The 249,402-nt window shown below is 38.5% G+C and overlaps 10 protein-coding genes and 5 long non-coding RNA genes across 30 annotated transcripts in view; 6 read left to right on the top strand and 9 right to left on the bottom strand.

Annotated features, from left to right (window-relative positions):
- Positions 1 to 6,072: 6,072 nt before the first annotated feature.
- Positions 6,073 to 7,161, bottom strand: LOC136253624 (uncharacterized). Its single transcript, XM_066046290.1, has one exon. It carries the CDS (start codon positions 7,159 to 7,161, stop codon positions 6,073 to 6,075), a length of 1,089 nt encoding a protein of 362 aa, XP_065902362.1.
- A 2,542-nt stretch (positions 7,162 to 9,703) lies between these two features.
- LOC136252828 (uncharacterized) lies at positions 9,704 to 10,398 on the bottom strand. Its single transcript, XR_010699790.1, has 3 exons — positions 10,150 to 10,398; positions 10,007 to 10,085; positions 9,704 to 9,947 (listed from the first exon to the last, which is right to left on the bottom strand). It is a non-coding gene; the product is annotated as an uncharacterized lncRNA (long non-coding RNA).
- A 3,138-nt stretch (positions 10,399 to 13,536) lies between these two features.
- On the bottom strand, positions 13,537 to 18,174 carry LOC136253975 (uncharacterized). The gene is made up of 4 exons (XR_010700226.1): positions 14,113 to 18,174; positions 14,000 to 14,062; positions 13,707 to 13,765; positions 13,537 to 13,651 (listed from the first exon to the last, which is right to left on the bottom strand). It is a non-coding gene; the product is annotated as an uncharacterized lncRNA (long non-coding RNA).
- A 2,692-nt stretch (positions 18,175 to 20,866) lies between these two features.
- LOC136253974 (uncharacterized) lies at positions 20,867 to 23,529 on the top strand. Its single transcript, XR_010700225.1, has 3 exons — positions 20,867 to 21,009; positions 22,717 to 22,788; positions 23,303 to 23,529. It is a non-coding gene; the product is annotated as an uncharacterized lncRNA (long non-coding RNA).
- Positions 23,530 to 24,599: 1,070 nt separating this feature from the next.
- LOC136253959 (52 kDa repressor of the inhibitor of the protein kinase-like) lies at positions 24,600 to 28,111 on the bottom strand. The gene has a single exon (XM_066046614.1). The coding sequence runs from the start codon at positions 27,373 to 27,375 to the stop codon at positions 24,613 to 24,615; it is 2,763 nt and encodes a 920-aa protein (XP_065902686.1). The 5' UTR covers positions 27,376 to 28,111; the 3' UTR covers positions 24,600 to 24,612.
- An 8,472-nt stretch (positions 28,112 to 36,583) lies between these two features.
- LOC136253623 (uncharacterized) lies at positions 36,584 to 159,790 on the bottom strand. The gene is made up of 5 exons (XM_066046289.1): positions 159,709 to 159,790; positions 139,267 to 139,552; positions 104,395 to 104,625; positions 75,207 to 75,533; positions 36,584 to 41,106 (listed from the first exon to the last, which is right to left on the bottom strand). The coding sequence occupies exons 2-5, from the start codon at positions 139,550 to 139,552 to the stop codon at positions 36,584 to 36,586; spliced, it is 5,367 nt and encodes a 1,788-aa protein (XP_065902361.1). The 5' UTR covers positions 159,709 to 159,790.
- LOC136253972 (uncharacterized) lies at positions 92,429 to 94,460 on the top strand. 2 transcript variants are annotated; one of them, XR_010700221.1, is made up of 4 exons: positions 92,429 to 92,863; positions 92,939 to 93,035; positions 93,349 to 93,581; positions 93,994 to 94,453. It is a non-coding gene; the product is annotated as an uncharacterized lncRNA (long non-coding RNA). The 2 variants fall into 2 exon arrangements; XR_010700220.1 differs by having other exon boundaries at positions 92,939 to 93,581; positions 93,994 to 94,460.
- LOC136253969 (uncharacterized) lies at positions 94,483 to 95,011 on the top strand. Of its 2 annotated transcripts, XR_010700218.1 has the most exons (5): positions 94,483 to 94,552; positions 94,608 to 94,671; positions 94,732 to 94,798; positions 94,853 to 94,922; positions 94,976 to 95,011. It is a non-coding gene; the product is annotated as an uncharacterized lncRNA (long non-coding RNA). The 2 variants fall into 2 exon arrangements; XR_010700217.1 differs by lacking the exon at positions 94,483 to 94,552 and having other exon boundaries at positions 94,553 to 94,671.
- LOC136253622 (uncharacterized) lies at positions 143,373 to 145,983 on the top strand. The gene is made up of 3 exons (XM_066046288.1): positions 143,373 to 144,785; positions 145,134 to 145,691; positions 145,750 to 145,983. The coding sequence occupies exons 1-3, from the start codon at positions 143,373 to 143,375 to the stop codon at positions 145,981 to 145,983; spliced, it is 2,205 nt and encodes a 734-aa protein (XP_065902360.1).
- Positions 146,663 to 147,187, top strand: LOC136253621 (uncharacterized). Its single transcript, XM_066046287.1, has one exon. The coding sequence runs from the start codon at positions 146,663 to 146,665 to the stop codon at positions 147,185 to 147,187; it is 525 nt and encodes a 174-aa protein (XP_065902359.1).
- A 9,501-nt stretch (positions 159,791 to 169,291) lies between the features above and the next one.
- Positions 169,292 to 173,780, bottom strand: LOC136254360 (uncharacterized). Its single transcript, XM_066047040.1, has 11 exons — positions 173,413 to 173,780; positions 173,104 to 173,355; positions 172,951 to 173,055; positions 171,901 to 172,904; positions 171,803 to 171,850; positions 171,240 to 171,745; positions 170,991 to 171,194; positions 170,713 to 170,940; positions 170,341 to 170,563; positions 170,252 to 170,293; positions 169,292 to 169,686 (listed from the first exon to the last, which is right to left on the bottom strand). The coding sequence occupies exons 4-11, from the start codon at positions 172,334 to 172,336 to the stop codon at positions 169,658 to 169,660; spliced, it is 1,716 nt and encodes a 571-aa protein (XP_065903112.1). The 5' UTR covers positions 172,337 to 172,904; positions 172,951 to 173,055; positions 173,104 to 173,355; positions 173,413 to 173,780; the 3' UTR covers positions 169,292 to 169,657.
- Positions 173,781 to 179,046: 5,266 nt separating this feature from the next.
- On the bottom strand, positions 179,047 to 179,379 carry LOC136253620 (uncharacterized). Its single transcript, XM_066046286.1, has one exon. It carries the CDS (start codon positions 179,377 to 179,379, stop codon positions 179,047 to 179,049), a length of 333 nt encoding a protein of 110 aa, XP_065902358.1.
- Positions 179,380 to 196,337: 16,958 nt separating this feature from the next.
- Positions 196,338 to 201,010, bottom strand: LOC136253463 (E3 ubiquitin-protein ligase TRIM71-like). Its single transcript, XM_066046145.1, has 2 exons — positions 199,602 to 201,010; positions 196,338 to 197,221 (listed from the first exon to the last, which is right to left on the bottom strand). The coding sequence occupies exons 1-2, from the start codon at positions 200,999 to 201,001 to the stop codon at positions 196,381 to 196,383; spliced, it is 2,241 nt and encodes a 746-aa protein (XP_065902217.1). The 5' UTR covers positions 201,002 to 201,010; the 3' UTR covers positions 196,338 to 196,380.
- Positions 201,011 to 204,160: 3,150 nt separating this feature from the next.
- On the top strand, positions 204,161 to 210,648 carry LOC136253964 (uncharacterized). Of its 14 annotated transcripts, none has more exons than XR_010700200.1 (23): positions 204,161 to 204,533; positions 204,584 to 204,790; positions 204,840 to 204,911; positions 204,961 to 205,032; positions 205,082 to 205,153; positions 205,203 to 205,274; positions 205,329 to 205,400; positions 205,450 to 205,521; positions 205,576 to 205,647; positions 205,696 to 205,758; positions 205,811 to 206,124; positions 206,318 to 206,373; positions 208,482 to 208,602; positions 208,672 to 208,813; positions 208,877 to 208,998; positions 209,073 to 209,144; positions 209,197 to 209,265; positions 209,324 to 209,365; positions 209,421 to 209,486; positions 209,542 to 209,580; positions 209,634 to 209,663; positions 210,455 to 210,481; positions 210,535 to 210,648. XR_010700200.1 is itself a non-coding variant. In XM_066046618.1 (22 exons), the coding sequence occupies exons 2-21, from the start codon at positions 204,769 to 204,771 to the stop codon at positions 209,637 to 209,639; spliced, it is 1,659 nt and encodes a 552-aa protein (XP_065902690.1). In that variant the 5' UTR covers positions 204,165 to 204,533; positions 204,584 to 204,768; the 3' UTR covers positions 209,640 to 209,663; positions 210,535 to 210,648. The 14 variants fall into 14 exon arrangements, 1 of the variants encoding a protein (XP_065902690.1); XR_010700199.1 differs by having other exon boundaries at positions 204,165 to 204,533; positions 208,482 to 208,623; XM_066046618.1 differs by lacking the exon at positions 210,455 to 210,481 and having other exon boundaries at positions 204,165 to 204,533; positions 208,482 to 208,623.
- Positions 210,649 to 246,638: 35,990 nt separating this feature from the next.
- Positions 246,639 to 249,402, bottom strand: part of LOC136253619 (E3 ubiquitin-protein ligase TRIM71-like) — a 4,637-nt gene continuing 1,873 nt past the window's right edge. Inside the window, exon 4 of the mRNA XM_066046285.1 lies at positions 246,639 to 247,479. Within this exon, the coding sequence (XP_065902357.1) occupies positions 246,639 to 247,479 (841 nt within the window). The remainder of the gene's footprint in view (positions 247,480 to 249,402) is intronic.

Genomic DNA, 249,402 nt, shown 5'->3' with positions numbered 1-249,402 from the left:
CGTCATCTGGATCAACAGTGCTGACAGGGTTTCAACCCAGTGCATTTGATATAGTCTAACAATGCAAAAACACCTTTCAAACTTTCCTCATGAGTAATTAAAAAGGGAGGTACTTTTACAGTTTATAGGCTAGTAGCATACAATCATACATATATTATACTCAATCAAAAAAACTGAGGATTATATCTGTGTATTTCATAGATTAATTCTGTTACAAGTGAAATTTATTTTACTTTTTACAGAATAAAGACCTTCAGTGCTGGACACTGTAAAGTACTGATAAGAATAAGAAAAGAACTCCTCTTCATTTTGCAGCATACAATGGTCACCTGCAAATGGTGACCTATTGAATCAAGTCAGATGCAAATGTCAATGCTACCCCTAGGTATACATAAGTGTTCATAATTATATCGTCTATAATAAAACTTATATATTGTCTAGGATAAGTTGACTCCATTCTACTATGCTGCTCAAAATGGCCACATTATAATAGCGAAAAGTTTGATTAAGTCAGGAGCAAATGTCAATGCTGGAAATAAAGTAAATTGCATGTAAAAAACAGCATGCTTTCTCTTGTTTGAATGCATGGATTTAAGCTATAATCATGTTTACTTATAGCTATTGATATAAATGATGGCAATTGAATTGATATATGCTACTGTAGAAGGATGTAACACCCCTACATGTCTCAGTGAAAAATGGACACATTCAAGTAGTAGTAGTTTTGATCAAATCAAGAGTAAATGTCAATGTTGTTGATTGTGTAAGTGCTACACATACTGTATTAGCTATACATCAATCTAGAAACTTCTTTAACAGAATATTATTTGGAACTGAATCTAATGAAAGTTTTGCCAACATACATACAGAGTTTATTGTATTGTATTAATGCTTTACAGTGACCAGCACTGATCTTTTAAAATTTAGAATCAATTCCTTTGTGTAATGTGTATAGATGGGGCTTGATTAGTATCTGAGATAGAATCCTGCAGCAGGATTATTGACTAATTAGTAACTTGTGTTGGCTGTTTACTATGTATGTTGATCAAAGGAAACTTGGCATATCACAAATGAAATAGCATTACTAGTACAAGATGGCTCATACACTGTTAAAAATGAAGTGCTGTGGTAGCACCTCTAGGTGCTATTTTTTGACTGGAGCAGTTAAAATTTAGCACTTTTAGGTGCTACCATAGCATTTTTAGGTGCCATCATAGCACTTCATTTTTAACAGTGTAATGCTGCCACTAAGCTATATAGAGAGTACAGTGTGCACCTTTCTATTATCATATTTCCTTGGAATACAACAACTGAGTTTCTATGTGATTTAGAGTTCCTCTGATGATTTGGCCAAACTTAAATACCTTAATTGTATAGTAATTAGAATAGCTAAGTACATAATAATTATTAATTTTGTTGATGGATGTACAGGCATAAGCCTTTATCCTTAAAATACAAATACAAATACAAAAAATTGGTCCATGGCCTTTGCCTAAATTTTATAGAAGCCTTGTCAGCACATTCTAAGGTTTCAGCTTATACAGCCTTGTATTAAAGTTCTGTATTGCAGGATAAAGCCACTCATTTATATGTTGCTGCTCAAAATGGTGATGCTGAAATAGTAAATAAGCTGATTAGTGGAGGAGCAGATGTTAATACTGCTGATAAAGTATGCATTCATATTCTACTTGTAATCATCCTGCATACATGTATTATTATAGGATGATGTGACTCCTATACATGTTGCAGCATATGTGACTGGATTTTAGTGGAAAAACGATCCAAATCGCACATTAGAAGTTTCGAGATAAACGGTTTTAAAGAATTCAAGCCAGCCTAACTCTCCAAGGATAGCAAGCATGCGTATGAAACTTACACTAAAGATGCATCAATCTGTTACCTTTCAGAGCACTTCCAGTACTTGTAGCTGCTTGTAGAGTTTCCCGCCAAATAAGAGAAAATCTGAGCTGTTGGACGAGTGAAGAAGTATCACGAGTGCTCACAAAGGGGTGGGGGGTGCGGGGTGGGCAAGGGCTAGACCTCAAAATGGTGGCAGACCACGATTGGAGTCCAGAGACGAGATTACAGGGCCATCCTGGCTCCTTAGTGGTTGATATGTAGCAAAATCCACAGAAATACATCTGGCCTACATTATCAGGCTGTCCACCAGTAAACCACTGATTCTTACCAAGCCAGGTCCTTCACAAGGCCTAAAACCGCCATTCGAGCTCTACACACACTCCGGAAAAGACGTCTGTTGAAACCAGCCTCGAGTAGTTTGAGTGGTCAAAACTACTAGTACGATAGTGTAGTTATCCACTGGTGGTGTTAGTTTGATTTTGTCTGATGTGCGGTTTGGATCGGTTTTGTAAAATCTGGTCACATATAAATGGTCATATTAGAGTTATAAAGACCTTCTCTGGAGCAAATATTAATGCTACTACAAAAGTAAGTTTAACAAACTTGTGCACTGGTTGTTGAATAAGCACATAGCTTTGTTTTATGCTATTTTTCATCTGTTATGAACTATTACTACAGGATGAGTGGTCTCCTCTACATATTGCAGCATATATCGGCCATGTTCAACTAGTAGATATGTTAATCTCACTAGACGTAAATGTCAATGCGGTGGAAAAGGTAAAGAATGACAGTAGCATATCCTGTCTAGCTATATTGAAAATGATTTAGCCGGCTAAACATATATAATTCTTGATTTTCTGCAGTAGTATATTATAAAGGTGCAAAATATATTGAGTGGGATTTAAATGCTAATGTCAACCAATTAATTAATTTTTTCAGTTTACAAATTACAGTGGCTAGTGGAAATCATTTTATGTACTATGATATGGTTAAGCCATTTGTTTTAAGGTTATGTTGCAAGCATTAACGTCTTTATATTATTTTGACATGAGGCGGCTATTTGTTTCTACACTTGCCATGTATCTATGGCATATGAGAAGAGTATGCACCATAACTTCACATACTTGATACTAGGCACCGGCCTATTATGCCCAAAATTTTACCTATTATGCTTTTGAGCATTGCTCAAAAATTAAGCCCATTATGCTCAAAATTATGCTTTCAAAATCAAGATTGTTCTCTAGAACTGACTGTTTTATTAGAGTATATCAGCCTTTCCTGACTGCTGTATTAGAGTAAGTGGCTGCTCTATTAGAGTATCTCGATCTTATTTCTGCAAAGCGTGAATGACCAACAAAGAAACAGTTCATAAGTTATATTACGTGTTTTTAAATATGAAATGCACTAATAACGCTATTGGAAGTGAACATTTGCTTTCTTTCGGCGCGCGTAGTCTATTGCGCTTTTAATTAAATTTTCAAACATCGTCCCTATTATGCTGGCATTATGCTTGATGCTTTTGGCGAGGCTTTTGGTCACCTATTATGCTTTAAATTATGCTGGCATAATTGGCTGGTGCCTACTTGATAGAGTAAATTATATATTCTCGGACACCATGTATACTCGGACACTCGTTCTCGTACACTGCTGGACGGAATCCTACGAAAATTGGTGTGGACATACGTTGCATATAGCCTAAATATACCTCCAAGTTTGAGCCAAAACGCTTGTTTGATTGTTGTGTTAGACCACATCAAAGTTGTTTCTCGAAATCATATATTCTCGGACAAAATTCAAGTATTGTCGGACACCGGTCAGTAATCCTACATCAAATATTTTAAAGACTTACCACCAACACCATCTGTTAGGGCTGTTCATTAGCTATCAGCAGAGCCATAGTTTATTTTTTTCTATCTCATTTGCAGGAAGCTGTGATCAGAAATGTGCGAGTGTGTTACCACCTCTATTCTCGGACACGAACTATCAGCTGGTTCTCGTACATGGTTATACCAAATCGTACAAAAATTATTGTGGACATAGTTTACACATAGCCTATCTAAACCTCCAAGTTTGAGCTAAAAGCTTTTATGGTTGGCTAACTAGAGCGGATTAATTTTCCACGAGAAAATTAGTATTCTCATTTTTCTCGTATAATAGCCAATGCTTCTTACACCAAATGATTTATCCACTTCCTACCACCACCATCTGATAGAGCTGTTCATTGGCTATCAGCAGAGCCATAGTTTATTTCTTTCCATCATCGTTATGGATAGTTATGATCAGAAATATGCGAGTATGTAATTACCTCTATTCTCGGACACATTATTTTGTGCTGTCTAATTGAATCTTGACTCCAGCTATTTCTGGTCGTACAAAAAGGTAGTTCACTGGAATTACATGCTATTTAAAGTAGTTCAAGTCAATGAAAAGTAAAAAAATCACCAGAAATAGCTGGAGTCAAGATTCAATCAGACAGCACAGAAACAATGTGTCGGAGAATAGAGGTAATTACATACTCGCATATTTCTGATCATAACTATCCATAACGATGATGGAAAGAAATAAACTATGGCTCTGCTGATAGCCAATGAATAGCTCTATCAGATGGTGGTGGTAGGAAGTGGATAAATTATTTGGTGTAAGAAGTATTGGCTATTATACGAGAAAAATGAGAATACTAATTTTCTCGTGGAAACTTTAATCCGTTCTAGTTAGCCAATCATAAAAGCTTTTAGCTCAAACTTGGAGGTTTAGATAGGGTATGTATAAACTATGTCCACAATAATTTTTGTACGATTTGGTATAACCATGTACGAGAACCAGCTGATAGTTCGTGTCCGAGAATAGAGGTGGTAACACACTCGCACATTTCCGATCACAGCTTCCTGCAAATGAGATAGAAAGAAATAAACTATGGCTCTGCTGATAGCTAATGAACAGCCCTAACAGATGGCGTTGGTGGTAAGTCTTTAAAATATTTGATGTAGGATTACTGACCGGTGTCCGACAATACTTGAATTTTGTCCAAGAATATATGATTTTGAGAAACAACTTTGATGTGGTCTAACACAACAATCAAACAAGCGTTTTGGCTCAAACTTGGAGGTATATTTAGGCTATATGCAACGTATGTCCAGACCAATTTTCGTAGGATTCCGTCCAGCAGTGTACGAGAACGAGTGTCCGAGTATACATGGTGTCCGAGAATAGATAATTTACTCTACTTACGTAAATCTATCTTTTATGCACCTGAACACCTGGATAATTCCAAAGTCAGTTTTTGCAATCTATTTTATAAAGCTAAAGAACCATCTGACTAACTGGCATTCGACATTTCTTCCACCAACTGTTGCAGGATTAGCTAATATATCATGTTGCAGCAGCAAGTTCATGTTTATATTACTATGCTGTTACCATCATACACAGTGGCGATTCTAGACCTGACCTGATTATGATTATTATTATTACTGAGCAGTCAGCCCTGCTGGTGTGCTCAGATTTGCCCAAATACATGCAACACAATTACAATAATGATTGTAGTCCAGTTCTAAAAATGTCAGCATCTGCAACTTCAGGAGTTCCAATCATTAATTGTTCTTGAAAAATAACTATTTTGGTGTGATGTGGTACATACATGTGGTAAGATGTAGTGCAGTGGATGGTACTGTCTCGTGGATCGTGATGTTCGTAGGTAGTATGGAGGAATTTTAAGTGATATCTGTTGGTAAAAACTTTGTGTAAAGTTTGTCGTCGAGATAATTTGCGGCGAGTCTGGAGAGTTGGCCATGAAAGCTGATTTAACATTGAGGACCTACGGGGGAGTAGTCTTACGTAGCCAGACCCTATTTCTCCGCACGGCGCTTATCGATTGGAAATTATAAGCGCCTGCTCCGAAAGGGTCTGGGGACTCTACAATAGAAAAGTTCTGCCAGCAAATCACCTCTGGATGGGTGAGCGTTGATTGGCCCTAGAAGCAGGCGATTATAATTTCCAATCGATAAGCGCCGTGGGAGAAAAATCGGTCTGGCCACGCGGTACTAGAGTCTGAACAGGCTAAAACTTTACCTTTAGCTGAGGATGAAGCCAACTGTGGTCATCCACACCTCTATTGAAAGTGGTCTAGGGTCAATTTTTTTTCCCGGGGTAACCAGCACCCTTTGCCACCACCCCTAGCACTAGGTGTTGAAGTGCTAGACAAAAATTGGACTGAGATTAAAGGGAGCAATTTAAATAATTAGGGGAAGGCACCCGACCCTCTGATAGTACAAGGTCAAGTGCCCTATGACTGATGGGACAACCACTGTGGGAGCGCGCCCCCCTAAGGCACGCAATCGCTGAGCGGAGCAACGAGAAGCTGATGCGACAACGTAGCCAAGACATCGCGCTGCTGTAGGGAACTTCTCTCTTCAGGGACAGTAAGTAGGCTAGACGTTTGTAAAAGATGCTGGTACATCCACTGATTCCACCAAACGTTGAAAAGACTAATGGGGTAAATGAACCCATCTCAACCTCCCTAATCCTCTGCTCATATTTCCTACATTTCTCCTTTTCGAATCTCCGATACAATGAAGCCACTGGTGTAACACGGTATGACGAAGCAGTTGGATTAAACACCTTAACATCAAAGAAAGCCCTTTGGTGGTGACCACCCCAGAACCCAACAGCTGAAACATCCAATCGTGCTCCATCCTCACGATTTGCAGTAGCGTATGTGAGTGTTTCACCAGAGAGAGACTGTAAAGGGGGCTCAACACACACATCAGTACAGACTTCAGACAGGATGGCAGCAGTAAAATCCCTAAGTTCGTTGTGCCGAAGGGTGGGGTAGCCACCTGTAGGGCAGTTCATGGAGTGGTCCACAGAGAATCCTTGACCACAAACACACTGGGTTGGCAATCCAGATTGGAGCCACCCATAGCGTAAGCAGAGAGCATCACGGAAGGCACCCTTATGCAGAGCAAAACCATGCTCCTCTACAGGCAAAGCGGAAAGCCAAGAGGAGGCCCCTTTCTCGCTAGACAGTGCCACAATCCTCTGCAGACCAACTGGTAATGATTGACACAAAGTGGCAGCGACCTCATCATGCGCTCGATGCTTCATTTGCACAAGTTCACACTTAGCCGAGCGCTGGGCCTCCAAGGTGTCAGTGCTAAATGTTAGCTCCTGCTGAACAATCAAAGCAACAAGCGCAGAGGTAATCTTCACAGAGGAATCAAACTCAGCATGAGAATGAGATTTGGGATCACAGATACCAAGACCACCCAGTCTAACAGGTAAGGAAAAAAAGAGCCCTCTCCACATCACTAATAGATCTCCCAGTCAGTGCGGGAAAAAGTTGAAGAGAGATGATGTCTTCCAGTGGTTCGAGAAGTGGGTCTAGGGCCAATCAACGCTCACCCATCCAGAGGTGATTTGCTGGCAGAACTTTTCGGAGTAGGCACTTATAATTTCCAATCGATAAGCGCCGTGCAGAGAAATAGGGTCTGGCTACGCGAGACTACGAGGGGGGTATAGTGGCGAGAAGTAGGAAACAGCATGACTATTGTTGTATGGCTGTAATATAAAGTAGAATTTCAGGGGGGTCTGGGGATGCAACACCCAGAAGCTGCAGGATTTTTGCAATTTGAAGGCTTGAAAATAGCTTAAAATTTATGCTAAAGTCAAGAAAAATGCTAAAAATAACAATGCCAATCTATACTGCAACTTTTCCCCAAGATTTTAAAAAAGTTATTTTTCAGCAGGGGGCAATGGCCCCCCTTAGAATCGCCTATGGTCATACATAGACAGTGGAGACAGGGGGGCCATGGCCCCCCACTTTTATGGGACACTGTTTGCAAGAAAAGATCGAGATATTCTAATAGAACAGTCACAGTATTCAGAGAAGCAGTGTAGCAAGCTACTTAGCTACGTATGTGTAGTTATACATAAGGAGATATAATTGGTGGAGAGCAGCTATTGTCAGCAGGCAGTGACCTTTTTTTTGGTCTTCACCCTATCCGGCATGGGAGTGTGCTGATGTGTCCCGTCCAGCATTTGTGTGTGGTGATGTGTCCTATCCAGCACGTGTGTGTGTGCTGATGTGTCTCATCCTGCGCGTGTGTGTGCTGATGTGTCCTATCCGACATGTGTGTATGCTGATGTGTCCCATCCTGCACGTATGTGCTGATGTGTCCTATCTGGTTGGTATGTGTATGCTGATGTGTCCTATCCATCACGAAAAAAGTTCCCATATTTCCCTCCTCGGTTGGCCCAATTACAACCCAAATTATAATGCTGTATTGTTTGAGTCATGGTGAGGTGGTTGGGTAGATGAGGGCCTCGCATAGTGAGGACATCATCAGGGGCGGATCCAGGAGCTGGCAAGGGGAGGGGCACAAACAGGCTAAATTGTAGGTGGTTGGGGAGAGTAGTTCAGTGCTGCAATTTTGAAGCAGCAAATAATCACTTCTTAGTAGTGTTTCACTGTAGATTTTTGCCATTTTGGCCTTTTCAGATGGTTGTGAAGTCTTTTAAAGGCTCTTAATGTCTAAATAAACAGCAACACGATAATTATTTTTAGAGGCGCTTAGTACTCAAGAAGGTACTGGATGCCAATTTCACAGTTAGTTTGACTTTGGTTCGTTTTGGTTTCAGGTGAATTTGTAATAAATGCTAGTAAAATGTGCATGAGTCAATAAACTGATCTTGGCCTGACAAAGTTTAGTAACTATTTTAATCAGAAGTAGCTATGGTTGTCTCCTCCACAAGGTGAGAGGGAGGGGGGGCATTTGCCCCAAATGCCCCATCCTGGATCCGCCATTGATCATACAGGTATGTATGAAGAAGACCTACATGCACTTAGGCTAAGTGCATGTATGCAACATGTAATATTGGTGTATGTATGCATGCGTATATAAGTTGTGCTGATTGTTAGCATGGTGCAAGTGAATGCACACCACGTTAACTATTAATTAGGGGTGGGCAATATAATAATATCATTGCTATCCTGATAAAAGCATGAGATGATAACTGTATCGAGGCTATTTTTACAGTGTGATATATCGAGTTCATGATTATAATTATCGTAGTATATTGCTTACAAAATGAAATATCATTAACCATCATTGGTGCCATATGGAGGTTTGTTTCTAACTAATGTACAATAGTTGCCTGGGAATTTTTTCAACGTCAGTTTTACAAGTTTCCTGCCAATGTACGATGTCGCAAAAGGTCATGCCCACAGACCCTTGTAACTATGATAAAAGGATCCCTCCCACAAAGTTGATTCATTTCACGTGAGTGATGTAATGGCATCTACACGGGTTTTAGAAGAGGATTTGATTCAAGCCATTTTTGATGGGTTTTCTGAAGATGAAAGTGACAATTACGAAGAAGACAATGAAATCTATGTCTTCTTGGGTGCTCTGACAGTACGGTGAGTGGACCTTATGGTGGCAAACCTTGTTGAGGACGAAGGCAAGGATCAAGAAGAACAGGAGGACCAATTTGATCGTGCTGATCTGATGGCTGGCTCTCTTGGCATAGCTGGAGGTGATCAAGATGAAGTCAGTATCATATTAGTAGCTAGCATGATGGACTCAAGCAATGCTAACCCTGACACTAGTGCTATTGAAAACAATTTATCTGAGGGAGGTTTTGGCAGCATACACAGTAAGAATAAAACCATACATAGCAAAAATACAATAGATACCTTGAATATCTAAACAATTATGTATTACAAATCGGCTACATAGGTACAACACTATCTAATTACAGGTATTAACAAATGACACACATGTAATTTATATTGTACACATTTATTTATTACATTGTTTACAAAACAATAACTATATTTCAGGGTAGTAGTAGTAGTGATGAAAATGGTGACGATGATGCAGGTCAAAGTGTTCCAAAACGGCCAAGGCAAGCTTGAGTAACCAGAGCTCAACACCATATGCCACGGTGTGACTGTACAACAAGGCATACACCTACAGATGATGATGTGGATATCAGTGCTGGACAAGGATGAACAGTTAGAGGACATGGAGATACAGTCGATAATGATGATGAAGAATCAATACCAGCAGTCAGGGGATGTGGAGTAACAGCTACAAGGGGGGAGGGGGGGGGGGGGGTGAAAACAGTGACAATGAACAAGCAGCATTACCTGTATGTGGAAGAGGAAGATCTAGAGGTCGCAGCAGATATAGCGGCATGGCCAGAAGTCGTAGCCGCAGCACTAGAAGCTGTGGTAGAGAGAGGGGCTGTAGTAGAGGACGAGGAACAACAGCAACTCCAAGATCAACTCACCACCCAGGGTCAACAAATCATCTAGAGGCAATGTCTGATAACTGGCACAAAAGGGAGCCTGACTCTTGTACTTACGTATACAATAAGACAGGCTCCACTGTAGCAATTCCAGATGGTACATCTTCACTAGATTTATTTTGTAGGTTTTTCACTGATGAAGTGTGGGACCTACCAGTGACTGAGACTAATAGATATGCTCACGATCATCCATCCACAAAACCCAATCCTAGGGTTTATGATGTTGACATCGATGAGATGAAGGCATTTATTGGAATACTTATCTTGATGGGAATACTTCGACTGCCTCATCTTGAGATGTATTGGAGTACATCAGAATTACACAAATATATTTCCATACCAGGCATATCAAGTATATTGACAAAAACTCGTTTTGAGCAGATCTTCCACTTTCTTCATGTGGCAAACAATGCTGAGCAGGCAACACCTACAACAACACCAGATAAATTATTCAAAATCCGAGCATTAGCAAACCTATTGGTGGCATTCTTTCAGTCTAATTATGTACAAAAACAAACTGTTACAGTAGACGAGGCTATGATCCCTTTCAAGGGACGCTTGTCCTTCAAACAATACATGAAGGACAAGCCGACCAAGTGGGGAATGAAGGTTTTTGCACTAAGTGATGCCAGCAATAGGTATGTTTACAGATTTCAAATACATGTATATGCTGGAAAGAGCATGGATCAGGGTGTTGAAGTGGGGCTGTGCTCTAGGGTAGTGCTGGAACTCATGGAAGGCCTAGAAGACCATGGGTTTGAGCTGTACACAGATAATTACTATACAAGCCCACAGCTGTTTTTGACCCTCTACAAAAAGGGTGTCAACTGCTGTGGAACAGCTAGAACTAACTGAAAAGGCTTCCAAAAGGATTAGTAAAAAAAGAAGAACAGAGGATATTACAACTATAGATCAAACGGACCTCTTCTGGCAGTAGCATGGTTTGATTGGAAGTATGTCTACTTCATAACCACTATGCATCGAGCGGAGACAACTGAACCATATACCATCCGGCAGTGTAATCAGGATGGGTCTTGTTTGGATGTACCATGTCCTCCATTACTCCCTGATTACATGAGGGGGTAATACATGAGGGGGTAGACAGGGGTGATCAGCTGGTGGGCTTCTATAATGTTGGGAGAAGATCCAGAAGATGGTGGAAAAGATGTTTTTCATACCTGCTAGAATGCTCCCTTCTGAATGCCTATGTGCTCCATGGATTGTCATATCCTCATCTCCACCAGGCCAAAGGACGAAAAAAAATTGACTTTTTGCAATTCCAGTTGGAGGTGGCCACTTCACTGATAAATGCTCAAAGCAAAGGGCTTCCAACGAAGACGGTGATTGTTTGACCAGGAAGAATGTGGGACTTGGCCACTGGCTTACAAAAGTGGAAAACAAGCGTGACCATGTTGTATGCATGAAGAAACACACCAGACTAAACTTACCAAGAGCAGAAGTCTGCCACCAGACAAGAAATAAGTGTTCCCATTGTGATGTATACCTGTGTATTGAAAAAGACAGAAACTGTTTTGCTAAGTATACTAAGTTAGAATAGTGGACTGACTAGCTAGCTACATGTAGCCAAATAAGTATATTGTATAATTTGTAATATATATATATATAATATATATAGTAGTTACAGTATTATTATTGTGTAAAACCATCCAATTAATGTATGAAATGAACTATTAATAATATCACAGTGGTAAACAAAGCAGGACAGTATAACACACCTTTCTTTCTGAGAAGATAGTTGGCTAAAACTGGCATGGAACCTGGGTGAAGTTTCCATTGTCTAATGGCAAGAATACGATGTCAGATACAACAAAACTCTTTTGGGTACTCAGTAACGTCTTTCTTACATGAAATCTTCCATGATGGTCTTAGTTTCACACAGATTACCTTCACGGCGTGGAAACTTCATTTTCTCGCACAACGTAATGTGGCTTTATACGCATGCGCATTTGTTTGAACCAGTGATGGGGAAGATGGCTTCTACAATAAAGGACTGTATCTTCCACAGGGTTTAATCACTCCTTCTGACAATGGTACGATGGTGTTCCTTGGTACCTGTGACTTACCTCAGCCAATTGTGAAAGTGTACCTACAATATTTGCGATCACCGCCATACACGTGAATAATTATTTTTGGGAAATCAGCCTGTTGCTTCAACATGGTAAGAGCTATGGGATAACTGACATAAGTACTATTTTATGCAGTTCATGAGCAGTATTTTGATGTATGGTTGCTATGTGTTTGTATTATATCTAATTTTATATAATGTCAAATCCAACATAGTCTCTTTTTTACAGGATCCGACGGTGAATGGGTTAATGCAGCTGTCTTACAAATGAAGCAAATAGCATTTAATATATGGTTATAATCAACACTCATGGTAGTGAGTCGCACGGCCAGGAAACTACAAAGCACATGCCCATATAAAAGCGCGTGGCCACTACTGTGAGTTGTTTACGTGTAGGATTGGTTTCACAATATTAGTCCTGGATTATGCAACATCTCTCAATAGATTTGTATGGCATTACGTGATAAAAAAATCTTTAGGAGTCGTCATCATCATAGTCTTACGACCTTGCTAAAATATGAATAGGCGTATTTACACATATTTCACTTTATTTCTCTACCTTATGTTGCACCTACCATCACGTTATACCTGTCAACATGCCCATGTTTGTGCAGTCCATCTAGCACTGACACTATCTAATTCTGGTTTAATTGCCCATATGCATATTTTCGATCAAACCTCTAATTCCTACAATAACTTTTAAAGACACAATATGAACACAAGCCCCAATGTCCGATAAACAAGTTGTGAAAGCGTGCAGAAGTGTAAGTTCTCTAGGAATGGAATTGTGAGCAGAAATCTTTTATATTCCATTTAGTGCCATGCCCCATGCGAGCATTTTTATTTGCCAGATGTCTTATAAACAAGGTGTGAAGAACAAAGTCACTGGGAAAGGTGTTTTAGGATTATCTTCTATTTAATTGTTAATAGATTAACCACAAAGGTAAGGTAAATACAAAAAACAACAAGCCTATATTATGGTTACCACCTCTATGTAGTGTGCACCATCGAGCTTGTGATGTGAATTTCATTAATCATTATGCACATACGTTGGCACAACAAAATTTTTTGATGGAATGTGGTTTGCCAGTGACTGTGTATGAGCTTCTGCTGTGGCTTTCAAGTTTTGTAACAGATTGCTGGAATGTGGTTCATTGTTTTCCAGTGACTGTATATATGAGTTGGGGTTGTTCCACACAACTTGCACAATTCAAATTTCATTGATAAGATGGCCGCGAAATCCATGAAAATTTCTTGCCTTATGGTAAACATACAACAATGCTATTAAACATGTAACACAACTTTAATCAAGATTAACATCAAGACATTACTAAAAATAGTTTAACACCAATCATGATTTCTTGGATGTCTGCATGACAACATAAGATTAAGTGAGACCTATAAGAATAAGCAGGTACTAGTTTACCTTAAATTAAACACACATGTAACTAACCTGGAGCATCGGTCACAACACCAATGACACTTGCTTGGTTATCTGACAACACAATCAGCCTACAAAAATCAACAAGTGGGCATTAAATACAATATGCCTAAAATCTGAATATTGGAAATGTCTTTATGAGCATGATATTTAAACAATCGGGCATTAAATACAATATGCCTAAAATTTGGATACTGGAAAATATCTTTATAAGCACGACATGTAAATGACAGGGGGGTGCAATCATAACAGTACCCCTCACCCAGAAATAATGACTATATTCCTTAGTACGTACATAGACTGACCTGGAAATTCACTACACCCTTAATGTCACTATAGTCCATCCATGTACAGTTGACAATAGAGAACTATAAAAAGAACACACAAGATAATACAATTCCTCTGTATGTAAACTGACTTGAAATTCATGACTTCCTACCTGGTTCCCAAGTTATGCATGTACCATGATCACATGCATACTGTGACCAGATTACCTGTAAAAACCGACAGGCAGGCATTAAATACAACACACCCAAAATCTATGTCATTTTTTACACAAGTAATGCATCTGAGGATTTAAAAGTTGGCCCAGCTGTGACCTTAGTACACAGTGTCCTGATTAGACATGTTTTACTGTACATAAATTTAGTTATTTATACCAGCATGCAATGTGAATGAGTATTTTTTCTGTACAAGCATCATGTACATTACCTTACTTCTACCACCTACAGTTCCAGAACTTCTAAATTGGCACTAGAGTGACAATACTGAAAGCTGTTTGGTCTATACGAGTACACCCTTGTCAACAATCCATCCATGAGATAATTCCAAGCCAGATAATACTGGTATTTGCTGCTACTCAAGTTGGTACCATGAGAAGTTTTCAGCTTGGTCTCAGTGAATTTACACTAGTCAGTGCAGATGTCTGACAGTCTAAAAACTAATTGCATACACGCGGTTAATCAGTGTGAGGCGAGGTGGCACTTTCCCCAGCCACTTTACATAATAGCCTCATCTTTCTTCACTCCTCATTTCTTACTGAACCTCTACTCCTCTTTTCATTACTGAACCTCCACAACGAGCTGAGTGCATCGACTCTTTAATATCCATTCGACTTCTTCAAGTGGTGTACGTATTTTAGTTTCAAATCAGTTAAAGTACACTTCACCACTCCATTGAAATCTAATTACAATATGACAAATGTTTATCATTCGTATTTTCCTCTCAAGACTTGGACTGCCATCAATAATGATTATAAACTGCGTATCACATGTGTTGACTTGAGGTGTTACAGGGACTTTCCAAGAGATTTCCCCTAAATATGTCACATGATCATTGTCAGTCGGGTGGAACTTTTTTTTAGTTATGGCTCTACAATGTGGTATGCGTAACTTTATGTATTTTAGTGATTAATTATTATTCATACTTCCCTCTCAAGACATGGACTGCCATCAATAATAATATAAATCCTGTATCACGTGTGTTCACTTTTCACCTGAGGTGTTACTGTAAAGGGACTTTCCAGGGGATTTCCCCTAAATAGGTCGCGTGATAATTGTCAGTCAGGTGAAACTTGTTTATTTCCATTAATGCACCATAGAGCTTGTGTTGTGGCTTTCATTAATTAATAAGCACATACCATGGTGCAACAAAGTTTGTAACAGATTGCTGGAATTTGCACGTGGTCCGTGGTTTGCTGGTGACTGTGTATGAGCTTGTGTTGTGGCTTTCAACTTTTGTAACGGATTGCTTGAATGTGGTTTGTGGTTTTCCAGTGACTGTGCATATGAGTTGGGATTGTTCGACACAGCTTGCACAATATTCAAATTTCGTGGATGTCTGAATGATGACACAACATATTAAGTGAGATCTGTAAAACAAGCAGGCACTGAACTTAACCTTAAACACACACAGGAGATTGAAGGCCTTTAAATGGTTGTTAATGAGTTACCGTTAATTATCCAAATCACGGGATCATTCCGTATATTAAAACACGGTAAAAGATTCTGTACACATGCGCGTAACCGCAGGTATGACCAGCTGCACTAGAAAACAATGGCGTGTTCAGCAGAGAACATGCTGGAGTGTTTATGAGTGTTTGCGAGTGTTCTGCTATGCGCAGTAACAAAAGAACGGATTGTATAAAGAAAGATGTGCCATCAAGTTGAGTGAACAGTGTTTTGTTTTCAGCACGTTTTACATGAGCGAAGGACTACTGCATGAAGGAAGAATTTGTTGTAAGTACGCAAGTCATCCATACTAATAGGCATAGTCCTACGATTTACACAACATTAGATGATTTATGCGACTCTAGCAAGTCTACTTTATTACATGGTGAGCATTTATTAGATAGTCGTTCTGTCTGATATGTACAGTGAACTAGTATTAACCAGTATTGTTTCCTTCTAGGTGCATCACAACTGTAAATTATAAGACATGGCTAATCCAAGAAGAAAAAGATGGAATAAGAAAACAGAACCTGAAACTACATAACTGGACCATGATGTACGATGATATTATTTGTTCTATTATTGTTCATGCTTGTATGGTCTTGTACACGAGGTGTGTTTGTAGTGTATGAATGTGTTTCCCAACCAGCAATCAGCCTTGAGCAGTCTTGCTGTTGGATTTGTATTCATGTATCTGTGTTTCCCAACCAGCGATCAGCCTTGGGCGGTCTTGCTGTTGGTTATGTATTCATGTATCTGTGTTTTCCAACCAGCAATCAGCCTTGCTGGGGGGACATGTATGTAATGTTTGTGTTTTATGTAGAAATCCTGTATGTAACAATATTATCATTGATATGATTTTTAGGACAACTGTGCAAAATTATCGGTCAAATTGATGACTTTTGTAGCAGCAAAGTTTTTCCAGATACATTCCACAAGATTTACCTCCAAAACTGATTATCTACCTTTTTGTACCACAAGTGGTTAACAATTTAAATGTATGAAGAATATTGATGAAGTATGTATGGAGAGAGATGGCACGCTACTAGCTATTTTTTGATGTTGCCGTTATGTTGTGACTGAATTTCAAGAATGGCGATCACAAGGTACATAGTATTTTTGTGCAGTTAACTTGCATACACATACTTTATTAATGGACCACATCTGGAGAAAATAATGCAGCTTTGATAGTGAGGTGGTCTCAGTAAAGAGGTCATGAAGTACACCTTACTGACATGGCCACTATAATAATTTTTTTTTGTAGTGCAGTAAATTCTGCTTTGTTTGACATCATTATTTAGCTTGTATAAATTAGATCATCTGTGTGCTTACCTGCAGCTATCAATGTTATTCCCCATCTCCTCCAGTAAAGGATATTTTCAGCATTGTGAAGGGATTTAAATTTATGCCTGAGGATGTGGACATTAACTGAAGCCACAGCATATTGTCAAATTCTTATTTGTATCTCCAAAATGTGAACGTATCTGTTTTGTTATCGACCATAATTCTGTTGTAGAATCACTCCTTCATTGTTTGGAATCGCAGAGGATGGGAGCAGTAAACTACAGGCATAGCAACAGTTGTGAAGAAGCGGAATTGTAAGTGTTGCTTAGTCTCCTATGGCAAGACTGCTACCTCGCCTCCTCTCTTTCTTTGTGGCATCGTTTGTCAGTGAGATAGAGCTTGGTGGAGTATAATGGTGACTTTCAACTAATATCCAGTGACATTGATTCATTGGCTAGCTGTATGTTAGTATGGTGGACATAAACACTACAGCAAAACTTCTAACAGGGCTTATACCATTGCTACATAGCATTTTCCCAGCAAGAACAGCAAGAAACTGTGGTAACTGTTTGCCTACGAATGCCTTTTGTCAACAGTAATTCACCAGACCCTATCTCGCCAACCAATGACATCACAAAGAAGTAAGATGGTGGTAAGGCCACGGATTTCCATTCATAAAAAAGTCCCACTATGGAAATTTAGAAAAACCCATTTCACTGCCAATGGGTTCGCCGATTAATGCACCGTAATTTGTTTAACGGTAGCATTTTACGGGTAATTTTTGTACCATTGCAGGGCTTACATTCTCCTATGACACATGCAACTAACCTGGAACATCAGTCGCAACACCAAAGATGCTTGCTTGGATATCTTCATGGCTTAACTATGAAGTGACATGTGTAATTAATGGGCACTAAACAAAATGTACAACACAATTATTTTTCTTTCCTGCAAGAGCTTTTTAACACCAAGTAAGGGCACTACCAGTTCACCTACAAGAGCATTTCACAAGAGATGTGACATTAACTTGTTTACATCAAGTACAACCAATATGTGGTGTATGTGTGCGAACATGCGTGTATAGTGTTTGCACATTTTGTGTGTGTCTTGTGCTTGTATATGTGACTGAATTTGACAAAGCAAGGCTTCGACGCACAAAGCTTTGTTAGGAGATATGGCGGTTTTAAAGAATCATTGTGTAATAACTTCCCAGTGAATACAGCTGTGCAAACAAAATTTGCACCAATTGTTCATCTGTTCACTAGCTATCACTGAGTGGGTGTATACATTTCTGATACCCAAAATTTGCCCTGTTTTGAGCAGCTTTTTTCGAGCGGGTAATAATATCACAGGTGGTAGTAATAGGGTGGGAGGGTGGGGGTGGATGGTGGTCTTAATATACGGGTATAGAATGAAGTAAGAAGACGATTGGAATCCAGAGGCCAAGTTTGGGCTCTCCACACTGCTTGAAGTATCTTAGTTTACTACAGTGGTATATCCCCAGTATATGGAACAGTTAATTGTTTGTTATTTTAGTAGTTTTTCAGTAAACTCGCATTCACTGATGTTTTACTGAGAGTTTAAAACTTAGTAAAATAATTATGTTCCATATACTTAAGTTTACTGACACTTTACTATCAGTATAACTACAGTAAGGCATCATAACAAATTAGTAAACTAAGAACCTTCAAGCAGTGCCATGGCCCTCCATGGCCCTCAAATTACTCCAAATTGACTGAGAACACTATTGGCGAGCTCTCTGTGAAGTCCCAGCTCACTACACACCATTATCACAAAGCCATGGCCATTTAATGGTGCCAATCTCACACTCGTGGCTTTGACAGGGTCGGAAGAAAGCTGCTACAGAAACCAGACTTGCCAGTGCTGAAGGAAGTACAGTGTGAAATATGATAGTGTATTAGACCAGCAATCCATTTCTGGTAAAATTGTAAGTTTGATTTTGTGTGTGTGGAAGCCTTGTTATATGAAATCCGGTCACATATGATGTAAGTGTGTGTGTGTATGTATGTATGTATATAGTGAAATAGTATGATGTCTGTGATCTCTTTCATAACCCTTAGCAAAGTATCTTGCTCTACGAGTGGCAAACCAAGTTGATAAGTTGCCCTCAGGACACTATGGCCACTATGGCAGTGGCCATAGCAGATTTTATTTATTGATAAGTACAGAATGATTGATATACTTCAATAGAACAGTCAGGCAATAAAATACTCTAATAGAACAGTCATTGAACAATATAGCTGAATATTTACATCTCCATCTGAAAACACTCCCAGATCCCAGCCCAGATGCAATCTCAGAGTTGCTATTTCAAGATGGTGGCATTCCCCAAGATCACTATATGCTTTGCAAATAAGTGCTTTACGCACATCTTTGGTAACCCTGACTATACCCAATACTGGCATGACCAGTAAACTGCAGTAATTTCCACTGGCCCTTGTCCTATTAAAAATTAACTGCTACTATAGGATTATATGTTATATGCTCACCACTTATCAGCAGATTTGCGTTTGGTTGCAACATCTCTACAAGGCAGAATTCATCATACACCCCCATGGCTTGAACATTGAGTCTGTAAATTATATCCCATCCAAAAACAGCTTATAGCTGTAAAAAAGTGCGCGTCCAAGTAAAGCAGAGTTAACTGCGACAAAAAGTAATGATATCATAATGCGGCCATGTGCGAGGTGTGCAAGTTGTAAAATTAATATTAGCTAATCAGATAATACAATGTTATTGTTAAAGTGTTAATGAGAACTATGTGATGCTGCTAGTTTTTAAGTGTGTGAGCATCTTCATAAATGCCACATAAATTTAATTCTCAATAAAGCAATGTGTATAGATTCTCTGATAGTAATAAATAGTTTGAGTTTGGCCACCTTTCCTTTGTTCGTAGCATTGCTGTATACAGGAAAGGCGGCCAAACTCAAACTATTTATTACTATCAGAGAATCTATACACATTGCTTTATTGAGAATTAAATTTATGTGGCATTTATGAAGATGCTCACACACTTAAAAACTAGCAGCATCACATAGTTCTCATTAACACTTTAACAATAACATTGTATTATCTGATTAGCTAATATTAATTTTACAACTTGCACACCTCGCACATGGTCGCATTATGATATCATTACTTTTTGTCGCAGTTAACTCTGCTTTACTTGGACACGCACTTTTTTTACAGCTATAAGCTGTTTTTGGATGAGATTTCAATACTTTTTGTTAGAATAAGTAATGCACTGTTGATAACAGTAGGTGAGTTTCCATGGTTTTGACAGAAACCCCAGATTACAGTGACAGAATATTAAAATATAACTGTAATTTTAGTGGCCAGGGCCGCCCACATTGGGGGTAACTGGGGTATTTTGCCCCCTACCACAGCCCTAAAGGGGCCACTTGAATACCTGTTTAAAGAAAGATCGATATACTCTACTAGAGCAGTCAGGATCTAGACCCTTCCTTGCCCCTGGGCCCCTCTTTAACTCTTTTCCCTGGGCCCTCTAATTTCCCTGGACGGCCCTGTTAGTGGCATGCAACTGCAGTCAACTAACACCCATTTTAACTAGTAAACCCTTAACAACACTTTGCCTTTCATCTTGTACTGCATTGAAACGATCAAGATACTCTATTAGAGCAGTCACAAAACAGCTGTAACACAGCAATCAATATTTAGCATAGTTACAACTTCTGCTTAGCATCGGATTGTATAGTTTAAATTACTAGCTACTTACAGACTTTACAATATAAAAATATGGCACTTGTAGAAATGTGACTGTTCTATTAGAGTATCTCGATCTACTTCAAGCATTGACTAATTCAAGTGAAGAAGCTACGCCCCTGCCAAGAGATCTTGTGAAATGAAATGAGAATAGTAAAGAAAAGGCAAGTATGTACAGAGACAATAAAGGGGCGCGTAATTATGTCCTGTTGTAAATAAACGCCTTTAAAATTTATATTACTACTAAATAAACGCACCAGAATAGGCTTGTGTGGCTGTTGTCTCCAAGGTTGTCTCATTACTTGTCTTTTCGTGTTGAAGGGATTTAGTCGCAATTGGTGAGTTTAACTATACATGTATTTGTGTTGTAAAACTTAATTGTAAAAAGGCGATTAGCACATATCATTATTGGGGGTACAGGTAAGGAGGCAAAGCCTGTAAAAACCTGATCTATACAATCAAACTACTACAAAAATAACTATACAATATCATACTGGTAATCATAATAAAATCTATCTAGGTGTGTCTTAAACAAATTGGTTGAATGAACATTAACTGAGTCATATGGGAGTCCATTCCAATCATTTATAATTCTTACTGAATAAAAGTGACGGCGTGGCAAGCAGGTAGCGTGTGGTTTATAGATCTTTAAATCATGACCTCTTGTTATAGAAGATGATCGAAGGGTAAATAAAGATGAGCTATCCATGTCCAGCATGTTATGAAATAGTCTGTATGTGTAAATTAAGTCCCCTCTACGACGTCGATATCTGAGAGATGGTAAGTTTAGGTGGTTTAATCTGTCAACATATTGTAAATCATGGTAAACATGTATTTGTCGCAGTAGAGTCTCTCACGAAGTCACGATTATTACGAGACATTGGACCAGGGTAAAATTTTTACTGCTATATTTAGAGGTTGTAGCGTTTGTATATCTTAGTATCTTAATAAATAATCCCCCATGATCACTAATTACTAATAGTACAGTGAAATCTGGTCATTATTCAGGCCGTAGGGACAAAATTTTCTAACCTTGCCTTTTAAAGAGGTGGCTGCATTATGCGGCCTTAAAAAAGGTAAGAAGCATGCTGTTCTAACTGGCTATAGAGATGGATTTAGTGTATGACAGCGTATGAGACAGTGAGTGCTGGCAGCAAGTTGGCAGCCAATCTGTTAGAGCACCAAAAGCACTGCTTCAGACATAGGCAGTTGACTGTCAGCCCCAAGTGTAAAAAGTTTCACTATTGGTCCTTATAAGCTCCTGATGAAGAAAGTGATGAAGTCATTATCCATAGGATATATTTTTCAGAGTATCCATTTCAGTTCTACAATATAGTAGCCAAGCATAAGATGAACATAACACAGCATTCCAGTAGTTTAGTGGTGACCACAACACTGCCTGAGTTAAACTGTGGTGAGATTTGAGACTACCAGAAGTCCTGGAATGTCTTCAACACATGAAATACCAAATATCTAATGCCTGGCTTTCATCCACAGTGGACCTGTCTTGGTGGCCACTTGTACAGAAGGGAATCAGCTGCCACACAGTCTTGTGAGCGAAACAGCTAGTTGCCACACCCCTTAATTATCAATTTGTAAAATCTTTAGCAAAATTGTGTGTGCGAGCAAGTGCGATGTGGCAGTGCCGTGTATATGGTTGCTGCCTAGCAGTGACACATCACGAGTATTGAAGTCACAATGCGTTACTGTATCATCCATCTAAATACAACCTGTGAATGTGTCATTTTGTGTAGAGAGCAATCTTCCACAAGAAGTGACCTGCAAGTTTCAGTGTATATTGTTAACCATTAATATTGTGAACTATATGTACAGTGAAACCTCACTTAGTGGCCACCTCTTTAATAAGACCACCTCATTATATTGGCCACCTCTAGTAGGTCCCAAATATAGCTAAGCATTACTTATGACCTCATTAATAAGGCCACCTTGTTATTCAGGCCAAATTTTTTGGTCCCACAGCTGGCCATATTAATGAGGTTTCATTGTACTTATGTGAATTTTTATTTTTCGTAACTTTTCTTCAGGTTTACTGATGGGCACTATGAAGCATTGTTGACTGGTACGTGTATAATGTGGTGACTTGAAATGCTAAAACAGTAAGTAGCATGTCTTGTATGTACATGTAATGTGTTGTAATGTGTCCACACATCCACACATCTTAGAAATAAATATAATTGTATTCTCTATAAATAGTCAGTTCCATTGTGCCACTGGGTCATAAGTTGGTTGAGTATGGATCATCCAGGGCACTTGAGTCACATTTTGTCCTGGCCAAGTGGATCTCATCCACTGACAGAATATACAGGATCAGATCACGTGTATAAATTACGGTGGAACTTGTTTATTGCCACCTTCACTCATTCAGCAGGTAACAGTGTATAAATTCTCAATTGGAATTGGCTTTTCAAGAGTGGTTGTCTTTCTATACTAGTGGCCATTAAGATAGGTTGTACTGATAGAGTGTACATACTAGAGATGCAACAATATCCTCCACTTAGTGTCGTTTGATAGTGATGCAATGGAGACTATGTATTATTGCATTTAAATACTATACTATTATATTGCAACTCTAGCACGTATTTATAACAGGAATGTTTGTTAACTGTTTAGACATACTGGAGCCACACCCACTCATCTGGATTCTACAAATGGAGTCATACCAACTTGTTGTCATCATACTTACTCGTTACTCCCATTGTGTTTGGATGAATATACATGCCGTCATGTGAGACTTGTTACCATGGCGGGCCACTGGAAAACATTTGCATAGCAGTTATATTACAGTCATTATTGTACAATTCTTACATTATTGTTGTGAAAAGTGTTTGGTAGTTATATTACAGTCATTATTGTACAATTCTTACATTATTGTTGTGAAAAGTGTTTGGTATTCATGTGTCTCCTCTGTATGTTGTAATTACATGTGTAATTTTGTGTGGGGGTGCTATAAAATGCAATAATGCATGGTGACAATTGTATTAGACGATTTTGCACACTTCCTTTTAAGCTAGCTACATGTGCTAATTACTCACAGCTTGTGTCAACAACTGGTAACCGCAGTTGTACTCTTGTGTCATTCTTTAAGCCGCGCCCATAGAGGACAAATTATGTGGGGGCGACTAATTTCAAAACGAAGGATGGTATGCAGCACCATAGATTATATCTATGGACTATAATCTATGGCAGCACACTTCTTGGTGGCTATATGTACTGATTAACTACATAGAGCGCCAGTTCATCAATACCCAGTGACCGCAGTTGTGCTCCGCGTCATTCTTTAAATTCCGAGTAAAATTCTTAGAGAGCAAATGACGTGGGGGCGACTAAATTCAAATTTCAAACTAGCCATTCTCGAAAACAAATGTTTCAATCTGAACGAAACTTTCAGAACAGTTTAAAGACACATTGCCCTACATGCCAAGCGAGTATTGCGGAAAACAACAATCTGGGATTTGTATTTGGCCTCTAGGTCGACTGAGGACGACTGAAACTTCGTTTGGTGCTGAAATCACGACTGTAGGGTAATCATGTATGGTGAAATCGATGATGTGAATCTTGAGGTGATTGAGTGAATACTGAAGCGATAACAGGGCGATCAATGTTCGGAATGCACAAAGGAACGCAAGGCATACACCTGCGGTTGCGTCTAACCGCATGCGATAAAAAAAAAAAAAAAAATGAAACTTCCCCTTTGATGTCGGCAACCTCGATCACGAAACAATCGGCATGGATTTGCTTCACTGCTTGTGTGGTAGTTACTAGTGACACGATGAGTTCAACTCCAGAGTTTCAGAGGGATAGCGTAAGTGACGGGTGGATTACACAGGGGCTGATCCAGGGGGGGTGGATGGGGTGGCTAGCCACCCACCCTGGATTAAACTATATATCACGGCATGCAAATTAAGCATTAACAGCTCATACTAATCATATAAAACACTACTTGTACACATTTTTCTGCTATGTTTAGTTGCAAACTCTTTACATATTTGTTCAACATTCAGTTGAAAGCTAAATCCTTGCATTGCTAACACCCCAAGGTTGCCCAGTCTTTCATCCGTCATAGTGGTGCGCAACCACAAATGAATTTGCCTGAGACAAGAAAAGGTCCTTTCTGCTTCAGTGCTTCCAATCGGAAGTATTACCAATATGCACAGGAGTTCTCTTATATTGGGGAAGAATATTGGATCTGCATCTTCACTCAGCAAGTGAGTTATAGACTTCTCCTTTAAAGTGGCATGGAATTTATTGCAGTGAGCTTTCCATCTAGCAAGTTCACTGTCAAGGTCATCTTCTGCTGGTAGCAAATGACTCCATTTAGATTTTAAGATGGTACACAGTTGATGTTCGTCTTTTGTGGTAATTACAGTGGGCACCAATGCACACAGTTCATAATGTGCTCGTGTATCTACAGAAAATCTGGCTTCCAATTCACTTATAATTGAGTCTAACAAAGGAATGGTAATTGTCACTCTCCAGTAATCAGTTGGTGAGCTTACTGTAGGGTTTGGTCTAGTTTGACGGCCTCTTATAACACGGGGCATACTTTCGCTGCTGCTAATATCCCTGCATAGATTTAGAGCTTTATGATAAATTCTATTATGTTCAGCATTTACATTTTCACGAAGTTGCTTGTAATGCTCCTTGACTTCATCAACTTTTTTAAAACCAAAGTATACCTCTTGTAGTCTACCTTGTAAACATTCTGCAATTGGTTTAATCGGCTCCAATAATTCTTTTGATAGCAAAAATGCAACCACGTGCTCAAAGCTAGTAAAAATGTGCTTCAAACCATTAGCAGTGCTACGAGATTCAGAATCCCAGTTCCAAGTATTTCCATCAGGATAAATTTCATTGTCATCATCAGCAGGTGAACAAATATGTTCCCAAGTCTTAATAAGGTAAGGATACAATTCTAAAATTGTGGTGAAAGTATTATGCCGTTCAACCCATCTTGTTTTACACAGCCCATTTATCTTAGATTTCCTGGCAGATGGACACAAGCGCTGAATTATGTGTTCAAGAAACCGTTGTCTCTTTGGAGAGTTGTGGAAGTATAAGAACGCCTGATGACAGTTATCAATCATATTTTTTACAGCTTGAACCTTTGAAGAATGGCATATTACTAGATTCAAACTATGCAGGCAGCAACCTTGAAATTCTGCATCTGGTGCATTATTCTTTATATGTGCTTGTACACCAGAATTTGAAGAGCTCATGGAAGCTGTTGTATCGTATGCCTGCCCTCGGCAATTTTTAACATCAATTTCATGTTTTTGTAAAACTTGCAAGATGCCATCTGCAATGCTTTTCCCAGTTATCCTCTGAAGAAAATGGAAGTCAAGTAACACTTCGTGCTTTATTGGCTTCACACGAAAATTTTCATTATCAATTTCCAAGAACCTTAAGCAAACCGACAAAATCTCCTTACCATGAGATGTAGCTTCATCAGCAATTAATGAAAAATGTGGACACTTCTGTATGCAGGTTCGATAAAATGCACGAATTTGGTCAGCAGCTATTTCCAGTATCTCGTTTTGAACGGTCTTACTGGTATATTTTGCATTCTTTGGACCAAGTATTAAGTGTTCGCTCAGTGCTTTATTGTTCTTTGCCAGCAATCTAAGTATGGCAATGAAATTTCCTTCATTTCTTAATGGCTCCTGTGTAAAGTTCACCTTATCCTGATTGTGACCTTGGAGAGAAATTCGTTGCTTTGCACACAATAATACTGTCTCAGCAATTGTTGGCAATACTTCAGTATTAAATTTAAAATTCTTAGAGCTTTTATCAATTAACTGACTATCGATTCTTGATTCAGGATTAGCCCACCTTCTTGTAAATTCAAAGGCATGATCTACTGCTCTCAAATGATATGCATGTTTGGCATGCCTCTCCATCAACTCCTTGGATTTGTTGTAATTCTTGAAGGGCGTACACACAAATGCACCGAGATGTGTCTTTTCACTGTCAGTTAAAAACAAAATGCAGGGCAAACACCATCCTCCTTGACTATTCTCCAAACCATAACGTAACCATTTGTAATCTTGAAGCCATCGAGATTGAAAAGTTATCTGTTTTCTTTTCCTTCCTCCAGAAACAGTGAAGTAGACTGTGTCAAAATCAGTGCTCCTTAGATTGCTTTGTGATGAAGTAATCAATTCATATTTTTCATGATCTTTTATTATTCTTGATCTACTAATGGCCACTTGCAGAATATCACTAGATTCTGAGTTAGATACAAAGTTCACGTTAGGATAAGATGGCTCACCATTGCTATTAAATTCAACAGGATCACTATCATGGAAAGTTTCTGGTGCAACCTCACGGCAAAGCTCACCAGTTGATTGTTGAAGGCTCACTGTCAAATTATCTGGCCAGTTAGCTGCTTCAATGAAATCCGCATTAACTCTAATACTTTCAGTAGTGGAAGGGGTAGCCTCTGTCTCTTCATTTATGCCCTGAGATTGACATTCATTCCCATCACTGTCATTGTTGATACCACTTTCATTAGTGATTGTGACTGGAGTTTCACTTCCAGACTCAGTCTCATTGTCAATCAAACCTTCTTCCCCAACTTCACTGTCACTGTTACTTCCATCAGTAGTAAGGGTTTCACTTAGAGGATTCTGTCCTTGTTGGGCTATAACTTTTGATCTAAAATAATCTAAAATAGACCTGGACATCTGTACAAACTAGCACATGGCATCTACACTAACAGTGCACTTTATTTGAAGCAAAACCTTCAGGTGGACATTTATTATTATGGTTTTGTTCATTTACAGCTGCAGTTGTTAAATGGACATAATAGCACAGCTGCCAACAAGTTTTTAAACTATATGCTGTAGCTAGCTTTACAGTGTTTCTTCTAAACAGCTAGTACACTGTCTGAAATTCTAGCTAGTAGCTACATACAATTGTTCTTTTCAGTCAAAATCACTTCCAGATTCAATCTAATTCTTTGGTGGATTCAGGGTGGAGGGAAGGGGGCTACGGTAAAACTTTTGTTCTTATACAGTAACTGTTAGCTGCTACTGCTTTTCTTAGCTGCTACTGCTCTAACTACACTACAGTGTACAGATACAATTTATCCTAAAGGGACCCTTTTAGGATATTGTATCTGTACACTATAGTGTAGTTAGGGCAGTAGCAGTAGCAGCCAACAGTTACTGTATAAGAACAAAAGTTTTGAAACTAAGTAAAATTTGATCTAAATAGCATGTTTTGAACACCTAATTTTAAAAATTTTCCTGGGGGGGCATGCCCCCAGACCCCCCTAGACAGCTCGTGCTTCGCACTTCGCTAAGCGTGCTCCGCACGCTGTCTGCAGTCACCTCTCTCACCAGTGTATAGCTACACCCTTACTGCACATGTAAAGCTTGTGAACTAAGCCAGCCACCCCCTTTCATTTATTCCTGGATCAGCCCCTGTTACAGGAAGGCCGAATTTGACAACGTTCGTTCTTGTAAAATCCTCACGTAGTGGTCGCGTCATTTATTGTCTGCGGCGTGCGTTTCTGCTTTACTGGCCGCGCGACTCACTACCGTGAGTCTTGATAACTGACAATAATTAGTGATATCCCCCAAAAACACCTTTGCTGTAAAAAAAAACACATCCAAGAAACTGCAAGTATCTGTAACCCCATGTAAAAACAGATAAGCTGTAGAAAAATACTCCATGAAATTAATTGGTAACTGAAAGAGCTGATATCTAGTGCGTCCAAGAATCAATGTTACTACAACTGACTATGATTACCAAAGAATACCTTGGCTGTAAAACAGGCAAACAAAAGTAACTGGCAATCAAAACAGCTGATGTCTCAAGCAGCCAAGAATAAAAGTTAAGTTGATACAACTAACTACAATTATTAACTTGCAACATTGAATCTTAATCATTCAACTGTGTTCTATACATTCACCTTTGCTACATCCTAAATTAATTCTTTGTAACTCTAATTGGCTGGTAATTTGGCTGCATTTTTCAGTAGTCAGAGTAAAGAAAAAAGGCGGCCAAATTACCAGCCATTTAGAGTTACAAAGAATTAATTTAGGATGTAGCAAAGGTGAATATATAGAACACAGTTGAATGATTAAGATTCAATGTTGCAAGTTAATAATTGTAGTTAGTTGTATTAACTTTTATTCTTGGCTACTTAAGATATCAGCTGTTTTGATTGCCAGTTACTCTTATTTGCCTGTTTTACAGCCAAGGCATTCTTTGGTAATCATAGTCAGTTGTAGTAACATTGATTCTTGGCCGCACTAGATATCAGCTCTTTCAGTTACCAGTTAATTTCATGGAGTGTTTTTCTACAGCTTATCTGTTTTTACATGTGGTTACAGATACTTGTAGTTTTTTGGACATGCCTTTTTTACAGCAAAGGTGTTTTTTTTAGGAGGGGGGGGGGGGGGGGGGGATTTTATAGTTTAATTTAATTAACCACCTCACTGCAAAATTTATAGAGGCCTCCAACCTACTGCTTCTAAATGCTATAACTTATACACCATACCATATAATCCTATAAAACTATATCAATTTGCTTGCTATAGAACAAGGAATTTGATTATTGAGTTGCTGTTTACACAAGAGTAACCACAAAGCCATTATGCACCTATCATTGTATTGCCCCACTACCCCCCCTCGCGCTTAAGTGGGGCTTTACTGGGGGAATTGACACAGAAATGTCGCCCCACTATGGGGCATTTGACAGCAGCTTTTAAAAACCTATTGAAAACTTTTCTCGCTGCTCTTTTAATATCTATGCTACATATTTATAAATGCCAACTCACTGTAGAATACTCGAGGGTACTGTCTTGAGTACTGTAGCACCGAGTGTAGCACAGTCTCTCATTCGAGCAGTCGACCGCATCAGATGCACACTGTCTACGTTCGGATACCATCGTGTAACTATCGTTGTATCTGTTGCCACGTGCTAATATTTCTGACGCGTGCAAATATTTGTTGACACGTGCTAATATGAGTGCTGTGAAAAGGGTTCTTCTTTGTTTTGGTGACACTGACAGAAAGAGAAGCGTTACTATCCCGGCTACTTCGGATAATGACGTGGAGCACCTTCATGCAATTGCTATTGAAGTTTTCGAAGATTTGCTTCCCACTTCACAGGCACAAATCTTTCTCCAGCTGAAAGACAAAGAATGGAAAGGGGAATTCGTAGATATTCACGATAACCAGGTTATTGAGGATCGAAGCATTGTGAAAATGATTGTCACTGAGACAAAAAAAACAGGTTAGCTTTCGTTAAGTATTGCGCATGCGCTAAATGCCATTCATTATAGCCTACAGAAAATGACATTAGTACAGACTCGAGTGTACCAACAGATAGCAGTCAGGAACAGACAGAACAGGTTAATTTTTTATATTTTGCACACTTTTGAAGTCATATATTTTATTTTGTGCTCTGTAGTTAGAAGTGCCTACTGAAAAGGTTGATGACACTGCAAAGAATGCACCTAAGCAGGTAGCTATGTGAGAGTGTAGAAAGTTAAATATCTTACAATGCAAAATGCTTTTAACAGTGTGCTGTTGGTCAAACAACTTTACATCTTACTGAAAAGGGTTTTCAGTTGGTGAAGCCTACCAAGGTAGGTGCAGTTCATTAACACTACATTAAAATTAATAATGTTTTTTTAGGGTGATTCTAAAGTTATACCAGAGAATATGAAACCAATTTTCAGTGAATACATTACTCAACAGTCTAGGATCTATGGAAGCAAGTCATCGCATCGATTAACACGATACCAGCAAAGTGTCAATGAAGCAGCAGCTAAACTGGCATTAGCAGAGCCATCACTAATTTCATCTCGCCAAACACTTCTTGATCATGCTCGTGATTTGGTACGAGAAAGTGGATATGAATTTAAAAAGGGGAAAAGCAGATCAAAGAAGTTGATAGCAAACAGTGAAATCACAAAGCCAAAGCGCCCTAAATCGTCAGAAGCATTGCGCATTAAACGAATAAAAGAGCTAGAAGATGACTTCACCGACTTTAAGGATCGGCTTCAATTCAAGGAAAAGAGACGAGCACAAGCCACCAATTCTAGAAATTTCAAGCTCTGTGATGAGTTGACAGAAGAAATGTCAGATATTAAGCATAAAATGAGATCATGCAAACAAGAAATTGAATGCTGGAAACATAAACAAAGCCAGTCGTTGTGGTACAAGAATTGCAAACAAGATTCATCATCTTCCTCATCCAGTACAATGTTATCTGATAACCAAGCTGAATCGTCTACCTTACCCAAACTATTTAAAAAAGGGGGTGAATTGGCAAAGATAGCTGGTCATGATGAATCTGTGGGCTCTGGCCCAGGAAGTAATTGTGATTTATCCTCTCAGCAGGATTCTGTGCCAGTGGTTGATTTGACATCTTCAAAAGATTTGCCACCAAACTCTCCTGAATCAAGTGGCTCTTTAAGCTCAACAGTAGAAGTCCTGGCTTCTGAAGTTGATTCTGATATCTCCTCTTCTGATCTGGTTTTTCAGTAAGGCCTCCCCAAACTATTATGGGGAGGCCATTAATTTCACTTTATCGTTCACAATGTAATTTATCATTAAGTAGCCCACAATATGTATCTGACAGTGTCCACATTTCAATTGTACAAGACCTTTCCTTGAAAGAATATATCACTGCTCGTTCAGCGTATTGCTTTAGTACCCACTGCTCTCCATGTGTAACCTGTGATAAACTGCTTCAGGTTGCAAACATAGTGTGTGTGGAAGGCTACTGTTTGCTTCCCGAGGCATTCAGCATTGTTTCTCCCATGGTAAAATACCGTGCAGAACAGGCTCGTAGAATGTTGCTGCAGATGCCTCTTGTATCTATTCATATAGGTGACCCATCTTCTGGGAAATCATTCTCTGTGCTGTTGGAAAAGATTCATGGTGCTGATTTTACTAAAATTGGGACAGTTATCAATAGCCTGGCATTATCATTTAAAGAGGCCAATCCTATGGTAATGGAAAAGTCATGTGTGAAGATGTTATTGAATTTGGCACAGTCTGATAGGGAAAGGCAGTGCATTCGCTATGCTGTATTCAAGGCTTCAGGTATTACACCTACCCAAGCTCGCCGTATGTATGGATTTGATTCAATATGCCAGTCTGCTTCAAAAGTTGAGGAAGCTATTCATGATGCTCAAAATATTAGAGAAGCAATCCAAGATATATCGGTCATCCAGGATCAAGCACTTTTAATGCAGTTTGGATTAGTTGGAGAAGAAAGTAGCAGCTCCAGTGAAGATGAATTAGAGTGTGCAAGTTGTGATGAAGATAATATCTATGCAATTGATGATTGCAATGCCAGCCAACCATCTCTTGAAGAAAATTTTGAGTTATCTGAAGATTACTTAAGAGAGATTTTGTACCAAAGTAACTACAACTGGTTTGAAGTGAGCAATATTCTTGAAAATAAGTTTCCAAATAGTGACATATGTAACAAGGTGCTGTGCATGATCCCTAAACTGGAGTTAAAAGAAAGTGAACTTTCACTGATTACACAATCTCGCCAAGCTTTAGCAGCAGCAGACACGGCCAACCATGAATCAGAAAGAATAGCCAATATGATCAATGGTGATGTGGTTACTGATTCTGAATCAGATGACCCTGAGAACTATATTGGAATCAAGGATCCTACTAGCAGCAGTGCTGTTACAATCATTGCAAAGCAAAGAGCTATAAATAAAAGACAAATGAGAAGATTACAGGCTAAACTTATTGCCGAAGAAAACTTTCTGTCAAGAAAAGTTTCAAAGAAAGTAAGCCGAATACTTATGGAGTGCCCTGACATTGGTACAGTTATTGAGAAGTATGTAGAAGACCACAGTGTTGGTGCAGATGCGTGGAGAAGAACGGGAGTCTTGACTTTTGATGGTAATTCCAACCTCCAGCAAAAAGTAACCTTTAAAAGAATCCAAGACCATTTGCAAAATGTGTACCACAGAAAGATCTCATTTGGATCTGTAGTGCAACTTTGTGTGGCTCGTAATAAAAGGCGTAGATCAGCCAAGCGTTACCTGGGAGTAGCTAAAATCACAACCTGACGTGCACGAAAAGGCTTTAATATTAGATACAACCCTGATTCTCACTGGTCTGGTGCATTTTACAAGGGACTTAATGATATTCAATACAATGATGGGAGATATGTCACCATAATTAATCGAGATGATGCTTCAGGGTACCGTTTAGATACTTTGACAACACATAAGCAACATCCTACACCAGTTGTTCAAGGCAAAGATATATTAACAACCCGAACAGACTACGTAAACAAGTATTCTGCCATGCTGCAGACAACATCGTATAATTTTACTGCTACGAAGACAACATCTGAAACATGTGTTGGAATTGTCAAGGCAGTACCACTACACTTGAAAAATCCTTGTCAACATTCTGCTGACCTTAAAATGTTAGAAAGTAAGGAAGAACTGCAACATGTCTTTTTTGCTAAAACTGGTGTTCACAAATTAATAGACTGCATACGAGTTGATGGAGCATCAGATGAGGGTCCATCCCATGAAGAGGTCCAATACTATTGGACAGAGCGACACATTCACAGTAGAAAAGCTGCCACTCTTGTTACAACACGTAGCAGTGGATCTAGTTATCTGAACCGCGTAGAACTCCAAAATGGTTGCTTGGCCTTAGGCCACTCCAATACATATATTCCATCAACACTTGCTGGCTCTTGTTTAGACCCACAAAGTGGGGCAATAAATCAGGATAAATTAAAACAGAATTTAAGTATTGCAATAGATGCATATATCAGCCGAGTCAATGATTCCCCTTGTGGAGACACAACAATCCATCTGTATAGAGGTGCTAAATCAAATAACAGCCAAGACGAGAGAGAGAAACTACTAGTGTTTTTGAAAGGTTCCAAACGAGAAAAAGAAGCTTTAAAGCACAAAAATCTGGCATTATTCAAACAGTTTGAGGCAGTATGGAAAGTCAGAAATAACCACATGGTAACCGGACTCCCTAGTCAATATGTGTTCTTTCTGCTTTGTTGTTATAAGGAAGAATGTACTCATGGGCTCTGCCAAGCTGGTAAGCCAGTTGAACCTGTTACATGGTATCCAGGTGGTCCTTCAGTTCACTACCTTCCTTTTCCAATATTTGATGCAGACCGCCCTTGGGGCAGTTCACAATGCACGTTGTGTAAAGGATTTTGTGCAGGACATTACAAAACGTTAATGGTTGATGTAACATTGCAAGTAGAAAAAAAGAAAATAGTGCAACCACCATCTGTTGTTCTTAAAGGTTTATTTCCAAAAATCTTGTGTCATACCTCATCAGTCAAAGAAGCAACTAAAACAGTGCTTTTACCTGAAGATGATTGTAAACTATGGTTAGATCACTTACAGACAGTAACAGAGAATCTCAAGCGTGGTGCTAAAAAGGCTGCAACAACCCGCTCTGAAAGGAGAAAGAAAGATGGTTATTGTGAGTCAAGTACGAGCGCCACTTCATGTTCACATACTGTAATTGAAGATATTGGACAAGACCCTGAAGTCTCTACCTTCTGTGGAACTTGTGGAGAAGAGTTTGAAGAGTCTAATGACGTAGAAGTATGGATTGGGTGTGATATTTGTGAAGAGTGGTACCATTGTTCATGTGAAGGGCTACGTGCAGCTCCCACCGAAGATTGTTATGTTTGTAACAAATGTCAGCATTAAGTGTAGAATGGTAATTAAATTTTAAACACTAATATTATACATTTTAATTTGACATAAAACTGCTGAATAGCTGCATGGGCATGGAAGAAAGTACACAATAGATTACAACACTAAACATAACTTCTGTACTAAGTCTTATATAAATATAGAGAGAGCTCATGCATAGAACAATATTCTGTGATGCAGAAATTAATCTTGTATCATCATTCAAAATAATTCTGATATCAACCTAGAAGGAAAACAAATGCTGCTAATAATATTATCTTAGCTAAGCATACAAATCAAATTCCCCTGGGGCTTACATGGGGATTTGACAAAAACATTCACATAGAATACATGCACATAAAAACACAAGTTTTGGGCTGAAAGCAATGTCAAATCCCCAGGATGTACCTGGGGCCAACGGTGGGGATTTGACACGATAGGTTTGCCCTACTATGGGGCATTTGACATTCGGCTGTGTCAAATCCCCACTATAGCCCCATATATGCCCGAGGGGGGGGGGGTAGTGGGGCAATACATTGATAGGTGCATTATATAACTTCAAAATGCAAAAATTGGCCTAAGTGAAACCAAATGTGAAATTTCACTACTTTACAGGCTAGGACTGTTTATAATACAATAAACATCGCTAACCTGTTTACAGTTGAAGCGATGATCACCAAGCCTGGTTTTCCAGCATTTGAGCAAGTACACATATGCATACAGACATGAGGTCACTGTTTTGAGGCATTAAAAAAGTAGTAGTGCCTTTATCATTTCAAAGCATTGTCTACAGTGCTTGTTATCAACACTCCGAAAGTACCGTATAGCGGGTTATTTTCGAAACAGAAATTTTCGCACAAGAAGCAAAATCAGAATTTCGAAAGATTTTAATTTCGAAGAGTACATATTTCGAAGTCCGGATGGATTTCAAATAAACGGAAATTCGTGTCACAAATCATGCAGATGTGTGAATGTTTGCCGAAAACTGACTTACTGATGGAATAATCCCCATTTCTGTGCACCGGAAAGAAGACTGAGGGAGTCTCGGGTGGAATGAATTCACTGGCACGATTACGCTCGATCATAGCTAGCTATCCTACTAGAGCAGACGCTTGACGACCCATTCTGGATCACCTGTTTTCTGGTTATTGGTACAGTAATGATACATTTGGCCCATTATCATCAGCAATACTGAGCTAAAACTCGAGGAATACACGAACGAATCGCCGAAAGTTGGACAGTTGCTTTCACTTGTGGGAATTTATTTTCGAAAAGCAATCGGACGTGGGAATTTATTTTCGAAGAGAAGAGCCTCTTCGAAATATCCGAAAAAAAAAAAAAACTTTCGAAAATTACCAGCTATACGGTATGTGATTGCATCATGTAACCACGTGAGAGACCGATTATCCCTGTTCCCGTTCACTTAAAGGCGTGGCCACTACAGGATAACTGCAAGAGCTACTAGAATGCTTGACTGAAGTTACAGAGTGCTTAAAATGCGATGCTATGGGCGTTTATATATCGAAACCACCATATGATGGTTGTGGTGGTAAGAGGGTTAAGGGTTGCTTTTGGGATGGATACAACAATACAAGCCATAGAAAAACTTGTACTTATTAATATTACATGATTTTTCTAATTTGCATGTAATATCATGATAATATTGAACATACATACGTGGTGCACTTTTTTCAATATTGCCCAACCCTACTATTAATCAGCACAACTATCATTTTATTCTTAGTTGAGATTCACCATTCCCATCTTTATATTGCCGTGCTTAACATGAAGATGCAGCTTCCTAGCTAGCACAGTAATAGTTTTAGAGGGTACTGCTTCATGCCCAAAACCTGCCCTTGCTGTTAAGGTTGTGCTATATAAATAACTCACACAGTAACTTTTACTCATATTATTTCACGACTGCCCCATGTATGCATTGGTTTAATTATGATGATTGTAGAAAGCAAAAATACAGCATTTATACATATGTATGAAAAACAGTAAGCATGATATTACAAAAAACAAATTAATACAGGAATTTTCACAAGTAATTTAGAAGGTGGATTACTGTCACCTTCAGGGGAAAAAACCTCTGATTAGGAATATTGCAGAGGAAAAAACCCTAACAAAAACAACATAGACAAAAATAACATATCTAAATACCAAGCTACATGATTATGTGTGTCTAATGCATAAGTGTAAGCAAAATATCATACTAACTCTGTCTCTTCTGTTTGTGTTTCACAGGAGAGGCAGAAAATGGTTGTGAAGATTTTTTTGGAACACAAAATAATGCACGTGGCCCAAAAAAGCTAAATCCAACAGTAAAAGTTACTTCATCATTTTTCTCAAATTTATCACGACAGTTCCTGGGATCAAAGAAAATACGAAGACCTTTCCATGAAATGTGAGGAAATGATTTATAGAAACGAGCTTCTTCTTTGGTTGCATACACAATTGAGCCTGAGAGGGATAGCATGTCTTCAAATTTCTGCTTACCAGAAGTTAATCGTCCAAAACCTTTGCCATCTTTGTGAAGCCATTCCTTAATCCTTGCTCTGGATTTGTCATCATCACTTTGATCTTTAGTTTTCCGACTAAATGTTTCAACTTGAGCAACAGTGCTGTAATCTACAACATCTGTTTCCACTAACAGAAGAAAGTTATATATTAGCAAGTAAAAACTAGCCCATAAATCATTGTGAAACTTTCCTCTACTCAAACTAGTACTCCGTTGCCACAAGACTAATTGTTCTTCGATTAGTTTCATATCTGAGGCCACCTTTGATATATTTCTTATTATTAGCAACCAGTTTTTCATATCCCTGTCATCATAATTCAAACATGTCAAGTTTTCTTCAGTTCTTTGTTTTAGAACATCCCAGTCAGTGTCTGGTTCAGAATTGACAATGCAAAAATTAACATAACTTCGTATAAAGTATGGCCGACGCTTATCCGAACAACCTTCTAAGAAACCTAACAAAGCCTTTTTATATGCAGCTTTAGACTCAATTATACCATACAAACGCTGCTTGTGTTTTTTAATAGAGATTTCGTAAGTATCGGCATTTTTACCACCTTCTCCAATCTTTATAAATTCATCCAATTTTGCAAGCAATTGATGACAAGCACCAATCGTATTAGCAACCTCTAAATCAGGACAACTGTAAATGTGTTCAAAAAAGTTAGTTGTAGGTATTTCTTTTTTCATTTTTTCCAACAACAATAGCCTTACTGTTAATTCACCAAACAGTGGATGATCCACTTTAGGATTGCAACTATGAGAGTTATGATAAGAATTACATGCACACTGATGGAATTGAAAAGCTTTGTTGCCTTGGCTCCTCCAATCCAGTGTAAATGGTTGTGCTACACAGTCTTCAAGTTTATCACGAAAAATGTCTCCTTCAATGTTATACACCATAGCCTTGTCACTTAATTCAACGGAACGTTTTTCTGCTTCCTTCAAAAATTTTAAAGCATCATCATATTCACGACACACTTTTGATAAGTACCTTGCATAATGCCCAAATGAATGGCAGTTGCCTATTCGTGATGCTGCATATTCTAAAATAATTTTAACACAATCTTTCTCTAGTGATGAGATCAAAGAAGAAAATTGTTGTCTTTTGACAGAAGTTTCACCTTGATGGCCATCATCATCATTTGCAGTGTATTCTCTATAATACAAAAGCCTATTAACAGCTTGACTAGCTTCATTCACATGATTTGCCTTAGGCAGAATGTGATTTAAAAAATTGCAGAAAAATTTTGCAATGAAGTCAAGATTGTTTGAATTTTTTGAAAAATAATACTTCATGATTTCTTCAGCAACAAATGGGTGTGTGATTCGAAAACGTCCTTTATCAGTAACTATTAGAAACTGCATGGCATCTTCAGAAATAATGTCTTTTATGTTAAATTCGTAAGGTTTGGGTTTGCTATTTATAGCACAACAAAGGTTTTCAAATGCTTTGACATTAATAGATTCGCATACTTTAAAGGCAAACAGCACAGAAAGATTTGCTAGTATGTGTAAATCATTTAAAGGTATGGACTGTAAGCACGTTACAATGTGCTCATGCATAGATTCCTGGTATTCAGCACCTAAATAGATTAAACCATAAAACTGAAACGTTTTGTACAAATGCGATGAAACCAACTTGCTAATTTCTGCTTTCAAGTATACTCTTTTAAAATTATTTCTGATATAACCACTTACATGACTTAAATAGCATTGTTCCTTTGTCCCACTACTCCACTGTACTTGTAAATCATAATATGAAAGCATTTTATTTTCAACGAATTCTACAGCAAGAATCTTTCCGTTACATTTGAAATCCGTTACATCATCATGTTGTTTTGGAACATCTACCATCATTGACTCCATTCTTTCCAAAATATTTTTACGAGCAGAAAATTCATCTTCATTAAATAACCAAATCAAGAGATCTGTCAACCGTTCAATATCATTTGAATTCAATCCTTGGTTTAGCACTAAACTCTTTCTGGGTCCTTTTTTTGTCAAACAAGGCTTAGATAAATCAGTATTATCCAAACGTTGAACATGCAAAAAAACCATTGGAATCCCATCAGTTTGAACTTGATGTGTGAGCATGGCAACAGTATTAACAAATGGTTCTTCATCAACAAGCATAAGTATTGGCTTGTCAACTTCATCAAAAAGATCTTTTAATGAATTTACTGTGTATTTTATCTTCTTCTCAGAAAATTGGTAATTAGATTTCAAGATAACACAAGGAAAATCCTTCTTTAAGGTCCATAGGACTTGGCGAGCTAATGTTGATGCTCCTGCTCCTGCAGCATGATACAATACAAATCTACTTGGCTCTGTCTTTTTGCTTACATGTTCATCTAACATTTTTCGCAGAATGCTAGTTACTTCATGTTCTTCAGATCTTACAATAGCATGATTTTGGTTTAGTGAAATCCAAGTGACGCTCTGACCCTTATAGAAATTATTTTGCACCTCTTTATATATTTCCTTCCTAATTAAAACCTGATCTTTTTGTTGTCTAGATGATAGCAATTCTATTTTCTTACGGGCTTGATATTCATGCATTTCATGCTCAAACACATGTTCATGAACCAACTCAAAATCATCCTCAACAAATTTAACAGGTAACGAACCATGTCTAGCAGGTACTGTTACTGGAGGCAAGCCATCTTCACCAATAGACAAACAGGAATAAACATATTTGCAAAATTTATCCAATGGAAAGACAAACACATGCAAATGTTCAAACTCTTTTTGCACATAGAAGCTATCAGTTAATATAATAACTTGACCACCATCATCTTGAAGATTAAAACATAAATGATTCAAATTACGCAAGAATATATTATCTTCAGTTTTGCACGCATACTCACCATAACAGAATACAACAGTGATTACTTTCTGCTGCTTTTCAGAAGAGAGTGTAGCTATTTCTTTCATGGTATCATTTAAAGGCTTTCGAACCAATTTACGATAGTTGTCGTGATCACAAGGAGGGCATGCCTGATCTGTCTGGTTATGTTCTTCACCATGAGGAAACAACCATGGTACATGACAAACTTTTTCTTGACCTGCAAATCTCATGTCTTTCATTGTAAATACATCAACAACACGAATACCAGGAAACAACATTGATTCCTTTAATAGGTACTGATTATTTTCTAGCTTACAAAGCGAATCAAAGACACCACCTTTTCTACTGTTGGTATCAAAATCAACAACTGCAATCCAAGGAATAATGCTTAATTTAGCAAGATCTTCACTTGATATGTCAACATTTGCGCTTTTGTTACAGGGTGTGCATATGAGAATATAGCCATATTTATTAAAATTTAAGTAGTCAAGACCCTCTAGAACTGAACCCCACTGTGCCATTAATTCAGCAAGGCAGTTTTTTCGACATGCTTGAATTTCATGGAGGTTTTTTTCACAGCACTCAATGCTTTTTTTGTTCTGATTTTCATGTGTAACCCACTCTAGTACCAATTGTGCAAGGTCCTCAAGTACTTTAAACTGCTGTTTGTATTCTTCAACCATCTTAGAGGCAGGTGGTGCATGTGCATAAAAGTTTCGAGTATTTGCTGCTTCTCCAACCATTTGCTTAAAATTCGAATCTTTTGTGTCTGCTGTTTCTCCAGTAATTAGCTTCAAATTCACTGAAGTGTCAGAAATACGGCACATGTGCTCAGAACCAAACAAACGCTTCCCATCATGTTTGGCAGCTTTTATCAGCTTGAAACAAACATCCAGTTTCCACGATTTCAAGTCCTCTGACAAATCCTTCCACTCCTCTTGTGGATCACCCTTGCGTGGCAACATCTCTCTACTATGCCAAACCCAGTCTTTATTTGGATCTATACAATCTATTTTCTGAAATTTGCAATGCGCTTTAAAAGACTCATCAAGTCGATCTTTTATTTCACTCCTAAGTGGAGAAGATTCTGGCAATTGTTTAATTTGTGAATACATTGTTTGAAATTTACTAAGAACAGTTTTAGTTCCATACAATCTAGACATCACTGATTTGATCATGATGGCAACACTCCGCTGTAGATAATTCTGAGCTGATGTAATCATGTGCATTATAGGATTTTTAATATTAGCAATACTATCGCTATCTTCAACTGAATCATTTTGGTAATCACTAGGTATAGTTTTTAGCATGGCTAGAATTTCACTAGCACTACGATCATATGATTCTACTTCTCTTTTTTGTTCACCTGTGACACAGACGCATATATGTGTATATGAAGATATAAAATAGTGTGTGTGATGCAGTCAAGTACAGTCGATGCGGGTGTGCAACCAGCAAGTGTGTATTTTACAGGAACCAAGGTAACACCATTTTTCATGCATCCGTAGCATGAGAAATTAACCATTTAAGCTGCCCTTGGCATAGGGGACTTTTTAATCCAAATTTGAGTGAGATACACACTTTCAAAATTCGTTTCATGTTTTTCGTATCTTAGAAAATCATAATAATTCACATGTGCTTTAATTGATTTACTCGGCAGTAAATACTGGATGTTAAAGCACTGCCGCATGTACATTATGGAAATAAAAGCACGAGAACATGGCTAATATAGCATGAGGCGAAACCAAGTGCTATGTTAGGCTCAAGACCATGCCTGAGTGCTTTTATTCTCCTATTGTACAAGCATAACGGTGGTTTAAAGTGCTGTCTTGTCATCTTGTTTGGAGCATTCATTTTGTGAACTCGAACTGTGTCAGTTTTCAGCCATCAGACAATCAGTAAGTGTCTATATAGTACAAGTGTGGTAGTAAATAGTATCTTTTTGGCTACTTTTGGCAATTAGAAATGTTACGCACGTGATCTTGTTTTCGAAAATAATGGTTCTTTATTTTCCAATCAATGCGTAACTGTTCTTTATTTTCCAAACCAATTTATAACTGACTTTATTGTGATGCAAATGGAAAATATAGCACGCTTGAATGCATTACAGAAAATAAAGCACTCTTTTTGCTTTGTTCTAACCTATGCAAAGTACTTTAAGAAGAGTTTAGTATAGTATATTCACAGTACAATTTTGTAAAGAAGGGAGTTATACAAAAAATTCAAAAGTGGTATTATGGACCATGCATGTATTTTCCCCTGCATGTGTATGGGATAGCCCCAACACATGTAGGATAACCCCAATACATATGGAATATCTCATACACATATAGGACAGCTCATTTGCATGTGGTGCAATTCACTTGCATTTAACATCAGAGCTGATTAATGCCAGCAGACAGTGTGAAATTAAGCAAACTGAAACAGCGGGTAAGGAGCCAGCATATTTGAAGGCGCTCATTCGAAGGTGATCTGGCCTATGCATATAACAATTATCAGATGATGCGTATGGATAATCGAAGGGACCACAAATTTTATATTCCCTACCTTAATGTGTGGTCATCTTATTGATTGCAATTAATACCTACTGTCCTGTGCATGCCTTGTGTCACTCATATCACGCAGCAGCTGTTGCCGAATAATCTGTTGTTTAAATTTAGGTATAATCGTCTTTAACCATGTACATAGATTAGTATTGTTCGTATATTTCTTGTAATCTAACAGTAGGAGTTGTATAGGCAATCATGCTTTAGTTGGACATGTCATATTGTTGTCATTGTTGTGTCATCTCATTCTGGCTATCGTGCTTTAGCTGGCAATGTCATTGATACTATTAAGTTGTTGTTGTCATTGTTGCTGTGTCGTCTCATTCTGGCGATTGTGCTTTAGCTAGTCTAGTTAGTTATGCTGTTTGTTTGTCATTGTTGTTGTGTTGTCTCATTCTGGTGATTGTGTTGTAGCAGGTCATGTCATTTCAGATGTTGTTATGGTGTCTTTGTCTTACGTCTTTCTCTCCTTGGCACCATAAAGTGTGTAGTGATTTGTAGAGGCTCTAGTGATTTGTAATCTGTAGTTGTTATAGGATTGTGATTGTTGGATTTGGCCACATTAGACTGTCCTGTCTTGAGTCTACTTGTCAGCATAATGTGAGTGCAAAATGTATAATTGTTATATTGTATTCTAATTTATTTGTAATTGTTACAGGAGTGTGATAACTTTTGATTGTTGAAATAGGAGACTTTTCACTGTTGCACATCTTTGGTAGCATGGAGTGATTTTGATTGTTGAAATAGAAGGCTTTTCACTGTCGTACATCTTTGGTCATCTTGACAGCATGGAGTGAGTATGAACTGTATTTTTGCATTCTATTTTAACAGTGATAGTTACAGGGGTGTGGTAACTTTTGATTGTTGAAATAGGAGACTTTTCACTGTTGCACATCCTTGATAGCATGGAGTGATTTTGATTGTTGAAATACGAAAGTTTTCACTGTCACATGTCTTCGGACATGGAAGCATGGAGTGAGTATGAACTGTATTTTTGAATTAAATTAAATTAATTAATTGACCCATTGCCAACTGAATTCCTGGTGACTACTAGCCAAATCGCTGAATTTCATCATATTACCTTTACCATAACAGAACTACTTAGTAACCATACATCTAAATACTCGCTATGGAATAAGGAACTCAATTGTGTTGTTTTTGTTTACATAATACTAACCACAATAAAGTTATTACTCGGCAAAGTCTAAACATTGGTAAAAACCATCCCAAACAAACAATGAAATCCCAACTAACTATCTATAAAGGTGCCTTACACTCCAAAGAACTATTCTATACAGTTTACTTACAGTGCGATCCATTCCACAGCTGGTTTCTTTGTGATTAGTCCCATTTTTGCTGTTGCGCATGTGTATCTGGACTCGTGACCACCATACCATGTCTGGAATAAAACAGCCGACTGTTAACTTTACCTGTGACTGTCTCCATCAATGTATTCGTATAACACTGTCTTTGTTATTAACAATTTGTTTTCAACTCAAAGAATGATTTAATTTGCCTATTATGAAAGGTTACACTTTACGCTATTACATAACAAATGTGCAGTAGTCCAGGAAGGATCCAGTTATCCCAGAAATGAGGCCCCTATGGGCGTGTCCACTTTAGCACCAGTGCATCTCACTATCACACGCACTAAACAGTTTATAGCAAAGCTAGATTTTATTTCCTGCGTGGTTTATAATGCCATACCGTCATATGGCGGTTACCACCATTAATGGGTTAATAGTGATTGATATACAGGAGTGTAATAGCTGTGTTGAAATAAATGACTTTTCACTGTCATACATCTTTGGCTATCTTGGCAGCATGGAGTGTATTTTTATGTTCTATTTTAATAGTGATCGTTACAGGGGTGCAATAGCTATGATTGAAGACTTCAGACTGTCATACATCTTCGGTCTGCTCCACAGCGTGACATGAGTATCCACTATACAGATTTTGTAATTATTTCACTTGTGACTGTTGCAAGGGTATAGCTTTGGAGGCTTCTATAGATTGTGAACTCCATTTTCTGTGAGAGATCTCTTTTGTAGTTCGCCATCACAAATTTTCTTCAGTGTGAATTTTGTAAACAATGCATGTGCACTCGTTGTTGTGTTTCGTGTTAGTTGCAAATATTTTTTATGTATAGTTATTAAATAAGCTGATGTATATGCGTTTATGAAAATGGGAATATGACAGGTGAACCACACAGGCATCCTGCAACAGCGGCATATAGGCGGGTGTTGGAAGTTGATGGAGCGGTGCTAGTATGGTAAGTTTGGCGGGTGTAGATGCAGATAAGATGTCTCACAACATATACCAGATGAGGCCAGTCTCGTATACGTGGCAGATTCTGCAAAGATATCCACTTAATTACTCGCATGGTGCTCATTATGCAGTAGAAAGGGCACCACCCGGTAGTATGATTTTTACAGTGCATGAACAGCAGGAGAGGTTTAAAGCACTCTGGAAATATGAGTAAGGAGCTGAGTGTATGATATATGTCTGTTTTATGAAATTTCAGTCAAGGAGTTGCCTTTGACAGGCTGTTTTGTAGCCTGGTGTATTTGATCATGTGGATCTCCAAATTTTGACAACTTTCTAAACATTTCTGACTTACAATTAATATCAGTGAAGCCAACATATTCTTTATCCACTGTTGACAAAAAGGAAATCTTTATGGGAGCTAACAAAATAGGCACTACAACTTTTCTCCTCTATACTACCTAAATCTATTCTTCTGGAAGTTAAGGATGTGTGGAAAATAGTAGTTACTATTGTAGTTATTGTAGTAGCATACTAGGACATTTGTTAGTTATGTAATATACTGTATGTATCACATGCTTGAAAGGAATGAAGAGAGTAGCGTCATGTTGAGGTATGTTACAAGCTGTTTATGGCAACAATTGGACAGCCTAAAAGTTGCCAAAATTGGCAACTTCAGGCCACCCAAAGTTGCCAATATTGGCAACTTCAGGCCACCCAAAGTTGCCAATATTGGCAACTTCAGGCCACCCAAAATTGCTAATATTGGCAACTTCAGGCCACCCAAAGTTGCCAACTTCGGCAACCCAAAGTTGCCAATATTGGCATCAGGCCGCCCAAAGTTGACTATATTGGCAACTTCAGGCAACCCAAATTGGCAATAAATGTACTTTCTTTTATAAAAGATGATAGAGAATTTGATTGTGGGATTCGGTTATCCACAATTGGTAATTTCGTGTGACAAATTCTTAGAATTGCCAAAAATGGCAATTTTATAAAAGCGTGTGCAGTAGCTGCTGTTTTTGGCAATTATAACAACAGTCTAAAAGTTGCCAACTTTGACACTTACAGTTTACCAGTATTAAGCATGAAAGTGAGCATTACAGTGTTAAAGTTCACAAAGCTGCTAACTTAACTATGCTTACTTTAGAGGAACTGTTATAATGATGCCTGAATGTATTTAAATATGATTACTAGCAATATTATCAGTGGATACCAGGTAGCTAGCTATACATTCACTTTAAAAGTAGCAGTAGGAATATAGCTATGTAGCAAACTTATGATTTGAATGTGAATTTACCAAAATGTGATAAAATGGACAAAGTCATAAGAATATCTTGCTACAAATCATGCTATATAGCTACAAATCAAGGTACTAATTTTATGCATGTCCATGCAGATTGCACTTTCATCGGCATCTTCACTCAGGTTCGAAATGCTGTGATGATTATAAATTTGCAACATTCATGATTTTTGTAGCCTCCATTATATTAATCCAACATAGCTCTATCTTTTGTACATACTTATACATTGTAGTTTATCAACCAAATTTGCTATACAGCAAATGCATCTGCTATTCTGTAATACCAGCTCTCTGCGGAGCATCAGTGTGCTACACCTGTTCAAGTTCTCAATTTTCTTAGTTAAAATTGAGTTGTATTGCCGGAATGCAGAATGGATAGGTACAAGCACAGTTTGTGGATGTTCAAGCTACCAAATTTGGACTATAGTTTTCAGTTTTGGGGCAACTTTTGGCTTGCTTCCAAAAGTAGCCTAAAGTGGAAACCTCAGAAAATTGCTGAAACTGGCAATTAGTAAGCAATACAATAGTTTTGCAACTTTTAAAAGTTGCCAAATGTGGAAACTTTTATTTGCAAGAAATTGCCATAAGTGGTAATTTTAGTATGCACGAACAGTCCAATAGTGGGCATCAAATTTTGCCATTTTTGCAAACTAGATCCCACAATTGATTTATTCATTGGTCTTCATAAAAAAGAGTACATTTATTGCCAGAATTGGTAGTTTTGAGCACCATCTTAAACTGCCAAATTTGGAAACCATCAGCAGTTTCAGGCTTGGCAACTTTTTGATGGTTTCCAAAAGTTGCCAAAGTTAGATAGAAACTTAGTTATCAAAACTTGCCAAAACTGGCAAATTCTTAGCAGTCCTATAGCTTTGCATTACACTGCTTTATAAAGTTGCCAAAAGTGGTAACTTTTGTTTGCAAGAAGTAGTCAAAATTGGCAATTTTTAGGCTGTCCAATAATTTCCAAAATTGGCCTTGTAACATACCTGTCATGTGAGATCATTGTTCAACAGCGTGGTGTGAGCGGGTCTTTCGATTCTTGGGCGGACAAGCAACTGAGCTTTCTTCTATAAGTGGCGCCCAATGGTGGGCTCGACGGCAGACAATTCATCGACCTAAATCTGAATTCCTTGGTGCCAGGTTGACAGGCACCTGCAGAGGTACATTAAATAGAATCACTCGAACAATTGTTCGCCATTGTTTTGCCCTCCTTTGTAGTTGTGTTCGACCCAATGTCGCAGAAGATGGACCTTGAGCAGCTAAGAGCTATCCGAGGAGGCCACCGGGGAATGATCACCAAGATCACAAAAGAATTAGATAGCCTTCTGGCACTACCAGAACCAGGTGAAAGTGTGAGTAGATTAAATGTTATTCAACAACAATTACAATCTAAATTAACTGTATTGCAAACAAGTGATGATGATGTTTTGGCTCTCTGTGACCTCACAGAGATTGAACACGAAATAGAGGAATCTGGCCAAATCAAGGCCTAAGTATTAGAGTACAATCACCGAATTAAACTCTCTTTGAGTTTGACACCTGGTGTAGCTTCTCCAACTTCAACCGCAGGGTCTCTTCCACTTGTTCCTCCTTCGCCTTTAGTTTCCAAGGCTCAACTACCCAAGTTGGAGTTACACAAGTTTAAGGGTAGTATAACTCAATGGCCAACCTTTTGGGATTCCTCTGTGCATGACAATAATGACTTATCACCAGTTGATAAGTTCAATTATCTTCAGTCTCTATTAAAGGGGCCTGCTAGTAAGGTGACACAATGTCTGCCTCTGACAGAAGCCAATTACAACACTGCAGTGGAACTGCTGAAGTCGAGGTTTGGCAATCCCCAAGTTATAATTGCAGCTCACATGGACGAGCTGGTAAATTTACCTGACTGCTCCCACTTCATTGAGATCAATGTATGATAAGATTACTATCCATATTCGAGGATTAAGTACTTTAGGGGTAGACTTAAAGGAGTATGGCCTTCTCCTGATACCTATTCTTATGCCCAAACTACCAGAGGACATGTGCTTACGTTTAGCACGAACACACCCCGGGGAGGTGTGGAAGATGGAAGACATATTGGCAACCATAAGGGCTGAGGTGGAAGCCAGAGAAGTTAGTAGTCTGAGCAAGGGGGAATCCCATTCCCAAATTGGTTAGCCCCGCTGCCACTTCTCTAGTTGCAAATGGGCAGTTGCCAAGGTGTATTTATTGTCAAGGGGAGCACTATTCAGCATTCTGCAGTGCTGTCAAGACAGCAAAGGACCAACAGTCAGCACTAATTCAAGGAGGCAGATGTTTGAGAACACAACATTGACAAGGACTGCGAAGTATGTAAGAAGTGTCACCATTGTCATGGTTGACATCATCAATCTTTATGTGAAAAGGCACAACCTATTGATGAACCACTCCCCAAGGATAATTCAGTGACTGAGATTGTCTCCAACACCTACAATAACTCAAAGGTTGATCAGTTGGTTTTGTTGCAAACTGCACGGGCACTCACCTCCAATGATGGGACTGGAAGAGAAGTGATGGTTCGTGTCCTATTTCACACCGGAAGTCAACGATCATACATCACAGATAGTCTGGCCAACCAACTGAGGCTGAAGTCCCTTGGCAAGGAACGATTACATCTGAATACTTTCAGGGATCACAACTTTAAATGCAAAACTTGTAATGTAGTTGCTGTTCATTTGCATAAACTAAATGGAACAGAAGGGAAAACCATACAAGCTCTGAGCTTTCCAACTATTTGCTCTACACTTCCTAGCTTAGTGAAATTGAATAATTTTCCTAGTCTCTGTGAATTAGAACTTGGCTGATCCCCCTTTCAGTGGTCCAGAGGCTATCAATATCCTGATCGGTTCAGATTGTTATTGGAGTATAGTAGGAGGAGAAGTGATACATATGGATGGTGGGCCCACAGCAGTCTGTAGTAAGTTGGGATGGTTACTGTCTGGGACTGTGTCACCTGACACATCCTCACATCTTGTCTCTTCACATTTGGCCTTGTATCAAGGGGGTACAGTATTCAGTCCCCCAGAACCGGTGGATCACCTTAGGACTGTACTCGAATCCTTCTGGGAAACTGAAACCATAGGCATAAAGAAACCAAGTGATGCTGAATCTATGGATGACTTGTTCCTCCAGGATATCAAGTTTGTTAATAATCAGTATGAAGTGAGTCTTCCTTGGAGCAGAGATTGATGGGAAGTTCCTAATCATTTTAACTTATGCAAAAATAGATGCAAGTATCTGCAGAGGAAACTTAAGTCTCAGCCCACTGTAATGTTGGAATATCACCATATAATCAAGGATCAGCTGAGAGATGGTATAATAGAATAAGTTCCTAAGGAAGGTGAGACTGATAAGCCTGTCGCGTATCTTGAGCTGATTATCTCCGCCAAAGCCCCAAGAAAGATTCTTCACACCCGGTTAATACACTACACGTGCTACAGTTCAATTATTCTTATTAATGCACACAAAGGAGTCACGTGATACAACAAAACATGCACGTAATATTACAAAACCCATTACACTCCCTGTGTTTGAGTGGAGTATACAACAATCAAACAGTAACTGTTCAAAAATGAAAATGTCCTAACATAACCAAAAAATGTCTTGAAGTCTAACCATGTAACAGTTCAGGTAGCAAGTCTCCTTCTTAATTCTCCAGCTACTGCTGCCTCTCTCCTCCACTTGGATACAACTTCTGTAGCCTCACTAACAGACTTCTCTGCAGATGCCTCTACAGGAACAGGCTCATTTCCAGTCTTCTCTGCAGCAGACACTTCTAGTGGATACAAGTGTTTAACACTTCTTCGAAACATCTGTCCTTGCCTTCCAGATTTGACTGCTCTAACAGTTGCAGCACGTACTTATCCATCAGACCCTTTAAGCAATTCTTCCACTAAAGCAAGTCTCCAGAACATTCTCTTAGAGTCATCCTTCATGACTACAACATCACCTACTGAAATGCTCAATCCACTCTTTGACTGTGGACTCGACTTATGCACTTCTCTCAATCCAAGTAAGTACTCTTTACGCCACTGAGTAGTGAATTGCTGTAGGAGATGTTTATGGGTTCTAGCTCTTTTGGTTAAAGCTTCATTTGTGCTGACAACTTCAAAGTGGGAAGAGTTTGGATTGCTGGTTATTCTCCTTCCGTATATCAGATGAGAAGGTGACAACATGTACCCAATGCCTCCAGTGTCGTCTTCAACATAAGTTAATGGTCGGGAGTTAAGGATTCCTTCTATTTCAATAAGCAAAGTATTGATTTGGTCAAAGTTTAAGATAGTTCGACCCAGTGACTTTTTGAGGCATCATTTAACACTTTTAATTAGTCTTTCATAGAATCCGCCCCACCACAGGGCTCTTTCCACAATAAATTTCTAGGAGATACGATTTTTTTTCAAAAACCCTTGAACTTCAGAGGAACGTATGATTTTAGTTACTTGTTTACTAGAGGACTTAAAAGTCTTGGCATTATCTGAAATAATAGTGGCAGGAAGTCCTCTGCGACTAGCAAATCGACGTAGGGCTAGTATAAAAGTGCCCACTCCAATGTCTCTGGTCAACTCCAAATGCACAGCACGGGTTGCAGTGCAGGTAAATAAACAGACATACACCTTTTCTTGCCTTTCTTCAGCTTGTTCATTAGCCACCTTGATGTGGAAAGGGCCAGCATAGTCCACACCAACATGTGAAAAAGGTGGATCCTCAGATACTCTTTCAGCTGGTAGATCCGGAGGGGGAACAGAACCATAGGAATGACCTTCCAGTCTTCTACAAATCACACATGATCTAATCACCTTACGAGTGACCTGTCGACCTTTCAAAATCCAAAATCTCTCCCTCGTGAAGGTTAGAGTTTGATTCACTCCACTATGTTTCACTGACTCATGAGCCTTCTGTACAAGTAATGTGACAAAGTAGTGGTTTGACGGTAGAAGAGCTGGCTGTTTGCCAGACAAAGTTACTTGAGAACGATTGATCCTACCACGACATCTGAGAACTTGTGCTTCATCAAAGAACAAACCAAATTGGTCAACGAGAGGAGGACGTGAGCCACTTGGGGAGAGCACATATTGGCATTCTCAGTCAAATGAGGAGAGCTGAATAGAACGAATCCAGAGTGTCTCAGCTTCAGCCATCTCATTGGCAGTTAAGTTGGTCCCCCAATTGGCATCTCCCCTCAATCGTTTAACGAATTTAAGTACGTAGGCTGTCACCCTCAACAATCTGTCAAATTTACTACAGAGGGTACAATCAATTACATTATTCAAACAAGGTATAGGCTGCTGCTTAGACTGGCCTTGACTCATCAATACCTGAGTCAATGTTACAGGGTTCTTCAATTCAATTTCAGCTCCCTTGACACAGACATCCTTAGGATCAGTGATATTAACCACTGGATTAGCAATAAATGAGGGTCCATTCCACCACAACGTACTCTTCAACAACTCATCTGCAGACAAACCACGGGAGGGAAGGTCTGCTGAATTTTGTATTCCTGGACAATGGTTCCAATTACTCGGGTTTGTCAACATCCGGATTTCTTCTACCCTATGTTGCACGCATGCTTCCATCCCTTTCTATTACAAATCCAATGTAAAACAGTTGTCGAATCGGTCCAGAGATAAATATCACTCAAAACTGGTAATGATAGGGTCACAGAATGTACTAGTCTTGCTAATATCAAAGTTCCAAAAGTTCCAGCCGTGGAATCGTTTGCTTCTTTGTAGGGGATACTCGAGTTTTTGAGCAAAGCAATCTGACTTCAGTGTGATCATCTTGGTAAGTGGAGCTAATATATAGAACTGCTGCGTATGCACATTCTGATGCATCACTGAACCCATGAAGACAAACAAAGACAGGTTATGATTGGATGAGGATGCAACATCTTGGCACTCTCAGTTCAGCGATACTATTCAGATCATTCATTACAGTGTCCCACTTCTCTTTCAATACATCAGGGCAAGGCTCATCCCAATTCACTCGACTAGTGCAGAGGTCTTGAAACATCACCTTCAAGGTAACTACAAAAGGACTTAATAGTCTCAAGGGATCAAACAGACTTGCAGTTAACTTAAGGACAGACCTCTTGGTCTTAGGAAGCTTATTGACATGATTTAATACTTCACTGAAATCGAATGCAAACTCATCTCGCAGGTGGTACCAATTGATGCCTAACAGCTTACACATGCCATCAACCTCAGGCAATTCAGGATACTTCTTCAATTTGTCTTCATTGTCCGAGAGAGAATGCAGAGAAAGGCAAGGCTCAGATTGCTGGATCAGCTTCAAGAGTTCAACTGAATTCGAATTCCATTTTCTAAGATTGAACCCTCCCCGTTGCATAATGTGTTTGGACAACTTATATAACTCAAAGGCTTCTGAAACATTAGCACTCCCAGACACCAGGTCGTCAATGTAAAGAGAATGATCAATACGGTCAACTATCTGAGGATATTCAGAGTGGTACTTCTGTATGTGTTGCTCAATAACAGCCCCTAAAACAGCAGGGGATGGGTGCAAGCCTAACACCAGCCTCGTGAACCTGTATGAAACTACCTCACTATCTAACTTAAAGGGTTCCTTCAGCCAAAGGAATCGAAGCATGTCTCGATCTTCTTCCCTCACACCAACCATCAGAAAAGCCTTTTCTATATCTGCAACAAGGGCAATCTGATGGAATCAGAATCTAATCATCATATCAAACAACTTTGGAATAAGATTTGGCCCAACTTGTAAGCAATCATCGATCAAAATACTATCATGAGAAGAGACTGAGCCATCTTAAACAATTCTCACCTTTGTGGTACTTCTATTCTGTTTCACCACAGGATGGTGTGGCAGGTAGTGAATGCAGGACTCTCGAGGTACAGAACTATCATCAGCAACTACAGGTTCAATGATACCAAGACTTAACTGCTCCTTTATTGAAGACTGATACTCAGTCAGTATGTCTGGTTCCTTAATCAATCTCCTCTGCAAACTCTTCAACCGATTGAAGCATAAATCGTAATGATCTGGCACTTCACACTTATCCTTTAACCAAGGCAGGCCTACTTCATACCGTCCCTGGGTAAACTTCACACTGGTAAGAAAGAGCTGCTCGCTTAATTCATTATCACCAGGTTCTTCATTGATCCCAATAGATTCAACCTCCCAAAATGATCTTAGAACACTCGTGAGGCCATCTCCATTACAGTCAGGTAGATCAGGTGTGCTGAGTAGCTTACAAAGCGACAGCTGTGTCATCAAGGGGTTGGACTGACTTGACATGGCCAACGGTTCAGATAGCAACCATCCCAGCTTGCTCCAAACAACTGTAGGACCCCCCTCTGTACGAATTACTTCCTCCCCCACAATACTCCAATAATAGTCTGATCCTATAAGCAAGTCAATTCCTTGAGGCTCCTTGGAGGGTGGGTCTGCTAAATCAAGTTCGAGCAAACTTGGATATTGTTCCAAATTCACTAAGCTTGGTAAGGAAGAACAGATGGTCGGGAATCGCAAGGCATGCAGTTGCAAGCTATCACCACCATTAAACTTCTGTAAATGAATCGTAACCAGGTCACAATTCTTTCCCTTGAATCCTGGTTCTCAAAATGTGTTCAACTGTAGTCTTTCCTTTCTAAGTGGTTTTAAATTCAGGCGTTTCACAAGTGATTCAGTAACATAAGACCTTTGACTGCCAGTATCAAAAAGAATCCTTATATTAACAGACCTAGCATTAGCACCATCAGAGGCTAGAGCATGTGCAGTTAGCAGCAAAACTAAGTTATTTCCCTTTGTTGAAATGCTCGACATGTTTGAAGTTTAAGAACCAGTCTCCACAGTCTCGGAAGGTGGGGTTACTTACTCTACCAGGGACGTGTCCTTATCACAAATGGGCTGGTGGTGTTTCTTGTGACAATGTCTGCACTTCTTGGCAGATTCACATTGCTTAGCTCGATGCTGAGGCTTTAGACAATTAAAACATCTCCCCGCTTGAAGCAAATATGCATGCCTGTCCTTCACATCCTTAACAGTAATGCAATCAGAAGGATAGTGGTCCCCAGTACAGTAAATACACTTACGTGTTAGGCCCCCAGCATAAAGAGAACTAGCAGTAGAAATCGGAGGTGGAGGCCTTGGAGTGGAATTGGTCTTGATTGACATTCCCTTCATCAAATTGCTAGCTTCTCTGGCCTCAACTTCAGTTTTAATCATTGCCAACAGATCCTGTATTTTCACACTTCTCCTGGATGTGCTCGGGCCATTCTCAATCTAACTTCATTAGGAAGTTTGGATAAAATCAAGGGAATAAGAAGGGTACCATAATGATCCAAGTTAACACCCAGGGACTCTAGTCCTCTCGAATGAACAGTTATCTTGTCGTAAACACTTCTCAGAGAAGAAGGTCTATCCAAAGTACAATCTGAGAGTTTCATCAACTCATCCATATGGGCTGAGATTATTGTCTGCTTATTATCGAATCTCTCCTGCAAAAGTGCCACCGCTGCATCATAATTATTTTCGGTTAGAGTCAGACCTTGTACCACCTTGCTAGCAGTACCTTCTAAAAGGGAGCATAGGTAATTGAACTTGTCCACTTTAGAAATATCCGGTTTGTCATGGACTGCCGATTTAAAGGAATCCCAGAAGCTTGTCCAACCTATGACATTCCCTCTGAACTTCTGCAGCTCTAACTTAGGTAAACGAGTTCTAGCAGTAGGGATCACAGCAGGCGTCACAATCGCTGGCAGTGAAACTGCAGCTGTTGCAGTGGCCGTTTCTGATGAAGGCTTAATGAAGACCTCGATTCGTTTTCTGTAATCAAGAATTCTAGCAGTAATAATTTCAGATTCGTCTATTTCTCCCTCTATATCGTCAACTGCGCACAGCGCCAGAATATCGTTATCGATTTTTTGCAATACAGTCAATTTACTTTGCAAATGTTCATAAACAACATTCAAATGGCCGACCTTTTCTCCTGTAGCTGGGCTGCTTGTCAGTGCTTCGTCCAGCTCACGTGTCAGCTTAGTAATCACTCCCCGGTGACCGGCTCTCACGGCTTTCAGTCTTTCAAGGTCCATCACCCACAACGATTCAATAATCCGGCTAAAACAAGTAGAACAAGTGAGAAACAAAATCACACAAGCCACGAAGTATACCTCTACGGGTGCCTTAAACCCGGCACCAAGGAATTTGCAGCTAGGGATCTTCGGTAGAGGTTGAGCCCCATGTTGGGCACCACTTGTCGCGTATCTTGAGCTGATTATCTCTGCCAAAGCCCCAAGAAAGATTCTTCACACCCGGTTAATACACTACACGTGTTACAGTTCAATTATTCTTATTAACGCACACAAAGGAGTCACATGATATAACAAAACATGCACGTAATATTACAAAACCCATTACAAAGCCAACAATTGGGCGTGTTCACTACATGCCAAATCGCCCTGTGATAAGGCAAGATAAGAATACGACAAAGATACACATCGTGTATGATGCCTCAACCACGTCTAACGATAGTGTGTTATTGCTCAATGACTGCCTACAGGTTGGGCCTAATTTAATCTCAAAGTTTTTCAACATTCTCATCCGATTTCCATGTTACCCTATTGCCATGCTTGGTGATATTGAGAAGGTGTTTCTTATGATAAGCATCAAGGACATTGATCGAGACATGTTTCGCTTCCTTTGGCTCAAGGAACCCTTCAATGAAAGGAGTGATATTATTCAATTACATTTTACATGCTTAGTGTTTGGGTTTAAGCCATGCCGGCTATACTGGGTGCTGTCCTGGCTAATCATATACAGAAGTTTCAAGCCATGTATCCAAGGACAATGGATACGATGGAACAATCCCTCTATGTTGATGGTTTGGTTGTTGGGGGATCTTATGTTGTTGAGGTGTTTGAAATGTATTGAAATACCAAGGCCATCATGGGAAGAGGAGGATTCAACTTGAGGAAGTGGAATTGAAATTCCCAAAGTGTCTTAAAGTTAATACAGGAGGCAGAATCCTGTACATTTGATATCCTTGATAGCTCCTTTGGCTCAGGGGATGCTTCTCAGACTTTTGTAAATAGCCATACTAAAAGTGAGAGTTCTTTAAAACTGCTAGGGGTTGATCGGGACGTCAAGGTGTGCTAACCTTCAATTTCATTGAGCTATTAGAATCCATGCATATGCTGCCACATACTAAGAGGTCCTTGCTGAAATTCACTGCCAGTTTGTTTGACTCTTTGGGGTTTTTAAGTCCTTTTGTCATCACTCTACAGATGCTGTTTCAAAAACTGTGCACTGATAAAGTAAAATGGGATGAACCCTTGCCAACTGAATTTCAGCCAAAGTAGGATTCTACCTTGCATGACCTCACATTGCTCTCTAGCATAAGAATTCCATGGTGTCTAACACGTATGTTGCCAAAGAGTATATACCTGCACGGGTTTTGTGAAGCATCAGAACACGCTTATGCCGCTGTTTTGTATCTCAGTTCCACTTACGAGAATGGAGTTATTGATGTCAAACTGATTTACGCCAAGACTAGAGTGTCTCCAACCAAACCTCAGACTATACCTCGCTTGGAGCTATTAGAGGCTGTGATATTGGCAAGGCTTGTCCACACCATAGTACCACTATTGCCACCACTGTCAGGTACAACTCTTTGGACTGATTCCATGACTGTGCTACATTGGGTACGAAATCATATGAACATGAACAATATGTCCAACACCGTGTTAGTGAGATAAGGAAATTGACTGATCCAAATAACTGGAATCATTGCCCCAGGAAACAAACTCCGGCTAATCTTCTGTCCAGAGGTTTGTCTGCCACTGAACTGTTAGGTAGTACCTTGTGGTGGAATGGGCCTCCATTCATAGCACATATTCAGATCTAACTACCTGGCTTTACCGATGACATCTCGGCAGAAGCCCAGACTGAGCTGGCAAAGACCCCTACCAATTTTACACAAGTTCTAATCAATCAGGAGGTTGCTGAACACTATGGAGTACACCAGTTAATCGATTGTACTAAGTATGGCTGCCTGGGAAGGCTGTTATGTGTAACTGCATATGTACTCCATTTTGCCCATGCATTAAGAAAGAGTGGTACAAATGACAGGGACCATTTCTTGAGAGGAGAGGAAGTTGCTAGTGCAGAAACATTGTGGATAAAATAAATCCAAGAAGTGGCATTTCACTGTGAACTTCAGTACCTGAAGAAACCTGCAGGTGCTCAGCCATCACTGGTTAGTCAATTCAACTTATTTCTTGACACCCAGGGACTCCTTGGGTGTGTTGGGCAACTCAATCTATCAAAGCTTTCCTTGTCTGGCAAGCAGCATATCCTTTTACCAGCAACCCACCATTTTGTCACATTGCTAATACTGCAGGCCCATGATGACTGTAAGCACAGTGGGGTGAATGATACATTGATTTATCTCCAAGAGTGGTTTTGGATTTTAAGGGGATGTCAAGCTACAAGGAAGATTGTTTGAGCCTGTGTAATCTGTAGGAAAATTGAAGGACTGCCCTACCGATGTGCACCTCCACCAGACCTACTACCCTTGGAGTGAGTATCAGAAGACCCACCATTCTCCCACACTGGCGTGGACTTTGCCGGACCACTTTACATTGTACATTGCTCACAAGGAATGGAGAAAGTCTATATAATTTATGTTTGTTAACTTGTGCCTCCACGAGGGCTGTACATTCCAGGGATCTAGGTATCGAGACCTTTCTCCTATCCCTGCGTAGGTTTGCCAGCAGACGAGGATTACCGGCGACAATCATTTCCGACAATGCTAAAACCTTCAAGGCCTCATCTAAGGAAGTGTCAAAAATCATTCGATCAGATGAAGTTCAGAGGTACTTTACTAGAAACCGAATCAAATGGAAGTTTATTGCTGAGAAGGTCCCTTGGTTGGAGTTTTTTTGGAAACATTTAGTTTAAAATGTCAAGAGATGTCTCAGAAAGACCTTGGGCTGGACCACTCTTACCTTTGATCAGCTTGCCACTTTAGTGACTGAGATAGAATGTGTAATCAAAATAAGACCACTAACCCATGTACATGATGATTTAGATGGAGTCAGTTACACCCTCTCATCCGATTACATGTGTTCTTTCTCACTTGTGATTTCTTTCCTTTGTGCAAAACTCTGTTTGCTTTTTGGCAGTCAATCTAGATCTTGTATCACTGATTGCTGATGCTTCACTGCTTTACTCTGACAGGTGGCTGTTACTGCTTGCTTCAAGGTGAGCTCTGGGTCAAGCTAAAGCTTCATGGATATTACATGTCACACAAACCAACTACTAAACAGTGTCAAATCAATTCCTCTTGGTGTGATCCATAAGAACAGCATTCAGTAAGGGTGTGTAAGGCTTTCATGAATTGATTAACTGACTTGCCATCTTGTTGGCAGGTGTTGAAGTTGGCATGCCCAAATATAGTCTTTGTAAAGTGTTCGTCAAACTTTTGTCTTCATTGGTCTGCATTTCTCTTTTGTTGTTGTCACTAAGGTCCATCAAACTCAAGCAGTATGTCATTTGCAGCATCCCCTCATTGAATAGATGTGAGTGTTAACAACTTGTTTTGCCTTATCATTTTGAGTGTAGTCCTGAAGCTTGATAGAAGCATTCACAAACTTGTGGATCCACTGTGGCTATAGCTGTTTGGGGTGGTTAATATCTAGTGCGACAATCTGAAAGGATGCCTTATTGTGTTTGGCAGTGTTCAATCTTTCTGTGGTTCACAAAGGTGAAATTATCATTTAATTTTTTTAGTTTCTTACAGAAATCCTACTTGTATCATTAGAATCATAACACACCCTGTAGAGAATTTAGATTGTACAAGTCACCTGTAGAGAGTTCAGCTACAAACAAGTCACCTGTTGTAATGTTGATTGCTGCTGCTTGGCCGTGGAAGCCCTAAACTTCATAGACCTGTTAAAAGCGTTACGCATGCCCTTCAGCTGCAATACAATGCAGCGATCAGGATGTACCTTTTAACAGGTCTAGGAAGTTTAGGGCTTTGTCAATCAGCAGCAATGAACATTCACCCTGACTGCAGTGGAACGTTACACAGAATTCTTAATGTATCGACACGAGCATGCAGATCGCTTTGATTATGGGTATGCAATTAAATACAGGAAGCCCAAATATGAGCTGAACAGCTCATAATTCTAATTTAACTGTAGGCTAAAAGGTTTAATTGAGAGGATGTTGCCACATGTGCACTGTGTGGTTCCTTGTGCATGGTAAGTCACAGTACTTCTACAGTGAAGGTGTAGTGTCAGTTTCAGTCAACCATCTAGTGTAGAGATGATGGCCTATGTCTCTCTGTCTTGCTGGCAGTGGAGCTTGCTTGGTTTCAGGGGCAAAGAAATTCATGTGTTTGCTGTTTTACTGTATCAGTACTTTGGGCACACATAACCTCCCATGGGTTACCTAGCTGTCTGGTATTATTAAAGGGGGAGCTACATAAATGTGGTCTGACCTTGTCCACATTCCCATTTCACATTCCTGCTAATCCTGGTTCTGCGGTATAAATAAAGGTGCTATAGTAGACAGCTGCAGTTTCTGAGTTTTTCAGTGTCCAGTGCTAACTTGTAGCAGCTTGCTGATTTTCCCCAACACTCTCCTCCCTATAACATCCTTTGCCTTTCTCAGGATGGTTAGTTGGCCCCCCTTTCCATTAACTGGCCTACTCAGCCAGTTGATGTGACATTGGGTTGGTGCTGTGCTTTTTATTTACATACGTAGATATATATTTTTGGTTTGGCACGAATATCCCCGGAATGCAGGCAGACATCAATCTGCTTGCATTTGTGAGTAGGTCCTAACCACCACTGCTGCAGGTACTACGAAGCCAGCTCCCGTGATTAATCTGATCACGTGATTCAAAATGGTTTACTCTGGCTGCTGTGGGTTGTTTGTTCTATCACAGCACCCCAACAACCCATTACTCCGTTCCTCTTATATTGTATACTGATGCTTACAATTGTAATTATATAGACAACAAAACAGTTTTAATAGACACAAAGCTACATAGTAAAGTATTTTTCTTGCTCCTGTGGTAAATATTAAAAACACATAAAAAATAGACACAAATCTGAACTATGGCCAGCTTTGGGGTATGCAATTACTAAAAAAGTAATATATCTATATCCAAACAGCCAAGCTTTGAAAATGGTGAGGCATCAAAAACCAAGATGAATAAGATGTGAAATCCAAGAAGGTAGGCAAAAAATGGTTGTAGTGGTAGAATCAAATGGCAAAGAGTTTAGACCATTCAGCTATGTAGCTTACAGGGTGAATTGTTTGTAATTCGTGTACCTGAATAAGCTACTAGGTGACTTGTCACATAGCTGAGCAGCCTACTGGGTGACTGGTAATGTAGTTCTGAACTTTCCTTGTGACTTGTTTGTATCTGAACTTTCTAAAGGGTGTCTTGTATTGTGACTGAAATATCTACAGGTTGACATGTAGCCCAGCTGAATTCTCTACAGGGTGACTTGTTACTGATAGGCACCTGTACAGATAGTTCAGTTAAAACTTAAGTAGGCATCAACCTTTTTATGCTTTGTTATGCTATGCTGCAGTGATCTGCATAATTATGCTCAACATTTATGTCAAATTTCCTTATACTTCCTAACTAGATAATAGTCACTTTCAACTTGCTTTCTCCATGTGAAGCAAAGCTATTGCTTCACAGGAACAGGTCTACATAAATGTTGCTTTAATGTCAACTAGCTAATAACTATTCTATTAGAGTTCCCTTTTCTTATATAAACAGCATTAATTTATGGCCACTTGTCAGCACTTACAGTGTAGCACAATTCTACCTATGTTACCATTTTGCTTGATGCTATCAGGCACCTGTTATGCCCAGCATAATACTAATAACAAGTCATCCAATACAGAGTTCAGCTACAAAACAAGTCACCCTGTAGAGAGTTAAACTACATTACAAGTCATCTATTAGAGAGTTCAGCTATGTAACTTTTAGAGAGTTCAGCTATGATACAAATCTCCCCAGTGAGACTTCACCTACAAACAATTCACTCTGTTGAGAGTACAGCTAAGTTACAAGTCATCCTGTAGAATGCTCAGCTTTGTAACAAGTCACCCCATAGAGAGTTTAGCTACAAACGAGTCACACTATAAAGAATTGTTTACATTATTAGTATACCTAGTTTAGCTACATTACAAGTAGCCCCAGCTATGAAACAAATCAGCCTTTTAGAACTTTTGTACCTGTCAAAAACTTGGCTGTAACATTATTATAGTAGACCTGTAGTACTAGCTATTCAATTATCGTAATTAGTCTGGTTGTATTATAGTTATTCATTATCTAGCCCCGGGACACCCTAGTTACGCGAGACTAAAGAAACAAGACTACCAAAGTGTTTTAACCAACACAAACTAACCTCCAGCGATTAGTAGCAACTTCCAATCATGCTGTTTATTAAGCAGGCGTAGTAACTGTGACCACTTGTCTTCCAATTGAAATAGTCGCTGTTGCCCACTTTCAAACACAAATGAACAATAGTTTGCTTGTCTAGTGGGTGTCACATGCTAACTGTTTTGATTGACGTTAAATAGAATCATCGTATGTTTCTATCACCTCCCCGCCCATTCTACAATTATCTCTTCCTACAACATGGATTCTATTCCCAGTGAGTGCGAAGCCTTAGGCCTTGTAGTTTTCTCAAACATTATTTATTATTTATTTATTACTTATTATTAATGATGCAATTTTAACTGCATTTCATATTATCTGTAGTACTTGGTTGTATAATGTAACTAGAATGTTTTGTACTATAACAGCAGGTAGCAATGTTAATGTGTGTGTGTGATAAGTTGTTTGCTACTATATTATCACTATGTATGACTGTTCATCAGTCCTTTACATTGGTGACAGGAGCGGGATCTGATTGTATGCGAATTACTACACCATGCCAAGATCAAAGAAAACAGCATGCACCACCAACCGTAGTACCAGAGAGGCATCATCAGGGAGATTCGGAGAATGTTGGTAGATGATCAGAAGTGAAGGGATAAGGAGTTTGTGGAAGAGAGGCATAGACATGAGGAGGAAATGGTGGCCGAACAGGAAAGACATGAACGGGAGGTCAAAGCAAGGATAGCAGAGATGAGGAAACAGATGGCAACACTCTTGCAACTGTTGGGGGCAAAGAGTTCCCTAAGTTTGTTGCAAGAAAAGGTAGTAGTAGTAAGTGGTAAACTAAAAGTAGCTAAGCTAATGAATCAGAATGACATCTAGGCATACCTAGTGATGTTCAAAAGGTTGATGGAAGCTTTGGAAGTCCCAAAGGCCCACTGGGTGTACAAATTAACTACTTAATTGTCAGGCCAGGCTCAACAGGTATACGCTGCAAAGCCTATGAAGTAACCGGTGAGGATGATGAGGTGAAGCAGCTATTTTACATCGATACAATATCATTGAGGAGATGTATCGGCAGGGGTTGAGGGGTATGAGCAAGAAAGAAGGAGACATATCGCGAGTTGGCTATGTGATTGTTTGATCTGGCCAAGAAGTGTACTGGGAAGTGTAGCTAAGTGGTGGAGTTCCATGAGTTAGTAGTAACTGAACAACTACTTAATACTCATTGCTGTGGGGAGACTGGACACATGCAGTGAAATTGTCCTAAAGCAGATCAGCAAGCCAGTGTGGATGTGAGCCGAACTGCAAGAAGTGAGGTGATATAAATGTGGAGTAAATGGGCACATTGCAATGAATTGCCCAGCTCAGTATGCAGGGTTGGATATGTTTGGTGAAACTAGAGATGGATGGTGTAACATATGAGCTCTTTCCCCCACCCTACCATATTTGGAACTGATGTACCTGAATTTTCCTGGTTGCCTGATAGGTGTACAGATGATTGTGGAAAGCAAGGTTTGTTGGTCACTCCTAGACCTCCAGACAAAGATGTACAGGAAAACGCAAAGCCAAATGGTTTAATGATGAGGCAGGAAGATATACCACAGCTTCCACCCCAGAAAGCAGAAGCAAAAGGAGACTTTGCTAGACAGCTGCTTTTTGCAGAAATGGGGCTCAACTTTACACCAGAGCAGCTAAGACAATACCAGCAAAAAGGAAGCTAATGAATAAGAATAGTGGTAAATTTTTGAGAGGGATGGGTTGCTTTACTGCTGTTGGTCGTGTCAAAAGAAAAAGGTAGGGGTTGTCCATGTTGAACAGTTGTTTTGCCAGAACAATGTCGTCCTGCTGTCCTAAAGGCAGTTAATTGTATACCTTTGGCAAGAAATTTGAACAAGAAACAAATGCAGCATACTATTCTCTACTGGCCAACCATATGTAAAGATGTGACTGAATATTGTAGTCGCTAAGGGGTATGTAAGAAGGATATCAACCATAAGGAACTAACGTGGAACGTATACATGCAGCCTTAATGATTCATGGAATGGAGATGTCCTATCCAGGATGGACTGGCGTTACAATGATGTAACAGATGACATTTGTTATAGAAGAGGAAGGGAGAAATACCAAAGACTTGATTGTATCATTATTAGTCTGGTTGTACAATAGTTATTCATTATCAAGACACACGGTAGTGTGTCGTGCGGCCCAAGAAGCCGGCGCGCCACACCGTGAGTATATTTACAGGAAGAAAGTAAACGCGATTTTCATACCTTTGTAGCTCCGTGATTCCTTATCCGATTGAAACTACAATTGCTACAGAAGTGCCGGCTAGGTAGAGGAGTCCACATTCCAAATTTGAAGAAAATCGCTCAAGCCATTTCCGAGATACGAGCGGCCAAAGTTAGGGGTTTTTTTCTTCGTTTTTTTCTTCTTCTACTTCTTTTCGCACACTTTGCAAAATCCGCCATAAAACACGAATGCGTGCTCCAATCGGGCTGAAATTTGGCACACTTAAAGGGCTCATTAAGGCGAAGCTCAGTACCAAGTTTGGTACGAATCCGATGAACAGTCACGGAGTTATGACCGATTATTTGCGTAAAATGAGGTCGAAGGTCTGTCACGCCCACAGGGTAAACCGCTTGAAGGAATGAGCTGAAAATTGCTATGTAGATGGAGTAACTATCGTAGGAGTGCCTTTTTGTGGTTTGAAAGGAATCCAGGTAAAGGCCATCGAGATATGACACAAAACCCAACCTATGTCACAATTACGCGATCGATTTTTATGAATAAAAAACTATTAGTTTTCACGCCTACCAGGCAAACCGCTTAGAGCAGTGAGCTGAAAATCGGTGTGTAGCTGGAATAATTATCATAAAAAGTCCTTGCAGTAGTACAGAAGAATCGGATTACAAACCACTGAGTTATGATTCCAAAGCCAACTACGTGTAGCATATGCGAGATCGAGATACTCTAATAGAACAGTCACCCTAATAAAGCATTCAGCTACGTTTATAACTTACTCCATTATAGAATTATCTAATCCAAAACAGCCAAGCTGTAAAAAAAGGGTGCGGCCCTCAAAAAGGCTATGGTGAAAAAAGATGTGAAATCCAAGGTGGCGGCCAAGAAATGGCTGTGATGGTAGGTTAATGGTAAAAATTTAATAACGACAATTCAGGTGAATTTTTGTGCCGCTTGGTCTTGGCAAAAAATTCACCTAAATTGCCGTTATTAAATTTTTTACCATTAACCTACCATCACAGCCATTTCTTGGCCGCCACCTTGGATTTCACATCTTTTTTCACCATAGCCTTTTTGAGGGCCGCACCCTTTTTTTACAGCTTGGCTGTTTTGGATTAGGTTTCACTTCTTTTTGTATTTGTATACCCCAAAGCCGGCGATAGGCCAGCTTTGGGACTTTTTTAACCTGTCTTTTTTTCTTTACTACAGGAAGAAGAAAAGATGAAGCAGATGTACTTTAAATATTTATCAGTAAATGTACAAATTATATATATAATACATATGTGAGTGGTTCAAGTAAAATCAAAGAATTATTGCTGTATTTTAAAAACTTATTTTTTTAAAATACAATTATATAATTTAGTCCGTGAGGAATGTCGTATCAACATAATAACTAATTTTGATAAATCTTGTGCATGGTGAAGTCATAATGATGATGTCATATTGATGACATCATAATGCTAAATTTTAATCTGCATTTTTTTCAGATTTGTTCAAAAGAAATAAAATTTGGATTTTACTTGAACCTCTCACATATATTTATTACAGAACTCTTCATGGTGGTTTCTTTGTAACTGAACACTCTACAAAGTGACTCCTTCTTGCTGCTCTCTCTACAGGGTGAATTGTTTGTAGCTGAACAATCTACAAGGTAACTTCTTCTAGCTGATCTCTCTACAGGGTGATTTGTTTGTAGCTGAATTCTGTGCAGGTGATTTGTTTGCAGCTGAGCTCTTTACAGAATGGTTTCTTTGTAGCTGAACTCTCTACAAGGTAACTTCTTCTAACTGATCTTTCAACAGGGCAATTTGTTTGTGGCTGAATTTTCTACATGGTAATTTCTTTGCAGCTGAACTCTCTACATGGTGGTTTCTTTGTAACTGAACTCTCTACTAGGTAATTTCTTCTAGCTGATCTCTCTACAGGGAGATTTGTTTGTAGCTGAACTCTCTACAGGTGATTTGTTTGTAGCTGAACTCTCTACATGATGGTTTCTTTGTAGCTGAACTCTCCACAAGGTAACTTCTTCTAGCTGATCTTTCTACAGGATGATTTGTTTGTAGCTGAACTCTCTACAAGGAAACTTCTTCTAGCTGATCTCTCTACAGGGAGATTTGTTTGTAGCTGAACTCTCTACAGGTGATTTGTTTGCAGCTTAACTCTCTACATGATGGTTCTTTGTAGCTGAACTCTCTACAAGGTGACTTCTTCTAGCTGACCTTTCTATAGGGAGATTTGGTTGTAGCTGCAATCTCTACAGGTGATTTGTTTGCAGCTGAACTCTCTACATGTTGGTTTCTTTGTAGCTGAACTCTCTACAAGATAACTGATGTCTCTACAAGGTCACTAGTTTGTAGCTGAACTCTCTACATGGTGGTTACTTTGTAACTGAACTCTCTACAAGGTGACTTCTTCTAGCTGATCTTTCTATCTAGAAGGTGATTTGTTTGTAGCTGAACTCTCTACAGGTGATTTGTTTGCAGCTGAACTCTCTACATGATGGTTTCTTTTGTAGCTGAACTCTCTACAAGGTAACTTCTTCTAGCTGATCTCTCTACAGGGAGATTTGTTTGTAGCTGACCTCTCTACAGGGTGATTTTTTTTTGTAGCTGAACTTTCTACATACAAAGTGACTTGTTCTAGCTGGTCTCTCTAAAGGATGACTTGTTTCTAGCTGATCTCTCTGCAGGGTGACTTGTTTCTAGCTGAACTCTACTGGGTGATCTGTTCATAGCTGAACTCTCTACAGGATGATTTGTTTACAGCTGAACTATCTACATGGTGGTTTCTTTGCAGCTGAATTCTCTACAAGGTGACTTCTTCTAGCTGAACTCTCTACAGGGCGATCTTCTCGTAGCTGAACTCTCTGCAGGGTGATTCGTTTGCAGCTGAACTTTTTACATGATGGTTTGTTCATAACTGAACACTCTACAAGGTAACCTCTTCTAGCTTATCTCTTTACAGGATAACTTGTTTGTAGCTGAACTCTCTACAGGGTGATTTGTTTGTAGCTGAACTCTCTACAAGGTAGCTTCGTCTAGCTGATCTCTCTACAGGATGACTTGTTTCTAGCTGAACTCTCTACAGGGTGATCCTTTCCTAGCTGAACTCACTACAGGGTGATTTATTTGCAGCTGAACTCTCCACATGATGGTTTGTTTGTAGCTGAACTCTCTACAAGGTAACTTCTTCTAGTTGATTTCTCTACAGGGTGACTTGTTTCTAGCTGATCTCTCTACAGGGTGATTTGTTTGTAGCTGAACTCTGTACAGTATGATTTGTTTGCAGCTGAACTTTCTACATGGTTGTTTCTTTGTAGCTAAACTCTCTACAAAGTAACTTCTTCTAGTTGATCTCCCTACAGGATGACTTGTTTCTAGCTGAACTCTCGACAGGATGATTTGTTTATAGCTAAATTCTCTACATGGTAGTTTCTTTGTAGCTAAACTCTTTACAAGGTGACCTCTTCTAGCTGATCTCTCTACAGGGTGATTTGTTTGTAGCTGAACTATCTGCAGGGTGATTTGAACTCTCTACAAGGTGATGTTTTCTAGTTGATTTCTCTACTCAGTCAGGATGACTTGTTTCTAGCTGAACTCTCTACAGTGTGATCTGTTAAGTTTCTACCTGATCTCTCTATAGAGTTATATCTTGTTTGTATAGCTGAACTCTTTTACATGGTGGTTTTTTGATTGGTTGCTGAACTCTCTCTCCATGGTGACTTGTTTGTACTACAGAGTGACTTGTTTGTAGCTGAACTCTCTACAGAGTGACTTACTTGTAGCTGAACATTGCATAAAGTAACTTGTTTGTAGCTGATCTAGATGAACTCTCTACTAGGTAGCTTTTTTGTAGCTGAACCCTTTACGCAGTGACTTGTTTGTAGCTCAATTCTCTAGAGTGACTTGTTGTAGCTGAACTCTCTACAAGGTGACTTGTTTATAGTTGAATTCTCTTCAGTGTGACTTATAATGTTCTGAATCTCTACAGCAACATATTTGTAGCTGAACTCTCTACAGGATGACTTGCTTGTAGCTGAATTGTCTATAAGATTAACTGTTTGTAGCTGAACTCCCTACAGAATAACTTGCAATGCCATATAATTCTACAATGGAGTAAGTTATAAACGTAGCTGAATGCTTTATTAGGGTGACTGTTCTATTAGAGTATCTCGATCTCGCATATGCTACACGTAGTTGGCTTTGGAATCATAACTCAGTGGTTTGTAATCCGATTCTTCTGTACTACTGCAAGGACTTTCTATGATAATTATTCCAGCTACACACCGATTTTCAGCTCACTGTTCTAAGCGGTTTGCCTGGTAGGCGTGAAAACTAATAGTTTTTGTATTCATAAAAGTCGATCGCGTAATTGTGACATAGGTTGGGTTTTGTGTCATATCTCGATGGCCTTTAACTGGATTCCTTTCAAACCACAACAAGGCACTCCTACGATAGTTACTCCATCTACATATCAATTTTCAGCTCATTCCTTCAAGCGGTTTATCCTGTGGGCGTGACAGACCTCCGACCTCATTTTACGCAAATAATCGGTCATAACTCCGTGAATGTTCATCGGATTCGTACCAAACTTGGTACTGAGATTCGCCTTAATGAGCCCTTTAAGTGTGCCAAATTTCAGCCCGATCCAAGGACGCATTCGTGTTTTATTGCGGATTTTGCAAAGTGTGCGAAAAGAAGAAGTAGAAGAAGAAAAAAACGAAGAAAAAACCCCCAAACTTTGGCCGCTCGTATCTCGGAAATGGCCAGAGCGATTTTCTTCAGATTTGGTATGTGGACTCCCCTACCTAGCCGGCACTTCTGTAGCAACTTTGGTTTCAATAGGATAAGGAATCACGGAGCTACAAAGGTGTGAAAATCGCGTTTACTTTCTTCCTGTAAATATACTCACGGTGTGGCGCGCCGGCTTCTTGGGCCGCACGACACACTGCCGTGTGTCTTGATATGACATTGTAAGTTATTCTGTAGGGAGTTCAGCTACAAACAGTTAATCTTATAAACAATTCAGTTACAAGCAAGTCACCCTGTAGAGAGTTCAGCTACAAATATGTTGCTGTATAGATTCAGAACATTATAAGTCAGACTGAAGAGAATTCAACTATAAATAAGTCACCTTGTAGAGAGTTCAGCTACAACAAGTCACTCTGTAGAGAACTCAGCTACAAACAAATCACCCTGTAGAGAGATCAGCTAGAAGAAGTCACCTTGTAAAGAGTTCAGTTACAAAGAAACCACCATGTAGAGAATTCAGCTATGAACAGATCATCCTGTAGTCAGCTAGAAGAAGTCACCTTGTAAAGAGTTCAGCTACAAAGAAACCACCATGTAGAGAATTCAGCTATGAACAGATCATCCTGTAGAGAGTTCAGCTAGAAACAAGTCATCCTGTAGAGAGATCAACTAGAAGAAGTTACCTTGTAGAGAGTTCAGCTACAAAGAAACCATCATGTAGAGAGTTCAGCTGCAAACAAATCAAACTGTACAGAGTTCAGCTACAAACAAATCACCCTGTAGAGAGATCAGCTAGAAACAAATCACCCTGTAGAGAAATTAACTAGAAGAAGTTACCTTGTAGAGAGTTCAGCTACAAACAAACCATCATGTAGAGAGTTCAGCTGCAAACAAATCACCCTGTAGTGAGTTCAGCTACGAAAGGATCACCCTGTAGAGAGTTCAGCTATAGAAACAAGTCACCCTGTATAGAGAGATCAGCTAGAAGAAGCTATACCTTGTAGAGAGTTCAACTACAAAGAAACCACCATGTAGAGAGTTCAGCTGCAAACAAATCGAATCGTAGAGAGTTTAGCTACAAACAAATCACCCTGTAGAGAGTTCAGCTATAAACAAATTATCCTGTAGAGAGATCAGCTAGAAGAAGTTGCCTTGTAGAGTGTTCAGCTACAAACAAACCATCATGTAGAAAGTTCAGCTGCAAACGAATCACCCTGCAGAGAGTTCAGCTACGAAAAGATCGCCCTACAGAGAGTGCAGCTAGAAGAAGTCACCTTGTAGAGAATTCAGCTGCAAAGAAACCACCATGTAGATAGTTCAGCTGTAAACAAATCATCCTGTAGAGAGTTCAGCTATGAACAGATCACCCGGTAGAGTTCAGCTAGAAACAAGTCACCCTGCAGAGAGATCAGCTAGAAAGAAGTTATGCTGTAGAGAGACTAGCTAGAACAAGTCACTTTGTATGTAGAAAGTTCAGCTACAAAAAATCACCCTGTAGAGAGGTCAGCTAGAAAAAGTCACCTTGTAGAGAGTTCAGCTACAAAGAAACTACCATGTAGAGAGTTCAGCTGCAAACAAATTACTTGTAGAGAGTTCGGCCAGAAACAAGTCACCCTGTAGAGATCAGATAGAAACAAATCACCTTGTAGAGAGATTAGCTACAAAGAAACCATCCTGTAGAGAGTTCAATTACAAACATATAACCCTATGGAGAGTTCAGCTAGAAACAATTCACCCTGTAGAGAGATCAGTTAGAAGAAGTTACCTTGTAGAGAGTTCAGCTACAAAGAAACCATCAGGTAGAGAGTTCAGTTGCAAACAAATCACCCTGTAGAAAGTTCAGCTATGAACAGATCACCCTGTATAGAGGTCAGCTAGAAGGATCACCTTGTAGAGAGTTCAGCTGCAAACAAATCACCCTGCAGATAGTTTGGCTACAAACAACTCACCCTGTAGAGAGATCAGCTACAAACAGATCACCCTGTAGAAAGTTCAGCTACAAACAATTCACTCAGTAGAGAGATTAGCTAGAAGAAGTCACCTTGTAGGGAGATCAGCTACAACAAGTCACTCTGTAGAGAATTCAGCTACAAACAAATCACCCTGTAGAGAGATCAGCTAGACGAAGTCACCTTGTAAAGAGTTCAGCTACAAAGAAACCACCATGTAGAGAATTCAGCTATGAACAGATCATCCTGTAGAGAGTTCAGCTAGAAACAAGTCACCTTGTAGAGAGATCAGCTAGAAGAAGTCACCTTGTAAAGAGTTCAGCTACAAAGAAACCACCATGTAGAGAATTCAGCTATGAACAGATCATCCTGTAGAGAGTTCAGCTAGAAACAAGTCACCTTGTAGAGAGATCAGCTAGAAGAAGTCACCTTGTAAAGAGTTCAGCTACAAAGAAACCACCATGTAGAGAATTCAGCTATGAATAGATCATCCTGTAGAGAGTTCAGCTAGAAACAAGTCATCCTGTAGAGAGATCAGCTACAAACAGATCACCCTGTAGAAAGTTCAGCTACAAACAATTCAGCTGAAGAGAGCTTGTTTCTAGCTGATCAATTCAGCTGAAGAGAGCTTGTTTCTAGCTTCAGCTTGTTTCTAGCTGATCTCTCACCCTGTAGAGAGATTAGCTAGAAGAAGTCACTTTGTAGAGAGATCAGCTACAAAGAAACCATCCTGTAGAGAGTTCAGCTGAAAACAAATTGCCCTATAGAGAGTTCAGCTAGAAGAAGTTACCTTGTAGAGAATTCAGCTACAAAGAAACTATCATGTAGAGAGTTCAGCTGTAAAAAAATCACCCAGTAGAAAGTTCAGCTACAAACAATTACCCTGCAGAGAGATCAGCTAGAAACAAGTCATCCTGTAGAGAGACCAGCTAGAAGAAGTCCCTTTGTATGTAGAGAGTTCAGCTACTAAAAACCACCCTGCAAATAGTTCAGCTACAAACAAGTCACCCTGTAGAGAGATCAGTTAGAAGAAGTTACCTTGTAGAGAGTTTAGCTACGAAGAAACCATCATGTAGAGAGTTTAGCTGCAAACAATTCACCCTGTAGAGAGTTCAGCTATGAACAGACCACCCTGTAGAGAGATCAGGTAGAAGAAGTCACCCTGTAGAGATATCAGCTAAATACAAGTTACTCTATAGGGATCAGCTACAAACAAATCACCCTATAGAAATATGTGTTGGAAACAAATCATCATGTAGTGAGTTCAGCTGGAAACGAGTCACTCTGAAAAGAGTTCAGCTACAAACAATGAGGGTTTCAGCTACAGTTCAGTTATGTATAAGAAGTCACTTTATTACCTACAGTATATGATTATCATTCATTGTTAAATATACAACTATTTTTAATCAGACAAAAAACTGTACACAATATTTCTTCCTTTGTTCCACAATCCCTGCAGAAAAGAAAAAAAAATTGAAAGTAAGCACCAAAGCCAGTTAATGGCTGGCTTTGTGACTTGCAATACAAAAAGAAGTGATATCTAAACCAAAACAGCCATACTGTAAAAAACGAGTGCGGCCCCCAAAAAGGCCAGGATGAAAAAAAGATGTGAAATCCAAGGTGGCAGCCAAGAAATGGCTGTGATGGTAGATTAATGGCAAAAATTTTAATTACGACAATTCAGGTGAATTTGATGCCGAATCCTAGTGGAGGAGGCAATGCAAATTCAAATGAATTGTTGTAATTAAAATTTTTGCCATTAATCTACCATCACAGCCATTTCTTGGCCGCCACCTTGGATTTCACATCTTTTTTCATCCTGGCCTTTTTGGGGGCCGCACTCTTTTTTACAGCTTGGCTGTTTTGGTTTAGATTGTAATTAGTCAGAATCTTCTAGAACATATGTGACCGGATCTACGAAAACAGGACATAATCGCATATTTTTTGAATTCTTTTCTATTAAATATTTATAATCTACTTAGCTAAGTGTACCCACTGGCAAAGTTTCAGCTTCATATCCCAATAACTTTTGGAGTTACAGCCCTACAAAGTAGCAACAACAGAAAAATCATTATATACAGCAAGTATAGGGAAAATAAATTGCAGGCGCTTACAAAAACGGTTGTAAATTACCAATGGATTGAGGTACAGAGCTAAACATTTCACCATCGTATTCGCCATGTACAGGGGAATCAATTACTGGGTAAGTTTTACCTTTACTCACCTTTCTTCACTGCATACAAAGGCAAAATTCGTGAAGAAAATCGATTGCGTACAATCGCTCCAACATGATGTAAACAAACACTCATAACGTACGTATCCTTGGGTCTACTGCAATGAAACAAAGAGTTTCTAACTCCTCTTGAGCAGGCGAATAAGATGATGTCCAGGGTTTTATTGTTAGTCCCTTCCTTCACTAAGAAAGAGGGGTTAAAAAAATTTACGGAATTTTTTCAGTAATACGCAAGTATTTCACCCAATGTATTCAATGCTTTATACTGTAAGTTTTGGCTTGTGCGATTATGTCCCTTTTTCACAGATCCGGTCACATATAGTACTATAAAAGCAACTATATCATCATAGACTGTTTGTCGGTTCTTTACAGCACCAGGATGAAAAAGGGAGCAACCCCTCAAAAAAGCCAGGGTAAAAAAAAGTGAAATCAAAGGTGGCAGTGAAGAAATGGCTGCAATGGTACTAATGTCACTTGTTGATCATTACAAACAATTGGCATTGGCATCATTGCACAGATCACTTTAAATGATTAGGATTGGCATTATTCCAGGCTGCCTCTTTCGACGTCACAACTTTTTACTCTGGTTTTTTGAGGGTCTGCACCCTCTGCATCTACATAGCACATGTGCGGTGAATGGCTGAAGAAATATATTTTTTCATAGAATTCAAAAAATGGCATAGGCTATTTATGGCACATCCGCAACATAGTCGTGGACAAGCAACCTTAAAACCTCTGTATACAAGTACACAGAAAAATTTGGAATTTTCAACTAGAGTAGGGACCATACATAGCACATCAATAAAAAAGTACTGAAACAATCTGGAGTAGTGTACGATATTAAATCACAGTAAAACAATAAGAAGTGTTATATCCCTACTGTACATGTGCATTTCCATTATGGTATCTTGAGCACAGTGGGGATATAACACTTCTTAAACCCCAGTGCGTGGGAGTATCAAAGCGCCGCGCTGGGTTATAACTACCATACAGCTAGACAGAGCGGCGCTGCTACTGTACGATATATCAGTTATCACCCAGTGATAACTAACTGATCACCCTGTTGCGGAGCCACTCAGTCTCTTTCGTGACATCATAATAACCGCGAATGGTATTGTTTACCAATGGAACAAAGAGCCAAATAAGGAAATATTGATACAAAACACACCAATACAGCACTTAAAACTACCTAAATCTTACAAGAAAACTGTTAATCCTTTACACAATAACACTACAAGTTACCAATACCGTGATAGTTTAACAAATGTCAAGAATAGTCCGTGACGATTTTCGCTCCAGCAATCACTCCCAACGGCCACTATGGAAACAATAAGTTATAGTTATATCCCAGTACGAGGGTGATATCATTGTTATTACACGAGTCTGAGGCGGAGCCGAGGACGAGTGTAATAACAATGATATCATCCGAGTATACGGGATATAACTGTTTTATATCCCAGTGCGCGGGAGTGCGCAGAAGTTTACGGATAGTAAATTAAGTTCCGGTTTGCATTCCTGTCACTGTGCTCAAGATTTCGTCCGAATTGTGTGGAGATTCTACTTCGTAGCTACAAGAGAGACCTTACATATTGCCTACAAACTGTAGCGAAGGGCGGTGTTATGAAGCAGCAGTTCCAGGTACGATTCGCCTTCGTCAGAAATTGGTATGGTGGTGTCGTGTGGTGTGCAAGAGAAAAATAAAGACCAACAAGTGGCTACCATAGTCCAAGATAGAACGATGAAGCTAGAGGAAGTTAGTTCTTTAATATCGTGCACTACTCCAGCTTGTTTCAGTACTCCTTATTGATGTGCTATAGTCCCTACTCTAGTTGAAAATTCCAAACTTTTCTGTGTACTTGTTTGTTAACCTTTTTTGTAAATAATCATTATGACTGGTGAACCCACGTATACCGCATGGTGCGCACCCCAATTATCGTCTGAAAAGTGAAGTATCCATTACGCTTCGTTATCAGCTATGTTCAACCTATTACGCAGCATTTCGAATCAAGAACTGTTTAAAAAGCACCTCTGCAATCCACGCATACCAAAAGAAATGGTGCCACGTGCCCCAGTTATCGTCTGAAAAGTGGAGTATCCATTACGTTTCGTTGTCGGTTATGCTCAACCCATTACACAGCAGTACGAATCAAGAACTATTTGAAAAGCACCTCTGCTATCAAAATAGCCACTATGACAAATACGGATGATTTCTGTTACCAAGTCTGTTATGAAGGGAAGCCATCATGTGCTATCGCCAAATCGACACTTTTTGCTCTCAGCAAAGATGAATGGGACACAAAGGAGGGCACTGGTAAGTCCATGAAGAATGCATTGTACGTACTGTGGTATGCCAAAAGGCATCTGTCGGGCCAAAGTGACGTCGAACAGTGAAAAAGTCAAGCACGTAGCCTTAGCCGTTATCGAGTTACACTTGTCCGAAGGCATCAGGCAGTCAGTCAATCACTAGAAAATTCTGTTAAATAAATATTTTTTTAAATTCTGTAGCAACTTGTTGAAAACATTTCGGGTTGATCTGAAAGCTTGTTTGGACTTATTTTTACCTAACCAATACTGCCTCATTGTTGTCAGGGGAAATTGAGGCTGTTTTTTGGGTGACATTATTTTGTGGGCCATGCCTACTCCTTTGTGGTCCCTACTATACAGTACTATCGCACTGCATGATACTGCTGTACAAGTAAATTATATTTGCTCAACTACTAATGTCATCAAATCAGAACACATAACAATCAACCTGCAACTACATACCCATTTCCATGTGTTTAGATATAGCCCTTAATTTTATCTCAGGATTTGAATCATCCAAATACAAGTAGTCATATCCAGTGTCTGCATTGAAGTCATACCATTCAGTTCCACACTGACATTGTATTGTGTGAGTGTGAGCACCTCCATAGTTAGACATTCTGTCTTGAAATGTAGATACAACTGTGCTATAAAATTCATCAAAGCTATAAGATGGGATTCTTTTAGGTAACTTATTTCCACTGCATTCAAAATGGGCTAGAATATTATGTTGTTCTTTAGATGCTTGATTTTCTTGTGCAAATGGTCTTGTTACATTTGCTTGTTCCCCTAAAAACATAGTCCATATGTATATATGTGACCCAATTTTGGAAAATCAGTCTTAATGTCACATTTGACAACTCAAATATTTATGACCAAAATTAAGTATTCCAAACAATGAATCAGGTTACAATTGATAGTCAGTACCTTGAATTACTACAAATTCTGAGAAATAATCTAACAGGTGTCAAACTGTCTTAACGGTATCACAGTGAATCATAAAATTCTAAATGTTTCACATGTGACATTAAAACAGATTTCCCAAAATTGGGTCACAGCATGTGATGCACATTATATACAAGTACAAATAAATTAGGAATATTAGGGATCAAAAAAAAGTAATAAAACAAGAGAATAGTTGCTGAATGGATTGTTGTACATGTCCATGATGTATTTTTGATTTTGTTTTTGGATGGAAACAACCAAAACTGGGCCGTTTCTTATTGCCAAAATGCTTTTACCTAATTCGAAGCCAACCAAGATTCTTAGGTCTTCTGGTGTGTGCTAATAGAATCTGTCCTTATTAAAATCAGCATAGGCCAGGAAGCTTAATCTATGCTTAAGACGTTGTTGAAAAGTGGTTTTTGCGCTACGCGATTAGTGATCAAAACGTTCTAATACAGCAGTCATATAAATACTCTAATAATGCAGTTAGGTGCATCTGGCTGATAACAATAAATCTTCAGGCACTCATACATTGTATAGTAATGTAAACTCTAGTTCAGTCTGTCTATCATATCAAGTTAGGGGAGTAAGTCTGTACCTCGGTCTATACTGATAATATGCACTGATTTCGATCATTTTCATGTGTGCATGTACTGAAACATTGTATAATTTTTTTCACAGGTCTACAAATTTTGAGGATAATCTATCAGGACAAGAAGTGCTACAATCTACTCTACAATTCCCACTACCGTGTCTTATGGGAAACCATACTATTATAATTTTTATTAGGGCTGAAACAATTGTGATTTTTTAGTATTCGAGTACTCTCTAGAGTTAACGATCGAGTACTCATGAATACTAGCTGTTTGTAGTCATACCCATTTGACATGTTTTGTACCAACCTTAAACAGTTTACAGCTTTTCAAGTAACAACAATGATACACACACTATATTAAAGTACTGATATCAGTGTCCCTGACCAAAAAATATGCTAATCAAAACTCTATAGCCTTCATTGTGTCACTCCCTGATGACAAATACATCATGTGAGCTGGGTCACGTGATCTTAACAAGTACTCGAGTACCGATTTTACTATCCGAGTATCAAATCCTTAACGAGTACTCTCCGAGTACTAGTATTTGTTTCAGCCCTAATTTTTATATCATGCTTTGTGTTTGTGTTGATTTATGTGTACATAATTATTATTATATAATGCAGGGAAAGAGTGTTCTCCTAACATATTTAGTGTAAAAATGGGAGGTCTATACAGATTGGTGTCGTTCATGGTCAGGGTCTAGGGTGAGACTATGCTGTCAGTAATAACTGCACCCTCATGTCAGATGTCTCTTCTATCACTTAATTAATGGTGGCCCAGGTCACAGACTGAAAGCTGCATATGAGCTGTTCACATTTCATTGGTTTGATTTGAATTTTTCAATTGTCGTAAGTGCTTTAAAGAAAGTTTGTGACTTCACTATGCTTCACGCTAAGTGAGAGTGATTAGTGTGTTAACTGTTATCTGAACTAGCTGAAGGATATCTTTGCTATCTTTACACTGTAATATTTCTTGATGTAGTGCTGGATACAAGACCAAATTAGTCAGGCGTTATGAAGTGTGTGTTTATACCTGAGCTAAACAAGCTACTGGGACATTGACATCTTACTGTAAATTGTTTCTCAACACAAGTAGAAACATGATACTGAAGACACGGTGATGTAGTACTACACCCTATTGACCTTCGTGAGTTAAACAGTTACCTATTACACAAAATAATAGCACAGTGTGATTAAGCAGGTTTGTTATATCGTTTCGTTTGATATTGTAAGTGACTCCTGTCATGCTGTCATCTGCTTAAGTAATAATACTGTAAGACAAAAAGATATATGCCTCAAACAGCAAAAACATTTAAGAGGCTTCAAGGCAAGCTTATAGTAAGAACCCTGAAAAGTTTAAACAAGCCTCGAAACAAGCATATGCAAATAACCCTGAAAAGTTTAAACAAGCCTCGAAACAAGAATATGTAAATAGCATTAAAAAACCTCGAACAGGTGTATACCAACAACCCTGAAAAGCTTTAAGACAAGAACATGACAGGCAACCTGAAAAGTTCAAAGCAGTCTTTACATGAGCTTATGACAACCCCAAAAAGTTCAAAGAGGCTTTTAAACAGGCTTATGCTAACAATGCTGAAAAGGTTAAAGAGGCCTCAAAGCAAGCTTATTTCAACAATCCTGAAAAGTTTAAAGAGGTTTCAAAGCTGGCTTATGTTAATAATCCTGAGAAGTTTAAAGAGACTTTGAAGCTGGCTTATGCTAAGAATACTAACAGACTCAAGAAGTCTTTTAAACAAATTTATGGCTTAAAAGCAGTGCAAGGCAAGAAGAGATTGGTACATATTAAAAGTGCCAACACAACAAGTTAAATTTTTAGATGACATTGTGTCAAAAATGATGGTTGACCCTGAAGTAAAACCTTGTTTGACAATGAGTCTGAACAGGTCTTTTCCATTATTATTATGTGCAAAGGTTAAGTAGGAAGCTGAATCCAAGACAGCCTGTCTTTTTGCCACTAAAAAGCTATTGGATGACACATTGTCTCTAAGAGAGTTGAGTTTTTTAAAACAAGTGTGAAATATTAAGGGTAAGTAGAATTCTAGGAAAACGGGAACGGAACAGAAACGACCATCAGAAAATGCCTGATGAAGGTTATCATGTCAATATACAGGTTAGATTTTACAGCATGATGCTTCTTTGTAACATTGTTGGACCCTTTCGCACTGTTCCGCTATAGCAATCGAAATTCTCTAATAGAGCAGTCACCGTGCATTAAAATACTCTACTAGAACAGTCAAGAATGTTTTGTAAACTATGCGGACCTTTAAACCTCTGAATGATGGAGCAACTATGGCTGGCAAAGATTAGGTATGTAGACTAGCTAAGTCATCAACACTGACTGTTAGTTCCTTTAAAACTATAAACGTTTTAAAAGATTCAACACTGAAACATGCTTGAAGAAGTTTGTGAAGTATTCTAATTATATAGACTGAAGACAGTGTCTATATAGGCTATGCATTTACATGCAGCTTCCCGATAAGAGTTATGTATGATAAGGTATGCTGTTAGCTTGCTTGTCAGCTCCAAGACATGCATGGCTGGTCTCATATGGCACACACTAGCTATATCATCAATACTATTTAAAAAACTGAAATGACTATACTCCTTGAAACCATACAAAAGATTCAACAATTAAGAATGAAGAGATTTACAAAGTATTCTAATTAATTGACAGTGTTGACATAAAGATGTGAAAAGGTGTATGGCTGCAACCATTTAAGATAAAAGTTAGGTATGTGGTAGATACAGTATGTGTCAGGCTGAGGTGACTCCAATGAAGAGGCTGAGGGTTGCCAGTTGTAGTACATTGATTCACAAGCTTTCAATACTAAAAGGTCCCTGGTGAGATACATGGTTTGCAAAACATTCTGTGACTGCTCTATTAGAGTATTTTAATGGACGGTGACTGCTCTATTAGAGAGTTTCGGTCGTTTTAGCGGAACAGTACGGAGGGTCCAACAATGTTACAAAGAAGCATCATGCTGTTAAATCTAACCCGTATATTGACATGATAACCTTCATCAGGCATTTTCTGTTGGTCGTTTCCGTTCCCGCTTTCCGTTTCCCTTGAATTCTACTTACCCAAATATTAATGCCCTTGATATTAATACTAAGTGGTCGGACAATGGACAATTTCTGGACAAATTGGCCAATGTCTGACCATAATTGTATTTGGCAGGACATAATGTCCTATCAAAGGAACCCTAAAAGCCCAGGTTGTGCATATTTGGTTTACTGTTTACTTTACTACTAATAGCTGTCTCTTGGTTGCTAGGAGATTAAACATTCAAGCCACCCAAGAGACTGACCACTACTGTCCAATGCCAACCCCTCTGCTGTATAGAAACATCACAAAATCACTTGTATTATATAGTATCTCAGACATAAAAGAATGTCTATCCTCAGCACAACAAAGGGAATGCCTACAGCCAGAGTGCCTTACATCAGAGAATGCTTACTACAGGCAGTGTTATAGGTCACTTGTGTCCTTACAAAGTATACATTTGTCCGGACAAGTTTGGATTTGTCAGGACATTTGTCTTGGCGCTTAAGAATTCTTATCGGGAGCACTGCTGAGGATGACTTTGGTGAATGCTTACATATGAAAAACAGAGAGCCATTTTATTATGAAACCATATACAAACGACCTTGATTCGAATGTCGCATAATTATTATGAAACCACATTCAAATGTCTCATAATAATCTTCTCTCTAGATATGTGGTAAAGAGAAAGACAAAGTTAAAATTAATACCTAAATCTGGCCACAGGCTGGCTTAAGGTTTGACATTACAAAAAGAAGTGATATCTAATCAAAAACAGCCAAGCTGTAAAAAGGGTGCAGCCTCCAAAAAAGCCAGGATGAAAAAAGAAGTGAAATCAAATGTGGCGGTCAAGAAATGGCTGAGATGGTAGATTAATGGCAAAAATTTTAATAACGACAATTCAGGTGAATTTGGTGCTGAATCCTAGTGAAACTTGGAGGAGGCAACACAAATTCACCTGAATTGTCATTATTAAAAATTTTGCCATTAACCTACCATCACAGCCATTTCTTGGCCACCACTTTTGATTTCGCATCTTTTTTTCATCCTGGCTTTTTGGAGGCTGCGCCCTTTTTTACAGCTTGGCTGTTTTTGATTAGATCAAGACACACGGTAGTGTGTCGTGCGGCCCAAGAATCCGGCGCGCAATCCCGTGAGTATATTGACAGGAAGAAAGAAAACGCAATTTTCGCACCTCCATAGCTCTGTGCCGCCTTGATGAAACAACACGAATTTTGGTGTGGACACTCCCTCCACCTTCAGCACTCCACATTCCAAATTTGAGCGAAATCGCTTCAAGCGTTCCCGAGATATTCGACTTCAAAAATTGGCTTAGTTTCTTCGTTTTTTTTCTTCTTATTTTTCTTCCTCTTTTCGCACACTTACAAAAACTGCTATAAAACGCGAACGCCTTATCCGATCGCCTTGAACTTTGGCACACAGAAGGGGGGTATAAAGGCGCATCTCTGTACCAACTTTGGCTGGAATACGATAAACAGGCAAAGAGTTATTAGCGATTATTCACGAAAAATAACACAAATATGTTATTACGCCTACAGGGTAAACCGCGTATGGGAAGAAGCTGAAAATCGGTGGGTGAATAGGTTAACTATTGAACCTCAAACCTTTTGTAGTTTGAAAGAAATCGAGCTAAAAACCAGGAAGATACAACGAAAAAACCAACAGTGTGTAACAATTACGCAATCGAGATTAGCTAATAAAAAACGACTGCTTGCCACGCCTACCAGGTAAACCGCTTAGGGCAATGCTTTGAAAATCGCTGTACAGATGGAGTTATCATCTTAGAAAGGCTCTTCAATGGTGTAGAAGAATCAGACTTAAAGCCACGGAGTTATAACACGAAATCCAACTTGGTGAAGAAAGTGCGAGATCGAGATACTCTAATAGAGCAGTCATCCTAATAGAGCAGTCATCCTAATAGAGCAGTCACCCGGAACAGAAATCAAGAGATCAGTTAGAAATAAGTAACCTGTATAGAGATCAGCTACAAACAAATCACCCTGTAGAGAGTTCAGCTACAAACAATTCACCCTGTTCAGACATCAGTTAGAAGAAGTTTTCTTGTAGAGAGTTTAGTTACAAACAAATCACCCTGTTGAAAGATCAGCTAGAAGATGTCACCTTGTAGATAGTTCAGTTACAAAGAAACCACCATGTAGAGAATTCAGCTACAAACTAGTGACCCTGTAGATACATCAGCTAGAAGAAGTTATCTTGTAGAGAGTTCAGCTACAAAGAAACCATTCTGTAAAGAGCTCAGCTGCAAACAAGTCACCTATACAGAATTCAGGTACAAACAAATCACCCTGTAGAGAGATCAGCTAGAAGAAGTTACCTTGTAGATAGTTCAGCTACAAACAAATCACCCTGTAGAGAGATCAGTTAGAAGAAGTTACCTTGTAGATCGTTCAGCTACAAACAATTCACCCAGTAAAGAGATCAGCTAGAAGAAGTTACCTTCTAGAGAGTTCAGCTACAAAGAAACCATCATGTAGAGAGTTCAGCCGCAAACAAATCACGTGTAGAGAGTTCAGCTACAAACAAATCTCCCTGTAGAGAGATCAGCTAGAAGAAGTTTCCTTGTAGAGAGTTCTGCTACAAACAAATCACGCTGTAGAAAGATCAGCTAGAAGAAATCACCTTGTAGAGAGTTCAGCTTCAAAGAAACAATCATGTGAGAGTTCAGCTACAAACAAATTGTCCTGTAAAGAGATCAGCTAGAAGAAGTTACCTTGTAGAGAGTTCAGCTACAAAGAAACCATCATGTAGAGAGTTCTGCTACAAACAAATCACGCTGTAGAAAGATCAGCTAGAAGAAATTACCTTGTAGAGAGTTCAGCTATATGAAGTTACCTTGTAGATCGTTAAGCTACAAACAAATCTCCCTGTAGAGAGATCAGCTAGAAGAAATTACCTTGTAGAGAGTTCAGCTACAAAGAAACCACCATGTAGAGAGTTCAGCTGCAAAGAAATCACCCTGTAGAAAATTCTGCCAGAAACAAATTGCCCTGTAGAAAGATCAGTTAGAAGAAGTTACCTTTTAGAGAGTTCAGCTACAAAGAAACCATTCTGTAAAGAGCTCAGCTGCAAACAAATCACCTGTACAGAATTCAGCTACAAACACATCACCCTGTAGAGAGATCAGCTAGAAGAAGTTACCTTGTAGATCGTTCAGCTAGAAACAATTCACCCTGTAGAGAGAGCAATTAGAAGAAGTCACCTTGTAGAGTGTTCAGTTACAAAGAAACCACCATGGAGATTTCTGTAATCAATATATGTGACTGGATTTGCGAAAAGGGGTCTTCCACACACATCCAATTCCTTAAACGTTGGAGACCATAACTCAGTGTTCAAGTAACATATTAACCTGGAATTTTCACCATATATTCAGCTATAGTGGTGCTCACCACCGTCCAAATTTCAAGGCAATAGCTCTTTCCAATCTGAAGTTATCAATTGTCATAGTTGGCAAATTGGATGTGTGTGGAAGACCCCTTTTCGCAAATCTGGTCACATATGTATTATATATCAAGACACACGGTAGTGTGTCGTGCGGCCCAAGAAGCCGGCGCGCAACCCCGTGAGTATATTGACAGGAAGAAAGAAAACGCAATTTTCGCACCTCCATAGCTCTGTGCTGCCTTAATGAAACAAGACGATTTTTGCTGTGGACACTCTCTCCACCTTCAGCACTCCACATTCCAAATTTGAGCGAAATCGCTTCAAGCGTTCCCGAGATATGCGACTTCAAAAATTGGCTTAGTTTCTTCGTTTTTTTTTCTTCTTATTTTTCTTCCTCTTTTCGCACACTTACAAAAACTGCTATAAAACGCGAACGCCTTATCCGATCGCCTTGAAATTTGGCACACAGAAGGGGGGTATAAAGGCGCATCTCTGTACCAACTTTGGCTGGAATACGATAAACAGGCAAAGAGTTATGAGCGATTAATCACGAAAAATAACACCAATATGTTGTCACGCCTACAGGGTAAACCGCGTATGGGAAGAAGCTGAAAATCGGTGGGTGAATAGGTTAACTATTGAACCTCAAACCTTTTGTAGTTTGAAAGAAATCGAGCTAAAAACCAGGAAGATACAACGAAAAAACCAACAGTGTATAACAATTACGCAATCGAGATTAGCTAATAAAAAACGACTGCTTGCCACGCTTACCAGACAAACCGCTTGGGGTAATGCTTTGAAAATCGCTGTACAGATGGAGTTATCATCTTAGAAAGGTTCTTCAATGGTGTAGAAGAATCAGACTTAAAGCCACGGAGTTATAACACGAAATCCAACTTGGTGTAGCAAGTGCGAGATCGAGATACTCTAATAGAGCAGTCATCCTAATAGAGCAGTCATCCTAATAGAGCAGTAACCCGAAGAGAATTCAAGAGATCAGTTAGAAACAAGTAACCTGTATAGAGATCAGCTACAAACAAGTCACCCTGTAGAGAGATCAGCGACAAACAATTCACCCTGTAGAGAGATCAGCTAGAAGAAATCACCTTGTAGGGAATTCATGCAACTATAGAAAGAGATAATTCAGCTAGAAGAAATCACCTTGTAGAGTTCAGCTACAAAGAAACCACAATGTAGAGAGTTCAGCTACAAACAAATCGCCCTGTAGAGAGATTAGCTAGAAGAAGTTACCTTGTAGAGAGTTCAGCTACAAAAGAAACCATCATGTAGAGAGTTCAGCTGCAAACAAATCACCTGTAGAGAGTTCAGCTACAAACAAATCTCCCTGTAGAAAGATCAGCTAGGAGAAGTTTCCTTGTAGAGAGTTCAGTTACAAAGAAACCACCATGTAGAGAATTCATTTACAAACTAGTGACCCTGTAGAGACATCAGCTAGAAGAAGTTACCTTGTAAAGAGTTCAGCTACAAAGAAACCATTCTGTGAAGAGCTCAGCTGCAAACAAATCACCTGTACAGAATTCAGCTACAAACAAATCACCCTGTAGAGAGATCAGCTAGAAGAAGTTACCTCGTAGAGAGTTCAGTTACAAAGAAACTACCATGTAGAGAATTCATTTACAAACTAGTGACCCTGTAGAGACATAAGTTACTTTGTAAAGAGTTCAGCTACATAGAAACCATTCTGTGAAAAGCTCAGCTGCAAACAAATCACCTGTACAGAATTCAGCTACAAACAAATCACGCTGTAGAGAGATCAGCTAGAAGAAGTTACCTCGTAAAGAGTTCAGTTACAAAGAAACCACCATGTAGAGAATTCATTTACAAACTAGTGACCCTGTAGAGACATCAGCTAGAAGAAGTTACCTTGTAAAGAGTTCAGCTACATAGAAACCATTCTGTAAAGAGCTCAGCTGCAAACAAATCACCTGTACAGAATTCAGCTACAAACAAATCACCCTGTAGAGAAATCAGCTAGAAGAAGTTACCTTGTTGATAGTTCAGCTACAAACAAATCACCCTGTAGAGAGATCAGCTAGAAGAAGTTACCTTGTAGAGAGTTCAGCTACAAAGAAACCATCATGTGGAGAGTTCAGCTGCAAACAAATCACCTGTAGAGAGTTCAGCTACAAACCAATCTCCCTGTAGAGAGATCAGCTAGAAGAAGTTACCTAGTAGAGAGTTCAGTTACAAAGAAACTACCATGTAGAAAGTTCAGCTACAAACTAGTGACCTTGTGGAGACATCAGCTAGAAGAAACTACCTTGTATAGAGTTCAGCTACAAAGAAACCATTCTGTAAAGAGCTCAGCTGCAAACAAATCACCTGTACAGAATTCAGCTACAAACAAATCACCCTGTAGAAAGATCAGCTAGAAGAAGTCACCTTGTAGAGAGTTCAGCTACAAAGAAACCACCATGTAGGGAGTTCAGCTAGAAGAAGTTACCTTGTAGAGAGTTCAGCTACAAAGAAACCATCATGAAGAGAGTTCAGCTGCAAACAAATCACCTGTACAGAATTCAGCTACAAACAAATCACCCTGTAGAAAGATCCGCTAGAAGAAGTCACCTTGTAGAGAGTTCAGCTACAAAGAAACCACCATGTAGGGAGTTCAGCTAGAAGAAGTTACCTTGTAGAGAGTTCAGCTACAAAGTAACCATCATGAAGAGAATTCAGCTGCAAACAAATCTCCCTGTAGAGAGTTTAGTTAGAAGAAGTTACCTTGTAGAGAGTTCAGCTACAATGAAACCATTCTGTAAAGAGCTCAGCTGCAAACAAATCACCTGTACATAATTCAGCTACAAACAAATCACCCTGTAGAGAGATCAGCTAGAAGAAATTACCTTGTAGAGAGTTCAGCTACAAATTTAAAGAAACCATCATGTAGAGAGTTCAGCTGCAAACAAATCACCTGTAGAGAGTTCAGCTACAAAGAAACTACCATGTAGGGAGTTCAGCTAGAAGAAGTTACCTTGTAGAGAGTTCAGCTACAAAGAAACCACCATATAGAGAGTTCAGATGCAAACAAATCACCCTGTAGAAAAATCAGCTACAAACAAATCACCCTGTAGAAAGATCAGCTAGAAGAAGTCACCTTGTAGAGAGTTCAGCTACAAAGAAACCACCATGTAGGGAGTTCAGCTAGAAGAAGTTACCTTGTAGAGAGTTCAGCTACAAAGAAACCATCATGAAGAGAGTTCAGCTGCAAACAAATCTCCCTTTAGAGAGTTTAGTTAGAAGAAGTTACCTTGTAGAGAGTTCAGCTACAATGAAACCATTCTGTAAAGAGCTCAGCTGCAAACAAATCACCTGTACATAATTAAGCTACAAACAAATCACCCTGTAGAGAGATCAGCTAGAAGAAATTACCTTGTAGAGAGTTCAGCTACAAATTTAAAGAAACCATCATGTAGAGAGTTCAGCTGCAAACAAATCACCTGTAGAAAATTCTGCCACAAACAAATTGCCCTGTAGAAAGATCAGTTAGAAGAAGTTATCTTGTAAAGAGTTCAGCTACAAAGAAACCACCATGTAGAGAGTTCAGCTAGAAGAAATTACCTTGTAGAGAGTTCAGCTACAAAGAAACCATCAACTAGATAGTTCAGCTGCAAACAAATCACCTGTAGAGAGTTCAGCTACAAACAAATCTCCCTGTAGAGAGATCAGTTAGAAGAAGTTACCTTGTAGAGAGTTCAGCTACAAAGAAACCATTCTGTAAAGAGCTCAGCAGCAAAAAAATCACCTGTACAGAACCCAGCTACAAATAAATCACCCTGTAGAGAGAACAGCTAGAAGAAGTTACCTTGTTGATAGTTCAGCTACAAACAAATCACCCTGTAGAGAGATCAGCTAGAAGAAGTTGCCTTGAAGAGTGTTCAGTTACACAGAAACCACCATGGACAGTTCTGTAATAAATATATGTATTATATATATAATTTGTACATTTACTGATTAAATCAGAAATATTTAAGGTACATCTGCTTCATCTTTTCTTCTTCCTGTGGTAAAGAAAAAAAGACAGGTTAAAAAAGTCCCAAAGCAGGCCATAGGCCGGCTTTGGGGTATACAAATCCAAAAAGAAGTGAAATCTAATCCAAAACAACCAAGCTGTAAAAAAAGTGTGCGGCCCTCAAAAAGGCTATGGTGAAAAAAGATGTGAAATCCAAGGTGGCGGCCAAGAAATGGCTGTGATGGTAGGTTAATGGTAAAAATTTTAATAACGACAATTCAGGTGAATTTTGTGCCAATTGACCAAGCGGCATCAAAATTCACCTGAATTGTTGTTATTAAAATTTTTACCATTAACCTACCATCACAGCCATTTCTTGGCCGCCACCTTGGATTTCACATCTTTTTTCACCATAGCCTTTTTGAGGGCCGCACACTTTTTTTACAGCTTGGCTGTTTTGGATTAGATTAAACTTACCCTTTCAAAACGCTCCCAGATATGATCTCAAACGTTGTAATTTTTTAAAAAGTTCCTGGGGGGCATGCCCTCAGACCCCCTTAGAATGAGCATACTTTGCATGCTGAAGTACATTTTGAATGTGACTGGACGACCACAATTAATGACAGGTTATTGGTGATTTTGTCCAGACATTTTGACAGTGAAATATTTTGACACTATTTCGACCACTGTACTTTGATGTGTGGTCGGGGCGGATTTAGGGGGAGGGGGGCTAAGGAGGCTGTAGCCCCCCTTTCCTTTCTAAGTTAGTACTTGGTCAACAAAACCCTTACTCTTCTATGTGTATCAAAAGCAGATTTATTTCAGGAACTATGCATCACTATCAACACATATAATGTCTATGTGACTATACCTATTGTCCACCTCTGCTCCAGGAGAGTCTAGCTTCCTTTTCCTCAAGAGTTCTTCAAGTAAAGGTTTCGATTGTGGGTTGCATATTTAATTACAAAAGTTTTAATTGTGGGTTTTGTTTATTCAGACAATTAGCAGTGTTTTACACTAAGGCTATAAGAGGTGATATGTGTAGTTTTTGTATTTTAAAATGAATGATTATGTGATTCAAAGTATTAGTCGGTTTAATTGGTTAGAGTTATCAGCTTCAGTATAATATGTGACCCGGTCTGCGAAAAGGGCTCTTATAGCCTTTCCAATTGCATATATATGGTAACCCATAACTTGACTGGTGAATATAGTACAAGCCTACAATTTGGTCACTCAACAACCCTAACCTGGCAGTAGCTGTGGGTGTAATTACATGGTGATAGCTTTAGTAGATTAGGAGTTATGATTAGCCAAACATGGATAATTGGAAAGGCTATAAGAGCCCTTTTCGCAGACCGGGTCACATATGTAGTTACCAACTCAGCCATTTAGCAAACTGTAGTCTTGGCAGCTATAGCACTTTTGTCTATGAATGTAAAATCTGTATTAGTTACCTTCTGAAATGACCCCATGCTGTCAAGGCCAGCTCCGAAGGGGGGGCCAGGTAGGCCATGCCCCCCCAACTTTTTCATAACCATAACTGATAAAGAATTAATAAATTATAATTACTAAGTGAAATATTAATTCCAAAGTGAAATAATATCAATTCCAAAGTGAAATAATAAGATTCTTAGTGATGGAGAGTGCTAGTATATATGCAAGTTTCACCCACCAAGAAATTTTGTGTTTCCTGAGAATTATTGGGCGAAGAAGCCGTTATTGCCAGAGAAGTTGGTTTGATAAGTTTGAATTTCTCCACTACAACGTGGAAAAGGATGCCCTCTTTTGTCACATCTGTATCCAGGCTGTAAAACAGAAAAAGATATTCAAAGCGAAACGAGCAAATACTTCTTTCGTAAGTTGTTATAGTAGTATTTATTGATAGTTACCTAAGTTAATCCTGAACCTTGCCTGGTTTTGGCAGTCCGTGCTGGATTAGTGGGGCCAATCCCTTAGCTGACCAGCGATAAAGCCATGTAATTATAAGTGGAGTCTTTGTTACTGAATGTTGTATATATTATGAAACTGTTAGTAATAGGGTTCTATAATTATTTATTTATTTAATAAGATAACAAAGGACTTCACCAATTGGAAAGATGGTGCTGCAAAGATTTTGCAGCATGAACAATCTGAGTATCATCGAGAGGCACATGATGAGCTATACATCTTACCTTGGCAGGTCCAGAACTGCTTGATTCTTCCCATGCAAGTGAAAAAGCAGAAAATAGAAAGATATTTTTAACCATTTTGAGAGCTATCACTTTCCTTGCCAGACAAGGGCTGCCTTTGAGAGGAGATGGGGATGAACAGGATTCAAACTTTAACCAGGTTCTCCTTCTTGAATCTAAAGAAAATGCCAGCCTTTGTAATTGGCTGTGTAGACAATGATACAAGTATACATCAAAAGATATTCAAAATGATATATTAAAGTTGATGGCTGCTGAGGTATTAGATAATATTTCAACTAATATACAACATGCCAATTTCTTTACTGTGATGGCTGATGAGTCAACTGATGCTAGCTATAAGGAACAAGTTGTAGTGGTGATTCGCTGGGTAGATAAAAATTTAGATGTATATGAAGATTTTACAGATTTGCATGTTGACAATACTGATGCAGAAACCATCACAGAAAAGATCACTAAATCACTGCATGACCTACACTTAAATGTACACCAGCTGAGAGGTCAGTGCTACGACGGGGCTAGTGTCATGTCTGGTTTGAGAAGTGGCGTAGACACACGAATTCAACAATTGGAATCAAGGGCCATCTACACTCATTGTTATGGCCATTCATTAAATCTAGCAGCTGGTGATACAATCAAGAAAAGTACAGTTATGAAAAAGGCTTTGGATATTACTTTAGAAATGTCTAAATTGATTAAATTTATTTCACCAAAAAGAGATTCTTTGTTCCAAAACTTGAAGGAAGAGTTACAGCCTGAGTGCCCATGAATGAGAGCTCTTTGTCCCACTAGATGGACAGTTCATGCTGAGTCTCTTAAAAGTGTGCTTGATAGTTACTCTGTCTTACAAGAACAGTGAGAAGAGTCAGAGAAATTGACCAAAGATTCAGAAACTACAGCTAGAATTATTGGTGTAGCCTCCCAAATGGTTACGTTTGACTTTTATTTGGTGTTTACATTGGTGAAATAATTTTAAGACATTCAGACAATCTGAGCAGAGCCTTGCAGAAAAAAGAAATCTCTGCAGGTGAAGGTCAACATTTGCTTCTCTTGTTAAAGCTACTCTACAAACTATTCATTCTGATAGCTCTTTTAGCTTATTTTGGCAAGTGATAATAGTTAAGGCACAGAAACTCATCAGCAAGCCAACACTGCCAAGAAAGTGGAAGGCACCTAAGAGATTTGAAGTTGGGACAGGAGAAACTGAGTTTCATGCTAGTGTTGAAGATCATTACAGCGCTATTTATTATGAAACTTTAGAATTTATTATTCAATGCATAGGTGATCGATTTGACCAAGTTGAATATAGGATGTATATAAAGCTGGAAACACTGTTGCGTAAACAAGTAGAGCACAAAAGTGAATTAGATTATGTGAAGGAGCTTTATGGTGATGATATTAACTATTATAGTGATCTGGAAGTCCAGTTCCAAACAATTGCACCTGTAGTAAAGGGTAAGGTGTCTCTCAGAGAGATTCAATATCTTGCAAGTTTGTCTTAGCCAGCAAGGTCAGAAATTGTGCTTCTGGTTGAATTAATTCTTGTTATGCCAGCTAGTAATGCCACTAGTGAAAGGAGCTTCAGTGCACTGAGAAGAATAAAGTCCTATTTGCGGACGACTATGATGCTTGCAAGAGAAACTAAATAATCTTATGATCCTTCATGTACACAGACAGTTTGGAACAAATAGACTTGAATGTGATAGGTGAAAAGTATATAGCTGGCAATGAAACTAGATTGAAGGTTTTTGGTCATTTTTTGTAGTGGAATATCATCAGTTCATGTTAAAATTATCATTTCATTTTTACTATTTAACACTTATAAACCTTCACTTTGTATTCATTACAATTATTCATTTGTAATGAGATCCTTTATTATAGCTAGGGTCATCATAGTATAAATATAGCTATGTTCAGATGAATGAATTGTTCTCCTTTCTAAACATCCTTCAAAAATGCAATATATGTAGCTTTAAAGTGACTTCTCAGGTGTTAAATTTATTTTACTAATCAAGAGAATCAACATATAGCTATATTTCCTTGCCTATGTTATATCAATTGTTTTAGTATAAGTAGGGGCTAAAATGCCTCTAGATGATATCTCCTAGGTGATAATTTTCAAAAATTTCCTGGTGCGGCATGCCCCCAGACTCCCCTAGCTGGAGCATGCTTTACATGCTACATCAGTGTGCTCCACATACTATCTACCCACCATGGATGACCCACCCAACCCAATTTTTCCAGAGCCGGCCCTGGCTGTGGGTTATGGTGCTGGTATTTGTAGCTAGCTAGCTATAGATCAAGATCAGTCTTCATAACCCAACAGGTCTAGAAATAAGTTGACTACATGTATCACAACAGCAAATTCAGAAACCCCATAATGCAAATATAGTTACATGGATTTCCAGTGGACTAGCTAATAGCTACAAGTGCCCTTCACTGCATTCTGCTTTTCAGTACACTTTATTGGTTTTAAGGCTAACAAAGTGTCACTAGGCTAAGGAGCATGCATACTAATAATTGTGACGTTCAACACCACTACTACTTAGCTATACATGCTTTTGCCTCTGTTTAGTTATACATGTTTCTTCCACACATTATCCCACAAAGGCCTCCCTATTGTCTGGCTTTGTTTGATCATGGGAGCATTTAGAAAAGCATCCTTCATGTAGACTGCAAAATCATCACAGTCAAACTTATCACTTTGTAGTCATAGTCACCCAATGTTGATGAATCCCAGATCACCTTTAGAAGATTATAGTCTAGTGTTCCATAAAGAGAGTCTGCCTTGAATCTGTTGATGTTGAGGCTGGGGTAAGCATTTTCCACAATTCTTCCAACTTCTGATGTGTGAAATAACCTACTCCTTCCAGTGGGATCCAACAACATTATTTTTATCAGTAAGATAGACAGTTGAGGCTGTTGAAGAGGAGCTGATGCATTATGGTATATAGCTAGCTATATCTAAATGCTTGGTAACTACTTAATGATAAGATTATCACGCATGCATGATAGCTACTCAATGCATATTGTAATTAGAGTGTACCAATTCCCTCTTTTTAGGGAAAACCGATATCCGATATATTTTTACCCTGTTTTACCGATAGTTAACCGATATCCGATTGTAGGTCCCTATAATTATACTTGTGCACACTTCATTAAAAGTAGAACTAGTAAAGCCAATTCTGTGAAATTGTACACTTATCTCAATCAAAGTTGCTAGTCAGACAAGTGGGCTAGGGCCTGAACCATCACTGTTTATCTTTGTGGTTACCACAAAACATAAACAAATTACCCAAGTACATACCAGAACCTTTGACACCAGCCCTCCAGTGCTGCTGAAGCTGAATAGACTAATAATCTGCTGGCCACAGCCCATTACAACTGATTTCCGATTATGGTAAAAACAGCTAATTATTGCCCTCTACTGATTACCGATCCCATTATCGGTACAACTCTAATTGTAATCAGTCTTGATTTAATGGAAAAGTAAATTCTCACAGGAGATTGAAGGCCTTTAAATGGTTGTTAACGAGTTACCGTTAATTATCCAAATCACGGGACAATTCCGTATATTAAAACACGGCTACCCCGGTTCACAATATACGGTAAATGATTTTGTACACGTGTGCGTAACCACAGGTATGACCAGCTGCACTAGAAAAAAATGGCATGCTGAACAGAGCATGTGCTGGAGCGTTTACGAGTGTTTATGAGTGTTCTGCTACGCGCAGTAACAAAAGAACAGATCGTATAAAGAAAGATGTGCCATCAAATCGACTGAACAGTGTTTTGTTTTCAGCAAGTTTTACATGAGGCGAAGGACTACTGCACGAAGGAAGAATTGGTTGTAAGTACGCAAGTCATCCAGGCCTAGTCCTACGATTTACACAGAACTAGATGATTTACACGACTCTGGGAAGTCTACTTTATTACATGGTGAGCATTTATTAGATAGTCGTTCTGTCTGATATGTACAGTGAACTAGTATTAACCAGAATTGTTTCCTTCTAGGTGCATCACAACTGTAAATTATAAGACATGGCTAATCCAAGAAGAAAGAGATGGAATAAGAAAATGAAGAGCCCGAAACTGCATAATGGACTATGATGTATGATGATATTATTGTTCATGCTTGTATGGTCTTGTACACAAGGGGTGTTTGTAGTGTATGAATGTGTTTCCCAACCAGCGATCAGCCTTGAGCGGTCTAGCTGTTGGTTATGTATTCATGTATCTGTGTTTCCAACCAGCGATCAGCCTTGAGCGGTCTTGCTGTTGGACTTGTATTCATGTATCTGTGTTTCCCAACCAGCGATCAGTCTTGAGCGGTCTTGCTGGGGGGACATGTATGTAATGTCTGTGTTTTATATAGAAATCCTGTATGTAGTATGTAACAATATTATCATTGATGTGATTTTTAGGACAACTGTGCAAAATTCTATCAGTAAAATTGATGACCTATGTAGCAGCAAAGATACGTTCCACAAGATTTACCTCCGAAACTGATTATCTACCTTTTTGTACCGCAAGTGGTTAACAATTTAAATAGATGAAGAATATTGATGAAGTACATATGGAGACAGATGGCACACTACTAGCTATTTTTTATGTTGCCGTTATGTTGTAGCTGAATTTCAAGAAAGATGATCACAAGGTGCATAGTATTTTTGTGCAGTTAACTTGCATACACAAACTTTATTAATGGAACCACCTCTGGAGAAAAATAATGCAGCTTTGATAGTGAGGTGGTCTCAGTAAAGAGGTCATGAAGTACACCTTACTGACATGGCCACTATAATAATAATTTTTTTGTAGTGCAGTAAATTCTGCTTTGTTTGACATCATTATTAGCTTGTATAAATTAGACCATTTGTGTGCTTACCTGTAGCTATCAATGTTATTCCCCATCTCCCCCAGTAAAGGACATTTTCAGCATTATGAAGGGATTTAAATTTATTCCTGAGGGTACGGACATTAACTGAAGCCACGGCATATTGTCAAATCCCTATTTGTATCTCCAAAATGTGAACGTATCTGTTTTGTTATCAACCGTAATTCTGTTGTAGAATCACTTCTTCATTGTTTGGAATCACAGAAGATGGGAGCAGTAAACTACAGGCATAGCAACAGTTGTGAAAAAGTGGATTGTAAGTGTTGCTTAGTCTCGTGTGGCTAGACTGCCTTCCACCTCCTCTCTTTCTTTGTGGCATTGTTTGTCAGTGAGATAGAGCCTGGTGAAGTGTAGTGGTGACTTTCAACCAATATCCAGTGAAATTGATTCATTGGCTAGCTGTATGTTAGTATGATGGACAAAAAACGCTACAGCAAAACTTGTAACAGAGCTGATACCATTGCTACATAGCATTTTCCCAGCAAGAACAGCAAGAAACTGTGTTAACTGTTTGCCTACGAATGCATTTTGTCAACGGTAATTCACCAGACCCTATCTCGCCAGCCAATGACATCACAAAGAAGTAAGATAGTGGTCTGGCCATGCGAGAATAAGTGCTGTCATGCTTATCTAACTGTATGTTATAGACTATAAGTTTGTTCAGTGTTTGGACTAACTGAGGGTGGGGCAGTGAAATAATACCAGAATAGAAATGGATGTGAACAAGTGGAATTGTAAGTGTTCTCATGCTATGTAACTGTTTTGTAATCGACCATAATTCTGTTGTAGAATATTTGGAGGAACTGAGAACAGAGCAGCGAAAGAGTGAAAACTATGATTACAGTTGTGAAATGTACGCAAGTGGTGGCATGATTATGTAACTGTGTTGTTATCGACCATGATTCTGTTGTAGAATTAGTCTGTCATTGTTTAAGTACAAGAGCAGTGAAATATTGAAGCTACAGGCAGAATAGTGAAATGTAAGTATACGGGTGTGTTCATCTTAACTGTTTTAATCTGCCGTAAATGTGTAGTCCCTTTTTGTTTGAAATAACTGAACAGTGGAATAACAAAACTGCCAGTAGAATGGATTCTGTTGGAAATGTAAGTATTGGTGTGCTTATCTAACTATTTTATAATCTGTCGTAATTCTGTAGTGCCTTTTTTGTGTGAAATAACTGATGAATGGAGCACAGACAGAATAGTGAACAAGTGGAAATGTAAGTGTAAGCGTGCATTCTTATCTTAACTGTTTTAATTGCCGTATTTCTTTAGTCCATTTTTGTTTGAAATAACTGAGCAGTGGAATAACAAAACTTCCAGTAGAATAGATTCTGTTGTGAACAAGTGGAAATGTAAGTATTGGTGTGCTTATCTAACTGTTTTAATCTGCCGTAATTCTGTAGTCCCTTGAAATAACTGACAGATGATGCAGTAACTACAGGCAGAATAGTGAACAAGTGGAAATGTAAGCATTTGGTATGCTTATCTTAACTGCTTTGTAATCGACTAAAATTCTGTAGTCACTTTTGTTTGAAAACAATGAGGCTGGACAGGAGCAGTGAAATGATGACGGAGTAAAAAGCAGTTGGATAGTTTTTTTGAGAAGTAAGCTGTGGTGTTTTTGAAACTGTTTTGTCATCTGTCATAATACCATTGCAGTGTTGATCCCTTTGACATCCTTGTTGAGTCACTGTGATGGTGGTGGTGGTAAAGAAACTGTAAAACAATTGATTTTATTAATAAATTTATGCACGTGATCATATGAATATTTAATGATGCGCATTTATTCGAAACAATCTTTTAACGCAATGGGAGGCTTGAAAGACGTATTGGGAACATTATACAAGGTTTGTAGAGGGAAAGGGGGTTATTAGTTACTAGATTGCCTGGTATATAACAAGGGACGATAAGTCTGAATGCGGGTAAGGTTACGGATTTCCGTTTGCAAAAAAAGTCTCACTATGGAAATTTTGAAAAACCCGTTTCACTGCCAATGAGTTCGGCGATTAATGCACCGTAATTTGTTTAACGGTATCATTTTACGGGTGATTTTTGTACCGTTTCAGGGCCTACATTCTGCTGTGAAATGTGTTTTGATAAACTGAAATTCCATTATTTTCCACTGAAAAACTGCTAAAAGCACACTCAGATTCACCTTTAGAGGGCCCAATTTTCAAAAATTTTCTGGGGGGCTGCCCCCAGAACCCCCTAGGGTGGCATGCTAGTGTGCTTCGCACACTAATGTAGTCATTCCATATAGCTAATTTGACCATGGATGCCACATGAATCTTAACACTAGGGCCTTGTGAGAAGGCTTGGTATCTTCTGATGTCTGGTTAGTTACCTATATGTCCCTGTCCAGCTTAGTCTCCCCCCCTTTCAAAAAATCCCAGATCCACCCCTGATGGTGGTGGTGGTGGTTGTGGCAGTGGCGGTGTGTGTTTATAAGGGATGGGGAGTTATCTTATGCAATTTACACTCTGGCATTTCTTATTCACTCTATCCATCCACCATACATACAACTATTGGCATAGGCATGGAGAGTATTCTCATCCACTCTACATACATATACAACTATTGAGGGATGGAGAGTACTCTCATTCACTCTATCCATCCACTACAAGTACAACTATTAAGGTATTCTTGTTTACTTTATCCATCCATTATACGTATAAATATTGACATATACACAGGATGGAGAGTATTTTTAGTCCCACCACACACCCATGTAATTGCACACACTTGCATTCTTTTTCTCACTCTATCCATCCTTTATTAAATACTAGCATTGGTACATTATAATAACAATCAAGTATTAAACATCAGTGCCATTCATGCCCTGCAACATGCATGGTGATATCATTGTTAATACCACCATCTTGCAAAGTACCGAAATGATGGGAAGCATACAAGTACTCCTGAACCTGCAGAATTGCAGTAGTTTAGCTAAAATTACTGTAGTAATGTGTATAACACACATGAACAATGTGGATGGTTCTAGTAGTACCTGCCCTATTATGCAGGCTATGCATGTAGCATCATTTGACAATATATTGACCACAAAAGACACTAATTTATTGGTACCTTCCCTACAATGCAGAAGTTGCCATTTGCATGTTATATGTTGGGAACATAGCTAATGTAATGGAAACAATGCATTAAAATTCATTGTTACATGTATAAGCCAAGCTGTAAAAAAAGAGCGTGGTCCCCAAAAAGGCCAGGGTGAAAAAAGATGTGAAATCAAAGGTGGTGGCCAAGAAATGGCTGTGATGGTAGGTTAGTGGCAAAAATTTTAATAACGACAATTCAGGTGAATTTGTTTGCCTCCTACAAGGTTCACTAGGATTCGGCACTAAATTCACCTGAATTGTCATTATTAAAACTATTATTAACCTACCATCATAGCCATTTCTTGGCTGCCACCTTTGATTTCACATCTTTTTTTCACCCTGGCCTTTTTGGGGGCCACACTCTTTTTCTACAGCTTGGTGTTTTGGTTTAGATATCACTTCTTTTTATTTTGCAAGCCACAAAGCCAGCCATAAACTGGCTTTGTTACTTCCTTTTAACTTTTTTTTTCACTGCAGAAATTGTGGAACAAAAAAGCAATTGTGTGTATACTTTTTTGTCTGATTAAATATTTGTATATTTAACACTGAAAGATTATCACATAGGTAATAAGTTATAGTTATATCCCATTATGAGGGTGATATCATTGTTATTACACAAGTCTGAGGTGGAGCCGAGGACGAGTGTAATAACAATGATATCATCCAAGTATACGGGATATACTATTTTATATCCCAGTGCGTGGGAGTGCATGGAAGTTTACAGATAGTAAATTAAGTTCCAGTTTGAGGTCCTGTCACTGTACTCAAGATTTTGTCCAAATTGTGTGGAGATTCAACTTTGTAGCTACAACAGAGACCCTGCATACTGCCTATAAACTGTAGCGAAGGGCGATGTTACAAAGCAGCAGTTCCAGGTATGATTCTCCTTTGTCAGAATTTGTGTCGCATGGTGTGCAAGAGAAAAATGACCAACAAGTGGCTACCATAGTCTGAGATAGAACGATGAAGCTAGAGGTTATCGAAAGTTAATTCTTCACCATAGTGACCGTTGGGACTGATTGCTGGAGCGAAAATTGGCACAGACTGTTCTTGATATTTGTTACACTATTGTATTGGTAACATATAGTGTTACTGTGTAAAGGATTAACTGTTTTTTTTGTAAGATTTAGCAGTTTTAAGTGTTGTACTGGTGTGTTTTGTATCAATATTTCCTTATTTGGCTCATTGTTCCATTGGTAAACAATACCATTTGCAGATATTATGATCTCACAAACGAGACTGAGTGGCTCCACAACAGGGTGATAAGTTAGTTATCACTGGGTGATAACTAATATGTTGTACAGTAGCAGCGTTGCTCTGTCTAGCTGTATGGTAGTTATAACCCAGTGCGGTGCTTTGACACTCCCACGCACTGGGATTTAAGGTGACTTCTTACATAACTGAACTGTAGCTGAAGTTCTCATCTCATTGTTTGTAGTTGAACTTCTTTCAGGGTGACTTTTTTCTAACTGAACCCTCTACGTGGTGATTTGTTTCCAGCACATATTTCTACAGGGTGATTTGTTTGTAGCTGATCTCTCTATAGGGTAACTTGTTTCTAGCTGTTATCTCTACAAGGTGACTTGCTTCCAGCTGATCTTTCTACAGGGTGATTTGTTTGTAGTTGATCTCTCTCTACAGGGTGACTTGTTTGTAGATGAACTCTCTACTGGGTGACTTGTTCCTAACCGATCTCTCTACAAGGTGACTTGTTTCTAGCTGAACTCTCTACCGGGTGACTTGTTCCTAACCGATCTCTCTACATGGTGATTTGTTTCCAGCACATATTTCTACTGGGCGATTTGTTTGTAGCTGATCTCTATATGGGTTACTTGTCTCTTTTCAGAGGGTGACTGCCTCTATTATAGGGCTACCAATGTAAAAAATCAACATCTTCAAAATAATTTGATAACTGCTGTAACATGTTGGACCAACTGTCACATGAATACAGCTGCAGTGGCAGTAAATTCTATCACCTTCTTGGGATGGAAATCGATCGAAATATGTGAAAATCACGAGATTACAAGCTGTAACTCCTGGAAATGATGATCTTTTATTACAATACTGCACTTCAACCTTCCTCTGTGAGCAAACCTTCCTCTGTGAGCAAACCTTCCTCTGTGAGCAAACCTTCCTCTGTGAGCAAACCTTCCTCTGTAAGCAAACCTTACCAAAAAGTATTGGCGGTTTGATTGGTGAGATTATTTTACTGTTCATGGATAATCTATAGGTGTTTCATGGCACTGTTCTCTGGTAGTGCTACACGCTGAGACTTCATTCTATCTGATCTCTCTACAGGGTGACTTGTTTCTGATTAATCTTTCAACAGAGTGATTTGGGGTGATATTTTTCTAGCTGTTCTCTCTACAGGGTGACTTGTTTATAACTAATCCTTCTATAGGGTGATTTGTTTCAAGCTGATACTTCTACAGGGTGATTGAAATGTAGCTACTCTTGCTACAGGGTGACTTGTTTCTAGCTGATCTTTATAAAGGTGATTTTTTCTAGCTGATTTCTCTACAGGGTGACTTCTTACTGGCTGAACTCTCTACTGGGTGACTTGTTTCTACCAGATCTCTCTACAGGGTGATTTGTTTCAAGCTGATCTCTCTACAGGGTGATTTGAAATGTAGCTTATCTCTTTACAAAGCTATACTTGTTTCTAGCTGTTCTCTCTACAGGATGACTTCAAATGCATGTAGTTGAACCCTTTGCAGGATAACTTGCTTCTAGCTGATTTCTCTACTAAAAGGATTTGTTTGCAGCTGAACTCTCTACAGGGTTGCTTATTTCTAGTTGAATCACTCTACTAAATGTAGCTAAATTCTCTCTTAGGTGGTTTGTTTTTAGCTGATCTCTATACGGGTGACTTGTTCCCAGCTGAACTGTCTACAGGGTAACTTATTTCTAGCTGATCTCTCTACAGAATGATTTGTTTCTAGCTGATTTCTACAGGTTGAATTGTTTCTAGCTAATTTCTCTATAGGGTGACTTGTTTCTACCAGATCTCTCTACATGGTGATTTGTGTTGGGCTGATCTCCTTACAGGGTGATATATTTCTAGCTGAACTCTGTACAGGGTGACTGGTTTCTGGCTGATCTCTCTACAGGATGATTTGAAATGTAGCTTGTCCCTTTACAAGGTTACTTGATCTCTCTACAGGGTGACTTCAAGTGGATTTGAACTCTTTGCAGGATAACTTGCTTCTAGCTGATCTTTCTACTGAAAGAGTTTGTGTGGAGCTGAACTCTCCACAGGGTTGCTTATTCCTAGCTGAAACACTATGAAATGTAGCTGAATCCTGTATGGGTGACTTGTTTCTAGCTGATCTCTCTATGGGTGGCTTGTTTTCAGCTGAACTCTTTACAGGGTGACTTGTTTCTAGCTGATCTCTCTACAGGGTGATATGTTTCTAGCTGGTCTCTACAGTGTGAATTGTTTCTAACTGATCTCTACTGAGCTCTTTATGGGGTGACTTGAAACATAGCTGAACTCTCTACAGAGTGATTTGTTTGCTGCTGAACTGTCTTCAGGGTGACTTGTTGTAGTTGAACTCTCCATAGGTTGACTTGTTTGTAACTGAACTGTCTACAGAGCTATTTGTTTTTGATACTAGTTGAAAGGTGACTTGATTATAGTTGAACTCCCTATGTTGTTAGCTGAACTCTCTACATTGTGACTTGATTGTAGCTGAACGTTCTAATAGAGATAGAGAGACTTTTACATAGCTGAATGTTCTATTAGGGTGACTGCACTATTAGAGTATCTCAATCGCGCACTTGTTACACCTAGTTCACTTTCATAGTGTAGCTCAGTGGATTTTAATCTGATTCCTTGTAAACCACTGAAAGATCACTCTAAAATGATTTATCTACCCCTTTACCTGATTTCTGCTGATTCCATTAACTAATTTTCCTGGTAGGTGTGGTAAGTATTACTTTTTTAATTAACAAAACTTCATTATGCGCATTTTACATATGGTTGGCATTTTTGTCATAACTCCATGACTATTAGTGCGATTTCTTTCAAACCACAAAAGGTTTGCACTACTATGGTTACTCCATGTAAAGACTGATTTTCAAGATATTCCTTCAAACGGTTTACCCTGTGGCCGTGACAAAAATTGCTATCAAATATTTCGAAAATTGCACATAACTTCCTTGGTCTTTATCCAAAGTGTACAGCATTTGGACTGTAAACATGCTAAAGTACGTTCTTACAGCCCTACAAATTTGAAGACAATTGACCAAAGCATGTGCAAGTTATAGCAATTGTTCTAAGTGGTGCGAAAAGAAGATGAAGAAAAATATGAAGAAACTGAGATGAACTTTGAAGGCACATATCTCAGTGATGGCCTGGTGGATTCAGCTCAACTTGGAAATGGGAAGTGCCCCCACCCCGAGGGAGTTTCCACAGCAAAAATGGTTAGTTTCTGTCCAGCTATTATTAAGCTACGAATACATGAAAACAGCGTTTTCTTGGTTCCTGTAAAATAAACACTTGTCTGTCGCGCACCCGCACTGGCTGTACTTGGCTGCACAACACACTATCATGTGTCTTGATCTGTGAATCACTTACAAACATTCTACCATAATATAGATGTATGATTAATTTTATTTTATTATTGACAGGAAACAATAATCAGTTTGTGTTACTGTGACAATTTGTATCTTACATGTAATATCACAATAAGATGTTACAATTATTGAATGTATTATTACACTGATCATTACAGTCAGTGATATGGTCATAAACAGTCATAGCTATAGCTAATTCAATGATTTCAAGCTCACAAACAACTCCCATCTTAGTCAAGGTTTTCTATAGCGATTGTGTAGGCAATATCCATTATTCTTTTAATCTTCAACCTGGCAGCCACACTAAAGTTGGTTTGAGCCATTACCCTTGCAATTGGTGCAAATTCCATCAAGCTACTGGCTGCCTCCTTGGCCTCCAATGCTATTGCTCATTTGTTCATATCAGTTGCTACGTGATCCTTGAAGGTTAAAGTGCGAATATTGGTCATACCTTCAATAAAGACCAGTGTTGCATCGAGCAGAGCTTATCGTTAAACTTACAGCAAAATTTCATATTTTAGTATGGTCACGACTCATGTGCTCCCGATTACCAGATGCTGTTTCAAGCCACAACCATCGTATCGTCTGAAGACTTTTATCATTTCAGACACCAACTTCTCCACCGTTTTCTTCACTACTACTTGCTTCTTAGTGCTTCTGCAACCATTGCTAGTAGTATCTTCACTAGCTTTCTTTTGTGTGGACAATTTGTCCAGACTTATTCAGACATTCCTTGTATTGTCCGGATAATGTCTGGTTTTCGAATGTTATTTTGAGCACTGTCAAAGCACACAAGGTAAATAGAAGTGGTAAAACAAACACTTTCCGTCTAATGTGTGGATGCTTATACATGTACGCACAGCAGGCCTTAAATTAATGTGCGGTCACGGACAAAATCTGCACAAATAACACAATGTCTGTACATAATTAGTTTTGGGCGGACACACATCTCCTTGCAAAACCAACAGTGATACCATAAAAGCTGATGTGTACATGTTTGTTTGTAGTGCTAACAATAACTGTCACTTGGTTGCTAGGAGATACTACATTTTCCCAACCCAAAGATTTACCAATGCCACCTCCCCTTTGTGTACTGCTATCGCCAACAACTGTAGTGACCACAGCCTGGTGATATGTTGCAGCTATGTGGTTGTATTTAATCTTAAAACTTTCAATGGAAACTCCCTATTCCAATTCCAGCAGTGAATATAAAATGCTCCTCTAGCTCATGTCTGTACAGTTTGACTCTATGTCTGTACATTTGTGAATATGTAAGGACATTTGTCCTCGGCACCTTAAAAATTAAATTAAGGCCTGGAACAGACATACACAACGTACATGCATACGTACATGCACACATCCACAACACACGGGCCCATGCTGCCAACCTCCCTGTGGTGGGCCTGGTAACACACATCACTTTTTGGTGATGTGGCTAATGGCAGCACACCCATGAGATGGAAAGTCAGAGATTCAAACTTGGTGGCCTTGCAACACTAATCGGTCAACTCTCCGAGTAAATTACAATGGAATCTATCAAAGATGGATATCACTGGAGTTATTCTTTTTCCTTTGTAAAGTAACGGGTGTACAAGCTACAAATACTGTTGATTTGGGACCTAGATAAACATCACATACAATAATGTTATGATCTTAAAATCAGCTAAAAGACCTGCTAGTTTTTACAAATGAGGTGATTATTTATCACCATATGTGACAAATTTATCAAATATTCTGTGCTCTTCTCAAACTCAAAGAGCTACTGGCTGATTTTAAAACAGCGCACAGGGACAACTGACTTACACTGTACCAAATTTTGTTTGCTTACAATCAGCCAAACACTTGCTATGGATGATTTTGTAGAGCTAGTCTCACTGAAACTGCATAATTATTTTGCAGAAATACACCTTGATTTGAAATATCCTTAACTTGTCAATGCAAAGTACCATGACTCTCAAAATGAAGTGGACAATGGATGCAAGTTTAGCGTGGTTGTGTTTAAAATTCAAAATCAACTTCATAAGTGCTGTTTCAGGTGTAATAAACAAGTGTCTGGAGTTAGGAGCATGCACGAAATTTACACATAGTTGAATTTGGAGCATAGCTCCTTGACAGATGGAGGCATTTTGATGAAACATACAGGACTGATGCACAGGCTTTATCACCATATTTTAAGGTTTTACTTGCATAGTTGAGATAGAGTACCAAATACAAAAACTGTCTGGAGTTAGGTACATTTACCTCATTCCATTCTACTGCCACAATGCAAGTATGGATAGCTAAACTTAACCACTACAGTGTTACACTCACCTATCATAAAGTATTTATATACAAGAAGGATAAGAGCATAGCTGGTGAATTTATGATAAAATTCTGGTACGATCACAAAATCAGATGCCTATTCACTTTTACCATTGTATTAATCTTATGAAGAAATTTTGCCTTGCCATACCAACTTAGGGTGGACCTGTTTTGAAATTGCATGGACAAAATAAATGCTATTTTCATAATGTATTCAGAAAGTAGACTGGCTATGCTCTCACTACTCTAGTATGTTAGTGCCTGATAGCAGACAATTATCAACACCGACGTATATAGCTTGACTTTTAGTCATTCTACAATAGCAGGACAATGAAACATGAAATTTTCCCAGCATCTTGCTGTACAAATGCCACACATTCCAGTTGAATGCCGCAACTGTTATGTCACATGCGACCGATCTATAGGCACATCTGTGTTTGCACTAGTGCATCTTGCTATGAAATGCACAAAACAGTTTGTAGCAAAATTATAATGGAATGTCATCATACGGTGGCTATGGACGTTAATAAGTCAACATTGTACAATATAATTATTCACTTTCACTGTTCTAAATATATTACCTGTACAAATTGTAACACGGATTCCTTCAACAAAAAAATCACTACTTTGTGTAAGAACAGCCTTTAACTTTCTTCCCTTTAAAAACTTCTTGTAGTCTGCTTCAGAATGAGTTTTCATGAACTCATTGGCAAGACTGCTTACTGTAACAGCATCACTGCTAGATTCAGTACAACTCTTGTATGCATCCTTGAGATGGGCTAAAAATTTTCTACTGGTTTCATTATCACCACCTAAAATATTAAAGTACACATCAATCAATGATTACACATATATACCTACATATAACCAATACCAATACATGCAAACACAACTTATATCTAACATGTTGTGTAGAATTTTAACAAGTGTGGTACATCAAGACTTCAATTATTCCACATTACCCTAATTCTGGAAGTGACTATATGTGACCAGCTGAGCAAAAACCGGCCGTTTTTACACATTCCTTGAATTCTATTTTATTACATCTCTGTAATCTGTAGTTACAAAAGAGAAGACAGCCAAAGTTTCAGTCTTTTATGATGAATGATCTAGGAGTTATAGTGCTTGACAGTTGGAACAGTGATAAACTCGATTTGTACAGCAACAATACGGGAATAAATTAAATACGCTTAGATAATCGATCATAACTCACGATTAAAACAAACTACGAAGATGGGACTTGGCTCAATCTGTGCACCATGAACTGGCAAATCAATCAAAGTATAGTGCTTTCCCTGCACTCCTCTGTGTTGACCAAGAAGAGGGCCATTTCAACTAAGAAATGGTGACGGTGAGCGTTGTTTTTACTGCATCGTAAATAAACACCCATAACTCACATATCCTTTGCTGTGCAGACACATAACTATGATTTGCTTACTCTCCATAAACAGGTGAATCCAGTGGTATATAGGTTTTATTAATTTGAGTTAAATTTCAGTGCGTACAATGCAATTAAAGCATGCATAAATTTTTCATGTAGCATGCGTATTTTTACCCAGTGTATTTAATACAGTTTTATGATACAGTTTAATGATATATTAAACAAAGTTAATGGAGGGAGCCCCAGCATGCCATAATTGGATGGAATAATATGGCACTGGAGGATATGATGTCAATAACGGAAGTAACTCATATGACTAGTACTATAAATACTACACTTGAAGAGGTGTACTCTGCATAGCTTCATGTAGCTGCAACCAGAGTGAAATTTGCTGAAAGTTTGTCTAAGTAATAGTTCTGTGTATCAGTAGCAATGGCTGAGCACGACAACCCACCACCGGAAGGGAACCAGGATCCCCCCGCATTCTCCTCGGAGGAACAGGAGTGGATTGAGCAGCTGGTGGCAAACCAGATTGCGGCGACAAGCTCAGTAGGCCCTTCTATTCCTACAGCTTCCACCAACGCACCTATTCTTATGACGACTGGGACTTCTACGACGTCAGCAGCAACAACTGGTAAGGTGCTATCTAACTACGTATCTAGTAAAAAAGTTTAGTCATAGTTATATAGCTTGTTCGTATTTTGTCATAGTTGCTATACCACTCCTATTGTACATGTATATGTAAGTATCTAGATTACACATATTTAACTTTGTGCTGCACGGGCCCCCGGCCTTGCATGCTAGGGCAGCCTGCTTAAGCTTAGCTAAGTATTGTGCCTCGACAGCTAGTAACCATGGAGTGGTGGCAAAAGCCAGCCGCCTTTTTTATTCTTGGTCCTACATTCCAGTATATTTTGTACTTGGCTCACTTTCTCGATCTAGTGTGCTAGAGAAGAGATGGCTTAGAAAGCACAGCGCACTGGCTCCCAGACCCAAAAGATCGCAGAAGGCGTGTAGGCATATGTTCTTAGCAGTCAATTCTTCCCCATTTGGTGCTCAGTGCCTTTCAAATACCTCGCAGAGAGTGCCTGCAGTACCTGCCACGTCAGCAGGACCCATCCCTGTGTCAGTATAGTTGTTGTATGTCATACTGGACACCACCCTGTAGTTGCTGTTTTTTGGCATTCCAGGGATTCCACCCCACCCTGTAGCTGTTTTTCATACCATTCCCCCACCCCTTGTAGTTTTTGTTTGGTCATACTGGCATTCCACTTTGTAGTTCTTTGTTGTACCATGTTCCTGCTCCCTGTAGCTGCTGTTGGCAATGTCTTTTTCAGAAACCTAGTGCTTAGTTCTGCGCCCATGCTATGCTGGTACCATGCTCCATGTACCAATTTTTCCTTCATACCTGACTGATAGGGATGCTGCTCCTAACTCTACATGGCTGCCGTTTAACATGGAGTTTAGTAGATGTTGTGGGTGCTACAGTCTGCTGCATCTCTATCCTAGACTGGGTCAGGTGCTGCCTCACATACCACTCACAACACTGTGTCTATCTATTTCCCCCTCTAGCTTACCACAGAGTGTTACCAAGGAAGACCCACTCAATCGCAGCAGTCCCCCTGCAGTGTTACCACCATTGCCTCCACAATGGCTCTCATGTTGCTATAGTAGTGTAAGCCAGTTGCCTTGTTATTGCTGCACAGGATAATGCTATGGTACAGCTGTAGCAAGCGTGCTCTGTCTCCTAATTCAAGTGAGTTTTGTTACTGCTGCTACTGTTACTCCTGTCTGAACAGGCACTGCCATATTGCTATGGTTAGTGGGTTGTTGTTGCCGCTGCTACTCCAATACAGTTTGTTGCTGCTGCTATTGCCATTCCTTTCATGGACAGGCTCTTCCATATTGCTATGGTAGTTGCCATTGCTACTCCAATACAGTTTGTTGCTGCTGCTACTGCCATTCCTTTCATGGACAGGCTCTTCCATATTGCTATGGTAGTTGCCGCTGCTACTCCAATACGGTTTGTTGCTGCTGCTGCTACTGCCACTCCTTTTCACAGAAAGGCACTACCATATTGTGATGGTTAGTGGGTGGTTGTTGCTGCTGCTACTCCAATACAATTTGTTGCTGCTGCTACTGCCATTCCTTTCATGGACAGGCTTCCATATTGCTATGGTAGTGGGTTGTGGTTGCTGCCACTACTCCAATACAGTGTGTTGCTGCTGCTACAGCCACTCCTTTCACAGACAGGCACTGCCATATTGCTATGGTTAGTGGGTTATTATTGCCTGCTGCTGCTATTGCCACCCCTTCATGGAGAGGTACTGCTGTATCACTATGACAGCGGGTTGTTGTTGCCGCTGCTACTCCAAGTGAGTTCATTGCTGCTGGTGCTACCACAGCCATATTGGCAGATTGTTGTTGCTGGTGCTACTCCATTGCTGGTGCTACCCCTCCTCCCCTCCAAGACCAACACTGCCATATTGCTATGTCAGCGGGTTGTTTGTTACCAGTGCTACTCCAGTGTATTTGCTGCTACCACCCCCCCCTGAAGGATGGCACTAAAATATTGCTATAGCAGTGGGTGTTGCTACCCCAAGTGTTGTGTTTGGCTGGCATTCCCTTTGGTAGTGAGCACACTGTGCCAGTACCTCTAAAAAATAATAATTAATTAGTTATTTTTAAAAGAAAAACCTGTAATGTTCCCAATATGACTACCATTGGGCTAGCCCAACTATTACTCTAGTACTGGATTGGTGGCTCTTCAACAGTAGGTTGGTCGTTAAGTCAGTGCTTCTGGGTAGATAGTGCTGCATAGCTATTCCCTTAACATGCCTGCACTTGTACCCGTATTAGGCGATGTTGGGTGCCGAATCAACAGAACCATGTGTTTTACTGCAGTCATGTCAGTGTCACTGGTGTTAGGCCCATGTAACTTCACTATTATATTGCAAGCCTGCCCTAAAAATAAATAAATTTAAAAAATAATAATAAAGTCTTTGCCCCTGTTACACACTCCCAAAAGGGGTTGTTGTGTTATAAAAGGAACTAATTCTATCTAATACTAACCAATATATGGCCTTAACACATACTGTTAACCAGTGTTATTAAGAGAACTTAATTATCCCCACTTAAGTAGCATGTATTGTCCACAGGTATACCATCAACAGGAGTGCTAGCCACATTCCAACTTTTTCAACAGCCAGTTCAAACTCTGGATTACCAGTCCTACCAGTGCTCCCACCTCTTCAAGTCACTCAACCCCTGCTCCCCCAGGAACTGTCTTCCCTGCCAATCACAGCCCTTCCGGCTAAACTGGTTAAGAAAATCCTGGACTTCGAGTTTATTGAACTCGCAGACCTGGCCCCAACTAATCTGAGGATGGGGAGTCCAGCTGTTGTCACCAGAGACCACATCAACGAAAAGGACCAATCAGAGATATAATGATGTGGTTGTACTGCTACGCGTCCCTGGTGGCAATCCTTGGAACAAAGTACCCCCACAAGATAGGGATATTCACGGCCTACCAGAAGACAACTGTACAGGCCCACAGAAGGCACGTGGGTGACAGCTGGATCATCTATGATGTCTGCTGTTGGCGCCAAGCTGCCATTACTAAATCTGTCGACTGGGGACAAGTTGAATTCAACTTGTACAATGAAACATTCATAGGAAGAGCCAAGGCCTCAACACGATGCAGTCAGTGTATGCTGGAGCATGCCTCATCAGAGCCTTGCCCCTTCGCTGAGCACAAATCTGCTAGCAGTATCATCCCAGCTAAGGTAGGCGATAATCGCAGGATCCCCATCTATGAATTATACAATCACATGTCCAGGGATAAGTGCTACTTTGTCCCATGCAAGTTCACCCACAAGTGTGCTGTATGTTGGGGTGCACATCTCCATTCAAGGTGTCCAAGAGACTCTCACCAGGACAAACGCCCTAAACTGTACTCCAGACGGTGAACCAAAGGACGCAAGAACAAAGTGTTATTTTGACTCACTATACGATTTTTTAGAATGTTGTATGATTTTAAATAGGTTTTAGTATGGTTTTTGTATGTCCGCCTATCAACATGATCACCCACCCCTTTCAGGGGTGCAGCCTTAAACCACTTTAATTTGTGCTACCATGTATGCTTGAATTTATTATTATAATTATGATGTATGAACATGTAGGACATGTTATATAATTACCTAGATGAGTTTTTTGCATGTACTAATTCACCCTACAGGTAGGTATTGATGGCTCCTATCAGTACATCCAAGATTTGATGAGGCTGGATGCCTAAAAAAGGCCAAGGGAAACAGACAGCCACCTAACATTGATCCAATCTCCTCTCAACATGGCAGTCTAAGCTAGTGCACCACCCAGACAAGAATTTTGTGAGATATATTCTAAAGGGTATTGAACATGGCTTTGGCATCGGAGTAAATTCCCTTGCTTCTTTTGAGGGTGCAAAGAATAACATGGCATCAGCAAGAAAGCACCCCACAGTTATTGATACTTATCTGCAGGAGGAAACAAAAAATGGCAACATCCTTGGCTCATTCACCCAGTCAAATGCTCCAATTGTACACATAAATAGAATAGGATTGACACCAAAAAAACATCAGCTAGGTAAATGGAGGGTCATAACAGACCTCTCCTTCCCTAAAAATGAGAGTGCTGATGATGTAATTAGTACCAGCCTCTGCTCTCTCTCTTATATTACACTAGACAAGGTAGCCAGAGATGCCATTGCTCTTGGCCCGGGAACCCTACTTGCCAAGATCGACATAAAAGCTGCTTATCACCTAGTTCCCATCTGGCCAGCAGACCACCAATATCTTGGCGTAAAGTGGAGAGACCACATATATGTAGACGCCAAACTACCTTTTGGGCTACGATCAGCTTCCAAGATCTTTAATGCACTAGCCAATGTTCTAGAGTGGTGTGTAGCTAAGGAGGGGGTAGACCATATCTACCACTACCTGGATGACTTCATCGTGGTAGGTCCCCCAGACAGCGAGGTTTGCTCATGCTACCTGGGGACTTTAAAAAAGGTATGCAGTGAACTTGGTGTCCCACTAGCTCCAGAAAACGGGATGGCCCAACCCCAGTAATAGTGTTTCTGGGAATTGTCATTGACACTATAAAGATATGAGGCTCCCTGAGGATAAGCTACAACGGTTGCTTGCCACCCTGCAGGAATGGGAGGACAAGACAGATTGCTTTCGTAAAGATATGGAATCTCTTGTTGGAGTGCTCGAGCATGCTTGTAAAGTCATACGCCCAGGTCACTCCTTCCTACATCATGCGATAGCTCTGCTCAATAGACCAAAGAACCCTAATCACCACCTAAGGCTTAACAAGAACTTCCGGTCAGACACAATGTGGTGGAAAACATTTGCTCGCAGATGGAATGGCTCAGCTCTTGTTATTCACCTGGGTTCAAAGAGGCTGGAGATGACTTCTGATGCCTCAGGGTCATGGGGATGTGGGGCTTGGCACTATGATCAATGGTTCCAGCTGCAGTGGAAGCAGGATAGTTATGTCATAAAAATTGCTGTGAAGGAACTGATCCCCATCCTGATTGGCACAGTTATCTGGGGAAAGCAATGGAAAGGGGCAAGAATTACTGCTCACTGCGACAATGCAGCTGTTGTAGCCATTCTAAACAGTAGGTACACAGTGGATGATCACATGATGTAGATGCTCTGCTGTTTGTTCTTTGTAGAAGCTCACTTTCAATTTCAACTGCATGCAGTACACATTCCAGGTAAACATAATAGCCTGGCAGATCATTTGTCCCATAATCGTTTGCATGCATTCTTATCAGAAATGCAATCAGCTGCCCCTCATCCATCACATGTTCCTCTTTCTTTGCTACAGTGGCTGCTTCACATGGACCCCAACTGTACATCTCCCACCTGGATGCAGCAGTTCAATACTTTTGTTCAAAGGGACTAGCAGATTCCACTCAAAAAACCTACTAGTCTACCATGAAGAAATTTAACATTTTTTGTACTACATATGGAATTCTTACCCCCTTCCCTGTATCAGAAGCAATTTTATGTTATTTTGTGGTTTACCTTCTGTCAGAATCTCTTACCACAAACAGTCAAAACATATTTAACAGGTATCAGGCATATTCAAATCACCCTAGGTCTTCCTGAGCCTAGAGCTTTCTCATCACTGTCCCATCTGCGTCTGGTACAAACATGCGTTCAGCGAACATTCTCCCATCGTGCCCTAGTTTCCAAGAAGATCAGACTTCCAATTACTCCAAGCATCTTACGCAAGATACAGAGTCATTGGTCCTCACACTTATCCACAAACCTAGACACCAGAATGCTGTGGGCAGCAGTAACTATGTGTTTCTTTGGTTTCTTCCATTCTGGAGAAATCACTATACCATCCTCTGCTGCATATGATTCCACTACTCACCTGAGTTGGGGTGATGTAACAATTGATAATAGTCTGTCCCCAAAGCTGTTGCAGGTGATACTGAAGAGGTCAAAGACAGATCAAACTGGTAAAGGTGCTAAAGTGTTTATAGGAAGAACTGATGGATTGCTGTGCCCAGTAACTGCCATCCTTTCATACATGGCAACCCGAGGATCAGATCCAGGACCCTTCTTTCAAGTATACATCAGGCCAAAGGCTAACTAAAACTAAATTCACACAGGAAATCTGGCAAGTTCTCCAAGCATGCGGACTAACTCACATGGATTTTGCCGGGCACAGCTTCAGGATCGGTGCCGCAACTACTGCAGCTAGGTGTGGTATAGAAGACTCTCTCACCCACAAACTTGGGTGCTGGAACAGTGACGCTTTCCTTCAGTACATCCAGATGTCACAAGAAGAATTGGCTCAGTTCTCCAGGATTTTAGCAAACTCCTAATGTTAGCACACTATTGCTTCAACATATATATAATATTATGCATAGGCGGATCTAGGAGACACTGTCAGGGGGGGCCAAGGGGGAGCAAGAAGTTTTAGTGCACAACAGTGTTTATTCCACTAAGAGGATAAGAATGGAATTCTAGTACACAAGTTATATTCATTTGCATAACTTTATTCAGCATATAGCTGGATGAATGATGGACATACAGTTTTAGACTGTAGTTGGAGAAAATTAGACCTCCTAGGATTGAATTTGAGAGAATTTTTGATAACACTTAGCTAACAAAGTGTATGCTTTGTAATGCATAAAAAGATTGGTTAGTCTATCTGAGATAAACCTGTTTGATGGTAAAGTGTATACTAAATCAAAATAAGGAGTAGCTAGTTTTGTTATGATTTGTAAAATTATAAATCGATGAATTAGAGTTGTGACTGTTCTATTAGAGTAGTGACTGCTCTATTAGAGTATCTCAATCTCGGAACAAAATTCAGAATTTATTGCCCTACTTTCTTTACAATGTACAGGTGTACAGTTTAGCTATACTGTACATTTAAACTGTTGTCTTCTATTTGCCCATTGGTTTTCTATACTTCTGAATACAGTGTAAATGCATGATTCTAGTTTCTGGTATCAATATAGTATTATAGGTCCAAGGGGGGCCAGGGGGGCACAGCACCCCTTAGCCCCCCTCATATCTGCCTATGATATTATGTACCAAGGCTACTGCATGTTAAGTTCTCCTTTGGGAACCTTTGTTGTTTATACTAACTGAGTTGTATTATTGAGGGAAGAAGTAAAATAATATGTATTAGTTGTTTGGGGGAGGAACCAGTTCCTTTGGGTGGTTAGAGTCCAGGGGCTCTAAATTATCCCCAGGCAACATATCCTATGAAAATTAAGATCCCAGCTAGTTGATCATGTGATGGAGGATCCCTGCAGATACTTTCTTAGGCTTGTTATTGAATATTAAACAGCTGAGTCGGGGGCTTACCTCCACAATATTATAGACTGTTCACTGTTGTACCCAGGGCCGCCCAGAGAAATTAAGGGGCCCTGGGCAAAGAGTTAAAGTGGGGCCCTTGACCCAAGTTGTAAGGTGAAGACCAAAAAAAAAAAAAAAAAGGTCACAACCTGCTGGCAATGACAATAACTACCCATCACCAACCATATCTCCTTATCTATAAGCTTGCTACGCTGCTCCTCTGAAGAATACTGTGACTGCTCTATTAGAGTATTTAGATCTGACTGCTCTATTAGAGTATATCGATCTTTTAAACAGGTATTCAGGGGGCCCTTCATGGGGCCTCCTGGGGCCCCTTTCAGGCTGGGGCCCGGGGCAAAATGCCCCAGTTGCCCCCCCCCCCGTGGGCGGCCCTGGTTGTACCTATTAATAACCGACATTAAACAAAATATAATTTTGCAAAAACAGCCGGTTTTCACTTGGTGGGTCACATATATGAATCTGCTTTATTCAGCTAATTAGATTTTATTTTACCATATTGATAAGTTTAGTTATAGTAATTCGATTTTTTCTTTTCTAATTATGTTGCTATGCACTGCTAAGACAGCGCAACTGCTTTAAACTACAGATTACACACAAAAGTCTCCCCTCTGGTTTGCCTATCAGATATATAGTCTTACATAATTTCTCTATGGGATATGTAGCTTTTAGTGTACAAAGTTAGCTCTAATGGGTGTGGAAAGACAAACATACATACATGTATACAAACACACTTAGGCGCACACCCAGGCTGGCTGTGGATGCATGCCTGGTTTACATTGGTTTGGTACTAACCGTGTGTCTGTGTGTCTGTGTAGCAAGTGAGCAAATAGGCTTTGAGCTGCAGAAAATAAACCTTCTCTCAATGAATAAAGGCTGTTTACATATTGTATTATAGCCCAACTTTCTGTTTTCATGGTGTTTAGCGTGTGGTTGGTAATGAAATCAGTTGAACAGTCCACTTGGAGCTAGCCTACATGCTGTAACAGGCATATAACAACTGAAAAAACAATGTAATAGGCCTGGTGAACTGCGTATCTGCTAGAATTAAATCCCCTTTGTACACAAACAAAAATTAAGAGCAGCCACAAGGCTTTGTGTAGAGAAAATGAAAACATGATAGTCAAACAGCTAAGAAGATACTTCTGTGCATAATTTAGTAGTTTGCTCGAGTTATGTTTCCATAATGATGCATAGCAACATAATTGATGAATTACAAAATAATTGCCAAATTACAAAATATGTTTAATTTTACTGTACAGCATGTATTATTACAGAGAAAGGTGAGAAACAAAGCTATAGCATGCTGTGTAATTAGTTTAATTTGAGCCTGAGTGACCCCCACACTGGCAGTATATAATGGACCATGGTATGACCATCACGTTCCCAAACATTTACATAATGAACATGGAAAGTCCCACACTGTTAGTAGTTGATTGACTGTCGTACGAGCGTCACATTCCCAAACGTTTACATAACAAACACAGAAAGTCCCACACTGTTAGTAGTAATTGTATATTGTACCATTAAATTATAAAATAAGACTGAACTCAAATAATATAACATGTAATTAAACACGCTAATGGAAACATGGTGATAGGATATGTTTGAAGCAGAAAAGTAACAAAGAACACATTGTTTAACATTCTACACCTTTTCAGATAACTAGTAATCAATTGTTTTGTAGCATGAGTGGACAGCTTTGCAGTGCATTACCAGAGAATGTATTAGTGGTAGTTAATTCTTGCATAGGACCCGGATCAGTAACCAGATCACAATACAATGGTACTGCTTTTATGTCGTTCTCACTCATGCTGTTTTCTAAATTCAAGGGTAGACTCAATTGATTGGTGAGTAAAGCTGTATTTAGCATTATGCCAAATCATGAGCAAGTCTGATAGAATGGTCTGTAAAGCTAGTTGTTTTATGTCTATATTGTTTCTAGCCCATGTATACCTGCTTATTTTTACCTGCAGTCTCATTTGACTAGTAGAGCTCATTGTAATGGCAGCCTCAATAGTAACAGAACAGACTTCCCTACTGCATCACCGATCAATTGATAACCAGTTATCAATTATATTATACTCACTACACACTGTACAAGTATAAAGGAAAAAGTAGGAATTTTAAGTTCAATTAGGGATCATAGAAAACAAGCTGATCGCTGTGCTACTTCTTTAAACCAGTAAATACTATCCCTTGAATTTATTAACTTAACCCTTAAACCCGCAGCTGTTTTATAAAACGCAAACACTGAAAAGCATAATCCAGTAAACTGGACCGCATGTATCTCTTGTAAAACTAAAGTCCATAACTAAGGCTCAAACGATTAGCCGAATATTCGGATTAATATTCGTTTGCTCTGTAGCCGATTAATAAAATTAACAAATGATTATTTGCACGTGATCATTTATATGATGACACGTGATTAGTTGTCAGTAATTAACAAAGCGGAAGGTGATGCTAATGAACGTAACAAAAGGAAAGGACTATGGTGATAAAGTGAAGAGTAGTAATAGCCACTAATTGTGACTGGGCCTGCAAAAATAGGGCATGTGGGCACGTGATTTTTGCCTACTTTTTAAACCTTGCCTCACCCATAACTTTTTATAGCATCATGCTATAGCAATGCAATTTTCCACTCTTAGTCAGCATTTAAGTGGCTTTATGATACAAGTTGCAGAATGCAAATATTCTGTTGCAGTACGGAGATATGAGCAGTAGTGTGATGATGTGTAGTTTGTGCCCACATGCCCTGCTTTCGCAGGCCCGGTCACAATTGGTGAAGATGTGCTAATTCCACAGTGAATCGCCATAAGCGCAAGACTTTGTACGGATTTGTGGCTTACTCCAGGTACTACTACTTTGTTACAATCACTTTCTATCACAGTATCACTTTGTTACAATCACTTTCTATCACAGTATCGCTGTGATAATCCTTTCAGAAAGGGAATTATGGCATCTCTTTCTTAGTCGTACAAAACCACAAAGTTTTTTGTGGTTATTTGTAGGCTTCTTGGTAGTGACCACCTTAATTACTGAATTGCAATGAAACCTTACACAGATTATTTGACTAATTTCATTAGAGCCAAGCGAATATTCGAATACAGTAAACCAGTATTCGTTTGAGCCTTATCCATAACACAGAAACTGTTAAAGCTATCTAAAAACAATAAATACCATCTTACTCACCATTACATTTTGGTTTACATGGTCCATACTTCATTGCGTTCATCCAATCCAGAGCTTCTCACTTCAGTTTGAAAGAATAAAACAACAATCTCTCTGTCTTCCTTCTTCACATAACAATGTACAAATTGCCATAACTCGGCTGTACTTCATCGTATCAACTTGTTCTTGGTATCACGTTGCTCCTCATATGATGGCGATTCAGTTGATATACAGATATCATGTGATTAAGTCATTGTCGGACGAGCACAATGACGATGCGAAGACGAAACAACACAAAATGATTCAGCACGTAGTAGTGGGTGAGTTCCTTGTTTTATGTTGAAAGTTTATACACACTTAGATAGCTTACTCTTTGCCAATTTATAAAATCTGTTTTTCTAAGCGATTGGATGAATGCTTCATGAGATATGCCTATTTGTAACCGCCTATGTAAATTAGCAAAAGTATTGTGCGTTTTCAACTAGTTTTTTAATTATTATTTTTATCAAATCCAGTTTTTTGGATTATGCAGGTTTAAGGGTTAACACACAACACGCTATTTATTTAATTCTTGATTTGTTTTGAAATGATACATACAGTACACTAAAATTTAACGTATTTTGTAATTCATCAATTACATTATCATGCATTTGTAAGGAAGCGCATCTCAAGCAAACCACTTTAAACCATAAATTACACAAAGAAGTATCTTCTTAACTGTTTTATAGTTGTTTATCATGCTTTCATACACAAATTTTCTTCTCTCTACACAAAGCGTCATGGCTACTCTTAATTTTCCTTCATTTACAAATGGGACATGCCCTCTTCCAACTCCACAAGATACGCCATTCCTGGTAGCCTACAAGTTCTGTTACGTTGTTTTTTTAAGTTGTTACATGCATGTTACAGCACGTAAGCTATCCCCACTACACTATTTTGTCTTACTGGCCACACACCCTTGCAATAAATATGACAAAAACAGAAAGTTAAGCTTTAACACAATATATAAACAGCTTTTATTCATTGAAATCTGTGACTGGATTTGACAAAACCAGGCTTCCACACACATCCAATTCTTCGACTTTAACCACTTGTGACTTGCTCAGTCAGCATGCTACTGACCTAAAATTTTCCTACATTTCTCTCATTGCATTGTGCACTAACCAGTCAAAATTTGAAAGTGATAGCTTATTCCAACATTGCGATATGGTTCTTTGAAGTCACAAATCTGGATGTGTGTGGAAGCCTGGTTTTGTCAAAACCAGGCTGGCTGTGGGCATGCATCTGTGAAGGCTGACAGTGGGTGTGTGCCTGGTGTAAAAAGTAGGGAAATAAGGGAGGTCGCCTACTCCTGCAGATATACTAGTGGACATTTAATTCCTACTTTACTCTAAAATTAGGGATTAAATGTCCATAGGTATATCTGCAGGTGTAGGCACTTTTTCTGTGATCACTAATTGAACTTAAAATTCCTAATTCTTCCTTATACTTGTTTATTTACTTTAATGTAACATTATTATGATTGGTGAACCTGTGCATGCCACGTCAAAAGAAAGGATGGCATTGCAGTTAATGCTTTTGTCTGAATGTGCGTCCCAGCTATAAATTACTGACTCGAAAGTGAAGTGGCCACTATGCTTCACTTTCAGGTATGTTCAGCACTGTATAACAATACAGTGCTACAAACAAAGAACAGTAGGAGAAGTGTCTCTGCAATCAAATCAATCACCGCAAAATAACAGACGATTTGCACACCCCAACTGTCAATTACTGACTAGGTAATGAAGTGGCCATCAGGGATTTTTCCCTTTCTTTATCCCATTTTCTGTTTCACCTTAATGTTAACTACTATAGGTTAAGTAATGTTTAATTAAGTCTCTAGTTCCTGTTTGGTAGGTTAGGGTAATCCAAAGGCTGCAGCACATGTTGCTGTCAGACCTTCAGTGCTGGCCACAAAAAAGCCGTAATAATAAATAGCTATTTAAAAATTTCAAAAGGAAGTAGGGGTTGATATAATATACATGCTACAAAAGTAAGGAAACTAGCTCAAAAAGGTTACAGCTGAAATGAGAAATGATCCAGCAGTAAAAAGTAAGGAAACAAGATTAGACAACTACTTGCTAAAATGAGCCACACCTTAATCCCTACTTTTGGCTAGCATTTTGAAATGAGACAATCAAATTAGCCAAAAGTAGGGATTAAAGTGTGTCTCATTTTAGCAAGTAGTCGTCTAATCTTGTTTCCTTACTTTTTACTGCTGGATCATTTCTCATTTCAGCTGTAACATTTTTGAGCTAGTTTCCTTACTTTTTGTAGCACGTACATTATATCAACCCCTACTTCCTTTCGGATATTTTAATTTTATAAATAGCTAGTTTGTTTACATTTTTGTCTAGCTAGCTAACTACATTATACTCTTTTTGTTTTCCACATAGTATAAATACCACTTGAAGCAACTATCTTTTACCTTCGTACACAATAAGCACCTCTCAACATAATTATCGCTTTGTCATTTAAAGCTATTACAGTAACTGTTAAAGATTTCAGCTGCATTTCTAATGGCCTAAATGTGACCTAATTTTAGAAAACTGTCGATATACGCACATTTATCAAAATTCGTTTTATTGGTTCTTTGTTGCCTACAGGGACAGAGGAATGGATTGGCTAAGTTTCAGCTTCATAAGATAAACAGTGTGGGAAATACAGCAGTAGACACCCAGACAAGCGAAAAAATTAATATGTACAGAAGACATCGAGAAAATAATCTGCAGGCACTTACATAAACCGTCATAACTTACTGATACAACAGCATACAGAGTTGAATCATTGCTCATTGTATTTACCATGCATTTGTGAATCCACCAAGGTATAGTTTTTGCCAAAAGTATTCTTTTGTGATTTGGAAGGAAGGAAAATTCATTGAAGAAAAATAGTTGTAAATTCTTTTGTCACCATAATGTAAACAAACATCTGTAACTCAGAAACCCACCTGTGTGTGAAGATGAAACAAGGATTTTCGAACTCCCTATAAATAGGGAAACACAATGATGCCCAGGATTTATCCACTGGAGTGTCAATTCACCGACCAGCAAGGCGATAAAAACTTGCATAATTTTTTCTGAGGCTTGCATTTTTTACCTATTGTTTTTGAATGTGTTTTATTACAAAAGTACTACAGTGTGTAGATTGACGGTTTTCTAAAATTAGGTCACAAATGTTGATGATTTTATATACAGTAAAACACTGCTGGAGAGTCCACCATTATAAGAGTGGAACCCTCGCTTTTAGAAGTCTGGATCCTGAGGTGGATCTGCTCCTCAAAGACATTATTAGCTAGCTACCTCACAAAAAAAGCTAAACTAGTAATTAAAACTATATAAAACAACTACCCAGTGTTAATAAATGCTAGAGACAACTCCTTGGGTACTACACCTGTTCACCCTCATCTTACGCACATGTATTCACACTTCATTAAAATCTCGTGTTTGGGTTGTGGGCGCACTGCAACTATTAATTATCCTTTGAGAAGAACAAAGAAGCGAATGAATGATGAAAGCAAACAGCATGGTGCAGTGGACAGAACATAATCAGAACAACAGATTTGTGAATCCGCCATCATTACCTTGGCTGTCTAAAATTTCTAGAGCCGTACACCTAGCATTACCGGGTCTTACAGCAGGCAGGCAGGCAGGCAGGCAGGCAGGCAGGCAGGCAGGCAGGCAGGCAGGCAGGCAGGCAGGCAGGCAGGCAGGCAGGCAGGCAGGCAGGCAGGCAGGCAGGCAGGCAGGCAGGCAGGCAGGCAGGCAGGCAGGCAGGCAGGCAGGCAGGCAGGCAGGCAGGCAGGCAGGCAGGCAGGCAGGCAGGCAGGCAGGCAGGCAGGCAGGCAGGCAGGCAGGCAGGCAGGCAGGCAGGCAGGCAAGCAGGCAGGCAGGCAGACAGACAGACAGACAAATATAGGTGAATCTCAAAATTTTTAAAACTCACTATACATCAATCATTCAATTTTTTGCTTCATTTATCCAAGGTACAGCATCATTAGTACAGTACTATGCATTCCAGGTGGCTTTTTCAGGTAAAACTTATTGCAAAGCTGTTTTTAAGGTATGAAAATCCATGAAACCATATGATTTTTTACCAACCCCTACTATACAGTAGTATTGTACTGTATGATAAACTGTATTTTATGCATGCCTCTTAAACAAACTTCAATAGTGCAAGGATTGTAGCAGTAAAAACTATACAACAACCATTCTACTCAACTGGTCCCATCCTTTATCAGCCATAAACTTCATGTTGTACCTCTTTGTTGTTATTATTCGTATAACAATAAACAAAACACCAGCTGTAAGTTAAATTTTCTTAAAGCCATTGTGTTCATCATAAGCTGGTGATTCAGCTGATATAGGTATCACATGACCAGGGGGGCTAGGGGGCTGAAGCCCCCCCTTGGTCTGCTGAGGGGTGCTTAGCCCCCCCTCAGAATGATATCATGCCGAAATCATCCTTCTTGGAGTGGGGATAAAAACTGCGATAAAGATCAAGATACATACTCTAATAGAGCAGTCACCCTAATAAAGTATTCACAGTATTAGAGCAGTGTGTAGCAAGCTATGTAAGGTTTTTATGTAGTTTATCAGCTATAAATGCATAGCTGGTGAGGTGGGAAGCTATTCTCAGCTGGCTGTGACCTTTTTTTTTGGTCTCACCTTACCAAACCAGAGACAATGTAGATCATTTTCATAAGTCTGGGTCAGACCAGCCCCCCCTCATATCAACTACTTCCTCCACCCCTGCACACAATTCATTAAAATGACCAACCAGAAGAGTAACAGTTCACTATCAGCATAAAGTAAACAAAGTGATTCAACACTCTTTAGTAGGTAGGTTTGATGCTGTATGTTAAAAGATTTATAGTATATTAAAAATTATAAATTTAAAAATGAAGTAGGGATCCAAGTAGTAAAAAGTAGTGAAACAAGAGGTGAATGATAGTAGCTATTACAGCATAGCTCGGTAGAAAATCCCTACTTTGGCATGGTATAGCAATTATTTTGTGTCCAATTGCAAAGTAGGGATTTCCCACCAAGCTATGCTGTAATAGCTACTATCGTTCACCTCTTGTTTCACTACTTTTTACCGCTTGGATCCCTACTTCATTTTAAAAATTTTAACATACTAGTTTGTTTAATTTTTGTTAAAGCATATATAAACATGTGACTGTTCTATTAGGGTGACTGCTGTATTAGAGTATCTCGAGTCAGTCTGCAAAGTTGTGCGCTTGCCCAAACGGGACATGGTCATTGTGATTTCGATCAATTATTAGTCAGCCTTCCAACTTAGAAAGTGTGTAGTCACTGACTAGCTATGAGTGATATCCGCAATTACATTTCTTGACATAGCATGCATTATCTGTGATGCCACAAAACAAAATGGCTGCTGTTGTGTGGGGACTTTGTACATGGAGGTATTGGGCAAGATGGTGTTTCCCTATGATAGCATTTATAAATTCAAATAAGGGCGAAGGTGAGGCTTATAGTATATAAGGCAATACAAATAAGCCTATTTGTGTGCAAAATTAAAATTTTCGGTCTGTTTTCCTTGTTGGAACCCATTTTTCGCTGTCACAGTGCGTGTACTACTTCTTACCTTTATTATCTCATGGTTCCATGTGTAAAAATCTACAGACAATATCCATTTCGAATACTGTGTGCCAAAGTCTCTAAAGCTCCCACGCTAACACAGCCATTTTGTCAATTATGACATCAAATTTTGTAATCGCAACATCAAAGAATGTCATTGCGGATATCACTCACTACGTCACCTAGCGTAAAAAGGGTGTGTCATCATGGTTTCAATCAATAGATTGACAATGCGTAGAATAAAGAATGGGTGTGATTATTATTATTTGATCTTGTGACCTATCATGAAGATACAGGTAGCTATCTAGTAACAGTACCTCCATACAGTGGCATAGTCTAAGTGCCTTAAATAATTTTGTGGCGTCTATTACGCTGCTTAAAGAAAGTGTTGATATGGAAAATTAATGCCTCGATATGGTTTCGTTGTATGAAGAAGAAGACAAGCAGCCTGATTGAAGATGAAAGAAGAGACAAGGCGCAGAGGACCTACACTCGTTGGAACCCCAAAAGACACATCCCACTGGTGAGTTTGCTATTGTGACGTAAAATGGTGGCTCTGCGCTGCTTTGTTTGGTCTGTAGCCTTGCGACTGTGGTCAGTGAGTGAGGCAGTGAGTCTAAAATTTGAGTTTTGGTGATTTTTTAAAATTTTATATCCGGCCACCTGTAATTGTTTGGTTGCATTTGATGGTGTTTTATGTATTATATGGACTAGTTCTATCTGTAAAGGTGATTTTGGTTGCATAAAATGTCTCTAGGGTGATTTTTACAGGCGGAATTTTGAGCGGCATGCAAAAGTTTCACTGCAATCCCTACTTAAAAGGTACTACCGTACCGTTTGATACATGTTCAGGATAACAGTTAAAATGGCTGAACACTTCAAGGTATATGCACTTCATGGTATATGAAACCAGACATATAAAGTTGCAAAAGATTTGTATGTTTTTAATTTGTTTTATTTCAAATTCAGTTTTATGGATTATGCAGGTTAAAGAGTTAAAAATCCTGACTACACCACTAGTTATGGTGGTTGCTTAGCATGAAACTTGGAAAAAAGTTTGTGTGTGTATGACAAAGATTAGGTTTCAATAGGTAAACAACTAAGATTTGACTTTTGGTGACCTTTACAGGCAATTAAATGTTCAAAAACTGTTAACTTGTCTAATCCACCAACTTGATGTCAAATTTATTGCCCTATTAGCATCAGATTATAAATATTTCACTGTAGTTGTTCAACATCAGCAACTCACCTGAATGTCTACAATCTTTATGCATTGATCTCTTTTTCAATGCCATTTTAAAGTAAGTGCATGTTTACAGGTATTGTATTATAATCTCATGATGTATGGGAGTGTCATAATGGGTGATAAGTACTGATAACTAAGTTATAATCCAGTGCATATAGAAGGAAAAGACAGCTAACTAGGTAAGATACATTGCTCGTATATACCCATAGCTAGCTACAGGTCATGGTGCAGGTTTAAAATCAAATCATTTGCCCAAAAGTAGTGTGGTTTGTATTTGTTGCACAATTTTAAATAATTGTCTGGAATGTAGAATCTACATCAAAACAGCCAAGCTGTAAAAGAAGGGTGTGGCCCCTCAAAGCCATGGTGAAAAAGATGTGAAATCCAAGGTGGCGGCCAAGAAATGGCTGTAGTGGTACCTTAATGACAAAAAATTTAATTACGACAATTCGGGTGAATTTCACTAGGATTCAGCACCGAATTGGCATATTAAAACTTTTGCCACACAGCTTTTTACCTACCACCACAGCCATTTCTTAGCCGCCACCTTTGATTTCACATATTTTTCTACTGTGGTTTTTTTTAGGCTGCACCATTATACAGCTTGGCTGTTATGATATAGATATCACTAACTGTATATTCCAAAGTCGGCCTATGGCTAGGCTTAAGTCTATTATGCTCCAAAATCTTCCTATTATTCTTTCTGGCACTTCTTTTTTTATTCACCTATTATTCTCAAATTATTCCCAAATATGTGTGCCAAATTAGTATTTTTGTTAGGGTTTTAAACAAGTGACTGCTCTATTAGAATTATGGACTTGAAGTTGACTGCTCTATTAGAGTAAGTGACTGCTCTATTAGAGTATCTCGGTTGTTTTCACCGTTTTTATGCTTGCACTGTTTTGGTAGTAAATCTAAAAGATTTTCACAACAAAAACTTATAATTTTGTACCAATTATTCTTAGAATTCATCCGATTATTCTGGAATATTCCCCAATGCTTTTCAGTACCTATTATTCCCGAAATTATGCCGGCATAATAGACGCATGCCTACCTATGGCCAGCTTTAGGGCTTCTTTTTACCTGTCATGTTTTTCTTTACTGCAGAAAGGAGGAAGATATCTAGACAAGATTTTTATTTGTGGATAATATTTACTATTTTTTTACTTAAAATTGTACAAATTTACTGTTACTACTGCATACAGCTATCACATGAACTCTCCTCTACTGGGTGACTTGTTTGTAACTGAACTCTCCAGGGTGAATTGTTTGTAGCTGAACTCACTACAATCATGAGTTCTAATGTAGCTGAACTCTCTAAAGTGGACTAGGTTATAGCTGAACTCTCTACAGGGTGACTTGTTTGTAGCTGAGCCTTTTCCACAGGATGACTTGTTTGTAGCTGAACTCTATATATGGTCATAGCTGCAGTATGACATGCTATTTACTGAAGGATGACTGTACTATTAGAGTATCTAGATGTAGCATTTGTTGGCTTTTGCAGTATAACTTAGTGCTCTATGTGAATTCTTCCAAGCTACCGAAAGGTTATTCTAAGATGATAAACCCAGCTATAGAGCAATTTTCAGCTCATTCCCGCAAGTGGTTCTCCTAGTAGACATGGCAACTTAATTTTTTTTTTAAGTTTATTGCATGATTGTTATGCCCTGTTTGTTTTTGTGTTGTATTTCATGGTCTTAATTATGACTTTCAAACCACCAAAAGGTATACTCCTACAATGGTTACTCTAACTACAAACCAATTTTCAACTGATTTCTCAAAGTGGTTTATCATGTAGATGTGTAAGAAGTTTGATCTTATTTTGTGTAAACAATTGGCCATAACTTTTGTGAATGATTGGATTTTCACCAAAATTGGTACTGAGATGTTACTTTAGAAATGGAAAATTCACTTGCCATTTTATTGAATAAATAGGCTGTTTGTATCATGCAATGCACAAAAACACCATTTTAATAATTAAATTATGTTGTTATACCAAGATACTAAGCCACAAAGTGTAGTTATGTCACATTGTGATGTAAGACAAAGAATCGGAAGTATGTACTGTTATTACAACTTTACAATGGGACAGGTAGATAAACAGTGAAAGTGTAATCCAATACCAACCTCTCCTTTTCAACTTTGTAGTGTTTGAACATTCTGCTGGAAAACAACAGCAGAGTAGGCTTGCACCAATTATGCTGGTATAATTTCGTGCATAATAGGCTGGCAAAAGCACGCCAGCATAATAGGACGATTTTCAGTATTTTAAATTAAAACGTGCAATGCGCACACCAAAAATACTGCATAACAAAAACACACTGCACATTATTACTGCATTTCATATCAAAAACCTTGCAGTGCTATTAGTTTTACTATTTCTTGACTGATTATTCACACTTTATGGTAACAAGTACACAAAAAAAATTGGAATTTTCAACTAGAGTAGGGACCATAGCACATCGATAAAATGTACTGAAACAAGTTGGAGTAGTCCATGATATTAAATCACAGTAAAACAATAAGAAGGGTTATATCACTACTGTGCATTTCCTTGAGCACAGTAGGGATATAACACTTCTTATTGTTTCACTGTGATTTAATATCATGGACTACTCCAACCTGTTTCAGTACTTTTTATTGATGTGCTATGGTCCCTATTCTAGTTGAAAATTCTAAATTTTTTCGTGTACTTGTTTGTTAACTTTTTTTTGGAAATAATTTTATTATGACCAGTGAACCCACACGTACCATATCTGAAATGACACCTCACGCCCCAATTATCGTGTGAAAAGTGAAGTATCCATTACGCTTTGTTGTCAGCAATGTTCAACCTGTTACACAGCATTTCAAATCAAGAACTTTCCCGGAAGAACCTCTACAATCTACACATACCAAAAGAAATGATGCCGCATCCCAATTTTATTAATTATTGTCTGAAAAGTGAAGTAACCATTACGCTTCGCTGTCAGCTATGTTCAACCCGTTACACAGCAATACGAATCAAGAACTGTTTGAAAGTACCCCTGCAATCAAAATAGCCACGATGAAAAATACGGACGATTTCCATTTCGAAGGGAAGCCATCACGTGCTCGCACCAAATCGACACCTTTCCCTGTCAGCAAAGATGAATGGGACACAAAGGAGGACACTGGTAAGTCCATGAAGAATGCATTGTATGTACTGCAGTATGCCAAAAGGCACCTGTTGGGCCGAAGAAACATCGAACAGTGAAAAAATCAAGCCCGTAGCCTTAGCCATTGTCGAGTTACGCTTGTCTGAAGGCAACAGTCAGTCAGTCAGTTACTTACTTACTTATTTACTCAGTCAGTCAGTAGAAAATTCCATTGAATAAAAAAAATTTAAAAATTCCGTAACAACTTGTTGAAAGCATTTCGGGTCGATCTGAAAGCTTGTTTGGGCTCAGTCTTACCTCACCAATACTGCCTCATTGTCGTAAGTGAAAATTGAGGTTGGTTTTTGGGTGATATTATTTCATGGGCCACACCTACTCCTTTGTGGTCCCTACTATACAGCTACTATCGTACTGTATGATAAGGTCGAGATACTCTAATAGAGCAGTCACTTACTCTAATACAGCAGTCAGGAAATACAGATATACTCTAATAAAACAGTCAGCTCTCAAGCATAATCTTGAGTTTGAGGCATAATTTTGAGCATAATAGACTGGATTTTTGAACACTGCTCAAAATACAAAACCTAATTGGCTCAAGCCTATAGCAGAGTTGTTCTGTGGTTGCCTGTAGCTCAGCCCGAGGCTTAGTCTGTAATGTGCTTTGCAATATCAAAGCTCATGTTCCACTGATATAAGATTAGTTCGGTTTGTTTACAAGCTGGGTTGGTAGTACTATGAAACAAACATTGGTATGTATTCCTGAGTTGCTTCTCTGTCTGGTAGGGATAGCATCTAGTGCATATCTCATCAGTGACACCTTCGCAATTGTTTTTTTTTCTCAGTTTCTCTACCTCCATCTGCTGTATTGGACCCTTAAACATATTCAAAACATCCAAGAAATAAATGCTCCAACCACTATACTGTTGATTTACAGTCCCTTAACAGGCATTTTCAAGCATTCTTCATGAGGTTTTTCACTACAAGACCAGCATAAATTCATTAATTATCTCCCGTAGACTTGTAACTGGCTGCATTTTTAATGAAAATTTTTTTAAATGACATGTAATCAATCAAATTGTTAATTTGTAGCTTTAGAAGGCAAGTGAGACAACTGTTTCTACGAATAAACACTTTCAAAAGGATCTTCTGGAGGAGTTTGTGATCAAACAAAAAGATCAAAACTACCTACTTTCTTCCAACCATTTATTAGATGGCCATTGATATTCATACAGTCACATAGGTATACCCCCGAATAGTTATGAAATCACCCTGTGCTATTTGTATGGTGGTGCATATGAATAGCAAAAAAGGTATTTGTACGATGGTATGTACAAATAGCATAATCACATTGACTACATATGCAACTTCTTCTAGCTGATCTCTCTACAGGGTGATTTGTTTGTAGTTGATCTCTGTATGGGTTACTTGTTTCTAGCTGATCTCTTGAATTCTCTTCAGGTGACTGCTCTATTAGAGTATCTCAATCTCGCATTTGCTACACCAAGTTGGATTTCATGTTATAACTCCGTGGCTTTAAGTCTGATTCTTCTACACCATTGAAGAGCCTTTCTAAGATGATTACTCATCTGTACAGCGATTTTCAAAGCATTACTCCAATTGGCTTATCTGGTAGGTGTGGCAAGTAGTCATTTTTATTAGCTAATCTTGATTACATAATTGTTACACACGCTTGGTTTTTTCATTGTATCTTTGTGGTTTTTAGCTCCATTTCTTTCAAACCACAAAAGGTTTGAAGTTCAATAGTTAACCTATTCACCCACCAATTTTCAGCTTCTTCCCATAAGCAGTTTACCCTGTAGATGTGACAACATATTGGTGTTATTTTTCATGAATAATTGCTGATAACTCTTTGCCTGTTTATCATATTCCAGCCAAACTTGGTACAAAGATGCACCTTTATACCCCCCTTCTGTGCGCCAAATTTCAAGGCAATTGGATATGGAGTTTGCGTTTTATGGCAGGTTTTGTAAGGTTACGAAAAGATGGAAAAAAAGAAGAAAAAAAAAAAAAAGGAAAAACGAAGAAACTAAGCCAATTTTTGAAGTCGCATATCTCGGGAACGGTTGAAACGATTTCATGCATATTTGGTATGTGGAGTACTGAAGTTGGCGGGCGTGTCCACAGCAAAAAGATTCTTGTTTTGATAAGGCAGCACAAAGCTATGGAAGTGCAAAAATCGCATTTTCTTTCTTCCTGTCAATATACTCATGGGTGTTGCATGCCGGCTTCTTGGGCCACACGACACACTACCGTGTGTCTTGATATAGTTGGTGGAGGACTGCCATTGTCAGCAGGCTGTAACCTTTTTATGCTCCAAACCAAAGTGTCTAGATACGCCACTGTTGACATAGCTCAGCTGATTACACTAAAGCTTATTACAAACTGACAAGATGGTTTAAAGACATTTGAATGCAATGTAATATTGATATGAGCTTACTATGACTTCTGAAGAAATAGTTGTTTCGAACCCCATTTTACTCAGCACTGGAGCTTCCATGCATGTACAGTACTGCATGCTCACTTGTACTATGTATGCACTGTGTTGGTAAGAGCATGATAAATTTTTTATAATTATAATAACAATAATAAAATTTTGCAGGATTTTTATAGACTTAATGGATTACTCTCAATGAGTGCTGTAACTGTTGCTCTTACAACATGAATATCAACAACAGACCCTTTTGCTCAAAAAGCTTTCAGCAACTTTATCAATTTTGCATCAATTTCCAATAGAATCGGTGGAAATTCTTGAGGTTGGTATGGAATTTTACAAACTGCTTGAGAGTTTGGTTTTTTTCAATTATGACTCTAAGTGATTCTTTGTAGTGTACTTTCAGTCAAGGTTGGGTACTTTGCTAAAAATTGCTTTCGGGCGCATTCATTCCCATTCTCCCAAGCATACTTTCCTATCTTGGCATGATCTTCGTCTGAGTATTATACCCCTCGTGTGCATCTGTTTCTTATTCTGGGTACTCAATATCTCACTTATGCTGTTTATAACAGCTTCATACTCGACTTCGCCAACTCCTAAACTCCTGGCCATTTCTAAAGAAGGCATACTCAGTCATAGGCCTCTGTTGAGAACTAGAACTCTCATCAGTCCTAATCCAAAATGGTAAAGAGCTATTTAATATGGAAGGTGAACTTGCACCTGGATTTAAAAACCTGCAATACTGGTTATGGTAACAGCACCTGAATTTGACTATAAGATGGTTTTGAAGGCTCACTGTTAATATTAGACAATTGGCTTAGTATGTTCGCGTTGAGCTTAATCCTGGGTTGTTAATTAAGAAGCCATATAAGATAAAAGGCTTTAAACATGAGGTTCATGACACATTTATTCGTAAGTTCAGGTTACAGACACGCACTTAATTGTTGAAAATATGGCGTCCAGTGCAGTGTAAGCAAATGCAGAGCGAAACCCTCTTGGAAAGAGGTCAAACAGCTAAATGAAGTATCTACTTATGAAACTATGGGAATACTTTAAGCAAGAAGTGAAGAAGTGTAAATTTTCCGTCAACATCAAGGAGAGAATCTCGAAGGCCACCAGTAATCCTTCTTTGCTGGGTTATGGCATACATTACGCCACGCAGGGATTTCAAAGACATCCATTGTAAGAGTTAGAATGGAGTACCGCAAGAAAAGCGGTTTGTCTACGCCAAGAAAAATGTACAAAAAGCACTTTGCACAAGCCCACTCGATTGTAATTGTTAGGTACTAATGTTCATGAGTCCGCATTGATGCAGACAGTTTCACTTAAGAATGATGGCATTTTCTCTAGGGATAGAACATAGCTTTAAAGAGTGTTGAGTAATATGGGATTTAAGTACAAGATGATTAATGACAAGGTTAGCATTGCAACAGTTTGTACTTTAATGTCACTACACATATACACAGGGTATACTATGAGCAGCCCTGCATAGTCCATCAGCATCGTAAATATTAAAGATGAACGAGCTACAGAACTGAAGGAAGACCAGTTGTGCACTTGGATGAGACTTGGGCAATGAAGAACTTCTAGAGCGATTCCTCATCCAAATCAGCGATGATAGTGAAGGTGGCGATGGTGGTATTTCCACTAGCAGCAACAGGTCCAAGTCTTCTTCTGGACTTACTTCATCTGATGTAAGATTGTTTGATATTTGCAGCATTGGTGTTACAACTTGATGTTGTTCCCCAGGAGTCATCGGGTAGCTGAGATTAAACTCTGTGAAGTAGATGAAAATAAAGATGAAGTGTGTGCACTTTAATAAAAAAATATTATTGCTTTATTATGCTAGCAGAAGTTGAACATACCATCCTTGAATATTTGATCAGTGCAGGAGTGTTTGGAAGTCACTACAGGTACTATCAGCCCAAATCCATACACACAGTATTATTTCAGTTCTTGAAACTTTTAGAGTTTTGTGGAATGTGACTTCAAAACAACATGCTCATGTGTGGAAAAGTGATGAGAAATGGATTAAAATGACAAATTTACTAAATGGGAATAGAAGATGATGGGCAGCTGTGTGGTAAATGTGAAGTAAAATACAGTTGTTTGGCTCACTTGCAGGTATACCAATGTTGCGTAACAGATTTTGAGCTCGTTTTGAGGCTGGAGAAATTTCTTCCCTGAACATAAGTAGGCCACTTATCTTCTAAATACAATGCAACAGTGGCTCCAGCTCTTCTACTCATGCAACTCTGTTTTACATATACAAAAACTGTTTTATTTTTCTTTCAAAAGTGTATTACAGCCTCTTACATAACGGATGGTTAAATCATGCATGTTGAGGGCGGGAGTGTGACATCTGGCTTTGCCACAAACATGTGTCAACATGAAAATCAAAGGACCGCGCTTTAGAGGTTTCCCCATTGAAAATGTATGGCGAAACTTTACAGTGTCATAACTGGAGTGTCTTACATTCGAATGAAGCGCTTTTAATATATTTTTAGCAGATTGAGAAGTGCTATGTATTGAGCAATACAGGAGACCCATGTGATGTAGCAATCGTAAGTTATTAATCATTTTTGAGGGTTCAGTTCAACGTGAATGTACTATAGGGCAAGCACTTCATAAATACAAGGTCCCAAGTTTGAATCCAGGTAGAGGATATTTTCTTTTTCTTTTTTCTTTTTGCTCTGGCAACCTTTTTAGTGCAATTGTTTTTCTGTTACAAGAAACATTTCATGTACTTTTTTCTGAACCTTATTGGTACAACATTCTTTTCTGAATGTGTGCCATGTTATTTTAACTCTCACACTGCAAATATGAAGTGTGCTTTGCACAGAAAAACAGTGCCATGGGACACACACCAACAGCTCATCCATAAACATTGTCACTTCTCAGAAAGATCTAGGTATTTACATCAGTAGTGACCTTTCATGGACTCACCATCACAATACTATAGTCGCTAAGGCCTACAAGATGTTAGGACTCCTGAGGCGCACATTTGGTGCCTTTCACTCCATTACAACTAAGAAACAACTATATTTGACGCTTGTTTGCTCTCAGTTAACCTACTGTTCACAACTCTGGAGACCACAGTTAACTAAAGATATTACTTCCTTTGAAAGGGTTCAAAGACGCGCTACAAAGTTTATTCTAAATGATTACGATTCTGATTATAAGTCTCGTTTAATTACCTTAAATGTACTTCCATTGATGATGAGATATGAACTAGCTGATTTTTTTTTTTTATTAAAAGTCTCAAGAATCCTACTGCAAATTTCAACATTACTGACTTTGTGATTTTCTCCTGCAGTTCAACCAGATCTTCTACCCACAATAAATTACAACATGTTAGACAATTTAACAACCGTGACAGACATTTTTATTTTTGTAGACTACCTCGTTTGTGGAATTCTCTTCCCCCGTTAAACATTGAATCTTCAGTTGCTTCTCTCAAACGTCAACTAAAATCAATATTTTATAATCACTTCTAAGAAAATTTTGATTCTTCTAACCCTTGTACATATCATTACTCATGTCCTTGCTGTAAATGTATGCATACACCGCACACACCCCTATATAATTAATTGTAATTACACCTACTTTTAGTTTTAAACTTTTTAGGCTACTAGCTATGCTAGTAGACCTTCAGTGTATTCCTAACTAATTTCCGTCTTTGTAATCATATCCCTATTTGTATCGTACACTGTAAAGCATTATAATAATAAATAATAATAATAACTTTGGAGTCACAGGGCATACTGAACAAAGCACACTTCATTTTTAGAGTGCAGCATACAGTCTCATTTGTATTTGCAGCTACATGTATAGCTAATTACAATTATCCTTATATCTATACAAAAGCATAGTAAGTTGATGTCAAAGTGTTTACATTGTGTATGGAGTACACTTTCTTTCAATATTGAATGAGTATCCTTACCACTGTTAGTAACTGAAGTAGTGTAATTATAGGGGAATGAAATCCTGCACATATAGTATAATTAACTGATTGGTACACAATGTAGTACTGCTGGAGTGTAGGTTTATTTATTTATTTTATTAAGGCTTTACAGCTAGTGCTGTGTGACATATCAAAAAAATATCGATATCGCGATACTTTTTAGATATCGATATCGTATCGAATATAGATTATGTCATTGCTTTTTCGATATTATCGAACTAATGATGATTCGATGATTATCGTATCAAAGTTAAATATCTAAAGAATTATCGAAATTTTGATAATTGAATCGAAATACCAATAATCATATCGAAATACTGATAATCGTACAATTCACGTCTGTAACATCTGTGTTACCTTGCTATATAACAAGAATAGCGACTATAGACCTTGATGTTACGATGCGGCTACTAACCGGGGGCATGAGCCGCAGCTTATAATTAGTATAATACAGTATTCTAATAGATTCAGCTAGGTGAAAATGGCGTCATTTACGGAATCTGAACTTTTGGAAGTTGAGGAATCACAAGATGAAGCAAGTGGTAGAACTAGTAGGTCTGGTACAGGAAACAGAAAGAAAATAAGCAAGGTGTGGATGTATTTTAAGGAGCTTAAAAACTCAGATGGCAGCATTTGCGGAGATTGAGTGGAGTGCACAGAATGTGGCAAAACTATTAAGACGAAAACTAGTAATACCACGAATTTAATGAGCCATTTAAGTATCAAGCACCCAAGGAAGCATGCTGATGTTAAGCAGAAAGCAGAAGAGGAAAAGAAACATAATGCTAAGAGACCTCGCAAACGCGATGATTCACAGCAGGCTACCTTGACGATGATAGCTAAGAAGAAAGCAAAGCTGGAAACAAGTAGCAGTAGGCACAAGAAAATCACTAAAAAGATAGCTGGAGTATTGATCCATGATTTTCAGCCTTTCTCTTTTGTCGAAGATAAAGGGTTTAAAGAACTAATGAAAGAGTTGGAACCTCGCTATGAAATCCCACATTGAACTACATTCTCTAGATCAGTTATACCGAGGATATACCAGGAAGTGAAGGAACAAGTCATGTCTAAAGTAGAAGATTTACAGCAGATGAAGACCAAGGTGGCACTAACAACAGATATGTGGACATCGGAAGCGGATGAAGCTTACCTTGGGGTAAGCTGTCATTATTTAACGCAAGATTTTGAGCTGGTGTCTGTGTGTCTTGCTGTTGAACATTTTTCTGGACGACACACAGGTGTGGATATAGCTTCGGGTATAAGGCATATACTCAGCAATTATGCAATTGATCAGTCGACTGTGTCTGCAGTTATAGCTGATAATGCTGCAAACATGGATTTAGCTCTATGGTTAGGAGAATGGAGAAGCAGGCACTGTTTTGGTCATACCCTTCAGCTAGCTATATCTGATGGCTTGAAGATGTCTCCAGCTGTGCTGGACATGATAAAGTCTGCCAAAGCCATTGTAGCATTTTTCCACCGTTCCATTAAAGCAACCGAAAAGCTGAATGAATTGCAAGCTCAGTTGAAGCTACCTGCTCAGAAGATTATCACAGATTTCCCAACACGTTGGAATAGTACGTATTATATCCTCCAAAGGCTGTTGGAGCAAAAGGCTACTATGACTGTGAAGTGCAGCTCAACTGGAGGTCCGCAAGCAAGCTTATCGGTTTCAGAATGGTCCATGCTGGAGGAACTCGTGCAAATACTAAAGCCTCTGGAGGAAGCTACCAAAGAGCTTAGTGTGGAACAAACCGTGTCCTCCAGCAAAGTAATCCCTTTGTTAAATGCCATTTTGCATGAATTGCAAAAACATGTTGTGGATGATGACGAAACACAAGTCCCAGAGAGCCAGGACAGCAGTGCTTCTATGTCAGAAGACTGCCAGCAAGTGATTTCGGGGTTGATTAACTCAATAGAAACAAGATGGATTAATTATGAAAATGATGAGATTTATTCTGTTAGCACACTGATGGATCCACGATTTAAGGAGGTATCCTTTAGTGCATCAGCACTAGACAGAGTCAAGAAGCTGTTACTTACCTTGATGAGGAGAGTGATCATGAATGCAGATGAAGCTCATAGCAGTGCAGCATGTGTGATAAGTGATGATGAAGATGCTCGAACTGAAAAGAAAAGTCTCTGGAATAGTTTCGAGGAAGAGCTAAAAAGAAAAGGGCTAGCCATCAGTCAGCAACTCTGATCAACAAAGATGAACACGAATTAGCCTTGTACTTGATCGAGTGCTCCTTACATTGACAGGAAGGCCAACCCTTTGAATTGGTGGAAATTAAACAAAGGTCAATTCCCTATTCTTTCACAGCTAGCAAGGGACTATTTGGCCATTCCTGCTATGTCCACTCCTTCTGAACATCTATTTTCTTCTGCTGGATATATCAGCAATCAAAGAAGATCTTGCCTAAGTGGAGAACATGTCCATCTATTGGTATTTTTAAACAAAAACATGTGACTGGCTAACTAAACAGTAAACACTTACAGAAAATTATCTAATTATACATGAATTTTATAATTTTTATTCTTTTTAATTGTAATGTTGCTGAAAACTTGTTTTGTGCAATTTATTCAATAATATTATCGATTATCGTATCGATATCGAGTAAAAGTAGAAATATCGTATCGATATCGTATTGAAATGAAAATTCTGATATCGCACAGCACAAGTGCTGAAGGTCTGTAGGTCCTATAGCCTGTTTAAAGTTGTTACAGTGTACTTGGGTAACATACAGTTGGATCTGTTTGCATAGGTTATCAAGACACACAATAGTGTGTCATGCAGCCCAAGAAGCCGGTGCACCATATCGTGGGTATATTGACAGGAAGAAAGATCTAACCAAAACCATGATAGCATCACAGACATGTTAACCAGTCTTGAATGGCCTACACTTCAAAACAGAAGAACAATTGCTAGACTCACCTTCCTATTCAAGATTGTCAGGAACTTACTAGCAATACCTGATCATTGCTTACCGTCACCAACTCCAGTGTCCTACACCCGTGCTCAACATCCTCTCAAGCTAACTCAATTGCAAACAAGAGTTGATGTGTACAAATACTCCTTCCTCCCACGAACAATTATTCAATGGAACTCCCTTCAAATTCCTAACATTGACACAATAGATCTTGAAACATTTAAGAATACTGTAAGTAATATAATATGTGATTGTAATGCTCATTAGCGTGTTGCCCCTAGTGGGCTTTGCTAATTAACAATAATAATAATAATAAAAGAAAACTTCATTTTCACACTTTTGTATCTCGGTGATCCCTTATCCGATTGGAACCAAATTTGCTACAGAGTTGTCCGCCAACCAGGGGAGTCTACATACCAAATATGAAGGAAATCGCTCCAGCCAATTCCTAGATACAAGCTGCCAAAGTTTCGATTTTTTTCTTCGTTTTTTCTTCTTCGTGTTTTCGCACACTTGCAAAAATTGCTATACAATGCGAACTCGTGCTCCGATCGCCTTGACATTTGGCACACGGAAAGGGAGTCCAAAGGCGAATCCTAGCATCAAATGTGGTGCAAATCCGATGAATGGTTCGGGAGTTATGACCGATTATTCAAGTAAAACAAGATCGATTTGTTGTCACGCCTACAGGGTAAACCACTTCATGGAATGAGTTAAAATTGCTATGTAGATGGAGTAACCATCGTAGGAGTGTCTTTTGTTCGTTTGAAAGGAATCGAGATAAAGACCATGGAGATATGATACAAAACCCAACCTGTGTCACAATTTAAGCAATCGATTTTTATAAATTAAACAGTATTAGTTTTTACGCCTACTAGGCAAACCGCTTAGAGCAATGAGCTGAAAATTTTAATTGGTGTATAGCTGGAATAATCTTCATAGAAAGTCCTTGCAGTAGTACAGAAGAATCAGATTACAAACTACGAAGTTATGATTCGAAAGCCAACTCCATTTAGCAAATGAGAGATCAAGATTCAAGTTTATGGCATAGACTTGTTGAACTAAGTTATTAATTAAGGTTGTTTTGTAGTTAAGGTAGCTAGTTTTGTAGTTAAAGTACTTAGTTTGGTAGTTAAGCTAGTTAGAATTTTGTATAGCATATTTGTAATACTGTTTTGGGTGTGTGTTTATAATAATCATCGTACACGTGTGCAGATACTCTAATAGAACATTCACCCTAATAAAGCATTCGGCTAATTTATTTACTCCATTATAGAATTCTATTACATTACAAGTTATTCTGTAGGGAGTTCAGCTGCAAACAATTAATCTTATAGACAGTTCAGCAACAAGCAAGTCACCCTATAGAGAGTTCAGCTACAAATATATTGCTGTAGTGATTCAGACATTACAAGTCACACTGAAGAGAGTTCAGCTATAAACAAATCATGCACCCTGTAGAGAGTTCAGTTACAAACAATTCACTCTTCAGAAATTCTGCTACAAACAAGTCTTCATGCAGAGAGTTTAACAACCATGTAAAGACTTCAGCTTTACTAACAAGTTACCCTGTAGAGAGATCAGCTAGAAATAAGAGAGAGCTCAGCTAGAAAATGTCACCTTGTAGAGAGTTCAGCCACAAACAAATCACACTGTAGAGAGATCAGATAGAAGAAGTCACCTTGTAGAGGGTTAAGCTGTGAAGTGATCACCCTAGAGAGAGTTCAGCTAGAAAAAAACTACCCTGTAGAGAGTTCAGCTACAAAGAAACCATCCTGTAGAGAGATCGGCTAGAAACAAGTCACCCGTAGCAACGTCAGCTACAAAGAAGCCATCCTGTAGAGAGTTCAGCTACAAACAAATCACCCTGCAGAGAGTTCGACTACAACAAATCACCCTGTAGAGTATTCAGCTACAAACAAATGACCTTGTAAAGTATACAATTAGACACAAGTCACCCAGTAGAGAGATCAGCTACAAGAAGTTACGTTGTAGAGAGATCAGCTACAAGAAATCACCTTGCAGAGAGTTCAGCTACAAAGAAGCCATCCAGTAGAGAGTTCAGCTACAAACAAATCACCCTTTAGAGAGTTCAGCTACAACCACATCACTCTGCATAGAGTTTAGCTACAAAGAAACCATAATGTAGAGAGTTCAGCTGCAAACAAATCATCCTGTAGAGAATTCAGCTACAAACAATTTGCCCTGTAGAGAGATCAGTTAGAAGACGTCACCTTGTAGAGATCAGCTACAAAGAAACCATCCTGTATAGAGTTCAGCTACAAACAAGTTACCCTATAGCGAGATCAGTTAGAAAGAAATCATCTTGTAGAGAGTTCAGCTACAAACAAATCACCCCGTAGAGAGTTCAGCTATGAAAAGATCACTGTGTAGATAGTTCAGCTATAAGAAGTCACCTTGCAGAGAGTTCAGCTACAAAGAAACGACAATGTAGAGAGTTCAGCTGCAAACAAATCACCCTGTAGAGAATTCAGCTACAAATAAATCGCCCTGTAGAAAGATCAGCTAGAAGCAGTTACCTTGTAGAGAGTTCAGCTACAAAGAAACCATCATGTAGAGAGTTCAGCTTCAAACAAGTCACCCTGTAGAAAGATCAGCTAGAAGAAGTTACCTTGTAGAGAATTCAGCTACAAAGAAACCATCAAGTTGAAAGTTCAGCTACAAACAAGTCACCCTGTAGAGAGATCAGCTACAAACAAGTCACCCTGTAGAGATATCATATTGATACATGTTACCTTATAGGAATCAGCTACAAACAAATCAACCTGTAGAGATATATGTTGGAAACAAAATCATCTTTCATTGTTAAATATACAAATATTTTTAAACAGACAAAAAACTGTACACAACATTTCTTCCTTTGTTCCAATATTCCTGCAGAAAAGAAAAAACAAGTTAGAAGGAAGCACCAAAGCCAGTTAATAGCTGGCTTTGTGGCTTGCAATACAAAAAGAAGTGATATCTAAACCAAAACAGCCAAGCTGTAAAAAAAAGAGTGCGGCCCCCAAAAAGGCCAGGATGAAAAAAAATGTGAAATCCAAGGTGGTGGCCAAGAAATAGCTGTGATGGTAGGTTAATGGCAAAAATTTTAATTACGACAGTTCAGGTGAACTTAGTGCTGAATCCTAGTGGAGGAGGCAACGCAAATTCACCTGAATTGTTGTAATTAAACTTTTTGCTATTAACCTACCATCACAGCCATTTCTTGGCCGCCACCTTGGATTATATAATTTCTTTCAGTATTGTACCAAGGCTTATATCCTAATTGAAGTAGTGTAACTGTGGGACAATGAAGTTCTGCACATACAGGGCAGGATCAATCAACTGTTGTAGTGCTGCAGAAGTGTAGGTGTGTTTACTGTGAATTACACCAGGATGTGCTTGCATTAGATATCATAATTATTATGCTGCATGTGTCCAAATAGCCTGCACAGCAAACATTGCTTCAAATTTGATCCCATTTAGTTCTTTAATCTACTGAGCAGTAAATTACATGTATAACTATACTGAAATATAGTGTAATCAGGGCAATAAAGTCCTGCACGTAGGGCAGGTACAAGTGCTAGTGTGTATATACATTATAGGTATACAGCAAAACAAAATACATATGTTACATGTACCTTGTGTCTTGTATAATATTAGTAGCAAATCTTTGTGATCATTCACTTGCTTACTGGACTGTTCTAAAGCAGATTTAAACAACTCGTCACCATTAGAATGAGATTTAACTTTGCGAAGTATCATTTTCACTGCTGCTTTTTTTTCTCCTTTGTTCAAATTGCCTATGTCTTCAGGTGAAAGTACAGCTGCATTCTTCAAAAGTGGAATGATTGCTTCAACATTAAGCTTTGTTAAAATTTCTTGAAATTTTTCATCAAAGTGGCGATAGTTATTAGAAACAGCCATCTGTACAAAAATTGTATACATATTAAGTAATGTAATCAAAACACACAGTAGTGTGTCGTGCTCCTTACATTGATACTCTCTATTAGAACAGTCACTTTTCTATTGTAATAGAGCATTCACTGATTAAAATGTTCCAAGATTATTGATTGTAAGAAATGTTATTAAGGGTGCTAGTAGGTTTGTAGCCAACACATGTTCATACTGTGTTTTCTCGAGTGATTGTGTTTGCTAGTAAGTTATATTTGTAATTGTACGCCTGTTTTATGTGGGGATGATATTCCAGTTGGATTTATCGGTCATTACAAGATGCTGACTGTGCATGAGGGTGAGGAGTTGCCTATCGAAGAGCAGACTTGGCGACTCCACATGTAACAGAAAGTATCCCAGTGTGTAAAGAAAAGGAATTTCTTATGCTCAGAACATCAATTATCAATTATAACTTGTTATTTTGATAAGTTGGCATTTGTGGTTTATTGCAATTTGTTGTCTGGTCAACGTGCACAAATTCTACATTGCATTGTAAAAGGTGATATTCTATAATACACAATAGTCGAAACTTTTTGTGGACCATCAATGATAAATTTACAAACGTTTAGTGCATGAAATTATAATTGTTGCAATCAGCATGAAGTTACAAGGCCCAGAAGTTGAAGTTTTCTCACGAGTGCTCGCTGTTTGTTTCATAACCCAAGAAAGAAGAAGCGCAAAGACAAATCCATGCACCAAGTTTTCACAAGTTTGTTGAAGAACCTTCACAGTGAAGTTGGTGCCTGTGCAAGCAGCCAATATCTTGGAATAAGAAAAGTGTATGGGTTAACTTTAAGGGACTATAGAGTGTAAACAAAACAAGGTACATTCTTATACCTTCAAGTCTGTATAGTAGAAAGTTAGTTCAATCTTCAAAGCAGTAGTTTAGATTCCTGTAGCTTCCTTTTGCCTGTATCAAAGGTGAAAAGAATAGCATTTGTGTGGCTTCAAAAGGCACTAGCATGCTTAACTTAGGAACATACTGCAAGCATAATGGAAACATGAAAGGCATCAAGTGAAAATTTTGGGAAATTCCTGAAGAGCATTTTGGGCAAAATTTCTACTAGTGAAACAAGATGTATGAATGATGGTATTACCTCATAGCTTTGTGGGTAAACCCCTACATTGGCATGTTATCACAATTTGCTAAAGTTATACAATGGATCCTCACTTATCCGAACCTTAGTTTTCCAAACATCTCAATTATCCAAACACTAAGACTGACTGCTCAATTATAGAGTATAGAGTAAATGACTGTTCTATTAGAGTAATTGAAAAGAGATCTGTATATAAATCAATGGGCTTCATTTATCTGAACAAATTCACTTATCTGAATGCTTTTGTCTAACTCTAGAAACAAAGGTGTTTGGATAACTGAAGATCTACTGTACCAAAGTAGGATTTTTTTTTTTTTTAATTATGCTCATTCAATGTATTCATCTTGCTTTACCCATTTTGTTGCCTGGATTTTAAATTTATTACTAAATTTGGTTGGGTATACTTTTTGTCATACCATAGCTATACAAATGCTCATGTTATAATTATTAGAATATCGTACAGCAATTTTCAACAATGAAATGAAGTATTAAATGGCGTGGCACTGTGCTCTGACTTCTGTAGTGAAAAAATCGTTATCAAAGCTAAACATTTAATGTGTCAAATGCACCAATAAGAGTGATTTTCGAAAATTCAGTCACATTTAGGGTAGTACTGAAGACACCTTGGAGCTTAGTTATACCTAACCAATACTGCCAAGGTGCCAGGATAGTATTGTGAAGCTGGTTTTTGGGCGATACTTTTGGCCAAAAACCCAAATTTTCGTGATACCTAATATGGTACATTTAGTGTGTTTGCAACATAGCACGATCAAGACACATGATAGTGTGTTGTGCAGCCAAGTACAGCCAGTGTGGGTGTGCGACAGGTAAGTGTGTATTTTACAGGAACCAAGAAAACACCGTTTTTACACATCCATAGCTCAATAGTGCCTGTCTGGAAATTTACTAGTTTTGCTGTAGAAACTACATTGGGGTTGGGCACCTCCCACTTCAAATTTGAGCTGAAGTCCTCAAGCCATCACTGAGATACGTTCCTTCAAAATTTGTCTTAATTTCTTCGTATTTTTCGTAATCTTCTTCTCACTCACACTTAGAAAAATTGCTATAATTTGTGCATGCTTTAGTAAATTTTCTTCAAATTCAAATGGCTATAAGAATGTAATGTGGCACATATACAGTCCAAATTTCATATACATTGGATAAAGAACAAGGGAGTTATACATGATTTTTGGAAAATGCAACAGTGATTTTTTGTCACAGCCACAGGGTAAACTGCCAGCTTGAAGGAATAACTTGAAAAGTGGTCTGCACATGGAGTACCATTGTAGTGCAAACCTTTTTTGGCTTGAAAGAAATCACACTAACAGTCATGGCAATATAACAAAACTACAACAATATGTAGAAGTGCACAATCGACTTTCGTTAATAAAAAAAGTATTACTTGCCGCAGTACTACCAGGTAACAAAATCAGGTAGATAGGTAGATAAACTATTTCAGAACAGACTTTCAGTTGAATCATTAAAATACACTGAGCTACACTATGAAAGTGAACTAGGTGCAATAAGTGACGATCAAGATACTCTAATAGTGCAGTCACCCTAATAGAACATTCAGCTACGTAATAAGTCACTACATTAGAATGTTCAGCTACAATTAAGTCACCATGTAGAGAGTTCAGCTAGCAACAAGTCACTCAATAGAGAGTCCAAGTACAATCAAGTCAGTAGGAAGAAAGACAAATCACTCTGAAGACAGTTCAGCTGCAAACAAATCACTCTGTAGAGAGTTCAACTACAAACAAGTCACAATGTAGAGAGATCAGTCACAAATAAGTCACTCTGTGGAGAGTTCAGCTACAAACAAGTCACCCTGTAGAGAGTTCAGCTACAAGCAAATCACCCTATGCAGTGTTCAGTAATAAACAAGTCACACTGTAGAGATTTCAGTTAAAAAATTGTAGGATTATGGAATGATTTGCACATGGTTATAACCGCATACAGCGCATGCATACAATTACAAGGATAATTCTAATTACAATAATCACATGAATATATTAACTACAATAAGTCTGTCTCTACATCCTCCCTTCTATAGAAGTGGAGATGATCAGAAGGATGTGTAACAGTTATTGTCTTTGACCTTGTTGAAATATGAGTTGAATGTAAACTGTTATGTCCTGAAGTGCTTGTAGTGTCAGTTCTATGATAGGAAGGGGTAGACGATACAATGGTGATGTGTTGGTGGTTCCACCTAATTTGCCTAGTCAGACCATCAAGGAGGCAGGATCTTGGTGTATCTGCTTTCGATTTTAGTTTAGCTAACTGTTGATGATTATCTGTTTTCATCCAAACTTGTACATTTTCCTCCAGGGTAGGCAAGGCCATGCACGATGGTATCGGTTGTACTGGGCTTCCTGTTCAGCTTTAAACTGAGCATTTTTATGCTGAAAGGTTTTAAGATGACTCCAAGTTGGAACTAGATGTGACTTAATCTGTGGCAATTCTGTTCTCATTCTCCTTCCCATCAACAATTCCGCTGGACTTAAGCCACACCAGGGGAAGGGTGTGTTGTAATGACACTATGATGTAATGCACAAATGCATGCGCACGCACCTCGTGTATTGATTCTATTAATAGTGCACTATTGATCATGTTGAACTGTGTTTGTGAGTGATTGCCTTGAACCTAGTTGGGAAGATACAACATATTGGCAACGAGCACACTTCGTACCCACGATGGCCACTTCTTTTGGGAAATTGGAGGAGTTCAACCCTACTTCGGGAGATGACTGGATTCAGTATGTCGAAAGGATGGAGTTCTATTTCCTCTCTAATGGTGTCACTGAAACTGATAAGCAGCGTGCGATATTGTTAAGTTCTATCGTCGCACGGGCATACAAAATTCTAAGAAACTTGATCTCTCCGAGTACCCCAATGGAGAAATCTTTCAAGCAATTGGTGGAGGTGATGAAGAAACATTTCTGCCCCCCACCTTCGGAGATAGTGCAAAGATTTAAATTCAACACCAGAGTAAGGCAGCCAGGAGTATCGGTAGCCACCTATATCGTGGAACGGCGAGCGCCAGCGCAATATTGTAACTTTGGTGACACATTGGAGTTGATGCTGAGAGATAGACTACTGTGCGGCATAAATGATGCACAGATTCAGAGGCGCTTGTTAGCTGAGAAGAGCCTCACATATTCCAAAGCTCGAGAGATAGCTTTAGCCCTAGAGTCTGCAGTTCAAGGCACAAAAGATATTCAACACTCCCTGCCTACTGATCCAGTGCACACAGTGTCACAGCAACAAACATTCAGTTCAGTCAAATGTTTTCGTTGTGGAAGAGTCAATCATAAAGCACCTCAGTGCCAATTTAAAGACACGGTATGCTCAAATTGTAACAAGACAGGTCACTTGGCAAAAGTCTGTCACAGCAAACAGCCAGTGTCAAAGGCCAAGCTGCCAGCTAATATAATAACAGAAGAACCTGTTCAAAAGGAACATGATGAGTATCCCTTGTTTACAATCCAAGACACAAGAGCCACAGCTACTAACACGGATCCCATACATGTTACTATGAGTTTAAATGGGAAGCCAATTCCGATGGAAATTGACACTAGTGCTGCAGTCTCCATCATGACTGAAACCAAATTCATGGAGATTTCATCAGAGGAGCTGCAGGGATCACTGGTGAACTTGTGTACTTATTCAGGAGAGAAACTCAGTGTTAAGGGTGAGGTTATGTGCAATGTAGAGTATGATGGTAAAATGTGTGCATTACCCCTGGTGATCATTGCTGGAAATGGCCCAACACAAATTGGCAGGAATTGGTTGCGACATACCCCACTAAACTGGTCAAACCTTTTCCAACCAATTCACATGGTCCATGACCAACTTGCTCAGTTGTTACAATCCTTTGAAGAAGTTTTTGCCGATGAGCTTGGTACCTTGCAAGGTAGCAAAGCCAGTATATACATTGATCCCAACATTCCATCTAGATTTTGTAAAGCTCACTCCCTACCCTATGCAATGAAAGAAAAGGTGGAGATAGAGCTACAGAAGTTGGAAACTCAAGGAATTATTTCACCTGTGAAATATTCTAAGTGGGCCGCTCCTATTGTGCCAGTCCTTAAGCAAGACAAGCAATCAGTGAGAATATGTGGAGATTACAAATTAACCACAAATCGACAAATCGTGCTTCACGGGTTGAACACTACCCACTCCCTAAAATCGAGGATTTGTTTGCCACACTTGGCAGGGGTGTCTTGTTTACTAAGTTGGACATGAGTCAAGCTTATTTCCAAGTGTTAGTTGATGACCAGTCAAAAGAGGTGCTCACAATTAATATACATAAGGGCTTATTTGTTTACAATAGGCTACCTTTTGGAGTATCCTCTGTGCCTGGCATATTTCAGGGCACTATGGAATCACTATTACAAGGTATTCCTCACGTTCTCATATACCTTGACAACATAATTAATTACTGGCCTGTCCCAGTCTGAACATATCAAAACACTTCAAGAAGTCCTCTTACGTTTTAAACAAGCTGGCTTGCGCTTGAAGAAACAGAAATGTCAATTATTAATGAAATCAGTTGATTACCTGGGCCACATAATAGATCAGCATGGTATACATCCATCTGGTACAAATGTTGAGGCTATAAAAGTTGCCCCTAAGCTGCAAAACATATCAGAACTAAGAGCGTACCTTGGCTTGCTGACTTACTATGGGAAGTTTCTCCCAAATGTATCGACTGTCCTAGCTCTCCTATATCAATTGCTTCGCAAAGATGTTAAGTGGTCTTGGGGTGAACTACAACAACAATCTTTTATTAAATCAAAAGATATGTTGACATCATCAGCACTGCTGGTGCATTATGACCCCTCCCAACCCTTAGTGCTTTCATGTGATGCCTCACAGTATGGCATCAGGGCTGTGTTATCTCAAGTTTACAATGGAGATGAAAAACCAGTGGCCTACGCTTCCAGAACACTTAACACTGCAGAACGCAACTATAGCCAGTTGAAAAAAGAGGCCTTAGCCTTCATTTTTGGAGTGAAAGTTTCACACATATTTGTTTGGTCACAAGTTTACCCTCAACACTGACCATAAGCCACCACAAAGTTTGTTTAGTGAAAGCAAACTGGTACCAGCCATGGCATCTGGTCGAATACAATGGTGGGCACTTGCACTGGCTTCATATGAATACACCATCAAGTTTATGAAGGGACCAACCAATACTAATGCAGACACCCTGAGTCTCCTCCCAGTACTTGCACCTGATAAAGATGTGACCATGCCTGTAGAACTAGTACTGTTGTTGAAACACATATCAACTGGACAATGACTCATCGAGATCCAGTCTTATCACGAGTTCACTCATACGTCCTCCGGGGTTGGCCAACATCAGTTGATTCATCATTTAACCCTTACTCTTCATGTCGACATGAGTTATCAGTTTGTAATGGTTGTGTATTATGGGGAAGTCAAGTCATCATTCCTAAAGCTGGTCGGCAACGTATTCTAGAGGAGTTGCACGATTCCCATCAAGGAATGTCTCGTATGAAGGAGAGAGCAAGAATGGTAGTCTGGTGGTCTAGCATAGATAAAGACATAGAATCTATGGCCAGTTGTTGTGTGGCATGTCAAGCCTCCAGGAATCTGCCCCCAGTGGTTCCCTTGCACCCTTGGTCATTTCCAGAAAGACCCTGGAGTAGGCTACATATGGACTACGCTGGTCCCATTGACAACCATATGCTCCTTGTAGTCATTGATGCTTTCTCTAAGTGGATAGAGGTATTTCCTGTTAAGTCAGCTACTTCATCACAAAGTTGCAAACATTATTTGCCACCCATGGCATCCCAAATTCAATTGTATCTGACAATGGTTCACCCTTTGTAAGTGCTGAAATGAGAGAGTTCTTGACTGCAAATGGTGTTAGACAGATTACTTCATCACCATATCATCCAGCCAGTAATGGACTTGCAGAATGAGCTGTCCAAGCATGTAAAGTTGCATTGAAGAAGATGGATGGTAATTCATTAGACACTAAACTACAACGTGTGTTACTTAACTACCGTACAACGTCTCAAGGCACAACAGGGGTACCTCCTTGTCAATTACTGATGGGCAGACAGCTCAAAACGTGCTTAGATCTTGTTCTCCCTGACATTGCCAAACATGTGGAGCAGGTTCAGATGAGTCAGAAACAATATTATGATGGTCATTCTAAAGCCAGAAGTTTTCAACATGGTGACAAAGTACTTGTCCGCAACTACCGTGGTCATCCTTCATGGTTACCGGGCATTGTTAAGGGAGTATTAGGACCAGTCTCCTACCAAGTGGAATTAAATGATTGTCAGTTATGGAAAAGACATGTCGATCAGTTATTGAAGGACTGTTCACAATTCCTTGACAAAAATGACATGGAAATTGAAAACCAAGAAGTTATAGAAGTTGACATTCCAGTTATTGAATCAACTACTGACGGAGACCCAATCCCTAGGCATTCTTCTAGGATTAGACGTCCACCAAACAGACTAAATCTATAATTTTAGCATTATTGTAGAACACTTGTATTTCTTGTAAAATTTTATTTCCCCACTTCCATTTTTTTTAAGGGAGGGGGTGTTGTAATGACACTATGATGTAATGCACAAATGCATGCGCACCGACCTCGTGTATTGATTCTATTAATAGTGCACTATTGATCATGTTGAACTGTGTTTGTGAGCGGTTGCCTTGAACCTAGTTGGGAAGAATGCCTTGAACCTAGTTGGGAAGAAACCACAGGGTGTCACTCTGCAAGTCAGTAGGGCTAAGCAGTGATCACTTGATTTACTTAGCAAAGCCTTCACAGTTTTTACTGTTCGTTCTGCTAAATCATTTCCTTAAGGATAATGGGGGCTGTTGGTGGTGTGGCAGAAACTATATTGCTTGGCAAAGTCTGCAAATTCTTTGGAGCTGTATTGTGGAACAGTCTCTTATGAGCTCTGCTGGAATTCCATGTCGGGCGAAGATGGAGGAAAAAGATTTGATGATACTCTGTGATGTTGTGCTAGTGAGTTTCACAATGTCTGGGTGTCGAGAAAAATAGTCCACCACCACCAGATATGTGTGTTCATGAAGCTGAAATAAATCAGAACCCACTTTTTGCCAAGGGTAGTCTGGAAGGATTGAGGAAATCATTGGTTCTCATGGTGGTGATAAGCATTTAGTACAGTCTGGGCAGGTTTGCACCATCTCTCTGATCTGACGGGACATTTTCAACCACCAAACTGCTGCCTGGGCCCTAGCTCTGTAGTGCTGAATTCCTTGGTGGCCTTGATGGATTTTCGTCAACGTTTCCTGCTGAAGGGATTCTGGTACTACAATACAACAGGTGTACGGTAAGAGATTGTTAGTGATTTTGAATGAAGCTCTACGCTCCCAATAAGGATGCATTGCTATTGGCTTGTGCTTTGCCGGCCAGCCCTCTATGCAACACTGAGACAATGAAGAGCAAATATGTCTGCATTTTGAGAAACTTGATATTGCTATAGTCTATCATTACTAGCAGAGGGAGCAGTTACCACTGAAGCCACGTAAGATTCAATTTCTTGTTGAAAGGCAACGTTGTTTGCTCCGGGTGGAGCAGGAGAACTTCTCACATTCCCAACCCAGTGCCTCCTTTTCCATTTGGGCATAATGGCACTCAGCATCTGTCATGGTTCTGGATGCATATGCAATGGGTTTCTGTGTGTTGTCAAGTTTCTGTGGCAGCACTGCTCCCAGCCTGTAAGAGATGTGTCAGCGGATACTTTAGCATTGGCATTTGGATCATATAATCCCAGTACTCTGTTAATAACCAGTTCCTGCTTTACTGCAGAAATGCTGTTTCTTGTGCTGTGTCCCATGACCAGGTACAGTTCTTCTTGAGTAAAGCCTGCAGTGGGCAAAGGAGGTTAGACAAATTACGGGATCGAGAACTTACCAAGGTGGTTAGCCATGCCATTAAAACAGCAGAGCTCAGTAACAGTGGATGGTGCCTTCATTTGTGTAAATGCAGTGATCTTCTGGGTCAGCTGACACCCCATTCTTGTCAATGACATGCCCAAGGAACTTAAGCTTTCTTTGACCAAAGGAGCACTTCTCTCTATTAAATATTACTCCATCTGCTTGGATTCGAGTTAGCACTGCATTTAAGCAATCGTTGTGTTCTTTGGGTATCCTGCCAAATACTAAGATATCATCCATCTGAAACACCACCCCGTCCATGCCTTGTAGGATGTTGACCATTTGTTGCTGGAAGTGCTCTGGTGCACTAGATATTCCAAAAGGAAGTTTATTAAAACAAAAACAACCAAATGATGTAATAAAGGTAGTAAGTGGGCGGGGGACTCTGGACTTAAGGGGATCTGCCAGAACCCACTATTGGGCATCTAGCTTGCTGAAAATTGTAGCTCCAGTGAGCTGTGCTAGTGTTTCTTCAACTTTGGGGAGGGGGTATACTTCCCGTTGCACTCCTCTGTTTAGTCGCTATAGATCTACACAGATACGTACTGATCCATTCTTCTTTGGAATGGCCACCATCCCCGCACACCACAAAGTCGGTTGTTCTAATCTGGAAATTAATCCTATAGATTTTATTCTGTTAAGCTCATCACGAACCTTATCTCTTAGTGGGAGTGGCACATTTCTCAACATGTGTAATGCATGTGATTGCACATCAGGCAGGAGTTGTATGACATAAGGCTCACCAAGATTTCCAAGGCCTTGGAACAATATGGGAAAGGATTACTCAATTATAGCTTGGTAGTCTGTAATAGCGTCGATTTTGGCAGCTAACTTGAGTGCTGTAATGGCAGGAAGGCCCAACAGGTTGGTTTTCAGGCCTTTGACAACAAAAACAGTTTGTTGAGATGATTGGTCTTTACATTGGAGGGTTTCATTAAATTGTCCCAACACCTGGATGGATAGCAGCCTGGACCATACAGTAGCTGTGAGGGTTTCTGTAATTGAGCTGTGCATGTCTGAAGGAAGTTTTCTGAGACTGCAGTAACTTCTGCCCCTGTGTCAAGCTTAAATAGTGTCGGCTTCCCCTGCTAGAATTGTGGCAGTCCACATCTTTTGTTTTTCAGGAGACAAAAAATGTGATCTTTGAGCGGGCAAGATTTAATCGCTGTGTACAACAAGAGAGCAAGTATGCTGAGCAATACATTGCAGCATTATACAATCTTGCTGAATCCTGTAAATATGGTAGTATGAAATCCAAGCTGATTAGAGACTGCCTTGTGGTTGGTATACGTGATATAGGCTTGTCAGAACGCCTACAGGCAGGCAAAAAGTTAACACTTGACAAGGCCAAGAAATCCATCAGAATCAAAGAAGCAGTTCATGAACAGCAGGAGCTCCTTCAATGTGATACCAAAGGGAATCCTGTAAGTTTGGATGGAGTTTGGGTAAATCGCAACATGTTAACTAAGAAACAATCTTCTAGCTTCAAGATATCAAACTTGTCTAGGAAGCTGTGTACACGATGTGGCAAAGTGCATTGCAGAAAAGCCCAGTGTCCTGTTCATGATGCAACCTGACACCGATGCCATCACAAAGGCCACTACAAATCACAATGCTTAATCTCCAAAACAGTTTCAGCAGTAGACTCACTAACTGAGGACTCTTTTGAAGATGACATAACCCTCATAACACAGCAGCCACAAGGCACGCGTTATCTTGATTGCATTACAGCTATTCAAAAGGAGTCGAACTTTGAAAGAACATATGTCGGCTTTGTATTTCCATTATGTTCGACGAACTGAGAATACTGTCAGCTTCCTCTCCAAGGCAATACAACAATGTGCTGACTTGTCTTTGGACACTCTCCTCTCCTAGGCCTGATGCTATGCGATACTGTTCGAACCTTTTTTCCACCGAGGCCACTCCTCTGGCTTCTTAAAGTTGAACGGTTTTGGGACTTTAAGCTGTAGTGCTCCCATCATTCTTAGACAAATCCCACTCCTGTCACCATGTAGGATTATGGCATTAATTGGAATGATCTGCACATGGTCATAACCGCATACAGCGCATGTGTACAATTACAAGGATAATTATAATTACAATAATCACATGAATATATTAACTAAAATGTGACCCAGTCTGAGAAAACCGGGCGTATTGCCTATTTAAAAGTATCGAGAAACGCCGGTTTTAAGTATTTAGTGTGTTGTAGCTCGCCAATGGTTGAAGCTGTGTGTACCAAATTTTCACACGTTTTACCCCAATTCCTTACCTTCCAGAGCATCCACTGTGCAAGTAGCCAACAGCTAAGTTTCTCGCCATTTTAGATAGTTTTTAAATCGAGGTTCACTGTATCAGGCGAGCTGCAAATTGTGTGGGAAGCGGGCAAGATGGTGTTCAAAAATTGAAAGGGAAGGCCAAGGGATGAATTAGGCCAAGTTTTGGGCCATTTAGGTCTCAAAACTGGCTAAAATGAAAGGAAATTCACAGCAGAGGTGCTTATTCAACACCACATAGCCATACAGCCACATACAGTCATCCCCAGGCTGATCAGAGCTCCATTAAGGCCCCACACCGCACGTACGGATCGCCACTGGGCTTGGGAAAAGCAGCCAGCAAAACCAGATCACTCAAGTCTAGCTGATTTTGATTGTGGAATTAGATAGTTTATTCACGTAGCTTTGTGTCCTGGGTGAAAAATCGAATCTACTGACATGGGCGATAAGACTGATTTACTCAGACTGGGTCACAAATAAGTCTGCCTCTACACAAATAAACCACCCCGTGGAGAATTCAGCCACAAACAAATCACCCTGTATAGATTTCAGTGACAAATTTGCATATAGTAATGTAGCCAAGGGTGGGCTGTGTGGGCACATGAAATTTCTTAAATTTAAAGTCTTTTTGACTCTACAGGACCAGTTCTCTTTACTATACTGCAGCCGCAAATAAGTCACTCTGTAGCGAGTTTAGCTACAAACAAATCACCAATCAGCTACAAAATAGTTACCTTGTAGAGAGTTCAGCTACAAACAAGTCACTCTATAGAGAGTTCAGTTACAAACAAGTCACCTTGTAGAAAGTTCAGTTGCACAAACCTGTGGAGAATTTATTAAACAAATCACCCTGAAGAAATTTAAGCTACGAAATGTCACCCTTTAGAGAGTTCAGCTACAAGCAAGTCATCCGGTAGCACCCTGTAGAGAGTTCAGCTACAGTAGTCACTCTGTAGAGAGTTCAGCAATGAACAAATCACTTTGTAGAGAGCTAAGCTACAACAGTAAGAGAGTCCAGCTACATTGAAAGTCTCTCAGTATACAAACTAGGGTTGAAATGAATGTACAAACACATCATCTGAAGCTTCTTTTGAAAATGTTACCGAAGCTTAGGAGCTTGGTTACAAATGTCATGTCAGCAATATTATTAATGAACACAATTGATGGTTATTAGGGTGTACACTGTAGGACAAACTCCTACACTTTGTTATAGCCCCAGTATAACTATTGTTTAGACTATAACTACAGCAGAAAATATGTAAATGGCAGCTTCCACAAGGAGTGACAATACTTGTGCAACTGGTTTAGCTTGTTAGTATCCATGGTAATGAAGCTTTGGTGGGATAAAGCAGCATACAAATGTTATGAAACCGAATGAACCTTTGAACTATTTGTCTTAACCCTAATACAAACAAGTCTCCTTATAGATATTTCTGCTATAACCTAGGGAGTTTACCTGTAAGAGAGAGGACATGTGATAATTTTCATACAGTATTAATTTTTGTAGAAAAAATGCATCATAAAAATATCCACAGAATTTAGCCCTTGATGTCTTCCTCCTTTTTGCAGTAAAGAAAAAGACAAGTAAAAGAAACTCCAAAGCTGGCCATGCCGGCCTTGGAGTATACAAATACAAAAGGAAGTGATATCTATACAAAAACAGCTAAGCTATGAAAAAAGGGTGTGGCCCCCAAAAAGCCTGTGTGAAAAAGTTGTGAAATCAAAGGTGGCAGCCAATAAATGACTGTGATGGTAGGTTAACGGTAAAACTTTTTTTACAAAACTAGACCATTCATGATACTGTATGATGTTCCACAAAGTGTTTCATGTCAGAGCTATATAAGTACTTCGTTGAATTGCTTCATTCCTAAGTACTCGTTAAGGATTTGGTATTCAGATTGTAACCCAGCACATATAATGTATTTGTCATCATGAAATGACATCGTGAATATTGTAGAGTTCGATTGGTAAAGTTGTCTGGAACAATAACATCAGTACAGTACTTGAATACAGTGCACATGGTAACCATTGCTGCTTTCTGAAAATGTAAGGTTTGGTAAAAAACATGTTACATAGGTACAACCACTATTCAAGAATACTCAACTACTAAAAATCCATCACCATATAGGTAATCAGTCAGCCAACATTTCATGGTTTATTTTCCCATTTTGAAACAGAATGTCAGTTGATATATATACCAAACAATAGATCAAACTACTATTGTATGTAACTGATTCTGTCAAGTGAATTACAATGATAAACTAGATCAGTTTTGTGCATGATGAGGCTCAAAGGTTATAAAAACTGACTGAGGGAAAATTAGACTTCAATTAAATCCAAGTTGGACTTTAAATAAGTTCCATTCAACTATTCCACCATTGCAGCAGTCCATTCCACTGTTTATACATTTCCTGACAAGTTGTTTATGCTGACCACGGAATTCAGGGTGTGGTTTTCTCATTGTAAGTGTGAATGTTGAGCATTGGGTATGTTTGGCTGGTCAGACTTCTTGTTTGTTATTTGCATTGGCTTCTTGGGAAGCATTTTTGTATGCTGTTTCCTAGCCTTTCTCTGACAAACTTTTTCTACATGGTGTCAACTTTTCCATATTATGACACTTTGAATCCCTATACTTATAGGTAGTGGCACAATGTCCAGGTTTACCACAAAGGTAATGGCAATGGTCCTGAGGAGGATTCACTGCAACTTTATGAATTGAATCTGAACCAGTAGAAGTGGTAGCATGGTCAACACTAGTTTGCTAGCTGGCCTGTCAGTTTCTTGATGTTGCCTTGAAACAATTCCATGGCTGCTTTGAAGGTGAGTTCTTTCTTGGCAAGCATTCAGTGCTGGATAATGGTGTCATACATGCCACACACCAGCCTGTTATGAAACACTGTTTTCAAAAGGTTATCATAATTAGACCTGTCCATCATAAGAGGAAATATGCAGTGAAGCCATCAAGTGAGCAATTAAGAAGAAATCACTACACTTTTGGAGTACATTGTTACAGCAGTTTATGGGTTTCTCACTAGTAGCTAATACAAATGGTCATTTCTAACAACAGTTACTTACACATGCTACTGTATATTCCAATATTACAAACTCACAAAATGCTATTCTTTTCTATTCATATTGGTGGAAGATAGAGCTAAGCAGCTACAAGTTATACAATTTTAAAAAGTGGCACACTTCAGAGTGATTCATGGATGTATACTAGCTATGTATGTATTAATAACCTGATAGTTTGTTCTACAACACTTGCAATTATTGGACTTCTGGCAGCGGAATTCTTCTTGAGTCTCCAGAACCTTCGAAATGCTGTCTGGTACTATTTCTTTCTGTTCTGTCATCGATGAGCTGCTGATATCTGATGGGTGCTGCAATGAAGCACGAAATCAGTGGGTACGTGCTCGCTTCACAAGCCTTTTTGCTCTGGCCGTGTCTCTTGTTTTTTTGGCAAAGCAAATCACACCCCTAAATGCTTGTCAGCCTTGTTGCTTGTGTCGCCATTCCTGAAATGTCGACAACAGACACAAGCACAACTCCTGATCATGATACGCTTCAGGGTTATTTCAAACTCCTTGATCCAGTAGTTCCTCTTGCTAAGATCGATCTGTCGGCTTGGGAGATGATGGAAAGAAACTGATGGGACTTTTGCTTTAGGATTTCCACAAACTACACAGTGATCTCCAGCATTTCTCAGTGACTTTACCTCACTAACCACAGTTTCATACTGTTAAAGATTTTTCTTAACTATATGGTCGATTTAGCAAGAAGTGTAACACTCTTCATGGTGGACTCCAGTTGTGGAAAGTACTGCGGATGTACGTTCTCACAATTACATGAAATTGAATTCTTTAGGTCTTATGATGGACAGGGCTAATGCAGTAAGGAAATGCAAGTTGCAATGCTAGCTCTAGCATTAAACTTGAAGTATCCAGTTGGAACAGGATCTTAACTAGAAAATGGTATGCAGAGTTTACTTTGATGTGTGGAGGTCTCTTATTTACTAAGACATCTGACTCAATAGGACAGTGTTTACAGCCACAAGGAGACCCACAGTAATGGCCCCTTGTGGACAATTAGAGGTTAAGACATAAAATTAATAAACACCAACTGAAGTGATGCAATAGGACACTGTTTACAACTACAATGAAACCCACAGTAATGCAATGAGCCTCTTGTGGACAACTACAGCCTGTTTATACTACAGGTCGTTCTGGACAAGATCGTTTCAGTTCGATCCAGATTGATTTTTTAGCCCTGTTTATACTACAAAGGCCAACCTGCTCCAATCACCAAAATAACTTAAACTCACAATCATAATTTTCATCGAAGTAGAGATTGTTGATGGAGTTAAAGGATTTGTGTGCTCTGTAATTGCATGGTTAGTAGGCATGATAAAGTTTTCAGCATTGGCAACAACCTCTCAACTCTGTGGAGTTGGTTAACTATTCATTCATACATGCACTTGTTTGTTTCAGAGTCCTTTTGTTGTTTTTGAGGCTGTCCTTCCATATCGTCCCCTAAATACTTCGCTGTTGCTTCATTTCATCATTACAGTAGCCATTTTAGCTGTAGTTCTCTGTATCCTTATTCTGCTTATTAGAGCTGTAGGTTCACAATTGTCTGGGCGAGTAGAACAAACTAGATCGAACCAGACCCATATCCCTAGCAGGTCCATTTCAGAGCGGTTTGACACAGTTCAGTTCGATACAGTACACGTTTACACTGACTTGGAAATCGCTCCAATTCGAGATAATTCGAACTAGATGGCTAGTGTAAATGGGCTGTTAGAGGTTAAGACATAAAATTAATAAACACCAACTGAAGTAATGCAATAGGACACTTGTTTACAACTACCACAAAACTCACAATAATGTAATGAACCTCTAGTGGACAATTAGAGGTTAAGACATAAAATTAATAAACACCAACTGAAGTGATGCAATAGGACACTTGTTTACAACTACAATGAAACTCACAATAATGTAACTCACAATAATGTAACGAGCGTCTTGTGGACAATTAGAGGTTAAGACATAAAATTAATAACACCAACTGAAGTGATGCAATAGGACACTGTTTACAACTACAATGAAACCCACAGTAATGCAATGAGCCTCTTGTGGACAATTAGAGGTAGACATAAAATTAATAAACTTAATAAACACTGACTGAAGTGATGCAATAGGACGCTTATTTACAGCTAATAGCTATAAAATTAATAAACACCAACTGAAGTGATGTAATAAGACACTGTTTACGACTACAATGAAACCCACAGTAATGCAATGAGCCTCTTGTGGACAATTAGAGGTAAAGACGTAAAATTAATAAACACTGACTGAAGTGATGCAATAGGACACTTGTTTACAGCTAATAGCTATCATAGCTTGCACACGAACGACCTAGTTAATAACTCAATCAAGACACACGGTAGTGTGTCGTGCGGCCCAAAGCCGGCGCGTAACACCCGTGAGTATATTGACAGGAAGAAAGAAAATGCAATTTTTGCACCTCCGTAGCTCTGTGCTTCCTTGATGAAACAAGACGATTTTTGCTGTGGACATGCCCTCCAACTGCAGTACTCCACATTCCAAATTTGAGCAAAATCGCTTGGCGCGTTCCCGAGATATGCGACTTCAAAAATTGGCTCAGTTTCTTCGTTGTTTTTTTTTCTTATTTTTCTTTTTCTTGTGGCACACTTACAAAAACTGCTATAAAACTTGAACGCCATATCCGATTGCCTTAAAATTTGGCGCACAGAAGGAGGATATAAGGGCGCATCTTGGTACCAACTTTGGCTGGAATACTATAAACAGGCAAAGAGTTATGAGCGACTATTCACGGAAAAAAACACCAATAAGTTGTCACGCCTACAGGATAAACCGCGTATGGGAAGAAGCTGAAAATCGGTGGGAGAATAGGTTAACTATTGAACCTCAAACCTTTTGTGGTTTGAAAGAAGTCGAGCTAAAAAACAGGAAGATACAACGAAAAAACCAACAGTGTGTAACAATTAAGCAATCGAGATTAGCTAATAAAAAAAAACGACTGCTTGCCACGCCTACCAGATAAACCGCTTGGGGCAATGCTTTGAAAATCGTTGTACAGATGGAGTAATCATCTTAGAAAGGCTCATCTATGGTGTAGAAGAATCAGACTTAAAGCCACGGAGTTATAACACGAAATCCAACTTGGTGCAGCACGTGCGAGATACTGTAGCAAAGAAAAAAACATAGGATAAAAAAGTCCCAAAGTTGGCCATAGGCCGGCTTTGGGGTATACAAATACAAAAAGAAATGAAATCTAATCCAAAACAGCCAAGCTGTAAAAGCGGCACAAAATTTACCTGAATTGTCATTATTAAAATTTTTACCATTAACCTACCATCGCAGCCATTTCTTGGCCGCCACTTTGGATTTCACATCTTTTTTCACCATAGCCTTTCTGAGGGCCGCAGACTTTTTTTACAGCTTGGCTGTTTTGGATTAGATAGATATATCAGGAATAACATAGACAACTACAACTAACTGATTACAAGGTTAAACACAGTATACATAGATACAGGTACCATAAATGACATCATAAAACATTACACATGGTTATAGCTATATTAGTCAGTCTATCACAAGTACGATAGAAGTCTCATACATACACCACTTTTCTTTTTTGTGTGGGGTTGAGAAAAAAGGGTCTGGTAGATCCCCAATAGGATTTTGTGCCGGATCTACAACTTTTGTGGATTATTGATTAGTGGTAATGAATAGCAAAGGTCTCTTTACGAAGCAATGATGAGAAATACGGTACATGTGCCCTCGGATGCAGGCTTGCCAAGCAAATGCATGTCATTTCCTTTGTTAACAAGCCTAATTTACTACTTACTACCACTGCTAATCCATGATCCCCAAAAGTTGCAGCTAGATCTACGGCCGGCTACAGGAAAATTCTATTAGAGATCAACCAGAGCATTTTATGCTCCGTCCCCATACAAAAAGAAAAATCAAAGTGGTCTGGGACTGAACGACACTAATTTTGGGGTTCCTTCTCATTGCTGTGTTGGCAGTTGGCGACGAGGGGTGTGACACCTTCGCAAATCTGTACGTGATTTGAAATCATTTCATGATTTGAATCTTGATTTGTGCCGATTTGAAATTGGATTTGTGATTTGAAATGCCACGCATGATTTGTAAGGTTGTTACTGGGTTTTGAAGGACATCTGTTCATAGTATTGTATCACTGTGAGCTTGTATTGTTTATAAGTATTTCTTCGAGACTAGTTTTCAACCAACATTAATTACTTGCATGGGCGAATTGCTTGAGATTTGTTATTTGGTAGCTGAAGGGCGTATGTGATTAATTGTGGACGTGCCATACCCCTGGTTGGCGAGAATTGCATGCGCATGACTAGTTTGAAACAAGACGAAGCCAACGGCACAGTTCTCATAAGGGATCAACGAGTTTGTCACGGAAATCAGAAGCAACGAAGACAATCCCATAAATCTAGAGGGGTGCCACAACAAAACTGTAGCTATGGGGCTCATAAGCTACTGCGTTCACCAGACCATAGATAATATAATACAAGGACACAAAAAAATTAGGAATTTTCAACTAGAGAAGGGGCCATAGCACATCGATAAAAAGTACTGAAACGAGTTAGAGTAGTCCATGATATTAATCACTGTAAAACAATAAGAAGTGTTAGCTATATCCCTACTGTGCTCAAGATACCATAACGGAAATGCACAGAAGGGATATATTGTTTTACAGTGATTTAATATCATGGACTACTCCAACTTGTTTCAGTACTTTTTATCGATGTGTTATGGTCCCTACTCTAGTTGAAAATTCCTAATTTTTTCGTGTACTTGTTTGTTAACTTTTTTTGTAAATAATTTTATTATGATTGGTGAACCCACGCATACCGCATCTGAAAAGGCACTGCGTGCCCCGGCTATATCAATCATCGTCCTAAAAGTATCCATTACGCTTCGTTGTCAGGTATGTTCAACCCGATACACAGCATTTCGAATCAAGAACTGTTCGAAAAGCACCTCTACAATCCACGCATACCAAAAGAAAAATCGTGCTGCGCGCCCCAATCATATTAATTATCGTCTGAAAAGTGAAGTATCCATTACGCTTCGCTGTAGGCTATGTTCAACCTGTTAACAGCAGTACGAATCAAGAACTGTTTGAAAAGCACCTGTGCAATCGAAATAGCCACGATGAAAAATACGGACGATTTCCGTTTCGAAAAATCGACACCTTTCCCCGTCAGCAAAGATGAATGGGACACAAAGGAGGACACTGGTAAGTCCATGAAGAATGCATTTCACGTACTGCGGTATGCCAAAAGGTACCTGTAGGGCCGAAGTGACGTCGAACAGTGAAAAAATCAAGCCCGTAGCCTTATCCGTTATCGCGGTACGCTTGTCTGTAGGCATCAGTCAGTGAGTCAGTTACTCAGTCAGTCAGTAGAAAATTCCGTTGAATAAAATTTTTTAAAATTCGTTTCGGGTCGATCTGAAGCCTGTTTGGGCTTAGTTTTACCTCACCAATACTGCCTCATCGTCGTAAGGGAAAATCGAGGCTGGTTTTTGGGTGATATTATTTCGTGGGCCACGCCTACTCCTTTGTGGTCCCTACTATACAGTTACTATCGTACTGTATGATACAACGGTACGCCGGTAGTATATATTATCATCTATGACCAGACCTTTGAAAAGTTCAATCAGTAAAAGTGGTCTGGTAACGCAAAACCTATCCTATAGCACAAAACAGCACTATAATACCTTGACAGGTGATTCCTGCCTGTTCCTCTTTTCCGAGCTCGTCCCAGCTCCCACCGGTTCCCGGTGGTGTGACTAACCGCACGATTACCGCCAAAGATCACTCGTGACATAGAAACAGCGGTTCTTTTGCGCCACAACAAGACGTCACATGCGGTATTTTTAGTTTGAACTTCAAAAATGAATTGATATAAATGATTTTTACATAGCTTTTTTTCGATTGTTATTTCAACAGGGAGGCAGCGGCAGCGGCAGCCGAAGCTGCTTTTCAGCTATGCCCTGCGCAAAAACGTACATCATAAACACACACATACAGTAACTACTTATGTACAAACTAACATCACTAAAAATGTTCTTAAATAACTATTTCAAAATTGAATAAGTGTTTTTGGGCCATGTACGAGCATTCCACAAGGTAGTTCCATCAAGAGTCCATAATATAGAAAGAGGAGAGAGTGTCCAAGTGTCAATACCCTCTGAGAAATCACCGCGTTAAGTCATGGCTTCAATCCATGATCAGCACAGTAGGTGATAATGCAGACTCTTTTCAATAAGCGCTATCAATATATTAATTATTTAATAAAGTGCTTAAATCCATTTGTGCGCCAATGTTGAAATGTCTCAACAAGCCTCATGGCAAGCTGATGTATTTGATGATGAGATAATGGAACAAGACGAAGAGTGCACTGCTGCGGCCTTTTTGGATTCATGTAATAGTGTTCGTCTCCTGACTTCTCATCTTCTATCCCAGGACTTTCATGATCTAGTGTTTCCAAATGAAGAACTTGCTGTTGCTACCTTTGAAAGGTTTACATCTGATATCTTTATTCCCTCTGCTACCCAGCAGGACTTACAGGCTCTGTTAGATCAAAATCAGTATGACCAACTATTTGCTTCTTTCAACATCCGAAACCGTGCTCGACTTACTGCTCTCTCTCACTCATCTGGTACTAGCAGTGGATGGCTCAAAGCTATTCCTCAAGTCTCCCTTGCTCTGGCTATTCCTGGTCCTGAGTTTGTTGTTGGCCTTCGTTTGTGGCTCGGAATCCCTCTATTTCCACTTTCCCCATTATGTGTGTGTCTTACTTCCATTGACCAATTTGGTGACCATCTTCTAGAATGTTCTCATGGTCCTATGAGAATTTGTCGCCATGATGCTCTAGTTGACATTGTTTATCATGCTTTGTCCCAGAGTCACTCAGGAGTTTTGAAGGAACAACGTGTTTCTTATGAAGATAATTCTCGCCCAGGTGATGTGTACCACCCTGACTTTCAGCATGGTCGTCCAGCTTATTTTGATGTGTCTGTTCGTAGCACTACCCAGCCTTCTCACATTTCTTTTTCTTCTTCTTGTGCTGGGGTAGCTGCTGCAGCAGGTAAGTTAGCCAAGGACCAGAGACATCAAGATGCTGTAGAGGAGGTAGGGTGTGACTTTGTCCCACTTGTTGTAGAAACTTTTGGTTTTTGGTCACCATTTGCGCTTCAGACCCTTCGTACCATCGCTGAACGCACCACAGCCAGAAGTGGTGCATCAACCAAACAGGCTCGTAAACATTTGTTACAACAACTTTCAGTTTCTTTATGGACGAACAATGCCCGTATGATTTTACGGTACTGGGCTTTGCAGTGTGAAGACTCTGATTTTCCTTTCCCCAAACCCCTGTTGTAATTAATTGTGTTTGTAGTTTAGTTTTAGAGTAATTTGTATTGTAACTGTATTATAAAAGAAAGAAAAAAAATAAATAAAAAGAGTGCGAAGATTACGATGAAACAGAGCCACCACCCGCTAAACGAAAATCGAAGAAAACCACTTCTGAGCGATGCAAGACTAAGCAAGAAGGAGAGCGTAAGACCACCCGACGACGTCATGTCTTGAACAAAACTGAAAAGAAAAACGTTTTAGCTCGTATTTCGTCTACAAGTAACGAAGAAATTACCCTGAAGAGTTTGTCTAGTACAATAAAGGAGGTTTCAGTGGTAAGAGAATTGCTAAAAGCATTTTGTGATTCCGTCACTCCAGTTGCTCTATCGTTTTTCACAGAGCACTTGAAAGAAACATTTCTAAGATTGTATGATGAGTGTTCCACGTTAAAAGAGCGATACTTACAGTTCCAACTCAAGTGGCACAGCCACTGCAGTTATTTCCTTGTGTTGAAAAACAGTGAATTGAGATATAGGTCTACACCCATCAGATCCCTTAGCAGTGAAAGTGGTGACAGTCAGAAGCGAATGGCACAAAGTTTGTAGCAGCTACTCAGTTAACAGTGATACTGCAAAACTTTTTTAATATCATATTTCAGCGCCACATATCAAGACACACGATAGTGTGTCGTGCGGCCCAAGAAGCCGGCGCGCCACACCGTGAGTATATTGACAGGAAGAAAGAAAACGTCATTTCACACTTTTGTATCTCGGTGATAGCTTATCCGATTGAAACGAAATTTGCTACAGAGTTTCCCGCCAGCTAGGGGAGTCTACATTCCAAATTTGAAGGAAATCACTCAAGCCATTTCCGAGATATAAGCGGCCAAAGTTTAGTTTTTTTTTCTTCATTTTTGTTTTCTTCTTCTTCGTCTTTTCGCACACTTGCAAAAATTGTTATAAAACGCAAACGCGAGCTCCGATCGCCTTGAAATTTGGCACACAGAAAGGGAGTCCAAAGGCGCATCCTAGCATCAAATTTGGTGCAAATCCGATGAATGGTTCAGGCGTTATTACCGATTATTCGCGTAAAACAAGATCGATTTGTTGTCACGCCTACAGGGTAAACCGCTTCATGGAATGAGCTGAAAATTGCTATGTAGATGGAGTAACCATCGTAGGAGTGCCTTTTGGTGGTTTGAAAGGAATCGAGATTAAGATCACGGAGATATGACACAAAACCGAACCTGTGTCACAATTACGCGATCGATTTTTAGTAATAAAAAAGGATTAGTTTTTACGCCTACTAGGCAAACCGCTAAGAGCAATGAGCTGAAAATCGGTGTATAGCTGGAATAATCTTCATAGAAAGTCCTTGCAGTAGTATAGAAGAATTGGATTACAAACCACTGAGTTATGATTCGAAAGCCAACTCTGTGTAGCAAATGCGAGATCGAGATACTCTAATAGAACAGTCACCCTAATAGAGCATTCAGCTAATTTATTTACTCCGTTATAGAATTCTATTACATTACAAGTTATTCTGTAGGGAGTTCAGCTGCAAACAGTTAATCTTATAGACAGTTCAGCAAGAAGCAAGTCACCCTGTGGAGAATTAAGCTACAATTAGATCACTGTAGAGATTCAGAACATTACAAGTCACACTGAAGAGAGTTCAGCTATAAACAAGTCATGCACCCTGTAGAGAGTTCACCTACAATTAAATTACTCTCTAGAGAATTCAGCTACACACAAATCACTGTGCAGAGAGTTCAGCTACAAACAAATTATCCTGTAGAGAGATCAGCTACAAACAAAACACTTTGCAGAGAGTTCAGGTACAAACAAATCAATCTTTAGAGTGATCAGCAACAAACAAATCAACTTGTAGAGAGATCAGCTAGAAACAAATCAACCTGCAGAGAGATCAGCTACAAACAAATCAGCTTGTAGAGAGATCAGTTACACACAAATCAACCTGTAGAGAGATAAGCTAGAAACAAATCACCCTGTAGAGAGTTCAGCTAAAACAAATCAACCTGCAGAGAGATCAGCTACAAACATATCACCTTATAGACAGTTCAGCTACAAACAACTTACCCAGTAGAGAGATCGACTACAAACAAATCAACTTACAGAGATATCAGCTATACACAAATCAACTTGTAGAGAGATCAACTAGAAACAAATCACCCTGTAGAGAAATCAGTTACACACAAATCAACCTGTAGAGAGATAAGCTAGAAACAAATCACCCTGTAGAGAGTTCAGCTAAAACAAATCAACCTGCAGAGAGATCAGCTACAAACAAATCAGCTTGTAGAGAGATCAGTTACACACAAATCAACCTGTAGAGAGATAAGCTAGAAACAAATCACCCTGTAGAGAGTTCAGCTAAAACAAATCAACCTGCAGAGAGATCAGCTACAAACATATCACCTTATAGACAGTTCAGCTACAAACAAATTACCCTGTAGCGAGATCGACTACAAACAAATCAACTTGCAGAGAGATCAGCTACACACAAATCAACTTGTAGAGAGATCAACTAGAAACAAATCACCCTGTAGAGAGTTCAGCTACAAACAAACCAATGTGCAGAGAAATCAACTACAAACAAATCATCCTGTAGAGAGATCATCTAGGAACTAGACACAATGTAAGGAGTTCAGCTACAAGCAATACACCCTGTTGAGATTTCAGCTACAAACAAATCAACCTGCAGAGAGATCAGCTACAAACAAATCACCCTGAAGAGAGGTCAGCTACAAAAAATCACCCTGTAGAGAGATCAGCTAGAAACAAATCACCCTGTAGAGACTTCAGCTACAAACAAATCAACCTGCAGAGAGATCAGCTACAAACATATCACCTTATAGACAGTACAGCTACAAACAACTTACCCAGTAGAGAGATCGACTACAAACAAATCAACTTACAGAGAGATCAGCTACACACAAATCAACTTGTAGAGAGATCAGCTAGAAACAAATCACCCTGTAGAGAGATCAGCTACAAACAAATCAGCTTGTAGAGAGATCAGTTACACACAAATCAACCTGTAGAGAGATAAGCTAGAAACAAATCACCCTGTAGAGAGTTCAGCTAAAACAAATCAACCTGTAGAGAGATCAGCTACAAACAAATCAGCTTGTAGAGAGATCAGTTACACACAAATCAACCTGTAGAGAGATAAGCTAGAAACAAATCACCCTGTAGAGAGTTCAGCTAAAACAAATCAACCTGCAGAGAGATCAGCTACAAACATATCACCTTATAGACAGTTCAGCTACAAACAAATTACCCTGTAGCGAGATCGACTACAAACAAATCAACTTGCAGAGAGATCAGCTACACACAAATCAACTTGTAGAGAGATCAACTAGAAACAAATCACCCTGTAGAGAGTTCAGCTATAAACAAATCAATGTGCAGAGAAATCAACTACAAACAAATCATCCTGTAGAGAGATCATCTAGGAACTAGACACAATGTAAGGAGTTCAGCTACAAGCAATACACCCTGTTGAGATTTCAGCTACAAACAAATCAACCTGTAGAGTGATCAGCTAGAAACAAATCACCCTGAAGAGAGGTCAGCTACAAAAAATCACCCTCTAGAGAGATCAGCTAGAAACAAATCACCCTGTAGAGACTTCAGCTACAAACAAATCAACTTGCAGAGAGATCAGCTACAAAAAAATCACCTTATAGACAGTTCAACTACAAACAGATTACCCTGTAGAGAGATCGACTACAAACAAATCAACTTGCAGAGAGATCAGCTACAAAAAATCACCCTGTAGAGAGATCAGCTAGAAACAAATCACCCTGTAGAGACTTCAGCTACAAATAAATCAACCTGCAGAGAGATCAGCTACAAACAAATCACCCTGTAGAGAGATCAGCTAGAGACTAGACACAATGTAAGGAGTTCAGCTACAAGCAAATCACCCTTTAGAGAGTTCAGCTACAAACAAATCAACCTGCAGAGAGATCAAATCACCTTATAGAGAGTTCAGCTACAAACAAATTGCCCTGTAGAGAGATCAGTTACAAACAAATCAACCTGTAGAGATATCAACTACACACAAATCAACTTGTAGAGAGATCAGCTACAAACAAATCACACTGTGGTGATCAGCTAGAAACTAGACACAATGTAAGGAGCTCAGCTACAAGCAAATCACCCTGTAGAGATTTCAGCTGCAAACAAATCACCCTGTAGAGAGATCAGCTAGAAACTAGACACTACTGTATGTAAAGAGTTCAGCTATAGAAGAGGCCACCTTATAGAGAATTTAGCTACAAAGAAACCATCATGTGGAGAGTTCAGCTGCAAACAAATCACTCTGTATAGAGTTCAACTAGAAAAGTCACCTTATAGAGAGTTCAGCTACAAAGAAACTGCCATGTAGAGAGTTCAGCCTCAAACAAATTACCGTGTAGAGAATTCAACAACAAACAAATCGCCCTGTAGAGGGATCAGCTAGAAGAAGTTACCTTGTAGAGAGTTCAGCTACAAAGAAACCATCATGTAGAGAGTTCAGGTACAAAGAAAGCACCATGTATAGAGTTTAGCTGCAAACAAATCACCTGTAGAGAGTTCAGCTAGAAACAAATCACCCTGTAGAGAGATCAGCTAGAAGAGGTTACCTCGGAGAGAGTTCAGCTACAAAGAAATCATCACCTAAATAGTTCAGCTACAAAGAAATCACCCTGTAGAGAGTTCAGCTAGAAGAAGTCACCTTGTAGAGAGTTCAGCTACAAAGAAACCATCATGTAGAGAGTTCAGCTGCAAACAAATCACTCTGTATAGAGTTCAGCCAGAAAAAGTCACCTTGTAGAGAGTTCAGCTACAAAGAAACCGCCATGTAGAGAGTTCAGCCTCAAACAAATTACCGTGTAGAGAATTCAACAACAAACAAATCGCCCTGTAGAGGGATCAGCTAGAAGAAGTTACCTTGTAGAGAGTTCAGCTACAAAGAAACCATCATGTAGAGAGTTCAGCTACAAAGAAATCACCACCTAAAGAGTTCAGCTGCAAACAAATCACCCTGTAGAGGGATCAGCTAAAAGAAGTCACCTTGTAGAGAGTTCAGCTACAAAAAAACCATCATGTAGAGAGTTCAGCTACAAAGAAATCACCACCTAAAGAGTTCAGCTGCAAATAAATCACCCTGTAGAGGGATCAGCTAAAAGAAGTCACCTTGTAGAGAGTTCAGCTACAAAGAAACCATCATGTAGAGAGTTCAGCTACAAAGAAATCACCCTGTAGAGAGTTCAGCTAGAAGAAGTCACCTTGTAGAGAGTTCAGCTGCAAAGAAACCATCATGTAGAGAGTTCAGTTACAAAGAGACCACCATGGATGTAGAGAGTTTAGCTGCAAACAAATAACCTGTAGAGAGTTCAGCTAGAAACAAATCACGCTGTAGAGAAATCAGCTAGAAGAGGTCACCTTGTAGAAAGTTCAGCTACAAAGAAACCGTTATGTAGAGAGTTCAGCTACAAAGAAAGCACCATGTAGAGAGTTTAGCTACAAACAAATCACCTGTAGAGAGTTCAGCTAGAAGAAGTCACCTTGTAGAGAGTTCAGCTACAAAGAAACCGTCATGTAGAGAGTTCAGCTACAAAGAAAGCACCATGCAGAGAGTTTAGCAGCAAACAAATCACCTGTAGATAATTCAGCTAGAAACAAATCACCCTGTAGAGAGATCAGCTAGAAGAGGTCACCTCGTAGAGAGTTCAGCTACAAAGAAATCATCATGCGGAGAGTTCAGCTACAAAGAAATCACCCTGTAGAGAGTTCAGCTAGAAGAAGTCACCTTGTAGAGAGTTCAGCTACAAAGAAACCATCATGTAGAGAGTTCAGCTACAAAGAAAGCACCATGGATGTAGAGAGTTTAGCTGCAAACAAATCACCTGTAGAGAGTTCAGCTAGAAGAAGTCACCTTGTAGAGAGTTCAGCTACAAAGAAACCATCATGTAAAGAGTTCAGCTACAAAGAAAGCACCATGTAGAGAGTTTAGCTGCAAACAAATCACCTGTAGAGAGTTCAGCTAGAAACAAATCACCCTGTAGAGAGATCAGCTAGAAGAGGTCACCCTGTAGAGAGTTCAGCTGCAAAGAAACCATCATGTGGAGAGTTCAGCTACAAAGAAATCACCCTGTAGAGAGTTCAGCTAGAAGAAGTCACCTTGTAGAGAGTTCAGCTACAAAGAAACCATCATGTAGAGAGTTCAGCTACAAAGAAACCACCATGGATGTAGAGAGTTTAGCTGCAAACAAATAACCTGTAGAGAGTTCGGCTAGAAACAAATCGCCCTGTAGAGAAATCAGCTAGAAGAATTTATCTTGTAGAGAGTTCAGCTACAAAGAAACCATCCTGTATATAGTTCAGCTATATTTTAAGTCACCCAGTAGAGAGATCAGCTGCTAAAAAATATCCTGTGGGGAATAATGAGCATGTAATAAATATATGTATATAATTTCTATAATTACTAATAAAATCAAGAATAATTGAAGTATTAAAAATCTTCTATAAGTTCTTTTCTTCTTCCTGTGGTAAATAAAAAAACATATGGGTTAAAAAAGCCCCAAAGCCAGCCATAGGCTGGCTTTGCAGTATACAAATACAAAAAGAAGAGATATCTAATCAAAAACAGCCAAGCTGTAAAAAAAGGTGCGGCCCCAAAAAGGCCATGGTGAAAAAAGATGTGAAATCCAAGGTGGCGGCCAAGAAATGGCTGTGATGGTTGGTTAATGGTAAAAATTTTAATAACGAAAATTCAGGTGAATTTTGTGCCACTTGGTCTTGGCATCAAATTCACCTGAATTGTCGTTATTAAAATTTTTACCATTAACCTACCATCACAGCCATTTCTTGGCTGTCACCTTGGATTTCACATCTTTTTTCACCATGGCCTTTTTGGGGGCCACACCTTTTTTTACAGCTTGGCTGTTTTTGATTAGATAATGAATTACTCCAGCAATGCCAAAATGTAATCAAATTAGCCGAACCAATTCAAGTGGCAGCAGTTCATGAAGATACTGACGATGTATACTACCGGTTTGGTGGAGGGGCCTTTGCAGATATGCTTAAGACGAGATACAATAAAATGAAAACATCCAGTAAAGACAAAGACCAAGTTTCTTTAGAAATAACAGTGTTACAGAAACTAAGTGTCCACATGGAAAATGATAAGATTGACATCCCGGCATATTTGAAATATCGAGATGAAGGCTACATGTACTTTCCATGCCAAGAACTGTTGCCTTTCTTGAAAGCTGTTGATGTTAAGACAAAAGAACACACAAATGTCAGTCAATTTGGTGAACAGGGGACTGAGTTTGTGAAGTCAGTTACTGATGCCATGGACAACAACACAGAACTAATGACAATGTTCTACACTACTGTATTGGGGAAAATACCAGAAGCAATCTCTTTACCGTATAAGCAGCTAAATGGAATTTTCACAGAGTTGGTTCGTAAACTGAGCCATACACGAATTCAGGAGTTCCTTGACTCATATAAGCAATCTGCTGCAGCAAAAAAAAGGAACTGCTACTTTAAGTGGGCTGAACCTGAGGGACAGTTTATTAGGTCATCATGTGAACCTCAATTCAAATCAGTAAATGTGACCGGGCCTGCGAAAACAGGGCATGTGGGCACAAACCACACCCCATCACTCTATAGGCTATATCTCAGTATTGGAAATGTATATTTCCATTCTGTAACTTGCATCATGATGCCAATTACATTCTTACTAAGAGCTGAAAATTGCAATTCCATACCATAATGGTACAAAATTTTATGAGTGCTGAAAGTGTGAAAAAGTAGGCAAAAATCATGTGCCCACATGCCCTATTATCGCAGGCCCGGTCACAAATAAAGTTTTGTCATTAAACAGACAAAGTTCACCCTTGTTTAAGTACTGTATTCTAGGTTTTTGGATATAGCAAGATTTTGTAGTAATATTTATGAAAAGGGTGTACTATGAACTGGTTGTATCATACATTACTATATAATAATTGGAATTAGTTTATTTTCCATATTTCTTCTTCTGCAGTGCACACTCTGGGAGATTTAATGGTATATCTCTATAGCCCTTGGAGCTATGGTGAGAAGATACAGTGTGTTTGATCAGGTGTGATGCTCTGGCCACAGCATAGTTGGATGAACTCAGCTTTCCACCACAGCAGTGCTTGAATTGGCTGAACAGGGTCTCCACTGCATTGCCTGACAAACGAATTGGACTGATGAAGTGGTTGGGATACTTGTGTAGGAACCACTCTGCAAATCCAGTCATTCCCTACACACAGATTCGTAACAAATCCCAGGCTACAAGAAACAACATACACGTAAACTGTTGTATACAATACTGTACACAAATAAGCATAATGCCTACATACTGTATTTACTTGGTTAGATGCTACACCTCGAATAGTAACCACACTTAAATAGTGCCAGTCAGCTTCATTAATTATGACTAGCAAATAGTTCTAAAGCAACTATTACTTAACTCATAAATGGGACCATATGTTGGCCAAATTTTGCTGCAATATGTTATAGCAGAGGAGGTACAACACACTTTAAGCACAATCAAATAGAATTTGTTAATGGCATGTTTTAACTTCTGAACTGATGCTTAATCTGGCTTTACGTTTGCCCTTCATTTCGTATGATGAGTTCTTCATCACGTGACGATGTCTCCAATCACCTTGTATATTAATATCAAACCAGTGGGTTCACTGCACTGTTAAATTATGCATAAGAAAAGCATTCAATTGGTACCAAGTTTTCAATGAAACCTGTTTTTAATTGCTCTGTACAAGTCCTATGTGCTCACGTGAGTGTGTTGTACCTCCTCTGATATTATGGTATACAACTCATGGTATAAACTAACTTTGCCAACTTAAAAATCTTGCATCAGTTGTAGCTGCATTACCTGCAATTATATAAAATAGTAACTGTGACATACAACTGTTTACTAACCATAAAGATCAATGTACCACTTCTTGAAGTATTCATATCCCTGTTCAATGGATTTCAAAACATCTCCTTGGGTATCACAGATTTTAGAGTGGCTCAGAAAACCTTTCTCGAATAGTTGATTACATGCTTCAAGGTATGCCGGGGTACATCTCACGTTGGCAGCATCATTGGGTGTTGGGATACTGTTAATATACTGGTACAACTCAGACAACACTAATTCTTGCTATAAAATTAAAGACGACAAGTGAGTATTTACACATGAGCACTGCAGGCCAAAATGCATGTACATCAATCAGAAATATTACAAGTGCTTTGTGAGTTTTACAGTATATCAGATATATACGTATTGTATCAATTTTTATTAAAGTTCACCTGCATAATCTTAGCAGGTGTCACATTCAGTTTTGTCCAAGAATCCTTTATAAGATTTATTTCACGAAGCCTAGGAATCATCCTGGCAACACCATCATCACGTCTCTGACATTCCCGTTGGTACATGTCAACTATTGCCTGCCATCCAAATTGAATGCCTTCAAGGGTCTTAAATTTCCTAGCTCCACCATCTTTAGAAGCAAACAAAGCATTGATCATGTTTTTGAGCTACAGTATGCAAAAAAAATTCACATGACATTGATTGCTTAATTGTGTACCTGACGTGTTGGACAGATCAGCCAAAAAATACGATTTGGTGGATTAAATGGATTTGTAAACCATGGCTTTATAACATGTTGGTCAGACAGGTTTCTATGAGTGTTATTCCCATATGCTCCAAAGCACCCATGGCTGGCTTTCACAGCTGCTAAATTTGGTGCTCCACCATCGCAAACCAAAATGCTAGTTTTTAAGCCATAAACCTGTAATAAGAATGGTAACAGATTGATTATTATCCTGACACGTACCTGAAAAAGCTTGACAGTCTCCAGAACACATGCCATGACAAATTTAGCAGTCATCGGGTTTTCACTAGTAAAATACGGACCCACTATGTCAAAACTTGAGGTTAGATCTCGCCACAAGAACTGCAAAATGTAACTAGTTTGCTTTAAACGACTGGTGGGGTCGAAAAGAGCAAAAATATCTTGCAGATTAGCTTGCTCCTGTGATGACATCGCTAAACCAACCAGGTGGTGACTTCGGGAGTTCCATATTAATGAAGATATGACTTTCATCTCATCAAAAATGACTGCCCCATCTGACATAGGAACGGCTCCACTCTGATCCTGGAATGACTGTTGAAAAGTCCTATACTGGGCCACTTGTTTGATGATTGATTCAGCACATGCTCCAGGTTCATGCAAGAAAGCACCAGTATAGGATTGCAAGGTGGACTTGGATGGTAACTGTAAAATATTAAAGCTTTTTAAAGCTTCATAAGCTGCTGGGCTGCGTACATAGACTGCAAGTGCTACAATGTTTATCACATGTTAATAAACATTCATACAGTGTATTAAGGATGACATACCGATCCGAATTGTAATTAGACTCCAACGATTTCCTTTCTTTCCGGTGTCTAGTAATAATGAAATATCAAAACAAATATTTATTTATGCACAAGTTTACCATTCTGTATTTGATCACTGTAAAACTGTGCCTTGTAGCTTGCCTTGTCCCGTTCCCATGAACTTCGAATTGATTTTCCAGTAGTAGATGAGTGGGTATCAGCCTCCTTGAGAATGCTGTGTAGTTCTTCTGAACATTGTTGTTCAATTGTCTGGAGAACTTCACTAACTTCATCCGACTGGTCATCTTCGAGGGTAATATCAAACTCACTAAGCCTTGATAATTTTGCCTTGTCATTTGACCGTTCTTTCTGAGTTGCAGCTTTTCTTTTACGAATACTAGCAGGTGAAAGATATTTCAACTTATATCGTGATGACGGCTGTTGCCTCTTCAGACGCGTTCCTGGACTGACATCTGACCTTCTCCGCTGATGATCAAGATAACTGTTTAATCTTTTGCACGGTCTGCAGAGTACTTCATCACTGCTCTTCTGCATATCAGATGCATTACTTTTAAGCTGATACCACAAGGTGCAGTCTTTGGAGTCGATACGCTTAAAAGGTCTATCCCACAGTCAGACACTTTCCAAGTGGAATCGAATAATGGAAAAGTATTTGTCATAATAAATATATACTCACTCTCATTCAATCCTGGACAAAATTTGTGGTCCCCTTCACAGGATATTATACGACACACCATTATAGCTTCATCTACATTGTGCACTGTTCCTTTCTGCACAGATGTTAAGAGTACTTGAACATCATAACATAAAGTAGTAGATGATTGATAAAAAATTACTCTTGCGACAGATATATACCCAGCATTGGGAATGTTTTTTATTTTACTCTGTGTTACATCTAAGATAGTACTACCATCTCCCATTCTTTTAGCAAATACAAGGTCTGGATATGCCTGTTGACCTTTCACAATAACCTCGTCTATGATAGTAGCGTACTCAACACAATTGGTTGGCTCAGTGGTGGCTGCTACATTATCATTGCTCTCTTCTTGTGTCTGGTTAGATGTGATGTCATAACTTTGCTGGTTATTCACAGGTACATCTCCTTCATAGTAAATACTATACAATGGTTTTATACATCTCTTAGTTACCTGTTGTAGCTGTGCTCTGATCAATTGCCACCAAGCTATCATCTGTATTTTCAAGTGGTTGGATACTCACATTAGTAGTACTTGCGCTACTATTGAAGCTGTTTCCTGCAAAGCAATTAATAAGACCATTCATTATATCTTCTTGTTGGTTACCTATGCCCTGTCGAACCAATGACTGGCTTCTAATACTGAGTAGTGCTGCATTCTGAAGTGGCTGTGTACCTATGCCCATTGGAAATGCACTTTCATATTGAAAGAAAGGTTGTGCTGGCCTCACAAACACAGGTGGCAAGTTGTACAGAGGTACTGTGAGGTGGCATTCAGTCTGGTAGTATGAACCAGCAGGATAGCTCACATTGTAGCGTAAAGGGTACGCATGGGAAAGTGGTATTACATGAGGCACTCCTGAAAAAAAGGCCAGCTGTACGTGCACATACTTGCAGTAGTCACGAGTCATATTACCTGAGACGGCTCAGTAGTAGTCTCGCGTGGCCAGACCGTTTTTTTCCGTATATTGGGTGGGGAAAAAAGGGTCTGGTGCAACTCCAATAGCTGTTTACTTCTGAGCCGTCCCCACATTCCGGGGACGCTAATTGAATAACATTGGTCACAAAGGAGGTGCCATGACGTCAGTAAGTTAACTAGAGATCTGTTTATCCTTTAAACGAATCTTAATTTGCTCCGATGTCTCTTTTATAGCGTCTTGAAAATTAATCCTCATCGTGTAACAAGACTCACAACCGGAGCAGGAGTGTAGGAATACTTCATAGTTTTACTGACGTCATGGCACCTCCTTTGTGACCAGTGTTATTCAATTAGCGTCCCCGGAATGTGGGGACGGCTTAGAAGTAAACAGCTATTGGAGTTGCACCAGACCCTTTTTTCCTCACCCAATATACGGAAAAAAGCGGTCTGGCCACGCGAGACTAGCTCAGTAGTGGCTGTTCATTAGGCAAGAGTCTTGGCCTGGCATTAAACACAAGGCGTCTGTTACCGCTACCATGGCCAGCATCACGGACTGGGGTGCGTGCTTCTTCCGAGGCTTCTTCCCGCGTACTAGTGTGCCCGCTACTTGAGCGCGTACCGTCACCATCGTCCATTTTTGAACATCACGTGCAATTTTATGTTACGCGCACGTCTTACTTAAGCGCAGTATCCAGTATAATATGGTGGTAAGTAAGGATTCCCCACTCCATCAACGCCAATCAACAACGTGTCTGATTTGGTAAAAGGTATTAAATATTTTCGGAAATATACAGAGAAACACGGGATACTCGACGCGGTGATTTTATACGGGTCATATTGAGAGTTGGACACTCTCTCCGCTATATTAGGCCACTACAATGAGATAACTTGTTTCTCATCAACCGCCCGCACTAAAATTTTCTTTTTCCCATGCAAACTCATTATTGCACGAGATTGCAGCATGGCTTTTTTGAGTGTTGTGTTAGTGGGTTTAATTATCACGTAGAAAAGCACTATTTCTATGGAAAACCGCAATCCCATTGAGATACAGACACTATTTTTGAGGCTTTTTTTTACTTCTGTGTTGATTAGAGTGCTTTCTGGAGCATCAACAACCACCAAGGCATCAACAGTGAGTGATACAGTGTATATACACTAGCATTGGTACTGTGACCTGCATGCCCTATGTGGAGGAGGGCCATCATATCTTACTGAAAAGTCATAGTAGCTTTAGTGTTGCTACTTCTGCCACAAGCTTGCACAGCCCCTCCCTCTAACAAAATTGACTAGCCTACACGTCCTAACACCGCTGCTGTACTGGGGTATGATACATGACTCCAAGACTGGTGGAAGTCTCGTAAAGGACTTGAAAGCTTTGTTACTGAAGTTGAAGTTTATGTGAATTCAGTTGGAGTTTTACCCTTAGTCTGCACCAGTGCTTGGTGTGCACCCAGCCAATAACCTAAAATAAAGGATTATTATACTGGTTTTGTACAAATATATACATCCTGCAATTTATAGCTATGGCTTGTGCAATAATGAGATAACCCGCCCGCCCGCATGTGTTACTCTATGAGAAGTTGATGAGAAACAAGTTATCTCATTGTAGTGGCCTTATGAACTCTTGGTTCCATGATAGTAAAAACTGTGCGGTTTCCCATAATTAGTGTTTATTTGTGGAACAAACCAACGATTTACATTTCTGCTTACACGTCCTATGACACTGATAGCATACTCAAACATTATGGAGATACACTGGAGCGGTATTTTTTATAAATTTGTAAGGTAGTATGAAACTTTCGTCGCTCAGTTAGAGAATATCTTAAGATAGATGAATCAGTACATGAAGAAATATATTTGGAATGAAATCTTTCAAGACTTTTAGTCTGGCTAGCATTATTGGGTGGTACCCACACAACATCACAATATATAGTCCAGAATTGGCAAGATATACTTGATCATAACTCCTGACTGTAGAAGGAGGATCAAGACAATTGATAGAATAAATCTTTCCTCTTACTCTTTTCAAAACACAATCAATATGATTTTGCCAAGTTATATAGCTAAATGTTGATCTATGTATATATATAGTCAGTGGACGAAACTTGTTTCAAACACTGCATGCCATTAAGTGATAAACATAAAGTGTTACTGCCAATTCTTTGTCGTGAATCAATCAGCATACACATCGATTTAGCAATACTCAATTTGAATCCATTGACTGCCAGCCAGTTATAAACTTGCTCAAGTTCAGTCTGAAGGACCTGCTCTACTCTCTGCAGTTGACTATGACAGTAGTGTAACTCTGTATCATCAGCATACATATTAATGTCACAAATATTGATGGAATTTGGTAATTCATTAGCACAATATATAGAAAACAGTAAAGATCCCAATACAGACCCTTGAGGAACTCCAATTGTTATTAACTCCCTGGATGAAAGGGTGTTTGTACACACAATTGCTGGGTTCTCCCACACAAAAAGCTTTTTATCCACTCAAAAGCACATCCCCCAATGCCATAGCGATCTAATTTTTGTAGCAAAATGTCATGATTAACACAATCAAAAGTCTTTGCCAGGCCCAAAAAAAGGCTCACTACACATTGCTCCAATACTGTGACTGCTTTATTAGAGTGACTTCTCTATTGGAGTATCTTGATCTTGGTATACTAAAAATGTTTGGAGGGGTCAAGAGACCCCGTATCTGCCACTGCTACTAACAATGCTTTGTGTGTTAAAGCAGAGTTCTGTCACATTAAGTTACAAATCCAGACACACGATAGTGTGTCGTGCGGCCCAAGAAGCCGGCGCGCCACACCGTGAGTATATTAACAGGAAGAAAGGAAACGTAATTTTCACACCTATGTAGCTCTGTGATCCCTAATCCGATTGGAACCAAATTTGCTAGAGAAATGCCAGCCAGTAAGGGGAGTCCATACCAATTTGAAGAAAATCGTTCCAGTCATTTCCGAGATACGAGCGAACAAAATTTCGTTTTAATTTCTTCGCTACTTTTTCATTTCGCACACTTCGAAAAATCCGCCATAAAACACGAATTCGTGCTCGGATTGGGCTGAAATTTGGCACACTTAAAGGGCTCATTAAGGCGGATCTCCTTATCAACTTTGGTAGGAATACGATGAACATTCTCGGAGTTATGACCGATTATTTGCGTACAATAAGGTCGAAGGTCTGTCACGCCTACAGGGTAAACCCCTCGGAGGAATCAGTTGAAAATTGATATGTAGATAGAGCAACCATAGTAGGAGTGCCTTTGTGTGGTTAGAAAGGAATCGGGATAAAGACCGTGGAGATATGACACAAAACCCAACCTGTGTCTAAAAATTATGCGATCGATTTTTATGAATAAAAAAACTAATAGTTTTCGTGTCTACCAGGCAAACCGCTTAGAGCAACGAGCTGAAAAGCAGTATGTAGCTGGAATAATCATCATACAAAGTCCTTGCAGTAGTACAGAAGAATTGGATTACAAACCACTGAGTTATGATTCGAAAGGCAACTCGTGTAGCAAATGCGAGATCGAGATACTCTAATAGAACAGTCACCCTAATAAAGCATTCAGTTGCGTTTATAATTTACTCAATGATATTACATTGCAAGTTATTCTGTAGGAATTCAGCTACAAACAAGCCACCCTGTAGTCAGATCAGCTAGAAGAAGGTACCCAATAGAGAGTTCAGCTACAAAGAAACCATCATGTAGAGAGTTCAGCTGCAAACAAATCACCCTGTAGAGAATTTAGCTACAAACAAATTGCCCTGTAGAGAGATCAGCTAGAAGAAGTTACCTTGTAGAGAGTTCAATTGCAAAGAAACCATCGTGTAGAGAGTTCAGCTGCAAACAAATCACCCAGTAGAAAGTTCCGCTATGAACAGATCACCCTGTAGAGAGTTCAGTTAGAAACAAGTCATCCTATAGAGAGATCAGCTAGAAGAAGTCACCTTGTAGAGAGTTCAGCTACAAAGAAACCACCATGTAAGAGAGTTCAGCTGCAAACAAATCACCTGTGGAGAGTTCAGCTAGAAACAAGTCACCCTGTAGAGAGATCAGCTAGAAACAAGTCACCCTGTAGAGAGTTCAGCTAGAAGTAGTTACATTGTAGAGAGTTCAGCTACAAAGAAACTACCATGTAGAGAGTTCAGCTGCAAACAAATCGCCCTGTAGAGAATTCAGCTACAAACAAATCGCCCTGTAGAAAGATCAGCTAGAAGAAGTTACCTTGTAGACAGTTCAGCTACAAAGAAATCACCCTGCTTCATCTTCTCTTCTTCCTGTGGTAAAGAAAAAAATGATAGGTTAAAAAGCCCTAAAGCCGGCCTATGGCCGGCTTTGGGGTATACAAATACAAAAAGAAGTGAAATCTAATCCAAAACAGTCAAGCTGTAATAAAAGAGTGCGGCCTTCAGAAAGGCTATGGTGAAAAAAGATGTGAAATCCAAGGCCGCACTCTTTTTACAGCTTGGCTGTTTTGGATTAGATATACTTTAACCCACTAATCTCATGTATTATTGGGTTGTACATATACCATTAACATATAAGTTTAAAAGATGACAATTTTAATATTGACTATTTTCACAATCTGTTCTAGCTAAGTGGTTTACGAGTCTTGCTACTTCACAAGGTAAGAAAATAAGGTCTAACAAGCAACTCTTCTATTCCTTCCAATAGCTACTTGCTTGTTTCATGAAGGAGAAAATCACAGTGTTAGAATAACTGAATAAGTGCTATTGTCCCACACATGACTAGTGCATTAGGTGTCCCTGACAAGTCACACACTGTCAAGAATGTTTGTGTGTATATATATATATATATACACATTATATGTTTAGTTACAAATGCAATCTTGATCACAGATACAGTGTGATAACTTGATAGTAACATGTGTAGCTGTTATAGAGCACAACATATAGCCATGGATGGTTTTATATTACAGACTTGTGTTCCTTGTACAGGTATGATACAATCTATCAGGTGGATTTTCTATAGCAAGGTTAGGAAGTATTGTATGCAGTGTTCTTAGGCTGCACTCTTCAAGTGCTTTCTGCAATGAGTGGACCTACAGCAGCTATGTCTTATAGTTCTACAATCCTAAGAATTTAGTGTACGAGATGCTATATGGTTTTCAGTGGTGCCATCCTTTGCTAATCTCATTATGAAGATAGCTAGTTCCTTGCTAGTAGAAAGAGCTGGTAAACAAAAACTATTCATTGCATCTAGTACTGGTACTTGTATATTTCTGTGTATGCTGGAAACTTCATTTTACTTGGAGAATGTAATATACTCAGTCAGTGAGTCATTATCACACATACCGGACCAACAACAACACAAGTCAATAAGATTAGAAGGATTAAAAACAGCATGTACAATCACGAACAAGTTACAATCATGAAAAGGTTAGAATCTGGAAAACTGGTATATGCAAGTGTACAGTTACATGATTATTCTAATTAATGTTCAAGTCACTACATTTCCTCCCTCATAAAGATGAATTGTCATCTGGAGACCAACAATTTGGAGGATGTTGTACTCTAGTAGAGCGACATATGAGTGTTAGGTACTTCAGCAGCGTTTGACTGTTCTACTGCTGGGGAGTTCAACTGGCCTCCAATTAAAGGAAATCATCATCAGAGTCAGAAATGTCAGTAACGTCATTGTTCGACATACGAATCTTCACATGGTCTACATGACGACAGACCATTTTGTTGCTCTGTAACTTTACTAAATATGACAACGGCCCACGGCACTTCTCAATTACACCAGGTAACCAGGCAGGAATTCCAATGAAGTTCTTAACATAAACAGCATCATCAATATCAAACTCACACAACTTACGCTTGCTATCATGATTAGCCTTTTGCTGTTGCTGGTTAGCTTGAATTCTAGTTGCTACACTAGGCATGAGTAGGTCTAGATGTGATCTGAGTCTGCGACCAAACAACATCTCTGCTGGGGATAACCCAGTAGTGCTCTGTGGGGCTATACGGTATTTAAACAAGAACTGGTTCAATCGGGTCTCCAGTGGATCATCAGTTATTCATTTGAGTCCATTCTTAAAGATTTGTACAGACCTTTCAGCAAGGCCGTTTGAAGCTGGGTGGTATGGGAATGTGTTCAATCCCATTCTGTTTAACAAACTCGGCAAATTCTGAACTGGTGAAAACTGATCCATTATCAGACACTATTGTATGTGGAAGTCCATGAATAGTAAACACACTCAACACAGTTTCTCAACAGTCACAGCTGTAGTAGCATTTGAAACAGGTATCACTTTCATCCACTTCGAGTGAGTGTCGATAATCACTACAAACATTTTGTTCAAGAATGGGCCGGCATAGTCATAGGACCAAGGTCGCTTCGGCCATTGCCAGGGATGGAGTGGGGCCTTGGCAGGTGTTGGCTGTACTGCTTGACACTTCTCACAACAACTTACAGTATTCTCCAACTGAGCATTCAAATTTTGCCACCAAACATAACCTCTTGCCAATTGCTTCGTTCTAGTGCTACCTGGATGGCCTTCATGAAGGATCTTGAGTACAGTTTCTTGGACTGGTGGGGGTACAATTACTCTGGATCCCCATAACAAACAACCATCAAAATGACTTAACTCATTCCTTCTTGAGAAATACGATCTCAATTCTTCGTCCACCTTAGTGTGTGGCCAACCATGCAACACAAAATTTAAGACTTTAGTTAATACTCTGCCTTTCTTCATCAAAACTTGGATGTTTTTGGAGGTAACTGGTGACAATGACAACTGTTCAGTTAACTGTAGGATGTCTCCTAGAATAGGGACAGTCTTAGGGTAGTCCGGTAAAGGAAGTCGACTTAGTGCATTACAGTTTCCTTGGTCTTTGCCTTGTCTATATTTCAGTTCATACTCATAGGAGCTAAGTGTAAGAGCCCATCTCTGGATTCTCCCTGATGCCATAGGCGGTACTGCCTTGGTTTCACTGAACAGATGTCTCAGGGGCTGATGATCTGAAAATATAATGAAATGGCGACCATACAAGTATTGATGGAAACGTTTTACACCAAACACAATGGCTAACCATTCCTTTTCAAATTGCGAGTAGTTTTTCTCTGCTTCTGATAATGATCTCGATGCAAAAGCAACAGGTCTCACAGAGCCATCATCTTGACATTGTGACAATACGGCACTAATTCCATACGATGACGCATCGCAGGCTAAAATCAATTGCTTGGTGGGGTCGTAGTGAACTAAGAGTGATGACGATTGTAACAAACTCTTGGCTTTCTCAAACACTGTTTGTTGCGTACTAGTCCAGTTCCACTTGCGACCTTTCTGTAACAGTTCATTTAAGGGTGCCAACACTGATGAGAGGTCTGGAAGGAATTTCTGGTAGTAGTTAATTAGCCCAAGGAAGGATTTTAACTTAGTAACATCAGTAGGAACAGGTGCATCCTTCACTGCTTGTACTTTAGCTTGCAATTGGGTAGGGTGAAGACCTTGACTATCAATACGGTAACCCAAATACTCTACTGAAACTGACATTAATGAGCACTTCGATAGTTTCAAACGTAACCCAGCATCTTCCAATTTGGTTAAAACTGCTTCTAGGTTCTGTAAATGCTCGTCACTTCTTCCTGTAATTAGAATGTGGTCAAGATAAGCAACTACATTAGGAATACCTTGTAACAATGAATCAATAATTCTTTGAAAAATCGCTGGTGCTGTTGAAACACCAAAGGGTAACTACACAAACAGACCACGATGAGTGTTGACAGTCACTAGGGTCTTGGATGATTCGTCAAGACAAATTTGTTGATACGCATGGGCAAGATCAAGTTTACTAAATGTGGTTCCTCCTGTCAGAGACGCAAACAAATCTTCAGCTTTGGCAACGGGTACTTGTCTACTCTTGCTGCTTGGTTGACTGTTAATTTATAGTCACCATATATTCTGATGTTGCCATCACTCTTGACGATGGGAACAATTGGAGCTGCCCATGGAGAAAATTGTAAAGGGGTGATAACACCTTCAGTCTGTAAACGGTCAAGTTCAGTTTCAACTTAAGCTTTGAATGAATAAGGTAAGGATCGGGGTTTGTAAAAACGTGGCTGAACATTAGGGTCTACGACAATACTGGCTTGAGTGCCATCCAACTTACCCAGTTCATCACGGAAAACTGTTCTGTGCCGGTTTAAAACTTCTTGTAATGGTGTGGGCATGGATACAGCACATAATTTAGGCCAATTCAATTTTATGTGTTTCAGCCAATCTCTGCCCATCAAGTTGGGTCCAGTGCCACTCACAACAATCACAGGTAAACTACATGACTGGTCATTGTATTGTACACTGACATGTATCTGTCCTAGGACTGTGAGCTGTTCTCCGGTATAGGTGTGTAATTGTAAACTGGAAACTTGTAATGGCAGCTGTTGCAAAAGAACAGTCTTAAAAGTCTGTTCACTAATCACAGAAATAGCTGCACCAGTATCCAATTCCATTTTCACCTGATGACCGTTAATTGTCAAGTCAATGTTAATTGGTGGGTGAGTCTGATTGTCAATGTGAAACAATGTATAAGCTTGCTCTGCCGATTCTGTAACAATAGGACTGTCTTCAGCTTGTATTGCATTTTGTGGTTTTGAGCGAAGTCTTAAGATTCTTGGGTTGGGGAGCAGGTGGTATTGATTTAGGAGAAGCCTTGCAAGCTTTCAGGATGTGGCCTTTCTTACCACAACCATGACAAGTACTGTCCTTGTAATAACAAGAGTCAGGGTTATGTTGTCTCTTTAAAACAATGGTAGCAAGTCTTCTGAACTGTAGCACCCTTTTGTACACTGTGCATCGAATGCTGACCTGTACCTGCTCCAGCTGCCAGATCCTTAGTGTCCTTTTCTGCAGTTTCAATGGCTTGTGCGAGTTCATAGGCTTTCTTAAACGTTAGATCAGGTTCTGACAACAATCTTCGCTGTATTCGGGAGTCATTCAAACCACAAACTAAACGATCACGAAGCAGGGTAGCTTCATACCCACAATGTTGAGCAATTTGTCGCAGTTCAGCTACAAACTTCGCGATGCTTTCTCCCTGCTGACAACAGCGAGTGTTAAACTTAAATCATTGTACTATTTTCGAAGGTTCAGTTAGGACTGAAGTATCTTGCCAAATGTCCTGTTATGTCTTCAAACGTACATTCTGCTGGTTTCTTTGGTGCTACAAGGTTGCGAATCACTTTGTAAGTTTGTTGTCCGCAGGCACCCAGTAGAATTACACGGCATTTGTCAGCATCTTTCATGTCAGCGGTCAGGCTATTGTTTTGTCCACCCATGTTGAGTCCATAAGCGCCTCTGCCGCTTTTATAAAAATAATTATTCAGAGATTACAGTGCGCCTATGAAGATCGATAATACCATAGATACAAACTTGCAAGGGTATCCTAATATTTTAGCTCAAGATTGCACAGCAACACACAAAGTCGCATACCTCTTCATGTGCTGGTGTACTTTCATTTGCAGCAACTGCTCTCTTCTTTGATGATTTAAACCGTCGCCCAATGCACTTCTTGCTTCTCCTACCATACCCATGACCTCCTGGCCTTTTAGGTTTACCAGGCATACCCAGATAAACTGTTGTTACACTGACACCATTATGTGTAACAGGTGAAATCAAGAAATACAATGAATAATTGAGCTATAGCAGAAAACAACAAATTAGATATAAAGTAACAGATCAATGTCTACTGTTAACCCAGGAATACATAAAGTAGGTAGCCTAAAACTAAGACAATTCAACAACGTGGAATATTATCAAAGGAAACCAAAGCAAAGATGCTGGTAAATCAGATGGTGCAGAGATCATCACTATTATTCAAGGTTAATGAATACGGCTAACTACACCACGAATACACATAACACCAGCAAAGGCCTATAATGTGTGATTTACAAGCCAAAAAGACGAACACTCGCTCGTAAAAGATAAAAAATCGTTTTTACTAGTATTGGCAAGCTGACATACAATGGACCCGCTTTAAGCGACAAAAATATAAAGTTACAAATGTATTCAATAATCTAACATTTTAAGGTGCTTACCACAACGTCTTATAGCGAGACTGAATTGTTTTCACTAAGACGCGCGAAACGAGGTGCGTGCCAGCGCGTATATTATCTATGATAATACGAGACACACAGACACAAGCTTGGACACAAGAGAGAAGATATATTCAACTCTCAGGATGTGATGTACGTTACTTTTTTGTACGAAACGTATACTGCACGGTTCTTTACCCAGGTTACATTATTTGACTACTGTGACAGAAATTGAAGTCATAGTTTAACGTGCACAATATGCCTTGGCTTATACAGGTGTGATCAACTTAGAAACTTGGCTAAAAGAAGTGTTGTAATGTCTATGAGTTTGGCATAATAGAGCAGGCAATGATTTTTAATGTCATCAATGGCACATACACACTTTAATGTTATCATGCTATATACATATGCCGTACATTGGTGATTCCAATTGACGTGCTGCAAGATGAGTATTTGGAGATACAAAGTAGTTGGGATAAATTACCTGCAGTATTCTAACATTTGCGTGTGTCTTTGAGGAGGGTGCTAAACCATAAATGGTAGTTGGAAGTCTTCCAAATGACCTAAGCAGTCTCTGTGGTGTGTGAAGCCTTGTGCATGTGCACTGTAAAAAATGGGTTCTTACATTAGCATCTTTTGGGGTGTTATATCTGCCATTACAACTGGGCTCCCCACAGGTGTTCAGTTACACTCTTATGGGGTGTTCCATTACACTCATGGGGTTTTTCTGTACACCCATAAGGTATTAAAGAACACCTCTTTTTTTAAAAAAAAGAACTTCACTGAATGCTCTGTACCACACAGTTCTTGGATAATACTATGTGAGAACTGTACAATACTAGCAACATAGTTCTGCTGCTGACTCAGTACAATGCATGAAGTGTGTAATACCATATCCCATCCAAAAACAGCTTATAGCTGTAAAAAAGTGCGCATCCAAGTAAAGGAGAGTTAACTGCGACAAAAAGTAATGATATCATAATGCGGCCATGTGCGAGGTGTGCAAGTTGTAAAATTAATATTAGCTAATCAGATAATACAATGTTATTGTTAAAGTGTTAATGAGAACTATGTGATGCTGCTAGTTTTTAAGTGTGTAAGCATCTTCATAAATGCCACACAAATTTAATTCTCAATAAAGCAATGTGTATAGATTCTCTGATAGCAATAAATAGTTTGAGTTTAGCCAGAGAATCTATACACATTGCTTTATTGAGAATTAAATTTGTGTGGCATTTATGAAGATGCTCACACACTTAAAAACTAGCAGCGTCACATAGTTCTCATTAACACTTTAACAATAACATTGTATTATCTGATTAGCTAATATTAATTTTACAACTTGCACACCTCGCACATGGCCGCATTATGATATCATTACTTTTTGTCGCAGTTAACTCTGCTTTACTTGGACACGCACCTTTTTTACAGCTATAAGCTGTTTTTGGATGGGATTTCAATACTTTTTGTTAGAATAAGCAATGCACTGTTGATAACAGTAGGTGAGTTTCCATGGTTTTGACAGAAACCCCAGATTACAGTGACAGAATATTAAAATATAACTGTAATTTTAGTGGCCAGGGCCGCCCACATGGGGGGGGGATAACTGGGGTATTTTGCCCTCTGCACCAGCCTGAAAGGGGCCCCTTAAATATCTGTTTAAAGAAAGATCGATATACTCTAATAGAGCAGTCAGGATCTAGACCCTTCCTTGCCCCTGGACCCCTCTTTAACTCTTTTTCCTGGTCCCCCTAATTTCCCTGGGCATCCCTGTTAGTGGCATGCAACTGCAGTCAACTAACACCCATTTTAACTAGTAAACCCTTAATAACACTTTACCTTTCATCTTGTACTGCATTAAAACGATCAAGATACTCTATTAGAGCAGTCACAAAACAGCTATCAATATTTAGCATAGTTACAACTTCTGCTTAGCATCAGATTGTAAAGTACTAGCTACTTACAGACTTTACAATATAAAAATATGGCACTTGTAGAAATGTGACTGTTCTATTAGAGTATCTCGATCTACTTCAAGCATTGACTAATTCAAGCGAAGAAGCTACACCCCTGCCAAGAGATCTTGTGAAATGAAATGAGAATAGCAAAGAAAAGGCAAGTATGTACAGAGACAATAGAGGGACATGTAATTATGTCCTGTTGTAAACAAACGCTTTTAAAATTTATATTACTACTAAATAAGCACACCAGAATAGGCTTGTGAGGCTGTTGTCTCCAAGGTTGTCTCATTACTTGTCTTTTCGTGTTGAAGGGATTTAGTCACAATTGGTGAGTTTAACTATACATGTATTTGTGTTGTAAAACTTAATTGTAAAAAGGCAATTAGGACATATCATGATAAACATGTATTTGTCACAGTAGAGTCTCTCACGATTATTATACATTGGACCAGGGTAAAAAATTTACTGCTATATTTAGAGGTTGTAGCATTTGTATATCTTAGTATCTTAATAAATAATCCTCCATGATCACTAATCACTAATAGTACAGTGAAAACTGGTCATTATTCAGGCCGTAGGGACAAATTTTCTGACCTGCCTTTTTAAAAAGGTGGCTGCATTTTGCAGCCTTAAAAAAGGTAAGAAGCATGCTGTTCTAACTGGCTATAGAGATGGATTTAGTGTGTGACAGCGTATGAGACAGTGAGTGCTGGCAGCAAGGGGGCAGCCAATCTGTTAGAGCACCAAAGGCACTGCTTCAGACTTAGGCAGTTGGCTGTCAGCCCAAAGTGTAAAAAGTTTCACTATTGGTCCTTATAAGTTCCTGATGAAGAAAGTGATGAAGTCATTATCCATAGGATATATTTTTCAGAGTATCCATTTCAGTTCTACAATATAGTAGCCAAGCATACGATGAACATAACACAGCATTCCAGTGGTTTAGTGGTGACCACAACACTGCCTGAGTTAAACTGTGGTGAGATTTGAGACTACCGGAAACCCTGGAATGCCTTCAACACATGAAATACCAAATATCTAATGCCTGGCTTTCATCCACAGTGGACCTGTCTTGGTGGCCACTTGTACAGAAGGGAAACAGCTGCCACACAGTCTTTCGAGCAAACAGTTAGTTTCCACACCCCTTAATTATCAATTTGTAAAATCTTGAGCGAAATTGTGTGTGCGAGCAAGTGCGATGTTGTGCATTGGCAGTGCCGTGTATATGGTTGCTGCCTAGCAGTGACACATCACGAGTATTGAAGTCACAATGCGTTACTGTATCATCCATCTAAATACAATCTCTGAATGTGTCATTTTGTGTAGAGAGCAATCTTCCACAAGAAGTGACCTGCAGGTTTCAGTGTATATTGTTAACCATTAATATTGTTCACCATTGTGAACTGTATGTACAGTGAAACCTCACTTAGTGGCCACCTCTTTAATAAGACCACCTCATTATATTGGCCACCTCTAGTAGATCCCAAATATAGCTAAGCAGTACTTTATGACCTCATTAATAAGACCACCTTGTTATTCAGGCCAATTTTTTTGGTTCCACAGCTGGCCATATTAATGAGGTTTCATTGTACTTATGTGAATTTTTATTTTTCGTAACTTTTCTTCAGGTTTACTGATGGGCACTATGAAGCATTATTGACCGGTCCGTACATAATGTGGTGACTTGAAATGCTAAAACAGTACGTAGCATGTCTTGTATGTACATGTAATGCATTGTAATGTGTCCACACATCCACACATCTTAGAAATAAATATAATTGTATTCTCTATACTCAGTTCCATTGTACCACTGGGCCATAAGTGGGTTGAGTATGGATCATCCAGGACATTTGAGTCACATTTTGTCCTGGCCAAGTGGATCTCATCCACTGACAGAATATACAGATCAGATCACGTGTATAAATTACGGTGGAACTTGTTTATTGCCACTTTCACTTAATAAGCAGGTAACAGTGTATAAATTCTCAATTGGAATTGACTTTTCAAGAGAGGTTGTCTTTCTATACTGGTGGCCATTAAGACAGGTTGTATTGATAGAGTTTACATACTAGAGATGCAACAATATCCTCCACTTAGTGTCGTTTGATAGTGATGCAATGGAGACTATGTATTGTTGCATTTAAATACTATGCTATTATATTGCAACTCTAGCACGTATTTATAACAGGAATGTTTGTTAACTGTTTATACATACTGGAGCCACACCCACTCATCTGGGTTCTACAAATGGAGTCATACCAACTTGTTGTCATCATACTTACTCGTTACTCCCATTGTGTTTGGATGAATATACATGCCGTCATGTGAGACTTGCTACCATGGCGGGCCACTGGAAAACATTTTCATAGCAGTTATATTACAGTCATTATTGTACAATTCTTACATTATTGTTTTGAAAAGTGTTTGGTATTCATGTGTCCTCTGTATGTTGTGTAATTTTTGTGTGGGGGTGCTATAAAATGCAATAATGCATGGTGACAAATGGCTAGCTACATGTGCTAATTACTCGCAGCGTGTGTCAACAACTGGTAACGGCAGTTGTACTCTGTGTCATTCTTTAAGCCGCGCCCTTAGAGGACAAATTACGTCACGGTGGGGGCGACTAAATTCAAATTAAAAAACGAACGATGGTATGCAGCACCATAGATTATATCTGTGGACTATAATCTATGGCAGCACACTTCTTTGTGGCTATATACACTGATTAACTACATAGAGCGCTAGTTCATCAATACCCAGTGACCGCAGTTGTGCTCTGCGTCATTCTTTAAAGGTACTTGCTAAGTACAGGGTGGAAGTCGCACTGCAGCCCGGCAGTGGTAGGGTCCGAAAACCGAAAAATCGATATCTTCAAATTGACTTATAAACTATAGTCATGTGTAGGGGTAGGTCTAATCAAGAAAACACTCGAGTGGCAGCAAATTTCATCCATCTCTTCTAGTGAAAATAACGCGAAATACCTTGAATTCGATCGATTTTTAGCCCTAGTAATTTGCATTATTTTTTGGGGCCAAAACTCTCACTCAAGCTTTGAGAGGCTGTCCATGCTTACTATGGAATATAGGTAGTTTAATATAATTAAACAATATTTAGTAGTGGCGTCGCGCACATCGCCGATCGGCGAAAAAAAAAGACATTTTGTGATCTGGAGCACAGCAGACTTGCAGGAATTGCAACATTTACTGCAGTGATCACCTCCAAGTCAAGTACCTATGTGCAGAATATGGTGTGGATTGAAGTTTGTTGAACATCTGGCTGAGACCAGCCTCGCAAGATTTAGCAAAGATTCCTCCATGTCATGGGAACTGAGGTATAAATATTGAGCATAATTTGAGCATAATAGGTAAATATTGAGCATTAATTTAAGCATAATAGGCAAAATTTTGAGCAGTGCAGCATAGCATAATAGGTAAAATAATGAGCATAATCGGCGGGTCCCTACCAAATAGTGGGTGAAAACCCACAAATAAATACACAGTGAGGCTTTGTAATGTGACACAGCATAGAAAGCTATGCATTTGGATACATGCCACTGAATTTATATGGTCAGCATTCTTGTTAGTGATAAACTGATTTGGGCTGCATTGATGGCAACTTTAAAAATAATTCAATGAAATGTGGTACTGACTGAGAGTAATATTTGAATCAGATGGAACCCTGAGAACCCCTCCCATAAATCCATCAATGATCATGTAAGTACAATGAAAAACGGTCTGATGTGCAAAGCATTCGCACTGCTAGTTGTATACTTCTCATGTACACATTTTCAAGCTGGTGTTTAAGCTGTGTTCACATTCAATAGGAAATGGCTTCTTGTACTGTACCATTAGTACTGCAAGAATGTTGTATTTCGTACAGTTCACATACAGTATCCATTGTCTTGGTCTCCATCACTCAACTACCCAGTGAACAGTCTACATTAGTGTGGTCAATATTTCATTCCCATATATAGTGATGTTCATTTGAAATAGGGGAATGGACAAATTGTCCCATTATAGAAGTGAGGGTAGGGTTTGCTGAGCAAATTTGTATCTAATTCCAATAATTTTTATATTGCCTGTAAATTAGCATTGATAGTTGCATCAATAGAGAGTCTGGAATTGCCATGAGACTAACAGGTGGCTTTCTGCATCTTCCCCACAGCATAATATTATATAGATATAACTGTAGCATCTACTGTATAATTGGAAGTCTCTAGTGGGATAGTAATAATGCTGACTTCTAATGAAATGCAAGAACTCATGCATGATATTGAGTATTGGTTGAATGCAGTGGAAATACCTGGAGGTCAGTAATTGTTCACATTGTAAATTAACAAAGGAAATCTAATCTATACCAACTACTTACATACACAGGAAGATGCAGTATGCATAACATAATAAGACACCTTATATAACACAGGTGCATAAAATTAAAGTTTTACCAGCTTACAGATATGCTATTGCACAATGCTTGATGGTTTTCTCACCTTCAATGCCTGCAGTTTGATTAAAATCTGGCCCATTTGATTTTTGTTATGTGCAGTAAGCAATGAGCTATAGTGCCAAATCTTCTGTCATAATGTGTTGATGGCATTAAAACATAACATGATGCTATAGCATTATCATTCAGTCCTGTGTCATACCTATCAGTACATGTTTTTGCAGAAGTGTGTTATAGTATTAATGTGTTATGCATACCACACGTTTCTGTGTTTATTTATCTCATTATGGACCTACAAGGGAGGCTCCTATTGAGCAGAGAGTCAGACTAAACCTATGTTGAATGCATAAAAATCCCAGAGTTTGCTCAGGTGGTAACTTAATCTACAGAAAACTTGCGGTTTATGAAAGTGCCTGAGGTATCACACAGCTTCACCAGTAAGCACACTGGCAGTTTTGCACCCCACCAAGTTTATAATTATAATATCACACTGTGTTAAATTACACATTTCATTATTGCATAATGGTTATAGGTTTGGTGCAACATTGATAAAAAAAGTGAAACAAAAATTAATGATAAATGGAAAACATAAAACTAGTATTATTATCCATGAAGTGGTGATTGCTAAAGGGACAGATATTTTAAAATCTGGCCTGTTCAGGTCAATATTTTCCTTAAAGCTCTGCAATATGACTGTAAAACTGAGCCATAACAGTATTCTAGTCTTACACAAACTCTCTAATAGTTGCATACTGAATATAATTATACATGCAGTACTCTTAATTACTACCAAATGCATTTATATACACCAAAAGACTGAAAGCCTGTATGTAACAGGCCTAAGGGGGCAGAATATATATGTAATGTATTTTAAAGACAATTAATTAATAGACTGGATTACCTTAGAATCTCAGCAATTTTTTACGACATGCAGTAAAGTGAATATTGGTGTGCATGCAGAGAATCTATGACAAAAGCGCATGTAACAGAAAATGTGTATAATATATTAGTGTTATGGTATCACTATACTGCAGTTGTGTTATGCATTTACATGTCTCAGTGTTAGTATAGCTGTATATATAGCTATGTTAGTGATTGTTAATGGAAGTGGAAAATAAATGTCTAATGTGTGGTCTTATAATTTGTGATTTTGCTTAGACCATATACATAATGCAGCATTTGTTGGCATTATCTATAAACTTCATTTGCCAAATTGTTAGTCCAAGTGATATAAGCTTGTGTATGCCTTCTTGTAATAATTCAGCTGATCAGCAGGAGAATTATAACATCATCTCATAATATAGTATTTTAACACTATTTGTCAGAAATATGTAATGTACAAATGGTTATATAGGAATCGATACAGCATTAAATGTATGAATCCTTTAGTGTCTTACAAAACATAAAATTGAAGTTGATCTACTACAACTCCTTCATTTGCATAAACTTCATCTGTGCAAATCCTTGCTTCGATGTTGGACTTTTGGGCAACTGGAAAATCTCGCAAAAACCATGGCATTCCGGGACTAGTACTACAATTGCTGTTAGGATTGACACAGCCTTCACCGTCCCACAAAGGATCATTGGTGTAATAATTATCAAACACTATTCCTTGTGTAATCCCTGATTCACAATAGTAGTGACTACCTATAAAAGGATCAGGATAAGCAGATGTGTCTGAATTACCAGCACAAGGACAAATGTTGGGTGATGCATCAGGATCCTCATTGATTGCTATAACATAAGTCCACACATGTTGTCGAGGGCTGCCAATAGTTATGGATAAGCCATCCACGTAGGCACCATTAATGTTTCTCGGTCTAGAATTTTGCAAGCTAAGAGCATCTGGAGTTCCTTTTTGGTAGCCTCTTGCCATTCCACATATCTTGTAATACTTCACTCCGCATACAGAGAAGTTTACTGAGTAACAGCCAGCAGCATCATTTGGTGAACGACACACATCAATGCTGGAAAATGTAGCATCAGCAGGAGTGGTAATCTTAGTCCATCCTGTGGGACAGTCATCTCCTGAACTGGTACTAAAGTTAGCCACTCTCATCCAACCTCCCTTATGACCACTTTGACCACACTCTAGTTCCATATCACAGTAGACTTGGTGTACACCTGTAGCAGTTTGGATCCAGTAGTCACCTGACACTCCTCTGCTAGCCTTGTTGATTTGATAGATGTCATCACAAGATTTTCCAGGGTTGGATTCCAATATTCCCAGGCTACTACAGAAACTGGAACAGGTTTTCTGTTGTGCTGCTACTAGGCAACCTGTTAGGATGGTCACTATAATACTGACTGTCATCATCTTGCTATTCCAGAACCACTTCAATGCTCTGCTCCTTAATGTGTATATACTTGACAACTTGGTCATGTGTTTTATACACAATCGAAGGGAAACTTATATAGCAGGTAATAAATTCCATCAATGATAACCTTACGTAAGGGAAATTTCTACAGTGATAAAAAGTTATGGTACTGTAAGAAGTAGTGGATTACTTTATATGTGGTAACTATACAAGCTGCAAAATACAGTTCTTAGTTACTAAAATAGCAATGCACAAAAACAAACTTTCATATAATATTCTGTTAATAATGGTTGAATTAGATACAGTTATATATAGCTTAGCTAGCTATATGACTCATAATCAGCCTGCTACTGCTACTTACTAACTCAGTAAGTTGTTCAATGGCTACCAATAGTACAAAAAATCTATTGATTAAACACCTGCCTATCATGCTTTGAATTTCCCCTGTTATGCAACAGTATGTTGCAGTGCTCAAACTTATAACTTAATATGCTCATAATATTAAATATGCTCAAACATTTTGTCTTGGCCTTCATGTTTTGCTAACAATTTGCACTTAATGTACGGCTAACAATGTTTTTGGCTTGCAAGCAATTGTTTAAAGAAAAGTATTAACAGCTCTTTACTGATGTACCTGGGAGGGGATGTAGAAAGTATATGGCTGTGCCAGACTAACAATAGAGTAGCTATATATGTTGATATGACATAGATTTTCACTGATAACAATTTACAGTCTGGCATATTCTACCTATTATGCTAGTATTGTGTTTGATGTTTCAAAGCATCTAATTAGCCAGCATAATAGGCAACTGTGAATGGAAAACTAGTAAACTAGTTTGTAAACTAGTAAACTTAGATGTCTTTGTATTCATGTTTTCACTGTGTGTATCTGTGAAGTTATTGAAACAAACTATGGATAGAAAATTTAGTGAAAGTCAGAGAGTAATAATGGTTGGAATGTGTTGGGACTTCTGTGCAATCGCTTTGATGTGAAAGCCGTACATGTGCTCAGAAAAAAGTGATTCAGCAGTTACTTGATATGCTATTTGAACAAAGTCTTTATAGTTACATAGGGACTTTTCATGTAGTAAGGTGTGTTGCTCTATTACAGCATTTTTGTAAGTCCATCAGTAGCTGAAAATAACTATTTTTTTACAATTAGCCCTAACCTGAGACTGGGGGAAGATGTTTGTTCAAAATTTTCATTTTGTGTCATTTGTGTTTGTCAATGAATATATATATTTTTGTACATAGTACATAGGCTGCATGTGTTCTGTATCCTGTCATGATTGTCCTAACAGGTTAAGTGACGTGTGGCAAAGTGCTAGCTAGTGGAGCTGGGGGAGGCTGAAAAGAATTCCCACTAACTAGCTAGAGAATCTGGGGGCACCGAGGAAATTCTGGCAAAATAGCTGTAATGAGGGGAGAAATAATTGATCTTTTAACAAAATGGTGGACCTAAGGAGATGAAATGACAGCAGTAGTTACAAGTCATGGTTGCATAAACTGTAGCTAATTGTTTTATTAGATTTGTATAGGTAATCACACACATTTGAGTACAATTATTCCATAATTGCACGAAAATGCGTGTGATTGCCTACTAATCACATAGTGACCACCCTTCGTGGTTTGTAGTACACATCTATCCAGTTCTATGTGGCCATTAACTTCTACCAGATGATTGCATCATCCTTCTTTGTATTACATCATTTGTTGTTGCACTTAAAAGGCTTCACATGTCAGCAATTCTGATTGGCTACTCAAAATGTCTACAGATGTAGCACTTAAAACGTTTCTATTGCCAGCTTCTTTGATTGGCTATTCATTATATCACTTTCTTGTTGCACTTAAAAAGCTTCTGTTATTCCGCTATTTTATTGGCTACTTTACAGTGCAATTACAGAAACAAGGCCATGCGATTTGGAATTAATTGCACTCCTACTATTGAGACTAATGTATGGCAAATTAAATCACTATGTGATTAGTACTAGTAATAGCATGGGTAGCAGTGAAATTTGGGATAAATATCACAAGTGTTGTATTGGAAATGGGAATAAATTTTACGAGGCGAAGCCGAGTGAAATTTACCGTTTCCAATACAACAAAGAGTGGTATTTATCCCAAATTTCACTGCTATACCCATGCTATTCCCAGTTAATACCATACTCGCTGCATATGCGCATGCTGTGCATTAGCGTTGCTATGTACGCAATTTGTCACTATGTACTAAACACGTGTCAACACTAATTGGCGCTACATTGTTAACATAAATTCTAGCCAATGAAATTGCAATTACAACTTTTTCACTGCTACCAGTGAAATACGGGATAAATTTCACTGCTACTATTGAGACTTTTGTATGGGCAGTGAAACAGGTATGGTATTATAAAGGAAATTAGTGGAGTGAAAAAAAGTGAAAATTAAAAGGTATTTAGCTATGGCAGATTTTTGTAAGGCATTTTATTTATCAAATTAATGGTCGACCAAGAAAAAAATTTTGAAAAATAACAATCACAAGATTGGATCTTGGAGAACTTTAGTCAAATCCAAGTAGAACAACTGTTTAAAATAAGCTAAATACAAATTATTTATTTCACAGAATAGACAAATATTTATGCACCTGGGAGGGAATGTAGGAAAGCAGTGGTATGGCTACACAAGACTATATAAATAAAGTAGCTATGTTGATATGACATGAATTTTTCAATGATAACAATAATTTTACAGTATGGCCAAATCTGCCCAATATGCATTGCTATAGTATTAGGTCAGTGTTTCAAAGCATCTAATTCAGTAAGGGCCAGCATAATAGGTTTGTGCCTAATACAAGTTATGTGGCCTTTTAGCATTTTATAAACTTTGACATCTTCATGCATATTTTCACCGTGTGCATATATCTGCAGTTATTGGGATACAGTACAAAATAATGGTATGCAAATTGGAGTAATATTGCATGGAGAGCAATAATTTGTGAACTGTATTGTTTACTAAAGCTGGAAAGGGACTTCTGTGCAATCACTTTTATATGATTGCTTAGAAAATAGTGAAGCAGTTACTTGATGTGTTATTTAACAATACATGGATGTGGTACTATTATTACATTGCAGTCATTCTCATAAGTCCATTAGTGGCTAAAATATAAATGTATACAACTAGCCCTAACCTGATACTAGAGGTGATATTTGCTATAGACGGTCGAAGCTAAGCAAAATTTGCATTTTGCATCATTAATTTTGTGTTTGCACATACTAGGTTGCAGTATTCTGTGCTCTATATTATTCTGTCATTATTGTCCTTATAAGTAAAGTGATGTATTGCAAAGTACCAGAGGAGCTGGGGAGAGCTGAAGGGAGTTCTCACTAATTAGGGAGTCTGGAACTTTAGAAACTAGCTGTGACGAGCCTCTGAGATTGAATCTGGAAGCCATTTGAGTGATATGATTGAGATCTGGTAGTAGTTGTATGGAAATGGTGAATCGTTTTTGCACACATAAATTACTATAGATTTTGCTGGGCAAATCTCACAATATTGTAGCTTGCACTGTGGTGTTGATATTGATGATCACTACTATAGGAAATATGGAAATTCTATGGAAACCACAGTTTATCATAATTATATGCATCTTCCATATAAATTATACATGCCCCCAGCTAAAATATAAGCATATACAATTCAGTACAATTATCACAAATGAAGTAATATGTGCCACAGCAAATTTAAATTCATTAGCCCTGTCTTTATGTAAGGATTTGAACTATTAATCCAAAATACTATACCTGTACTACCATACGATAGAAAATTTTGACAAAAGGGGAATTCAATGAATCCACACTTCATAATAGTATTGACAAATTTATTATTGTTATTGATGAAAATCAAGAAATCAAAATATGTAGCTATGGATCCAGAAGTCACCTGACACTCCTCTGCTAGCCTTGTGGTTTAATACACCAAATATGACCATAAGCATTCCAAAACTCAATCACACAATACAATGCACCCAATGGTTGGTTTCACAATAATCATACTTGAAGATGATGTAATAACAACAATGTAGAAAACAATACAGAAATGTGTATGGTACAACACAGAGTAATAGATACTAATACACATTTGTCTGTAAAGGTTATTATAATCATAAAAAAAATACGATTGGGTCATAAACTCATAAAATTATAATGCAATAATTTGTAGACGATGATTGAGATATTCTGTAACACAGATACTGGAACTGTTTACTGTTATACCAGTGATGCTATCGAACTGTCCTTTTTGACTTCCTGTTGTTCCAAACTTAGTAATCAACTGGTGGGTGGGGCTGAACACTGTGAGGTAGTTAACATCATTAGTTATTATGCAATCATCAGGAGTAAGACAAATGGCAAATGGACTGTTACAATCTATCTTCCTAATAAAGTGACCATCTTCACTAAACTTGCTTATTCCACCTCCACTCACGTTGTCAGTCACATACACTTGGTCATTGCTGTCCAGGGCAATATAACAAGGGCTCTGAAACTGTCCAGGATTAGGCCCTTTGGAACCAAATTTAAATAAATAATTGTTGCTGTGATCAAATACTTGAACTCTGCAATTAGTACGGCCCACCACATAGAGTAGACCTTTACTATTAAAGGCTAGTCCTTGAGGATGATCAAATTGGCCACTACTACTACCATAAGAGCCAAATTGTGATAGGTATTCTCCTTGTAGAGTAAACTTCTTCACCACATGATCTTTGTATTCACTGACTGCTATTACACTATGACCTACGGCTACACCAATAGGATCGTTCAGTTTACTATCTCCACTCCCTTGACCAAATGTTTTGATTACCTTCAATTCTTTGTCCAGCACCACTACATCATGGTTTTCTCGATCTACCAATACAATGTCATCATTTGCTGTCATGGTTCCATTGAAAGGAGCATGAAACTTCTTCCCTCCATATTGTGTGATCAGTTGACAACTTTGTGAATCAATTTTAGTGTAATCTCTCAATGTTGTCCTCACTCTAAAACAGTACACAATTGTGCTAGTTACTCCAACTGTAACATGTTGCTTTTTGACAATACTGTAACTTTATTTTCATACAAACAATTCTATGGCAAAAGTTTTCATATTAAGATATTTTGTATAAATTAATTATGTGACTGCTTTATTACAGTATTTCTATATTTTGTGACACTGGTTGCTACATGCAGTGGTAAGAGAGACTGTCAGTCATGTTCTGTAGGTTATGGTTAATTTAAAAACCTTTTGGTCTGAAAGTCATTTGTAACTGTGATGAGTCAGGACTGCCCTTGGCTTTCAAGATGGCATAATTTGTTGCTGCTAAGGATGCTGAAAATGTACAACAATGTAACTCAGGCTCAAACATTTTGCTTGTTCTGGATTTGGACAAACTATACCGTAATTAGCTTTATTTTTGTGCAAATTTTTTGTGATAAAAATTTTCGTGCAAAAATGATTTGCATAAATGACTGCTCTATTAGAGTAGTTCAATCTTATGTAAAAATTTTTGTACAAGTGTTGCATACAAAAATGGATTTGACAATGAAAAGAAGGAAAATTATGGTACTGCCAATAATGGAAAGCATTAAAGCAGCTAGGGATGAAATTTCAGCTGCTTTGTATTGCATGTTTTTGTTTTCAGATTAGATTTTACATCAAAATGTTGTACTAATGCTCTTGTACAAATCCAGCATCTTCCACAAAATCATCTCTAACAGTGCTTCTTATACACCCCACTGTGGCACAAAGGTGCTATGGTTGTATCAACCTCTAAATTCATTGCTATATGTGCTGTATGAAAAGGCTTGTTACAAAAGGGAGGAGCAAAACAAGAAGGACTTTAAAAGTTGCCATGGAAGAAAAGCAAAATTAATAGGCAAGGAAAGACAAGTTGAGCAAGCTGAGAAGCAGTAAAAGGCTGTGCAGAAAATGCCTGCTGAACAGAAAAGTTCACACCAATCTTATGCATAACAGCGATACTCAGAATGGGCTGCTTTGTGCTGTTTCAATAGGAAGACCATTGAATCGAAGGAACAACTAGGAATAGTCCACCAAAGTAATTTCATGCCACTAGTGAATGTAGAAAGGCTGACCTGCCCTGCCTGTGCTACCATTCTTTCATAGTGCTGCTATTCAACTTCATTTTCATTGCTTTGTTTTGTTGTGTCGGTAATGTGACGCACTAAAACATGTACCTCTGTATACTGTCCCAATAAGGAATTTGAAAAGCCTATAGTACACAGTAGACATATTTGAATTTCACTGTCTGTGGAGTTATATGATCCCTTGTCTATAGGCTGATACCAGGATTGACACAAGTACACAAAAGATTTGGAATTTTCAACTAGAGTAAGGACAATAGCACATTGATAAAAAGTACTGAAACAAATCACAGTAAAACAATAAGAAATGTTATATTCTTACTGTACATTTCCATTATGATACCTTGAGCACAGTAGGGATATAACACTGCTTATTGTTTTACTGTGATTAATGTCATGCACTAATACTCCAGCTTGCTTCAGTACTTTTTATCGATGTGCCATGGTCCCTAGAAAATTGTGTACTTGTTTGTTAACTCTAGTTGTAAAGTAAAAAATTTAATTATTATAACTGGTAAACCCATGCATACCACATCAAAAGAAAGAATGGTGCTGCACATCCCAGCTATCAATTATTGTCTGAAAAGTGGAGTATCCATTTTACATTTTGTTGTCAACGATGTTGAGTCCGTTACACAACAGTATGAATCAAGAACTGTTCTTCAAAAGTACCTCTGCAATCAAAGCAGCCACTATGAAAAATACAGACAATTTCCATTATGAAGAGAAACCATCACGTGCTACTGACAATTTGACACCTTTTGCTGCCAGCAAAGAAGAATGGGACACTAAGGAGGACACTGGTAAATCCATGAAGAATGCATTGTAAGTACTGCTTCGGCCAGCTGTGGGCGCGCACCTGTTTTTTAAAAGAAATGAAGAAACTAAGCCAATTTTTGAAGTCGCATATCTCGGGAACGCTTGAAGCGATTTCACTCAAATTTGGAATGTGGAGTACTGAAGTTGGAGGGAGTGTCCGCAGCAAAAATCATCTTGTTTCATCAAGGCAGCACAGAGCCACGGAGGTGCGAAAATTGCATTTTCGTTCTTCCTGTCAATATACTCACGGGCGTTGCGCGCCGGCTTCTTGGGCTGCACGACACACTACCGTGTGTCTTGATTTTCTGACTTTTAACCAACTGTAACCTGACTACTCAGTAAGCTATTGACCTACACATTTTACACAATGCTTTTTGTCAAATTTGGTCACATTTATTTATCAGTACATAATTATGTGCTACGCAATACACAGAGCTAGAGATATCGATGTCAACTCACTTAAATGGACTACCGGGAATGCGTTCCCCTCCCACCTGTATAGACACAGTGTGACTCCCACCAAATTTACAAATGTAAGAAGCCTCATAACTACCACCACCAATTTCTCTGATAGTAGCTGCCTCAGTGATCTGATTTTTGTTGTAATATTGTACCATCACATCTATCTCTTTGGAATTGCAAATGTCATTACTCAATGGATCTTTTAGTTGTATTGTAAAGGAATTTTTCTTGCACGTAAAAGGTAGAATACCTTTCAATCCTAATGTGTAGCATTTCTGAGCCTCACAAAATGACCCTAGCTTAGAAATTATATGTACCACATTATCTATACCTTTGAGGTTGATGGGCACTTGTTCCTTCATGATAGGGTTTAGTTTTGTTTTGCTCTTCGTTTCTTTCAGTTTATCTCTTCGCTCCAACATTGATCTTTTCATGGCCAGCACATCCTTGTTAACACCTCGTTGTAGTTTATCATCGATGAAACTCCAGCAGCTCTTCAACTGGCTTAATAAGAAACACAGTTCATCTTCCTGTACTGCTAAGCCTTTATCGTTTCCCTCTGTATCCTGTTTGATCTGTTGTTGTAACTGTCTCTTTCGTTCATCTAGGGCAGCATGGAGGGTATGAAAGGCATCATCCAACCTGTGAATGTTTTCTTCTTTCCTATTCTTCACATCTTGTCTTTTGCTCTTTACTCCATTGATGGCTTCTTCTACTTCATCTATTAGTTGCTGGATACTAGGAAGAGCTTCCTTCAGTATCTTCTTCTCACCATTAACAACATCAGAGATCACATCATAGTCATGGCCCTTGTGTTTCTTGATGATGCAGTCTCGACAGATCAACACATCTTCACACCTGCAGTACAACTCCAGTGGTTTGGTAGGGTGGACGAGACACATCTCAACCTTCTCTGGTAAGATGGATGGAATATCAGTAGCACTGCCTTTCTTTAACTCATCCATTGAGCAGACTTTGTGCCCACTGGTGCTTCTTAGTCGTCGGTGCGCCGTCTCGCAAAACTCACATAAGAACGTAGCACACTCGTTGCAATACGACACTGCTGGTTCTCCTTCATCGAAACTTTGACAAATGGGCGTGACCTTCTTACTGCTTACTTGCTGTTGTAGACGCACGATCTCCACTAGACGAACGGCTGAAAAATGCGATGGTAAATCTTCTACAGCACGTGGAGTAGATAGTGCAACCTTTCCTCTGCACAGTGGACACTCAAGCTCACGTTTCGAACTATCCAAGTAGGGCAATCGACCCAACCATTCTTTAAGGCAGCCGGCACAAAACGAATGAAGACAGGGGAGTATCTTGGGGTCATTTAGAAGATCTTGGCAAATTGCACAAGTGAGCTCTTCTTTCACCTTCTCCCAGTTAGTCGCCATGTTTTCTTCTTTGCACTCTATTGTTTTGCATATAGCTAGCTATTTGCATGCAGTTGAATGCAAGCGCTAAACTAACTATATTTAGAATAACTCTAAATAAGGAGAGCCTTACTAATAAGATTAGCTAGGGGGATTTTAGAATTTACGAGAACTCGCGGACTAACTCGTTTACTCCCGGTATAGACTAACAAGCCACAACAGGATTTTTGAACAATTATTGGCAAAGGCCTAGCTATATACAGGTATTACAACGCTCAGTTATAAGTAATAAAACCTACTAGACCCATACTGTAGGCATTCCAGTATCCGAGATTTTTAAATAAAAAAATTCTCCGTATAGAGTCATTAATCGATTCCCGGACGATTTTATATCCGGACACCTGTAGCAACCAAACAAACAGTTCCATAGCCCTGATATTTGCAGCATAGGAGGACATATGCGTTGCCACTTTACATACCAAAAATCACTCCAATCGGTTGAAGCAGGTAGGAATACGAAGCCCAAATGTCCATCCGCACAAAAAACGATCGATTACCGGACAAAACTCAAATCTATATCCGGACAACAGCTCATAATTCCGCAAGGAAAGAACCGATTGCCACTACACTCTAGTATATATAACTTTAGTCTATGTTAGTACCATGATAAAAATTTGGAGTCTGAAATGTACACCAACTGGCAGATACAGCTTGCTAAAGTTTACCTACTCCAACGACCACTATTTCCGGACACTTTGTATCTAGCAACCATGAGTTACTTTAATGCATCTGCAGTCAGACCCGTAGCCAGAAGGTCCTGAAGAACCGCCTTCTTAGAGAAAAGGTCCACAATTTAAATAAAACAAGGTTCACAATGTTAGCAAAAGTCCACAATTTTGGTAGAGTAAGCCACCGATGTTCGGCCACCAGGAATTATCGGACGCTCGTACGCAGAAACTATATGCAACGTATTCCCTTGCATTTTGCATTGCTATTACCTTAGACCTTCACTATTTAGCCCACCAAGTTTCGTAGGATTTCTTCAAGGACTGTGTGTTTGGCGAGCCAATAAGCATGTGTCCGAATCACATGACGTTTTGGCCAAAAGTATGGATTTTCGGACTGTAGCTCGCAAAGCACAATACATACACGGATTTGAATGAAATTTGGCATGCAGCTAGGGTAATCACTCAAGGTTCAGCCCACCAAGTTTCAGCTTATAAATCGATTCTATGCCTCAGTAATTATTAAATCTGTAAGCGCATGTAGGCGTATCAAATATTGGACATTTATTGCCGCGAAAAACTACAACTGCTGATCAGATTTTTGAGCAAATTCAGATGATTTCAGCTTTTACACACAATAAAAAGCAAACAAATCACAACTGATTGTTATTTGAGAGCTCAGCCACTAAATATAACTGATACGATATCATGTGAGAAACCATTGCTTACAACTAAAATAAAATTTGTAATGTGTTCTGTTTATGTTAGATCCTTGATTTTGGAACCAGAAGTCTTGATATTGTCTTGCTCCTTGCAAGTAGCTATAATAACTTAAAATAAACTTAAAAGGGGTACTGAAGCCACTTAAAACTGCGTGGGTATAGCATGCCCTGACTGATGAATTTATACATGCCACTCTTCCTTATAAAATCAGGCAACTACAATAGATGTGCATCTAAGTAATTTGGTATATGCCTTTCTTCAGTCCAACACCTATAAAATCTGTGGAATTTTCCAGATTTTATAGACACTTTGCAATTGCAAGATTAGATCTCATAAAATAAATATAGCTTGACAATAACACAGTGAAGAGATACATTGCCATAACATACGTATAGCTCTATTGCTACCCACATGTATTCAACTATTCTGATTTTGGTTTTCCTTATCCATTTATTTTAAATAGGATAAGTTTGCATATGTATACAAGTGCAGAAATGCAATGAATACATTCACACCAACTATTTAGCTACAAAATTTGATTGAGATGTAATGCGAAGTGTATAGCTTGAAGAGTATGCAATGTAGCCCGGATTGTTGCTAGTGTTGAACTACATCCCGCAGTAAGTAGTTCCGCGATAGCTCTGGGGATGATGTATGTGTTTGATATGCATGGTCATGCACTCAAGGTCATTGATTAAGTTATTATTGGAAGGAGTTCAGTTAGACCATGGATGGCTTTACCATTGTAAGGATTGAAGAGTGATCAACATACTGGAACTCTGTATGATGACAGCAAGTAAACCTTGAGTAATTGCATAGCATAATAATAGTGTTTCATATTACAACAGTATACTTTTAATAAGGGAAAATACATGTACAGGCATGTAAAATTGCATGGATGATGCATACGATTTTAGGAAAACAATTACATAGACTCTAAATTGATCCATTTACTATAATGTATTATCATGAGTTTCCAGCTCTTGGATCATAGAAGAGATTATTGATAGCTATATATATGTATACACCCTGTACAAATCTTCATCAAAAGTAAGCACCTGATTGCAGCCACTGTCCTACACAATTAATCTTTGCAGGATATACGCAATGGAAGATTGAAAATGGCAACATGCTAGGGATGGTTCAGTTTCCAAACTTTCATGAGAGAATCAATTTATACAATATTTATTTTTTTCCTCCACTATGTGTCCATTAAACAAATTGTGCAGTCATTTATGCTTGGTATCAAATTATTTTGCCTTGATATCTAACAAAACTTATAAGATTACAAGCAATTCCATTTTACTTAGAAAAGAGAAGAGCTAATTCAGAGTGTGAACTTCTTATACTTAGTTTCAAGAGTTACATTTTCAGGAAACTTCTTCACACTATAGGTATAGCCAAGAGTTCATACATATATAGGGAGGGATTATTATGAACTCTTGGTATAGCTATGTATTGGCGGTTAAACAATGTATGGCTTCTTACATGACATTTATTAGCATTATCTGATCATATTGTAAGTATAAAGACAAGATATACCCTAAAGCAGTCAGACAAAATGAACTACCCTAATAGAACAGTCACTTATATACAGTAAAAATCTCTTCACAATTCTTGTATGCTGTATCATTTCTCATGTGAGAATATTACCAATAAAGATTTTACAGTTTGTTATGGCTATGCAGCAGGTGTCTGTGGCTCTCTGTGCATAGCTAGCACAGCGAAACTCACTAATAGTTACGAGTTGACACGATTTCCGTACTTGAAACCTGCCATTTCTCGAGACGAGCTAGACGTACGGATACGAAATAAATTTCGTGATACATTGGATACGCCAATCGTATAAGAATCCGTAACTATTACGGTTTGACACGATAATAAAATGGCCGAGACAACTTTGTCTTCACAAAGCCTAGCTAGGAGTCAAGCGAAATAGAAAGCGACAGTTTTGTGATCACTGCCACAAAGAAGTGTCCAAGTCTACGTATTATCGGCACAAGTTAATGCATACAGAAGACTCGGATCTCGAGGAGGACGCAAGTAGAGAACTTCTGGAATTCCCCGAAAATGGAAACGAAGAGGACTTTGTTGAGATATCTAACGTGAGTTATGTGTGAGCGTGAGTTATGTGTGAGCGTGAAATTGGTTGTAGAAAGAAAATTGGAGAGGGATGACAAGAAATAAGCGCCATCAAAGAAAATTTATACAACTTGAGTTGTTTGAACCGCTAAAACAGCCAGCTGTACAGTCCAACCAGCTCGGAAATTGGCTAGTCCTAGAGAGTGGAATCAGAAATCCCAGTGGTCAATTCTTCGAGCATTTTGATTAATTAACACAATGACCCATTACAATACTCGAGGTAAGAAGTCAGCACACATAATTTCTACATATCACTGCTTCATATACAGGTATGGATGCCAACCGTGGCACACCTCAGGGTTCAGGTCGGACCATTCAATCACGAACTCCACAAGGCCGAGGTAAGAAGTCAGCACACATAATTTCTACATATCACTACTTCATATACAGGTATGGATGCCAACCATGGCACACCTCAGGGTTCAGGTCGGACCGTTCAATCACAGACTCCACAAGGCCGAGGTAAGAAGTCAGCACACATAATTTCTACATATCACTACTTCATGTACAGGTATGGATGCCAACCGTGGCACACCTCAGGATCCAGGTCGGACCATTCAATCACGGACTCCACAAGGCCGAGGTAAGCAGTCAGCACACATGATTTCTACATATCACTACTTCATATACAGGTATGGATGCCAACCGTGGCACACCTCAGGATCCAGGTCGGACCAGTCAATCACGGACTCCACAAGGCCGAGGTAAGAAGTCAGCACACATAATTTCTACACAATATTATCACTACTTATATTTAGGTATGGATGCCAACCGTGGCACACCTCAGGGACCAGATCACAGCTTTCAATCACAGACTCCACAAGGCCGAGGTAAGAAGTCAGCACATGTAATTTCTACATATCACTACTTTATATACAGGTATGGATGCCAACTGTGGCACACTTCAGGATCCAGGTCAGACCATTCAATCACAGACTCCACAAGGCCGAGGTAAGAAGTCAGCACACATAATTTCTACACAATATTATCACTACTTATATCTAGGTATGGATGCCAACCGTGGCACACCTCAGGGACCAGATCACAGCTTTCAATCACAGACTCCACAAGGCCGAGGTGAGAAGTCGCAGACTTAATTTCTGCATATCACTACTTCTCCAATAGATATGGATGCCAACCGTGGCACACCTCAAAGATTAGAGCAACAAATTACTTCAAGGACTCGAGGTGAGAAGGCAACAGGCCAAATTTATTCTGTGTGTTACTTGGGTACCACTAGGTGTGGATAATAGGAACAGTCATTTGGTTGGATTCTATGCGAGATCTAGACAAGAGCAGCATAGTGAACCTGTGACCTCAGCAATTGAGGGGAAACTTGACCAGATGGCTGCTATGATGCAAAGTCAGCAGGAAGCACTATCAAAGTTTGCCATGGACAATCAGGCATTGAGGATGACCGTAGAAGCCTTAAAAGAAGAAGTTGAGTCAATGAGAGAAGAGATAGCAAACTTACAGTCTGCCGGTCAGGAAGGTACCACACCAGACGAAGCACTTGCTAGCTCTAATGATGAACGTCTCGATACCAATTTGAGTGTAAGTACTACAGTATTCATTAACAGTTAATATTAGAGAAGCTTTTATGTAAGTGCTTAAGTATTAGTTGCTGCATCTTACTTGATTGCATTGCCATGTGCAGGTGGATTAATAAACTTTCATTTGTTTATTTACCTTGTGTTGGATTGATACTTCTGCAACCGTTATCATGGCTAACTGATCATATTTGTAGGGAGATGTTAAGAAGCTATATGAAGAATTCGATGCTGATTTTGATTTAGAAGAAAGGTACGAAATAGCAAATGACAACAAATATTGATGTAATTAAACCAGGCGCACGCCCACAGCCAGCCGAAGGCCGGCTGTGGGCGCGCGTCTGGTTTACTGAACTTGTTTCCCGAAAAACGTGTGTGTGTACCTATGTATGTTTGTCTGTACGCACCCACGTGAGCAAACCATTAGCTCAGTGGTAAAAACAGCTTATCCACAACAAGTTAAGGCTAAACAAAGCCTTTAGTGAACCACCGCACTGGTGAGCTTTGGCTTGAAGGTGGTTTCTTTTCCGAGGTTTAAAACCGGCGCAGCAACTCTCCACAGGCTTCGAAATTGGCTTTCCTAGTGGGCTGTTCAGGTGTTCTACAACTGAAAAATGCCGTAGTAGGCCTCATAGGCTCCCAGTAGATGCGTATCTCGCCGTTCTAAAAGTGGGCGTGACCCGTACTTACGCAAACGAAAATGAAGAGCAGCCCGGTGGCTTTAGGGTTTGAGAGATTATATTCGTAGAAGACGGTGTACACTAATAAATTGGGGCAGGTAATGTTGAGTGATAGCTGGTATTAGCTAGTACAGCAAAGAGAACTTAAATTTTAGTGGCAAATTATGGTGAAGTGCATTTGAAATAGTGCTGAAATAACTATTCGATAATTTGCTACTAGCATTATTCGATTCGTTAAAGACTGCCCTTCAAATCGCTGAGCATTGCTCTATTGTTGTCTTGTGTTTGTGATTATATGAGGTGAAGAGCATATAAAGCCAGATTGGATTCGGTAGATTTCAAATTTCACTTTTCTGCAACTCTGCTATTGCATTTTGCCGTATTCTGTGTTTTCAATAATTATTCTACTTAATCATCTTCCTCAACTGTTAGTCATCCATCTCTAAGCAAATAAAAAAAAAATATGAAGGTTAAATCCTGCTTTAACTTTCACCTGTTAATAGAAAGGTGTCTGCAATAAATTAGGGCTATTAACTTAGAGCGATAGCTGATATTAGCTAGTACAGCAGAAAGAACTGAAGTTTTTGTACCTAACTGCACTTTAAGCACCACGTGACGTGGAGCATTTATTAGAATACACATGGAGTGTGTGTGTGTGTGTGTGTGTGTGTGTGTGTGTGTGTGTGTGTGTGTGTGTGTGTGTGTGTGTGTGTGTGTGTGTGTGTGTGTGTGTGTGTGTGTGTGTGTGTGTGTGTGTGTGTGTGTGTGTGTGTGTGTGTGTGTGTGTGTGCGCGCCAATAGTTTAAAAAGAGCCCCGGTAACAAGGTATTAGTTTGTTTGCATAACTACTGTAAGTTATTTGCTACTAGAAACTTATTTAATGATGGTTGAAAATGTAGGAAATGTGGTAAGTCTTCACTCCTTAGTATGTATTGCCAATATGGATCTGGTACCGATACCAGTAATATAGGCAGTGATACTACGTAATGTCAGTATTGGTACTTTTCTACTTTAGAGTGATTCTATTTCAAGATCGTCCTGAGAATTGCTGAGCATAGTTTTAGTGTTGTCTCATCTTCGCCTTGTAGGGATATTCAAAGTTTTGCTTATTCTGTAATTCTGCCGTTCCATTATTCCATATTTTGCCTTTTCTCACCTAATTGTTCATTGTCAAGTGACTCAAGTCGTCTTTTCATTGCACTTGAGAACTGCAGAATTTTGGCTCAAATATTTCAAAAGAAATTTACAGTGACCAGCACTGAAGTTTTAAAATAAATCATCTTCCTCTATAATTCAAGGTTGTTTTAAGTAAATTCTGCATCGTGATTTTCTGAATGATTGGAGTTATAATTATGATTGACCAGCCAACATTTAGGCTGCATTGAAGTAAGAGCAATGTCACCAGGTGATATTTGTACCTTCATGAGACTACACCTAATTGAGACTACGGTACGCATAGTATGCTTTAAAGTTTCGTCGCTAATGAGGTACTTAGACCCTTTATTTACATATTACTAAATTGGTCAGCTTTTAGCAACTCCTGCTGTATATACTTTAAAAATTGATGGAACATGTACATATAGTTTTTTTGTTTAAAATCTGGGATTTGCAAGGCATACTGGTATATATTGTTTGAGTCATGTAACGTAGTACACATTACATATTTTATTTACATATATAGATGTTGGTTATTAATATTAGAGGCAGTTCATCGTTACTACGAATCCCGTAGACGAAAGCTAGTTACTGATGTGAGGCCTGACAGGGTGGCTATTAAAGAAGCCAATGACAGGAACACCAAAGTGAGGAGCAGGCAGAAAGCGGTTAGTTTTCTTTGGGTGCATCAATAAATTTCAATATTGTGGAAACAGTTGTATGATCGTCGCAAGAAGCTATGCGCGACGAAAGAAGAAAAGAAAAGATGGAGAGAAATCATACCAGCCTATATGACTGAAGAGAGTGATGACGGTGAAGGCTCTTACAGAACACATTCACCATCGTGGCGATCTACTGGTTAGTTACATTACATGAATGGTATTTCTTACAACAAGGCTGATTTTATGGTCTCCCTGATAGAACTAGAAGACTTCATTCAAGAGCTGGATCAAAGGTGGACAGTGAAAAGTGTATTGAAGAAGCCCAGAGTAGTGTCTACTCCACTAGTGTGTGAGGCCCCGAGGGGAGCTCCAGCTTGGGCAGTGAGAGCACGGTCAATAAGTCCTACTATGTGTTAACTTATAATTAGTATAGTGTAACAGATGATACATTTTAGGTAACAACTGCTTATCATGATGCACCACAAAATGGTCACCAGTTGCAATCCTCCTATACTGAAGTGGAACAGGTGTGTACACAGCTAAGCTGTATCATTTGTGATTTTATTTTGACCACTACAGGTTGAAGATCCAGCTGTTGCTAGTGGTGGTACAGGTCATGATCAGATGCACGCAGCTTATGATTCTGAGGTACGTACTACGTATGACATAGCAAAAACCTCTTCTGATGGCTATTATCTATTTTCAGAGCCTCACACACTATCCTCTGCCGCAAGATGATTATTCAGATGTATGTGTGTACAGTATAAAAGTTCATATGTTTAGTTTAGCTACACATTGCAAAGGGCTATTCACCTTCACCGTACTATGCTCGCAACATACAGCCTCCACAAGACCAGTACTATCTTCAGGTAAATTAACCTACAAAATCTTCCGTGTGATGTACCTTAACTGGTTGTATTACAGTTCAGTCAACGACCAGATAACAATGATCATTGCATTAACGTAAGTGTCAAATTGTCGATTAGGCTTACATTTACATATTATTGATTTTGTAGCACTAGGAAGAATCATTGCCATCACAGCAGGTGAGTTGTTTGTGTATTATTTGTCATTACTGTAAATAATAAGCATTGCATACTGAATATTGGGTTATTTCAATGGGATTGCTTTATACACTACCATCATGTTAACGTTTGAGAAGAAAGTTTGTTGATTGATACTTTGGCAATACAACAGCAAATCTAAGGCGTTTTGCTTGAAATGTTAAGATTGAGTTTGTGTGGTAAAAGCTTGGCTACATCCATACATTATTGATATGTGACCAAAAGCACAGCTAGTTTTGCAATTTTCTGAAACTTTTTATAATAACTTCTTGGTTATATATAGAGAAAAACCGATGGCCTGGGATGTCCAAAGTTTTAGCCTTAGTTTTAGAAAACAGCAATAGAGTGAAATAATGAATTTGTACATGTCTACAGTATGTGAAAAATAAGCCACAGAAGGTAACGTGTAATCCATCATAACTCATGAAGGAATTGAAGCAAGCCGCTAGGACTTGGCTCCTTTCTTCCTTATGAAATTGAACACCTAGTAAGGTGTAGTGGCTGGGCGTCCTGCATGGTATTGGAAACCTTACAACTATGAAGGCAGTTGATAGCCCACAAATATGCATCATAAGTTGGCCTATGGGACGTGCCTTGTACAAGTGTAGCCACAACCGTGTTGTTAATCCTTATTGTAGTACCTTTGTAACCATTTTCCACTTATGCTAGCGGTTTGGGTGAATTTAGCAGTAGCTTGAAAGAAACATCCAGCCCGCTATTTGAGACATTGTACAAAATTATATGTATATGCTAAATTATTTATTTTTCCTTAGGGTCAGTATGCAACACCTCCAAATCTTGTAAGTAAATTTTTTGCTGTTGAAATAAGTGGTTATTTGGTGCATATTTCTAGGTACACCAAGTTGATTTGGCTGATCCGGTGGTTGCCATATTTGAAGATTCAGACTAACATTTTATTTCTTTTTAATGCACGGAAAATGTAATATCTAGTATACGGAAAATTTAATATACCTATACGGATAATGGCTAGTTTTACGGGATCTAGTTTTACTGGGACGAAGTTCAGCATGCTTTGATACTACTGCGACGGTGTTGCTGGGTGTTAATAGAGGACTGCTGATACGGCAAAGGATGCTTTGATACTACCGCGACGGAGGTACTGGGTGTTGATAGAGAGCTACTGTTACGGTGCCAGACAGAATTCCGTCTCCAAGAAATGGTCCCACGACGAAGCAAGACGACTGATGATACGAAATCTGATACGAACGCTGTATCCACTCGTAACCAATCCACGACGGTATGTTATACGTACAAGGACAAGGTCGTCATAGACTACCAGTTTCGCTGTGTAGTTTGTCAGCTGAGCAGTTGCAGACTGTCACAAGACATGTGAGCTCTCAAATAGCAATCAGTTGTGATTTATTTGCTCTTTATAGTGTGTAAAAGCTGAAATCATCTGAATTTGCACAAAACTTTAATCAGCAGTTGTAGTTTTTGCGGCAATAAATGTCCGATATTTGATACGCCTACATGCATGCGCTTACAGATTTAATAATCTAATCCAAAACAGCTAAGCTGTAAAAAAAGTGTGCGGCCCTCAGAAAGGCTATGGTGAAAAAAGATGTGAAATCCAAGGTGGCGGCCAAGAAATGGCTGTGATGGTAGGTTAATGGTAAAAATTTTAATAATGACAATTCAGGTAAATTTTGTGAAGTGGCACAAAAATTCACCTGAATTGTCGTTATTAAAATTTTTACCATTAACCTACCATCACAGCCATTTCTTGGCCGCCACCTTGGATTTCACATCTTTTTTCACCATAGCCTTTCTGAGGGCCGCACACTTTTTTTACAGCTTAGCTGTTTTGGATTAGATTTCATTTCTTTTTGTATTTGTATACCCCAAAGCCGGCCTATGGCCAGCTTTGGGACTTTTTTAACCTATGTTTTTTTTCTTTACTACAGGAAGAAGAAAAGATGAAGTAGATGTACTTTAAATATTTTATCAGTAAATGTACAAACTATATATATAATACATATGTGACCGGATTTGCGAAAGGGGTCTTCCACACACATCCAATTTGCCAACTTTGACAATTGATAACTTCTGATTGGAAAGAGCTATTACCTTGAAATTTGGACAGTGGTGAGCACCACTATAGCTGAATACATGGTGAAATTTTCAGCTTAATATGTTACTTGAACACTGAGTTATGGTCTCCAACGTTTACAGAATTGGATGAGTGTGGAAGACCCCTTTTTGCAAATCCAGTCACATATATTGATTACAGAAATCTCCATGGTGGTTTCTTTGTAACTGAACACTCTACAAGGTGACTTCTTCTAATTGCTCTCTCTACAGGGTGAATTGTTTGTAGCTGATCGATCTACAAGGTAACTTCTTCTAGCTGATCTCTCTACAGGGTGATGTGTTTGTAGCTGAATTCTGTACAGGTGATTTGTTTGCAGCTGAGATCTTTACAGAATGGTTTATTTGTAGCTGAACTCTCTAAAAGCTAACTTCTTCTAACTGATCTTTCTACAGGGCAATTTGTTTCTGGCAGAATTTTCTACAGGGTGATTTCTTTGCAGCTGAACTATCTACAAGGTAACTTCTTCTAGCTGATCTCTCTACAGGGTGATTTGTTCGTAGCTGAATTCTGTACAGGTGATTTGTTTCAGTTAAGCTCTTTACAAAATGGTTTCTTTGTAGCTAAACTCTCTCCAAGGTAACTTCTTCTAACTGATCTTTCTACAGGGTGATTTGTTTGTAGCTGAACTATCTACAAGGTAATTTCTTCTAGCTGATCTCTCTACAGGGTGATTTGTTTGTAGCTGAATTCTGTACAGGTGATTTATTTGCAGCTGAGCTCTTTAAAGAATGGTTTCTTTGTAGCTGAACTCTCTACAGGATGATTTGTTTGTAGCTGAAATCCCTACAAGGTAACTTCTTCTAGCTGATCTTTCTACAGGGCGATTTGTTTGTAGCTGAGTTCTCTACAGGGTGTTTGTTTGCAGCTGAATTCTCTACATGGTGGTTTCTTTATAGCTGAACTCTCTACAAGGTGACTTCTTCTAGCTGATCTCTGTACAGGGTGATTTGTTTGTAGCTGAACTCTCTACAGGTGATTTGTTTGTAGCTGAACTCTCTACAAGGTGATACTTCTAGGTGATCTCTCTACAGGATTCCTTGTTTCTAACTGAACTCTCAACAGGGTGATCTGTTCATAGCTGAACTTTCTCTCTGGGTGATTTGTTTGCAGCTGAACTCTCTAAATGGTGGTTTCTTTGTAGCTGAACTCTCTACAAGGTAATTTCTTCTAGCTGAACTCTCTACAGGGTGACTTGTTTCTAGCTGATCTCTCTACAGGGTGATCTGTTCATAGCTGAACTTTCTACAGGGTGATTTATTTGCAGCTGAACTCTCTGCAAGGTGAATTCTTCTAGCTGAATTCTTCTAGCTGAATTCTCTACAGAGTGATTGATTTTTTGCAGCTGAACTCTCTACATGGTGGTTTCTTTGTAACTGAACTCTCTACAGGGTGATTTGTTTGTAGCTGAACTCTCTACAGGGTGATCTGTTCGTAGCTGAACTCCCTATAAGGTAACTTCTTCTAGCTAATCTTTCTACATGGCGATTTGTTTGTAGTTGAGTTCTCTACAGGGTGATTTGTTTGCAGCTGAACTCTCTACATGGTAGTTTCTTTGTAGCTGAACTCTCTACAATGTGACTTCTTCTAGCTGAACTCTCTACAAGGTGACTTATTTCTATATAGCTGAACTCTCTACAGATGATTTGTTTGCAGCTGAACTCTCTACATGGTGGTTTCTTTGTAACTGAACTCTCTGCAAGGTGACTTCTTCTAGCTGATCTCTCTACAGGGAGATTTGTTTGTAGCTTAACTCTCTACATGATGGTATCTTTGTAGCTGAACTCTCTACAAGGTAATTTCTTCTAGCTGATCTCTCTACAGGAGGATTTGTTTGTAGCTGAACTCTCTACATGATGGTTTCTTTGTAGCTGAACTCTCTACAAGGTGATTTCTTCTATAGCTGATCTTTCTACAGGGTGATTTGTTTGTAGCTGAACTCTATACATGATGGTTTCTTTGTAGCTGAACTGTCTACAAGGTGATTTCTTCTATAGCTGATCTTTCTATAGGGTGATTTGTTTGTAGCTGAACTCTCTACATGATGGTTTCTTTGTAGCTGAACTCTCTGCAAGGTAACTTCTTCTAGCTGATCTCTTTACAGGACAATTTGTTTGTAGCTGAACTCTCACATGATTGTTTCTTTGAAGCTGAACTCTCTACAAGGTGATTTCTTCTAGCTGATCTTTCTACAGGGCGATTTGTTTGTAGCAGAACTCTCTACAAGGAAACTTCTTCTAGCTGATCTCTCTACAGGGAGATTTGTTTGTAGCTGAACTCTCTACACGTGATTTGTTTGCGGCTGAATTCTCTACATGATGGTTTCTTTGTAGCTGAACTCTCTACAAGGTAACTTCTTCTAGCTGATCTCTTTACAGGGTGAATTGTTTGTAGCTGAACGATCTACAAGGTAACTTCTTCTAACTGATCTCTCTACAGGATGATTTGTTTGTAGCTGAACTATCTACAAGGTAACTTCTTCTAGCTGATCTCTCTACAGGGTGATTTGTTTGTACCTGAATTCTGTATAGGTGATTTGTTTGCAGCTGAGCTCTTTACAGAATGGTTTCTTTGTAGCTGAACTCTCTACAAGGTAACTTCTTCTAGCTGATGTATCTACAGGGTCACTAGTTTGTAGCTGAATTCTCTACATGTTGGTATCTTTGTAACTGAACTATCTACAAGGTGACATCTTCTAGCTGATTTTTCAACAGGGTGATTTGTTTGTAACTAAACTCTCTACAAGAAAACTTCTTCAAACTGATGTCTGAACAGGGTGAATTGTTTGTAGCTGAACTCTCTACAGGGTGATTTGTTTGTAGCTGATCTCTATACAGGTTACTTTTTTCTAACTGATCTCTTGAATTCTGTTCAGGGTGACTGCTCTATTAGGATGACTGCTCTATTAGAGTATCTCGATCTCGCACTTGCTACACCAAGTTGGATTTCGTGTTATAACTCCGTGGCTTTAAGTCTGATTCTTCTACACCATTGAAGAGCCTTTCTAAGATGATAACTCCATCTGTACAGCGATTTTCAAAGCATTACCCCAAGCGGTTTACCTGGTAGGCGTGGCAAGCAGTGGTTTTTTATTAGCTAATCTCGATTGCGTAATTGTTACACACTGTTGGTTTTTTCGTTGTATCTTCCTGGTTTTTAGCTCGATTTCTTTCAAACCACAAAAGGTTTGAGGTTCAATAGTTAACCTATTCACCCACCGATTTTCAGCTTCTTCCCATACGCGGTTTACCCTGTAGGCGTGACAACATATTGGTGTTATTTTTCGTGAATAATCGCTCATAACTCTTTGCCTGTTTATCGTATTCCAGCCAAAGTTGGTACAGAGATGCGCCTTTATACCCCCCTTCTGTGTGCCACATTTCAAGGCGATCGGATAAGGCGTTTGCGTTTTATAGCAGTTTTTGTAAGTGTGCGAAAAGAGGAAGAAGAAGAAAAAAAACGAAGAAACTAAGCTAGGGTCCGCAATCCGAAAAATCAACTTTCACAAATCGATCCCCCTACCATTGTGGGATGTTCATTGTAGTATCCCATTGCTAGATCCACCATGAAACCGGAGGCACGGTTGTTGTCTTCACAGAACTATCGATTTTAGTATTTCGTGAGATACAAAAATCACTTTTAAAATTTCTGGCTCCACACAAAGAACAGGATAGAACTTGCTGCTTAGCTAGATATTATCTAGAGTTCATGTAGTTAAAAGTACGCACAGTAATAAGCAAATGATTCACTGGGTTCCCGGCACAGGGTTGCTTTCTCTCAAAAAGCAGAAAACGAAACACGAATTTTCGAATTCAAACTGCCCTACCAGCCAAGACAAGAAAAGCCAACTCTTCCTCATAGTGATGTGATAAGGTTGGATGCATAGTCTGTCTATGCTGTTAGTTTGGAAAGGATCTGAGACTTCTCACCATCTGGGTGAAGAACGTCAAAATTTTCGTGCATCATTTCAAGGGATTCTCTCAATGGTACCAAAGTGCTTTCCGGTACTTCTGATGCCACACTGGTCACTTAATTTTGTTTAGAATGATGATAAATGATGGTTCAAAACGTTTGGTAGTAGTAGTAGTTGGTGTTTCTGTGATTTCATATGATGCAGTATTCCAGCAGCTCACCAGGAGCTCCACCCAGCTCGAATAAAAAACGAAAGATTTTGTGCATTTTTCAGTTTGTTTTGGGATGTTTTGCTGCATAATGGCGATGTAGGGTGATCTAGTGAAGATTTGAAGCTGCTGTGGAACGTTAGGGGTGAAGTCAAATTTAGACGATTTTGCTGCCTCCCTTGATGCATAGCTTAGAGCGAGGCGTGGAAGCTGTGGATGAAATAATAATTGACAACCGCTATTATCAAACGTTCAGGGACATCTTTTCCCATAGTTTTAGTCTATAATTGATGATTGTTGTGGCTGCAGAAGCGCTGGAAATGGGTAGAATTCGCAATACAATTCTTTGATGCTGCAAAAAATTTTGACGCTCGTCACCCAGATGGTGAGAAGTCTCAGATCTTTTCCAAACTAACAGCATAGACAGACTATGCACCCAACCGTATCGAAACACTATGAGGAAGAGTTGGCTTCTCTTGCCCTGGGTGGTAGGACAGTTTGAATTCGAAACTTCGTATTTCTTTGTCTATTTTTTTCAGAGAAAGCAACCCTGTTCCGGGCATCCAGCAAACCATTTACTTATTTCTGTGCGTAGTTTTCAACTACAACAACTCTGGATACGATTTGGCTAAGTAGCAAGTTTCATCCGGTCCTTTGTGTGGAGCACGAAATTTTAAAAATAAATTTTACATCTTGTGAGATACTGAAAATGATATTTCTGTGAAGACAACAATCGTGCCTCCGGTTTCATGGTGGATCAAGCAATGGGATACTACAATGAACATCCCACAATGGTAGGAGGGTTGATTTGTAGAAGTTGATTTTTCGGATTGCGGACCCTAACTAAGCCAATTTTTGAAGTCGCATATCTCGGGAACGCTTGAAGCGATTTAGCTCAAATTTGGAATGTGGAGTGCTGAAGGTGGAGGGAGTGTCCACAGCGAAATTCGTGTTGTTTCATCAAGGCAGCACAGAGCTACGGAGGTGCGAAAATTGCGTTTTCTTTCTTCCTGTCAATATACTCACGGGGTTGCGCGCCGGCTTCTTGGGCCGCACGACACACTACCGTGTGTCTTGATTACTGAGGCATAGAATCGATTTATAAGCTGAAACTTGGTGGGCTGAACCTTGAGTGATTACCCTAGCTGCATGCCAAATTTCATTCAAATCCGTGCATTTATTGTGCTTTGCGAGCTACAGTCCGAAAATCCATACTGTTGGCCAAAGCGTCATGCGATTCGGACACATGCTTATTGGCTCGCCAAACACACAGTCCTTGAAGAAATCCTACGAAACTTAGTGGGCTAAATAGTGAGGGTCTAAGGTAATAGCAATGCAAAATGCAAGGGAATACGTTGCATAGTTTCTGCGTACGCACTGTAAATTCAGAAGTGTGAAGTTCATACTGATGGTATGACTCCTGCGGTCGCTTAGTGTGATGCTCATACTTCTGAAATATGAGCATCACACTAAGCGACCGCAGGAGTCATACCATCAGTATGAACTTCACACTTCTGAATTTACAGTGCGAGTGTCCGAAAATTCCTGGTGGCCGAACATCGGTGGCTTACTCTAGCTATACAAGTCCAAATTTTCAGTAGAAAAGTCCATCAGCTGCAGTTTACTAAAATACCACTAATAAGTAGCAATAGCTATATATCAAGCTGAACTAAATCTCAAATTAAGCTCCGAGTAACTTATTCAGTAAAAGCAAGATCGAGATATTCTAATAGAGCAGTCAACCACTCTAATAGAACAGTCACTCTAATAGAACAGTCACTCTAATAGAACAGTCACTCTAATAGAACAGTCACCTTTACATTTTCTTTTAAAAGCTACTTAGTTCATTTACAAAAACGTAGTGAGATCATCTAAACTTGATTAAATTATGAAATTGAGGCACTAAGCCACTCAGACCCCCATGAATAACATCCATGCTTTAACTTCATGCAATGTGTAAATTTAATTCCACCCAAAACAGCTTATAGCTGCAAAAAAATGTATGCCCAAGTAAAGTAGAGTTAACTGCGACAAAAAGCAATGATATCATAGTGCAGCCATGTGTGAGGTATGGAAATATTAATCAGATGATACATTATTGTTGAAGTATTAATAACAACTATGCATGTGATGCTGCTAGCTTTTAAGTGTGTTAGCATCTTCATAAATGCCACTCAAATTTGATTCTCAATATAGCAATAGATTCTTTGATGTCAATAAATAGTTGGAGCTTGGCCGCCTTTCCTGTATAAGGTAATGCTATGAACAAAAGAAAGGCAAACTATTTATTGCTATCAGAGAATCTATTGCTTTATTGAGAATCAAATTTGAGTGACATTTATGAAGATGCTCACGCACTTAAAAGCTAGCAACATCACATAGTTCTCATTAATACTTTCACAATAATATTGTATTGTCTGATTAATATTTCTATACCTGACACATGGTCACACTATGTTATCATTACTTTTTGTTACAGTTAACTCTGCTTTACTTGGACAAGCACTTTTTTATAGATATAAGTTGTTTTGGATGGGATATATACATGTATTCATAACACAAATTATGGGTTTCAAACATACCTTTACAATGCTGCCAGTAAAGCTAAAAGTACACATACACATTATGGTAACAAGAGGGTAAAAGAAATTACCAGTTGTTGGTGGTGAGCTGGCATATACATGGTATACCAAGCTTATGAAACATGATCTCTGTTCCTAGATAATGAAGATGGCAGTGAAAGTTCTCATGGTAAGTACTGTTAGAATCAACATTACCAACTTTACTAATATGTTAATATTTTAGAGCATTGTGCAGTCGAAAAGTGTATGATTGAGTAATTAGCAGATAGCATAGGATATCTGATTGGTTTCACAAATACTGCTGCCATTTCTCCGAAGAAGCAAACCCCCATCACTTCAAATGCAAGGAGCATCAGTAATAATATAATATATTGTAGCTTTACTTCTGTAGCTGTTTAGCTGTGATTCAGCAGTGATCATAGTTTAATGTGTGCATGTAAGCATCCTTGCATGTGATTTATCTATCATGTTCCATAGTTTTATGGTATAGTTACTTATAAGCCTGGGTCGAATATGCCAGCATTGTAGGCTGCATAATGCAAACATACTAGGTGAATATTTCATGCCATGGAGCTTAATTAAGTCCCTGTAAATAGATCAACATTCCCTAATAGAGCAGCCAGCAGAAAATTAAAGCTGCAATCAAATGTAATGGCTCCTTAGATCAACCCTCTCTTTATTCGAACTGTCACTTTGTAGTGAAAAACTCTAAAAGAGTATTCATGATTAAATTATTCCAAAGAAATGCTGTTAACCTAGGAGGCAAAATGGGAGCAACTGAACCTTAAAATTTGGGGAATTCCTGAAAGCAGTTTGGGAAAAATTTTAAACATATTTGACTCAGGCCTAGTTAGTTAATGAAGCTAAATATTATTCAGAAAAATGTACATAATTATAAGGTGAGTGTGATCCTCCGTTACATGCAACAGTAGAAAGGTGTTAATTAAACATTTGTGTGGGCCAGTGTTTGAATTGCAAAATAACATAAAGGTATACTAATTTCTCAGTGCAGAGACTGGGGGTTAAGTTAGCTAACACTTCAAGGGATGTAATTTTAACCATCAGCGTTTAAGTCATAAGTTTGCAATATGTACAAGCCCAAGGCAAGGATTATTCCCTATGCCCAAAGTCAGTATTTTTGGTCACAACTAGCAGTCTCACTTCTAACCCTTGGATGCTGGAGGCTAATATGACAAAAGAAACTTATTACTGTTCTATACAGTAGAGTATAAATGTATGTACTTCACTTGACTGTTCAATTAGAATGCATGTATGACTGTTGTATTAGAGTAAATTGATCTGGAACCAGATCCTGTATTTTTACATACACTGCTGAGATAGTTTGAGACAACTCTCACTTTTACACCTGCGATATTAACTGCATAAAAATCTGTTTTGTCATGAAATCGCTGCAACTTGCCAAGCAGCTAACAAAGTATACTATTCAAAGTTCTGAAAAAATTTTACAAGGTACCTTTATTTACCTTAAATCCGAGCTTTGGTGCATGTGGACATGGTAAGGATAATGTGTATATATGTATGTAAACTAAATACAGATACCTCAGGTCTAGAGAGGCTATATTATAGCTACTTGCTCACTGCATTTCTGTGCCATATTATCCTTTGAGATACTGAGCTGCATTTTGCAGCAGTGTCCAGCATTTGTTGCAAAAAGGCCTTTGGCAGTACTAAATCTATTCTTGATGGATAAAAATGATGTTCTTTGTATCATTTCTAAAGAATTATTTGGTTGACATATTTGGTTACACAATCATGCATGTGGAAATAGGTCACACTGCTTGAAGTTTCTTAGTTTACTAGAGTGGTATATCCCCAGTATATGGAACAGTTAATTGTTTGGAATTTTAGTAGCTTTTCAGTAAACCTGCATTCACTGATGTTTACCGAGAGTTTAAAACTTAGTAAAACAATTATGTTCCATATACTTAAAGTTACTGACATTTTACTATCAGTATAACTGGGCACAACTACAGTAAAGCAGCTTAACAAATTAGTAAACTAAGAACCTTCAAGCAGTGTCAGGTACTTACAATCGACTTCTCTGTTCAGAGAACTCTGCACTGTTGTATCACATAATACTTTGTAACAATTAGGTCTTAGCAAAACTTCCATAATAAGATTATGGTTAATTGCATTTGTTCACATTAAAAGCTATAGTATACATTTCAACCAAGGCTGCATGTACCTGTCAATTGCATGGGTAGCTAATATGCAGTTGAGACCACTGGTACCTACCTAATGGAAATATGCACTTGCTTATTGTAGCTAAGCACCAATAAGCAAGTGCATGCATGGCTCCAGTGGACAAGTGCAACAATTGCACATATGAAGAATTAACACTGTGGTGACTATAAGCAAGGCTCTGTGCTGCATATAGCTAAATGACAAGCATGCAACCTATAAAACATCTGAAGTGGGAAAATGTAACTTAACGATATCAATATAAACATTTTCATCAGTTTAATGGTAATGCACTGCATAGGGCATAGCCAGACTTTAGGTGCATTTGAGAGCATGCCTCCCAGGAAATGTTTTGAAAATAGATTGGAATTTTGTAGCATTTTAGTCAATGAAAATAGCACAATTTTAGGCAGCAAATTCAAGCTCAAGACCAGCTATATGGATGACATGTGGTAAATATCTCCACTGTTACTGCAATTATACCATCTGCATGTGTCTAAATGTATTGGAGTGTCACAGTGAATATGCCTGAGTGATATCAGTAAGGGCAGTGGAGCAGGCCAAAGAGTGCTTCCAAGACAATTAAATTGCACATTACATGAAGTTGAAGCGTGAATGTTATTCATGGTGGTCTGAGTGGCTTAGTGCCTCAATTTCATATTTTAAGCGATCTCACTATATTTTTGTAAAAGAATTAAGTAGTTACATTCAGCTTTTAAAAGAAAATGTAAAGGTGACTGTTCTATTAGAGTAACCGTTCTATTAGAGTGGTTGACTGCTCTATTAGAATATTTCGATCTTGCTTTTGCTGAATAAGTTACCCGGAGCTTAATTTGAGATTTAGTTTTAGCTTGATATATAGCTATTGCTACTTATTAGTGGTATTTTAGTAAACTGCAGCTGATGGACTTTTCTACTGAAAATTTGGACTTGTATAGCTACCAAAATTGTGGACTTTTGCTAACATTGTGAACCTTTTTAATTTTAAATTGTGGACCTTTTCTCTAAGAAGGCGGTTCTTCAGGACCTTCTGGCTACGGGTCTGACTGCAGATGCATTAAAGTAACTCATGGTTGCTAGATACAAAGTGTCCGGAAATGGTGGTCGTTGGAGTAGGTAAACTTTAGCAAGCTGTATCTGCCAGTTGGTGTACATTTCAGACTCCAAATTTTTATCATGGTACTAACATAGACTAAAGTTATATATACTAGAGTTTAGTGGTAATCGGTTCTTTCCTTGCGGAATTATGAGCTGTTGTCCGGCTATAGATTTTTTTTGTCCGGTAATATCGATCGTTTTTTCGGACGGACATTTGGGCTTCGTATTCCTACTTGCTTCAACCGATTGGAGTGATTTTTGGTATGTAAAGTGGCAACGCATATGTCCTCCTATGCTGCAAATATCAGGGCTATGGAACTGTTTGTTTGGTTGCTACAGGTGTCCGGATATAAATTCGTCCGGGAATCGATTAATGACTCTATTCCCCAATAGAACCCTGGCACGAAACAACAACTCGTGTTTAACTATAGGGATTGCTCCGTAGTCCGAGCTCCAATGAGGATGAAAATCGCTGTGGGGTTTGTCCACACGCTGATCATCATGAAAATCTTAGTTTCATAGTATCGTGCGCGTTACATATAAGTAAGTTTTGTGCTGTTTTGTAATCTTTTCAAGCCATGTAATGTATGTAGAATACTTTATAAAATTAAAAAAAACGTAGTGTTTATTTATTTCATTTATTACTGAGCAGGCAGCACTCAGTGCTGATTACCTCAGGAAAAATTTAGCAATTACAAACATAGTTACAATGATTACATGCGTACAGAAGTTGGGTGGAAGGTAGTCACTGGTGCTTACTTTAAAGTGCGCAGTTACTTCACTCAGGTTAGCGATTTTCAGCTCCAGAGCAATTTTCTGGTGGCTGTGCCATCAGCTCGAAAGTATAAACCACTTCAAAATCGGCATAAAAATGTCATAATTGAAACCACAACTCCACCTTAGGTATTGTTGCATCATTGTGGCACCTCCACTTTAGTTGTTTACCTTTATAAGTTGTTAACTTGATGATTTTACTTACTTGACATAGCCACTTGCCTATGGGTATACACCATTGTATTGAGAAGTGTGCAGTAGGTGAAACATATTTGCTCACCACAAGATACAAAGATCGCTGGGATCTGATATGATCTGAAGTTACTCTCATTACATGTACAAACTTGCAGCTAGAAGCAACTGCAGTTTCAAGATAGTCTAGATTGCTAGATGGCTTCCTGATTCAATTGTGCCATTTTTCCCTTTAAAATGTATGGGGAGCCCCGGAGAAAAAATGTACCTTTTTAGAGTTTTTAAGCACTGTGCATGCCAAAGTAGCTAATTCCAACCCAACAAACTATGTATTTCTGAGATCAGCAATCAATACTCTATCTATTGAGCATATAAAAAGCCCATTTTTCCAAAATTTAAAAATTGGGCTGGAATGCCTATAGGCTATAAGTAATAGCTAAAAATCCATTGTGGTATATATCTAGCTATAGGTAATGAAACCATTCATGCATGCAGCTAGATAATTAAGTGTTCAGCTAGATACTATAAGTATGTTTAGATATATTCACCTACCAGTGCTGACAGTTGACTTGTACAATAATATTACAACTGCAACGTCAGTTCCAAATAACTACTGTGCATTGGCTAATTAATCCTCTACTTTTCTGTTTTCCCTGTAGAAAAGAAACGAAAACTACCCAAATGGGCAAACACCAATACTCAAAACCAGGCTTTAGGGCTTGCCTTTGTGACTCAATTATAACAATACTGCAGTTGAATGTGAAAGAACAGCCTATAGCTAGTTGTGAAAAAAGTGTGGCTATCGAAATCAGACTATAGTGTGAAAAAGATGCTATATCAAAGGGCTACAGTGATAGTACCAATTAAGAAATGGCTACAGTGATAGTAGTTTGTAACATTCCAAATTGATATCACTGCAGCCATTTCTTGGCCACCACACACCCTTTGATATCATGGCTTTCCACCCTATTCTGCTTGCACTCTTTTTTCACAGCTTGGATGTTTTGAGTTTACAGCAGTGTTTGAATTGTGTGGGGGTATGAGCGTGACCATAGACTTTGATTGTTATTACAGGTTTTTGCAATTGAATTCGTCCGGTTTGCAATTGAATTCATCCCGTTTGCAATTGAATTCGTCGGTTTTGCAATTGAATTCGTCCCATTTGCAATTGAATTCGTCGCTTTTGCAATTGAATTCGTCGCTTTTGCAGTTAAATTCGTCCATAACAAGAATGGCAGCTGGAGCAAACATGAAAACATGATGTAGTAGCTGCTACAAGAACTTGTTCAAGTACAACAGTAGTAAACAACTCTTTATAAGGCAATAATTCTTCCTCTACAGCCTCTCCAACAACATTCCAAACTCTACTACGCAATTCGCGATGGGTGTGGTCACTCGCGAGCAAGCTAATTAACTTGTCAGACAGCTATCAACTTCGCGTACTACCAGCTTCAATTACCTTCTAGTGTCTCAAGTGTAACTCTCCAAGGCATAAATAGTTCATCTCTTAATGAACGGGTTGGTTTCTTGGAGCCATTTTGTTTATGACGAATTGTAATGCAAACGCGACGAATTCTATTGCAAAACCGACTAATTCAACTGCAAAACCGACGAATTCAATTGCAAAACCGACGAATTCAATTGCAAACGGGACGAATTCAATTGCAATACCGACGAATTCAATTGCAAAGGCGACGAATTCAATTGCAAACGGGACGAATTCAATTGCAAAGGCGACGAATTCAATTGCAAAAACCTGTAAAGTGCAACAAGAAAGTATACAAGTCACTAATCCGATTAGCAACAATGTCCATACACTGGTGAAGATTTAATTTGCATGCTGATTATTAAGTCTGAATGCTACATATTAATAAGTTATAGTCAACTTCAGTTTTAGCTACTGAAATGACCTAAAAATTAAATGTCTGACTATCTCACAATCACATACACATCAAGAGTTCATCTTGCTTGTATCATTAAAAGAATAAAGTTTTAAAATGTTATGTTTCCTCAGTATCATGCAGTTTCATACATTTATAGTAACCAGTTATAACTAGCTAGCCAGCTAAAAGGTTAGCTATGGGCCACCATTAACGATGCTATACACAAATTGAACAAGAGCATGTGGTAATCAGTAATGGTCATGGGTACTCATGTAGTTCAGTTATGAGCTTATATATAGTAAATAGGCACCCGCCTATTATGCTCAAATTTTTACCTATTATGCTATGCTGCTCTGCTCAAAAATTTTACCTATTATGCTCACATTATGTTCAAGCTAGCTTTATGCCTCATTTCCCATGTTTTGCTAATAAAAATTTGCAGTTATGGGCACATAATAAGTGGCTAAAGCACACCTTTACTCTTCAAAATGCATGTGACAGATAAGATCGATATACTCTAATAGAACAGTCAGCTGCCTGATTGTTCTATTAGAGTTATTGACTGTTCTATTAGAGTATATCGATCTTTTTCTGTGATACTTATTTTGGCCATCATGGATTTGTAGTATGGCTCAAATATACTTCCTATTATACTAGCATTATACTCAGTGCTTTCAGGTACTTATTATGCTCATACTTATGCCAGCATAATCGGCGGGTCCCTATTAAATAGTAAATTGTCATGTAGAGAGGACCATGTACATTTCATTTGTAAAAATTCCTAGTAGACTAAGTGGTACCTACCCATGGATAGTCGTGCAGATGCAAGTTATCATACTAAGCAATTGCAACTCTAGAGAATTATTAATAGTGTACATGTAGCTAGTGATTGTTCTATTAGTATATGAAATAGGATGGATGGCTGTGGTATTTAGGGGTGCGAGCATTGTAAATAGGAAGGAGTAAGTAAAATAGTGCTCGGCTTCGCCTCGCACTATTTCCTTCCTGTTTACAATGCAAGAACTATTAATCCCGAATACCACAGCCATTGGTTCTATTGCAAATTAATCTGACAATAGCAACTGTTGCTAGGCAACATGAATTCAAAAACAACCACTGCAAAAGACCAGTCACACTTAGCAACCGTTGCTATGGCCTCAAAATAATTTTTGCTTTAGCAATGGTTACATAGCCACCATTGCTAGACAACCACATTGTTGCTATGCCTTGGGGTATCTATCACTATGGTAACACTAGTTGTCAAGTTGGACATTTACTTGTAATAGAAACACACCACAGTACTTCAGCCAATCAAATTAGTATAATATATTACAGATTTTTGTCAAGGGATCTTGACAAACAACTAATTCTATTGGCTAATAGCTTGATGTATTTCTGAATCAATATAATACGTCAAGCTGCTATTGATAGTATTGTAACACATTCACTTGTCGGATTATAGTATTTTAATGACTGCACCATTAGAGTATATCTCGATCTTGTGTAACCATAATTATGGAGTTGTTTGGGGTAAATTGAGGAGGGGGAACAGCCCCAGATATGCCATTGTAATAATATAGATTGATGTACTCATGCTGATTTTGTCTTTGCTAATAAATTATCAGCAGCACACAGGCCTGCGGCTGGGCTTTGCTTGCTACAGAGTTGTTTAAAAATTATGATCAGTGCCAATATTGGCAATGCCCAAACCTTTAAGTGACTGAATATTATTGAAATCGGTATAGTGTTATTGCTTTGATGGAAGTAAACACAAACAAATTGGTTGTTTACAAACTTGAGAGAAATTACAGTGGCAGATCTAAAATTTATAAAAAGTTTATTTATTAAAATTTATAGAAAGTATAATAATTATTGCTAAGATTAGAAGGTCTGCATGGGTATATGCTCCCATGAATATTATAATTAAAAGCTCTGAGACTGGACTTTAGGAAACTTTTAGCTTATAAAAATCCCGTATATATGTTATGAAGCTAGGGTAGCTTTGATCACTTAATTGGAATACATTAAATGCTCTATTGTATTAGATTTTTAATGAAATGTGAAGTGAAAAGTAAAGTGTTGCTGAGCCGGGTTTAGTAGTTATAACACAGTAGTGTAGTTGTAGTACCTACTGGATACTGCTGAAATGTAGCGAAATAACAAGGCTGGCTGATGATCAATACCAACAGCATAGCTACTAAGCTAGCTGCTAGCGTGTTGCATGCACTGAACTATAGCCTATATCTAAGAAAGGGTTTCAACCACATTTTTAGAGACCCAACTACACTGATATTTTATCCCATACTAGAAACTCCTGACTTTTCTTCACCATTTCAGATTATAATACATATTAATTAAGCCATTCTAGTCCATACTGACCATGATGCATTGACTTGGCTACAGAATTCTAGATCACTATAGAAACAGTTTACCAGTACTAATAATTATCTTAGGGATATCACTAGGACAAAAGCACAGTAATACAGATGCTTTGTCTACATATAATGCTGTAACAGGAGATGTTTTGGTTGGTTGGACACAAATGGTGGTTACACAAGACAACTACGTATATAGTGTTTGATAGAGGAGTATTATGAAATTATGACCAGATTATGACAAGATTGAAACCCTGTTGTGCTAAGTGCTACTGCACCATCAAGGTTGTATAATAGAATCTTCCTGGCAAGGAAGAGAAGTTTGATACAAAGAATAATAATTGTTATACTCTCATGGATTATTCCTGTGATCATGCATAGCAAGGAGTGAATGGGAACAGATTTTAGTAACAGTGATAGTTCAAAATGAATGACCTCCCCACCTTTGAGATAAAAGCTGCACTATATAGCCTATATAGTATAAAAATGTTGGAAAGGGATTATAGTGTAGACATAAGTCACATGACCTTGCATGGGTAAAGCAACTGCTCCTTAATTTTGCTATTTTCTAGAATTGCCTCTGAATTAACAAGTGTTACCTATTACTGGAGATTAAGTTAGTGAGAATGTACTGTAATTTAACTGGTTAAATAACAATGTTCTATATGTATTCTTAGCTAAGAGTACACAATCATGTATGCTGATATACAAGTACTGCTTTTAAAAAATGAAACTTTAATTGGATAATATTTGTTTAACGCATGTAAATCCCATAAAAATGTTTTAATCAATGGTCTTGTGCCACCAACGGTTCTTGATACTCACGATAGTTGAAAGTAACCTCAGGAATATTAGCAAGCTCAAATCTTTGATCAGTAGGTGACTTGGTAAGTATCCATCCTTTAACTGTGTTCACACCTTGTTGTATCTTGTCCCTGATCACTCCACCATACATGTAAGTGATGATGTGGTACACCACAATAAGAGTGAAGTGAACTGCAACCATAGCAATAACAGTGTTAATAGCAATTAAACTGGAATTGTGCTGAACCAAAATATACAAGATCTGGAGGTTAAAAACAAGTAAAAGTTCTTGATAGTTATGAAACCAACTTTTGAAAGGATGCATTATTCCAGTAATCACACAAATTGCAGCTACAACAATGCTGCCAACCATCAGATTATTATTAGCTTCTAATGCAGAAATCCCAAGGAACACTGCTCGTATCACAAGCTGTAAACCAGTCCAGTAATAAAATCTATCTTTATATGGTCCTTGATAAGCATCCAATAGTGGCTTAAATTTGTTGATGTAATGGAATCTCTGGAGTGGCCTGCTAAACAACAAGATAATGGTAAAGGGTACTTGTATCAGGAATATGAAGAGACATGTTATGAATAAGATGATAAATCTTACTCCAAGTAGTGGCACATTAGCATCTACTGACCACACTAATGTAGACCGTTCACTGGGTAGTTGAGTGATGGTGGTATAAGAGAACAAGACAATGGATACTGCGTGGAGTATTTTAGTATAGGACAATAGGAATAGTGTAGCAAGAACTGGTAGTGCTCTACGTGCAGTGAGCCTCTGTATTGTAGTGGAGTAACGACTTGTTATGATGAGTAATGTAGCAATGAAGATGAGGTAGAAGGGAAATGATAATTGTAACCACATCTTAGCATAGTCATCCATACCATTGTAGAAACATGATGGAATACCCAAATCAAGATTTACTAATGAAGTAAAAATGTAAGCTGGTGCAGATTTATGAAAGAATATAGATGAATTGATACCAGCAATATTAGCATACAAAATAAATGCATTAATAATTCCATCAGTCACTGTGAGGTTTAGGAAAAAGAGAATTAATACTAATACAAGACCCACAATTGCAATAGGAATGATGAGCAACACGTAGACACTAGAACAATGCTGACATTGGGAGGAAGCAAAAATGGTACTGAGACCTTGTTGACATTTTCCACACAAGACACCGGATCTGTTGAACTGACATTGTGAGTTTGGAGTAGAAAAATTAAGGTGTGATGGATTGGCTAAGCAATATTGGAATGGACACTGTACTGAAACATGATACGTGTAAGAGTTATTGTAAGATGTAGCTGATATCCAGCTGTTTGTAGGACGTAGTATAGTTTGATCATTAATGTTGCAACTTTTCACTTTAAATTTTACAAATTTTGGATAACAAGCACATTTTCTATTTGATGCAATGAATCCAGCTGGGCATGGAAGTTGTCTAATGTAAAATATGTTTAAATGCTCATCTGAGTCTGTATCAATTTTTAGAAATAGTGCACACCAAGTATCAGCCGGAAATGTTACTGTATAATTCACTCTTGTGCAGTTAGCTACCACAAATGGTAAACTTTCAATGTCAGTAACAATACACGGTGATATGTGTAGTTGATTGATGTACCTAGAGTGTGAAGTCAGTGTTATTTCAGATGTTTCTAACAGCTTGGTATTTATACTAATGTACATATCCAGTGCTTGTCCCGGGTAAAAGTAACCTAATTCATTAATGCTGCAATCAGGATATTTTACAGTGTTACAAAAACAAAGTGTTCTTTGATCAATGCTTTGTGGTGCCATGTTGTAAGTCCCAGAGTTATTGATGTATTTGACAAATTGCTTGTTTACTTCAACTGGAGTACTATTTGCAAACAATGAATCTGGAAACCAACGACAGCCAACAAGTGGAATATTTCTATAACATTGATCACTGTAATAAAAATTTTTATTAAAAGTAATAGAATAATTTCTGTCTAGTTGTCCACCATCACTATAATATTGAAAAATGCACATTGGATAAGGTAAACTTATTATCCCAAAAATTGAACACACATAATTCTCAGAGAAGGTTAAGTTAGAGTGTTGTGTGATGATAATGAATTCATTACTGGTTTCTGTAAAGTGTATAATGTGTCTTGCAATATTGTGTGAGAAGTATATATTTCCTCTGTGTAAGACCACAACTAATCGTAGTCTCTCAAACATTTGTGAATTTGAAACAATGCTTCCTTTAGAAGCATTGTTGCTATGAAAGATTACTTGACCCTTAAGTATCAACTCAATATTTGATATATCAATAACATTTCTTCTTACGGTGTTCTAAGATATACTAGCATTTTTTAGCATTAACATTCCAAGCTCAAGGCCTTCCCGTCTCACAGTCAATGGATTTGTGTGACCATTATATCCAAACACACAATCAGAAAGCAATACTTCAATGTTTTCTGTCACTATTAGATAGATACTTGCTGTATTATTAGAGAATTTGCAATTAAAAAACCTGGCTATTGCATTATAATTACCCTTTTCATAATTTTGTATTGAAATTAGTGCAAGGGTGTTAGTATTAGCTATGAACCAGCAATTAATCATAACCAACTTGACCATTGCAAGTTCTGAATCTGTTCTAAATAAAATCAGTGTTTGTTGAAAACCTGCTGAATTATTAAAGAATTTACAATTAATAAAGCGGATTATTGCACTATTTAAGCTTCTGAAGTTAAGGATCATGCCTGAGGCTGGAATATACAAAGGGAGTCCAATAAATTTTAGCTGATTGTCAGAGTTAATAAACTGGCAGTTAACAATGTATGCTGCTATTATACCAGTGATTTCAGTAGCATGTATAAAAATTTGAGAATTATTGCATGAGCTTGGCTGCTGAATAATAGTGTTTGATATCCGCAATACCACCCTGTAAGCACTCTGTTGTGCAGAAAAGTTCACTGAAGCAACTTGCATACATGCAAGCCTTTCATAGTGTGTTTTATAGTGATCTACTGAAATTACCCGGTCATCTTTGTTGGTAAAACTTTCACCATCATCATCATCATATTTCAAATATATTCCTTGACATGTGATATAACTGAAATATGACTGTCCTAATGTGTTGATGATTGTCAGGGGATAGAATGGATTACCAGGATCATGTGTTTGGATATGCAGTCGATAGAGAACTACATTTCTGCATGCTTTAATAAGCAGTGGCCTCACACAGTGTTGAATTATTAAGTTGTTTACTGTGAAACTAGTAACATTAACAACTGTGAAATTAATGGCATCATTGTATTCACACTGGATGACTGCATCTGGTGTTGTACCATTGGTATTATTTCCAATCAGTGTAATGTTATAAACATTTTGTATGATGAGATCAGTGTGAAGGTGATGTAGTCCTGGTAGGAAGAGTAGTTGAGTGTTAGAGGTGAAATATTTGGTGGTATTGAGCAGGTATTGTTGTAGGTTATGACAATGATGACATGTAGTGTTGGGATAGTAGTAATCATCAGGTGCCACAGTGTAGATACTACCAGTTGTAGCACTTTGGAGTAATAACAACAGTAGGCAGTAGCATGGCAATGTAGGAAAACATCCTAAATAATAACATTAATAAATTTGACAACATGTATGCATGTGTGTTTGTACTTTACATGTGAATAATTATGCATTATGTGCTTAATATACACTGTATCAAACCTATCCACAAATCTCATGTGTGTTGTAGTGACACACACACACACACACTCTCTCAGGTATACTATCAATTACTAACCTTGTAGCTATGTGAGTATCAAGCATTTCATATTATGTGACTGATTGTATACTTCAGCAACATAGTTATACACCTGTATACATCATGAACTTTAACAAACACACATTTTTTAGTGGTTATGAAATGTCTTTACCAGAGTACACATGCATACTGTAGTTACATACAGTACAATATGTTGTTCATTACAATAATTATACAGCCAATAATAATTATTATTCAGTTTAGACTGTGCCTACTTAAAATACATATCTATAACATAAACTTGTTTTGACTGCATTTTTACTTTCATATGTTCATATACATACTCATGAATAATATTATTATCAGTAAACAACAACACACTAATGAAGTGATGTATAGCTAGCATTCAAAAGAAATGAAAGTGCATGTGTGTGTGTGATAACAGCACTATAATGTCTAGCAATAGTCTTGGGGCTGCTTAAGTTATGGGTCCATTTAGAGTGCTAGATCTCATCACTAGAATAAATTATATGCAAGCAAACTCAAACTATATAGTATGTACTACTCTTTTATACCTACCCACTATACCTACCCACTATACCTACCCACTATACCTACCCACTATACCTACCCACTATACCTACCTACTATACCTACCCACTATACCTACCCACTATACCTACCCACTATACCTACCCACTATACCTACCTACTTTTGAGGTATTGTCACAATTACGTGTAACAGCTTAATAACATGTCTTGACTTTCTAATAACTCCATGCACCACTATGATTGATGTGGTATGTTTGTTATTCATGGCAATGCAATGAGTGCATAGTACTGTTCTTTATTATTGATTTGCTAGGCAGGCAGCACAGCTGGTTTGCTTAGGATGTACAATCACACAAAATTATGGTGCATAACTAGTTACAATTATGCAATACTATATTACATAGATTACAGATATACTGTTATTATTCAGGTTGAAATAATTATATTGGTTGCTGTATATCATCTGTTGCTACAATTAGTAAGGTTGAAGATGCCAAGATAAACACTCCAGTAATTTTAAATGAACCATGCATGTCCAACATACAATGATGAAGTTCCAACCATATTTTTTTACAGCTAGTTTGGCTGCTGCTTTTGCATGCATAAAGTTTACACAAGCCACCTCAGAGCTAGCCATTTTCATATACCACTGCAACATGTATTATTTTAGTGATCCCATAAGTTTCACTGATATCGATGTTCCCTTGTGTATGCCTTCCACTCCACAACGGTGAGAACACATACATACAGGTTTTGCATTAAGAAATAGCTAATTGTTAGGAGTCTTTCACATACATAGCTTCACTAATCTTTAAGTTATTTGGATTTGAAAGTGCATGCTAACGTGTGTACTAATATGCACATAGAGCAGTTTACATTAATTTTATTAAATTGTGTTGAAAGTCATGTTACTATTCCTATATAATTCACTGCAAATACATACCATAATTACCAAATGTGAGTCTGTCAATATTATTTCCAATTCCATTGATCCATACTAATCTGAGCTTCAACTTGTGTAGTGCTTGTTTATACTGTACACTTCCTTCAAGCGATCACATTTATGGATACCAGTGTGATGACATGTACACAGATGCTATTTCCAACTACTTCATTGAATATTGCAATTCTTATATTATTTGTAATGATGGAAAACCTTCTTCAACACTTATGTCAGACTTCTCATTTAATAGCATATAATAATGTGTGTAAACATATCACAAAACTGCAATGATATGTGGTGGTATTGCAATATTATATGAGGAATATACTGAAAATCTGTTTAGTTGCAATTATATTGTGTGTTTTATATAATGTACAAAGATATCAATTAAGATTTCCTTTTACAAGTTTTGTTCAGTTGTAAAACTGAAATTTATGTCAACTATAGTAGTTTGTTCATAGCTTGACAATATAAGTCTAATCTTATGAACTGTATTATTCGGTTGTCTTAATTGCTTGGAGTAAACAAGTTACGTTACTAATATATCTCTGTATGTGTAAGAGCATACGCAAGAGAAATTTGTATATGATTTGAAATACTTGTGGCAGGTACATTAAGTCTCTGTAAAGTATTTACATACACACATACACCATAATAGTAAATGTCATTTTTTGGTGGATATTAGCTGCATGCATTTTATATACATAGCTACAGTATATAAACTATAGTATGTATACATAAAGAACCTTGTGTGGGAAGACCAAAGCAAAAAAGACCATTCCATAAAACCGCAACATTTCTATATTGGACAGTTATAGAACTTTTTCAATAGGCCACAGTTCTATATAGGGCTGAATGATTGTGACATTCTGCTACTTTCACGATTGTAGGATGCAACGTAATATGATGACTATCACGACGTTATAACTCATGTGCATCAGTGTCATGTATGCACAACTCTGTATGAATTATTTACTACACAGTGAAACTGTTCAACACAATTAAAGTCATAGGTGGTTACAGTTTAATACAGGCAGTATAATAAATAACAGTATCCTTAGAATTCAACGGTTTCTAATGGGTAAGCTTTAAACTACGAAGTAAGATTTATTCACACAATGAGCTGTATCAGGCTTGTTTCTGGATCATGTTCTTCCACAACAGTATGTGCCACCATTTAGAATTTACTGATACATTTGCATGTAATGACAAAACATCACGTTATTTATAATACATATCAACATCATGATGTTCAGAGACAATCACAATTAATGCCACAATCAATTATTACAATCTCCCAGCCCTAGTTCTATATCAGGCAGAAAACTGCCAGGCCTATTTAAGCCTAGCAGTTCTAATTGTTCATCGTTTATTTTCTAATTGTTTTGTGTGTCTTGTGTGTACCTCAAGTTGATGGTCCTCTATACCAGTTAAAGGCACTGCCTAGGTTTGTGCTACATGTCAAATATAGCACTCAAAGAGTGATCCTGAGATGAAATGTAGCACTCGGATTTGCCTCGTGCTATATTTGTCTCACCCACTCTTTACGTGTTATATACTCATGGTAGTGTTTACTGTATTCACATTTTTCCCTATGAACACATTATTGTATTTCCAGAATGTTACTGATTGTTTACACGGTGCTACTGCTGCCGTTATTTCAAAGTGCCACAACTGGTAGGGTCTACATTGTGACACCTGATGATCACTACTATCCTAACACTACATGTCATCATTGTCATAACCTACAACACTACCTGCTCAATACCACCAAATACTTCACCTCTAACACTCAGCTACTTTTCCTACCAGGACTACATCACCTTCACACTGATCTCATCATACAAAATATTCACAACATTTCACTCATTGGAAATAGTATGGCTAATGTTACAATGCCAGAAGCAGTAATCCAAAGTGAGTGTGACATTTCAAAGAAAGGTATGGTGTTTGTCAATATCACTAACCTAACAATAGCAAATATGATCATTAATCACTGCCAGGGTCAGTTTCCTAACATTTCTCAGGCAGCAGTACTTATCAAAGAATGCAATAATGTTGTAATGTTTTCAGTGCATATCCATACAAGGGTGTCATGGTTTACTTCATGTGCTGTGATGGTAGTTAACCTCGTAGGAAATATACACTTAAGCCACATCACTTGTCATGGCATATATTTGTACTGCAATGTTACAAGTGTATACAAAACAAATTCTGTTGTTTTAATTAATCATTATCATCTTAATACTGATGACCATTGCAAGTTTCACTTGGTTAACCCATTAGATGTACTTGTATTGCAAAACTCCATAGTAACACTGCAGATATCAAACATGAGTGTTAAAAGTGTATTGTGTACTCCAGCAAATAAGCAGTATATGAATGTATTTCACATCACCGGTAGTGTAGCAGTACTTATCATCAACTGTGAGTTCATTAACAACCATTTCTTTGGAGTATTGCTCTTATTTACTAGTTCAAACAGTGCAACTTTAAAGTTTATTAGTTGTAGATTTTTAAATAATGCAATCAATTTTCAACTAATATCAGTTAAAGCAGAAAATTGCTCAACAGCACAAATCATCAGTTGTGTATTCCAAAACAATAAGAACAGTGATAACATAATATCAATGACTAATGTAAACACAACTATCTCTAGCAGTATATTTCATGACAACCAAAATGTACATGAAATTCTGCACTTAACTAGCAATGCTGTTTTTGAATCTGGAACGCTCATATTGCAAAGTGTTGATTTTTATAACAACAGCATTAGAAACTCTACTTACAGTTATCTTATTCAGGTAACTAACATTGTGTTTGTGCTAACTGGCAACTTGCACTTTATTAAAAATGTCGTGAGCTCTAGTTTAATTCAACTTGGCACCTACAGTGTGATCATCTTTAACGAAGGAATAATGAAATTCTCTGAAAACATAGCAATTTATCTAATAGACTTCAGGTATCACAGCGAAACCATTTCTATAGCAGAAAACACTACATTAGTATTTTCCAAAAATCATGTATGTGCCATTTTTGGAGTCAGCATTATGGCCTTTCCACCTTGTATTTTCCAATACTTTAGTAATATCCCATTCAATCAACGACACTTGAAAGACAGGAACTATTTGATTACCTTTGACAACAACTACATCATTAAGGGGTGCTATAACATTGCTATAATACCTCTCACCAATTGCCGCTGGCTGCCAGATTCATTATTTTCAAATATGCTTCCACTTAATGTAAACAAGAATTTTGTTAAATTTGTCAACAAAACTGACAATTATGATTATGATACGATATCACAAAGTAATTTTCAAAAAACCATCTGCTTTTGCAAAGATGCACAACACCCTGACTGTAATGCTACTGACTTAGGCTATTTATATGCTGGACAAACACTGAACATATACCTTACTCATAATCCAAAAAGAGTTAGTAGTAACAGTGTACAAATCACATTTGAATCTGATGTGAATGAGTCCTACATCTCACCATGTATGATTGATGCCACAGAGAACCTAAAACGTGTCCACAGTAAATGTACTAAGGTTACTTATGTAATAGCATTCCCTACAGTGAGCTGGTGTGCAATTTTCTTGAAAATCACTTATCACTCGGATCGTGAGATAAACATATTTTATATTAGACAACATTCATGCCCACAGGGCTTTGTTAAAACAGAGGGAAAGTGTGTGTGTGATCCAAACCTTGGACACTTTGGTGTTCTAGCCTGTAACATTAATGATCAAACTATAGCACGTCCTGGTAATAGCTGGATTTCTGCTACAACTCACAACAGCTCCTTTGTTTATTATATTAGTTTACATTGTTATGATTGTCTAATCTATTCATCAAATCTTAAATTTTCAGCACCAAACTCACAATGTCGCTTTAACAGATCTAGTGTTTTGTGCGGAGAATGTCAGCAAGGTCTCAGTACTACATTTAGCTCTTCAAGGTGCCAACGCTGTTCCAATATGTACCTGCTTCTAATAGTGCCTTTTGCAATAGCAGGACTGCTGTTGGTATTAATGCTATTTACTCTAAACCTCACAGTAACTGATGGAACCATCAATGTGTTCATTTTGTATGTGAATATTACTGGTATAAGTGCACCAGCATTATTCCATGAATTTACATTTCTTTACACTTTTACATCACTAGCTAATCTTGATTTGGGTATTCAAACATGTTTCTACAATGGTATGGATGACTATGCTAAGATGTGGTTGCAATTAGCATTTCCCTTCTACCTCATCTTCATTGCTACATTACTCATCATAACAAGTCGTTACTCCACTACAATACAGAGGCTCACTGCACATAGAGCACTACCTGTTCTTGCTACACTATTCCTATTGTCCTATACTAAAATACTCCACACAGTATCCATTGTCTTGTTCTCCTATTCCACCATCACTCAACTACCCAGTGGACAGTCTACATTAGTGTGGTCAGTAGATGCTAATGTGCCACTACTTGGAGTAAGATTTATCATCTTATTCATAACATGTCTCATCATATTCCTGATACAAGTACCCTTTACCATTATCTTGTTGTTTAGCAGGCCACTCCAGAGATTCCATTACATCAACAAATTTAAGCCACTATTGGATGCTTATCAAGGACCATACAAGGACAGTCACTATTACTGGATTGGACTACAGTTAATGGTTCGTGTGGTATTCCTCGGGATATCAAAATTAGAAACTCACTCAAACCTTACAATCAGTAATGTCATTGTTGCCACAATGTGTGCGTTGACTGGTATAATAAATCCATTTAATAATACACTCCGCAACCACCATGAATTACTACTGTTACTAAATCTCCAAATTCTGTACATATTTGTGCAGCATAATTCCAATCCAACTACCATCCATACAGTTATTGCTATGGCAGCAGTTCACTTCACTCTTATTGTGGTGTACCACATCATCACTTACATGTATGGTGGAGTGATCAGGAATAAGATACAACAAGGTGTGAACACAGTTATGGGACGGATCAGCAAGAGGTCAACAGTGCAAAGTTTTCAACTTAACAATGTTCCTGAAGTCACTTATAATTATCGTGAGTATCGTGAGCCTTTAGTGGCTCAAAACTAACAGTAAAACATCATTGATTAAGGAATTGGAATTATTATGTAATTCTCCGCACTATACAGATTCCATTAAAGTTCTGCATATCATGCACAGTTTACATGTATATGTTGAGACATACATGCTAAGTGATTCAATGTATGTTTATGCTCTGATGCACTTAAACTGTACTGTATGTAGAATCTGCCTTTAGAGAATTTAACAAAAATATTTATTGTACATAAATGTGCAAAGCACAGTATGTACATTATAATTACTGGGTTAATATTATAGAAGAAAGTGATTGAATATGAAGGATTTCAGCTGCCTTTTGATTGTAATTCCAGCAATTTTTACTGTACTGCAGGACATTTGAATTAGAGAGCATATGTGCAGAACATACACTTCAACAAAAGATGCAGGTTTAATTCCCTTTGTGACACTTTTTCATTTTTTCAGACCATTTTTTAGAAGCACTTTAACTACTCTATTAAGCAACTGACTGTTTTATTAGAGTATATTAATCTTTTTAGCAGAAAGTGGTCAGCTTTCCTTCAAGTAGGCAATCAGGCAGTCTTCAAGTTAATTGGTTGGTAGATGCCTAATAACTAACCACCATTTTGTGGATCCATTAAAATAATGAATAAGGCAACAAATATGCAAAAAAAAATCTATCGTATTCTCCTGGAGATATATATGCGGTCAAGGATAATTATAATGCTCCACACTTTTTTCAGCACATGTACACCTTAAAGAACAATTAACACTCCACAGTTCTGCTTTACTTTGGTCCACTCTTAATTTAAGCCCAGTTTTATGGCTGTCTTGTTGTCAATTTAAGGAGATACACAACTTAATTTTAGACTAGCCTAATCTTTTGCAGCACTGAAACCCATTGATCAGTGTCTTTGGTTTTATGAAGGCAGTTACATACCTTAGTGGTAGCAACACCATTATATCAAGATGTAATATTAGTGGGAGATATTGATTATATGAGCACTTTTGTTTCCGATGTCATTGTGTAATGAAATCATTGTTCAGACCACATGACTGACATAATAGTTAGGTAATTCATTCCTGTTACAATGTATACAATTAGTGCTGATAGAGCATAGTGCTGCCAGGTATAAATTTGTATTTTTAAGTAAAAATGCACTAACTAAACTAAACAATACATTACCTAGCAACAATAGAATAAAATATTCAATGCATTACTAACTATATGCTCATAACATTTGGCTTGATTAGACACAAATTAAAATTGTTGCTTTGTTTTAGCCAATCAAAATGCACCATTTTTCTTGAATATTGATTTGTAGCTATGCATACATCAAAATCTGTATTTACTATATGTTGACAATGCTAGTAGTAAAGTGTTCATTTAACTTATCAGTGTGCATTCCTGTGGTTTTCCATTGAAACATCATGAATATCATTATGCTCATACAGTTTTACAGCCTTATGAAAATCAATGTGTATTTTTTTAGACAAGGGAAGATTTAGGGTGGTGCATGTGGTGCTGTAGCACCCCCTCTAAGTTTTACTTTGTGCTAGCTGGAAGGCTAATAGAAGCTACTGTACAGATGTAATTGCATTTGAAGCATGCATGAGCAACAAAAAGATGGACGGAAGAGTTAATATTAATCTCTTCTAGGAAATATGAAAGGGTGTCAAAATTATATATCAGCAGTAAACTAAAGCTGCTATAATTGAAATACTCTTAGGGCAGTCAACTATTCTAATAGAACATCCATCACTAAAACTCTTATTTATAGGACCACTGTGTGAGTTGGAGTTGAACCTCTTTTTCTTTACCTGAGCATGTGTACTGCAATGTCACCATATGCATTATACCAAACTTCCTGACATACCAGTTAATATCTGTAGCTACCTTATACTGTGAACCATATGATATCAATTCTGCTTTGAAAGGAAATAACTTCTTTTGGTTTAATGTGTAGTGGCATATAGCTACAAATTTGTTGCTTGGGTTGAAATGTTTCCTTTGTTAACTAACATAAATTCTACTGAAATTTTAATCATCTATAAAGTTAACAGGGTTTCAACATCTGGGGGCTCAGGGGCGGATCTAGGATTTCAGAAGGGGGGGTGCTAACATGGACATATATATATATGTGTGTGTGTGTGGCAAGAAAGTTGATGCAACTAGTGTGTGGAGCAAACTCAGCATGCAGAGCATGCTCTATCTAGGGGGTCTGGGGGAATGCCCCCACAGGAAACTTTTGCAAATTTGGCCTACTGAGATTAATTTTGAGTAAAAAATGATGTCACTTTGTTTATGTGATACCATTATTACCCTACAGCTTGTCAGTAAAACTAAAGGGCACAGCCATGTAGCTAAAATTCAATCTTAGACTAACATCTTAAAGAACTAGTAGTGGAAACGTATGGGTATCAGCTGCACATGATGAAATTTAGTGATTTGAAGTATAGCATAATTTACAGAATACACTAGCTGTCCAAACAGTAGAGAGGGTAGGTGTGAGTGAAGAAGGAAAGTAGATTCACCAATGTGTGGAGTGCATGTACACTCAACATGTATAGAATTCTCCAGCTAGGGGGCTCTGGTGGCATACTCTCCTGGAAATTAGGAAAATGGCTATCACAAGACTGAATCTAGAAGATATTTTTAATTGAAAGTGGGTACAAGATGAATAAGTTCAGTTGGAAGTAATTTTAAATAAAAACAGAACTATACAATGTTTCTTGGTATTGGATTTTAAGAAAATGTATAATAGTGGCTTGTCAAAGAGAATAAAGAGTGTATAGTTAATTGAATGCAAAGTCATGGAGAATATTTTAAACACTGTCACAGGATTCAATATAGCCACTGTTCTGTGGTGCATGTTGCTATTTCAATTTAACTTTTAAAATGATGAACCCATCCATCACCATAATTGTTTCACAACTAGTCTACAAATACAACTAGTTTTTGGCCACAACTAACCCCTTTTAGCAAACAATGATCATGACAACGTAAATGCCGCCGTATCAATTAACCTTAAAGTTAAGCTTCAAGGGATTTGATAGTGCAAAATCCAGAAGCTGCTAGATTTAGATAAATGTAGCATAGTATTTGATCAAGTAAGGGAAACAAAACAGACAGCTCTCAGATATTGCAGCCTTGTGAACTTTAGAAATTCACTATTATACAAGACTATTGTTTTACTTGCAAGAGAAGCATTTCATCCCAAGAATCAAGTTTGTAGCAGAGTCTAAAATCACTTAAACTATTTGACAGAAAAAGTTGTTTTCAAAATGGATTTTCAATTAATGATGTTTTATACAATTTAGTACATTAAAGGTATAAATATTTTACCTGAAGTGATTGGTATATGGCAGGATGTTTGGTACAATGGTGAGGGTAGCAGTGCACAGGTCTAGAAGAATAAATTTAATTTCAGCTTACACTCTGGTAACTTCTTGAAAATTATAGTTTTAATGATGAATGTTCTATTAGAGTAGTTGACTGTTCTATTAGAGTATTTCGATTTTAGTAGCTTCTAAGGTATAACTTATTCCAAAAGTATAATTTTGAGTGCTACAGCTTCTAGAAGCTTCCTAGCTTGCTCATTGTAAAATTTTGGAGGGGGTGCTTCAACCCCCAAAGCACCCCCCTAAATCCGCCATTGGGGTTGCACCCTCAAAGTTACTTGATCAAGCTCCACACATACATTTTAATAGCTTTTGAACAAAACAAAAACATGACCACTGTATACACCCTTTCTACCTATGTATTGTGTATATCAAATTGTTCATTATTGTTGAAAGTATATACTACAGAATTATAGTACTATTACCTTAAATTCCTCAACTTCCCAAATGAGATGCTTTATGATAACCACAGTAAGAATCAGGAATCCTATCCACAAGTAATTGTCCTTCCCTGGTGAATGTAAATTGAAAACTTTTTGAAAGCATAGATTCAGTAATATTGCTGGTTGTGGTTTCATTTTTTTATTGACATCAATTTAGGCTAATAAAATTAAAATTAATATCTTACAACTTCAAGAGGTTGCACCCTAGACCCCTAGAACTTCATCTATGAAATACTGCAGCATTAATGCTGTGCACTTAATATGACAGTCAGCTATTATAGTGATTTTTTTTTACAAAGGGTTGATACAACTAGTCACAAGGTACAAATCACACTCGGCACGCTCTAACTAGGTGGGTCTGGGGCATGTCCTTCACAGGAAAAGTTTTACAACTTTAGATTTTTGAGATTACATTATTTGGCAATAGTTTTAACTGAGTATATACATAAGCATATAATCATTGCGAGCCAAGTTTACCCATTCTATATATTAGACACCATGCAGTATATACAGATACCCAGCACTTTATTATGTAGTACTGGGGGGTGATGGTCACACTGGAAAAAACTGAAATATAATATGCTTCTAGCTTAGCACCCTTCCTTGGATCTACCCCTTTTAGATAATGCTTTAGAGGATGAAACTTAAGTTTTCTGAGTAAGGGAAAAGGCATACTATCTACGCATGGTGATATTGTATTTGAAGGGTAATTAGACACCAAAGCAAGTGCATTATAGTAATGCTCTATATGCATTATTAGCTATGAGTGCATGTGTATGCTGATACACAAGTAGTATGCTGATCGTATAAACACTTTATAGTATCTATGCAGATCCAATAAAAGGGGTATTCCAATATACTGATATATGATTTGTATGACCATATATAACATGCTGGAATAAAAAGTTATGAGTTATGAAAGGTTGAAAAATTATGCAAATTTTATGTGTCAGCATGCCATGTTTTTGCAGGCCCAGTTACATACAGTTTAGTCAAAGACTCAATTCATGCATGCTAAATATTACTGGTATGATAGCAATAAATATATAATTGAAACACTACAGTACAGAGGTAGAGCATTGCCAGTTTTTGCTACGCTATATTCCTATTCTCCTTTATGCTAAAATACTCCACATAGTATTCATTGTCTTGTTCACTCAACTGACTATGCAGTAAACAGTCTAGCTAGCTACATTAGTGTGGTTAGTACTACCTTTATAGTGATATTCATTCGAAATGGTGGAAATAGACAAACTGCCTCATTATAGAGGTGAAGGCAGGGTTTGTCGGGCAAATCTGTATTTAATCCCAATATATTGCCTATAAATTAGCATTGATAGTTGCATTACTAGACAGTCTGGAATTGCGATGAGACTAACAGGTGGCTTTCTGCATCTTCTCCACAGCATTATATAGATGTAAATGTAGTATCTACTGTATAGTTGGAAGTTCCTAGTGGAATTAATCTAATGAAATGCAAGAACTTATGCATGATATAAGTACTGGTTGCAGCGGCTACAAAACTATTTTTTACAACTAGCCCTGATCTGAGACGGGGGGGTGTACACATAGTGTTTGAAGTAAGCACACGTAATTTTTGTGCTGTATATTGCCATGATGTCTAAACAGTTAAAGTAAAGAGAGGACTCAGGGGCGGATCCAGGAGCCAGCAAGGGGAGGGGCACAAACAGGCTAGTTGTAGGTGGTTGCCTGGTTGGGGAGATCCAGATTCTCTTGCTAGTTGCTCCAAACGTCTTAAACAACACCAAACGATAATTAATTTTAGAGGCGCTTAGTACACAGGAAGATGACAATTTAACAGCTAGTTTCGAGGTTAGTTTGACATTAGTTTGCTTCGGTTTTAGGTGAAATTGTAAAATGTGCATATTTTCATGAGTTGTATAGCTAAATTGATCTTGGCCTGACATAAAATTTAGTATTTTAATCACAAGTATGGCTGGCTCTTCCACATGGTGAGGGTGGGAGGGGCGGGGATTTGCCCTAAATGCCCCATCCTGGATCCGCCATTGGGACTTGTGTGACAAAGTTCCAGTAAAGAGGAAAACTGTAGGGATTTCTGACTAGCTAGTGGGGTCTGGAGCATACTCCCCTATAGGGAAATTTTTGAAATGTAAATATGCCAAGATTGAATCTGGAAGTAATTTTAGAGAAACAAATGAGATCTGGAAGTAATTAGCAAACTGAAGGGACAAATTAAATTTTAAAAATAAGAACTACGTATAGAAGAACTACGTACATGCAAGCCTGGACTTTTAAACAATTTTATTTTATAGTGTGCTGTAAGAAAGAGTAAGGCAATTTTTAATCAAGGGGTAAACCACAAAATAGAAAATCCACAAAATGGAAAATTTTTGAAAATGACTATCTCAAGGTTGGATCTTGAGGTACTTTTAGCCAAATTCCTGCAGTAAATTGGAGTAGACTTAAGATGCACAACACATAATTATGCACATATAAATTAGAGTTAATACTTTTCTATGGTGCAACTAGCTATTTTAGTACAAGTTTTACCAAGAGTATATAATATGGGGAGAGTGTCTAACTCTCAGTATGGCCTGTACAAACACCCTGGGTAAAGTTCACCAAAGTTCACCTTTCATCAAATCATCATCACCTTCACTGGAAATAGAGAACTGTTGATTGGTGTTGACGAGGGCAAAGCCTTTGTTCTCACAAAAGGCTGAGCTGTCAGGGTGTTTGGTGAATGCGTTCAAGTTAGATACTCTCCCCATATAAATATTATGTACTCTTGGTTTTACAACTAGCCAAATCACCATTTACAACTAACCAAAAGTCATTTACAACTAGAATTTTGGCCACAACTAGCCCCCCCCCCTTTTAGCCCCAGAGTCTGGTTGAATGCAGTGGAAATACCTGGAGGTTAGTAATTGTTCACATTGTAAATCAACAAAGGAAACCTAAACTATATCATCTCCAACTTACATACACAGGAAGACGCAGTATGCATAACATAATAAGACATCTATAATTATCACACAGGTGCCTAAAATTAAAGTTTTACCAGCCTAGATATGCTATTGCATAATGCTTGATGGTTTGCTCACCTTTAATTAATGCCTGCAGATTAATTGAAATCTGGCCCATTGTGATTCACTTATATACAGTAAATAATGAACTATATAGTGCCAAATCTTCAGTCACAGTGTGTTGGTGGTATTAAAACATAAAATTATGCTATAGCATTAAAGGCTGGAATATTTGTGTACCTGTGAGTGCATGTTTTTGCACAGGTGTGTTATAGTTATAATGCGTTATGCATACTGCACATTTCTGTGTTTATCTATCTCATTATGGATCTACAAGGGTCAAGGGAGGCTCCTATTGAGCAGAGAATGAGACTAAAATTATGTTCCGTTGAATGCAGAAAAATCCCGAGTTTGATCAGGTAATAACTTGATCTACAGAAAATTTGCAGTCTGTGCAAGTGCCTGAGGTACCACACAGCCTTACAGGAAGACACAGGCTTATAATACATTATAATATCTCACTGTGTTAAATTACACATTTCATTATAACACATTGCATAATGGTTATAGGTTTGGTGTAGCATTGATAAAAAGTGAGACAAAAATTAATGATAAAAAGAAAAGCATTAAAGTAATAGCTATAATTATCCATGAATAGTGTGATTGCTAAAAGGAGTACATGCAGGGATATTTAAAATCCAGCCTGTTCAGATCAATGTTTTCCTCAAAGCTCTGCCATTGGAATGTAAAACTGAGCCATAACAAGTTTCTAGTCTTAGCTACACAAATTCACTCATAGTTGCATACTGAATATATGCAGTACTCTTAATTACTACCCAATGTACTATCAGGAACGAGTTTCTGAGGTTTCCGGAAACTGATCACGCTCAGATCGAGATATGTACTCTAATAGAGCAGTCAGTCACTCTAATAAAGCAGTCTCAGTATTCAGAGCAGCAGTGTAGCAAGCTATGTAAGGAGATTTTTATGTACTTTATCAGTGATATTACCGGTACATACAGGCTTTCAGTCTTTATAGTCACAGGACTTTTGGTGACTGATTTCTGGGTCAAGAACATAGCTAGATTTTAATGAAGACCAAAAAACAAACAAACAAAAAAGGTAACTGCCTGCTGAGCCCTCTACTGTACTAACTATATATGTAGCTATGTGCCACAGCAAATTAAAATTCATTAGCCCTGTCATTATGTAAGGATTTGAACTGTTAGTCCAAAATACTATACCTATACCACCATACGACAGGAAATTTTGACAAAAGGGGAATTTGATGAATCCACACTTCATAATAGTATTGATGAATGTATTATATTGATGAAAATCAAGAAATCAAAATATGTAACTATGGATCCAGAAGTCACCAGACACTCCTCTGCTAGCCTTGTGGTTTAATACACCAAATACGACCATAAGCATTCCAAAACTCAATCACACAATACAATGCACCCGATGGTTGGTTTCACAATATCATAATTGAAGATGATGTAATAATAATAATGCAGAACATAACACAGAAATGTGTATGGTACAACACAGAGTAATAGATACTAATACACATTTGTCTTTAAAGGTTATTATAATCATAAAAAAAACACAACACGATTGGGTCATAAACTCATAAAATTATAATGCAATAATTTGTAGACGATGATTGAGATATTCTGTAACACAGATACTGGCACTGTTTACTGTTATACCAGTGATGCTATCGAACTGTCCTTTTTGACTTCCTGTTGTTCCAAACTTAGTAATCAACTGGTGGGTGGGGCTGAACACTGTGAGGTAGTTAACATCATTAGTTATTATGCAATCATCAGGAGTAAGACAAATGGCAAATGGACTGTTACAATCTATCTTCCTAATAAAGTGACCATCTTCACTAAACTTGCTTATTCCACCTCCACTCACGTTGTCAGTCACATACACTTGGTCATTGCTGTCCAGGGCAATATAACAAGGGCTCTGAAACTGTCCAGGATTAGGCCCTTTGGAACCAAATTTAAATAAATAATTGTTGCTGTGATCAAATACTTGAACTCTGCAATTAGTACGGCCCACCACATAGAGTAGACCTTTACTATTAAAGGCTAGTCCTTGAGGATGATCAAATTGGCCACTACTACTGCCATAAGAGCCAAATTGTGATAGGTATTCTCCTTGTAGAGTAAACTTCTTCACCACATGATCTTTGTATTCACTGACTGCTATTACACTATGACCTACGGCTACACCAATAGGATCGTTCAGTTTACTATCTCCACTCCCTTGACCAAATGTTTTGATTACCTTCAATTCTTTGTCCAGCACCACTACATCATGGTTTTCTCGATCTACCAATACAATATCATCATTTGCTGTCATGGTTCCATTGAAAGGAGCATGAAACTTCTTCCCTCCATATTGTGTGATCAGTTGACAACTTTGTAAATCAATTTTAGTGTAATCTCTCAATGTTGTCCTCACTCTAAAACAGTACACAATTGTGCTAGTTACTCCAACTGTTACATGTTGCTTTTTGACAATACTGTAACTTTATTTTCATACAAACAATTCTATGGCAAAAGTTTTCATATTAAGATATTTTGTATAAATTAATTATGTGACTGCTTTATTATAGTATTTCTATATTTTGTGACACTGGTTGCTACATGCAGTGGTAAGAGAGACTACCAGTCATGTTCTGTAGGTTATGGCTAATTAAAAAACCTTTTGGTCTGAAAGTCATTTGTAACTGTGATGAGTCAGGACTGCCCTTGGCTTTCAAGATGGCATAAGTTGTTGCTGCTAAGGATGCTGAAAATGTACAACAATGTCAGGCTCAAACATTTTGCTTGTTCTGGATTTGGACAAACTATACCGTAATTAGCTTTATTTTTGTGCAAAATTTTTTGTGATAAAAATTTTTTGTGCAAAAATGATTGCATAAATGACTGCTCTATTAGAGTAGTTCAATCTTATGTAAAAATTTTTGTACAAGTGTTGCATACAAATAGGATTTGTCAATGAAAAGAAAGAAAATTATGGTACTGCCAATAATGGAAAGCATTAAAGCAGCTAGGGATGAAATTTCAGCTGCTTTGTATTGCATGTTTTTGTTTTCAGATTAGATTTTACATCAAAATGTTGTACTAATGCTCTTGTACAAATTCAGCATCTTCCACAAAATCATCTCTAACAGTGCTTCTTATACACCCCACTGTGGCACAAAGGTGCTATGGTTGTATCAACCTCTAAATTCATTGCTATATGCGCTGTATGAAAAGGCTTGTTACAAAAGGGAGGAGCAAAACAAGAAGGACTTTAAAAGTTGCCATGGAAGAAAAGCAAAATTAATAGGCAAGGAAAGACAAGTTGAGCAAGCTGAGAAGCAGTAAAAGGCTGTGCAGAAAATGCCTGCTGAACAGAAAAGTTCACACCAATCTTACGCATAACAGCGATACTCAGAATGGGCTGCTTTGTGCTGTTTCAATAGGAAGACCATTGAATCGAAGGAACAACTAGGAATAGTCCACCAAAGTAATTTCATGCCACTAGTGAATGTAGAAAGGCTGACCTGCCCTGCCTGTGCTACCATTCTTTCATAGTGTTGCTATTCAACTTCATTTTCATTGCTTTGTTTTGTTGTGTCGGTAATGTGACGCACTCAAGCATGTACCTCTGTATACTGTCCCAATAAGGAATTTGAAAACGCTATAGTACACAGTAGACATATTTGAATTTCACTGTCTGTGGAGTTACATGATCCCTCGTCTATAGGCTGATACCACCAGCATTGACACAAGTACACAAAAGATTTGGAATTTTCAACTAGAGTAAGGACAATGGCACATTGATAAAAAGTACTGAAACAAATCACAGTAAAACAATAAGAAATGTTATATTCTTACTGTACATTTCCATTATGATACCTTGAGCACAGTAGTGATATAACACTGCTTATTGTTTTACTGTGATTAATGTCATGTACTACTACTCCAGCTTGCTTCAGTACTTTTTATCGATGTGCCATGGTCCCTAGAAAATTGTGTACTTGTTTGTTAACTCTAGTTGTAAAGTAAAAATTTTAATTATTATAACTGGTAAACCATGCATACCACATCAAAAGAAAGAATGGTGTTGCACATCCCAGCTATCAATTATTGTCTGAAAAGTGGAGTATCCATTTTACATTTTGTTGTCAACTATGTTGAGTCCGTTACACAACAGTATGAATCAAGAACTGTTCTTCAAAAAGTACGTCTGCAATCAAAGCAGCCACTATGAAAAATACGGACAATTTCCATTACGAAGAGAAACCATCACGTGCTACTGACAATTTGACAACGTTTGCTGCCAGCAAAGATGAATGGGACACTAAGGAGGACACTGGTAAATCCATGAAGAATGC

This window comes from Dysidea avara, chromosome 4 (genome assembly GCF_963678975.1).
Source record: "Dysidea avara chromosome 4, odDysAvar1.4, whole genome shotgun sequence".
In the NCBI taxonomy this organism is placed as follows: domain Eukaryota; kingdom Metazoa; phylum Porifera; class Demospongiae; order Dictyoceratida; family Dysideidae; genus Dysidea; species Dysidea avara.
This window is presented reverse-complemented; position numbering and strand designations above follow the sequence as displayed.

Coding starts and splice junctions, on each gene's coding strand:
- LOC136253622 (XM_066046288.1), top strand. CDS start 143,373: ATGGCCACTTCTTTTGGGAAATTGGAGGAGTTCAACCCTACTTCGGGA. Junction 144,786..145,133: donor TTAAGCAAGACAAGCAATCA/GTGAGAATATGT, acceptor GGCCTGTCCCAG/TCTGAACATATCAAAACACT. Junction 145,692..145,749: donor CCTTAGCCTTCATTTTTGGA/GTGAAAGTTTCA, acceptor ACTGACCATAAG/CCACCACAAAGTTTGTTTAG.
- LOC136253623 (XM_066046289.1), bottom strand. CDS start 139,552: ATGGCTGTTTCTAATAACTATCGCCACTTTGATGAAAAATTTCAAGAA. Junction 75,534..104,394: donor CCGTGTTACAATTTGTACAG/GTAATATATTTA, acceptor CTATGTTTTTAG/GGGAACAAGCAAATGTAACA. Junction 41,107..75,206: donor ATCTAAACACATGGAAATGG/GTATGTAGTTGC, acceptor TCTGTGTCACAG/GTGAACAAAAAAGAGAAGTA.
- LOC136253624 (XM_066046290.1), bottom strand. CDS start 7,161: ATGTGGAGAGGGCTCTTTTTTTCCTTACCTGTTAGACTGGGTGGTCTT.
- LOC136254360 (XM_066047040.1), bottom strand. CDS start 172,336: ATGCAGAAGAGCAGTGATGAAGTACTCTGCAGACCGTGCAAAAGATTA. Junction 171,195..171,239: donor AGACTGTCAAGCTTTTTCAG/GTACGTGTCAGG, acceptor TTCTTATTACAG/GTTTATGGCTTAAAAACTAG. Junction 169,687..170,251: donor AAGATTTTTAAGTTGGCAAA/GTTAGTTTATAC, acceptor TGTTTCTTGTAG/CCTGGGATTTGTTACGAATC.
- LOC136253621 (XM_066046287.1), top strand. CDS start 146,663: ATGGATGGTAATTCATTAGACACTAAACTACAACGTGTGTTACTTAAC.
- LOC136253620 (XM_066046286.1), bottom strand. CDS start 179,379: ATGTTGTTTGGTCGCAGACTCAGATCACATCTAGACCTACTCATGCCT.
- LOC136253964 (XM_066046618.1), top strand. CDS start 204,769: ATGACCCATTACAATACTCGAG. Junction 208,999..209,072: donor GGGGAGCTCCAGCTTGGGCA/GTGAGAGCACGG, acceptor GATACATTTTAG/GTAACAACTGCTTATCATGA. Junction 209,487..209,541: donor AAGACCAGTACTATCTTCAG/GTAAATTAACCT, acceptor GTTGTATTACAG/TTCAGTCAACGACCAGATAA.
- LOC136253463 (XM_066046145.1), bottom strand. CDS start 201,001: ATGGCGACTAACTGGGAGAAGGTGAAAGAAGAGCTCACTTGTGCAATT. Junction 197,222..199,601: donor ATTCCCGGTAGTCCATTTAA/GTGAGTTGACAT, acceptor GTACTGTTTTAG/AGTGAGGACAACATTGAGAG.
- LOC136253959 (XM_066046614.1), bottom strand. CDS start 27,375: ATGTCCAGGTCTATTTTAGATTATTTTAGATCAAAAGTTATAGCCCAA.